The following is a 209,418-nucleotide window of genomic DNA, read 5'->3' as shown; positions in this document are numbered from 1 at the left end:
GCGGAGAAGACGGAAGGACTCGACAGCTGAGACAAAGGTGACTGGCCAAAATCGGAAGCCAGTCTGTTATGTTCACCCAGTTTGACATATTCGATAGGAGACATGCTCTTCCAGTACGCAGGATCTGTTCCAAAGGCCGGCTTCAAGTATACATGATAGGTGAATCCTTTGCTCACCGTTCGAAGTTCATGGATAGCTGACAAACTGATGACACCCTGTTTGAAAATAATTGAAAAGTCACAAGATGGAATTCTAAGCTTATAGCACGTCTGAATTAAAACATGCGCAAAAAAGAAGGTAGCAAGAACAAATAGAAAGAGATAAGTTTCAGTTTAAAAAGGACACAATAATAACGAAACAGATGGGTCTTCGTGCAAAACTAGAACATAAACAGTTTATTAACAGTTTTCTTAAAATGTATATAACGATGACAATTAATTCAGATTTAAACTGGAAGATGTTTGAATTTATGATACATGTCTGATAGAATGTCCTATATTGAATATATTCTCATCGATAGGGGTGAACATGTGACTTTTTATTACCTTAACAACTCGAGGGGAAATTCCGGCGTCTGTCAAATAGCGATGGTCAAGGGCTACAAGGGATACCAGATGACCACCAGCCGAGTGACCCATCAAGACGATAGAGTCTGGATCAAAGTGACCAGTTGACCGTCCATAGTCCACAAGCCATCTCAATGCAAGTGCTACACATTTTGCTTGACCCTGTGGGGTGGCAGCAAGACAGGGTATCTTGGACTCCGGGTGGAATGTCGTCTTCTGCTGAAAGTGGTAGATGAGATACTGCACAAACATGACAGCTGCTCCAGGGATACGAAGCCCCGAGATGGTGTTATTTGCTAAGTAGGAACCCAAGGAGTAAACATCCAACGTTAATACTGACGTGATGATTGTCATAAAAGCAGTGAGAGCAACTACAGATCTTGAAACGGTCCACTTGGTAACAGATTGATGTCGACTCGTGAGGTAAAGCTCTCGAGAGACTATGATCCCAAGTGTTAGCAACTGTGATAGGATGATGACTACTGCCGCTACAGATAGAGCCGGAAAATCTGAGTGATTTTGTAAAAAGCCCCGAATTGTGTACATAGGTGATGGGTATGACATCGAGAAGAGCAATACTTCCAGCAACAAACTCAATAATGAGGTAATAAAAAGGGTGAATACTAGGGAAAATAAAAACGAGCTGCCGATTTCCAGTAGATTGATCGGGAAAGGGGTCGGTACGAGTGGGTATGACAGAACAGCGCATGGAAACCCTCGACTCGCGAAGCTCTCCCCGACGTTGCTATTGATACGGTCACGCCCAACTAGGGCGGCCACACCCAAGTTGATGTCCCAGCGAGAGATGTAATGACGCCATATCTGCTTATCACCGCGTCTCCATCCACCGCCATGTGCGAAGACAACAAGAGGCAGTGGTCTTCCACCCTTCTTGGTAGATCTTTCATCTCTGACCCGCTTTCCAAGGTTTGCATCCTCTCCTCCTGTAGTAACTGATTTTGTGAGGGGAGTGGACGTCGATGATATCATCTCAGAGTCTGTTTCTCCGCAAGAAACGACTTGCGGCGTAGAGGCGTTTCCCAATCCTTCATGGTTCGTCTGCAGCTGTGGAGATTCATAAACTTCTTCTTTCCCATTTTTGAGATTTTTTGCAGAATGTGAAGCATTGGCGAAGTTATCTGCCGACGGCAAGAATAAATCGAGGCAGGTTTTGCTCGTAATGTGCCAACTTTGATGTTCTTTTCGACCTTCGTTGACAACGCCTTCTTCGAATGGTTGAGAATATTCGAAGTTTCTGATCACGGAATATCCCAAACGGTTTTCCATTTGTCACTCAAGACGTGGACGCTTCTGGTTTAGGCCATGCATTTATGCATCATCAGAGGTTCTTCCCCTTGTTAACTAAAAGTGTGGCTACAAAATGCATACAATCAACATGATATTTGTATATACCCACCCAGTGAATTGAGCAGGGGTCATGGGCCTTCAAACTACACGTGATAAGAGTGTTGATCACCTTGGTGCAAATATTTGGAGGCTAATTCAAGTTCAAGTGATTATCCATTCTCCTTGTATATTAAGAGCATATCGCTGTCACTAATCAGCTAGGATACAAGCAAACACGTAGACGAGGTGTGCACATCCCTTGATCCAGGGACCTATAAACTTAGATGCATAAACTATAACACGGTGAGTTAATAACAATACTATCCTGCCATCTATCGATCACAGAAACCAAAATATGTACCATGACGTATATCACGACTGATAAGGTGTCAAAGGAGTTCAACTGGTGTACGTTCCAGACAACCCTCTAATTTCAGTTTCTATAATGGTGAAAATAATCTATACCACGGCCTGCAGACGGTTCGTGTCATTCTTTGTGAACACCATGAGAAATACATGTAATAAAATGATTGTTATATCCGGATATATTACTATGCCGGTCTTGAACCGTATACTAGGCCTACATGGCATTGTGTGTTAAATGCAAACATAAATAACTCGTGATTTGGCAAACCTGGTCGGAAGCCTTGGATCCGGGCAAAGTTCATCTGATCAGGGCCCCGTTGCACAAAACTTGCCATTGATGGTAACTTTGCCATCAATCGTAATATACTACCATGGAAACCTTGATTTTGATTGGCTGTTGAGTCCTGTTACCATGGTAGTTGCCATTGATGGCAAAGTTACCGTCAGTGGTAGGTTTTGTGCAACGGGGCCCAGACCTTTTAGTTTATGATTTATTAGAGATTTATAATTTCATTATCTTGAGTATTCGTATTGGATTACTGAACATAACTATGATATCATTGCATGGACCAAATGATGATTTTCCTGGTTTCTATGAAAAATTGAAAAACTAATGTTATTGAGTTTGATGACCCCTATAGATAGGTACTATACAGTGCGTATAAAGAACAGTGTACCCAACTTTGGTAGTTTCTAATTAAAGAATTATAACCTATGTGACGTTAAATAACATTTCATTGTAAAGAAGAACTAATAACCTGTCTAATGATATCATTTTCATATTGTGCTGCCAAGGATGAATGAACAGCTGGTTTTTCAAAAAAAATTGTCAAAATCCTCTTGTACCAAGTTTGGGCTGAAGCAATGAATGTAGGTCAAAAGCCATCGTGTTTGTGTTATCTCATTCCAAAACAATTGCTCATTATTTTATTTACATTGAATATTAGGCAGTTGAAGAAAAATACTCAAGGAAATGCTTAATACAAGCATAATTTATGATATTCTCTTTGCTATATATGAATATGATGGTTACAATCTTGACTTCGTTCGCAATGAGCGATACAAAATGGATAGCGTTTATTTGAAATGTTATCTTTTTTTAATGAAAGTCTGCTGTCAATTTCTTTGATATTTATCATCATAATTCATGTGCTCTTTCTTGCATTTATAGGTTTAGTAACATTTGAGTTTTCATACGCTATTCGATATCATAAACACCTTATGCTGACATTGATGACAAGTGAGCATGCAGGGAGAACTGAGATATCATGAGACAAGAAGTTAGTAGGCTGTTTCAAATAATTAAAGGTTTTTATGTGGATTGAAACAAGGTTCTGTGAAAGCCTAGATACATTGCATCATTTTAAACAATAAAGCACTCAAGCACAAGGCAAAATTTAACTTTTAAAATTATTTAAAACCGAAGAAGCACATGTGGCCTGACCCACATTGGTTCCTTAAGCCCAAACTTGGAACAAGGCGACATTTTTTAAAGGCCCAGATGCTTATTCACCCCCTATTCACCCGTGGCAGAAATATTGTGAATGGGGTATCATTGGGCATAAAATAGGTAACTCTTCATCATGAAACCAATTTCAAAGTAATATTGGTTATGATTTCTCAATAGCTACCAAAGTCGGGTACACTTTCTTTTTATACGCAATGTAGAACTGAAGAACGATTTAAATTTACTAGATAGGCCTACCTGGCGTGAACTCAATCCTGGGACCCATTTCACAAAGCCTTTTTTCAATGACAAATGACAAAAATCAGTGACAAATCTGCTGATAACCAATCAGAAGCAAGGATTTTACTAGCCTATAACTAAAACTGTCATTTGTCACTGATGACAAGCTTTGTGAAATGGGGCCCTTGAGTTCGTAGAAAAGTAGTTACACGTGAAAACGACCCACATCTCTAAAACAGAGTATAGGCTGGATCATTTTTCCGGTCTCAGATCTTTTTTCTTTGATTACAAAAAGTGACCATCTGTATGGATATAGATCTAATCACTATATTATCACCTCAGAATCTGGAAGTATAACAATTTTTTGTTGAAAGATGTTGAATATATTAAAGTTATGAAAGATAAAAGAAATTGTATTGCATAATGTAGATGAAGAATACATCCAAGGTAAAGAGATCGGAGAGATAAGAAAAGAGGAATATTACTTTCTACTAACGAACAGTAATTTTTTTGATACATTTCTCATGGAGTTGAGAACAGCCACTATTTCATATTCGTAAAAAAAAAGAAAACGAGAAGAGTTTAGATGAAGCTGAAATACTTGAATTACAAAAGAATTTAATAGCGTTGGAAGAAGATACACCGACAATTGAAAAATACGAATTTAAAAAAAAACAATTAGAAAATATAATTCAAAGTGAAAATCTAAATTTTGTTAAGTTTTCAACAAAAAAAGAATTGCAATTCGGGAAAAAGACTTCGAAATGCTTTTTTACATTTAGAGAAACAAAAATCATTTAAAAAGACCCTTGTACTAACTATCAAAGGAAAAATTGCACGATTGACCTACAGAATTATATCTTGAGAGAGGTTGTATCTGTATTTCCAAAATGTATTCAACCAACTTTAGAAGCTGAAAACTTACTTTTCAAATATTGAGGGGGTGGGGGTGGTTAGTCGGGCAACATAAAGTTTTGAATTAAATTGAGAAGAGAGGGAAGGGATCTCACACTATCATGATGTAAAATTTTCTGTTTTCAATTTCGGCTTTATAGTCACCCAGGGGCGGCGATTTCTTTTCATGACCGGGGGGACGAAATGCTATAGGGAAAATCTGTATTCCGTTGGTATCACGGTGGTACCAACGGAATACAAATAGGCGAGGGAGCGTAGCGATCGAGCTAGAAGATTTGTGCAGTTTTATTAGTCTAAACGCTACACTATTAGGCCCTTTAGAGCTTAAAAGTGTGTTGCAGTCTTTAGTCAGTATTTGCTATACATTTTTTTTCAAATTTACAGGGGGGAACGATCCCCCTAAAAAGTGAGGGGGAGGGGGGGGGGGGGGGCCTGTCCCCGGGATCGCCGCCTCTGGAATACACTCACTTCCAGTAACTTCTGAACTCTGTAAATTTGTTTGCTTACTAGTTACTAGGATAGACAAAGCTATCACTTCTAAAATACAGCAGCCACCAAACAACCATGAACGGCAAACTCCCTGATTTTTGTTCTTCTTCTTTCTTTTATCTTAGAATATATGTAGCAATATCATTTCCCTCTCGCCTCTCGCCTCTTCTTTACTCCCTCTTCAAATCAATAATTTAAATAAAAGATAGACATGTACAATCATGAATATGCTCACCCTCCTCTCTCTATCAAATACCAAAATACATAAGTGAATCCGGGGGTAATATTTAATAATCCGATTGCAGGGACCCTCAGGGAGAACAGTATAAATACTGATGAGGCTACACTAGGTAAACAAATCATATTATTACCATTATTACTATCATTATCATTTATTACTATTATTATCATTTATTACTATTATTATCATCATCATCAATAGCATTATCTTCATCATAGTTATTATAATCATCATTATTCATATTATTATTACCCCCCCCCCATACATGAAGTAGTTGTCTAAGGGTAACAGGTATAATATTACGAGTTGTCAGTTTCAGTTAGAGTCGCTTTCTTCCTCCACCCCTGCTCTCTCTCTCTAGTCTGTCTGTCTGTATCTCTCTTCCTATTTGTATTCCCTCCCTCCCCTCTCTTCTCTCTCTCTTCCTCTCTCTCTCTCTCTCTCTCTCTCTCTCTCTCTCTTGTCTCTCTGTCTATATATCTCTCTCTCTCTATCTCTTCCTTCTCTCAACCCCTTTTTTCATCAATAACTCACACTTAATACAGATTCAGTTGCTTCATGTAATAAATAAAATCATTTTATTAATCATTGTAACATCAAATCATTCATACATATCAATATATTGCCACTCTTTTTGTGGATCCTATGAACTTCTTAGATAAATAATTTTCTACTCACAAAATAAAATCAAGGTTCTTATAGATCTTCATAAGTATCATGGTTTACATGTCATGTCCCAGAATATATCAACAGGGTTGTGAAATTACAATTGGCACAACAAAAATAAAAGTGCTACAAAATTGCTGTCAGCAGTAAATATAAAGAAAAAAGGTACAAAGAAATGGGAAAATAAAAGTGAAAACTGAAGACTTAGCAAACAAACCAACAAACACAGATATAAGATGGCTTTTATACATTTTGTGGAACAGTAATTTCTATCACAACTTCTATATGCTGCTGTGATATCACTGCACTAATCTGAGATTTAATAAAGATCTTTGATCCTAAAATGTCGATTAGAGGTAAAATATGCTAACTGAAACTTGAAATATATCATATCACTTGATAATTTGAGGAACAGAATGCATACTCTTTAAAGCAGAATAATGAAAATACCAGGCTATATAGCAAATATGCATTCAGCACTTAACAGGGAGGAGATAGAGAGAGAGAGAAAAGAAAAGACAAGGGGCAAATAGGCAAGAAATTCTAGCAACATATTTTCTTAGTATTCATAACAACACAAGTGCGAAATTAATCATTTCATTATGACACGTACAGTATAGGTTTTACAAAGTATTGATTATACATGAGAATGAGAAAGTAGGAACAGGATGTTCTTTGAAAAATGCTGTGTTGAAGAGAAGCTACTACAAGAAAGATATAGAGAGGGACAGAGAGAGGGGAAAGGGAGGAGAGAGGGGAAGAGAGAAGGAGAGAAAGAGAGTAAGATGATTGGAAGAATAGAAGAGAAAGAGAGGGAGGAGAGAGGGAGGTAGAGAGATAAAGATAGAAAGGGAAAGAGAAGAAGAAAAAAAGAGAGAGAGAAGGGGATTGATCTACGTATTCTAATACTCGACATCATTAATAATATAATAATAATAACGTTTTATTTACCCAGGGTAGCCACTTCAGTTGTGAAACTGCTCTCCCAGCAGGCCCTGCATAACATAACATGTTACTATTACCCTTCTCCAATCTAATATGCTGAGCGCCTAGCTAGAAGGCAGAAGGTCCCATTGTTATAAGTCTTTGGTATGACTCGGCCGGGGATTGAACCCACGACCTACCGTTCATGAGGCGGACGCTCTAACCATTGAGCCACCATGCCCGGTCATTCAAGCACATCAAATATGAATTGTATTTTGCAACGACAACCAAAAAAAATCTTAATCGACAATAGCTCATTATCAATAATCATTGTAGGCCTAAGTATGAGAATATATTATCAGTGATAAAGAAATTGATGAAAAAGCTCAAACCAAAAATCAATTTATTCATGCTCTCCTTGTCCTTTCTGCAAACTTTGGCACGTTCAATTTCCATGCTTATCTACTCTGAAATTCATTAAACTATTAAATTCATTTGTATAATCCCATAAAGATGCTACAAACATCAGAAATATTAGCAACCTAACAATTTGGATATAATAATTTTAGAAAAAATGACTTGGCTATATATAATATTGGTGTATATGGTAGTATAATACAATTGATCTGTATAATGTATGAATGACATTTAGGACATACTTGTTAAATTTGCTACTGCAAGCTTTCTAGTATTAAATATTTCCCAAGAGTATTCCACTTTGGTAAGAGTCCTATGAAAACTAACGGTTTCCTTCATGCCACGTAATTCAATTAAGACGTACACATAATATTATTCATGTATCAAACTAGTGAAAAAGAAAATGACTGTGATAATTTTTTGAAGCATAGGCTAAAGAGAACCAAGATCAAAACCATACCACATTAAAAAGAATAGTTTTTTAGTCTTATATGGCACTGTTCATTGGTTAGGTAATATATAATGCCAGAAATCTATTACACAATTCATTAAATGCTAATGATAAATTGAAAAATGCACTTTTAAGATAACTTGCAGAAATTTGTGACTGATGAAAGTATAAGAAATATTTCGCAAAAGCTAAGATTACACAATTACAATGAAAGCGCAAGTAACATATTGCTTTGGCATTTAAATGTACTATAAAATGAATTATTAACAGATTCATGAATATGATTATAACATATAATATAAATTAGTCCTTATAAATTCAATGCACAATATTTCTATTCTCATTAAAAAAGTCCTGATAATATTCAAACTAAAAGACTCATACATGTCACATCCTAAAGACTGCAAACAAATAAACATTCTTCAATACGATTTATATTCTGCATTATACATTGTGCATTATCCTGCATTATGCATTGTGACCTTTTGTACAAGGTTTCATGAATTAATGTATATTAAATGCGTACATTGTAAGAATAGAATGCACGAGTTGACACGTAAGCCATAATAAAAATGTACATACAATATGATTATATTTCAAGGTGATAATTCATTACCGGTACTCTCTTATATTTTATAAAAGCTTGATATCATCAACATTTTTGTTCAATACCATCCCACTCAAAATTCATTACATGGGAAAATCAGGAAAGAGGGACTCAATTAGATTGCCATTTATTTTGCCACTTATGTTTCTGATAGATGTTTGGGTTCATACGAGTACATCCAAGATGTGTATAGGTGATCTCAACATATAATTTCAACTTTGTGAGAAGAAAGACATGTAACATCATTTCTAATTATTAATATGTTTCCCATGTGTTTGCAAAATTATAAAAATATATACCCCATCTGTGTAAACATACAAAAAGGCTGAGTATACCGGTATATGCGCATCGATCTCTTTAATTAAATGTCCACAAAGGTGGTACCGACACACATGATACTATCAAGGTAATTGCATTTTTACATATTCCATGGGACCCTTGCCTATATATACACACACACGAAACCTTCCTGATCTACAAATACAGTAGTACTAGAAGTCATTATGGCGACCTTGTGTTATTATCTGTGGGAGAAAAATCCTTGAGTACTGCAGGGGTCGATGAGATCAAATGCTCAGAAACATATGGTTTTTTGGATTGTATACATGATGGACGGAAGCAAAATTATGGAGCTGACGTTCTTTTAACACTTATGTCAATTGTGGGACGTGGAGGTAGCATTGGAATCGTGTGGAATTCATTGATTTTGGGATTGGGCGCAAAATGAATGTTTATTTATAGAGAGACATCACTTCTCCCATTTTTGACAACTTGCTGAAAAGGATGGTGTGATAATAATGACACCTGTTGGTATGAGTTTCAAAGTGAAAGAATGGGATCGATTCATCGACCAGCTACCAGACATATCACTAAACATATCAGTTTAGCAAAGTTGGAAGCGAATGCATGATTTGGAAACAAGTCTTATCATTCTACAGGGAGTACCGGTACAGTGTAAGGTGGAGAAGAAAGATTCTGACAGAAGTTTTTGTTTCATGAATGTGAACAGTCTCATAAGCTTCAGTTTTGATCAGGTAAGATCTCTCTCTCTCTCTCTCTCTCTTTCTCTCTCTCTCTTTCTCTCTCTCTATCTCTCTCTCGAATCAATATCTTCCTTCATAGTTAGAATAATACTGTTGTCCAGCCTCATATGACATGTACCATATGAAGCTTTACAAATAACTTTTATATTTATAAAGTAGGTTTGCAGGTAACGTTTATATTTGTTGTTAAAACCAATGATAGGACAAGGATCCAATTCAAACTTATGATTTTGTTTCAGTACACCATTGGTTGACTTATACCACATGACCAATTCTCAGTCTCCAAGCATGACGCTTTAAAAAAAATTATATTTGTTCTTGAAACCAAGGACGTTAACGATTCTCATTAGTTACCTCAAACTTTGAACTGAAGAGTCAAAACATTTTTTTATCTTCTTACAGTTACAAAATGGCATCATCTATGTCTTCGGGTCTGACTTTCTACTGCAATAGATGTCCTTACACCTACACAAAGAGGTGGTACATAATCGGCCATTATAGAGTCTACCACCCGGAGTACAGACATGAAGCAGATCTCATATTCCCTGGCCTCTTCACAAAGGGTACACAGCCCAGTCCAGAACGCCACAGTACCGTTAGGGACGAGACTCAAGACCGGGCTCTGAAACGATCTCCTCGGGAGGGAAGGACCTCCAACGAAAACCCCTACGAGGGGAGGATGCTGCCAACCCCTGAATCGGTCAAGTGGTTACAAAATTTACTCGAGGAGGTGATGGAAAAAAGGAGGGGCCGATCCCAAACTGGTGGACTCTGGCGAGGTTTGTCCTCAGCATGTTTTTATTGTGGCCAGAAAGGACATTGGAAAGGAGAATGCCCAGAGAGGTCTGGAAGCGGAATTAGACCTTCCTAGCTGGCCAGGGGGAGGTCAGGGCTATACAGCCTCATGGTGTTGAATAGGAAAATCTTTGAGGTTTGGCACTTAGACAAATTGAGTTACAGTTAATTAAATTCACGTATCTGTAAACATTTTATTTGTTTTGATGTAAACATTTATTCATTTTTGCTAGCAATATTTTATATCTTGGATTTTGTTTGCATCATTTTGTTTGTTTTTTTGTTTGTTACTGCTTTGATGTTTTGATGTAAACTTTTATTCATTTGTATATATGTTTTTGGATGCTTTTTTTTATATGATTGTATTTTTGATGTAAACTTGCATTTTTAGTCTTTGAGCTTTTTGACAAGTCTTGAATAAAACCTCATTTGAACTTGAACTTGAGTACGATGTAAAGAAGAAGGGCGGATTGTTCACAGACTATGGTAACTTATTTCTGAAGTTAAAGCAGGAGTCTAGTGGGTGGCCTTTGGACTGTACAACTATTGACAATACAACCGTTGATTCTTCTAGGATCCAGAAAAAGTCATGTGAAATATCTAGTCTACTACGAAAATGAAGGCATTTGTTTAGATCATGATTCCATTAAAATCAATAAAGGTCTAAGAGCAGTGGCAAAGATTTGTCTGAATGCTTTCTAAGGAAAATTCGGTCAAAGAAGTAACCTACCAAAGGCAGAATATATCAAGGAACCACATGTCTTCTACGATAGGATGTGAGAAGGTCATCCCTTCGTCCATTTTCGACAATTTGATGTAAAGGATGGTGTGATAATAATCACACCAGTTCCATATTCCTCACGATGCATTTGAATTTTATATTGTTGTAAATTTTGTATTGGACGTGAAATAAACTCTTCAGCTCTAGTACCTGAATTTATGAATTTCCTGAATATATCACTTGACGAGGCTGTGAAAATTCCTTTGGTGAATGCTCACCGGCTCCCCACCTCCCTCAGCAATTATATATTTGGTTAACTGAACTTTAACTTTAACTTGATACAGATTCAATCATCTATGTAGATAACGGTAAGGGAGCTCTGATCAGTACAGGAATTTTCTTGGGGGAAATGACCGATGAATTAACTAACCATGGTAAAGACCGTTTCATTACTACTTGATCTATTGTATGCGTGGATGTGTGTGGTAATTTATCATTGATGATTGTCAGTTTTGTATGTAGTGTAAGTGTAATTTTTGAATATTTTCTTACTTTTCATTTATGTACACATTTTTATTATGATAATGTACTGAGGGAACTTATCAACCACAAGCTTCTACTTTTTTTTGGTTTCTTTTTTTTCCTTATCTATTATGTTACTGTACATGAATTGTATTTGTAATTGTATGATTTAATTTTTTTAATGATTTGGAAAAATAAAACAATGAAATGAATGAATTCCTAAATTCGTAAGTTGAGGTCCTAAACTCGTAAGTGGAGGTCCTAAACAATACAGTTTATGTCTGGTCTACTAAACACCAGTATGAAATCTTTGGAGCATGTTGGGCTTGAGGTATAAGTCTCAACTGTAGAAATGCAAGTGTAATCAACTATTCATCTCTACTAGACAGTGTATAAACTTATATTATATATTATATATTTTAAATTGAAGTCCCAGGCATGTGTGTGTGAGTGTATCTGGGAGGGTGTGTGCCTTTACGTGTCTGTGTGTGATAACGTATGTAGTCTTTTATTTTAAATCTGGGATTTACTTATAAGTGATGTAAGGCATTATGTGAAATGAAAAGTAACCTGTCCTTCGGCAGTAACTGTAGAAATGATATATAATATATTTATTTTAACCTATTCATTGAAATCATGGAAATAATAGTGATGATTATTTGTTGATTCAGATCTTGAAGTATAAAATTATGTAATTGGTTATTTGAATTTTATGATGTTTTAATTTACATTGCTTTTACTCTTGTGCTTCTACAGAGGCTGTTTTGTGTCTTCAATTAAAATCTAACCTTCCACCAACTCAAGTGTCTCAGAGTGAATGTTTTGGCATTTCTTTCATGTATATTAGATGAACCTTGTGTTACCTGCCTGATTTTCTTGACGTTTTCATTTGAAATGAATTGACGTTTATATTTGAAGTGAATTTTAATCTGAATCCAATGAACTGAATTTTAGTATTTCACTTTTTACTGTAACGCTACAATTTCTTCATTTACAAAAATATGACAAGATTACCTTGTTAACTCCTTGACTTAACCCTTTGCTTACGGGAACCTGGTGGTCCCCATGCTAAGCCTATGGGACCTGTACAATTCAGTAGTCAACGGGTTAAATACAATTCAAATTATTCATCGTTCATCCACATGTCTAAGATCAAATAAAACATGAAGAGAGGTATGTATTTGATGGAGATGGAGAGGGAGAGGGGTAATAATTCAATGAATGAAGAGTGGTATGTATTCGCTGAAGAAGGAGAGAGGTATATATTTGATGGAGAGTGAGAGGGGTAAAAATTTGATGATGTCCCACCATTGACATACACCTTAAAAAGAATTTCTGCTCCATAAATAACTTCCATTCATTTTGTACACGATCCCCCAAAAATGAATTCCCCAAGACTACTATGGTACTCCACGTCCCACCGTGGACATACGTGTTAAAAGAGCGTCATCTCCATAATTTCGCTTCCATTTCTTGTACACAATAAAATAAAAAAAATGTTTCTGAACATTTGTTTCATTGGCTCCTGAATTTTTTCCCCATAGACTTAACACGCAGTCGCCATAATGACTTCTAGTACTACTAAATACCCACTGTAAACGGTTCTGGGCCCGTTGCACAAAACTTACCATTGATGGTAACTTAGCCATCAATGTTAACTACCATGGAAACCTTGATTTTGATTGGCTGTTGAGCCCTGTTACCATGGTAGTTGCCATTGTTAACAAAGTTACCATCAATGGTAAGTATAATGCAACAGTCCCCTGGACAGCCCTATTTTTTTTTCTTTCATTCAGAATCTGCTGCTCCCTTCCTCATCGCTTTAGCAGACATGATGGAAAGAGGTCCCTGGCCAATTTAAGTACCTACTGTAAACTGTTTTACACAACCCCTGGAGATGTTTTTCTTTTCTTTTCGATATGTTGCTCCCTCCCTACCTCAATCATCGCTTGGCAGACAAGGACAGGGGTCCCTTGCCCAGGGCTGGAATGGGGGTCTTTGAGAGGAGTTTGTGGTCCCCCATCTTCAGTGCAGCTAGTTTCTGATTCCTGATCAAGGTTGTGTTGATCTTGCGTTGTGTGACCTCGCTCTTCAGTCCTCTGACCTCCTCCTCTGCTTGATTGCGTAGCTGTGAAAGCAAGAGGGAATATCATGAAATAGTTTTGTTAAAGGTATAGACCAGTTTTGGAAATGCCCCCCTCTCAAAAAATGAAATGGATCAGCTCTAATTATGACCAATCATGTGAGAGAATATGTTTTTACTTATACGTGATGATACAAATTTTGCTGGGAAACCGCCTACTAATTGATATATTTGTTAAATGTCATATCCGTCAGGCCTGGATAGATATATCGCGTAGTCCCATATACATCTCTCTGTGTACAGTGCTTGTAACTTTACCAAGACTGGGCCAAATTTCTCATCATTTTGATGATTCCAGAACCTCGCAGTACACACCAATACTTATATCTTAGATGATCAACCTTTTCTGATCGATTCCACAACATTTCTTTCACAATGCAATCGCATGACCCGAACTGGTCTATACCTTTATCTGAATTTCATTTACTTTGAATAATCCTCTACAATAATTATAAATTAACGAAAAATCTCCATATTCTCCCTAGTTCTTCCTAATACCAACAACAGCAGCAGCAGCAACAACCAGATGATGGGTACACTAACTTTGATTTCTGAGGTGAGTTTCATCCTAGATTTGTCCACCTTTCTCTTGATTTCCTCCAGCTCATGCTGCATCTTCAAGATGTTGATCTTGTGGTCATTCTGAAAGAAAAAACAACGATGAAGGGTACATAAGACACTTGATGATTAATTTCTTCAGGTTGGTGTAATGTCACTGCGATTGCCTAAACTACAAGTCCTGGCAACTAGGGGGTGCTTCACAAAGACCCTAAGTAGGACTTAACTCTAAGTTGGATTTTATTATTATGGAGAGCCATTTGTAGCCTTAAAATTAAATATTTCCAAAAGCAAAAATTGAAGTATTTTCGACTTTTCATAAATTCCACATCAAGAACATAAAATTTCTTTGATAATAGAAAATAAGAATGATTTTAATCAACATGTTATGCCTTTTGAAATAACTTTTAAGAAACATTTTCAATGGTGCTAATTAACGGCTTTCAGTAATAGTTAAGTCCAACTTAGAGATAGCTTCAACTGAGGATCTTTGTGAAACACCACCCAGGCAGCCATTCTGTTTGCCTGTACAGTGTACAGATTTCACCGGGCTTGGATCTCACTGACACCATCACTGTCACAGGTACTATATGGATGTGCCATAGGACTAATTTAAAATATAAGAATCTTGGTCTTCCACCTGAGCCAATCTTAGTATGAGAGAATTGATATGGATATAAAGATATGGCATAACTTTTTTAAAAACATGATGTTCAATCATTTCACAGGTTGATATATGAAGATTGAGATTTTTGGGGTGGCGACTCTGCCATGGAACTCCTTTCACATTACTCTTCTACAGGTGTAAGATCACAATATCAATAAATGTAGAGTAATTCACACTGCAGTACAGTAAGAGAGAATTATTCAAAATTATGTTACCCACACTATATCATGTACAAAACATCTATTTTATTACCAGACTAACGCCTTGTTTAGATATGACGCGACAAAACCACAGCAAGTTTTTATAATGAGGTAATGTCACACTTCTATATCTTATAACACAGCTCAATGACCACGCGAAAGTCCTTCATTGCATGCAGTTACTATTTATTTACACGTTTAAAAAAGTGCTGCAATTTTTTTTTGCGGCTGTTTATCGCATCATATCTGAACAAGCCTTAACCACTTGACTGCGGACCGTATGTTCTCTCTCTCGCATGCCTGTGCGTACCTTGTACATGTACGTGCTTAGGGCATTGCACTTTCAAGACCGTAGCACTGCATAATGCCTAGCCCTACTGTGTAATTACCACTGCAATGACGTTATACAGGTCTTGAACAGTAGCTGGCGCTCTTTCAAAAAAAATCTGGCCTTTTTGTGTACAGTTTTTGAACAGTACAAAAATGATGTAGCACGGAGGTATGAACATGTGTTAAGCCAATAGCAGTTAAATGGTTAAAAGGTTGATTCCCCTTGGCAAGATTTTGTGAGATCTTTCACACCTTTTTGGAGGGTGGGCCCTTGACGGAGGCACCTTTCTTCTTGCCGCCCTCTATGTGGCTGAGTAGTTTACGATGCATCTGGTCCAGCTGGTTCCTCACACGACTGACTTGCTCTTCCATTGGTGCCGTCTTCTTCTTCTCGTCATAGTAGCGCTTCTTCCAGTAATCGCGAGCTACAGGAACAGTCAAGAAAAAATAAAGTTACTGATTAATTAATTTAGAGGGATCATTTCATTATCCTAAATACGAGCTCTTTTTTCCCCTAACCAATGCTTTTCCTTCCACTTATTAAGATATATAAAATTAGTTGTATTTGCAAGGCATCTGTCCCAAGATGTGACTTTAATAATAGTCAAAATCTATTCATCTCATATAAGTTCTCTTTTGGAGTATTCATCTCTCCTATAGTCTCCTATAGTCTCCTACATGTCAGTACAATGACATTGAGAAAGTCTAGAAACGTGTTTGTTATTATGAAGGACCATTTAAAGCTACCGGTAATTGGAATCTGGTATCTACACCTAACAATATCTATCTCTCTTGCGACTTAGATTAATTTTTCTTTTTAGGGTTTAACAGGCTATTACTACCAAAACTTGGCACTTCAAACAGAAGCCTCAAAAGCTTCCCTGATGTAATGTCATTCCCCTGATCATTTACTATATACTCCTTGATACTAAAACCCACATACACACAAGAAAAAATGTATGAAAAGATATCTTGGACTGTAATCATGCAACATGTGAGGGCTCACATGCCTACGGGTAATAGTGTGTTGTGAGCCCTGGCCCACACGTTGATCCCTCCCTTTTCCTCTTGTATTGTTTATGTATTGTATGATCTGTCAAAATGTATTTGTATTGTGCTTTTATGATTGGCCTAATAAATAATAATAATAATAATAATCATTCAAAATGAAATTTTTCTTATACTCCAAAATAGTCAATGTGTTTTCATAAACAAGGCACATCAAAACCATGTAAATTAGGCTACATGGATATCTCGAACATGAAAATAGTTGTAATACTATCAACTGGCAATGGGTACACAAATAGCACAAAGGCCCAGAAAATTATTGTAAGTTCAGACATGCTCGAATGTACAAACATACATAATTGGCATGAAAGAGATAAATAGGATAAAAACAGCAACAACAAAATATTTAATATCAGAAAATTATCAGAGAAAAACACACATCAAAGTTGGTATCCTAATTATTAATTCAAAATTAAAACATCAATCAAATTTTCAGCTACAAGTAGATCTCAAGTAGATCTCAAGTGTATATTCTACAAAATCTACATTTAAAGCACTTTCAAACTTTACACATTCATGTACTTGCAACTAGCAATTATTAGTATTGCATAAATTTTATATATACCAGAACACGAGTATGAATATCAATGATTTGATGCACATTTTATAGTTTATTTCAATTATGGCTGTGTGTGATTTCCATACGTACATCCTGTTTCCAGTGTTTTAACATCAATGTTATTAATTTGAAGAAAAATATCTGAGATGCAGAACCTCATTTCATCATAGGCCTACTGTTTTCACACTTTCTATTAAAAATAAGAAATAATTGTACACCACTACCGGTATACATAACTACAGATATGTAAGCAATATGCTGTCCAAATAGCTACTCTCATTACTTTGCCTATATAGAAGCGATCTAGCATTAATAAAATTATTATTATCAATTAGCTTGATTAGATGGTGAAAGGCTGTAATGAAATAGTTGATGAGTAAATTGATGCCTGGGTTACGCTTTTCTCTTTGTTGGCTCCAAATTCGATATCACTAATTAATCTCAATCCAACCGAATTTATTCTTCCTAGCTGCCCCAAGGCTCATGAAATGTACACAGCATCACAAACAATCGATAAGCCATTGTTTATTCAGGTTGCCATTGACGATTAGGTTATGTCTATATTGATAATAGAGATGCCTATATGGAGTTTGCTCTCTTGTCTCTCTCTCTCTCTCTCTCTCTCTCTCTCTACAAACTTTGCTTAAGTAAGTGACATTTCCGTACATGACATAACCTAATGATGGCAGGCAGCAATGACGGAAGTCATTACTGGTATGTGATAAATCTGTTCTTTTAATCATAAATTAGGATCAATGCCTATATTGACAAAGGAGCAGGGGTGTTAAGTTTGCTCTCTTGGTTCTCCCCTCCCCCTCTCTCTCTCTCTCTCTCTCTCTCTTTGTCTGTCTCCATATACTTTGCTGAAGTGACATTTCTGTACAATGTTGTACATCGCAACTGGTATCTCATAAAAATCAGTTGTATAATCCAATATTGAATTAGGGTGAAAATAGTGTTAGTTTTAAAGGAGTCAAGATTATGGATGAATTTGTGTATGTTGGTCCAATCATATTCCGAGGGCAGAATTCTTTGCATGCAGTTTTATGCTTCATTACTCAAAGAATCTAATAAAGTAGCTTTTTAATGTTTATCACTACCAGATCATTTCAAGTATAGATAATACATGCAAGTATTTAGAATGGGTTGCAATACTACAATTACTAAAAACAAATATTAAAAAAAAGAAAAGTTCTCACAGCAAAGACATGAATCAGTTTACATACGGTAAGTAGTTACACATTTTATTACTGTTAATAGAAGAAGTGGTATTACACTGGATCAAATCCAAAGTAGAAGGAAAGAAAATCAAATCTACAGCTACTATGAGACTTAATGTGAGAGGATGCAAGCAAAAGGTGAAGTGCATGAGCAAAATAAAGCAATTTCATTTCAGAAGACTTACGACGAGTGGCTAGGTCTGGAGTTACACTATTGGACCTTGGTCTGGATTCATTCAGCGCTAAAGGATAAATAGGCAGGAAATAGAGTGAAGCAGGTGCAGGACATTTGAAATAATTCTATAACTTGTGTTTATTCATATTGTACTTCGAAAAGAAGAAAAAGAAAGCAAAAATGAACTCAATTGCAAAAGCTGAATGGAGAAAAAATGCAGTGAAAATGATTTATAATTGACATTATCTATCAATTATAAGAGAAGTAAAATGCAGCTCTTCCTTACAATTTTTTGACTTCTCAAACCAGAGTAAAAAATTTGTGTTTGCTGTAAGAAATATTAGGTAAAATGAGTAAAACAAAGGAAAAAACAAATCACGGTACAATGATAATTATGAAATATTTTGAAAATACCTAATTTATAAGCCAGCACAAATGGATTCAACCCCAAAAGTAAACACTTTATTATGGTCCTACGTGGATATGTATTTAATGTACTCGATAACTCGATACACTTTGTATTTGTGTCTACGTCACCAGGTGACACTAAAAAATGTTTTTTTACTTCAGCCAGAGAAAAACATGGCTAGAACAAATAAAATAGAGAGAAAGAGAGGAAGAGAGAGAAAGAGAAACATTGTCGTAATTCAAAGAGTATAATACCAGATGGGGTGCTCTCCCCTTACCTTCCCAATAAAATGAAAATCAATTGATTTCACTTTCAGTTTAAATACTCTCAATAGCATCTCGAGTGAGAAAAATCTACAAGATCTCACAATAACCCAATTGGGCTGCATTCACGAAAAAATGTTTGTCACAATACCAACAAGATATATCATTCATGTTCCATCCCTTTCACGCCAAAGAATCTCCTCTAAGTCGTTAAAGAGCCAAGCAATTTACAAGGGGTAACCTTGTCAAATCTCAAAGTGTTTGTGCAGTCCAATCAATGTGGTCTAGACAAAGGAAAACGGTAGGCCACAGAATCAATAGGAGAGACACCTAACAATCGTCCAGGAGGTGTTTGTTTGGTGTTGTACATGGAAGGGGAGGAGAGGGAGATGGATGCCACCAGATGGTGGTTGAAAGTTGTGGGATTTGATCGTGCTCAGAGCCTCTTGAAAGGTTTTCGTTCACAAGTAATGACTGAAACAGGGAAAAAATACACGGGGCTCAGGGCAAATTTGCCCCTGAAATGCCAAAAAGAGCCCCCGAAAGTCATAAAAGAGCCCCCCAAAATTTGCATAGAGTTCAATGCAAAACAAATTAAAGAGTGTTATTTTTATGCAAGCAAGCTTGAAAAGTACCCCCCCCAAAAAAAAAAAAAAAAAACAAAACAAAACAAAAACAAATAAATAAATAAAAAAATGTAAATATTGTTTTTCCTGGACTGAAAGTTAATTTGTGTTCAGCTGAACCCAGAATTTAATTACAGAATGAACAAAAATGCATGAATCCTCACTAAAAATTGCTAACACAACATGACAATTAACTCTTCACAAAGTCATCTTTTAGGACTTCAATACATGGATTGGATTGATTGTTGAACACCATAAAAAGAATTAATTTTATTGCTGTATTGAAGATTTACTGGGCTGCTTTAGACAGCGTTGCGCACCGGATATAAAGAGGAGAGAGAGAATAAAGTAGGAGTGAAAGCTTGAGAGACAGAAATAGTAGCAATTTTTTCCCACACTCTAGCGTATATGATATGCCTTTCAAAAGCAGGTGTCAATATCTTCATGATTGATAAAAAACATATCATATTTATATCCTTCCTGTCAAAGCAACTCATAATTCTTTTTGCTCAGCCCACAGGGAGGCAGGAAGCCATCCCAATGATACCGGTAGGTGCAATACTTTGCGGTTGAGCGCATACACCTCCATCGTGTCTGCACCAATGCCTGATCAATAACAGCGCACAAAGACAGCAAGAAAGCTGCCGATTAATCAATAATGCAATTGAAAGGCACTTCCATTCAAGTCCCCGCAATTGCAAGAAGAGTGTTTTTCCGATGTTACAAGAGTAGTTGGTGAGGATAACACGATAGAACCCTGGCAAAAGTGTCAATTTTCACAGGAATATTCCAAAGAAAGATCACATACACGTTTTTTGTCACAATTTACCCAAAGGAAGCATTTCTAACACTATCCCAAAGAATATACTTAAAATAGCATAGCTAGCATACATGTACGTACACGTGGCAAAGAATTAATTCACAATTTAGACTAAAAAGCAAATGGTTTCCGCAGTATCAAACTACAAATCAATTATTCGCAGGGTGATAATGAACGTTGCTTATAACAGTGCAAAACAACTTTTCAGGATTGAAAAAGCATCCATCTATTGGCAGCAGGTGTGGTTCTATCAGTGCATTCTAAAGAATTGTCAAGACTATTTCTTCCCTTTTTTTCTTCCAATTAAACAGCGTTGCAGAGTGGGAGGCCATTGGCCACAGTTCAAAGTCAATAGGTCTGTTTTCATCAGCTCGAGATTGCCAAATAGTGGGATATTTGGCAATCTTGAGCTGATGAGGACAGGCCTGATAAGAAAGATCTCTCTTTTTCTCTCAAGAAGAAAGTTATGAAGGACACAAGATAGAAAGGATGTACGTCTTGGGCAGGTGCTAAAATGGTTGCTAAGTAAAGTGCGAGGCAAACTTCAAAGGATACAAACATTCAATCAACTCTAAAGCTTTTTGTGTATTTTTCACTTGTTGATTTTCACAGAAAAGTCTTGCTTTGAAAGAATGGACAAATACGGTCTACTTGCACTTTTTTCAGTGAGCAATTTACAGATCACCATATAGTACACTTTTACAAAAGAATGTTCATTGTTAATTTTTTAAATAGTGAATATTTTTGCAAGTATAAATTAAACCAAATTCACAAAATTGCACAATAGAAAAGTACCTTGGATTTTCCATTAAAATGCGTCAAAGTGTAGTTTTAGACTTGCTGCACATAAGATAAAAACAATTACCATTGCACAATAAATAAACAAAACACACCTAATAATGTTTACTGAGCTAAGCAGGGCTTAAATACATGTTTATGACCACTTTTTTTACCCATCAAATTTTTAAATAATTGATCATGATTTAATGATGATTAAATACATAGTTACACATTAAATACAAACTGGCTTCTAGTTCTACTAATATGATAAATTTTGAACAACTTTACAAAGATATTGGTTATAAAATACTCACATCTATTTCTCCTTTCATGAGTCTTTGTCTGAAGATCCTTGGCCCTTTTGATCAAGTTTTCTCTCTCTTTCTCTTTCTTCACTCTCTCTTGCCTTGCTACTTGAAGTTGTTGTAAAAGATCTGCCACTATAATGTAAAACAGAGAAATTAAAGTTTAATATTATTAACCCTAGCAATAGAAAAGAACAAATTATTAAGCACTTATATACACATGTACATGTATATAATTGCAACAATGTTGGCTGCATGATTCACATTTTCAAGTTTAAAAGTGGCCTTTTTTCTCATCAACATACCTTGTGTATTTAAAAGTGACACCAAAAAAAGTAATAACAAAATAAACATGGCAATGGAATACAGGACAGACAGACAATGTATGATTTCAAATAAATGGTCATCCACATCATTTCTGATTGTATGACAGAAATAGCCATGCTAGAAACAACACTAGGAAAAAATAAGTTGATGAAATAGCCACTCTATAATATTCATGCACCTCACACAAACGCAAGATTATGAATCGTATTCATCCAAGCTCTAATAAAGCAAAACAAACACGAGATGGCAAGCATGCATAATAAGCTAGTCGATACTGAAATTAATTCTATACCCGACTCCTCAGTAGAGGGAACTGTCAAATTAAGAGGAGTAAAATTTAAAATAAATGATTAACGATCACTGGCAATATCGACATAATATATCAAATGTAACTAATTTTTTTCTAAGAATGTAGCAATTCAAAAATTTAATCATCATTTTCATTAGCTTTACAATACATCCAAGGTTTTCAATTAGTGCTGGAAAAAAATGGTGTCAGTAATTCCTGTATGAATTAACCACCATCTAAACATCTAAAGATAATAATCTGGATTTATATAGCGCTTAATACAAGATATCTCCCTTGGCGCTTTACAGATATTATTATCCTTGTAATCGGATTCATTCATGCACAATTCGCACCATCTCCACTCCCTGGGGAGTATACCTACCATATGGTCACCGTGAGGGCTATGGCAATTACCAATACAAAGGCTTTTGTCATCCTATCAGGGCCCCATTTCACAAAACTTGTCATCAGTGAAAAATACAGTTTTTGTTATAAGCTAGTAAAATCCTTGATTCTGAGTGTTTATCAGCAGATTTGACACTGATTTTTGTCATTTGTCATTGAAAAAAGGCTTTGTGAAACGGGTCCCAAGTCCACATTTCTCTCCTGGGTATGGAGTGGCAAATTTAGATTATTGCCTTGTCCAAGGACATTATTGTATCTGAAAGCTAGCAATGAAAGAGAGATTCAATTTACAAATACTCAAGATGAATGACATAACCATGTGTGCTCTAGCTTCTACTCTTTGTTTAGAGGCCTCTACAAGTAGATGCTTGGAATTACTTTTTTAAAGGAAACTAGAATATGAAATATAATATTTAATTAAGACCCAGTAAGGAGAGCTCTTCCTCGTTATGATAGCTCTTGCAGAGTACATATATGATATATGACATCAAAAATCTCTACAACAGAACAGGGACTTGTTTCACAAAGCCTTCTTTCAATGACAAATGACAGAAATTAGTGACAAATATGCTGATAACCAATCAGAAGCAAGGATTTCAGTAGCTTATAACAAAAACTGTCATTTGTCACTGATGACAAGTTTTGTGAAACACCCCCAGTACTATTTCAAACCCAAATTTAAATTGCTTTGAACTTACTCTCTGGGTCTGTTTCATAGATGTCTTCCTCGTCTGTTATGCTGCTGTTTCTTATCTTCCCAATCTAAAAGAATAAGAAGAGGAACATAGAAATAGACTTCATTTCATATGGACCTAGACAATTACATATGTATATACATGTACATGTATGCACCAATTATACCCCTTTCAGATTAAAACAACATTGTAAAGCCTCAAGTTTTAGAGCATGTACATGTATGCTCTTTCTGTAATGATAAAAATATCCTTTACCTTTATATTTTTGATGTGTAGTACCAAAAAGAATATTTGCATAAATGTAGGCCTACCAAGGCTTTTCCACAAAAGCAGTTACACAGTCAAGCATTTGGTACTTACTAATCAACTTGTAATGCCCTCAGTTCCAGGAAAAGTCAATCGACAATCTACACAACAGCAATTTATACAAATTTATGCCGCGTCCCCAAGGCCAATGCTATATGAACAGCTACATGTATAACATGAATGTGGCATAAAGAGCAACTTTGTAATTTGTATAGAGAGCAACTGGATATTAATATTGATTGTCCAGGTGTCAAAGTGTCAAATTTGTTCACATTTATTGCCATGGCAACTACAGATATGACTAGTTAATAAAAGATTTAAAAGCATGTATACCTTTGCTTTCCTGTGAACCTCTGGCGTGAGATGCACCCTTTTCAAACCATCCTGTACGGCTTGCTGTGATGCCATCTCCATCTCGGTATCCTCCCTAGATCTATTCCTCCTGCTCCCAGGATGTCGGGGGTGCCCCGCCGTTTCTCCGCCTCCATCCTGCCTCCATGTCGACTGGGGTTCATAGTCCTCCAACTCGTCTTCCGCTCGCCTCCTCATCTGCTCATCGTTTAGGAAGTGCCCTCGGCCGTCCGGGGCTTGGTTAGTTTCCATGGCAATAGTCGCATCATTGTACTCCTCCTCCCCCTCACTCAAGGGCATTGAACTATCGAAAGCCGCTGCTCGTTCCCTCTCAGCGATACCCCGCTGTCTCTCCGCCTCTTTCTCCTTCATTTCTTCTTTCATCTTTTCTTCCTCCTTTTTTCTCTCCTCCATCTCCCTCTGCCTTTGTTTCTTGACCTCCTCCTGTCTTTTCTGCTCCAACTTTCTATCATGTTCTCTTCTCTCTTCCTCTCTCTGCCTCTCTACTTCTCTCCTCTCTTCTTCTCTTTGTCTCTCTACTTCTATTCTCTCTTCCTCTTCCCTTCTCTCTTCTTCTCTTTGCTGGATCTCTGCTTGTCTTTGCCTCTCTTCTTCTTTCTCTTTTTCTTGATATCTATCTGATTCGTCCCAGCTTCTTTCAGTTTGTTGGAATTGTCTATTTTGTGTTTGATCAGGATGGAGTTGGTTGTAGTATGGATCATCAGTATCAGATTTTCTTCTGAAATGTCAAAGCAAAAATCAAAATGAAAAAAATTGAAATCATGCACCCTTACCCGAGGTATACAGGTTGCAAAATAGACACGTACATGAGTCCATGTGTATTGTGTGTCAATACCTCATGTTCATAAAGTGTTTGTGTATTTGCTGAGATACCTTACCACTCTGGCTAACACATCTACACCAACCATTTAACATTTGCAAGAAGCAAATGTCTTTTAAACAGTGTGGAAAAAAAAATCATTTAAAGGCCCACTGCACTACTTGTAGCTACTGGCGCCCTCTATATAACAAACAATGCCAAATCGGTGACCATTGGTCCCCCATGATCCTCTTTTTCTTATGTTAACTGAGAGCTGAGTTGATGAGATAACCACCTGTCCAGTGACATTGCAGGGCGATTTAATCCCTCCTGTAAACTATGGCAGATAAGCTTTAAAGGTTTTTTTTTTCCCTCTCTTTAAACCTAACATACTTTATAATTATGTACAATTGTGATGTAGTTATTGCTTCATTGATATAGGACTTTCTCAGGTAACCATATTGAAGGGGAAAATATAGCCAATATGATAGAGAAGGAGAAAAACAGTGAAATTTGGGCAATTATATTTTTTAAAGCAAAAACAAAAAGTAACATGATTAGTTCATTATTTTAAATGATACTAATAAAAATGTTGCTAATTCTACCTTTCATAGTCTGGATCATCATCATCATCCGGTGTGGGTTCTGCTATGCCGGAGTCCTCGTTTGTGCTGTTGGTGTAAGCATCAGGGCGACCCGACCCGAGGGGGTCACCCTTGTACCCCTGCTGCTGCTGCTGCTGCTGCACCATGGGACTCTGACCTGGGGGTGGGGGGTCAGAGGTTGGCGTATCAGGGGGCGTGGCACTCAGGGGTGCAGGGAACGACACACTGTTAGGATCGTTATGAGACAGTCTACGAGAGCCAGACTGGTGAATGTTGTTGCGGAGGTGGTGGTGGTGGTGGAGGTTGTTAGTGTGGTGGTGGTGGAGACCGGTGGTTGCGGGTGCGGTGTCTTGAGCGACATCCTTCCCGGCGGGGGATGCATTATTAGTGGTGCGCTTGTTAGTGGGGCTTGCAACATCTGCAACAACTTGGTTAGTATCATCGTCTGAATTAGACTGGGTGTCAGATGGATCTGCCGGGTTAGAGGAAACGGGGTGGGATTTCTTAGTGTTCTTGAGGGTTGAATGTTGTGGGCGAGACCCACTTTGGGACTTGACTACAAGCACATCATATGTGTGATGAGCAATAAGGGGTAAAGGCTGAACTGTTTTGAAAGAAGCTGAGTTGTTAGCGGATGTGTTAGGATTGTCCATGCGTCTAGAGTCATAGTTACTATCATGAGGAACAGCTACAGGATGATTTTGATTAGAACGTTGAGCTGAATCAGCAGAACTGTTAGTCAGGTTTGGATTGTGTGTGGGATAAGGTTGTGGAGGGGGGTAGGGGTGGTGGTTGGAAGACGGGGGTAACCTTTGACCTGGGATGGAAGTAGAATGCATTGTGGGAGAGTCCCCTGCCACCAATGGAGGGTGAGTGTTGTGTTGTGACGGTACAATCATACCTGAGTGATACATAAAATTGCAACAAAATCGAAACAATATATAAAGCAACTGCATGCACAAGAAATAAAGGAAAGAAAAGTGTAATGCATGCAAATATAGCTGAACAAACAAAACAAATAAAAATCCATGCAATGAGACACATACAGAATTTTATTTCTGTTTTCTTTAAAATACAGATCAAACATTCTTTTCAAGAATTTTTTTGGCACTGTTTATAATGAGAACCCCCCCCCCCCCCCAAAAAAAAAATAAAATAAATTAATTAATTAATTAATTAAAAAAAATAATAATAATAATAAATAAACAGTCTTTTATTGTTTATTTTTGCATTCCTCTTTTTGGCAAGTAACAAATAAGTTGATTTCCAAAGATTTTCCCCCATTCCCACAGAAAAAAGACAAATAAATAACATTAGACAAAACACATATGAACATGACCATGTGTATAGATGCAAATTCCCATGCATGTAAGCAAGAAAATAATGTGAAAGTAATGTGAAATAATGGCCAACCACGCATGCAAGTCTGACAAAATACATGTATGTGCGAGCATGCAAGAGGACAAATCAAACAAAATAGGCAAACATTTTGTCAAATGGTCATCATTGAAAAAGAATCTCATCAAAATCGTGAACAATTATTAATTGCAATTATAATTTATAGATCTGAAGAAATGTGGCCCCCTTTTCCTCTTTGCGAAGAGAGATACAGAGAATGTATTGTTTCTTGGGAGCCAGAGGGGTGCTAACTGTGTTAAATATTAAGAGTTACATAATATGCTTTTGGCTCTAAAGAGATGACATATATCACTTAAAATTAGTTGAAAGTGTAATTTATGCATGCTTTTATTAGGACCCACCACCAATGGTACAAGCATACATTGTCTGCTGAGGGCTGGAATGATGTTACCTCTTTATTAACAAAATGTATATGAATGCATTGGCTCTCAGCGGATAATGTGGTTGAATTCACAAAAGAGGTTTAAAATCAAACCATGTCCTAAATCATGGTTTAATCCTCCCCTTATGGAGGTTTTAACAATGGGCTAAAAATACACAATCAACTTTTGTGAATTCAACCTTTTGATGATCAAAATTCATATTAAATGAAAGGTATGCAATGCATATTAAAATTGCAAATGAGTGTAGATTGCATAGTGGATGAACAGGTGTATTAATTGTCTTTTGATGACTGCTGCTTCGTGAAAAGTGTCATGAATGGTTGTGATATGTAATTCTGATCCACCAGTCTGCTCAACTGCATGCTCATAAACAAATCCTTTATCAATCAAAATCTTTTACTTTTCTCCCCTTCAATTGATTATTAAAGGCAAGCCTAAATTCTGGTATATAACAATCCAATGCATCTTAGCTGTATTCAGAGTGCAGAGATATATACTGAATAGAAATACAGTACGTTAATATAAATTCCTTTTATAATAGTGAAAAAGTGTTTTGGATGCTTTCTCTCTCTAAAGCAGGGCTCCCACTTAGGCGAGTTGGAGCCTCTAGTTGTGATAACGTGTTGAACATGATAACGTGTTGAACATGATATTCAAAAACAGGCTGGTTATATACTGGGAATGAAACACCAACAAAGTTAATGCAGGGCTCCCACTTAGCCGAGTTGGAGCCTCTAGTTGTGGCGAGCTGGCGCGAGCTGATGGCTTTATCATTAAAACATAATGATATCAAGAAATATGTTTTAAAGATAAAATGGCTTGCCATAAGCTCGCGCCAGCTCGCCACAACTAGAGGCTCCAACTCGGCTAAGTGGGAGCCCTGCATTACTTTGTTGGTGTTTCATTCCCAGTATATAACCAGCCTGTTTTTGAATATCATGTTCAACACGTTGCATTGTAGTATTAAAGGTCATGGTGTACAGATATAGTAACATGATTACATGTACCTACTATCATGTACACACTGTTTACTTAAACAGATAACATTTTCAGAACTTAATATCTACTTGAACTTTATCTCTATGACATGAATCATCACATGAATCAAACCACTTCAAATATTGATGTATATGTGCTAGCACTCTTTTCAAACACTTTTGTGAATATAGGTCTTACCAGTATTAGGACCAAACCATACGTGTAATTTCCTCACTTTTCAACCACAAGATAAAGAGAGAAATAAGAAATATAGTACCCTATTTATTGTAATAGTACTTGATGACAGTTTGGAAATTTTGAAAGTTTTTTTTTTCCAAAAAAAACTTTGAAAGGTATTTTTGAAAGATATGCTAGTAAATGTGATGTACACATTGTCAGAGCAGTCAGAAGTTTAATACATTTCATTACAGAACATGAATTTTGTTTAAGGCTGTGGACAAGAGACACCTATAGCTGTTGGAAAACATTACAATTACCACAGCAGGTTCAATTAAAGGAGGGACTCTGAATTGATAATTTTTAATTTAATGCCTATCTTAAAACACCTAGCTCCTATTACTAATTAATCCTTAGCTTGTTTCCTTACCGATATAAATACCTGAAGTCTGCACTGTCCTATCTAGAGGTAACCTGCCTAGTCTATCTGCCTTTATACTGAATGGTATCTCAATCACCCTACCCTGTTGTCTTTGAGAAGTTCTTGTGGACTCCTGGCCCATCTTTCCTCCTATTCTCCTACCACTGTATGTCTTCCTCATGGCTTTAACCTGTCCTCCACCTAAATCCTTCTCTAACCCTGTCTCTATTTTCCTAACCCTATCCTTCCTGTCCCTAATCGGTGCTAAAGTCTCTTTCGCTTTCTTCTGTGCTAGCTCGGATATCTTTGATCGTTTGGCTTCCTTGGACCAGGCTGCTTGGGCCTGTCTGAGTCTCTTTGTTCTCTCTAGTCCAGCCTTACACTGAGGTGCCTTGGTACCAGCTGTTTTCTTGTTCCCTAATACTGGTCTTGCGAATTCACCCTTCTTGGCTAATCTAGAGGTGGCTTTGTCGCCTCGAGCTAACTTTTTCTCTTTCGACTTTGCCATCTTTGTCTTGTCTGCACTACTCTTGTCCTGTGACTTTTCCTGACTGGTTTCTAAAACTATCTTGCTTTCTTTACCTAAGCCTGCTTGGAAAGAGAATCATATATATTGACTCTGAACACTTACTCCCCTCCCCCACTTCCACTCATCATTAAAAGTTTGATAATAAATCTTTCAGCATGCATCCAATGAAAGAATATCTCTGTAGCCAATTGATCTATTCGTTGTATTAAATGTGTTTTGATTTTAATGAAAGTTAATTAAGACTGAGAGTCAGCAGCTAGCTGAAATTCCACCCAAATATTAACTATTGTACATAGCACTCTCCAAAACGTAAACTTTCCTTTCTATTGGTAATTGCAGACTTCAAGTAAGTGACCGTGGATTCATCAATCCATAAAGTCGTCAAGCATTGAACCAATCAATTTATCATCAATCAATCAATCAATCAATCAATCAACACATCAATCTATCCAACTCACCATCAGATGATGGCGCCATTCTATCGTGATTGGCAACCTGGGGGAAATGGGTAGGGATGCCGTTGATCGGCTGAGTTGCGTTAGGTCGGGGTGAGTAGCCCGGGAAGGATTGGTACATCGGGACACTCATGCTGTCCCTTGAAGCCTCCAGGACCACTATCTCTGGAGCCCATGCCTACAAAAGGAAAGCATGGAGGAAATTCTCAAAAATTGTTTCATTTTCATATCAATGAACCGAAAATTCAATTGTGAGTATGGAAAATGTTAAATCATAAAAGAACAAGTGTATAATATCCCTTTTATGCACACTTTTTGAAAATTTTGAAAAAGATTGGGAGATACATTACATGTAGGTCTCAATTATCAAAAGCTTCAGTACACCTGGCAAGAGAGTGGCAACTACAGAATAATGTCTTGCCAAAGGACACTGATGTTGTGATGCGGTTTGCCCCAGATGTAAATGTATTTGGCCGGGTGTGCCGAAATGACACTGCTTTAACATACTAGTATACAGTGTACAGTATGTGCATCATACTTCTTTACAAAAATGGATTAAAGGTATCAACAAATTTAAAGAGTTACTATCAATCCAAGTTTCAAAACTTCCAAAACTTTGCATTACCTTTTATAATAGTTATTATCCTAAATTGATTGTGATTGAGAATAGTCTGAAAATGATCTTATACATACACGTACATGTCCATGACTCTCTAATCACTAAATAAACTTTGATCAATGATATGCTCTTTTGTTACTGGCACACAAAATAAACAAGACCAAAGAGCAATTCTGCTGTAAATATGTCTTTGTTTGCATGGAGCCAGAAGGGCGTTAATTCTTAGTTAAAGAGAAGGTTGAGTTCTGGGAAGAGGTGAAAAATAATTTGTGAGCGTTATCATTCTTATTATGCAAGTGTGGAAGAACATCAGATAAGACATGTTCCCTGAAAAGCATAGCTCTTCAAATGCCTTCATATTCTAAATATGTCATGTAACATTGTAAAACTCGGGGGTCGGATTTTTACGCCACGTGTTTGTGTAGTCCCATATACATCTTTCTGTGTACAGTGTTTGTAACTTTACCAAGACTTGGCCAAATTTCTTATCATTTTGATGATTCCAGAACCTTGCAATACACACAAATTCTTATATGCTAGATGATCTACCTTTTCTGGTCGATTCCACACCATTTCTTTCACAATGCAATCGCATGACTAGAACTCAACTTCATCTTTAAACTACATGAGTCAATACCTTTCTGGCACTATAACAAACTTCATGTCTCTATAAACTTTGTGTACATATCTATTTGAACTTACTGTAGGAGGCAGAAATGCCTTGCATTTCAGTTCCAGCTCTTGCCTTGGTTTGATCTACACATGCAGAGTGAAAAAATCAAGAGGAGAAAATTGAACATTTAAAAGAAATGAATGACAGTGTCATTATATTTGTTGGGTATAGGTTGAACATAAATTATGCGATGAATAGCATGCCTGATTATCAAAGTAAAACACAATAACCAAAAACATAAAAATTGTGTGCTGTATATAGGACCAAGCGTGTTCCTCAAACCTACAAATGTATGAGAAAGGCTTCTATTTCTTCAGCACTAGCAAAGTTAGAAATCAATTCCAGATTTTACTCCATAAAGATTTAGGGACAAATTACGATAAAATGTCTTAATTTGTATTTTACTTACAGAAAGTAATTACTATTGATGCTGTGTCAGCTTATAAAGTTTATAAACATGCAGTTTTGGATCATTAAACGATTACACGATGAGTGGCAATGAACTACATGCCTGTACTTATTTCATATTTACGAGTGAGCTATATATAGTGAATGCATTTCATAACTATACAACATTTCCACTTTCAAGGACAATTTGTGTCTGCATTTGTTGTCATAGCAACACTAATGGCATAAATATAAAGAGTGAATACCTTATCGATAATGTGCAATATATTTATTGCATATCACGCTATTAGCATTTACCTGTCAGTGGTTCATATCTCCCAACCCTTGATCAACATTAGTTTTTTATTACTGTGACACTTTGTAATCGATGTGCATGCATGCACTGCGTACAGTGTATTCAATATTGCGAAGGACAGGAGTTACTGTATTAGTAGCTTAAATGTTATAAATTTTGTATGAATAGCCATATCAACTGATTATGGTTTAATTAAATAGAGTGCTCATGGTTTGCTTATCTAACCTGGCATGCATGGAAACCTATACTAGATAGCCTCTGATTATTTTTTTCAGCTTGTTGTAAAATCTAATTTATCTGTACATTTTTTGATGAAATTTTAATGGTTTCTTAAAAGTAGCCCATGCAGAAATGGAAAGGTTTTGCTTTGTTTAACCAGACCTGACTCTGTGATATTTTAAATCTTGAAACACAAAACAAAACACAATTTTCAAGTTAGGGGAAACTCATAATCTATTCTACATGTATATGCATCAACTGACCTGGAAATTTGCTAAGATTTTGCATAACATGAACCTTAAAATAAAATTCATATTCTGTACAATTACATGTGTACATGCATCTACATGATTTTGTGTCCCTCTTTATTTATAATTTGCTATTACTCGCTTCCTTCCATTTATTAAAAGAAGCTCATAAATGACTTTGGTGAATTTAACTTCAACATCAAATGGCGGTTTCACATACATGCACTGGAATTGCTTAGGAGACGTACTGTACTGTACCGCTCTCTATAAACTTAATCTATGTTCTATCAAAATTGTTTCTTGACTAATCAATGCTTTTCAGAGTAACCTGCCTAGTCTGAAGGTAACACCCAGAAAATGCCATTGAAAGACCAGTCCTAATTGAAAAGAAATTAATTATCGTTGTGGTTTGACATTGTTTAGCCTTCGATCGTAAAGATGCCCAGAGCTAGGAAATTACATTTACAACAAATCAATGAACATGGCCACATTGTGGTCTCTATTTAATGATTAGCTGTTCCAATAAAAATTAACATCATTGACCAGTTACACTAGTGCAGACTTGTACTGTACATGTACATCCACAGGGCTATAGGGCTGTGCTTAAAGGCCCACTGCACTACTTGTAGCTACTTGCGCCCTCTATATAACAAACAATGCCTATAATCGGTGACCATAGGTCCCCCATGATCCTCTTTTTCTTATGTTAACTGAGAGCTGAGTTGATGAGATAACCACCTGTCCAGTGACCTTGCAGGGCAGTCTTATCCCTCCTATAAACTACGGCAGATAAGCTTTAAGTATTTTCATCAATTTATTTACTTAATAATTGAATTAATTTCCAGACAAAGTAAAAAGAAAAAATAAACATCTAAGAAATAAAGAAAGTAAGAAATACCCCTGACTAGCACCCAAGGATAGCCAAAAGGATTAAGTTATAATTCTTGTTAATTGTTCAGGCTCTCATCATTAGTCAGTGGTTTACAAATATACTGTAACATGTACATAAATACAAAAATACAATCTCAATTTCCACTATATACTGAAGACTGACTTGAAGCAATAAGACAAGCAATTCACGGAGAGCATCTGTGCCTAACAGAAAAGAATGGCGAAATAGAGGGTGTGGTATCAAAGGAAAACAAAAGTAATTGTACGGTATACATGTACTAATTAGGTGCCATTTTGGAGCTCTTGATGATTAATTGTATGTAACACATCATTAACACTAAACTGTATCCCTTAGATCAGTATACAGACTTCACCTTAACCCCTTAGCAACCGACTGTTAGCACCAGTGTGTGAGTATAATAATAGCCCAGGAGTTACAACCAGTGGATTGTTCTTCCCTAAATGACTGGGTTCTTACAATAGAGACACAATAGGAAAGCAAACTTAGGCCACTAGAGCGCATCGGGCACTGAAGAGTTTCTTGTTTTCAAAAGAAGCCTTTCAAAGGCCACTTGCTGCTGATGCGCCCTTTCAGGGGGTAATTCTATGAATGGGCCCACACAGTGATATGTTGAAAGGCCGTTCTAAAGGAAGAAGAGCTTAAGTTATAAATGGAATAAGCGTGGCCATCTACAAGTATGTAAATAAGAGCTATTGGATAACTGGAGATGAAGAGTGACAGTGTACATGTGGATTTAAAAGCTGTTAAAAGCAGGTTCTCTTTTCAGAGTAAACATTGACTAACTTTTCAAAGTAAGCATGGAAAGAAAGAATTAAAAGTAAATATCTAGTGTATTCCAATCCACGTACATGCTACATGGATGAACTGTTGCTATGGGGTACTTAAAAAAAAAAAATTCAATATCTTAAATTTAAAAAAAACGTGTTCATTAAAATTATTTGTGATTAAGAGGAAAATTGTGTGAACCGGTATCTATCAATTATAGTTTGCAAACTTTGCACTAACATACATATTACAAGAAAAAAGTAAAGATTATATGTACATAAAAGCATAATTTCTATATCTTTAAATCTAAATAAATAATCTACAAAGCAACTCAGACAAGGAAAGTATCTTGCCAATAAACACATTTAGATGAACTGCAGTGTACATGTATGAACATTTATCAATTAATCAGCTGACTACTAAATTATATAACTCCCCTGAGATTAATATAGAAACCATATGGTTCCAAAAGGGCAAAGGGTTAATATATCAACAAGTCTTGTACATATGCACCAAAGTATATTTCAATTTTTAAAAAATCAAACATTTGCAAACACTTTAAAAGTACTCTGAATGATTGGAATATATTTTTAGCCAGGGAATGTTTAAAACTACTGTACCAACATTTACTAAATGAACTTCTTCATTGTTAAATCAACAGTAGGTCTACCACTGCATTTTACATCGAGATGAATTTCATATTTAACCAATTTACTGCTCCAATAGAACCATACAATATCTCCTCCCATGACAATCAACAAATATCAATCTTATCGATCTACAATGCACAGACAGCGCAGCCCACTCTAATTGAAGTTGGAAGCATGCACTGGCATCGATAGCCAAGCAAAACAATGTATAAGTCCTCCCGTATTTCTGAGGCAATTCCGATATTAAAATTCTTTGTGTTTGGTTACACGCCATTCACAGATCATGATTCTCTCGCAGTATACTCTGTAACTATGACAACAGTAAACAACGGCTAGTTCATATGGGGACTAATGCACTCACCCATGACAGTTAATTTCTGTATTTGGGGGCATTCTGTTGTGTAATGATGTACATTTGTAAATATGCATGCAATCCCGGTTTATCATACATGTATATCTTTAATAGCCAACAATTTCCTGGTGCATTAGATGCTGGAGTAGAATTTGGACTTTGTATTAAGATGTCCAGTGGGGAAAAATCGATAGAAAGATCGAGGCCTCATCATATGACTAGGACACTTGACTCAAGTGCACAGGGCTATTTTAAAGCAATTATTTGGAGTGGTTTAAATAATATGATTTGGCCAGAGGCAATATTTGTATTAACTTAAAGAAGATAATTAATATGAGTTTGGTGAGTAATCAGTGCTTGTACATGATGAACATTATGTTGTAGGCTTCAAATCAATTGACCTTAGATCTTGGTTGTAATTAGATACTGTAATATGATATGAAATATATTGCTGGCTAATGTTTAATCTTTTAAATCATGGATATAAATCTTATATCTACTTCAAAACTTCAATAAACAAAAAAGAATTCAATGGTTGAATCTACACTCAGAATAAGAAGAAGAAGGAGAAGGGGAAGGTGAAGGAGGAGAAAAAGGAGAAGGAGAAGAAGAAGAAGAAGAAGAAGAAGAAGAAGAAGAAGAAGAAGGAGAAGAAGGAGATGAAGGAGAAGAAGGAGAAGAAGGAGAAGAAGAAGGAGAAAAAGGAGAAGAAGAAGAAGAAGAAGAAGAAGGAGAAGGAGATGAAGGAGAAGAAGGAGAAGAAGAAGAAGAAGAAGAAGAAGAAGAAGAAGAAGAAGAAAAAGAAAAAGAAAAAGGAAAAATAGAGAAAAAGAAAAAGAGAAGAAGAAAAAGAGAAGAAGAAAAAGAGAAGAAGAAGAAGGAGCAGGAGAAGAAATAGAAGAAAAAGAAAGGAAAAAAAAAAACGCTGCTAAATATGCTTACATACTATACATGTATAAAGAGTTTGACACAAATATTTCTAAGCCCTGAGAAACAAACAATATTGTTCACCTCGAATTTCAATCAATTCAGTCGAACAAAGGATATGAAATACAGTACATGTACGTATGCCTGAGAAACCTTCACATTTGGTAATTAAAATTCTGTATGTTAGAAAAAGAAAATCCTCAGCAAAGGAAACTACCATATTTAATTCTACTAGCCAGGACATTTTCAAGTTTTACTAATTTCTCTGGATAGGCAAATAATACTGTTTCTGATTGAAATGGTCAAACTAATTGTGACAACGGAAACAAAAAATTAATAAATTAATAACATCAATACATGTACATATAATATGAAGATGATTGCACCAGTGGTGATACTGAATGGCTAAAATGTCAAGGATGATATATGATGAATAATTATAGCACAAGTTTTATTTGTAAATCGATCACTTAAAATGGCTACCATGCATTCAAAAGGTACTTCCTTCTCACCCCCCCCCCCAAAAAAAAAAAAAAAAAAAAAAAAAATCATAATAATAAATAATAAACTAGTGTTATAATAACAAAAATATTAAATACATGTAAATACATGTACATAAACAAATGAAATAAAAAATATGTAAATACATAAAAAGAAAAACAAATCCATTACTATCATCTATCCCCAATGCCTTTTCCCCATACTTACAGTATATGGTCTGCATTACATATTGCAATTATAAATGAAATAATAAGTGTCATTTTTTCTTTCTGAATATTACCAGTACATGTACATGTACATGAACTCCTCTTGATCCACTTGTGTTGGCATATATTGGTTGCAAATTCATAGAAATTTTGTCCAGATCTTAAAGCATTTTACAGATTGTATTTTGTACCGTATGAGAAAACCTATTCACATGGTTTAAAAAAAAAAAAATTTAGAATTCAGAGGCATACATTATGTCATTATTACAAATACAGAAAATTGTTTGAAAGAAACAATATAAATAATTGAAAAAGTGGGATGAAATTTATGTTATACCGGTACTTCAAATTAGATTAAATGTTAGGCAAATGACATACACCTGTACATGTACATGTACATTAATGCATATAATGAATATATGAATCTTTGAAACGGAACAAATTCTTACCTGTGTCATACATCTTCCCACACTGCGGAGGAATACATAGTTCTGAGGTAGACTATCTCCTAACTCATCCTCTATCAAAGTCCGTAAACCACATACTGTCAGGTCTGGCCACACCCTAAAAACAAAGTGTACAATGCATCAGACAACAACCTTTAAAAATGTACCATACCGAAATACAAATAAAAGGTACAAATTGACTATCCCTTTTTTCAAATTCTGAAATCAATGATTGTTTCTCTGTTTTACATAATTAAAACCCAATCTAGATTTTTCTTATTTATTTGAATCCTTTTTCTATAATTTGTGACATTTGTAAACACCTTTTTGGGTATTCAATACTTTTTATTAACTCTTTTTTTTCTTCATAGATCTTTAAGCTATAATTTACCTGGCAACACAGAAAAATAAATGTGCAGTTATTGCTTTTTTTAAAAAGCAAATATGTTTTGTTTGTGAAGCATCTACAATCTACATCTTTCATCTAAATGGGCAACAATTACATGTACTGTACATACATGCTGCAATAATCAGCATTGATTTGGTAGGAAATGTGAATAACATGTTGTAAACTATTCATTAGTTTTTCCCAGGAAATCATAGATATGATAGATGATCTAAATTATTTATTTAAACAAAATTGTCTCCCTTCAGACTTCAGAATGACAATATTTTTCTATGGTTTTCACTTTTCAGACCCTATACAATTTTTTTTCTATACCTGGTAAGCAAATATAGGGGGGAAAAAAATCAATTTGACATACAACTATTTCAAATCTTCTTACCTGACAAATCCAGCAGAGCTTGCTTCCCTAATGGATTCATTGTACGTACTGCTATACTTCTCGTTCCATACTTCTCTTGGTAATAGATACACATGAAGATCAACCAACTGTTCATGTCAGAGGACAGAGAAATAAAATAAAGCTTTAAAAATAGATGAAGTTGGGCTCTACAAACCAAACTAAAGAGTACCGGTACAGGCGTATACATTTCAAAACTAGTTTGCAGATGGTTAATCTAAAATTTGCTGGTATACTTCAAACTTAAACTACAGGTATATTATTACATGTCAACATTTTATTTGGACCTTGTTGTGTGTCTGGATGCTTTAATAACAAAAATTAAATGGTCGCCTTTGCCTTTGGATTAAACACAAACTTTGCATCAAATAGCTCCAAACATCATGAATAATCATCCTTTATAATTATTGTCCAACATGAGTCTTAGAAGAAAAAAAATTATCCAGAATTTGTTGTGAAAATTCATGAAATATTGCTTGTAAACTGCAACAAATTGCTGGTTTTGACCAACTGTCAAGATGCACAACCTGTCCAGACACACACATCTGGGTAAGATGAAGATCAACCAACTGTTGATATTCAGAGACAGATCATGAAGAAAAAGGTATTAAAGAGGAGAAGAAAGAAAAGTTTTATATTGGTAGAAACCAAATTTAAAATTATTGTATTTTCTTTTAAATCACAGAGTTTGTCGATGAGACAATCAATACATCTTGACTTTGATCAGTTTGACAAAGGAACCTCATAAAGTTATAACTATTAATTATCTCAGAGATGTTCATTGTTATTGGAAATTTGAAAGAGATTTCTTGAGGTATGGTGGTGTGACCAAAGTTTGCTTACTCAAGAAATTGGTGAAATTTCGAAAATCTGATATCACCAATGGAAAGAGGATCATAAAATTACCCAGAAACTAAATTGTGAAAATATTGACAAAAGATCTGCAAATTTTGCAGTTATTTGCGTCTGTTCCAAAAAATTATCAACTTACCAATAGGTCTGGAAATCTTCATTTTAATAGAGAGCAGAAATCCTCAAAATTGTAAGTAAAAAGTGGTACCAACTGATTGTATAATTTGTATGATATACTGCCTTGCAAATTATGATATTATCTTATTTTTGATGGATCACATTTTTTTATAAATCGTGCGTGAAGTAAGGTCTCATTGTTTTTATGACTTTTTTAGATGCAACGCGCACGCACGGTCGAACATCAAATTTTTTCTAGTTGAACCAATCTATAGACCCTAGTAAAAAAAACTTTGCCGTCCATTCGGTCATAATTGAACTAAATGAATTTGTGTAGAATATGAGAAATCATAGATTGGCACATTTTGTAATATGTTCTAAAATGTCCGTGAACTGTCTTTGGTCACCCCTTCGTAGGTCCAGATCTAGGCTCTAGAGAGATCTAGGCTCTAGAGAGGTCTAGATTCTAGATGTAAGATAACATTAGATTTATGATTTTAACTTGCTTAAGTTAGACCCGTTATAAAGGCGTTATATGGTCATTACCAAAAATAAAAAAGAAAGAAAGAGTTACAACTCAGATCTAGTCTACAGAAAAATTCAAAAGGCCGAACTGAACTGCTTTCCACAACTCAGACTCAGACTCAGACTCAGAGTCAGAGTCAAACTCAAACTTCAAAGGTAAACTGACTGAATAGGTTAAAGCAGGTCTACAAATCTTTCTTTTTGGACACGATATCATTAAAGTTGAAGGTCTAACTTTACAAATAGAAGTTTATACAATTACAACCCCTGTAGACTCTATATCATCACACGTGTTTTACGAGTAACTTGGGATGCGGGATGTGCATAGCCTCAGCGGAAAACATTCATTTCGACACTAACACAGACCCCAGAGCTTCGGGGAGGTTTTTAGTCGTTATCCGCTTCTCTGTAACGTTGGGTAAACAAAAAATCAAGAATTTGTTGTGAACTTACTTGTTCCGATGGCGGTCTTATCGGATAATCAGTTGTCATCTTACTTTAATTCCTCAAGTCACATTCCATTCACATTAAGCCATAGTATGTAGAGAAATCAATGCGAAAGTAAAGACCTATTTCACGAGAAACGTGGAAGATGAAGAATCACTCCCGAAAAAGAACCATACGATCCATCAATGACGAGCGTCCAGTTTCTATGGGCATTTGTCACGTGACTCAAATGATAATCTCATATATCGCTCAGCTAATGCATGACGACTGAGCTGACAGGTGGTTCGAATTATTTCTACGTTTGATTAGATTAGATTTGATTTAGTTTGATTTAATATTATTTACGTTGATTTGGCCCTGGTCATAAATGAAGGAAATTGCAAAGTTAAATACAATTCTGTGTTTAGAAGGAGCTTACCTTACTTGCAATAGAAGCAGAAAAATCAGACAAACCAATCAAAAAAGTTTGAGCAAATTCGGATAACTAATAAGAAAGTTATAAACTTTGTAAGACATAAAAGACTTTGAAAATTGGCAACTAAATCATGAGTCTTTGACGTCATTGCCTCGAATCCCTCGATCACTGTATCCTCTAATTCTTATCTTTATTTTAATAATATAAATTTCCCATTCTATCCCCCCCCCCCAAGAATGTTATTTCCTCACACGAGCATCCAAGTTATATAGATAGTAATATGTTTTCGTGTGGATGCACCAATTTTTTTGCAGCAATTTGATGTAATTTTTTTCAGTTAAATCCTGAAAATTTGAATTTTGATTAACTATTTATATAAAATCAGTGATTATGAATATTGAAATGGTATCGATTCTTCAAAGTTCTTAAAAGATTTTGTGAATGTCATGCACGCAAAATGATACAAACAATTTAACCTGGCAGTGGCGGATTCAGGGGGCACAGGGGGGCACGTGCCCCCCCCCCCCCCCGTAAAAAAAGGGAGAAAAGTAGAAAAAGGAGGGGGAAAGAAAGAAAACGGAAGAGAGAAAGAAGAAGAAAAAAGGAAGGAGAAAAAAAGGGGAGAGAAGAAAAAGGAGGAGGAAAGGAAGATAGAGGAAGAGAGAGGAGAGAAAAGGCGGAAAGGAAGAAAAGGGGGAAAGACGGAGGAGAGAAAAGGAGGGAAAGGAGAATAACGAGAAAGAAAATAAAAAAAAGAGGGATAATATTATAAGACGGTGTTTTTTTTGTTTTTTTTTTTTTTTTACCGGGAAAGAGGCGGGCTTCCCTCTTGCCAGGCCTGGAATATAGCCCCCACAGGCGCTGATCCAGAGAGGGGGCGAGCGGACCTTAATGCCCCCCCCCCCCGCCAAAAAGAAAAGAGAGAGAGAGAAGGAAAAGAAGGGAAAGAGGAGAGAAGGGGAAAGAAAGAAGAGAAAGAAGAAAAGGAAAGGGTGAAAAGAACGGGAGAACAGTTGCGATTTCTTTTTTCTTTTTTCTTTTCAATTTCATTTTATTGTTCATATTTCACATTTTACAATCTTCATTTACAACACATTGATACATTCAGGTTCATGTAATTTAGTGTAGACACAAAGGAAATGCATCAAATGAAGTTATATACTTGCCTTTGACTAGTTCACGACAAACCATTCACTTATAAAACATTTAAATTACTATACCACGTAATTGCTATAGGTGATTTGTATACGATACATACGGAGGACTCATATAGAATTATCAAGTCAAATTTAAAAAAATATATATACAAAAAATATAAAAGTATTTGCATATATAGCAAACATTGATGGAGCACATAGTCCAAATGCTTGAATGTTTTAAAACAACCTTGACCAGGATATACACATGTGTTTATTGAAAGTATCTGTATCTTTTCAGATCACGGAAATAAGGAGGTCATTGACCTCCTTATGGAGTAAGATATTTATAACTTTGGATATTCATTAGTTCATTTACCAGCTGCTGTTTTCACCTTGTACATACAACATGCAGATGGTTTTTAGTGGTGTATCGAACTCTATTTAATGTATTTATTTAATGAATTCCCTTTTGATACAATGGTTATTGTAGACTCGTTCAGTTTTATTGCATCAGTAGATCTGCATTTTGATTATATTAACGCTTTACTTGAAAACCTGTCTAAATAAGCGTAAATGATACTTAAAAACAATATCATACATATAACAGATGAGTTAACAGGGACATTGGTTTCAGATGATTATAGAAAGCATGTAAAATTATTTGTTGGAGAATGTAAATGTATTTAACACTGTAACACTCCATCCCATTACACAAAGCTTTCCTTCTTTCATATTTCTTCTACTTTTACCTATTAAGGCTGACCCCCCCCCCCCCCCGTCACTCCTCAACAACTGGACCCTTCATACGCCACCACTTTCACAAAATATGGATGCTTATATGGATATAAAAAGAAAGACTTGCTTGAATCAATAGTCTATTTAATTGGGTAATTACATCAGGGGGGGGGGGGTAGTGAGCACATTTTTTTTTTTTGATCCTCAAAAAAAATTCAATTTGCACCCCCCCCCCCCCCTTGAGCGCCAGGGGGGGGGGGGGGGGGCAACCCCCAAAAAGGTAGAAATCACCTGATTTTACATGATTTTTTTTCTCAAGGGGGGGGGGGGGGCGGCGGCCCCCCGGCCCCCCCCCCCTGGATCCGCCACTGGTTTGCGTACATGCATTGAAATGAATTCATGAAATTTAATGTGCACCAACTCCACTCCATTTTTTTGTTTGTTTGTAAAATTAATTTATTGATAAATATATGCTTTTGAACAAATCAAACAAACATACATAATCAATTGAAATAACATCGTATCATCTTGACATAGTTCAAATAAAACATGTTTCATTTTCTTGAATAACAGTGTTTTCAAAAATGCATAGCTTTTTTGTTTTACAGTACTTTTAATAATAATAATAATAATAATAATAATAATAATAATAATAATAATAATAATAATAATAATAATAATAATAATAATAATAATAGTGGCTACTTGTATAGCGCACAGGTCCACCTTTCGGTGCTCATGGCGCTCATGGTGCTCATTTTCGATCTTTAATCGGTCGAGGATTAGTATTTTGAAAATACAAGAATAGAGACTTCATGAAACATAATGTTACAGAAATTGGATGCTCAAACGATTAAAAAGGGAGGTCTGAATTGGAGACTAGCTTTAATTTGGGCGAGGTTTTTGGGAGTGTGTAAAAGTTTGGAGCTGAGGCCGAGGTAGTTTTGGAGACAGAGAGATTTTTGGGAGAACTTAGAGTTTGGAGCTGGGAGGATGTTGCTCGGGAGCATCATCAATTAGCCAAAGGGCAAGAACTAGTATAAATGTGAGTTAAGTGTAACTGTTATTAGGTTGTGGCAAGTAAATATATTGGATATCACCACCATGTTTCTTGTGAATAAACATCAGTTACTTAAAAATCATTGTTCGATAACTCCTTTCTCTCAGAGACTGTAATTGTATGTGTGTATGACTTGGCCCTGGCCTTGCGTGAGCATTAATTTAGGCTAGACTAAACATCTACCCCTGCAGTCTTTAAATTCCCCATTTTCTTATAAAAGAATTCCCAAAAGTTATTACACTGGTGTCAGAAGTGGGATTTGAAAGGTGGAATTTTAGAAGATTGTTAGGTCTAGTTAGGGAATAAGTCATATTTTGATATAGTAACTAGTATAAAGTTAAGATAGGTCAATGGCAGTAGCCTACGTTCATTGTCATTGGCATCGTACACCACTGCACTGCAAAAGCTCTGTGTGTATACGGGGAGCAACGCGTTGTAGTGGTGTGTGTGTGTGTGTGTAGTAATGTTTTAGGATCGGTGTTTCAGTGCATGTGCTGAGCAAAGGGAAAGTTGGTAGTCCCGCAGGCTAGATAAGCTAGTCTTGCTTTGCAGACCCGATAAGCTACTTTTGTTTGGGGAAGTTAAGATATAACTTAGTAGTAAATTTAGTCACTTTTGATGGGATTGTTTTATTTGCCATTTAACTAATTAAATAATTTTAATCCCCTTTAGGATTATATTCTTCTTCATTGGATTTTATTGTGGGAAAGTTTAAACTATACTGAACCTGACGTGAAATTTGTATAGGGATTTTAAATACAGTAGCCTTATAGTTTCCATTTATAAAACTTCTAAATAAAGCAAGAGTAGGCTCATGAAAGTAACAGGGGTTTAGGGTGATACACAGTTGTTGAAGTGACTATCGACTCTCAACCATGTATCGCTCACGGATCTCGTCACGTACGCGTACAAGAGGGAGGGGTCGCCTTTCGAGTCCTCTAGGAGTTGGCGCCCTCCTACAAGCGTTTGAGAAGTTTGCGGAAAGTGCCGTCAGTAACCAGGCTGAAATTATAGCGCACCTTGACAGATCTTCCACAGCACAGCAGGGTATTGAAAGGCGTCTGCAGGTGCTGGAAGCCAGAGTTGGAGACCAGAGCCCAGTGACATCACCAAGTGTTCAGAGAAAGCAAGTAGAGGCCTCAATGATGGCAGAGGGAAACGGCAACTAGTCGTGTTCGAGGAGCGGAACACGGCTAGAAATGGCAAGGCTCCTGTCATTACATCCCTGGGTGGAGAAGCAGAAGGACTCTTCCTCAGAGGGGTGATGGTTGGCAGGACACTTTTGAATCAGCATACCCAATCTTCACAAGAAGGTAATTGTGTAGGTAAATGTGAGCGAGTTGATGTTGTCATTGATGTTGAATCTCAAGAGGAAAATGTTGGAGAAGCAGGAGAAGTCACAGGCGAGTTCGCTCCGCGTTTAAGGTCGCTGCCTGAAAGAAGCAGCGTAGGATTGTCTGAGGGACAACCAGAAGAAAAGCGGGAGTTGTTACTGAGACGACAAGACCTGTTCTCCAAGGGATCCATGGACTTGGGACAGACAAGCATAGTCGCACACAAGATAGAGACGGGTGATGCTGAACCTAGTTTACCCCTAGCTAAGAGGGAGGAGGCTGTCAGAGCTTTTGATGAGATGAAGTCTCAAGGAGTGATAGAGCCAGCATCAGGAGAATGGGGTTCAATGATTGTACTCGTTAAGAAAGATGGCAGTATGCGTTTTTGCGTGGAATATCGATGTTTGAATCGGGTGACAAAGAAAGATTCTTACCCGCTTCCTCGTATTGACGACATCTTAGATGCATTGACGGGCTCCCAGTGGTTTTGCGCCCTTGACCTGTATTCCGGATATTGGCATCCTCGAAGGAAGAAAGGTGTATCACCTAAATTGATGTCAGACTTGTGAGACCCTTACTCTGTTCTAAAGAAGATAAACGATGTAGTCTACAGGATCCAGTTGACGAAAAGGAGTAAACCAAGAGTGGTTCACAGAGAACGTCTTTGCAAGTACAAGGGACAGAAGGAGCCCTGGCTCCATGTAAGTGATGATAATTGTTCTTTCATTACCGAAGCAACACAAATTAGTACTGAGGAGCATTCCAAGCTCAGCAAGAGACATCAAGTGTGACAACCTGATGATGCTCTGGATGAAGAACCCTCGAGAGAAAACAGTCACGAGCATCAGCATCGTCAAAGGAAGTCTCCCAATAGATATGGTTGGGATTAGCTGGTAACTTTGACAGCTGTGTATCACGGTTATCACATTGTCTATAATTGTAGTGGATTACATTTACACATAGTTATGGATTATTATTTTAAATCAAGGATATTGTTATGGTTAAGGACTTGGTTTTCATTAAATTTCTTGTTTGTTAGGTTTTAATGGTTATGCTTACGACTAGCTGGTTCTTTTCACATTAGCAGAGCTAGAGTGCTTGAAAGTCAGTACCTGTTTCCAGCAGGGATACAGCACAGTTCTGTGTGGGAAATTTTCAGTGAAGTTGCTGTGTAACTGCTTATAAAACAAATATGGCAGAATTTTTTTTTTTTTGTATACTGAGATTATAATAAGTTTTTATAATAATATTGCCACAACCTAGTTAGTTGCATTTTCTCTTATTACGGCTATTTATATGAAAGCCAATTTTCTGCATGTGTATACCTAATATACGCATATATGGTTGTACCACTCTGGTACACCTTTTTCTGCAAAAGATGTTATTTTGTTGCAGAAATATCTACTTGGAAGCCAGAATTGGATGGCAGATTTTCTCCATCACGTAGCTGAGGCCTGACGAGCAGATAGTGAGGTACCTTACCGAGGAAGCTTCAAGCCAGGACGCGAGATGCCAGTACCGCAAGACGCCGGGATGCCGTCCCAAAGTATCTTCACGCGTGTTGGATGAGCGAATCTGGTCTCCATGGCAACGCGTGTCGGATGAGCGTATCTGGTCTCTATGGCAACACGTGTCGGATGAGCAAATCTGGTCTCCATGGCAACACGTGTCGGATGAGCGTATCTGGTCTCCATGGCAACGCGGTTCTTGTTTATAATGGTGAACAATTTGATAATGCCATGCAATTTTATGCAGCCTTACGAAATCCATCAAACTTTGAAAACCTTTATAGTGAACACTTGCATGGACTATAGGTGGAATTTCATTTATTGCATTGATCAGAGGAACAAATAATTGGTGACAGGACTTCATTTAGCTGAAGCAACTTTGGAGATGCAAATGAACTTAACTTACTTAAGGAGTCAAACACTTATTCCATTGTGCTGCTGAACTTTACGAATGAACCAGTTGAATGTAGAACTGAGGGACCAACATTTTGGTGTTATTAGCATTGAACCTCGATATCGAACTTGTGAAGAGAAACACAAATATTGTTAAGTGTTCTTATACAGGAGGATTTGTAGAAATCACATTACTATGATGTATCAAAGAGAGTAGAAAGAATGAGAAAACTGAAGTGGCTTTCTCGCATTAGGTGTAATCACAGATGAGCGATTAACTCATCTGAACTCGAAATGTGGAATTGATTTGTGCCGTTCTGTAATAACAGATAATAACAAATGGACGCTTTGCCCTTTTTTTTTTTTTTCTTCTAATGACTTAAAGTCATTTTGAAATCTATGGACAATCATGCATGATCATGTTTTTACAAGATCAGGTTATTTTGTAAAAACAATTTTGTTTTGTATAAATTCTTCTATATTGGCAGTTGAAATGAGCGTTCCGCTTTGGCATATAAATTCAGAGTATTGTTATGTTTTTTTTCCAGGGTTGTACTTATGTGTTGTTGGCAACTCTAATTTTGCTAACCAAACCAGTTTAAAATGAATCGAGATATCCCGTTTGTTGTTACCAAAGAGGACGAATACCAAACTTGATGGTTATACCAGAATAACCTTTAACTTTTGCCATATTTAAAGGTGATATTGAAAAGGGAAAAAAAAAGTGTTTTTGTTTATATCCAGTTTTTTTTGTTCTATAGTGATTATTACTTAAGTGTGCAACAGGCTGAACATGTTGACCAGAGTCACCAGACTGATGTGGAACAACAATTATATTCATGTATGATGTATTTTGTTCTGGTATACTGAGGGTTGAAGTCCAGTTTATTGTATTGATATTTGAAATTTACGATCAATGATATCAGGTAAGATGCATATGCTGCATGCTTTGTCTCATTTTGCAAGTGCTTTTATGTATGCATTCGCCACAACCTAAGAATTGTTTTGTGAGGCTGAAACAAAGGTAATTTATGTATGTTTATAAATGACTGTGCCATGCTAATGTGCTACTTTAGAAATTATGATGATTTCTTTCAGGTTTTCCTATTCTGTGTTTTCCATGCTTCACATTTTTAATGCTTCACATTTTTAATGATGTTGTTATTTTTAGATTTAGTATTTTACATTTCTTGTTATCTTTATTGTTGTTTTACTGACAGGTTCCTGTTTTGAAGTTCCTAGTGTTGAACGAGACGTTCAAAGTTAAGGAGGGGGCAGTGTTACAGAAATTGGATGCTCAAACGATTAAAAAGGGAGGTCTGAATTGGAGACTAGCTTTAATTTGGGCGAGGTTTTTGGGAGTGTGTAAAAGTTTGGAGCTGAGGCCGAGGTAGTTTTGGAGACAGAGAGATTTTTGGGAGAACTTAGAGTTTGGAGCTGGGAGGATGTTGCTCGGGAGCATCATCAATTAGCCAAAGGGCAAGAACTAGTATAAATGTGAGTTAAGTGTAACTGTTATTAGGTTGTGGCAAGTAAATATATTGGATATCACCACCATGTTTCTTGTGAATAAACATCAGTTACTTAAAAATCATTGTTCGATAACTCCTTTCTCTCAGAGACTGTAATTGTATGTGTGTATGACTTGGCCCTGGCCTTGCGTGAGCATTAATTTAGGCTAGACTAAACATCTACCCCTGCAGTCTTTAAATTCCCCATTTTCTTATAAAAGAATTCCCAAAAGTTATTACAATAAGTTTGCGATTTTCTGCTTGCATAAAATGTTAAATAAACTGCATATTTTGCATATAATGATAATGAGCTCTCTTTTTATTTCTCTTTCTGCTCGCATTTCGATTGTGATGCTGCTCCCATTTTACTTTCATATTCTCATTTATATTCATACCTGAATTTATTCATGATGTGATTCAGAATTGTATTTAAAATTCTTGCTATGTATAAGTCATATACATTGTAACTGTCTTGTTGTCTTTTTCTTTCAGAGTCTTGACGCCCTTCTGGCTTTCAGCACACGACACCAAGTTGTTGTATTATGTTTTACATATTACTTGTTACACCAATGGCTGTATTTTATATGGACAATAAAATCTTGAATCTTGAATCTTGATTTTTGGAAAATCCTGGATCCGCCACTTGGTCAACCCCCCCTTCCTTGGCAAAAAGCTAGATCCGCCCCTTTGTTTGTGTTGAACGCCCAGGAAAAAAAGAAGGTCAACGGTTCAGGGTGGATTTAAAGCCCCTCTAAAATAAAGGGTTGGGAGCCCCCAAAATTCGATGGCAAAATTTCATTAAAACTTTTTAATAATAGTGAAAGAGGGTCATTATAAACACAAAATTTATGCAAGGATTTTCAAAACAAATGTGTTTGAAGTGGAATATTGCGAAAGAATGCAAAAGCAAGTACAACAGAAAACCAAAATTATGCATTCTTTTATCAATGTACGTCTCACATTATTTTGGGCGAAATTTGGGGCTCCCAACATTTTAGAGGGGCTTTAAATTCCATCAGGTTCATAGTTAACTTAATTGGAAGGGGCTTGATGTTAGGAATTTCTTGTCTTGATTTTGGAAACAATTAGGTGTGATCGAGTGGTACGTGGTTATATGGGGGGGGGGGGGGGGGGGGGCGGCTGGTGTTACCTGCCCTAAGTTCCGTCGAGGATGTCGAGGGTCTTTGAAGATCAAATTATTATGTAGTTATGATTAAGGTGTTAATTGGGCCACCTTTGTAAATTCAAATTAAATTTCTAAAAACCAATTGATCAGCTAATATAAGGAGATTTCTCTTTTTGTTTTCATGAATTTCTATTTGAACGTGTCCAGCATCCGCACTAAATTACGTCAAGAGATGGCGCTATACTAAAAAAGCTAAATCAATCACTTTGAGGTTTGGCTCAGCTGGCCTGATTTTCGTAAGTAGCTGTCGTCTTGTTTAGTTTATTTCATTATTTTGCCAATAAAACATGCGAACTACATTTTAATTGATAAGAGGGGAATTTAATTGATGAATTATGCTAATTTAACCCTGTTAAAACTATTAAAAGTAAAATTGTGAGTGGCAAAGTCAAACTGTTCCGGCGGATGGTACCCTTCTGCGGAGCTAGCCGCGCCGGCACCGGCCCGCTGGGACTTTGCAGAGTTGCGCGTTGAGTTGGCTGAACCTAACTAGGATCGGCGCGGATTAGCTTGGCTCAGACAAATTCATCATTACACCCGATTTTCGATCTTGAAATTCATTTTAAGATCGATATTATAGATTGATGAAATATCCCTGAATATATAGGGCAAAATACATTTGGCTTTAGACTTGAGAGCTAAGTAAGCAGTCTGTCTGTCGCTTGTCAAATGTCAGGCAGCGCAGTCTGCATCTGTGACTGTGTGCATGATGGTGATCATAAAATTAAGAAGATACAAAAGTGAGCACCTTTGCCTTGGCAGGCACCTTTATCATACATGATGCATGGTTGACATCAGGGTTTAGCTTCCAAGGAGCTTAGGAGCTGCGATTGGGATTAGGGTCTACAGCTTATACAGCAACAAGTAACAAGCAGTTTTTCCCAATCTTCCAATTTTTATAGGGTAGTGTCTGTTTCCTGTACCTTGAATGCGTTCCATTTGCCTCTGCCGATTTGGCAAACTTGTGCTTGTTTATTTTGTAACAAATAGGGTTTAATTGTTATGTTGACCAGACTATTCATTTCTTTTTAGCATGAGGAACTCCATCATTAGTGTGAGATCTGAGAGTCTACTCTAACTCTTGGTTGCTTAATGAGTGAGAATTGATTACCCTATGTTTATGCATTATCAAATGAATGAATTGCTCCTTAATTCAATGATTAATACTTATTAATAATAATAGCTCTCTGCATTTTCATTATTTGAATAGGCTGTTTCGGGTAAAGTAGTCTAACCAAAAGTGAGACTCTACAATTGAGTCACATCCAAATTTACAATTTCATCTTGAAATGTTTTTTTTTTTAATTCTAATTTTTTTAGAATTGTTAATTTGCCCTTTTCTCATTTTTTGTTTAATTAACACTAGATTGACAAGGTTTAATATCTTCTAATCTGGAAGAACTTTATTTCCTTGTAAACTGTTACTTTACCTTGATCATGTTCTAATACTGATTTTATGGAATCATTTTATTTCCAGGAAAATAAAGGTGTAGGCCTATAGTTATAAAGAACACAAGAAACCCAAGTACACAAACAAAAAAATATGACAAGTTTTGGATGGAAAAGAAAAGTTGGTGAGAAGGTGTCCAAAGAAGCCTCTTCAAACTTTGAAAGTAAGACCGGATTGTTGCAGGAAGATTCCTCAGGAGAAGATGGTCACCATGAAGACAATCTGTGGGATTCTTTCTCCAAGAAAAGGAAGGTTTTGCTTCTTGAGGATGCAGCCAGCAAGAGTCAACGCCTGAAAGCTGAAGGAGAGACACTGGCAGATGCTGGAAGGTATGAGATGATAGTGCTTATCTCCTTCACATCCATTGGTGTTCTTCTTTCCCAGGCAAATGTGTGCATGCACACTGAATGAGTGATTTTTTATATCTAGATACAGGCATACATCCATCCATCCATCCAAAATGAATTATGAACATGTTGATATACTAGCTGTTTTTGAGTAATTATCAATATCTTAGCATTTGTCACATGTTTACAGTGAAAGATGTACATGTATACAAATTACTCAAGGGATCTTTATATGCAGGTGGTCTTTACGGCCAGTTTCTTTTAGTTCATGATTCAATGAGAAACACTATTGAAGGGGAAAAAAAGAAAAAAAGTGGTCTTTAATAATCAGGTAGTCGCTAAAGAAAGTTTCACTGTACTATGCAATGATACTGCAAGAGCTTTGGTTGGTTACATTGTAACTGGTAAAGCGCTTCATAAGAAACAGTTAATATTTTCAAGTATCTGTCTTTGACTCATTTGTATTTTAGAAGCTAAATGTGTAATGGGTATCTTGGGATTGATTTTAGTTCATAGCATCCAAACATTAAATGTTTTATATCTTTTCTCCAGATTCTGGGAGGCTTTGAACAAGTGGAATGATGCTCTTCAATATACCCCTGCAAATGAACATCTACATGAAATGAAAGCACAAGTAAGGTGGCATCCATTTGAATAGTTTAGTTTAACATTATTCTATCAATGTCTCCTTGCCTAAACAGAGCCTGTAACATCTGTACACACAACTACCCTAACCTTACCCTAAGGCCTAATCCTGATTCTAAACCTTACCCTAAACCCTGACCATAACCTTTACTCTTACTCTAATACATTGTTTGTGAGACTTGTTGCATGTTGCAGTTTAATGTTGCAGTTTAATGGATTTTAGCTGAATCAATACACAAGCATTAAACAAAAATAATGAACATATTATTAGGCTAACAGATTGGTACCTCACCCATGTGTTGTACTAATTGGAGAAAAGGGAAAGCTGTCCACATATTTGTTTAATTGAGGGGAGGACCATGGCTCTGTCACACAGATTGACAACAAATAATCATTTTTTTATTTTTTGTTTATCCCCCTTGTGGGTTTTTCTAGGTTTTGATGGAGTTGCATGAGGTATTCCCTGCCGTTGAAGCAGCACAGCAAGCCACAGTGTTAGCTCCCCAGTGGTGGGTTGCGTACCAGACATTAGGACGTGCTCAAATTGGGCTTGGAGAAATCACCATGGTAACATATTTGTCTTTATTCTGGTATTAGGTAGGAGATTGCTGACAGTTTTAACTGTATTTGTACTCCTAAATCATGCTTCTGTAACTGAACATCTTACGTTACAACTTGTTGTTCACAATGTAAGTTTAGTCAAGAATGTACACATATTTAAAACAATTCAATGTGATTCCAATTCTGTACACAGAGATGGTCATGGTCATGAATTTGGCTGACCTGTGCTTTTATTAGACAGCAAGATTTGCATGAATGGCTTAACTTGTGCAAGTGATTGTGTGTAGATTTTCAAGTCTCTACATCTTACCTAGTTCATATGCCCTTAGACAATGCATTTCATCTACAGTTGTCTCTCTTGTCCCAGGTGTTAAATGGATGAAGTGCACTGTGCTCGTAAAGGCTGCCAGAGCTAAAGCCAGACTGATGATTTCCAGGGCATTTTGGAAGTGTGTAGGGATGTTATATGACACATTTATACTTACTGATTGTATTGGGAGCTCTGTGGCAAATCGGAAGTTGGTGAAGGCTCTTGACTCATAATTTTAAAAGGACCTATATTTGATCATTTGCTTGATACTTACATACCTAAACGAGATGTTTTACCCACCTTTGTCCCTCTCAAGTATCAAACCAAATGTATTTGAAGCCCCACTGTCCTACTTGTAGATACTTGCTCCCTCTATAGAGAAAACAATACCTAATCGGTGACCATTGGTCCCCATGATCCTCTTTTTCTTACGTTAATTGAGAGCTGAGTATATGAGATAGCCACCTGTCAGTAACCACCCTGGGTGGTCTAATCCCTCCTGGCCAAACAAGTGCGGTGGGGCTTTAATTGTCTACCTGTGCGATTTGTTTTTCTTCTGCAGGCTGTCAAATCTTTCAGCAGGGCTGTACACATGAACCCAGCTGAGCCTACTCTGTGGGAGGAGGATCTAAGCTGGGCCTACTCACTGCGAGACCAACTCGGGGCAAGGACCAAGACCAGGACCAGGAAACGAGAGGGCCAAAAGGAGACCCAAGTATCGGAACCGGTTGCGACAAGCGAGCCTGGCACCGGTCCTTCTCGGACTGGGAGCGCCTCAAGATCATCTGGAGATGGTGAGGATGGGCAGGAGTTAGGAAGTGCAGCCAGGAAGACCGAGGAAGCTGAAGACCACAGTATGGAAGAAGACACTAGGACGGTAACAACACCTGATGACCGAAGTAGTGGTGATGCATCGTTCTGTAGAGAGGGTTTCAGGTGAAGGAACTATGGGGTTGTCGGATGGAGAGCAGTGAACTGATGTCGAAGTACATTCTAGGTGTATGCATGCATGCATGCACCTGATTATCAAAGCAAGCAATTGTGGTACATGATCCTGTAGAGAGGGTGGCAGGTAACCCTGTAACCGATAATCGGATCAGGGGCAGACCGTCGGCGGATCAGGTGAAATCAAATAATAAATTCTGATAAATTCTGATTGCCGATCAATGAAAAAAATGATCGGAAAATAATCGGTAGAAAAAGAGAAGAAAATCTGCCCAGCATGGCTAGGATTATTTTGTCATTTGGAGTTGTTGTAGACCATGTTTGTCGATATTAAGTGTCTTTTCATACTCCTGAAATTAATAATATTAGTCTAAGAGAAGAGATAAAACATGCGAGCTGCCATTTTGGATTATAATGATCCGATCTTTGCCTGTTTTTTATTTATTTGAAAGCCCCAAACTCGAACAATTTCGGCATTTAAAAAAATAAAAATTCCTCTTATAATTTTTTCAATTTTTAACATTTAACGGCATAAAAATGGTTGTAAACATAAACCGATACTTTGTCAATACTGGTTTGTCAATACCGATCAAAGGTGCGAGGGTGACGATCCGATCTTCCGTTCCGATCAAAGCCCCAACACCCAAAATCTAACCAGGTCATCCTTGCATGCTTGTTTAAAGTCCACTCAATGGTTCTTGAGTTATCAGCGTACCGAAAAGTGGGACAGACGGACAGCCGGAACATATAATGCCTTCGGTAGATGAGGCATTAAAAAACTCTGTAGTGCTTCAGGGTGCATAAAAATGTTAATAAAATTGAACACTGTGAGATATATGTCTACTATTTTATAATCAATATGAGCATGCGTCGTAGTTATGTTAAAGTGCAATAGTGACTTCATCACTTATTGATAAAGAAGGATAAAATCATAGATTTTGTTCTTTTAATTGTGATTACAGATAATAACTCAAGTCATGTGAACAGTATACTCCCCAAGGAGTGGAGATGGTGCACACTTGGTTGCTCACTTGAAATTAAATTAACATAGATTATAATAAGATTGTTGAGCAGAGTGAATTTTTCAGATAATGTACTACATATGAAGTCTATGTAGAGCGTGAGTATTCTTTGCAAGTGTTTTATTGATTCCGTGTACATGTATTGTAGTCCTTATTGTGTTCTTGTTTGTTTTTAAAAATAACTAAGTGGGAGATGCTGATCTCTAAGATTACAAATCACTTGAATTTGAAATTACTTGCATGCTCTCAATACAAAATTTTACTAAGTTTTACTATGTTTTACTAACTGTTGAAATGATACTTTTCAAGTGTACCTGCACAGTCACATATTTGTGAAATTTGATCTTGATGTAGATTCTCTGTTGAAAAACTACAAATAAATTGCGTAACAAATATATGCAAATAAACTAAATGTACAGCTCTCTATATCTATAATTAACATTGCATTCAAATAAAACATTTTTTGTGGATACATGTATATCCAGGTCACTATAGTTTGTACATACACTGTATTATACTCTTCCTTTTTCTCGACTATATCACTTTTATTGTGACGATCAAAGTTGAAAATCATTATGTTTATTCAACTGAACAAAAAGAAAAAATATAGAATTTGTATGAGAATTTAACAAATGAGGTGGGGGGGGGGGGGGGGAAGAAAGAGAGGGAGAGGGAGAGAAGGAGAATGAGAGAGAGAGAGAGAGACAGTGAAAGAGAGGGAGAGAGAGAGAAAGAGATTGATTTGATAGATGTATGAAAGGGGAGGATGAAGAGAGCAAGGACATGGAGTAAAAAAAAAAAAGAGAGAGAGAAATAGAGAGAGAGAGAGAGAGAGAGAGAGAGAGAGCAGAAAGTGGTTGCTGAAAGAGGAGGGAGAGAGAGCTAGTGGAGATGAATAGATTATAACAAGTGAATGAGTGAGATTTAGAGAAGCGAAACAAGTAGAGTGATGAGAGAAAGGGATGCTGTAAGAGGAGAGAGAGAGAGAGATAGAGATAATTAGCTAGTGAAGAAGAATTGAGAGTAAGACATGAGATGAATAAGCGAGATTGAGGGATGTGAAAGAAGTACAAAGACCGACAAGAGGCTGATCCAATACGCTCACTATATTATCTACTGAGAGTGAAAGAGACTACGGTAATTAATAAAGGTCACCATTTAATCTCCTACTTGGTTACGAAAGTGCACGAAATTCGCGCAAGCTTCAAAATATTGTATGTAGCTGTATAGCTCTGTTGACGGATCAGAGCGTCGAGCAGGTCTAGCGCCATCTGCGATACCAATGCATGAGTTCGTCTGATCAAAGTCCGCGAGAGCTGAGCTGAGATGACGAGAAATGCCCTGAAACACCGGTCATTCCGGTCCCTGTGAATGAATTTTCTCAACAGAAATACTGAAAAATATGGAAGGTATATATGAGTGAATGATTAGTACGTGTATCTTGTGATTTAACGCAGTGAATGTAACGTTGAAATATCAGAAAACTTAACGTGTGCCCCACATGCTTATTTACGTGTGTGTCATGTTCAAATGGTTTCTTTCGTAGATCAATTGCTATGATGACAATTATAATGAGTCAGTTTCCGACGCCAGAAACATCATGAAAGTTTCTCATTATGTTTAAAAATTGATCTTTCAATTTCTATACAATATTGCCATTTATAAAATATGATGAGTTTATTGTTTATGAGCGAGTGTTGCTGTTTCAAGAAAAACAGATTCTACAAAAACAAATTGAATGGCTGTTAAAGCATTATTAACATGACTTAACTCGGTTTTTATTGATTCTTCTCCTTTGTCACACCATGATGTAGGAAAATGGTCCATTGGAGACAAATGCATGGCGCCATTTTCCGGTGATGGCTCCCTCTACAAAGCTGTCATCCGCAAGATAGAAGAAGATGGGGACGGACGCAAGATGGCAGAGGTCCATTACAAGGGCTTCTTGCCAGAGGATAATGAACTAGTCCCCCTTGAGGACCTTAAGGAGATGACACGATCAAGTAATGATCTTAAATTTTGTAAAAGTATAATTTACATCTATAAACACATATGCCAACATTCAAGCAAATCATTGTCTACCTTTGTTTATCTGTTTGGATAATATAATATACAAAAATGAAAGTAAATGTTTTACCTTGTAAGTTGTGATTTTTTTATAGGTGGAAGTTTTTTTCTCAAAAACAGTATAGGAAAAATAGAGAAATGAGAATATTATAGATCTTAATGTATTACACATTTAAATTCAGGCCTCATCACTTCAAATCAAAGACCCTGTGTTGATTAAAAAAAAAAACATACCCTAGATCTGAAGGATATAAATTTTGATACAATTTTCAATGGAAGGTGTTATTTATTTGGAAGCCATGAAGTCTGATTCTCACAATAAAAGAATATATGTAGACTAATAATGTGTATTCTCCTATCGTTGGTAATATTGCACTTTTTTTTTCTGCAGAGAACTCTTGTAAGAAGAGCAGTGCCCCAGATGTAGGCTTTGATAGTCCACTTTTAAATTACATCTCAGAAGAGGATAGAATTAGGTAAGAAGAATTCTTCCTTGTGCTTTGGTTTCGCTAGATCCTCTGGTCATACAAATGCTGTGGTTTGCTAGATGCAGAAGTTCTCTTTTACGCTATGTAAATGTAGGAAACATATGAGGGCATTTATTTCCTAGAATGATTGTGTTTGTTAGATGATGTCTGCAACCCACTGTATTTCTGTAAGCACCTTTTTATTTTTATTTTTATTTTTGAACTCTGCACCCTCAGTTGTGATGTTTGTTGACAGTTTGCGATGCCACCGAAATCTGGACGTATATACCAATTGGTCCTGTCCAGTATCACCTTAGATGTAGATGTAGTACCTATCTGTATACAAAGTTTATTTTTGAGTGGCAGTTGTTAGAGAGAGGGAGAGAAAGAGAGAGAGAGGTAGAGAGAGAGAGAAAGAGAGAGAGAAATAGGTAGAGAGATAGAGAGAGAGAGAGAGAGAGAGAGAGCTAGAAAGAGAGAGAGAGAGGAGAGAGAGAGAAAGTAAGAGAGAGAAAGAGATAAACAGAGAGAGAGAGAGAGACAGAGAAAGAAAGTAAGAGAGATGGAGAGAGAGAGAGAGAGAGAGAATGAGAAAGTAAGAGAAAGAGATAATCATATTTTAATTCATATTCTATTTCTATAAACTATCAAAGAGCTCAGTATGCAGACATGTATGATGACCCAAGACCAGTGAACAGACCAACCTCTACTCCACCTGACAAGAAGACTACTACACTCAAGGGGTCAAGGGTCGCTGCTGTCGTGAAGAAGCGTAAGGGGGTAGTTGCTTTCGGAGGTGATGCTAAGGCAGTCCCTAAAAGTGCAACAGTAGATAAACCAAGGTGAGATATTATTAAAATGAGTTTTTTTTCTGTCTAATTGTATGGTAAACAACTTATTTGATTTGAAATATCATGTCAAGATGTGTTGATTTGGAATCTGAAAATAATGGGGATTTATTATGGATGCACGACTTGAATGCTATTGTTTTAGATGAAAGGTACAACTTGCAAGGGCTTATTTTCTTATACATTTGATATACTTGATATATATATATTTTTATAGATATATATATATTTTTTTTTTAGTGAAGTATTAAAAATATTGTTTGATACTGAGTCTTTAAATGATCTCATAATAGATAATTTATTCTTCTCGTGGACAGGAAAATAAATCAACCAGTTGCAACATCCTCAAATGTTGACAGGACATCCAGAGATGATTGGGATATTGCTGATTTAGAAGAAGGTAACTCAGGAAACAGAGTGTTCCCCATCTCTGTTGGTCACCTACTTTTTTATTTCTCAGAAAAAAATACCAGCAACCAGAAAAAAATGTCTTCATAATATCATTATCTCAAGACTAAACTGCAATAATAGTGATGTATAGATTTATGTACAAACTAATCACAGAAGGGGGGAAAATGAAGCAGGGGGTGTTTCACAAAGACTAAGATTGACTTTAAGTTGGACTTAACTATGGCAGGCCGTTCATGCCACTGTTTGCTCTCACCCAATACTGACATTGGTCTCTCAAGGGACATACAAATCTACAGAATTTACTTTTTTTGATAGTTCATTATTGAAGGAAAAAATATATTATCTAAAGATCAAAATGGTGAGCGCAAACAGTGGCAGAACGGCCTGCAATAGTTTAGTCCAACTTAAAGTCAATCTCAGTCTTTTGAAAGACGCCCCAGGATGGTCACTGCGCTGGAATTGAGGTGGTGGGTAATTTTTACTTATTTAGAGACTACCTCAGACTGTACAGTTTGACGTCTGTTCTAAAAAAAAGGTATCATTTAAACTCCCTACGGTTTAAAATTAGGAAGTAGGCAACGTGGTCAAGTTTAAAAATTGTATGTCTTTTGTCAGATATACATGATTACATACACAATCCATGTATTGGTCGATATGATACTTTCTTTGATCCTAAAGTTAATTTATGTAAATATTCTATCTGTAGCACTTACAGGCAACGGATAGTGTACAAATTCACAAATTTAAAATGTTGACGATGATGACTGAAGTATTCTGGGCTGGGGTCTACAGAATGTGCATGTTATGCCAATATTGGAACATATTCAACACACATTTACACACATTTCAAATGAATATCCATGAACTTAGACTTCTTACAGTTTCAAGAAACTTGCCTCTGATCATTTTCAGGTTTCAGTGATAAGGATGTTGAGAAGCCACACTTTCCAGGGAAATCTGATATGAGTACCAAAGAACCTTTGACCCTCTCTAGTCCAGACAGAAGGCCATTGATACAGGTCAGTGAATCCAGATTACCGTATTAGCCGGCAATAAGGCCGCAGCGCCGCATACCCAACTTTGACATTTCAAAGAAAAAAATCAAGGGAAAAAAAAACGGACCAAAGAAAATAATCGTAATTTCCTTGTAGAACACTATTTTTGCTGCAAACTTATACCAAATTCATCAATATTCTGATAAATTTACAAGAAGTTTACCTAAAAAATGATCGTAATTTAGCAGATCTTCATTGATTTCTAAGCTAGTACTGTATCGCAGGCAGATTTGGTACCCTACTACAATGTGCGGTGTAGTACGGAATTGTGACCTCGACCTGCGCAATTGCGTTGCACGGCAGCTAGCTCCGTAAGTAACGGTCTGTCCCTTCTTTTACTTTTTGGCGATGCAATGGTACAGACTTAGATCTAGATCTACCTGCAGATTTTATTAGAAAAATAAGTTATGCAGTTTATTTTCGTCTTCATGTCAACAATGCAACAAAATATTGTCGGTAAGATGTGTGGAGTTATTCTAGAAATGTCCTGTACCATTGTATAGTCATTGTAGTCCCATATGTTGAAATGAAAGTGCTGTTTTGACCGCTGAATTTTGTTGTTGTTGCGCAAAGGCCGCACCCAGACTTTTTGATATTTTTTTTCTCCAAAAATAATGCGGCCTTAACGTTGTCAAATACGGTTACCCTAAGGCATTTAACTGAAATCACAAATGGAAAGCACTAATCACAGACATGGGCACATGGGCTACACAAACATTTGTCATCTGTATTTTGCCCTTGTGTTCACATTGTTTAAAAATTGAAAATAAATGAATTGAAATTGAATTGAAATTGAAAGAATGTGGTTCAAAAATATTCCTAGTCACATTGGAAATACAGCTACTGGGGACAATTTTGTTCCCCATAATGTTCCTAGTCTGATATATTCTTCTACAATCATCACTATTTATCTACCCTGGTTGTGCTGCCTAGTGTGAGATGGTTATCGTTTTAGCCCTTTCAATCACCGCATTTGTTACTGTTCCCCCCATTTTTTTTATGCGTCACCCTCCCCCCTTAAATAAATGTTTACACTTTAATCATTCTTATATTTTTCTGTGAATGTTCTTTTAGTTATTGATTATGTTTGAATAAATACATACCAGTAATTAAAAAAGAAAAAGTCAACCCTTTCAGTTCCCAGTCAGCTAAGCATATGCCCTATTTTCATTTATATTCCAAAGATATTATCATTATGGATTTGCCAAATGAATAAATGAATTAATTGATGAATGAATGGAAGAACAAATGAACAGACAAATAAACTTGATGCAGAAAGGAAGGAATGGCATAAGGAAAGAGGGGAACAAATTAATGAACAAACAAGGAGAAAAAGAAAGGGAAATTTCACAATTGATATCTCACTTTACCAAGACTCAAGCTTCTCTTTGTTTGATCAGGTGCCTGGAACAATCAACAGATACTTGAGAGACTACCAGAGAGAAGGGGTGCGGTTCCTCTACCGCCATTACAAGAACGATGGTGGAGCCATCCTGGGGGATGACATGGGTCTGGGTAAAACTGTCCAGGTAGGTAGGAGGACCCTTGAGGATTCAGCAGGAAGATTTCATTTCAATTCAATTCAATTTCGATTTTTTTTTTTTTTTTTTTTTTTAATAATAAAAAAAGATGTGACAAATTTCCCAAGACAAATATTGCAATATTTCGGCTAGAGTTCCATATGTACCCCCCGCTAAAATTGAAATAAAATATATAGATATAGATATTTCGTTTTCGTTTTTATTAAGCGGGGGGTACATATGGAACTCTTTCCCATGTTTCTACAGTAAAATGGAGAAAACAACTTTATAGTGGTATTTTTAATTTACCGCCATATTCTCAGTTTCAAACCCCACCATGATAGAGAACATTCCAGTGTCCGAAAACTCGTATTTATGACTATCAAGTTGATACAGTTAATTTGACATGTTTAATGTTTTGTACATTGTAGGTGATTGCATTTATTGCTGCCTTACTTGGCTTGACTGGAGGTAAAGAAGACTTGGAGAGAAGGTTACCAGAGTTTCTGCAAAAGGTAATTAAGCTTCTTTATGCATGTTTGGTATTGCAGATTGCTACAACTGTCTTTTGTTTAGTTGACTCTTCATGGTTTTAAACCTTCATCCTGGATAGGCTCATATTGCCCTTTAGTTGGCGATCCATGTACTACATATTCATGTAAGACGATCATGGAGGTTTAAACTACCGGTATTAGTTTTTAAGTGTAACAATTACCAAAATGTATTTTGCTCTTGATGTAAGGGATTCCATGTGGCTGTACTGTATTCAAAACATTAGCTTAAAATATTACTGCCATATTAAAAGAGATATTACAATTTAAATACAATATTGGTGAACAGCAAAACATCTTATAAGGCATGCATGGAACCTAAGTCCAACTTTAATTCCTTGCGAGCCCTGTACTCTTGGGTTTTATGTTATCCTTTGTTTTCTTCATACACCATAACAGTTTACCTATAGGGTACCGGGTAAAGTTCATTGAAATTGGTTTTATACATTCTACCTACATATATACATAAGTTATTTTTTAAGGTGATTTGTAGACTTTACAAAAGATAAACCTCCTTCATGAATTCTATCTTTACAAGGTATAGTTCTCATATTGGATATAAAGAAACAGAATAAATGTAAACTTTTTGCTGCAATGTTAAGGCTCGTTCCTATATATTATGACACTGGAAAACTGTCACAAAGAACAAAAACAATCCTGCGCGTATTCACTAAGCTCTAAGATACAGAAATGTGACGCTTTATATTACACTTTGCGTCTTAAAAACCTTCTTGGGTTTTTCCGTGTCATATCTGAAGGAAGTCTTATCTTTCCCTTTCCAGGAGTCTCCACAGAAATACAGCTCTAAAAAGCCAAAGACGTTTCTCATCATCTGCCCAAACTCTGTGCTCTATAACTGGCTGGATGAGTTTGAGACCTGGACACACTGCATTGTAGCGTAAGTATTCCAATGCTTGCAAACTCACTGACACCCACCCTCAAGGTAGTGTTTGGAAATGATCTTAGTTATAGTTTGATAGGGTTGATTAGTTGTCAGGATTTTCAAAATTTCTATTGCCTTTTTTAAAACAACTATTAAAGAACATGTTACTGAGACTGCAACCAAAATATCTAAAAATTAATCTTACACATATTACTGGACTTTAAGGTAGCCAGTAAAATTGCAGCCATTATAGGAAGCCGTAATGCCAGACCCAGATTTTGATTTTTTTTTTTTTTTTAACGAACTCTCACTCAGAACTTTATCAATCTTCTTCTTTTGGAATTCCAGCCACACACTTAGATTTTAAAAGCCATAGATTCAGGAATGAATAGAACTTTTTTTGTACGACTAAATGAACAATATTTGAAGGTTAGCTAGCTGAATCTGAGATGGGGTTTCCCATTCATCTTTCTAAACCTCTATGTTGAAAAGCTACGATGTATTTGCCTGTGTAGCGACCTGAGATTTCTCTGGCAACTATAACTCTGGGTGTTATTTCATCTATGTGGGTTTAGAGTTAGGGTTGAAATTGGGTTTGTGGTTAGGTTTAGGGGTAGGGTTTGGATTAGTTACATGCATGTTGTTCAGTCTAGGGTTGCGGTTTTAAATTTTGAGAGTTTAGGTAGGAAAGTACCCTGAGGCATTTTCGCAGGACCATGCTGGGTACCATCACCTCATGTAGAAGGCATGAACGGTATCTATTTCAAATCAATGTTTTTGTGTTTGTCCTTAGGAGATACCATGGAAAGGAAAGAGACGATACGCTGAGGAGGGCTATGAGAGGCAGACTGGATGCAGTGCTGACAACGTATGAAACATACAGACTATATCAGGTAAGACTATGAAGGCAAGGGGCATTATAAATATGTATTGGTGGAGCTACAGGTGTGGCATTTGCCCCCTCCCCATTGAATGGAGAAAAAAAAAAGGAAAGAGTCAATGAGAAAGATGGGGGGGGGGGCAGGGAGAAAACCCCCTCCTAAATCCTCCCCAATTAGGGCATGGCCTTGTTCATTCACATTTCATTTATATAGTAAGAACGGTGCCTCCCCTTCCCTTTGTGCTTATATCTTTTTTTCATAATACTTTGTATGATAACTTCAATTAATTTGATTATGCACAGGGAGTAGTTTTAAATGTAATATGACTATCATTTTGAGGAATGGATCTTTGTTTGGAACTCAAAATTTGTTTGGTGTAAACCACTCTCATTGGGATATACTATCCTAATGTTTTTGAAAACTCTGTGAATGTTAATTATATATTTATTTACATGTTAATGTCTAACATTTCTACTTTAACAGGACGACCTGCTCACAGTCTCGTGGGATGCTGTTTTCGTTGACGAAGTTCACAAAATCAAGGTATGGAATATGTGTATCTCTGATTGAGAGTGAAAGTGGGTTCATGAATTGGATATATCTTGCAGAGGAGAATTTTAAGATGGGCATTTATTTTTAGAAATTAAAAGTTTGGGAGGCGAAAAGCGAACTGAATCACTGTAACCCTCGGGTCTGATCAGGGTGTGCAGGTGAACCACTACACCGGGGTGTCCCCCTACTCTTATATGAACAGTGCAGTGGGTTCTAAAAATGCCGGGTGACTCTCCTTTACGCAGGGCCTCCATGTAACAGGGGAGGAGTACGTGGTTTGATTCAAACCCACGTTTTGGGGGTTTTAAAGGCAGACACTTTACCAACTAAGCCAACTCGCCTCCTAAGTCTAAGGGCCAGTGCCTCCTAGGCTCATCATTAATTATAGGCCTCTATCATCCACAAATATAGGAAAATTCAATCTAGACTATTTCATCCAGCTTGCTTAGCTAAGGTCTCATTCCTATGATACGATACAGTATTGTATCTTTTGTTTTGATGCAGGAGCCTAGCGCCCTCATCACCCAGGCGTTGAAGGACATGAATACAAACCGGAGGTATGGTCTTACAGGCACCGCTCTACAGAACAAAATGGGAGAGCTCTGGTGTGTATTGGACTGGTAAGCTAGGTCATCACCCACCTTGTATTTCTTGTGTAACTATTCTTGTTAAAGGCATCGTTTAACAATGTTAAATCTAAGATGCATGGCCCTACGTGTAATCAGTGTCTGTGATATGATGTTATATTGAAGCCCTAAAAATCTTCAAAATGATCAAGAAGTGGCTCAAAAAATTCAAATTTTTGAGTGACTGGTTTTACCATACTCGTTTTCCCCAATAGACTGTAGTGTTATGAAAACCGATCATAAATATCTTAATAATCAGACAGGCGGTCGGCTTGTAAAAGTCATGGGGTTCCTGACTGACCTAAAGGTTTATAATTATCATTAAAGTGTAGCAATAAAAGAAAAATATTATTGTTCCCAATTTGAAGAACACAGTGTGATCAATTCAGCTCTTATGATAAATCCTGTTCTTAGAGGGTTAAACTGCTTTGTTCTCTGTATTTCAGGGCTAATCCAGGCTGCTTGGGAGACTGGAGAGAATTCAAACAGGACTATGAGCAAGTCATCACCGCAGGACAAAAATATAATGCCAACAAGAGAGAATTGGCTAATGCTAGGCAAGGTATATTAAAAGCCAGGCTATCTTTGTAAAAACAGATTGAAGCGGTAAAAATTATCTAACAGATTTTACCATACCCACTTTATTCTTCCGTCGTCCTTCTCGATTTGGTAACACATTTTATTATTATGATGACTACCACTTCTACCACCACCACCATGATTCCTACTGCCACCACAGTACATTTACAGTTTGCTTTCACCACTCAACTATATATACTTGTCTTTTACTTTCTTTAAAAGTTAGAATGATGACAATTACAAGAATAATACAATGCAGTTATTAACTGAAATAAAAAATGATAATATGTTATAATTATGAGGCCTTTTTGCCTTTTACTGGCAGTCACATTTTTGAAATGTAATGTCAATTACATCTAATCTGTAGGAACTGAGGAACAGCAAGAATAAGATTACTGCCCAGTGAAGTACATATCTTGATTATTCTTTGGGCTGCAATTTAACAAAACATCACCCTTACCCTATCAAAGATAGAGGTTTAAACACATAACTGTTTTATTCCCAGTGGCCAAGAGGTTTGCATCGAAGAGATCACAGTGGATGATCAGAAGAACAAAATCTATCATTGCTCACCAGCTGCCGTCTAAAGGTAAGAGTGATCATGAGGGATGAGAATAAATGAATGATTGAGTGATGATGGGGATGGTGATGATGATGATGATGGTGGTGGTGATGATGATGATGATGGTGGTGGTGATAATGATGATGTTGATGATGATGATGGTGGTGGTGGTGGTGGTAATGATTATGATGATGATGATGATGATGGTGGTGGTGGTGGTGGTGGTGGTGGTGGTGGTGGTGGTGGTGGTGGTGGTGGTGATGATGATGATGATGATGATGATGATGATGATGATGATGATGGTGATGATGATGGTGATGGTGTTGATGATGATGGTGATGATGATGATGGTGATGATGATGATAATGATGGTGATGATGATGGTGATGACTATGGTGATGACTATGGTGATGCGGTGATGATGATGATGATGGTGCTGATGATGATAATGATGATGGTGATGATGATGATGATGATGGTGATGATGATGGTGATGACTATGGTGATAACTATGGTGATGCGGTGATAATGATGATGATGATGATGGTGATGATGATAATAATGATGATGATGATGATGATGATGATGATGATGATGACGATGGTGATGATGATGGTGATGATGATGGTGATTACTATGGTGATGACTATGGTGATGCGGTGATGATGATGATGATGATGGTGGTGGTGGTGTTGATGATGATGATGATGGTGGTGATGATGGTGATGATGGTGATGATGATGATGATGATGATGATGGTGATGATGATGGTGATGATGATGGTGATGACTATGGTGATGACTATGGTGATGCGGTGATGATGATGATGATGATGGTGATGATGATGGTGATGATGATGGTGAAGACTATGGTGATGATGATGATAGTGGTGATGATGGTGATGATGGTGGTGATGATGATGATGGTGCTGATGATGGTGATGATGATGGTGGTGGTGATGATGGTGGTGATGATGATGATGATGGTGGTGATGATGATGATAATGATGATGGTGATGATGATGATGATGATGATGGTGGTGATGATGATGATGATGATGATGATGACGACGATGGTGATGCAGTGATGATGATGAGGATGATGATGATGGTGGTGATGCTGATGATGGTGATGATGGTGATGATGATAATGGTGATGATGATGATGATGATAGTAATAATGATGATGATGATGAGGATGATAATTATAAGTTAACGACAAGGAGGATGATTATGGTGGTGGTAGTTTTGATAATGGAGGAAGATGATGATGATTTTATTGTTATGGTGATTTTGTTTACAAGAATGGTGATGATGAGGGTTGTGATGGTTCTACTGCTGTTGAAGGTGATGATGATGAGGAGGAGGAGGAGGAGAAGGATAAGGAGGAGGAGGAGGGAGAGGAAGAGGAAGGAGAAAAGGGTGAAACAATGGCGATTAAACCCTTGGTCACAATTGCCATTACGAAGTGCTACGAACGCTGTACAAACGATTTTCAGACAATGGAAATTCGGAAAGACAATGGAAAAACAGGAAGATTCAGACAATGGAAATTCGGAAAGACAATGGAAAAACATGAAGATTCGTACAAACGCACCTTTGAGACCGTAGCTTAAGATTCTGATGATAATGTTGATAAGGATGATGATGATGATTACAACCTTAATGACAATGATGAAGGTGATGATGATGAAAGTGAGTCTACCATCCCTTTTCCTGCAGGTTCATTACAGATACATTTGACCAGCTCTGTGAACTATCTCACCCCAAAACTATCACTCCAGCTAAAATATCACTTTTGATTTCTTCCTTTGACCAGATGAGAACGTAGTATTCTGTACACTGAGCTCATTTCAGCTAGACGTGTATAGAGCTCTCCTAGAATCCCAAGACATGAAGCTTGTCCTTGAAAAGAAGAACCCCTGTGATTGTGGAAGCGGTCGCAAGAGAGGGCACTGTTGCTACAAGGTAAGCAGAGCCATCTATACACAGAGTTTGGTCAACCTGGTTTGAGTTGGACAAGCACAAAACGAAAGAATATACGCCATATTGTGACCCAGTGAAACCAAGTTGGCCAAACTCTGTGTATAGATGGCTCTGAAGGTGAGTCCATCATATCATCACACAGCAGTAATCAGCATTGAAACAAATAGCCAGCAACACAGGAAACAAATAGAAAGCCTGAGTGAGCGTTCATGAGGTGATGTTATCAGTTTAAGCAAATAGTATCTGGGAAAGTGGGTGGAAGCTCAGATAACTGCTCATCTGAACCGTGAATGTGTGAGCATCACTGATGACAGTGAGGGATAGAGGGTACTCTAGCTGATCGGAGGTTCAGAACTTCTTAGTTCCTCACTTGCCTCCTAAGCTGAGCAGATTTTGGGAGATTCGCTTCCCAAGTTGTAGCACTAGTGTAGAGAGAAGAGTCTCAATTGGTGTATTCTTTAGTAAAATCTTCCTAATTATATTCAAATATGAATCTGGAGATAAGTGAATACAATTACTTACTATTTTTTTAATTTGTTGTATGTTCTCAGCTGCATGACTTATTTTGTTGCATATGAAGGTCAGGTTTTTCACCCCCATTTGTTTCAAAATGACACAATCTATGTCTATACGTACATGTACCGATATTAATCATTTGAAAGTGTTTCGGTGGGTATGTAGCTTTGACTCGATAAGAAGTGCTCATCAGATATTCTTTCTTTTTATCAATTGCAGGTTAACGAGCGCGGGGAGGGTATCAAATCATTGACCTTTGGCCTCATGAGTCTCTTGATCAAAGTATCCAATCACATCGCTCTTCTCATGCCTGATGTGTCCAAGTCCGAGAAGCAGAGGGAGAAGTCTCTGCGATACTGTCAGATAGCCTTTGCCAAGCAGCCTCAGTTCGTGGAGCTTAGCCGAGAGGCAAGGTTCGCCACGCTCTCGGATCCAATGTACTGTGGCAAAATGCAGGTGTGTTTTTAAAAACAATTATTTGTAATCCATGCTGCGTTCACTTTGAGTCTCGAGTTTGACAGACATGAGCGCTAAACAAGAACCCACTATTATTATTATTATTATCCAGTCAATCAATGAACCAAATTCATGTTGTGCAATTGAACTTGGGAAGATATCACTTTATTGAATAGGAAAAAAACAAAATTTATGATTGAGACGGAAAAAGAACATGAGAAAATGAATTGCAAATTTGTCGAGCAGCCTTGGTTTGAGGAGCTGAGCAGAGAGGCAAGATTTTTCACGCTCTCTAAACCCAACATAATGTGGGAAAAAGCAGGTGTGTGTTTATTTGTATACTTTGTAATCCAGTCAATCAATGAAGCAAATTGATGTTGTGCAATTTAACTTTGAAAGGTATTACAATACCTAATATCTCTTTAGAATTTACTGAATAGGAGAAAAATACATTGTATAATTCAAATCAGAAAAAGATGAGAAAACAAAATTTGAATTTGCCATTCATTTGATATTTTCCATGCTTTTGATATTTCCATGCTTTTTCCATTCTTTTTATCCCCCCATGAAAAGAATTTCAGAGTGAAGATATCATAACATACAGGGTTACAGGAAAAAGTTGACATCCACATTCTTGTTTGATTCAAAACTCCCTTGAAACTCCTTGTATTGACCCTTTGTGTACTAATTAATGCTGAAATTACAGTACACACATACAATTAGATACAGTACTGATACAGAACAGACACAAGATGACACCAATAAGAAGTATTCTTTTAATGAAGTTGAAATTGTCTCTATAAGGTTTAGTGTCCTTAAAATTCAGTTTTATATTTCATGTGCATATATTCTATATAAATCATATGATTCATTCAAATCTGCTACCGCTATCTTTTGGTTGCTTTCTTTTAGGTCCTGGAAAAACTACTGAAAGTTTTCAAGAGAGAAAATAGCAAGGTCTTGCTGTTTTCATGCTATACTCAAGTAAGTCTCTTTGTTTTTCTTGGTTTTGTTGGTTCTGTGAATGTATCACGATATTCTTGAGTAGTTTTATTCACGAGTAGGTAGAGTTTTGTTAAAGGTGAGAAATAATTTGTGAGCTTTGGAAGAAGTTTGGAAGAATACCACAAAAGAAATGTACCGTGAAAAGGGCTGTTTTTCAATATCTGAGGAGAAACATCTGAACAGTTTGGACCAAACTTTGACGCCAAATGTTTGTGTATAGTCCCACATACCTATATTTCTCTGTGCAGAACATGTGAGTCAATTTCTTCTTATTTTAATGTGATTTGATGAAAGTAATGAAATTTGTTCATAACAACAAATTATTTGATACAATACAATAAAGTCATTTCTATAGCGCTCTTACAAACTAATTGTTGTTTCACAGCGCTTTACATAAAAGTTATCAAAGAATCTATTGTTGATCATGGTCAAAGAGGAGATTTTTGAGACATTTTCAGAAGACATCCAGCGAAGGTGCTTTAATACTTGTCTCTTATTTATCAAGCTATTGGATATTTTGGAGATGTTCATGAAGACTACCTCCTACACGTACCGAAGATTGGACGGAAAGACTCCAGCTCACAACAGACAGAAGTTGGTCCATGAATTCAACAAGGATCCTGATATCTTCATCTTTCTCATCTCCACAAAGTAAGAAGTTAAAGCCCCACTGTACTATTTATAGCTACTTGCGCCCTCTACATAGCAAACAATGCCCAATCGGTGACCATTGGTCCCGCATGATCCTATTTTTCTTGTGTAAATTAAGAGTTGATTTGACGAGATAACCACCTGTCAGTGACAATGTAGGGAGGTCTAATCTCTCCTGGCCAAACTAGTGCAGTGGGGCTTTAACCCTTACTGTACTGGGCTATTTTGAGCATCTCGTGACTGGGGGGGGGGGGGGGCCTGGGAGGCCCCCCCCCCCCCTATGATCTCGGCCGTCAAAAGTCCAATGAACGCGAAAATTTGCATGTTTGTAGATATTTACGTAAGGAACAAGATTGTATAATTATTTTTTTCCTAATATGCAAAATTTTATCGTTATAGCCTAATTAATTATGCAAAATGCTAATTTTATGCATTTTACAGCGAATTCTTCACATTTGTCTGTAGACTTGTGAAGAATGTTGAAAATGTATTGAATAAATGTTTCCTTCATCTCAAATTCATGAGGTTACATTATTTTTATGATATTTGAAAATGCATAGGTTAATTTGCATGAATTATGAATACGCATTCATGAATATCAAATCTAGAAATATACAGGGAACTAGAATCATTACAAAAATTGTCAGACTCCACTTTTTGAATGTTAATTGAACCCATTATTCATATGAAACATATTTTCTAACACAAAATAGTTATTTTAATGTGATAAATAATGATAATTTATGCAAATTTGATGCAATTTTCAAATATTTATTTTCTTTTGTATTTTATTGTTTTTTATTTCTTATTATATCTATTGTTTTATTTCTAATGTATTCTTTTGTTCTGGAATACATCAAGTTACTTTGAGAAACATATAAAAGCAATTTGATATCAATTCATAGTATTCACATTTCTGCTTGTACATGAATATATGCAAGTATAGCATATTTTTGATGACATGCGCATACTAATTGTCATGTAACACCTTACAGGTATATCCGATTTCGACGGAAATGGTATCAAAATGTGCGTAAGACTTGAGGGAAAAAAGTCATGAAACAACAATTCAAAATTCCAAGCGGTTGCGGCGCGATCTCCAAAAATGTCGAGGGGGGGGGGGCCTCCCAGCCCCCCCCCCCCCCCAGTACAGTAAGGGTTAAAACATGTTGTATATGATTGTTAGTTTCTATGTCACCACCTATTTCATCATTGGGTTTAAAACTGAATTTAAATTTGTTCCAAACGTCTACTTTTCATGAACACTATATATTTTTTCAGGTACACAATATTACAGAGCTTCAGCCAAATTACTAATACAGTGGAAACTCATATAACGAGGTCCTTCGAAGCAAGGAAATTACCTAGTTATATCAAGAATCTTGTTATACCAGAATATACCAGTTATAACAAAGAATATAAAGAGCTGGGACCAGCAAAATCACCTTGTTATAACACAAACCGAGGTTCCACTATACATGTGATTTTTTAACATGCATTGCTCTCTTTCTGAATAAGTGCACATCATTATATTTGTGGGATTGTTTCCAGCATCATGTACACAGTTATTCAGGTTATATATGCCTGCATTAACTTCTTGTCGAAAAGTTGGCTTTTAAACTCTTGGGGTCCAAGACCCAATTGTGACTTGTTACTGTACTTAACAATACAACATATTTCTCTCTGCCAAGCAATACTCTGTTTTCATTAGGACGTTAGGATTTGGAAAGTCATTGTTAGATTCTATTGTTAAATAAACCACAAACCAATAGTCAAAGTTGATAAAGTATCTTATTATTCTTGGTTGCCTTAGGGCTGGAGGTATTGGTCTGAATCTGACGGGTGCCAATGTCGTCGTGATCTTTGACCCCAACTGGAATCCGACCTATGACCTCCAGGCACAGGACAGGGCATACCGCATAGGTCAGCATCGCGATGTCAGGGTGTACAGGTTCGTCTCTAGGGGATCGATTGAGGAGAATATGTACCTTAGACAAGTCTATAAACAGGTGAGAGTTTGTCTCAACACTAGGAAAGCCAATCTGTTCACCATCCAGGGAAGTGTTTCACAAAGACTAAGATCGACTTTAAGTTGGACTTAACTATAGCAGGCCGTTCAGGCCACTGTTTGCTCTCACCATTTACTGGCATTGGTCTCTCAAGGGATGTACAAATCATGGTCTCAAATCTACAGAATTTATATTTTTTGATAATTCATTATTGAAGGAAAAAATATTGTCTGAAGATCATAATGCTGAGAGCAGTCAGGGACATCTATGGCCTGCCATAGTTAAGTCCAACTTAAAGTTGATCTTAGCCTTTGTGAAACACTCCCCAGGTGTCAATCAAGATGTCTGTAGAATTCAGAAGGAATATATTTTTCAGATGAAAGGCCACAGACGTGAAGAGCAATGAGGATGAAATTACTATTTTGTGGTCGTACCTTGAAAAGAAAATTTTATTTTTTACTTTACTTCATTTATTTGTGTAACCATTATAAAACTTTCAACATCTTACTTCCTGAGCTCATTATTTGGATGCAAAACTGTACCAATAGTTTCTTTTTCAATAGCTTCTTTTTAGAAATAAACTAAATAGTAAATGGGATCTTTTGAAAGCTGTACTTCTGCTCATTTTCATATTTAAACAAAAATGAAATATACATATAATCTACAACTTTACAGTGTTTCCTAGTGTATTAAAATAGACATTTTTTCCATCTATTTAAAAACCAGCAAATAGCCAGTGTTGCCATGACAACAGAGAATGCCAAGCGATACTTCACAGCGGTAGCCGGGGACAAGGACCAGCAGGGGGAGATCTTTGGTCTCCAGAACCTCTTTGCTCTGAGAGTGGACGGGTCTTGTCTGACCAAAGATGTAATTCAGGTGAGCTTGAGAGTCTCTAAGCCCCTTTGTAAATAATGTACATAATTTTTTATGTCATACTTAGATTTAAGATCAACATAAGATCTTTGTGACCCCTCCCCCCCAGGAGTTAGAGAAATAAACATACAGGTACATCAATTGAAATACATAAATAAACAGGTTATATTGATACAGGTCAAATTTGAATTGAAAATCAGTCTGCAGCTGGCTAAAAATGTGTGGTCTCCGTATATGCATGTTTGTTGTTTGTCTATCTGTGCAGTCTATCCTGAATACAATTCCATTGCTCGTGGGGTCTAAGTAAAATTCATTTCCATTAATTCTTGTGCTGGGTCATCTACATGTAATAGCCTAAACAAACATTCACAAAATGGTTAAAACTTAAAGAAGGACTGCACTACTTATAGCTACGCTCTCTATATAGCAATCAATGCCTCAGTGGTACCCGTTGGTCCCCCATGATCCCCTTTTTCTTATGTTAATTGAGAGCTGATTTGATGAGATAACCCCCTGTATTAAAGTGACCATGCAAGGAGGTCTAATCCCTCCTGGCCAAACTAGTGCAGACAGGCTTTAAATAGCCTTGAAATGTATGCATGTTATGTAAAGTGACAATTTGCTTTGTGTCAAGTAATGTCTATTTCATTCATTGTTGCCATAGAGAGAAGAGAAGATTGAGCTGGGCATCTCCATGGCCAAGTACAAGCCACAGACATCGGTCGAGGAAGCACCAGAGGATTCATTAGATGAGGTCAGAACATTTATTACACTTGGACTCCAATCCATAGTATGGCCTAAAAAAAGAAAGATTATATTGCCCTTTAGGTACCAAAACATGGTTCAGTCAGTCTGAAGTTTAAAAAAACTTTTTTTTAAAAAGCCGACCGTAGATTTCAAGATTTTTGGGTCCGTCGCAAAGGGCAATACAACATTTTTTCTGTTAGGCCTTATGATGATAAGGATATCTTCTATGGCACCGGTATGCCCCATCTAGGTGCTCATGGCGCCTGCTCCAAAATATAATACATAATTATTTAAATTCTGTACATGCACTGCTTGTGGTTTGTACAGTTATAACAATATTAAATAGTTTAAGAAGTAGTTTGCAGTGTTTAGTCAATAGCCATTTGATTTTTACGTCAGAATGGCTAGTTTTTCAAATATAAGATGTGCCTTGTGAAGGATTCCATGGTACAAGCTGCTGAGATAAAGCATGAAAAGCCATTCCAAACATTTACGGGAGCCACTAGGAATAAATGCTCACCCCATGTATTATTACACATTCTACGCTCTGCAAGAAGAAATCTGTCTGCAGAGCGTAGGTTTTCTTTTGCTGGGACAAGACTATTTGACAAAAACATTTTGAATTGTTAATCTATTAAAATATTGCTTTATTGGCACTCTTCTTTTCCCCCAAGACTAAGAAGGCCATTCTTTATATCTATACAGTCAAACCTGCTTTAGTGACCACCTGTCTACAAAGACCACCTGTCTACAAAGGCCACATTTGTTGTTTCCCTTGAAAATGGTTTCTCATTGAATCATGTACTAAAGGAACCTGTCTACAAAGACCACCTGTCTACAAAGGCCACTTTTTGTGTTTCCCTTGGGTGGTCGCTATAGACAGGTTTGACTGTAGTTGCTTTGTATTGTTATCAAAAGATCATGATAGCATTTCATTTAGTCTCAATGACTTGACTAAAGAAATTTACAAAAATGCTTGTAGCACATTTATATCATAAATACTGCTTTGAAAGACTCTATCCGAATGAGAAAGGGATAGAAGGAGAGAGAGAGAGGGAGGCGGTGACAGAGACGGAGACGGTGACAGAGACGGAGACGGAGACAAAGTCAAAGGCAAAGACAGACAAAGACAGAGGGACAGAGACAGAAAAAAAGATAATTGAACATTCCTTGATCCATCTGTCCATCATTCAAACATTAAAGCCATGATTATCTCGCTCTCCCTGACTCCTGTAGCTTCTCCAAGAGGACGATGGTGGTGATGAGGAGTCCAGAGAAGCCGGAGAAGAAGACGACGAGGATGATGATATCCATGGAATGGATTCACAGTTACTAGAGGTCGAGGATGAGGACGAGGATGAGGATGAGGATGCTCGTAACCATAGTAACGATTCTGAGATGCAGGAGGAAGACGATAGGAGTTCTTCCAAGAAGACATCTCCTTGGAAGTCCAGAGTGAGGTCATCATTCACAACGCCTCGCAGAAAAGGTGAGGAGCTGCACATTCCATTCCCGCCAAAAATTGTATGATGTTTATAGTCTCAATGAATCTCATTGTTTTCAGTAGATGGATTACTAAATTCTCTCAGTCCGGTTCCCGCAGTCATTGGGTTAAAAATAGTAAAGCTTTTAGTATATTTTCCTCTGGGAGAATGGCGTGATTGAAATACCAATGATTGTATGACTTTACTCTCAATATGTCAGTCAATTGTTTAAAGATTACGTAAAGTTAGCTATCTTTGGCTTTGGGAAAGGGGGGGGGGGGCAGTTAGGGCTGGAGGGGGACATGGGTAAATTAGGAATTGAATTGCTTCTCCATCCATTCATATCTTTGCTTTCAACAATTTTTCGCCTTACATTGTACATGAAGGAAATACAACCTGCTTCTATGCTGAACTGTTTGCATTTTCTTCATTCCCTCTCTGTTATCCTTTTGAAAACGCATCGTTCAACAATCAAGATGATCATGATGATACTGATGATGATGATGTAGGAGATGGACGGAGGGGCCAACCAAGAAAACTGGCTCGTGGAAAGGCAATTCTTGGGAAGGATGGTCAACCTGTTCAGAAGGTCAAAGGTCAGACAAGAAGACGGTCACACAGCCCCCACAGTGACCACAGGAGATCAAGGACAAGTGCCAAGGATGATGATAATGATGATGATGATGATGGTGATGATTATCATGAGGATGAAGATGGAGACGAGACAAGAGGAGAGATGGAGAGAGCACAAAGAGGAAGGAAGGAGGATGGAGGGATGGTGAGAACACTGAGGATTAATCGAATGGACAGTGGCAACATCAAAACAGCAGAGGATGTGTTTAGTAAGTCTAAGATTCAGACTGGTTTTCGTTTTAGCTGTTCCAGAAAACTGGTCAGAAAAAGGTTATTGGGCTTGATCATATTATCAGAAGATTGCCTTCATGCTCTGACTTATACCTTTAATGTATGGTTTATACAGAACAAAGTGCAGTAATTTGTACACATTCTTACCAATGTTACATTTATCTCGATGGACTTTTCTGTATTGTACCAGTACTGATACGTCACATATTGTGTTTATCTCATCATGTGCATTATAGTTGGCATTCATATTCAAAAACTAAATTTATTTCGGACTATTCTGAAATAATAAATAATTTTCCTTCAAACATTATTACATGGTATACTCCAGATTTACTTACATGTACATGTAAATGTACTCTGCGATTGTTTAAACCACTGGTATATTTGTTGTGAAATATTGCAACTTCAACCCCATTTCAATGACAGGGCAAAACCATGGTTTTACTTAATTATACGATGATGTAAAATTTAATACGCTTCATATGTCTGTAACTCTGTATCTTAAAACACAGAGCTCATGGAATATGCACACAATGTTTGTAGCATGCAGTTGCCATTCATTTACACTTTTAAAAATACAGTGCCAGCTTTTTTGCCGCAGTTTACCACGTCATATCTAAACGAGCCTCTATCCTTCCTGGGGGGTGTTTCACAAAGACTAAGATCAACTTTAAGTTGAACTTAACTATGGCAGGCCGCTCATGCCACTGTTTGCTCTTACCATTTACTGGCATTGGTCTCTGTATAGGACGTATAAATCGTGGTCACAAATCTACAGAATTTACATTCTTTGATACTTTATTATTGAAGGAAAAAATATTATCTAAAGACCATAATTGAGAGACCAATAGGAAGATCAACCAGTGGCATGAGTGGCCTGTCATAGTTCAAGTCCAACTTAAAGTCGATCTTAGTCTTTGTGAAACACTCCCCTGTTGTTTCTTATGCAGAAAGGTGTGGTGTGGAGTATGTGCATTCAAATCAGAAGGTTGTCGGAGGGAGTCGTTTTGAGGACCATGTCAGCAAGGTGGCCCAGCAGGATGTCGAGATGGGCCAGTTCAGTCAGGAACCTGCCTACTGCCAAGTTCCCACACTAGACTTGGTAAATAAGTAGAGAAAAAAGAGATTGAAAGATCAGGCCTGATAATTAACTAATTTAAATCGGTTTGCCAATTTTTAATTTTTTTTCCAGATTAAAAAAAAATAAAAAAAATGATTAAAATTCCCAGATATTTTTTAAATTCTGATTTTACCTCTATTTTTTCCCCATTAAAAAAAAAAGTGCTCACTGTCACTCCTGTAGACACAAATTACTGCATTTTGGGGGGTAAAAAAAGCATGCAGCTACAATGTATTTTCTTTTATCTGTACACAAGACTTGGAATACATGACGCTGCCACTATATGGATGACAGAGAGAGACACCTGTTATAGTCTGTCTATGTCTTTCCATGCCCTCTCCTTGAATGCTATGAAAACTTGTATGCCAGACAGAGCTTCTTTTTCACTGCTGGCTGTCTGTGGAATTCTCTCTGTGACCTTGTTTGTAATATAAACCAAGAATTCTAGAAGGAAAGGCACAAAGAGATTTTTTTATAGTTCTAAAAGAAATGTCTCAGAGATTCACTATTTGTGCAAGCTAGGGGTTCCCCATAAGCCTTACATACATGAAACACAATTGTGCGCATTAAAGGGATCCGGTAACTTTGTCTCAGATTCTGAAACAAAATTCTGGATTTAGCTCATGATGCAATGATAATTATAAACCTTTAGGTCAGTCAGGAACCCCATGACTTTTACAAGCCGATCGCTTGTCTGATTATCAAGATATTTGTGATTGGAATTACAAATTTTGAAAACCGTTCGCCTGACGGTTTTCATAACACTACAGGCTATTGGGGAAAAAGAGTATGGTAAAACCGGTCACTCAAAGATTTTTACTTTTTTGAGGCACTTCTTGATCATTTGAAGCGCAATTTTTTTAGAGCTTCAATATTACACCATATCACAGACACTGATAACGCGTTGGGCCGTGTATCTCAGATTTAACATTGTTAAACGATCCCTTTAAGTTTGTTTAATGTGATTTTACCAATAAACATCATTTGGTATGACTTCTACTGCATACCTGCCTACTGATGTCGGAACAAATTCAAGAAGTCTTTTCAATAAATTCAAAAATTGTATTCAGGTTTCAAAAGAGGCCATTGTAATATTTGCACATAATAGTAGGCCATTAAAATTGTCTGAGGGTTTTTTTCTTCCCCCAAAATGTTACTTTGTGATTGTGTTGTGTTTATTTGAGACAACCTATGAAATAAACATCTCCTTTAATATGACATCCTAAACTTCACTTGATTTCTAGGAAACCGTTACAAGCCACCGAAAGCCGAATGCTGCTGGGAGGAGGATGCATGCTACTAGTCATCGCTTGGGAGATACAACTTTACTTGTTGGACAAACCCCTATCGGTGTTAGAAGGTGATTAAAGTCTTTGTTATATCATACACCGGATAATAATTTTGAATGTTTATCTCCAAATAATGAGTTGCCCTACATCTTATTATTGATCTGTACACACAATATTCATGTGCATGTAACACAACTGTTTCTAGAAAACATTTAAGTCCATCATGATTATGGTATAGCATTTCTTAATATAGGGTGCTCATTGGGAACATTTGATGCTCTTCTTTCCACAGATGACCCGCCCCCCCCCCCCCCCCCCAATTTTTTTAAAACATAGCATAATGATATATTTATCCTGACAGTCATTTAGTCTGATATCATTCTTACACTAATTAGAAATAGAAAGTTGAATAATGTCTTTATATCCTTACCTGTGTAATATAGTGAGGTACATGTTAATAGATAGAACAAGTGTCTTGTTTTACAGTATTACATTGTCTTTTTTTGTTGGTAATGCAAAGTAAGTACTTTTCATTTTGTCACAATTGAATATCAGGGATCAGTTCAAGGATATGGCGTCAGTACTAGCAGGCTTTAGCAGGCCCTCAGCTCTGGCAACTCACATCCAAGGGCTTTCAGATGAGGGCTGTCTCAAGCTTCTTCTATCATACAACAAATCCAAGTATGGCGTAGACTTCGATGAGTTCATTAAACTACCAACCCAACCCAGCAACAGTGCTAAGTCATCAGGAAACACTGGAACTGGAAAAGAAAGAGGAGAGAAGTCAAAACCAACGTTGGCTGAGACTAGGGGTCGAGGTCGAGGGAAAGGTAGAAGGGAGAGTAGAGCGAAGAGGCGAGGGGTAGCACCTATAGGTCGCAGGAAGGCTGCAGTTGGACTCGAGTTTGTAGGAACCTCGAGTGATGATAGTGCACACATTGATAGCGATGACATGGAAGGAACACTCCCATCTGTAAAAAGGAGTAATAGTAGAACAAAATCTGGAAGGTTGGAAAGAGAGATGGAGAAGGGAAGAAGGAAAAGAAGGAGTGGTGGTGGTATGGTCAGTCATGAAGTCTACCAGGAACTCTTCGATGATGACTCCTCGGATGAATGTGTCGCAGGTCATGAAGATGCTAAGATCTACAGGACGGATGCAGGGAACAGGCACAGTAGAGCCATTGCTTCTGAAAATTGCGGGAAAAAGAGCAAAGTGGTGAGATCGACAGATGAGCAAAATAAAGATGTATACGAGAGAGTGGAAATAACCCAGCAGGAAACCATGCAGGAAGGATCAAAGGATGATGCATTGTCAACCGCACGTCCAAAGACAGATGAAAGCATGTCTTTCTTGGATGATATATTCCTCTCGGATGCCCGGACACCCCGCAGAAGGCCACCTCCAAAGAAGCATGTTGCCAGGCGAGACAAATCCATCACCATGGCAACAAGCGAATCCGACTCCATATTTGTTGCGGAGAGCATAACAGAGGAAAGGTGTGATCCTAACTCGAGGGTATCTAAAGAGAAGGATAGGGTTTTTGAAGATAATGCAACTGTGGGATCAACCCTCTTCAACAGATCTAGAGTTCCTTTCGAAACAGACGTCATCATGGATACAGTAGTAGATAATGATGATGGGGATTTGTGGAAGCGTAATGAAACATTCTTGCCTCAGCAAACATATTTTGAAGAATCTGAAGAGAGCGAGGATAGTGAATCTCTGTTTGTGAGCAATCCTAAATTCAAGAGTGGGTCTGGAGCAATCACATGAGATTTTAATCTGTACAACTAAATTCATTTGAATGAAATAAGATCATGAATATTCATATTATGCAGGCCTGATAATTACCTGATTTAAATCAGTTTCCTGATTTTGGGGATTTTCCCCAATTTTTTTTCTTCTGTTTTTTAATTTTTTAAAAAATCTTCCTCGCGATTTACCCCTATTTCCCCTTATTTCCCTAATTTCCCCTTATTTTTCTCAATATTTCCCCAATTTCTTACTCAAAAGGGGGGAATTTTGTTTGACTAATTTTATCTCTCATCACATGAGTTTTAATCTGTACAATTCAAATCATTTGAATTTTAATAAGGATTATGAATATGCATGATATGCTAATTTTATCATGAGATTTTTTTAGCGTCAAGAACAAAGTGATAATCATGAGTTGCAGTACACTGTGGATGTCTGGACCCGGACTTCGCCGAGGTAGCTTAGCTTTGTGAAGTGGCAGTTAATGCTGCTGCTTTTATGACCGAGGAAGGCACCTGACCAATCTACCTACTTTTTTTCCTTATCTAGGACTTTCTAAAAAAGAAAATCACATTTCTAGAAAGTTCATTTTCTGCCCTTTCATATGACACCTCAATCAGGAAATGCATGGCTGATTGTCAACGAAAAAGGAGTTAAGTCTTTTGTCAACTCTGCTTGTTGCTACGGCAGGCAGCCAGTGAAAACGAGTTTGTTTAATCAAATGGAAATGCAAGCATTACTTTAAAGCAGAAAATGAACTTTCTAGATATGTGTTTCTCTCATTGAAATTCTCTCCAACTCTCTCCAAATTGTTTTTAATCACTCATGCGTGAAATATGCATATATCGTTCCTATTTTCACGAAGTGACGGTAGTGAGGAAAATCGCATTCAATTTGCGTGATGATTGTCCTCACTACCGTCACTTCCTGAAAATAGGGACGATATGAGTTGCATTAAATGAAAGAGGAGGATCTAAGCTCTACAAATACCTGTATGTGTCATTTATTAATTATAATTGTGATTAGGTTATGATAAAACATTGATAACTCTTGGTTTCGATTTTCTGGGAGGCACTGTATAAAACAAATGGCCATTTTTGTAATAGATTTATTTTTGTCATAGGGATTGTCTGGATTATTAGTCATAATCTTTCCAGGCATTTTGATCAAGATTTCACAAATCATACTATTTTTAGATGATAGTAATGGTATATGATTATAAACCTGTACAAAACAACTGAATCGTAACCTGTTTTTAATGAAATTGCCTTTAGACCATGATGAAAAAGTGTACAAGTTTTTGTATGTAAAGGAGTATATGTTGCATTTTATCGTGCCAGTTAATATACATTTTTGTTCAGTCGCTATCCAGCTTTGATAGCTTCTAAATAGCTGTCTTGCCTTCCCATTATACATTTATACCACATCTCTGAGTTCTACTAATTGCGTTGTCTTTGGTTTCTTCTGTAGGGTCCTGCACAATTTCATGTACATGTTGTCCCTGACTAAAGTAAACAGGTCTTTGGTCTTCTCATCGCTATGTGCATCAAAGTTGGAGGTAAATCCATCCTTAAAGGCATCGTTTAACAATGTTAAATCTGAGATGCATGGCCCTACGTGTTATCAGTGTCTGTGATATGGTGTAATATTGAAGCCGTAAACAAAATAGCACTTCAAAAAGATCATGAAGCACCTCAAAAAGTGAAAATCTTTGAGTGACTGGTTTTACCATACCGGTACTCATTAACCCCAATAGACTACGTGTTGCAAAAAACCGTTTGGAAAACAAAAAATAAAATTTTCATTTCCAATCATAAATATATTAATAATCAGACAGGCGATCGGCTTGTAAAAGTCATGGGATTCCTGATACCTAAAAGTTTATGATTATGATTGCAGCATGAGCTAAATCCAGAATTTTGTTTCAGTATCTGAGGCAATGTTACCGAGTCACTTTAATGTAGGATTTTGTCTTGAATATCATGTATGCAGGTAGGATTTCACATCAAGAAATTTAAAGATGATTTGCTCCAAATAAAGTATTCATTTAATGTGATATCATGCACATCTATTCAAATTTTTAATGGATTGTGTTATCGGTTTTTTTACATGCATTTTACAAGTGCAATCTGTCTTTGATGCCCAGAGTACACTGTACAAATATGAATGTTATATTTCTTGCCATATTTTTTGTATGAGAAAGAGGGAGTTGTAAGTTCTATGTATTCGAAACCAATATTAAATATAATTGTATTATACCACTTTTGAAATATACTCAAAATAAAACTGTCATTCTATGAAAAGTCATGAAAAGTCATGAAAAGGTGTATACTGTTTCATCTTTTTGTAGGATTTCCTCTGATAAACCTACAGTCTGGATAGTTCAGTGAAGAAGGATATGACATTTCTTAGCGGCAGTTTTTTTTTATAATCGAGCAACTATACCTAACATAAGAGTAAAATGAGACTCTAAGCTTTCTTTGATTCACATCTTCCCAAAAAATAGTATCCAAAGTTAAGTTCATTTTTTCAAGATTAATAATATTTTCTAATTACAATATATTTTAAGAATATCTGTTAACAGGCGAGAGACGGACAAAGATGAAGAGAGGAGAGAGAGAGAGAGAGAGAGAGAGAGGGGGGGGGGGGGCGAGAGAGAGCGAGAAATGGAAAGAAAAAAAATAGATATGTTACAAAGCTTTGAAAAGGGGAAAATTGGCAAAAGTTATTACAGAGGTTTTGGACAAAGGGGAAAAGGAAGGGACCACTGTTCGATTGGATCGTTATTCTAATCGCATAAAAGCCCAGTTTAGTAAAAACAAAAGTGATACAATTGCCATACATAACATCCGTTTGTTCTGCAGGAGTTCCGCCTGCACGCAGTCAAATGGGTTCATCGGGAAACGGGGATACTGCGGCTAGCATCGTTGATCTACTAGCTGTCGGTGGATATAGAAAGCCCCCAAACATGTTGATTTGTGATTAAAAGCAGGTATTAAAGAAACAGGCGAATTTGAAAATGTATCCCCTTTTCCATCTTAAATTCAAGCTCATTGTTTACTCCCTTAAGTTAAGTCTTAGATCTGCCCGAATTGGCAGTCGGGTGTCATAATTTTCACCCCTGTTTATAAACTCGTCCAACTACATGAACTTAAACGTAGGCCTACTAGAAAACAAAATACTTCTCAATTAAGTTCTCATTTAAACCAAATCATGCGGGGATAGGGCCCTAGAACACATAGCATCAGGTGAGATAAACCGTCTAATAAACAATTCAGAAATATCGATAAATTATCAATCAATGTATATCTGATCTAGACTGTAAAACGTAGTTCTTAATTGTATTTATTTTGAACTATATAATAAATAGGAAGATTGACTTTGCAGTATATTATGGGCTTTTATTTATAAAAGAAATGTGCGAGATGGACAGTATTAAATGGATTACAGTTTCATGAAGAATTGCTCATGTGTCTTCAGCGCTCACTTATCTATTACATGTATCATACAAATCTGTACCACTCCCCCCTCCCCCAACGAAATAGGTTAAGAGAGGAAGAAGAAAGAGAAGCTCTTTTTTAAAGGATGCACACAGGAAACCTTGGCCATATGTTTTAAGATCAAATTTTTCTTTCAAAAGTTAAAATGGAAAACCCCTTACCTAATGGTGACAATAACAGAAAGATATTCGATGTTACCACTCCCTCCTTTCCCCTAAAAAAATAGGTTAAGAGAGGAAGAAGAAAGAGCAGCTCTTTTTTAAAGGAAGCACACAGGAAACCTTGGCCATATGTTTTAAGATCAAATTTTTCTTTCAAAAGTTAAAATGGAAAACCCCTTACCTAATGGTGACAATAACAGGAAGATATTCGATGCTTTATAACACTATGTGTCCTGGTTGTATAGGTTTATTTCCTGAAATAGATCATGTAGTTCGTTATCATTCTTTTTATAACTCAACTGCGCTAAATTTACATGTTTGTTTAATGTAATAGTTCAACCCGATTAGTATCTTTATGCATTAAAAAAAAATTCTTTTCAATTACCGGAAGATATTCGATGTTTTATAGCACCACATGTCCTGGTTTTATCGGTTTAATGCCTGAATCAGATCATGTAGATTGTTATCACTCTTTTCACCACTGAACGTCGTGCCTTGCATGCTTGTTTAATTTTATTCAACTCGATTGATATCTACATGCATCTTTTTTCTTCTTCTTAATTTCTTTCAATTAAATTTTTATTAAAATCATGAGGGTTGAGTTTTGGTCAAGGTAACAAACAAAAACTGAGGGTACTTACTCTTTTTTTATTCTCAACATAGTATGAAACTCACAATGGCGAAGTTTTTGAACATCTATTTTCCAAGGTGGGGGGGGGGGGGGGGTGAGGGGCGGGAGGGGGCCGTGAAATGTACCAAGCAGCAAAATGCCGGTAAATGCAAGTTGTGGCGCCTACGCTGTAAGCGTGCCCGATCGCCCTGCTAGAGGGGTCTTTTTCAGTAATCTACAGCATAATGTTACCCCAAATGAGGACACTTACATCATCATTTTGCACAGCTTAATTTTATGTAGATGCTCATTTTAATAGGTGATGGAAAAGGCTAGTAAAATTGCATCAGGTTGACATTTCGAAAGTCTTTGTGATCGATCGTATATTTTGTTGTTTCAAACCTTTTACTAAACAAAAGTGTTGTATGTGATTATTAGCCGATTGGATATATCGATGTGAATGGGAGGCGCGGGTAGTACCTTCACCCCCAGCCTTTCAACTTCTTCTAAAGGCGAAACAAAGAAAGGCTAGGAATAAAGGGGGAGGATGGAAAAGAGAGTGACAAGGTGAATATAGGACCCTTCCCTCCGATCTGTTTAAATTGTTAATTCGCATTCAATTCCCCTGGTGTAAACCAAGTATACCCCCGCCCCCAAGGAAAAAGGCATCTAGCATAGAGTATTAAGAGAGAGAGAGAGAGAGAGAGAGAGAGAGAGAGAGAGAGAGAGAGAGAGAGAAAGAGAGAGAGAGAGAGAGAGAAAGAGAGAGAAAGAGAGAGAGAGAGAGAGATCACAGTCCTCCTCTTGGCTTTTTGCCAGTTTCCGAGTAACCTACCATAACTTTACATTTTGGCATTGTAGAAACCTCCAGAACAACCTAATGAAACTCCGTATACTAATTGCCAAGTTGCTCTCCGGGTTGAACAAAGTATTAACTAGATAAAGGCAGGGGCGTCGCCAAAGGGGGGGTGTGGGGGGGTGCGACACCCCCCACCTGTCAGGATTTTGTCGGTAAAATTGCGCTGCCGTCGGGAAAAAATAGAGGGAAAGGGAAAGAAAGGAAAAAAGAAAAGGAAAAGAAAAGAAAGAAAGGAAAAGAAAGGAAAGAAGGAAAAGAAAGGAAAGAAAAGAGAAGAAAGAGAGAGAGAAGAGGAAAAAAAGAAAAGGAAAAAAAAAAAGAAGAAAAAAGAGTAAAAGGGAAACAAAAGAAACGGATGAAAGAGAGGAGAGAGAGGGGAGGTAAGAGCCTGAGAGAAGAGGAGTGGGAGTAAAAGAGAAAAGGGGGTTGTTGGGTGGAGTCGTCTCGTCGAGGGAGCAAGAAAGACACGGTCAAATATGTTGCTGTGTCGGGTCAGCTGTGTCGGTGTTCTTGCTCGATCCTCGTGTACTAATATCAATGCAGAAGTTTGAAGTCGGTGAGATGTATATTGTCGGTCGGTCGGCTGACAAGTTTTTTCCCCTACGAACTGTGACTTTTTATCCGCTGTGACGACTTCGAGAGTGACTACAACTACAATACTTGTATTTTTTCTCAAAGTTTCACTTTCCTATAATATCAGCTAAAGAAATCAGAGGTTTAACATTTTCGGGGAAACTAAATTCAAACAAAGTTTAAAAGTCAACAACGGTACGACGAATCGTTTTCCTTTCTCTATATTGTGATGAAACGCCAAAGATTCCGCGCTTCGCGCGGAAGGGGAAGATTTAATTTAGACGAGTCGAGAACGGTACAACGAATCGTCTTCTTTCTCTAATAATTTAAGGAAACGTAAAAGCTTCCGCGCTTCGCGCGGGAGGGGAAAACTTCATGTATATGAGTGGAAACAGTACTATCGTCTTATTTCTCTAATAATTAAAGGAAACGTCAAAAATTCCGCGCTTCGCGCGGGTGGAGGAAACTGCATTCAGAGAAGGATAAAGAGTCGAGCCCGGTTCAACGAATCGTCTACTTTCTCTTATAATTTAATGAAACGCCAAAACTTCCGCGCTTCGCGCGGGAGGGGGAGAACTGAATTCGGATAAGGATTAAGAGTCGAAAACTGTACACCGAATCGTCTGCTTTTTTCTCATAATTTAATGAAACGTCAAAGTATTAAGAGTCGAGCGCGGTTCAACGAATTGTCTGCTTTCTCTAAAAATTTAATGAAAGGCCAAAACTTCCGCGCTTCGCGCGGGAGGGAGAACTGAATTCAGATAAGGATTAAGAGTCGAAAACAGTACACCGAATCGTCTGCTTTTTTCTCATAATTTAATGAAACGTCAAAGGATTAAGAGTCGACACGGTTCAACGAATCGTCTACTTTCTCTAATAATTTAATGAAACGCCAAAACTTCCGCACTTCGCGCGGGAGGGGGAGAACTGAATTCAGATAAGGATTAAGAGTCGAGAACAGTACACCGAATCGTCTGCTTTTCTCATAATTTAATGAAATGTCAAAGCTTTCGAGCTTCGCGCGGGAGGGGGGGGGGACTTCATTAAGACAAGGATTAACAGTCGAGAACGGTACAATAAATCGTCTTCCTTTCTCTATATTGTGTTGAAATGCCAAAACTTCCGCGCTTCGCGCGGGAGGCCTATCACCCACCCCCCTAATGAGCGCGTTTCGCGCGCTCTTTAAGTGATTCGCTTGCTCTCTTCCGCCCCTCCCTAAAATAAGATCCTAGCTCCGCGCCTGCATTAAAATATAGCTATGCTGACTAAGTTGACGAAATAATTCATGTATTTATGTCGTCGAGGAAAATAACCATTAATTTTGCGCATACGCAAGTACTATATATAGATAGTCCATAGGAAAAATAATTTAATTTTGTCGGTAATTGGTGGCTAGTTTTGTCGGTAATCGTTGGCCTCTACACCCCCCCCCCCACTGAAAAAGGTCTAGCGACGCCCCTGGATAAAGGGTGTGTGTGTGTGTGTGTGTGTGTGTGTGTGTTTAGAAATATAGCCCTAAGTTACTTGCAGCTCGGCGTCAATACAAATTGAATGTATGATATATATATATATATATATATATATATATATATATATATATATATATATATAGGCGTGAAAAAAAGGTCTAGAAACGTGAGACGTAGCTGCACTTTACAATTTTATTTTTATTATAATAATATTCATATAGTAGCTGCGCTATATATGAATTATTATTATTCTCTTCTGTCGATCTATAAGACATGATGACGACAAGCTACAAGCTACAATCTACAATCCATTTACTTTCCACCCCTACCCTTAATTATTCAATTCAATTTAATTCAAAGTTTATTCAACACTCTTCATAAAAACATTTAAAACGTACAATTACAGTATGGAATGATAAAGGAAGAAGGAAAAAAAAATTGATAAAGATTACAATGGCAATTTATGAGAGCATTTGGGATAGGCAGAAAGGAGGATTATGAAAGCCTATCCATAAAACACACAGATACAGGAAAAAAAAAAAAACAAAAGAACAGAAGGAAAGAAAAAACATACTATAAACATACTAATATGTACAATCAGAGTTTTTGAAAAAACATTAGAAATTTCGAAACCACATAAATTATATCCGGTAAACAATCAACACCATCATACAGGTTGGGACTGTACAGTTGTGTCGTATATAAAAGCTTCGCTTAGCACAAAACATTTCATTAATTTGATCGAATCAGTATTGATGCAGAGAGAGTTGGTTGCTTGTTGACTTTCGCTGATTGTCGAGGGGGCTTCAGACTTATCAATACTACACTCTAAAAAGGGTTCCAGAATTCTGCTCTCACAGTCAAGGTATATATTTGATTTTTCAGATATCGTATAGAGCTCCGACCTCTGTGAAAAATATAATACTAATTTATATAATTCTTGATGTTTTACTGTAGTTTTTCTTAATGCAAGCACACAATTACAAACAAGTATTACTATAGAGGTCACAAATAGTAAATTTTTTTTTTCTTCTTTTGTGTATAATCATGTTCATTTCGTACATTAGCCGTCGCAGGTACCGTAATATTTTATTTTCTTCTGCATGTATATGTAAACAAGTTATCTAGCCAATAAATCTTCTTTTTACTATTCACATTGCAAAATCTGTATCTTCGGTATAATGGCAATGTGAATATCTTTCATGACCGCTGCGCTGGCACGCGAAGAGCAAACAAACCAAACGTCGACTATCTTTTATGGTACATATTCTATGTATTATCAATTATGAAATTATTGAACTTGAACTTGAACATTATGTATTCACCATATATTCTCGTTTCATTTCAGGTTTCCGCGAAACAAGCAAATATGATGAAAGTATTTCTTCTCACGTTTGCATGCATGATGTGCACCATCTCCATGGCCTGGGGATGCGTGAGTGGTGCGGGCCCAGCATGGGAGTTAAGCCAGCCGGCTAGACCTGGACCAGGACATAGAAAAGGATCTGGATGGGGTGCAGCCAGGCCCGCAGCCAGGGTGGCAGCCAAGGTACATAGGCCAAGCCGCCCAAGGTAAGAACAATCATACTTATTTCTAGTAATAATTATGATAATATTTGAATGTACATAGAGCATTCAAACATAAAAAATGCAATGTACCGTGTTATTTCTTACAAGAAAAGCCATCGAATCTACATGATGATAAAAGCTTACCCCGATAGCATTAATATAATGAAAGAGATTATTCATTTTTGCCACATTGACTAATATTGTTAACTTATTAAGCATCATTATTATGGCACAAACTTGTAATATCTTATATTATATTCATTGTAAAAATTAAATGCCTGCCTGTAGACAAAGTTCCGCGACATGAATTCTTGATATGATTTGCGACACTTTCTATGATTACATATCATAAATGTAGATGATTATTGTTTGTTAAAGGTGCTATGTCCCATTTGCAGCCAACATCAAATTCTGTAGAGCTTTGCAGGAATTTTGAATATGTCACGTAGGCTATGTCCTATCTGTGAAATGTAAACGTTAGCAGTGTCCTATTATTCAAATTATGCAAGGAAACCCGTTTACTTTCTAGACTTCACTGTCAGACACTATTGAGTGAGTGACTGACTTCTTTTGTTGTTCTTTGGTAATAACATACATAAAATGAGCTGTAAAGGTACATGAGCATTTGTCTACATCAATAACCCTCTCCTTGTGATGGCCAAAATCAAACTGATTGAATCTTTACGCATCACAAAACATACGACCATTCGGTACTTACATAATTGCAATCACTTAAGTCGATTCGACAACTTGCTCGTTATTTTCCCACTAAAAGACATTTTCACGCCCTTTCGTTTTGAGAGAAGTTCTAAATTAGTAACATCTTTCAAATGCCGTTGGAATTTAACTTTTCATTTTTTTGGCCTGCAAGTGGGACCAGGCGCGGATCCAGGATTTCTTAGGGGAGGGGGCCCAACTTTTTTTTTTTTTTGCTCCCGAAAATTAGAAAATCGCGCCGGCCGAAAAGTCGCTCAGTGTGGGGGGGGGGGGGGTAGTGAGCACATTTTTCCTCAATTTTTTTTTTTTTTTTTTTTTTTTTTTTTTTTGCTCCCGAAAATTTGAAAAACGCGCCGGCCAAAAATTCGCTCAGTGGGGGGGGGGGGGGGGGGGGGGGGGGGGGGGGGGGGGGGGGGGGTAGTGAGCACATTTTTTTTTTTTGATCCTCAAAAAAATTTCAATTTGCACCCCCCCCTTGAGCGCCAGGGGGGGGGCCCAACCCCCCAAAAAAGGTAAAAATCCCGTGATTTTACATGATTTTTTTCTCAAGGGGGGGGGGCCCGGGCCCCCGGGCCCCCCCCCCTGGATCCGCCACTGAGTGGGACATAATGCGTAAAGTTGAAAATATTGTAAATGCACCACTCGACTGTAGCAACGGGGCACTATGAATAAGCTGAGGTCACACGAAAGTTATCATGGTTGATGTTTCCCTAGTGTAGTCTTCCCAATACTGTATTAAATGTCTTTCTTGTTTTTTTTTTTATGCCGTCTCATGTTTCAATATTAACTACTTTTGCTGAATCCGCCTTGTCGGTGGAAGGGAAAACCAAAACCTTACCCTATATGATCTTGCCGAGATTGTTTCTAATTACCCTGAATCACATGAAGATACATTCTTGTAAACATTATGGTTACCATATATAATGCCTCTAGTCTCGAATGAGATTCCCTAGGTCTTTCTTATACATCATGCATCAGACAGTAAGAGCTTTTAGCTGCAAAACATCGTTTATTAAAACTTAGTTACATTCTTCAATACTATGCAGTGAAAAATTATTATTATATTGGTACCGCTAGATTGTATTAAACGTGTGGATACAATTTCTTCCTTTACTCTCTTCCCATTTGAACTGTATAGCATACCTATCGAGGTTGCGAGATACTTCGCTGGACGGATTAGCAAGGAATCAGCTTTCGCAAGCATCGATCACGATGGTAATGGTCTGGTTTCCATACAAGAGTGGACTTTGATAGGCGGCGCCAGGACAGAATTTAATTACATGCTCGTTCGCCTTGACGCTAATGGTAAGACGTGATCATTGTGGTGGTGATGCTGGTGATGGTGATGATGATGATGAAGATGATGAGGATGGTGGTAATGATGACGGCGACGCCAAGGTGCAGATAATTCTTATATCGTTCCTATTGTTGATGATGAATGATTAAGATAAATTCAGTATACTAATGCCCATGATTCTGTTTAAATGGTTCTGTTAAAATCATTATTATTGTTGTTGTTCACGATGATGATGATGATGGTGTTATGATGATGATGATGATGCTGGTGATGATGATGATGATGGAGATGACGATGATATCAGGTGGTAGAGAAATTAATTATTTGTTGTGTAATTTAATAATCGATTTAACATGATGAGTGTAGGATTCGCTGAACATTTTTCAAAGTATCAAGAAGGTGTTAAAGAAATTTTAAGTGTAATGAATATTATAACAATTGTTATCACTATCGCATAATTTACGGAAGGATAGCCTAACTTTGTAATCATTGTCATGTTGCAATGGAAATGACATTCTAGCAAGTAACATCATTTTGAGATTGCAAAAAAAAATGTGCAATTTCCATAACTGACTGTCACTTCTTTCTCTTTTTGTTCAAATCATAAAGGCGATAATCTTATCTCTCTTCCTGAGCTACAACCGTTTAGTCTACCAATAACCAACAGACAGCGTGACTTTTGAGGCAGGTTGGTGTATAGGTCCATGATCAAACCAAGAATCAGCTTCTGATATTCGTTAGAATGCACGGCTGGTGAATCGCAAATGTGTTATGTAAACGTGTGTCAGATAACAGACAAAACTATATAAGGCAATGTATCGAACCACAAAATTAAAATTATTCACAGCTATTGATACAAATTGAACTGCATGACATAAAATACTTTTGAGTTGATAAATTTAGAAGACATCAAATGATTTTTTTGTCTTTACTTGATGTTAATTCAAAACCAATCAATCCGCCATGTTTGAAATGTGTTACCTGATTATCAGGTTTTTTTTAGAGATTGAGTTGCCTTTCCCACATTTTGTGATATCTCCCGCCTTCCGATATATAGATAATATTTGTGTTTGCCGTTACGATATTTTATGCTATGAGTGCCAATTTTGTAAATGCATCAACTTGCCAAGCTGAAATAGGGTTTTCATAAGACATTGTCTCTGTAATATTCCTATGTTTTTCATTTTTACCTTTGTAATTGAATTATTTTGAAATATTTTGTATATATTCAATGTTTGTACAAAGTAATAAACTGGAGAATCAAGTAATGATCCAATTTAAATCATCTTGTTACTGATTTTTTATTTAGTAGGCTCACTTATATAATAATTAGTTATTTTCTTAATAATATATACAGAGCTAAAATAACAAAGGCAAAGACAAGAGAAGCAAACCAATTGCTAAATATCTATAACAATACATATCGGAGAAAACTTACTCTTTTTTCCTAATGTCGAAGATAAAGTGGGTCCATACATCGAGGGGACATAGTTGTGTGAGTGGGTGTGTTTGTGTGTGTGTGTATGTGTGTGTGTGGATGCGTTCTCAATAGGTGGATGAACTGAGGAAAGGGACCATAAAGGGGGGGGGGATATAAGAGGGGTCACCTTCTTTTCTTTCACGTTGCCCTTTTCCCTCTGTCAACTCCCCCTCCCACTTTCCTCTCTCTCTCTCTCTCTCTCTCTCTCTCTCTCCTTTTTCTCTTTCTCTCTCCCTCTCTCTCTCTCTCTATTCCTCTCTCTCTCTCTCACTCACCCTCAGTATATTGTTTTTGGGGCCATAAGATGAGGACGTCTTTGTTTTAATGGTAATCAATTCGAGAAAAAACTATACATTTCACTAAAACAACGACGATGGTATGATTACGACGCCGATTATAACGTCAAGGATCTTGGTAATATCCTTTTTAATGGAATTCGTCTCTTATTATGGAATTGGTCCCCAAGTACAATTTTCCAAGCACGTAACGACGGATAATGCAAAAATAAACAATTTGCACTCTTCATTAAAAAAAGGGGGAAAATGCGCTGAATGGCACCTTTAATTTTACCACCGAAAGTTTGTACCTTGAAGTATTATTTCCTGTCTCCTGGTCCACGTCGATTTACAAACCCCTTTTATTTTCCCTTGATTTAATCAAAACCCACCTTATGTCAATCTAGCCGATACTGGATTTTTTTTTGTGGTTCAGAGAAGAGGATTAGCCCTCAGAGCACCCTATTTGATCGGGGAAATCTCCCGAAAACTCCCTGACTACATTCTAACCCCCCCCTGTTTGCTATTTCGCAGCTCATTGCTTGAAGAAAATGTATATTTATTCCAATGTTATTTTTCGTCCTGTGATACCTATTCGTCTTCTTTCGATTTCAGTTTAATTTCCATGCAGGCAATGACTTCATTTTGCCACCGAAAACGAAATACAGGCATAGCAGTTGTAACATTGTAGCTTAAGCATATAAGAAGAATCCACAGCAACACCAAAATACATGACGTATTAAACTTTCCTAAAATTGACATAAAGTGACATACAAAAAGTCAAAGTTGAATTATAATGCCTCGACTCTAAGGGGACGTTTAAGCCACAGAAACATATATCTTTTACCGTTTTATGATGTTTATGTGCCAGCTGCACATAAACATTGTGTGTGCTATGGGAATGTGATGGGGCGAGATGATAATAACATAGGAAATTCATAAAGCATATAGGGAGATAAGAGAGAGAGAGAGAGCGAGAGAGAGAGAGAGAGAGAGAGCCCTTATTACAAAATTGACCAGAGACGTCCCCCTTCGCTGCATTTTGGCGAATAAGATGACTCATCCAGCTCCGCTTTCTAGCTAAATGGGAGAGGAGCTCGCAAGATACGTGACAGCGTTGCAATTCTGTGTTTAATTTTATTGATAGCAACTTAACCAATTCATAACTTTCTTAATTTTCAATCAGAATTTGGTCAGACTTTAAGTTTCCTGTTCCTGTCCTTTTCTGCTTCTATTTAAACAAACTGAATATTAGGGTGAACTTCCCCTTCAAGAATCATATTGGAGATAGTTAATTGTGCACAAAAATCATCTGAATGTGGGGGGGGGGGGGGCAAAAGAGATTTGTATGTTGTAGCTATATACGACTTCACTAAACATGACGTCATTTTCGCGTTGCCTCGCATCACTTCTATACAAGCTCGAAGCCTCCATATTTTTTAGACCGATGAAGCGGACGGTGTTGCGTAACATTTCGTAACATTTGGATTGCCACAGGGGATCTGTGGTCTGATAAGGGCAGCTCTGGTAGAATCTTTCGAGACAGACGTATCTCCATCCAATCCCAATCCAATCCAAACTCTATCAGGTAACACCACGTATATCCGGGATACAATCATCCCGATCGTACAGGTTTGGACTATATACAGTCGTATATAATTATATATATATATATATATACAAAAAGCTGGCTTAGCACAAAACCTTTCATTAAGAAACGGTAGTTGATTGAATCCGTATTAATACAGAGAGAGCTGGTTGCTAATTGACTTTCGCTGATTGTCGAGGGGACTTCGGACTTATCAATACTACCCTCGAAAAAGTGTTCTAGAATTTTGCTCTCACAGTCAAGGTAAATGTATATATTTATTTTTTCAGATATCGTATAGAATCGAACTCTTTCAAAACATAATACTAATTTATATACTTCCTAATCTTTAACTGCAGTTTGTTTCTTAATATAAGCACACAATTACATTATAATGGTCATTTCAATACATTAATATCACTATAGAAGTCACGATCAGAAAACGACATTAAGCTTTTTTTCTCCTTTTCTCTGTGTTTTTGCAAGTGTATAATCATGTTCATTTCGTCCATTAGCCGCCACAGGCACCTAAGTATTGTTTATCTACTGTATGTATGTATGTAAACAAGTTATATAGCCAATAAAATCTTCTGTTAACTATATTCACACACTGCAACATCTGCATAAGGTGGCAATGTGAATATCTTTCATGACCGATTGCACGCGACGAGCAATTAACAAAACGACGTCGGTCGTCGGATGTGACAAGATCTGTCTTATATAGTCTTTAATGGTACCCTTAATAAATATTTGTACATGTATCAACAATTATTAATTTATTGAACTTGAACTTGAATGTGAACATTATGTCTTTACTATAATCATTTCAGGTTTCCGTGAAACAAGCATGATGAAAGTATTTCTTCTCACGTTTGCATGCATGATGTGCACCATCTCCATGGCATGGGGATGCGTGAGTGGTGCGGGCCCATCGTGGGAGATAAGCCAGCCGGGTAGGCCTAGACCAGGAGGTAGACCTGGACCCGGACGTAAACAAGGAAAGTCGGTAGTATCAGCTCTTGCCAGAATTGCCAGACCGGTTCTTGTCGGACCAGGCCTTGTCGGACCAGGAGGCCCAGAAGGCCCAGTTGTGAGTTTTCATTCGGCTTGCATCCTAGTGGAGGTACTGTGAGGATAAACAAGGGGTCCCATCAAATCCCGTGCGCGCACACACGCGCACACACATTTTTCTCGTTGCAAGATCCAAGATAGAGTTGGGTTATTTTTATTACCACAGATATTGTTAATCTCTTTCAGTCGATATTGATTTCGATGCCCTTTACCCTCCACTTGGCACATCTTGTGAATGGACTCCCCTCCCCCTGCTCCTCCTTTTAATTGTTACAGCTGCACTATTATTCTAGAGTAAGGATTTTGAGATGCATGCTACTTTCTTTTTTTAAAATTCATATCTTTTAAAACTATAATATGCCTCAGGTACGTTAAACCATGCAGAGCTCCATTAGAAATGTAAATCAGTAGTTTCTTCTACATTATTATTCTCACTTTACATTGTCAAATTACCAATACTTTCCTTTTCTCTCTCTCTCTCTCTCTCTCTCTTTCATTTCTCTCTTCCTAATCTCTTCTTTTTTTTCTAATCCTTTATCCCCTCTCCCTTGAATTCCTTTCTGTGTTCGCTCTCTGTCTCTCTCTTCCCTCCTCTCCTACCCCTCTCTCTTTCTCTCTATCTCTTTTTTTTCTCGCTGTCTCTCTCCTTTTTTGTCTTCTCTCTCACTCTCTCTCTCTCTCTCTATGTCCTCTTGTACCGGCCTACCTGTTCTACTTTTTTTCTCACCTCCTTCCTCTCCTCCATCTGCCCTTTCTGCCCTCCTCACAGGGACCAAGCCTGCCAAGGTAAGAACAATACCCATTTCTAGTAATAATTATGATAAAAATTGTGTACATAGAGGATTCAAACATAAAAAATGTGAAGTACTGTGTAATTTCAAACAAGAATAACCACCGAGTCTATCCATGTTGATAAAGGCTTTCCACAATAGCATTAATAAAATAAAAGATATCATTTATTTTCGCCACATTGGCCTATTTGAACTTATTAAGCATCATTAACATGTCACATACCTGTAAATTTTAATATTATATTCATTGTAAACAATTTAAATGCCTGCCTGTAGACAAAGTTCTGCGACATGGATTCTTTATACTATATTCGACACTTTCCATGATTATAAATGATACATGTAGTGATTATTGTTTGTAAACAAGCGTTAAGTTGGCATATTTTAAATGCACCACTCGACTATAACAATTGGCACTATGAAAGGGTGAGACCGACCTCTATCCTGCGCACGAAATACTATGACTTGTGTTTTTCTGGTCCTTGCTGGGCTGTCAGATATATAAAAAAGTGTAGACTTTCCCGATTCTTTATTGAAAGTCTTTATTGTTCTTTTTTGTTATATCGTCTCGTGTTTCTATATGTATTCCTCCTTTTACTGAATCCACCATGTACGTGGAACCCCCCCCCAAAAAAAAAAAAAAAAAAAAAAAACTTACCCTGTCATATGATCTTGTCAAGATTTTTTTTTATTTTTTTTTTTACTAATGACCTATTAAGATTAAGATAAATTCTTGTAAAAAGAAGTAACTATACAAAGTGTCTCTTGTCTCTGACGATTTCCTCGAAACTAAGGTCTTTCTGATAACTCATTCAGCATGCAGTTTGATGCTCTTTAGCTGCTAAACATCGTTCAAAACGTCCGTTCTTCAATATCAAGCAGGAAAAAGGTATACGATTATTACCACTACATTGTAGACATGTAGATACAGTTTCTTTCCTTTTCTTTTTTACCCATTTGAACTGTATAGAATACCTGTCGAGGTTGCGAAATACTTCGCTGGACTGGTCAGCAAGGAATCAGCTTTCGCAAGCATCGATCTCGATGGTAATGGTCTGGTTTGCATACAAGAGTGGACATTGGGAGGCGGCGCCGTGACAGAATTCAAGTACATGCTCATTCGCCTTGACGCTAATGGTAAGACGTGATCATGGTGGTTATAGTGTTGGTGATTTGTTTATGGAATGAATACTATACAAATTGTTATCCCCATCGCATCATTATTTTCTAATCATGGTCATGTTGCAATGGAAAAGTCATTCGAGAGAGCAACTTCTTTTTGAGAGAGTGGGTCTTCAAGACAAAAATTGTGCAATTTCTAAAGCTCACTGGCACTTCTTTCTCGTTTTGTTCAAATCACACAGGCGATAAACTTATATCTCTTGCTGAGCTACAACCGTTTAGTCTTCCTGGTCTACCGTCTGCACCAACGAAAAGAACCATTGTGAACATACCAGAGATCTTGCCTCGGGAGCCTCGCCTACACGACCCAAAAATCAACAGACACCGTGGCCATCGAGGCCGGTTCGAACCAAGAATCGAACCAAGAAAATAAGTTCTAGATTCCATGAACAACACCATCGGCATTATAATCATCGTGAAGGACTTCATGAGCGCCGTTGTTTCAAACTGGAACGCCACTAAAGTGTAAGAAATCGAAGAGGACAAACCCACACTTTCATGCAGATTGTTGTACAGAGACGTTTTCAACGTTTTTCAAATGCAGTACGTACACATTATACAAGCTGAACGTAGTCGATCAGAAGTATAATACCATCTTAATATATTCCTAACAGCGGGAGACTTTTGGACATATGTATTATTTGAATTAGTCCACGTTTGTAAGGATGTTACGGTTACACTCCAAATTGATATATTCTTTTTTTAACACGTATCTGATTGTAACGCTGGTTAGACGCAACTAGTGTACCTGCGGTTTCATCCCATGTATCTTGTAATTACTCTATGATATATCCTCAACCGTATCAGGACAATTACCCCCTGGGCAATCACCCCCAGAACCAACCCCGGAAAACTACCCCCAAGGACAATTAATCCCCAGAAAATTACCCCCCGGAGAATTACCCCCGAGGACCCCGGAAAATTATCCCCTGGAGACATCTACCCCCGAGGACAATTACCCCCCGAGGACAATTACCCACGAGGACAATTACCCCCGAGGACAACTACCTCCGAGGAAAACTACCCCCAGAGGACAATTACCCCCGAGGACAACTACCTCCGAGGACAATTACCCCCGAGGACAACTGCCCCCCGAGGACAACTGCCCCCGAGGACAATAACCTCCCGAGGACATCTAACCCCCGAGGACAATCCCCCTCCCGAGGACAACAACCCCTATTGACAATCACCCCCGATGAATTTGTAACACTGTGACGTATGCGAGCTTCTTTCCAAAATGCTATCTACAGAAAAATTCACTTACTTTTTATTTCTTAGTTATTAATGAAGTTCATTTCAGTCTTTTCAAATCATTCAGTTCGATGTTGGGGTGGAAGTTACCCTATTCCCCCGTAGTTTTTGCCACTGAGTAAAGGACAGAAATTACGTTTTCTCAGAAATTTAACAATATATTGCGCGCAGATGCGTATGCGTTACAGCCACTCTCACCATCAATGGCACAACAAAGAAATTAGAATGTAAGATTTCATTTATGCATCCTCTGGGGGGTAATTGTCCTGGGGGTAATGGTCCTCGGGGGTAATTGTCCACAGGGGGGAATTCTCCGGGGATCATTTTTCCTGGGGGGGGGGGGGGGGGGGGGGTTAATTGTCCTTGTGGGGTAGTTTTCAGGGGGTGATTGTCCAGGGGTTAATTGTCCTAGAACCGCCCCGTGTTGCATTTGTCCCCGGTATCCCTACCTTATCGTCGTTCAGTATGATAAAAATAACTTCCTATTTCCTTCAAGAGGAACCTCAAAAGATATGTGTACCTGATTATCTGTATTTTAGTGATTGAGCTGCCTTCCCCAACAGTAACACATTTTGTGATATCTCTTAAACCCTTCAGATAGAAAATATTTGTGTCTTTCGCCCTATTCTATCCTATGGGTGCCGAGTTTATAGATGCACCACATTGGTGAGCCTAAATAGGGGTTTCTGTATGATTTCTCTGTTTTCAAATTTCTATCTTTTATTTAATTATTTTGAATACTTTGTAAATATATTCAATGTTTGTACATAGTAATAAACTGGAGAATCAATTAATGATTATACTTAAATCATCTTGGTACTGATTCATTATTTAGTAGACTTATTTATGTATTATTCAGTTATTATCTTAATAATCTATCCAGAGCTAAAATAACAAATGCAAAGTCAAGACATGCAAACGAATAGCTAAATATCTATAACAATACATATCGGTGAAAACTCGCTCTTTTCTTCCAATGTCGTAGATAAATTGGGTCCGGACATCGAGGGGGCATTAATTGCTGGGTGGAGGTATGTGAGGGTTGTGTGTTGGGTCTGTGAGTGTGTACGAGTGTGTGCGTGTGTGTGCGTGAGTGCGCGTGTGTTCATAAATGTGTGTGTAGAGGTTATATTCTATAGGTGGATGAAATGTTGAAAAAGGCCACTGAGGAGGGGTCGCCCTCTCTGCTTTCACGTTGTCTTTTCTTCCTCTATCAACTCCCCCTTCCTCTCTCTCCCTCTCTCTCTCTCTCTCTCTCCCTCTATTTTATCTCTTTTTTTTTCTCTCATTAGCTCTCTCTCTCTCTCTCTTTTCTCTGTTTTCTCTCATTAGCTTTCTCTTTCTCTCTCTCTCCCTCTCTTTTCTTTTTTTTCTTCTCTCATTAGCTCTCTCTCTCTCCCTCTCTTTTCTCTTTTTTCTTCTCTCATTAGCTCTCTCTCTCTCTCTCTCTCTCTCTCTCTCTCTCTCTCAGTATATCGTCTTTGAAGGCATATGGCATATCCTCCTCCCTACAAGAAATTATGAATCATTTTACTTGGCCTACAACATCCAGGTTGGCAATTTCCAGGGAAATACCCGGAAATATTCATACACGTATCATTGAAATGGTATAATGTGTAATAGCAAACATAGCAATCTTACTTAATTTCATCAATTACACTTTAAACAAAAATCTTAGTTGTTATTTGTAATAACTTGTTCATGGGTTTCTTAGATTGCTTGTTTGGATATTCTATCCATATTTTAGACACAGATTCAAGTTATGTTGCACCACCTTCTCTTGTTGGTTATACGCTGGCAATCTCCTGGTAATACAAACACGTACATTAGTGAAAAACATATCATACAGAAAAAGTTGCCAATTGAGAATGGTCTGAATCAAAATACAATCAAATATACATTTTGGAAGGGTACAAATATGTGAATGGACAGGCCGCTTTTATAACGGCACCATTACAATTACAGTATGCTTCAGGAATATTTAAAAGCTGAACAAAAAAATCGAATTGCCCATCTTTGATGAAGATACACAGTATAAGGCATGGAGGGACCTCTATATAATTGGCAGATAAGAGGGATTCCATCATTTATGCATCGTTATGACCTATCTAAATAGTATTAAATTGCTTTTTACATTATTTGTTTGTGTTTGATAATAATTCTTGGTAAAAAAATTTCAAAGATCCAAAGGGTTTTAAAAATTTGTTTGGAGAATTTTCCAGTATTTCCCCTTTTTCTTCAAATTGTGCTATAATAGGTTGTATTTATCGCCCGGTATTTCCCGCCCTGGTATTTGCCAGCCAGCCCTGACAACGGCAGCAAAATACCTCCTTCAAACTTCAATAATAAATTTTGCTAAAATCTTTCAATTATAATTTGTCAAGCACTTACGGACAGATAATGCAAAAATAAACAATAAGCACTCTTCATTAAAAAAAGAGGAGCTGTATATAGCACCTTTAATTTTAATTACCACAAAAGTTTGTATACCTGGAAGTAATATTTCCTGTTTGCTGGTCCGCGTCAATTTACAAACCCCTTTTATTTTCCTTTGATTAGCCATGACGTCATATCTCAACCCTTGTCAATCTGGCTGATACGGGATTTTGTTTTGTTACAGCTCAGAGGAGAGGATAATCCCATAGAGCACCCTAATTTGATCGGGGATATCTCCTAAAAACTCCCTGACTGAATAATTGAAGTAGATCCCAATCCCCCTGCCCCCTGCCCCCTGTCCCCTGCCCCCAATGTGCTATTTAGTAGCTCGTTGCTTGAACAAACTGTATATTTATTCGAATGGTATTTTTGTTTTGTAATACCTAGGCCTATTCGTTTTCTTTCAATTCAAATTTGATTTCCAGGCAATGACTCCATTTCGCCTCTGAAAAATAAACATAGGCTTTAATAGAAGTGTTAACAAAAACATCGCTATTTTGCTCTTCTCCAGCGCAAAAAGAGACTGCATTGTGCTGGATAACAATTTTTTCCCCGAAAGTACAGAGAAAGTGCATATTATTTTGTTATATTTTACTTTTTGAGAGGTTACTCAAATGACTCCCGGGCATCCCAATGCTGGAAAGCAACGCACTTTTTAGAAAAGTTCACTTTTTCATCCGAAAATGTTTATCTGTTCTAAGCACTCAAGTCAGATTGAGCGGATGATACAACGTTTCCATATGTTCTGTCGATCTATGCGAATTGATGACGACAAACTCCAATCCACTTCCTTCCGCCCCACCCCCTCCCCTTAATTAATTCGAAACCAAGTCACATCACTAACATCCGGAAAAAATATCAACACCATACAAAAGCTTTGCTTAGTTGATTGAATCAGTATTTATACAGAAGTTTTTCATTGATTGTTTTGTTCAGTTTTTTCTTTTTTGTTGAAAATTGTTGGTTACAATGTTCTTTCACCCCCCCCCCCCCCAGCCCCAGCAACTGTACATCACATAGAAATCAAGTTCGGATTACGTAAGCTGTCATTTTCATGTACGCTCATTTTAATAGGTGATGAAAAAGGCTATTGTGATTGCATCAGGTTTAATCTTCGAAAGTTTTTTTGCGATCTTGTTTTTCGTTCTTCTTTACACTTTCCCTTTATACAAAGTGTTGTATTTAATAGGGCAATGTATAATGATATGTATGAGAGGCACCGATAACACACATACCCTAACCTTCCACCCTTATATATAGAAGAAAACAAAGAAAGAATTCAATTCAATTCAATTCAATTTCGGTTTATTAATATCAACATATAAAATATACAATGCAGTAGTCCAGGGACCAATAATGCAATGTTTACATAAAATGTGCATAAAAACAGGAATGATCATACAAAATAATGTACAATAAAAATGATAAAAGATAAAGTTATATAGTTATACAGTTATACCTAAAGTTATAAATAAATGATAATAGATGGATGAACAACCTATAACAGTTAAAGTATTAAACCAGTTATTGCAAGTAAAAATAATCTTTAAATAAACAAATTATTACAAAAAAACAAAAACAAATATATATATATATAGAGAGAGAGAGACAGACGAAATTTAAGAAGGGGGAGCAGGGAGGATATGGAAAGGAAAGTGAAAAGATGAAATAGGACCCTCTCCCAGATCGGTATAACTTGTTAATTAGCATTCCATTCTCCTTGTGTAGGACAAGTACGTACATATATTGTATTAAGCGCATTATAAATGTAATGTATTATTATTATTATTATTATCATTATATATGGCTTCACTTATAGCGTAGTGAGAGAGATGAGTTCCCCCAATCTCTATGAGAGGGAGCTATTTGGAACTCCATGATTTGACTTTTGATCACTTACGTGTCCGCGTGTCACAACTGTCTCTCTCAGTACGCCATGGACTCTAGATATGTGCCCCTGCCCCTTCAATGGCTGGTCCAGCCCTATGCCACTATACGGTGTTGTTCATGTGATAAGACAGAATATCCATTCAGGGTGTACAAGAAACATTAAAATAACCAATGAAAACAAATGCAAGTTTTAAAAGCCATCGATCCCCACATGTACTTACATTTTGACCCCCCCCCCCATATATGCGATTCCCAAGAATACCGAAATTATCCAGGACTGGAGGAATTCAACAAACGAAGAAGAAAAAGTTTTGTTTTTAATTTTCAATTCCACTTTTCCAAGTAGTACTAATTTAATCACAATTATAGATCTACCTCCAACAAACACTGAAATATCACCTTCTGAAAAATACCCCCCAAATCAGGACATTCAAGCCTATTTCGTCGACCCACAAAACACTTTTATTTTCCAGCTGCGTGACGGAATACCCCTGATTAGGGATGACATCACAATCCTCCTCCTGGCGTTTTGCCAGCTGTATTTCCGAGTAACCTCCCACTAACTCCATATTTGGGCAGAAACCTCCGGATCAACTTATTGAAACTCTCGAAACTAATTGTTCTAGCAGATTCTAATTGTAAAGTTGGTTTCCGGGGTCAAACAAAGTATAAACTAGATAACGGGTGTGTGTTAAAAAAAATGGGCCTAGGTTACTTCCAGCCAAGGTTCAATACAAATTGATGCATTATATTTTTAAGTTCTCAATATTTGCATATCCAGTTCGGTCTGCATGTATAGGATAGAACCATGGTAGCAGGTCCATGATAAACCCCGTAGCATTCCCTCCCTTTTTAGTAAGTATAATGTAGTAAGCTTACGGAAACAATGTTTGCATGGTAATATGGAATTTAGTTTGACTTGACGAAGATACAACATAACAGCAAACAAACATGAAGCTTAAAGATAAACTTGAGTTCTGGTAAAAAAAAGAAAATGAATTCTCACAGAATCTAACGAAACTTACACTGAATGTTCAAGATTACAAATAAATGTCATGTGCCAAACAATTTTGGAGGAAAATGTATACTGGCTGAGTAATGAGCATAGAAAGATAAGGAAATCAGGGTAGTACTAGCCCCGACACCATGTGTGTTGTCCCATATACATCTTTCTGTGTAAGTGATTGTTACTTTACCAAGACTCTGCCAAATTTATGATGATTTTGATGACTCCAGAACCTTGCATTACACACCATTACTTACATGCTATATGATCAACTTTTCTGATCCATTCCACACCTTTTCTTTTACAATGCAATCGCATTACCAGAACTCAAAACTGAAATTGAGTGATACACGCGTACTTTCTACTTAAATACATTAAATGTCGTGAAAGGGGAAGTCTACCCTGAAATTAAGTTGGTTTTGATAAAAGTAGAAAATGAGAGCAACAGCTAGTCAGTGGAATATTGAGCAAATTCAGATTGACATTTTAGAAAAGTTATACATTTTTGAAGTTGTGATCAATCAAACACAAATCGGCAACCCCGTGCCGCATCTTGCGAGGTTCCCTCCCTCTACTCTTTAGTTAAACAGAAAGAAGACTTATAATAAACAAATTTACCTCAAGAAAATGGTCAATCATACATGCTCCCTAAATGTTATTATTACAAATATGTTTCTAAATTCTATACAACCCCTGTATGGAATTTCGTCATCATAAAGAAAGAAGAAAATAAAGGTTTATGAAATGTTATGTACAGAGTAAATTGGAGAGGAGCTCGCAAGATACGTTACAGCGATGCAAATTGAGAGCAACTTCAACAATTCATAACTTTCTTATGTTTCAATCGGAATTTGCTCGATTAATTGCCCTGTTCCTCCTATATTTCTGCTTCTATAATCAAACCCACTTAATATAGTGGACTTCCAATGTAAGAATCATATTTGAGCTAGTTGTGCACTAACTTCATCTGAATCATAATCTGAATGTGAGGGGGAAAAGAGAGGGTGGTAGAGAGTGAAGTAGATATAACCATGGAGAAAGAGAGAAGGATCATATATAAGAAATTACTATTAATAGAGGCTTCTCTTTTGTCGATCTATGACGAAATGATGACGACAGCGCTTTCTATAAGTTTCAACCCACTTCACTTCCGCCCCGCCCCCTCCCCTTAATTTTCTTGACCCAAACACTAGAAAATTTGAAGCCAAGGTTACACGACGTATATCCGGGTAACAATCATCACGATCATACAGGTTGGGACTGGACAAAACAATCGAGTCGTATATATAACAGCTTGGCTTGGCACAAAACATTTCATTAAGAAACGGTAGTTGATCGAATCATACAGAGACAGCTATAGTTGCTTGTTGACTTTCGCTGATCGTCGAGGGGACTTCAGACTTAGCAGTACACTCTAAAAGGGTTCCAGAATTCGGCTCTCACAGTCAAGGTATTTTATTCGTCAGATATCGTATAGCTCTGAATGCTAATTATATAGAATTCCTGATGTTTTACTGTTGTTCTTTCTTAATATAAGCACACAATTACAAACTAACAATATGAGGGTCACTTCAATACAGTAAGTTTTACTATAGAGGTCACGATCTAGCAAATGACATTAACACAAATTCTTCTTTTTCTCTGTTTTTGTGCAAGTGTATAATCATGTTAATTTCGTTCATTAGCCGTCGCAGATACCTAAATATTGTTTATTTTCTGATTGAATGAAAACAAATTATATAGCCAATAAACTCTAATATTTACTAAATAAATTCACATTTGCAAAATTTGCATCTAAGGTATAATTTGTTGGTAATGTAAATACATTCCATGCCCGCTTACACGCGAAGAGCAAGTAACAAATCAACGTCTAATGTCTTGGCAAGATATTTTTTTGTCTTTTATGGTACCCTTTATTTTATGTATAATCAATTATGAAATAATTGAACTTGAACTTGAACTTGAACTTGAACTTGAACTTGAACGTGAACATAATTTATTCATCATATATACTCGTTTCATTTCAGGTTTCCGCAAAACAAACAAGTATGATGAAAGAATTTCTTCTCACGTTTGCATACATGATGTGCACCATCTCCATGGCCTGGGGATGCGTGAGTGGTGCGGGCCCATCGTGGGAGATAAGCCAGCCGGGTAGACCTGGACCGGCTGGTAGACCTGGACCTAGACCTAGACCTGGTGTTGTCGGGCCAGAAGAACCAGAACGCCCCGTGGTGAGTTTATATTCGGCTTGCATCCTAGTGGTGGTACTATGAGGATAAACAAGGGGTGCACCACCGTCAAAGCACACCGCCCATACACACACAAAAATCTTCTCCTTGTCAGGTCCAGCAAAGAAGAGTCACATGTGTGAAATGGAGTAATTTGATCAGTACATATAATTTTAGTGTTTTTTAACGCCCCTTTCTCCTCCACTCAGCACATCTTGTTTAGTTACTTACTCTGAAATCTGTCACTCGAAGGGCTTTTACCCCCGCCTCCTTTTAATTATTACAGCTGCATTATCATTATAGTGTAATGATTTGGAAAGCTATTAGATGCTTGCTGCTTGTTTTTTTATTCATATCTTTTATAACTATAATATGCCTCAGGTTCGTTAAAACTAAAGTTTCATTAGAAATGTTATTCAGTATTTTCGTTTACGTTATAATTCTCACTTGTATTGATCCAATAACCTTCTTTTTCTTTCTTTCTCCCTCTCCCCACCTCTCTCTCCCTCTCTCTCCTGCTCTCATTCTTCCTTTCTCTCCCTCTGTCCCTTTCTCTCTTTATCACACACACACGCACACACGCACACCCCTCCTTTTCTGTCCTCTTTTTTTCTCATCCTCTTCCTCCCCTCCAACTGCCCTTTCTGCTCGCCTCACAGAGACCAAGCCGCCCAAGGTAAGAACAATCATATTTACTTCTAGTATTAATTATGATAATATTTGAATGTGCATTCAAACATACAAAAAACAATGTACTGTGTAATTGCAAACAAGAGAAGCCATCGAGTTTACACGATAATAAAAGCTTACCCGGCCGATAGCATTAATAAAATAAAATATATTACTCATTTTCGCCACATTGACTTATTCTAATTTATAAACTATTATTATCATGTCACTAACTTGTAAATATTAATATTATATTCAATGTAAAATCCCTGCCAGTAGACAAAGTTCTGCGACACGAATTCTTTATATTATTTGAGACACTTTCTATGATCACAAGTTATACAGGTAGTGTTTATTGTGTGTTAACAAGCGTTACGTTTAACATATTGTAATTGTACCACTCGACCTTAACAACGGGGCACTATAAATTCCAAGGCCAAAGGAAATATCACTATTGATGTTTTCTTTGTGTAGTCTTCCAAATACTCTATTAAATGCCTTTCTTGTTTTGTCATGCCGTCTCATGTTTCAATATTAGCTACTTTTGCTGAATCCGCCGTGTCGGTGGAAGGAGAAACCCAAACCTTACACTGTATGATGTTGCCGAGATTGTTTGTAATTACCTTGAATCACATGCAGATACATTCTTGTAAACATTGTGGTTACTAAAGTCTCGAATGAGGTTCCCTTAGGTCTTTCTTATATATCAGGTTTCAGGCAGTTTGAGGCTTTTTACTGCAAAACATCGTTCAAAACTTAATTACATTCTTCAATACTATGCAGGGCAAAGGTATTATTGGATTTGTATCGCCAAATTGTATAAAACGTGTTGATACAATTTCTATCCCTTTACTCTCTTCCCATTTGAACTGTATAGTATACCTGTCGAGGTTGCGAGATACTTCGCTGGACTGGTCAGCAAGGAATCAGCTTTCGCAAGCATTGATCTTGATGGTAATGGTCTGGTTTGCATAGAAGAATGGAAATTGGGAGGCGGCGCCGTGACAGAATTCAATTACATGCTCATTCGCCTTGATGTTAATGGTAAGACGTGGTCATGATGATGATGATGATGATGAGGAGGAGAAGGATGGTGGTGATCGATGATCATGACGATGACCACAATGTGTAAATAATTATAATATCATTGATATTGTAGATTAAGAATGATTATGATGATATGATGACATTGCGGACGATGTTGTCGATGATGGTGAATGATAATGAACATGACAACATATAGATGCCCATGATTCTGTTTTAATGGTTATTGTTATTATCATTATTTGTTTTGTTGTTAATGATGATGATGATGATGGCGACAATGAGGACCATGATGTCGATGATTAGAATATAGTGATGATTTTTTTCTTCTCTTTACCTCTTCAGAGGGACTTTCTTATTCCATTTCAAAATACATATAGACTATTTACAAAACAAGTAAAATGAAACATATGAATTATATACAAGATCGACATAATTTCTTAAAATAATCATTATAACATTTCTAATACTTTCTTAACTTCTTCATTATCGAAGTATCATATATTTTGTGTGTATTTCAAATAAACTTTCAATGATGACATCAAATTATTTATTAAGCTCTTTCGATTGGTTGGTACTTCCCCAAAGTTCCACTTAACGTAATCACTGTATATGCCTAATACCAGTTGAGCATAATTTATCAAAAAATTAAATAAAGTAAATTTTCTGTTATTTATTTTATATCCAATCAATAACATTGTCATATCGATTTCTATTTCTATTTCAAAGATGAAATATATAATTCTTGAAATAATTTTTCCTAGAAAACTCTTAATTTCTTGCAAAGAAATATAAAATGCTCAATAGTTTCTTTTTCAGGACAAATTTCACATTCGTTCGACTGTACGATTTTCCACGTAAAGAGATTGTCTTTAGAGGGCAATATCTTATGAATTAATTTGAAATTATATTGTTTGATATTATTGTCTCTTATCTTATTAATTTTGAACTGAAATACATCTTTCCAAACAAATATTTCTGGTAGGCCTAAAATATTTTGCCAAAAATGGAAACCAATTTTCTCTTTTTTCTTTTCTAGCATTAAATTATGGTAATTTTTCGCTTTAGTACATTCAACGTTTATATTATCTAAAGTTGTCTCAATGTACATTGTTTTATTGAGAATTGAAACTTTGTTTAAACGTAATTTTTGTGACCAATATTTTGGGAATGTTTTTTTTTTAATTTTGACATTTTGAATAAAAAATATCGTGATGAAATGATAGGGATGATGATGCTGCTGATGATGATGATGAATAATGTGACGACGAGGACGATTATGTTGATGAAGATGAAGACAATATCAGTCTGGTGAAGAAATCGTTTAAATCTTTTTTTTTGTAATTTAATAGCTGACTTAACATGAAGAGTCTAGGATTTGCTGAAAATTATACAAAGCTTTAAAAATGTGTTACAATTTTTTTAATGTAATGAATACTATAAAAATGTTACCACCATCGCATCATTTATGGAAGGAAAGTCTATATATGTTTCTAATCATTGCCATTTTGCAATGGAAATGGCATTCGAGCGAACAACTTCATTTAGAGAGAGTCGGTCTTGAGGAAAAAAATTTGCAATTTCCATAACTGACTGTCACTTTTTTCTCTTTTCGTTCGAATCATACAGGCGATAAACTTATCTCTCTTGCTGAGCTACAACCTTTTAGTGTACCGACTGCACCAACGAAAAGAACCATTGAGAACTTGGACCTACCAGAGCGTTTGCCTCGCCTACCAGAGCCCTTGCCTCGCCTACCAGAGCCTTTGCCTCATCTACGGGAGAACTTGCCTCGCCCGCACGATCCAAGAAGACCGCGTGGCCCTCCAGGCCGCAGAATCGAACCAAGAAAATAAATTCCAGATTCCATGAACAACACCATCGGCATTATAATCACCATGAAGGACTTCATGAGCGCCTATGTTTTAAATTGTAAGAAATTGAAGAAGATAAGCCCAAACACGCAAATTGTACAAAGACGTTTCTAACTGACTGTTAAATGCAGTGCGAACACACATACGAGCAGAACGCGGTCAATCAAAAAGTATAACTCCCTCTTAATATTTATTTTAACGGCGGTAGACTTTTGAACTTATCATTCCATCTAAATTATTTGAATTATTCCGCTTTGTAAGAATGCTCAGGTTACGCTCCAAATTGAAAGATTTTTTTCAATGGTGATAAACATTACTGATTGTGATGCTGGTTAGTATACAGAGAATACACAGCAGTGAGGGCATTAGTAACAATTACCCACACAAGGTACCTTTGGAACAGTCTAACACGCCCGAGGCGATATAGGCGAGGGTGTTTGGATTGTTTTGAAGGTATCGAGTGTGGGTAATTTTACTAATGCCCGAACAACTGAAAATGATGTGTACTATTTGTTTTGTAAGATTAAGTTTAATTTGTTTTATAAAATGATGTTTTATAACATGATTTTACTAATGATCGGTCATTACCATTAGATAATGACCGGTCTTTATCCAAATTACGCGTTAGGCAAAATAAATGCCTGGTCACGTGTACACTTTTAACCAATCATTACATTAGGATCCATGTCATCATCTTATAAACTCAACTAATGTACCTGCAGTTTGGCCTATCCTATGTATTTCGTAATTATTAATTACCTACCAAAATGCACCAGAGCATAGACTTGGTATCGAACCTCTCTACTGCGAGACCACTGCTCGACCATTGAGCCTTTGATATTTGTCAGAACGCACGGCTGATGAATCGCACATAATATATGTAAACGTGTGTCAGAATAATAGTCAAAATTAAGGCAATGTATCGGACCTGAACATTTTTTTGAAGTATTCGCAGCTGTTGATACAAATTAGAACTGCATGGGAAAAACAATTTGAATTAGTAAATTTAGAAGAAAACAAATGATTTTCGTTTTCTTTACTTCATGTTATATCTTCAAAACCGATCAATCCGCCATGTTTTAAATGTGGAAAGAATACCTTATCGTTGTATAGTATTTCCTTCGAAAGGAAACTCAAAAGATATGTGTTGCCTGCTAATTATTAGTAGCTTTAGAGATCGAGTTGCCTTCCCCAACAGTAACACATTTTCACGATATCTCTAACCCTTTAGATAGATAATATTTGTGTCGTTCACGCCATTTTTATGCTATGAGTGCCTATTTTGTAAATGCATCAACTCGCCAAGCCTAAATAGGTTTTCACGATATATTGTCTCTGTATTATTTCTCTGTTTTTTCATTTTTATCTTAGTATTGAATTATTTTGAAATTATCTGTATATATTCCATGTTTGTACATAGTAATAAAACTGGAGAATCAAGTAATGATTAAATTAAAATCACCTTATTGATTATTTAGTAGACTTACTTATATATCAGTAAGTTATTATCTTAATAATCTATACAGAGCTAACATAAGAAATACAGAGGCAAGACAAGCAAACCAATAGCTAAATATTTATATCGGAGAAAAAAAAAACTCTTTTCTCCCAACGTCGTAGATAAAGTGGGTCCGGACATTGTTGTGTGGGAATGCGTGTGGGTTATGTGTTGGGTCTATGAGTGTGATTATGTGGGTGTGTGTGTGTGTGTGTGTGCGCGGGTCCGTGTGTGTGTGTAAGAGAGTGCGCGTATACCCTCATTGTATATTCCAGGGGCGGCGATTTCTTTTCATGACCGGGGGGGGGGGGGGACGAAATGCGAGGGACGAGGGAGCAGTGCCGTAATGAGCAAAACGTTGGGGGGGGGGGGGGAATCTGCATCACCATCACTCTTAGATGTTACGCAGACCCTGGCAACGTTTTTCAAAATGGGGAGGTGGGGCTAAAGTATTTGGTCAGCCTGCTTGACACCATCCACAGAGAGCTTGACAAGGGTGGTACTCTCGCTAACCTTTGCGTCGTGGATTTTTCTAAGGCTTTTGACCATGTCAACCACACCATTGTTATGAACAAGTTGATTGAGTTAGGTGTTGATCACTCTATCATCCCTACTATCTGCAGCTTCCTTTTCTAACAGAGCGCAGACTGTCCGCTACCATATGGGAATTTATCTCAAGAACAAGCCATCACTTGTGGGGTACCCCAAGGTACTCGCCTCGGACCAGTCCTGTTTCTGGTCCTTATCAACTATGCAGCTGTTGAAAGTGATAACCGATGGAAATATGGATGACTTGACAATCGTGGAGGTCTTGAAGAAATCGCATCAATCTGAGTTGCAGTCGCATCTAGACTCCTTGGCCCAATGGTGCAAAGACAACGACGTTGTCCCGAAACTGTCTCATCCCTTAAGCTCCTAGGGGTCTTCCTTTAGGATGATCTCAAATGGGATGGGCAGGTCAGCCGTTTGATCTCTAACGCTTCCAGAAGACTTTATCTCCTGACAAAGCTTCGGAGGAATGGTGTTACCACCAAGGATCTTGCTACTATCTACATGTTGTACATCAGGCCAGTGCTAGAATTTGCAGCACCTGTTTGGACATCAGGGATCACAAACAACCACTCTGTTAGCATCGAGCGAGTTCAGAGGAGAGCTCTTAGGATCATTACCTACCCTGACTCTAGAACCTATGATGAACTGCAATTTCATATTAGCGTCTCCTCTCTTAAAGAGAGACGCACATCCCTTTCTTTAAGATTTGCAAAATCACTCCTCCATTCTAAGGTTCATCGAAATCTCCTGCCTGAAAGCAGAGTCAATGACTGTAGCCGTACCCTGCGAAATGCACTTGATTTGTCCTTGCCTAAGATGAGAACTTCGAGGTACCGAAATTCTCCCATCCAATCTGAATAATAATAAATAGAGGCTTAAGTTATTATCAGTATGTTATATATCATGTATGTCAGCAACATAATCATGTGCAATATCAACTGTCATGATGATTGGCACAGCAGGTTCTCACATTCATTCGTATTTTGATATAGCATGTACTTTTATCCTTCCTCTCACTCTCTCTTCCCTTTGCTCTATTTGAACTTGTTACTTTTCAAATGTCCTTTTCTCTTCTTCAGTTCTCGTCTTTCCTCTCTATTTCTATTTCGCTCCCAAACCCTCTCTCTCATCTGTCTCTCTCTCTCTCTCTGCTCTGCTCTCGCTGCCTCTTTCTCTTTCTCCCGTCTTCTCTCCTTCCTCCTCTCTGTTTCTTTCTCTCACTTTCGGTCTCTCCCTCCTCCTCTCCACCTCTTCCTCTTCTGATGATGTTTCGCAGTACAACATTCTTTAATTATCTGCCATTGTTACTGTCACCATTAATAATATCTAAGGATTTCCAAAATTTTGTCATGTGCAATATGCTATACATGTACATTACTCATGTCACACTTTTAATTACCACACTGCCAATACTCCATTGTTAATACTTGTTAATATTTTTTAATATTTATTACACCATCTAAATGAAATTTGTATTGCACTTTATCGCAATTTTTCCTACGTTACAATTAATTGAATTCCCGTATCTGTACAAACTTTATTTTATTTGCTCTGATTTGAACATTTACACAATTTCGCTAGCAATATTTGATATCGTGTAATTTTTAATTTTTTTTTTATACCGCTTTGATGTTTTGATGTAAACATTTATTCAATTTTATATATATATATATATATATATTTTCTTCTCCCATTTGCTATGTTTTCTTTAAATATATAATTATATATATTTTAAATTGTTTTTTTTTTATATGATTGTATGTTTGATGTAAACTTGCATTTTTAGTCGTTGGACTTTTTGACAAGTTGTGAATAAAACCTTATTTGAATCTTGAATCTTGAATCAGGTAGAGCAAAGCGAGAGAAGCAAGTGGAGCGTAAATTGGCGTGGGGTCCAGTGGCAAAGCCCCGACGGGGGGGGGGGGGGGGGTCAAGGGTCGGAGCCCCATGAAACTCAGGGGTTTTAGGCATTGATTTAAGGTCCGATGAGCATCCATGGGGCGGTGCCCCCGGAATTTTAGGGGTTTTAGGCATTTAATTATAGTCAAATGAGCACATTTTGATACTTTATTTGTGACATGCACTGACATGCAGGTCACTAATTGGAGTGGGGTCCAGGGGGCGGAGCCCCCATAAGCCCAGGGGCTTTAGGCATTACATTACGATCAAATGAGCATCTAGGGACCGCCTTAGGCAAAACTAGCAATATACTTTTTTCACACTTCACTTTTCTCGGTATTTACTTGTACATTTTGAAGGATATTATGCGAGGGAGCGTAGCTACCGAGTGAAAAGATGTATTCTCAGTATATTGTCTTTAATTTAGGGGCATAAGGTGGTGGTTTTTTTGTTTTAATGGTAATCAATTCGAGAAATTAAACAAAAATCATTAAAACGACGATGATGATATGATTACGACGCCGATCATAACGTCAAGGACCTTGGTAATATCCCTTTTAATGGAATTTGTCTCTCCTAATGGAATCGTTCCCCAGGTACAATTTTTCCAAGCAATTAAGGACAGATAATGCAAAAATAAACAATTTATACTCTTCATTAAAAAAGGGAAAATATAGAAGCTGAAGTGCACCTTTAATTTTACCACCGAAGTTTGTACCTCGTAGTTATATTTCCTGTTTCCTGGTCCACGTCAATTAACTAACCCGTTTTTATTAGCCATGACATCAGAACTCAACCCTTGTCAATCTAGCTGATACAGGATTTTATTCGGTTGCAGTTCAGAGAAAGGATAAGCCCAAAGAGCACCCTATTTGATCGGGGAAAGTTCCCGAAAACTTCCTGACTGAATAATAGCAGATGCTACCCCCCCCCCCCTCAGCCCCCGTTTGCTATTTCGTAGCTCATTGCTTGAACAAAATGTTTATGTATTGCGAATATCTTTTTTTGTCCTGTGTTACCTATTCGTTTTATTTTTTTTATTTTTTTTATTTTTTAATTTTTTTTCGGGGGGGGGGGGGGGGGGAGATGAGGGGCTTTTTTTTTGGGGGGGGGGGTTAATGGGAGAGGGGGTTTTAGGTATTTTATGTTACATTGATTCCATTCTGTCATTATTTGTCATATTATTCGAAACGTATGAGCATTTTTTTGTATTGTCTATAAAAAGTCATTTTGTTTTCTATGAATTTGTTGAATAGAAGCTCAATAAATAATATTAAAAACAAAAAATCGTATATGTGTGTGTGTGTGTGTGTGGAGGCGTTCTCTTTAGGTGGATAAACTTCCCCCCTATTTCCCAATTCTATCTTTTCTTTCTCTCTATCTCTCTGTCCTCTCTCTCTCTCTCTCAGTATATTGTCTTTTATTTGGGGGCATAAGGTGGTGACTTTTTAGTTTTAATGGTAATCAATTCGAGAAATTAAACAAAAATCATAAAAACATCAATAATAGGGACTTTTAGATTTGCGTGGACTGATATATACGTGTGACGTCCATTCAAGGCAGTGCATTAAAAGGACGTCGATCGTAGCAATCCCCATTGTCTTCGTGCGAAACTAAAATTCCCTATTGATATGATTACGACGCCGATCATAACGTCAAGGACCTTGGTAATATCCCTTTTAATGGAATTTGTCTCTCCTTATGGAATTGTTCCCCAGGTACAATTTTTCCAAGCAATTAAGGACAGATAATGCAAAAATAAACAATTTACACTGTTCATTAAAAAAGGAAAAAATAGAAGCTGAAGTACACCTTTAATTTTACCACCGAAGTTTGTACCTCGTAGTAATATTTCCTGTTTCCTGGTCCACGTCAATTAACTAACCCGTTTTTATTAGCCATGACATCAGAACTCAACCCTTGTCAATCTAGCTGATACGGGATTTTATTCGGTTGCAGTTCAGAGAAAAGGATAAACCTAAAGAGCACCCTATTTGATTGGGGAAAGTTCCCGAAAACTTCCTGACTGAATAATAGCAGATGCTTCCCCCGCCGCCCCCTCAGCCACCGTTTGCTATTTCGTAGCTCATTGCTTGAAAAAAATATAAATTTATTCGAATATTTTTATTTGTACTGTCATACCTATTCGTTTTATTTGAATTTAAATTTAAGATATGACTCCATTTTGCCACCAAAAAAAAACAAATATAGGCTTATAGTAGTTTTGACCAAAGCCATTGTAGCCTTAGCCGAGAAAAAAGTCCACAGCAACACCAAAATTGTAAATTGCTAAAAATTGACATAAAGTGACGTATATAAAGTCGAAGTCGAATAACATGTCTCGATTCCAGGGGACGTTTAATTGAGCCATATTTTACCGTTTTATGATGTTTTTGTTACAGCTGCACATAAACATCATATGGGGATGCGATGGGGAGTGAGGCGGGAATAACAAGGGAAATACATAAAAGCATAGGGAGAGTAGGGGGAGAGAGAGAGAGAGAGAGAGAGAAGGAGAGTGGGGGAGAGAGAAGGAGAGAGAGAGAGAGATAGAGAGATAGAGAGAGAAAGAGAGAGAGAGAGAGAGAGAGAGAGAGAAAGAGAGAGGAGGGGGAGGGGGAGGGCAATACATAACACGACGAGAGGAGCTTATACTGATCGACAGAGTCCCCTCACTTCACTTTTGTGATCAATGTTGCCATGCCATATCTAGCTGAGGTCCTCACTCTTCCCCTTCCCCACTTGAAGCCCCTCTAAAGTGTTGAGAGCCCCAAATTCGCTAACAAAATTAATGGTAACAATTTCACTGGTGTATTATGATGTGAAAGAGGACACTTTAAACAAAATGAATGCGTTTAAAGACGGATACTGATGGAAAAATACAAAACTTGGGTTCTGTGTTATACGCAGTAAATCTGAGTTTTGTATTCTTTCATCAATGACATCCTCTTTCACTTCATTATAAACTTGAAGTGAATGTTTTTCATCAAATTTGTTGGGCTCCTAAAACTTTAGAGAGGCTTTTAAAAATTGTCTGACACCAAGGTCAAAACATTTCCGGGAAAAACCTTCCTTGGTGGTTGGTTTCGCTTTAATAGTCGACCGGTGGCTATATAATGCAGAAGCAGTTCGCTGTAAATCACAACTATATAGGCCTATACGTAAATGCAGGTCGCTTGTTAAATTATCTCTCACTGATTTTTCGAGGGGACTTCAATATACTTTAGGCTTGTCACACTATACTCTTGGGAAGGTCTCGAAAATTTGCTGGTTAGCCACAGCTACTAAAGTAAGTTCTTTTTCATACTCTATACAGGTTGTTGGCCTCCGTACGGTTCTAATCATATTATTTTACACATTAAGGATAATTAATGTTCTTATCCTGCGTGTGCAGTTCTCTTTTATGAAACACACAATGATGGTACATATTATACTAACCTAGCTTTAACTTCAGCTGCAACGATGGATATGAGGTCTACGGTATTTCGTTTTATTTTCAAGATGAGTTTTACAACGCTTCGTACCATATAGTTTTCACATTTTTTCTTCCATATTTCACGTTGACATAAATTATGCTAGACTTACAGTAATTAGGTAAAATTTGAATTAATAATTGGAAAGATAGATCTCCTGATACCATCACCAATAGTTTGCTTTATTATCAGGTTATGTTCACATATTAGTATTTCGTTTTATAATAATAATAAAATTTAATAATAATAATTGTACACGTATGTGTTGTTTTATGTGTGTAGCTAGGCCTACGAATACTCCGTTGATCGAGGGCTATTGATTGCATCATGGACCTGTAAAACAGCGATTTACAATCAATCGTTAACAAAGTATTGTATCTCCCATTTTGGTGCAGTAAATTGTATCTTAACATGCATTTATATATATGTATAGGCCTATATACACATATAGCCTACTCACTATTTTCTTCTTTATTTCAGATTTCCAATTAAGATATCGAGCCGTCAACGATGTTGAAAGTTCTTCTTCTCACGTCTGTGTACATGGTGTGCACCATCTCCATGGCCTGGGGATGCGTGTCTGGAGCGGGTCCATCGTGGGAGATAAGCCAGGGAGGACGAGGCAGTGGGAGAGGCAGGCCGGGTGTCATCGGCCCCGAGGTGAGTTGTTAGTCTCGACAGCTTGTTGTTGTTGTTGTTTTTATTTCCGAAATCAGATACAAAATATTATACATAGTAAAATATACAAAAATGAAATATTGATACATGTTCATAGACAAAAATCGGTGGAAAGCCCAATTCAGCAATGTTTATAGAACATTACTGTTCTTACTTGTGGTCCTTTCACTGCAATATTAACATATAAGCGACATAACGCAGAATAGAAACATAACATAAATAAAAGTTTTTAAAAATACCAGCACCAGGGAGAGAGTTGGGGAACGTCTCTGTTTTTTATATATTTTTTTTATTATTAAATACTTTTTTTTAAAAACATCGATTGGCCGATTTTCATTCAATTTTGAAAGGTTTGAAAAAAATCTTGATATTAATGTTTTGTTGGTGTAGTTTTTTTTTTGGTCGTTAATTATTTTAATGCGTTTTTTGTCCCACTTTATCATTGTAACAAAAACATTACTAAACTTTCAAATGTGTTGTTTTTAAGATAATACATTTATGACACCTTTTTAGGGTAAAACGCCATTTCGCTACGTTGATTAAAAAATGGTAATTCAGTTCGTGTGCAGTAATAATATACCTAGAACTCATTGAAGAACAAAAAAGATTGTTCGATTTTTCATCAATGTGTTAAACTAATTATTTTTCTTTCCTCTTTCCTCTCTCCCTCTCTCTCTCTCTCTCTCTCTCTCTCTCTCTCTCTATATATATATATATATATATATATATATCTCTCTCTACATAATATCTATCTATCTCCCTTTATCTACCTATCTTTCATCTTTAACTTACTTCTCTCTCCCTTGCCTCACCTCCCTTTCTTTTTTCGTACTCTCTCTCCCCCTCTCTCTCTCTGTATATCTGTATTTGTCTCTCTCTGTCTCTCCCTGTCTCTCTTTCTCTCTCTCTCTTTCTCTCTCTCTCTCCCTCTTTCTTTCTATCCGTTTCATTTTGATCTTTTGGCCTTCATCTCATCGTACAGAGACCAAGGTAAGCGCAATACTGTATTTTCACTGTATAATAATATTCCCCAAATCTCAGACAAACAAGCAAGCAAGTAAAGGCATGCCAGATCATACCATACAAGATTTAAAAAGGGGGAAGGGGGAGGGAGAAAGCAAAATTGAAAATAATTGGCCATTAACTGTTTGGTAGCATGGTTTTCTGTCACCATTATCGGCTGGCACAAATTTACGTACTGAATGTGCACAGTCAGGAAGACCTCCCGGAGTCTCCCATTTGAGGAAAACGCGAAAGCCTAAAGGTGGCGCTATATCACAAATGAAATTACAAACAGTGCACATCGCCTAGAGGAATTGTATTTTCGCTTATCCAGTCCGCCGGACTGAAAAGTTTAACTCGATTTCTTTCCTTGCCGTATTTTCCTTTAAAAAAAATTGGATAACTTTATTTTACGTCCACCTTACATCCACACTTCACCATACCAGATTATTTATCATTGTCTGTCCTTGGCGTAATGGTGGTTGGAAACCGCATAGTTGTTACTAGAAGAAAAGCAAAATCAGTTGATATAATGTTTAAGTCTGCGGCCTATAGGCCTAAATGAGTATTTCATGCTGTCTCTTTACAATTGTGTTGATATATGAGGCAGGTAAAACCAAAGGCCCGTATTCTACTAAAAACTAATCTCGACCATTGGTTAAGGCTTTCCTTTAAATTCGAGTGAACAAAGGAAGTCGGTCTAATGTCTAAGTTTTAAACGTTGAACATAAACTTAGACCCAGGTTGTGTTAAATGCAAAAGTAAAATATGGAGTCCGTTAACAACTTAAAGTTCACAACTTTGCAATTTGTGTTTGTATTAAGCAGGATAATAGACCATTTTCGTAATGTAATCAAATTAAATGTACAAATCTTTAAGTGCCTCGTTACAAATAATTTACGAATAATTGTATTTCATTAGTCAGAATGCGCATTGATTACATTACATGTTGGTAGGTAGGACAAGCCATAATATTTGTCCTACCTTGCACCAATTAATGTATGCAATTCGAATTCTGAAATACAATTATAAATAACAGGTGAAAGAAATAATTTGTAACATGGCACTCAATACAAGTTTATGCATTAAATTTGATTACATTACAAATATGGGCTATCGGAGATGATAAAAACATCACGATTAAAGTGCGGGTTCATAGAAAATCACAAATATGGCAAATAGCATATTACTAGAAACTGGTAAGCTAACAGATGGCCATCATGCAAGTTTTAGGTCAACTACATATCAGTGATTTATAAAAATACAAATAAAACAACCTCCGTAGCATCTGGGATATGCGAGAGATTCGCCGGGAAAATAACGATGTTTTAATGCCGTCACAATATCCCGGCCCCCCCACTCAGGTTTCAAAATGACCGCATGCGTGTTGCCAAAATGTCCTTTTCGTAACAAAAGAAAAAGGTCGAGCCGTATTGACTTTACACACCGGACTTTTGCTGAAAAGGGGGGGATGCTGAAAAAGGCTCGTATACAAAAGAAAAAGGTCGAGCCGTATTGACTTTACACACCGGACTTTTGCTGAAAAGGGGGGGTCGGTTGGAACACGCATATGCGTACCCTAAATAACACTGAGTGGGGGGGCCGGGCACAATATGAACCAACCCCGCCCAAGCAGACGACATCCCATTGAGAATGAACACAATTGCAGTGCTTTTATTTCTCAAATTATAATGAGTTTAGTGTATATAAATGTGATGGAATTTTATACCATTCAAAAAGGGATATGACCCCAATTCTGATAACTAAATTCTTTTGTTTGTAAATACACAGGATAGGGGTTAATGAACAATCAAAGAAACCACACTTTCAAATTAAAAAACCTCCGGAATGATAGCATGGACGTCGTTTGTTCCCTCTTGAAACGCCGAACATGCCGCGGTGTATGCAGCTGAAAATACAATGGCGTCTTATTTTGTTTACAAGCGACGGATTCCTTTTTTTTTTTTATTTAAACCTTGCATTTTTCATCAAAATAATACCATGCATCGGGTTTAGAGTGAGGCAATAGATTAAAAATTTCGCCTGAGCTCATTGAAGTAAGAGAAATTTAACTGAAGAAAAGATGACAAAACGGGCACTGAAATTGTGTGAGATGTCATGGGACATCGTCTGCTTGTGCACATCATGTTCAACATGTGACGTCATATCTTAGCAGCGACGGGGGAGCTTTGCAGGTGCTATGTCGGGGCTGTATCTAAGTGTTTTGTAATTGTTAATAATCATTACTTCTAATGTTTCCAAGCATTGTCTTTTGATAACCTTGGCCAATCAAAGTGTCACCTTTGCAATAATGACATTAAAGTTAGTATTTTAAATCAATGAACCTTCTCTTTAAGCCAATAGACTGCTACCTAACATTATGTTCACGACACTCTCCTTACGTTTCATTTGCTGTCTGTATAGAGTCCCTATCGACATTTTGAGGTACTTCGCTGGAAATATAACCAAGGAATTAGCATTTGCAAGCATTGATCTTGACGGTAACGGTCTTGTGACGCTGGACGAGTGGGTTGCGGCAGACGGAGCCTTGACAGAATTAAATAATCTGCTTATTCGCCTCGACACAGACGGTAAGACGTGATGACGATGATGATGATAGTGGTGGTGGTGATGTGGATGACGATGATGATGGTGGTGGTGGTGGTGATGTGGATGATGATGGTGGTGGTGGTGGTGGTGATGTGGATTATGATGATGGTGGGGTGGTGGTGGTGATGTGGATGATGATGATGGTGGTGGTGGTGGTGGTGGTGGTGGTGGTGATGTGGATTGTGATGATGATGGTGGTGGTGGTGGTGATGTGGATGGCGATGATGATGGCGGTGGTGGTGGTGATGTGGATTATGATGGTGGTGTGGTGGTGGTGGTGGTGGTGGTGGTGTGGAAGATGATTATGAAGATGATGCTGCTGGTGATGTAAATGATAATGGTAGTAACAATTAAAATGGTGATGAACTGATGATGTTGATTACAACAAAAAAAGATGACTGTGATGATGCCTTGATCAAGATGGTTGTGGTGGTGGTGATGATGATGATAATAATGATAATATTGCCAAGTATAGGGATCGAGGCATTTTCCGAGATTTAAGGTTGACCAATTCTTTCTTCTAACCAAAATACACATTTGCATGGTATAGACTCTGTATAAATTATGTATTAAATAGAATTTAGAGTTGCGGAGGAAGAATGGTAAGATGTAGTACAAAGACGATTATTAGGCTAATTATAAATAGGGAAGTTACGAGTCCAGTCTTACACTCTACTACTTATTTTCTCTCTCGCTTTATTTTCTCATCTCTCTCCTTCTCTCTCTCTCCCTCTCCACCTCTATCTCTCTCTCCGTCTTCCCATATCATGTATAATATAATATGAATATATATATCATTTTTTCTTTCTCTCCACCCCCTCCTCTCTCTCTCTATATATTTTTTTATCTTCCACTCTGATCCGTAACATTTTGTATTATGATTCATTTTTTGTGTGTCTCAGTTTAGTGTATGTTTTTCTTTTCTTTCTGTGCATTAAGTCAATAGTTTAATTCTGTGAAACCCACACGCCACATTGCCTAGCTATTAAGTAGGTTCACCTTTCATTTACGTATTCAATTTAACTTTTTTTCAGAAATATTCTTTTATGTCTCTAATTGCTGTGATTCGGGATAATTCATTTCCATAATAAATAGAAACAATATAATGTTTGCAAAATATATTATGCTTTCTGAATGTTGCATGGAAATAAGGAAATAAGGAGCATAGCACCAGGCAGGCTAATTACTTATCAGTCCCAGGTAGAGAAGAAGAGATCGAGGAGGGTAGAGCCGGGGGACTTATGGGCATGTCAGGTCCGTCTGCGTGGCGGTTGATGATAGCGATCTTTACATTTTGCATATATACATGTACTTTTATACATTTATAATGGTGATTAAGATTTTCTAATTAACTACAACAATATACTAAATACGAGTTTACAAGCCGTTTCCACCATATCCATGCTGCCATATTGATATGGACATTTTGAGTGAGCAGTTGTTGTTGTTGACGTTGTTATTGTTGTTGTTGCTATTGGCTGCTTTGGTTCAGAATCTATATGTAGGTAAAACCAGTTAAGTCGATCGAGTCATTTATATATTCCCTATAATTATATTACAAATTCGCCTATATATTGAGCAAGCAGACTCAACATTTAATAGTCAGGGGCGACAATAAGCAATTTTTGTAAAGCTTTTGATCCATTGTTATTTATTTTGATTATCTTTCAATCCTACAGGTGACAACCGCATCTCTCTGGACGAACTCCAGCCCTTCAACCTACCAAGCAGATCGGATAGCGAGGCCGTGCCTCGTCTGCTCGCCTTCCAAGGCGTTCCTGATGAAGAAGCGACTCTCGGAGCCACGACACCACCATCTCGACGACGACGACGGATTAATCGGAGGCGGAAGGGACGACGTGGTCGATTGGGAGCAAGAGCAACACCATAAATTCCATCGACCAACGTAAACGACATCGGCTTGTGTAGGATTACAGGGGCACTGATGAAAATGGAGGGTCACTGGTTTTTAAGAAGGGAAATTAGAGAGGTTCGAGGGGTGAATTTTTTTTCTTCATATTATGGTAGATTAACACTTTTAACATGCTCCATTATCCTGGACTCAACATTTTTGAGGAGGCGAGATGGCTCATCGGTAAAGTAGTGGTCTCGAGACCGGAATTCGGGTGCCGGGTTCGAAACCAAGTCGATGCGCTAATTCCCTTTGGTAAGGCGTTAATCCACATTACCGAGTCGCTGTCGGTCCCCTGGTTAACTACTTTTTTTAAAAGCATACACATGTTTTCTTAGCAATCAGGTACAACAAACAAAAAGTAACCACCCTAAGTAAACCAAACCAATTCACCCCTCAGTGTTGAATCAATCACATTTACCGTGTTAACCTACCATTTTAATGTTTTCGTTGCTCGGGTCTTTTAAATGTTGATTTAAATAGTTTTTGGAGTGTAAAAGCGGCTGATATATTTTACGCAGAAGATTCCTCCCAAAGTTGCCGAGAAATGCACGAGGAAAATTAAACCGTAAAAATGCGAGCGTGTCTAAGTTTGTACACTCTGCGTTTAATACTACATCATCAATTTTATATGATGAATCTTTAGGCTAGATTTGATCGTATCTACATGACTGATTTATAAATCTGAGTGTGCATGAACATTATGTTTCGGATCATGCATTTATAGATACTTCCATCTGTCAAATACTCTCTTTTTTCAATTATACATAAACCTGTAAAAAGGATAAACATTACATAAATATCAACCGTACTGTGATATTATTCACTCGCCTTGATAGACATTGAGACTTATTTCATTGCATCTCGAAATCTATATAGCCTATCTTTTGTTTCTGGATCCGATATAACCGTACTTAATTCGCTCTGCGCCATGTTGATGAGACCTTCTTTGTAATCCAAATTTTAGAAAAGGAAGACAAAATCCACCTGCATTGTATATAATTTATGTACATAATTTATTCGCCACATTAGTATTAAGTGTTTTCTCTTTATTCCTTGATTGAATATGGGGGGGGGGGGATCAATCACGAAGACCTGAATTTGAAGAACAAAAATCAACCTAAGGCACTGTCGATTCCTTTCCCCATTCACCTATCAAAGTAATTTCTTTAGGATGCGCAATAAGGGCCTGATATCCCCCCCTGAGTTGATTTCTCGAAAGTCTTCGTGATCGACTCATAAAGTAAGTGTTTATCACGGCCATTACGTTTTAGTGAAATTGAGTTGAGAATAAAATAAGAGGATCTATTTATTTTAGTCAAACTTTGCCAAGATAAAGTGTTAAAAGTGATTTGGATACAACCAATTTCTTCTGGATATGATTAATGTGATTTATACATTTTTCTTCATGATCTTTTCCCATTAAATTCAATGGTATTTTTCAAAAATATGATACCGATATCAGCATCTCCACAAATTTTCTGATCAATTTATATATTTTGTTATATTCAGACCAGTGACCATCAATATCGTCGTCCAATTATGTGAAATTCAACGGTGCAAATGATATGCCTTATGGTTCTGATATTATTAGGGGGTGTTTCACAAAGATCCTAAGTAGAACTTAACTCTAAGTTGGACTTAAAAATTATGGACAGCCATTGGAGTCTTTAAATGAAATATATTCAAAAGCAGAAATTCAAGTATTTTAGACTTTTTATTAATTCCACATCCAGAACATGAAATCTCCTTGATGATAGAAAATATGAATGATTTCAATAAACAATGAATGCCTTGCAAAATAACTTTTACAAAATATTTTCAAAGATGCTAATGGCTTTCCATATTTTTTAAGTCCAACTTAGAGATAAGTTGAACTTAGGATCTTTGTGAAACACCCCCCAGAACTCGATAGCAACTGCTTTCGAAAAACAACCGAAGGCAATTCCAATATCCTTATGCGTCACATATTGAAATATGCGAACATGATAATGAACTGTGACGTAATCAAACATTATTCCTATGGGACATACAATAGGGCAATGAAATTTCCCGTGAGTTTATTTTTAGAAAACAGTTGCGACAGTGTTCCGGTATCACAGCTAGAGAAAGGAAAGACATAATGCAAAGGTCTTGAACACTGGACACCACGACAAGTTAAAGAATAATATGTTTTGATTGCTTTTTTAATGTTATGTTTATCCATTTTCACTTTTGTTCATGGCAAACTAATAAATATCAATACAATGATAAATTGTTAATGGTATTGTTTCCATAGAGAAGAATTTACGAGATATTGTGAAGTTGGTGCTGAAAAGGGTGAGGACTAATTGTGAAGACGGTAGAAGTGGTTGTTATTAATGGCTATAAGGATGGAGGTGGTGTTGCTGATAGAGACAAAAACAGAAATATCGGTGGCAGTATCGATGATGGTGATGTTGATGGTGATGTTGATGTTGGTGGTGGTAATATGTAGAAGTGATAATTGTGATGATTGATGATGAGGAGGAGGAGAAGGCGGAGGAGGAGGAGGAGGAGGAGGAGGAGGATGGTGAAGCTGGTGGTAGTGGTGATGAAAGTGATGGCGAATATCATAGATATGTTCCGTGTAACGATACTGATGATGCCAATATAAATTCTTAAAGACATGATTTGGAAGGAAGTTCACATTGGACTAGATAACTGAAAATAGGCAAATAATTAAATCTATCTATCTATCTTAGTATCTTCTCCCGGTTCGGAGGTTGATTGCAACATCTCTCCATTTCACTCTATCTTCTGCCATTCTGGTACACTCTTGCAATTTTAGTCCACTCCAGTTCTTGACATTCGTTTCCCAGTTGATTCTGGGTCTCCCTCTAGGTCTACTTCCTTCCACTTTTCCTTCCAATACATCCCTTGAGAGGCTTTGGTGCTTAATTGTTTTATTAATCAAATAAATAGGGAGAAAAGGAAGCTTCCAAGTATTGAAGAAAAAGGAGAAAAGTTGATTAAAAGTGAGCAATAATAAAGAAAGATTGCTACTGAGCGCAATACATTGACACAACACTATAACAATTGAAACATTCGAAAGTATCACAGATCAGCATGAAATGAAAACATACAATGGATGGGGAGTGGAGGGGTCAGCCGGGTTCGCAATCGTGTGGATTTGGCCGCTTCTCTGCCGCTAAAGACAGCCCTCTTCTCTTCTCTTCTCTTCTCTTCTTTCTGTTTGTCTGTTTTGTTTGTTTGTTGTTTGTCGGGAGAAGGGGGAGGGGGAGGGGGAGGGGGAGGGGAAGGCTTTGATCTATAATGTTCATTCAATATAATTAAGGATGAGGGATGAACAATTTCTTCAATTCAATTCAATTCATTTCAATTCAATAATGGTTTATCATGTAATTTCAAAATACATGCATCATAATTGTCATTTTACATGAAAAGCAGCAGAAGCTGGATTATTCATGTTTACATGTTGACATAATAAAGTGACAGATACAAATGAATAGGGACTTTTAGAATTATCGAACGACAACGTGGATTGCTACGATCGACGTACTTGTAATGCACTGCCTTGAATGGACGTCACACGTATCAGTCCACGCAAATCTAAAAGTCCCTATTGGCAATTGTGCGCAACGAAGGACTTTTCCTTATTCACTAAGCTCTGTGTTTAACAATAAGAAATAGAAATGTACAGTGTATTACATTTTATGTCATTAAAAACGCCCTCTTACCCCTTCCACATATCTGAAGGACCATTTACTGTGCATTATAATGTTTGAACAAAGTTACTTTTTTAGTACATTTGTATTTCAGTGTTATAGCTATCGTTAGGCCTATAGCTTTTTCCTCATGAAGTAAATCATACATGTTAAAACCGCTGTGTATCCCTCTTGTTCTATTCTTGTACTCGTGGCCTTAGTGTTGTATCCCGTATAATATGTTATTTCATCACATATTTGAAGCATGAAATATGGTAAAAGTGTTTATGAAAATAAGAGTGATAACGAAAACATATCATTTTAAATTGTTGTTGTTTGATGTATAAAGTTTAATTGCTGAATCTAATTGATACACATGTATCAACGGTCAGATAGTATTTATCATTATAAGTGGAAACCTAAGCGTTTTAATTGGCACAAAATCATCAATCTCAAAATGATAAAATATGACAATTGTAAAGTTGCACGCAAAACCTATTTTGCAATTCAAAATTATTGATCGATTTGATTGAATCTTAGCCGAAGGATAAGTTACGATGTAAATTGACTAAGAAAGGCGAAGAACAAGAAGAAAGAAGTGTTGAATCCAATGTAGGTTTCATGACTTTCTTTCTGTCTTGAAAATGCACTGCATTTTGTTATCTACTTAAAACTGAAATGCAGTTTTAGAGAAACGGCTGAAAAATATAGTTTTATAGGCTAGACAAAACGCTACACAGTTTTCTATAAACATGTATTTTTACATTTCTGTCACAGAAAATAGTGTTGTTTGATTAAATGTCCATGTGTATCGAGGTTCTGTAATAAAACGTGCAATATTTTTCTAGATCCAAGAGTATATTTACCATATTATAACGCTTGCAAACACTTTCGAAAAATACGATATAAGGCAACTTCAAAAGCCTTGCGCTTCATCACCTATTGCAGTTTGCGATCATTAAAACGACGTATTACGTAAAACGAACACGATTTCTATGACATCTAGAGAATAGGGTAGATCAGGGGTTCTCAAGCTTTCTCCTTGGCGGTCCACATGTGATTCCCATGAAAGTAAAAGGTCCGAAACTACGGGCAAATTTACTTTACTTAATCAAGTATTTCCATAATATAACTTTGAAATATCATATATTACGTGTCTTCACGCGTTCCTTAATTTCAAGAGTTAAGACATTCAAAAGTGGGAAGTTCAGTGTGAAAATGGCACTGTTTTTATCCTGCAATAACCCGTAAACATTGGCACAAATGGAGTAATTGTGGGGGGGGGGGGGGGGTGTTGCCTCTTGAAATATTGGCTGTGGAATGACGAAAAAATCTTAAGCTTGGCTTATTGAAATATTATCAGTATATAAATAAAACAAATAGTGGATTTGATTTGATTTGATTTGATTTGATTTATTGGTTTCTGCGTCTCTTTTTCATCTCTTTCATGAACATAATATGGTTTGATACAATATTTCAAGTGTATATAATTTTATACAGATAATAAACGAAATTAAACAAATATATTGAATGCATAATTAACATACATTAGATGCAGGAGCTAGGGCTACATAAAGAAGCAAAGTAGCTTGACATGCCTGCAGTCCTCAACTTAGATAAAACAATACAAATAAAAAGAGTGACTTGCAGAGAAGGAAAGGGGAGAGAAGGAGCTTTGGTAATAATACAATAAATCTCATGCATCTGCTGATTGAATGCAGGTTCATTCATGAATGGATAAACGATGCTAGGTCATGGACGATTACACATCATTGTTGACTATATAGTCAATGTACACACGAACATGAATACAGTAGAATTACACACGACAGGACAATAACAGTGATGCGATGACGTCACAGACTCATGAGTGAGTTGCCAGTTTGTCTTGCGATTTTCATGTCATTAAAAATTCATAACTTTCTTATTAGTTATCCGATTTTGCTCTAACTTCTTTTGATTGGTTTGTCTTATTTTCTGCTTCTATTGAAAGCAATTCATTTTTGGAGTAGACTTGGCTTTTAACTGAGCCAGGATGTCGACATGGTACACCACCCCTGAATGGCAGTGTAAAGTGAATAGCCTACCTAGGTCTAATATGAAGGGAAAATACCGAAATCTCATTGTTTTTCAATACAAGATGATGTTTGCTGTTTGGAGTTGTTATCTTTACACTCCTAACGCATTTATGATAGAGCAGCTGCATTTTAAAGGAACTCGACCCGAAATGGTACAAGAATGAAGTTTGGTAATGGCATGCAAAAATAGTTTCACAGCCTGAACATGTATCTAATGCTATAACGCTTTTCTTTTATATTAGCCAGGGCCCTGTCTTATAAAGAGTTTATATTAATCGCAACTTATTTTCAATTGCTATCAATCGCAACTATGTACATAAGGTTCAGGAGACTGAAAACTTGCTATTGATTGGAGGACTTGCGATTGATTTGGATCAAACGCAACTCTTTATAAGAAGGAGCGCAGGAATGTTATATTGTCACCTGGATGATAGGCGTTTCACCTCTCTCTCTCATTATACAGTGCGTCCCAGAAAAAAAGGAAACAGAGAATTATCGATGTTTTATCATATATTAATCACAATTATAATAACTATTTGTAAAGCTTAGATCCTCCCCTTTCATTTGACGCAACTCATACGATGCATATTTCATGCATGGGTGATTAAACACAATTTCAAGAAAGGAAACAAAAAAGTCATTTTGTGGGCGGTATCTGAATTTCAAGGAGAAAATCACATTTCTAGTTCATTTCTAAGCACTACTTTAAACAACAGAACTTTGTTATTCCTGGCTCATTTTTCCTGATTGAGGTTTCATATGAAAGGGCAGAAATGTGATTTTCTCCTTGAAATTCAGATATCGCCCGCCTAATGACCTTTTGGTTTGCTCTCTTCAAATTGTTTTTAATCACTCATGAATGAAAATGGCATAACGATGCAATCGTGTATTGATCGGTTTGCAGTTATCCAGACAAGCAAGCGCCTCGCCGATCACTAACAATGGCGGTATGATATCACAATACCACCATACCAAGCAGAAAACCTCAACTGAATTATAGGTTCGCTATTCCCTTATCACAAGGCAATGGATGCAAAGGGACCGTGCCCCGGTAAAACAGACATTCCTTTACTTGATTTTTCTTTGTACAGTTGACACCCAGTGTGACATTAGTAAAAACAAACTGTCTAGAAGTTTTGTTTGGATTAGATAAATCTTTTAGTTATGATGAATAGAAAATATGAAGAGAGGAACAACTTTATATCAAACGTTAAACTTTACTATACACACACAAGCATGGAATCAGAATTTTGCCGCCATGTAGTTGAGAACTAATTTATTCGGTGTGCAATCATTTTATGGAACATCTACTATGATAATCTTCTACATGGGAAATCCCAAGGAGCCCCCCTTCTTGGTTGTTGTTAGACGTACATCGATCCCCTTACCCGATATTGAGGCTGGGACCTCCCCCACACCTACCCACACCGAGCACACGCACACACGCACACACGCACATAATTTCACACCCAAAGGATGACTACCTGCAGCTCTGTAAAGGCCAGGACAGAGATCATGAACATAATTACTTAAATGTGTTATTATTATTAACTTAGCATACCAGTAAAGTATTCCAATGGATACCAGTACAATTTAATGCTCATGTCCTCAACAAGTACGATCAGGGTCCTGTCTTATAAAGATTTTATATTAATCGCAACTAATTTGCAATTGCTATCAATCGCAACTATGTACATGATCGATATTCAGGAGACTGAAAACTTGCTATTGATTGGAGGACTTGCGATTGATTTGGATCAAACGCAACTCTTTGTAAGAAGGGGCGCAGGAATATTACATTGTCACCTGGATGATAGACTATTCACCTCTCTTTCTCATTATACAGTGCGTCCTAGAAAAAAGGAAACAGAGAATTATCGATGTTTTATCATATATTAATCACAATTATAATAACTATTTGTAAAGCTTAGATCCTCCCCTTTCATTTGACGCAACTCATATGATGTATATTTCATGCATGGGTGATTAAAAACAATTTGAAGAAAGGAAACAAAAAAGTCATTTTGTGGGCGGTATCTGAATTTCAAGGAGACAATCACATTTCTAGTTCATTTCTAAGCAGTACTTTAAACAAACAGAACTTTGTTATTCCTGGCTCATTTTTCCTGATTGAGGTTTCATATGAAAGGGCAGAAATGTGATTTTCTCCTTGAAATTCAGATATCGCCCGCCTAATGACCTTTTGGTTTGCTCTCTTCAAATTGTTTTTAATCACTCATGCGTGAAATATGCATCATAATTATGAGTTGCATCATATGAAAGAGAAGGATCTAAGCTTTACAAATGTGTGTCACTTATTAATTATAATTGTGATTAAGTTATGATAAAACATCGAAAATTCCCGGTTTTGTTTTTTCTGGAACGCACTGTACGGTAACTCCAAAAGAAAGAAAGAGACGGAGGAAGAGACAGACAGAGAAAGAGAATGAGAGACAGAGAAAGAGAGAAACAGGGAAAGAGATAGAGAGAGAGAGAGAGAGAGAGAGAGAATGGTGTATAAAAAGTAGAAAGGATATATCGGTACAAAGGTTACATTGAGCTCTTTATGAAATCGCAAAGTTATAGAAATGAAGTGTATTTAAAATCAATCAGCCATCCCCAATAATCGGCACTATGAACATGACTGACAAAGGAAGCGGACAAAATATACAGTTCCTCAGGTAGACAAAGGAACATACCTTCACTGCTATTATGTAAAAATGTGTAGAACAGGTGTCACATGCATATTCACCTTTTTACATAATAGAAGTGAAGGGATGTTCCTTTGTCTACCTGAGGAACTGTATATTTTGTCCGCTTTCTTTGTCAGTCATATTCATAGTGCGGGTCAACAAGCACTTTTCGTGTATGCAATGCATGAACATTGTGTATCTCTTTCAAACCATGCACTTCTAACACAGTTTCAATGAGGTGCACTCTTCAGTCAGTTTATCTCGTTTTGATTAAACGTTTGCACTTGTACGCAGAGCAACAACAACATATAGTTGGTGATAATAGTCGAATTTGGCCGATTGCCATATAATGCTGAATTAAAAAAAAATCAACAGTTCGCATTCCTCAATGCCCGACACAAAAATTTACTAAAACGGATTAGTTTAAAGGGAAAATCAACCCTGATATTAAGTTGGTTGCAATAAAAGCAGAAAAATAAGAGAAACAAATTAATGGAAGGTTGATCAATATCCGATTAAAAAGTTTACATTTTTGAAGCTGTCATCAGTGAAACACTAATTGACAACACCCGATATTGAGGCTGGGACCTCCCCCACACCTACCCACACCGAGCGCACGCATACGCACACATAATTTCAGACCCAAAAGATGACTACCTGCAGCTCTGTAAAGGTCCGAACACAGATCATGAACATACTGTAATTACTTAAATGTGTTATTATCATTAACTTAGTACCCCATTAAAGTATTCCTATGGATACCAGTACAATGTAATGCGCATGTCCTCAACAAGTACCATCAGGGCCCCGTCTTATAAAGAGTTGATATTAATCGCCACTTACTTGCGATTGATATCAATTGCAACTATGTACATAAGAGATAGGAGACTGCAAACTTGCGATTGATCGGGGGACTGGCGATTGATTTGGATCAATCGCAACTCTTTATAAGACGGGACCCAGATCGCAGTCCACATTATTCACATTCTTTGGTTACTATCAATAGACCATAGATGAATGTTTTACCTTTTCCATTTATTCTCAAATCCATGGATATTCATTTGAATATGTAATGACTGAAAGGTTAGAACCTTCTACCCGTATTCTACTAAAAAATTAAACCCGGCACTGGGTTTTAGATTTTGTTCAAAATCTGGTTTAACTACGGAAGTGAGTATGAGGTCTACATTTTCCTTTTGTTAAACGTGATCTTAATTCCAGAATCGGTTGTACTGATTGGAATAATGACCGAATATTTTAGAGCGCCGTTCTAGAATTATACAAGTATGAAATTGTTTAAAGGAGACAAAAGTACCTGTTTATATTCTTGGATCGTACATAATATTTCGATAACCTGTACCTAACAATAGATCTTTAATGAAGATTGAATCTGCAGATTATCGACATCACAGGTTGATGTATTTTTTTAATTTCAGCTGTGGCTTTGATGTTGGAAATTACTTCATGAGCATCCTTTTAGAAAACGATTGGCCTGGAAAGCGGAAATAACTTTGTACAAGAAAGTCATCGGCTTTACCGCGTCATGGTGTGGAAATATGACCTTGATTGAGGAATTTTGTAATGATTAAAGTAGCCTGTTCTGGTGTCCTTTTGTCCATGTAGCACATGACTGATTTACAAAGAGAAACATACTCACTGTTCTACCCCAAACGTACAGTGAGGTGTGTATCATCAAAACTATGATCCATTTCACTTCGCGCGGTACACCTCTTCATACCTCAGCTGCTCTCGTCACCCTCTGATTAGTGGTGTTATCCCACAAGGAGGAAGTACATTGTTTCTAATTTGATACATGGCATAATCGACTTTCTTTTCAATAATCTCTCACAATATTTGGGTACTGGAATCAGATCACAGGCCTTTCAAAGCTGCTCCGTCATACCAGGATATATAGCAATGGATATTACCACAAGTACAGGCGCAATCTTTGTTGCTTTGTGTACATAGTAGCGATTTGATAATATTAAATATTGGACTTCATTATTCACTCTCTGTGTTTCTGTGATATTGACAATGTCTGGGGATTCAATACTTGGATGGTTAAGGATGTTCCTGTCACTTACTCTGACATGGATTTTTGCGCCTATCTCAGGTTTGTATTAAACTTACTGGATGTTTTTACTATTCAATTCCAAAAGAATGGAATGGCCAATGGAATTCAAAAGTATCAACACTTGTTTATTGTTTACCACCAGTCATTTTTTGTTGTGAACAGTATGCTATCACTATTAACCCTATTTTAACTGGGCTATTTCAGACCTTTTTTTTTTTCCTGGAGGGGGAAAGGGGGGGGGGGAGTCAATTTGACCCCCCTAAGATCTCGGCCGTTTCACAGCCGATCGCCGCGAAAATTTGCATGCATGTCAAGTGAAGTGTGTAGAATACCATGGTAATTTCAATTTTTTGAAAAAATCACTCATTTGCCTATGTGTGGTAATTCATGCAAATAAGGTCATAAAATACACATTTTTACCCATGAATCATATATTAATCATATTTAAGCATTTGTTTCCACTACATATATTTGTTAGACCATTTGGAATAATAATACAACACAAACAAATTGAAAGAGCCAGGTTATTCCTGATGTTATCTCTTGTTTTGATAATTTCTTATGTATTTCATTGTTTTGATAATTTCTTATGTATTTCATTGTTTTTTAAGTTATGTATTTTATTGTTTATGTTGTTTTATTTCATTTCTAACTACAATTCAACTATTTTGACCCCATATGTTTTGTACACAAATCACAACAATTAGCAATTTTCGGGCTGACATGCAAAGACAAAAGGTCACGTAACTTTGTAACTATACGTCTGATTTTCGAAAAAAATTGTTTTAAAAAGATGCGTAACACTCGAAAGAAAAAAGTCATGAAAGGAAAACTTAGTCTGCCGCGGTTTCGGAGTAGTCGCGAAATTACAACGGGGGGGGGGGGGGGGGGGGGGGGAGGGGGGGGGGGTCAAATTGATCCCCCCATAACATAGGGTTAAAGATTCATTAAAATGAACTTACATTCACAATTATAAATCGACAACATAGAACCATATACATATTATATTCACTTGAAACAGTGGGTATAATAATGATGTGGTCCTATGTACACAACCAGGATAGCCATATCAGTATTAATACAGCCCTTCCCGTGTGTACCGTAATTATTAATACCCCGGCATTGCCCGGTTGGCCCCGGTACCCATTTAATACACCTGAGGGCATGGAGAGGGACCTATTGTATGAGAGTCAAGAGCATTCACCTCAGTGCTCCCACTCTATTAAGCGCTCCTACTGTCTACTGTATGATGGGCAAATAAGTATTTATTCTAAAAAAAAAAAAAAAGTAATTTACTTGGAATAATAAACGGATCAGAGGGGATGTTTGGATGCGATATGAGCATTGATCTGAATCTAACAAAATGCAATGGGGGGGGGGGGGAGGGGGAGGTGGGACGAAGTAATGGAGAAAATACGTTAAACAGGACAGGCAGTCAATAACCAACATGATTGATGAAAGAACTGCTCCTGCCGTAGATAAGACGCCCCTAAGAAATTTGTAGGAGGGGAAGGGAATAGTTGCGTACCACTTAAAATCAAATTAATTAAAGGGGCTATAAAACGAAGTTAAAAGGGATTAATGTCAGATCCTCCTTTTACTTCCGTATTCCTCTTTTTCTTTAAAAAAAATCTTTCAGATGTTTCCCTTCATTTTCGTTGTTCCTATTTTTTTGTATGGGCAATTCAAAAACGGTGATGGGGTGGGGGAGTGTGTGTGTGGGGGGGGGGGGTAGAGCCCCACTGCAGTGTTAATAATCGCGTGTTGCTTCATTGTCTCTTATTGTTATCTTACAGTTGAGTGTCAGGAGTGTTCTACATCAGGGTCGAATGTGTTTGGTGGCTATCAGTATCTCTTCTACCATGGTACTAATGGTGTCTACAGGACATTCTCTGAAACACGTGCATTTTGTCAAAGCTTCGGGGGTGACATGCCAATCATCACATCAGATGAACAAAATGTACGTACGCACTTTTATCGTCTATTACATTAGATAGTTACCAGAATTTTCATGGAGCAAAACGTATTAATGTTTTTCAAATGAAACATTTGTTAACCGTTGCATATTTATTTTTATGACGTATCGTGAGTTTCGGCGCCTTTTTGTGTTTTCATAACAAATAGGGCAGTGAAATATTGTCAAGACTGATAGCAAAAATCGCACTCTAGTTGGCAGGTGTACTATGAAGTTAAACATTTTCCCCTCCCCCGAAATGAGACACTTGGCATTGCGCCACGTTGATATCAATCTCCAAAGTATTTCTCTTTTCTTCATAATATAAATAGGATTTCATTGCCATGAGATTAACGAGTGGCAGTGGTTACTATTACATCGGCTTAGAAGACATGGATGAGGATGATGAATACAAATGGATTGATGGAATGGACCCTGGGTATGTATCAACTATCATCTTGATAAAATGTCACTCATTTTTTCCAATCATTTTCCTATAACGAATATTCATTATGTCAGTGGTAATAACGGCATGCGAGCGCGGAAAGGGGGCACTAGCCATTTGAAGGGGAGGGTCAAGGGCGGCAATTTGCACCCCTGACGAATTTCAACCAAGAAAAAGTTATAATGACCGACTGTGCAATTTTGTGTGAAACCCGACAATTTTTGTGTGATTAGTTGGTTGGTTTTACCCGCCTGGTAGGAAAGCATGTGTATGTTTATAAGTTAGTAACCAGAGGACCGACGGCCTTAAGTCCTCTCCGAGGAACTTGGTTATGAGGGTTAATGGCTTATAAAATTGCAGTAGCTCATTGACTTGCCACTTGGTTTCGAACCCGGATCTCCTGGTTGCGTCTTATTTTTTCGTACCATATATAGCGAGCCCAGATTGAGCTCGCGAAGGATATCAGCGCATGCTTACATGGAATCCGGTAGGGTTGTTAATATGGTGATAGTAATTATACAAATCAACCTTTCTTCAACTAATCGTTAGCTCAATCGATAATGACAGCGTAAACAAGTAGAAGTTTGGAGTTGATTTGAGGGCTCGATTCTCAGTATTTATTCAGTTTTTTTGCTGTGATAAATAGTGAGGCGAAGCAATATTATTGTCCAATTGTTTGTCACCTCTTTGCAAGCTTTCGTAGCTTGAATGAAAATGAGTTCATGGAATCTGGGCTCGCTGTGGTACGAAAAAATAAGACGCCTCCCAGTTATGAGACTACTGCTCTACCCCTGAGTCATCTCACCTAAATTCATTATTCAAATCGTTTTGAACTAAAATCTAATTTGAGTGTCATAATACCACATTAATCATTGAATTATTGCTAATAATATCTCACATTTTGATCAAATTTTCATATTCCAGGTTGTTCCGGGTCATGCAAAATCCGCAACGTTTTCCTAATAAATCGAACTATGTCACACGTGTCACAAGTTCAAACGGCTAAGGTTTTCTTCACGAACCGAATCTGTTATATCCTAAAATCGACCATTCAAATTTACGCTACAAAAAGCGTGTTTTCTGAATTATAATTTTTTGCTCGCAGTTATTATGATAATGCCATAGCATGCAATAATTGTTATATTACTCATGCAATAATTATTATATTACTCATCTAGACTCAAGTTTGGTCAAGGAATGAATGAAGAACTCCTAGCTTCATGCAAAATCTACCATTTCAATGTATTTATAACATCAGTCATAGGCACTTCATACTGATTTACCAATAGATTCAATGTCCTTTTTTTCTCCAAAGACAACCGAGTCATAATGTAGTGGGCCTTTGTCTCATATATTTATTTAGTATTTCCGTGGAGTACATGATTTTTTTTATTGTTAATTCTATTTGATATATATATATAAATTACTCATTTTCAAGGTATACCAACTGGGACGCTCCTCTATATACCAACCCGGACCAACCACCACCTTACTGTGCTGTGATGAGGTCTCGGTTGAGCCTCACTGACCCAATACATGGACGATGGAATCGACGAGCATGCACATCAGAAAGACGACACATCTGCCAAATACCTATCGGTAGGTATTTCAAGTCATTTTTCGTTCTCACTTTGTTTAGTCCAGTTCTGAAGGAACGTGTAAGATAACTTTCCTTTACTTGACTTAAGTCGTCCACACCATCACTGGGATGTATGATGGCTTCTGTTTCACAACGGCTTGCCACACCTTCCTATCTTGTGTTAGCCTAGTGGCTTTAGTCAGGGAGTCAAGTTGTCCGTTGTTGCAGTCCGCCTTGATGCAGTCTTTCCATCTCTTAGCTGGTCTTCCTCTTGGGCGCTTGCCATGTACATTTCCGTTGAGAAGGATGTGGGGGTATCTTTTTGGATTCATTCTATTGAATAAATAACATTGTATACATATTCTAGATCGATATTGGCAGACTGTTCTTGATACAAAATGTTTACAATCGAATTTCGTTTACTATTTTGTGCCCAGTTTTTATCTACGGCGTGTACAGTGATATCAAAACATGTATACCAGAGAGCCGTATTGATACTAGATAACGATCAAACATATTTTCCTTTTGCTCTAGATGGGCTGTCATGTCTGTTACCATGCAAAATTAATTATAAATGATAAGAGCCGAACGAAGAATCAAACGTTTACTTTGATTATTATGTAAACTTTACTTAATTTACCAAGATTAAAGGGGCAATAATTCACTTACCCTCTTCTAGGTGATGTCGCCACATATTTATTGAAGTGACTGTTGATTGCTGAACAATAATGAGCAATGTCAAGTAAAAAAATTCCGCGATATCATTTCGATGATGTTCTTTAAGTCTAAAAGTTTTTGGTCCATATATTACTCCAATAGTAATTTTAAAGAGTGGTCTTGCTGCAATTATTTAATTCATCATGTTCATGCAAACCGAAGATTTATCATGCTCTCTGGAGGGGAAGGAGGAGGTATCCCAATCATTTTCATTCGTCAATTATAATGTTCTCGTTTGTATGATTATTCGATTAGTTATTCGATGCAATTTATAAGTATATATTTCAAATAATTTTGTTTAAATGATGACATATATTTGAAAAGATATGAATTCCAGCAAAACATAATTATGGTTAGCTGGATAATTTCCAGACGTATTATAAAAAAAATTCCAGGTAGAATATAATTAAAGAGTGTTCGATGTATATTGAAGAGATCGTCTATGTCTATAACGATGTCCGAGACGATATCTAAAAAGTTTGTATGAATATGAATGAATTTGATAACGACAGCACTCTAATATAGTCTTACCGGATCTGTCTATACATTACTGAGATCAGAGAGCGTGCTATCTCACTCAGTATTGTGGAAATTTACGGCCAATCCCGCAGAATATTGTGCCATTTTTTTTTGCGGATTTCGACAATATTTCGAGAAAATTTCACAAGAAATGTCACAAAAATTGACATAAAATGTCACCAAAAGTAAAAGATTATTCTCTCACACAGTGTTAGCTGGAATCACAGCACAAAGAAGAATCATCCTCAATATGTAATATCATACAGTCTTCCTGTTTGAAATACGTGTTACCTTCATGTATTAAAGGCAGTCCAACCTTAATAACAAACTATAATAGAATAGAAGAAAGCTCAAAAAGGAAGCAGAAAAGATAAAAACAACAGTTATTTATCTTTTTGTACACGACAAACGATAGAGTTGTCCGTGTCTACGTCACAATCCAAGAACCAAATCGCCAGTTTGAGATTCGCACTTATTAAGAGACCTTGCTTTTCAAACATTCATAATTCTCTTATTATTGGTCAGATTAAATTTAAAATGTCATCATCAGGTGGGCTGTATAACGTACAGACCACCTTATAATTTCGTTCGAATTGCCTTTATTATTTATTTTTCTTACATCTAACCACTTTTTTGTAAGCACGATTACTTGAAAATGGCTCAATCAAAAACCTTCAAATTTAGCACACACATGTATAGGCATATGTACAAAGTACAATATGGTTTTCAACATTGACCTTTACTGATGACGTCATCTAGGCGCCATTTTGTAAAATTTTACGAAAATCAACTCATGTTATATATTCATAACCAAAAGCTATTCCTCATTCATATTTATCATGATCAAGGTCAATATCCGTCCGGTCAATTTCAGGTCAAAGAACGCGCGCGCAAAATATTAAAATGCTCAAAATCGTCTCAAAATCATTTTGCATACGTTTTAGGCCATTCTAAGCATTTTATAAAAAATCGCGCACACGCGCATACGCGCGTAAAACTTTTACACAACATAGAATCGCCATTTTTTTTCTTTCATAATTTTCCACATATTTTTACAAACAAATTAATACCATGTTTGTCTCTTTATGACTATTAATAACGGAATAATCGACCGTTTAACATAAATTCCAGTGCGCGCGAGCTCTTGTAATACATAGCATATATGGGCAAAAACATGCCTATACAAAATCTATTGTAGCTCTTTAGGATGCAAGGTGACCCCAATTTTTTTTTCATATTTTAATAGAGTATGATTCAGAGATATGATTTCATGTCTCATTTGACCCTCAATTAAGTCATGGCGTCATAATAAAGGCCTCCGAACTCAAAATTTCAATTTGCAAATTATGACGTCAGCATATTATTGGAAAATTAATTGTATCTTTGTAAAAATTGCTATATTTTTTTCAAAATGTTCTAGCTGAGACAATTCTTTACATATCTAGTTGCCACGATTTTTCATTTTGACAAAGGCATCATGGCGTATTTTTGCGATTAAAGGAGGCATGTCAATTTTTCACATTTAGCGTGTATTCTCTATGGGACATAACTTTTTCTCAAAACTTGATTCTACATTCCCGTCTTTCGCGAGCAATATCTACGTCGTTTTAGCTTCATTTACGCTGAACTTCAAGTATGTTGTAGCTGAGACAAAAAGCTATCTCAAATGTACCCTTCATTTTGTCTCAATTTTTTGTTGGATCAGCCCACCTTTACTTGTTCCAAACAAGTATTACAAATCTAGTTTTGTTTATCTTTTTGTGTGTTGGATAATTGCCCTTTAATGATCTCTACTGTGCATGAATAGAATGGCAAGTGCTGTAAAATGCTTGCATCGTTATACTTGTAAACAGGTAATATATACTCTTTGACATTTTGTATTTGATAGCCCATCCAATATTTCAGTTTGTAGTAGTTTAGTAGCTGTCTTCCATTCTCAGGTTTGTTTTATGTCATATAAACAGACGATGACCGTAGATGGCAAGAGCTCGGTGAATCTCAGTATCTCATCAAGTTCACACCTCGTGCAACGCCAAGTGCTGCCAGGGAGATATGTCAAAGTTATGGCGGTGATTTGGCTATGATCAAGACAGCCGAAGTCAACGTAAGTTTAGTGAAACATTTGTATACAGTATTCACTCGGTCAAGATGATTAAGATAATTAAGGAAATTAAAATATACGCTACAGGGCAAACTACATGTACCTAGAATATTATGTACACCCACGTTGGAGAGACCACACCCTAGTCACCGCAAATAACGCCGACCCAGATTTCACTGACCATGGTCTCGGGAAATCACGTCTGTTGTCTCGTTCAAGTGGTTCGCGGGGGAAGGGGGGGGGGGGGGGGGGTTGATAGGCATGGGGACTTGTCTGTGGACTTGATTGGTTTCAATGACATTTGAAATGTGTTTTTATTCCCAAATTGGCTATGGTATATCGAATAATCATGATCAACGCAATGCTTTACTGAATTACACGGCAGAAACGAATGAAAGTAAACATATTGCTATGCAATGAAATCAAATCTAGACGAAACAAAACAAAAACGGTCATACTATCTTTGAACGGCTGCACACCCCCTATTAAAAGTTGTAAATAGAAAATTCGTATTCCCAACAAAAAACATTTATTTTGTTCAGAATCAATCTGTATATATTAGAAGTAATTACATATTTTACACATTTTTTTCTTCCAGTGAACGATTATTTCATTCACGATTTCTTGCCGGCCTCATGTAAAACTCTTGTATCAAACGGATTTTATTGCATTTCTTATCATTTTATCAAAATTAGCTTGCTATTTCGGTTTGATTGTCTATTAATTAGAATGAAAGACGAAAGAATAAAATAAATATTCAAATAAATTCAAACGTTATGTCGCAATATGCAAAATATGAAAAATTTACAACATATATTAAAAGACAAAGTGCCGTTCACATGCACAGTTTATACATCAAAAGAGAGAGAGAGAGAGAGAGAGAGAGAGAGAGAGAGAGAGGGACCCCCTTAAAACACAGGAAACAATCTTAGCTAACACAAGGTTTTTCATTCTGACTTAATTCGTGAATAAATCATACATTAATTATGATTGTTTTCTTCTCTATTTTGCTAACAGACATTCCTCAAAGCGCTTCTACCTACATTAGATCCTACATGTAGTGATGAATATTTTTGTTTCTTTTTCGGGCTTTGGAGGAGTGGCAGCGGAACTTTCTACTGGCTGGATGATACTCCACTCCAGTATGTTCTTCATATGTTTTAATGTGAATAAATATGGTTAAATTCATTTTTAATTTAATGATGTATATCCGAACCTCCTGATTATTCTCAATATTACACGAAAAATGAAATAATAATTGTATTAATATTAATAACGACGATGATGATGATAATAATGATAAGAATAATGAAGATAATGATGATAATAATAATAACAAGACTACCACTACTACTACTACTACTATTACTAATTACAATAGTATATACATTATTATTAATAATAATCATAATAATTATGATCATGATCATAATATGTACTTAATTTATAAACCGTTTTTCCTCCTAGGTATAATGATTGGTATACAGCCACGGAACCCAATATTGCTAACTCCTGGGGTTGTCTTGGTGTGCGTGATGGCGCGTCATGGTATGACCAGGCTTCACATACATCTCGACCGTACATTTGTGAGCGTACACCAGGTATGAATTCTGATGATCCAACGTGAATTGTGTTCTGGTGACAGTTGCTCCGGGCTATATTTTAACAACCGATTTGTCTTTGGATCATGTTGGTAAGGATTAAGGTCGTGGTAGGCCTAACGATAAAGTGCTGAAGCTTGGACTTCGTTTAGGGTAAGAAATCGATTGCAGAGCAATTGTCGCTGGAGCATGTTTCGTAAAGGCTGAATTTTAAATTGCTTTTCAGATATTTCGGATATTGCGCCACTTTCTAAATGAAATCCGTTATTATTATTGAACAAAAACATGCATTTTCCATTTTTCGAACACCATCATGGGATGTCTGGCTGATTGGCTATTTTCTCTTTCTACAAAAGATACCACTGCAATTGTTTGTTTCAGGAAAAAAATGAAAATCTTGTTTTTAAATCTTGCGCATTTTTACACCGACGAAATAGTTTCATCCTCAGATAGTGGATGAATAATTTTCTTGAAGAAATGACAACAAATGGAACATTAACCAAAGTTTATCATATCGACTGCTAGGCCAAAAAGGGCTCCCTAGAATCAGAAGAATGCCTAAATTGGGCAGAGAAAATCCGACGCAATTTCGTTAATATCACACTCTTACTAATCACAATAATTTCTTCACTAGAACTTATGCTTTATTACAGTATCTGATAAAAGTAGTGAAGCATCATTTGGAGGTCTAGATTATTTCACCTCTCCTTCATGGCTAGCTCGGTCTTTCTCAGATGCACGGACCTACTGTCAGTATCATGGAGCTGATTTAGCACTCATCAAATCACACGATATCAATGTATGTTCAATTATATGTACTCGTTTTCATCCGGCTATCTGAAATGTTGTACCATTAAACATATATTATTTTTTTGGTTGTTTTATTAGTATTTTCTATCACAGCTTGGAGGTTAACATGGCTATTGAGCTATGCAAATATTGGAAAGAATATTTCATGAAGTAATATCACGATTGAATGACGTATGTGACTTGATAGACAAACCGGTTCTTCGTGAATGCGGGATGAAATCGGAAGCAAATGCCAATTCCCAAAAGGATGATTTGTAGTTGATAGCAGAGGTAATATAACAGTCATGTAAACACTGTGATTTCCAATCCTTTTAAAACTGATCATTAAACATGAAAAACGAATGAAGTTAATGAGGTGACATTTTTTCCCTTCCCAACAGACTTTTCTCCATGTCAGGAATTCTGAAGAATATTCGGGATCAAATGACCAGATACTTTTTGGTTTGACTGACCAAGCTGATGAAGGCACATTTATATGGATCGACGGAACACCTTTACAGTAGGTTTAATAAATATGGAATGCCAACCTGCAGCCTTTTCACACACAGCTAAAAATCTAAAAACATGATTAGTTTAAAGGGCTTTAAACTAATCAGCTGTACATTCGACATCATTCACACACAGAAATTTCGGTGCGATCGTTAATCGTTTCGTGATTAACTACTGCTCTTAAAATGCGCAGTAGTGCCATTGCGCATTGAAGGTCATGTCATATCAAACAAAGCGCATGCTCCATCTAGTTTAAACACGTTTAAACATGAATAACCGTTCACACACAAAATGTCAAGCTCTCTAGATACGAACTTCGTATCTGCAGCCTGCTTTTAGGGGCGTATGAATCGCGACTTCGTATCTATCCGAACATCGTATAAACGATGTTCACACAGGGAAAATTTTCTTTAAACATGTTTAAAACTGTTGAGTTAAACACGTTTAAACTAATCATCTCTAGATATGATGAATTTTAGCTGTGTGTGAAAAGTTAGTCGTTTCTACTTTGAAATGACTGCTAAGCTCAAAAGTACTTATATTACTCCTTTAATAATTATATAATCTGTAAAATGTTCGTCTCATTATATATACATGTAGGTTGAGATAAGTGACCCCCCCCAAAAAAAAAAGTAAGAATAACGAAAATTTTACGGAAATTTTTCATTGTAACTAGAATATTAATTCATGAAATCTATTTTTCTAAAACTTTCTTAATCTCACTTTAATCGCTATCTTATGTTTTGATAATGACATTTTTGTAGTTAGTACTAAAAACCCCAAAACTACTGTTGAGAGATTAAATATTTAAAAGCCAAAAAATAAGACAATTCACTTATATGACATGGGTTATTACACTTCACTTGTCAGAACTAAGATTGCATATCTGCCAATATAATGCCAAAAAACTAAACCCACAAAACTAAGAACAAAGCAAATAGAAACACGCACCCCTAAAACCATTCTTATGTTTAACCGTCTGTTTACTCATTAATTTCTCCTTTATGCAATACACACAGGTATTCTTCATGGGGGTCTGGTCAACCAAACGACGGGGAAAATCAAGATTGTGCCTTTCTACAACCTTCTGATTCAAACATGGGATGGGGTGATGATTCATGCAATAACAAACTATCCTTCATATGTGAACGCTATCAGGGTAAGTCACATGCCAATGATGCATGATCGTTTCCGTTTCTACAACGAAAAATGGTTTGCTTTGTTTGTTCAATTCGGTAAAAGTAAAACACGATTTCAACCCCCCCCCCCCCTCCTTGTGCATTTTTTTGTTTGTTTACCCTTGTGGCGAGTCAGCGAGCGGCGGGGCGCCATCCCGATCTGCGTTCCCGAACAATCAGAACAATCGTGGAGGGGGGGGGGGGGAGGGCATAATGCATCCCCGGCCTTATTAGGGTTAATCCACTGTTGTCGACTTGGAGCAAACACAACTCCACCCCCCCCCTCTTGTGCATTTTTTTGTTTGTTAACCCTTGTGGATAAGTCATCAGAGTATGATTCTACCTAGTGACTAGGGGTTTGCATCATCGCAAAGGTCGCAAAGATCTCGATGAAAATTACACTGTAAAAGCGAATCTAAGAGAGATTTTTTTCAAAGTTTCAACCCCTCGAAAGTGCTTGTATCGATTTTATTCATGTAAATTTACGTGATCATGACAAAATACACTTGTGCGAAGATGCAAAGCGAGTTGGAATTTATTAAGTTATTTTCCACATTTCACAACCTTTCAAAAATCGTATGCATCATATTATCCTACATGCTACAAGGAGAGGGTTAAGAATCCCTGCTACATCACTAACGTTCGACCGACGTGTAGTAAGTGGGTACTTAGTAGAAATTATTCATGGAATGTACTGCGCGCTGAGAACTACGGTTAAAAGCAGGATTAATGACACCTACATTATTTGGAAGTAGCGAAATGTTCATAATAATGGGATATTCATCGCATTCATAGCAATGTAAATGTCAGGTGTTTTATTAGTATGAACATGATGAATACAAATTATACAATAACACGTAATGGTTTGAAGTAATTATCTCGTCTTTTTGTCTCAAAACAAAATGAATACCTAATAATGGCAATCATCTTTTTATAATCAATATGTAGATGTTCCTGAAAATGAGTGGAGTCGGCTTGATGGAGCCCTGTACTATATCTCTCAATCCTCGATGACGTCATACTCATTTGCTAGAAAGTACTGCCAGGATCAAGGAGGTGATCTTGCCCAGCCTAAAACAGAAGAAATTAATGTAAGGACGCATCGTGATATTAACAAGTTTCATTCCAAGTATGGAACGTGTAAATAAAACGTGATACAAATTGTAACGGGCTTTTAATAATTTATCAAGTGTGCAAAAAATAGAAAATAGAAACAATAACATTAATGTAAGGGAAATAGAGATTATGTTAGGTTATGTGAAAACAATTGGAAAAAGGTTATAGAGCAGCACTATATTGTTGTGATGAGCACATTATAAGGAATCAAAATTATATCTTATTTCAACTAGTTCAAGTTTCAATGATGTTATGTACCATAGACACATTGATAAAATTATCCCACTATCATTATCATGGCACATTAGAAATAATCATTGGTGATTTTTCTCTTTCTGATATATTCTCTCAATGCATTCACCAGATGCATCTCATGACGCTGGCTGGAGATAACTCGTATTGGTTTGGACTCGATGATATCAATCAAGAGGGCACGTTTCAATGGATTGATGGCACTCAACTCGACAATAATGAGTATGTGTTAAACTGTATTATTCATACACACACAGCAATATCTCACATACTCTACTCTTGTCAAACTGCGATCATAATGTTGCAGACACAAGTATAAGCTGGTATGTAATTTTAAGAACATGATTATCTGAGATGATATTCATGATTTTTAGGATGGGTTTTCCAATTGATTGATAGCACCCCCCCCCCGAAAAATAATGAATTTGTCTAATACTTTCCACGTTTTTTGTATGCATACGTCAGGGAGCCTAACATTCAAGCCATGATCATGATTTGCAAGAAAGGCATACTTATTTATATTTACATTATAATTAATATTCATTTTAACTGAAGCTCGAATCAAAACGCTCACATAGCCCTTTCAACTTTTCATGGTTATGCCCATTAAAGTAAATATATCTTTTATTGATAATGTGTTAATACGTTGCTGTTCGGAACATAATTTACCTTTCCAGATTTCCTGCTTGGTCGAATGGTAATGCAACCCTTTTTGAGAATGGAAGATGTGTTTATCAGCAGGTTGATAATGCATGGAGAAAACTACGATGTACATCGTACCTCAGGTTCGCATGTGAAAAACCTCCGAGTGAGTATTCGCGTTATATTTCTATTATATAGGGTACCCTTTATGGTAGCCCATGCTCAAATGATGCCCGTCCACCTTTAATTCAAAATGCCACAAACGAAACAATTATCCAATTGATGACATTCTAATATTTTGAAACCACTGTTTTAGAGCCATAGTTGTACCGTTATTTTAAGGTAAAATAGGAACATAGTTCATCATATGAGATATGAAATCTGCGTATTAAACATTCCTACTCATTTAGGGTTTATCTACAGTTGATAACTCGAGAGGAACTTGACTTCATTAAGTATCTATATCATTTAGATTGTGTTTCCATAGATTTTGATACCATTCATTTTTAGGAGTGGAAGTATCTTTGTTAATAAAATATATATATATGAAAAAATTGATTTGCATGGAACAGCAAGAACAATATAATAAATGAAATGTAAGGTTGAAGTGTGAGATAAGTCATTGCCTTGTCAACGTTATGTGTATCCCCCCTTACTTCTCCTCTAATGAAGATGCTGGGCGGACACCAATTACTTGAAAAAATAATTATTTCCCATAGGTCCGCGACAGATCCTTCCTGTGCGTCTAATGGCAGCTACTCCATCTCCCTACGGAGGAGGTCTGGTGAATGCGTCATTTATCTGTCTACTCGGCTCAGAGAATGAAGAGATTCTCACATTGTCCACCAGAAGACTCGTCCGTCTGACCGAGGCTATAAATTCCGATAGTTACACAGCACCAGGAGACAGCAATGGTGCATCATCTGTAGTGTTAAGGCAGACTCTTCCAACTACTATGGACGGCTTGGGATTTTACGAATGTTCTGCGGTGACAGCCAGTAGAATGACATCTGCTCCTCTTGGCATTCTTCCTTCTACCCGTACGTATATATGATTTCACATTGGCCTATGTTTTTACGATTATATACAACAACAACAATTCAACTAAGTGTAAATATTTGTTCTGAATACTTTGAAATGTGAACACTCCTAAAAATACCATCAATGTTAATACTTTTGAAATAATATTACCTACTTTTACTTCTTAAGAACCTTTAGTGAATGCAAATGTAAACATGACAGAGGATTAAATGAATAAGAGGGAGAGAAAAAGAAAGAATATGAAAGGAGCAATGACGAAATATTAAAGAATCAGAAAAAATAAGATTCAAATGTGAGATTGAATTATCGATTTTTCCTTTCTTATCTGTTTTTTCTTCATTTCGTAGGCCAATGGCAACCCAGTGATGGTCGATTTACAAAGACAGTACACGTTGGAGATGATATCACACTCAGTGTGATGAGCACGACAGGGATGGTAGGTGAAGACGGGATCAGATGGCGGAAAATCACTGATGTAGACTGGGCTAATTCACTTATCGGAATGAGTTCTGGTAGTCTAACACACACAATCCAATCTGCATCTGTCTCAGACGCCGGTGTGTATGTGACTTACGAGGATGGAACGTTGGAACAACATCAATTCAGCTTCATAAGACTCATCGTAAAGGGTTCGATTCCTCCTACCTTACACGTCGAAAATATATCATTACATATTGTTCGCAAGGATGTTAAATACAGGAACAATTCTCCTTTCTGCTCTGTAACTATTATTCAAATGTAATATAACAAATCATCCCCGGAAAACTACCCCCAAGGACAATAACCCCCCCCCCGAAAATAATTACCCCATGAAAATGATTCCCCAAGGACAATTACCCACCCTTGAAAATTACCCCTAGGACAATTACCCCTCGGATAATTACCACCTTGGACAATAACCTCCCTGGACGACCAAGGTCAACCACCCCCGAGGACAACCCCCCCCCAACCCGGCAGATCACCCCCTGTTCATTAAAGGGGACTTCCACCCTGATAATAAGTTCGTTTTTATTTTTTTTTCGGGGGGAGGGGGTAGTTGTCCTCGAGGGGGGGGGGCGGAGGTTGATTGTCTATTAAAAGGAGCAATATTCAGTTGGTTGTCCTCGGGGGAGGGTGTAATTGTCCATGGGGTTAATTTCAAGGGGTTATTGTTAGTGGGGGGGGGGGGGGGTAATTGTCCTCGAAGGAGGTAATATTTCGAGGGTTATTGGGGAAACATCATACTCATTTTAAAACTTTCTGACCTATTATTTCATTAGCATTTAAAAGAGTCACTTGATTTATTTTTTCTTTACTTTAAAAATATGTTTGATTTTCATACTTTTTTTTCTTTTTCTAGGCTACCCCCTTCAAAATACCTCCCATGGTACCTCCGTGGTATATATATATATATCCACTATTGTTCATGTTTCATTTCATTAACAGAGTGCCCTTATGGAAGATGGAATCCACCATTATGCGATCGTTTATGTGATAGTTGTTATAATGGAGGTGTATGCCACGAACTCTCAGGAACATGCATCTGTCCTCCTGGCCATGCTGGAAAGAACTGCCTCCAAGGTAAAATCGAGAAATCTCTGAAGAAAATATTAAAACCCCTTTATTTGTCTTTATCTAATACATTCTTTTCCTTTGGTTGAATCTTTACAATTAGATACTACTATGTTTTATAATTTTTTTTGTATGAATAATAATAACAACAACAATAACCATTACAAAAGGAAAGAAGAAGAAAAGAAGAGGGAGAAGAAAAGGAAAGAGGAAGAAGAAGAACAGGAAAAGAGGAAGAAGGAGACTTATGCTGATAATGATGGCGATGATAATAAAAATAGTGATAAGTAATGTAATATAACGATCATCATGAACATTATAAAAATAATAATAATCACAATATATTCTAATACAAGTAAAGATAATGAAACAATGGTTATTTTATTACTTACATAAAGGTCGTGGGAAGATTATCTGTTTTTCACGTCTTTTGTTTCCATAAGTAACTATTAGTTTAGTTCAATGCTTATTTGCCAATGATTATAATGACTGACAACAGATTTGTTTTCCAAATCAAAATAAGAAAAAATAACAATATTGTCGCTTGTGGCTTGGGAGAGTTTTGATTGACTGGAATAGGTTTGCATATTACGTGCTCTTTTCATCTCATTTTTCAAAACATTTCCTATTAATAGATTTTGTTTATATAATTGAATTCGATGTATATTAGTAATAAAATTGTTGAAACATTTCCGTTTATTGTCGACCGACAGGTTTTTAGAAGTCAACACTTATGGGAAGAAAAACATTGATAAATCGGAGAAAGGACCCTTTAAGAACTTGTGATTCATATCTAAATTGAACACTCTGATTAATATATATGTTCCATGCAGCGTGCGGGATGCATAAGTTTGGCTGGGACTGTGAGTTTGAATGTGGACCCGGTCAGCCTCTGGACAAGTGTGCTGGAAGTCAGATCTGTCTACCTGATCCTTATGGATGCACCTGTTTAGCTGGATATACAGGAATATACTGCAATGAAAGTAAGTGCTAAAAGGACTTCTATAAATGAATGAAATTTGGAGGAAACCAGAAACCTTTAAACAACAATGGTTTTGACATTGTGTTTTATACAATTTGCACGGTTAAAAACTAAATCCTTTTACAGGATTTGTCTAAAATGGATTACACTTTGGAGATAATTATGGTGGTACCTTAACATGTGTATACACGAATAGCGGGTTTATATATATATATATATATATATATATATATATGCATGGAAATTATCAGGATTTTAGAATGGGCACCTGTGTATTACGTGAACAAAAATATGCTTAGGTCACACGCGAATTAAATGTTCGGGGGAGCAAATTCATTAAACACTATGTCAAGTCATGAATCTCGTAATATCTCGTCTTTCTCATCCTACAGCATGTGCAGACGGTATGTTTGGAGCTGATTGTCTTCAAGAATGTAATTGTACTGATGGAGCAGATTGTGATGACGTCACTGGACAATGTACAATAGATTGCTCGCAAGGATGGTCTGGCTCAGCATGTCAAGGTACAATCATTTAATGTAATTTAAAATGACATACGAATATATTTTTGAATAATTTAATCTGTCACTAAATTAAAATAGAATTTAATAACATAACTAATAAATAGCAATATAATTATGAAATAATTATATTATCTTGGTTATTTAGGGACATATCAAATTATTCAAAAATATATTTATATGGACACTTGGCATTACGTACTTAGTCGGAGGATTAAACCGTGGACTAAAGTTAGTCCGCTTTCGATAATAACGCCCTAAGCCCATATATGCCCCATGTATTGAACAATAATCACATACTGATACACGCACGCACGCACCCCCTGGAGCGCAGGCACACACACAGCTTTCCATATGTGAATCATAAATATTTAGGTGTGGTGTAAGCAAACTACTGGGACTGGTATGTTTGCATGCCATTATAATCAAATATGATCATATGCTGGTATCTAATTCATTCATTTATCTATCAACTCAGTTGCTACCTTGATATTTCTAATCTAGTACCTGATATATTTATTATTTAGCTACTAACTATGATGCTACCGTCGTATTTTTAACTTCTGTCATTTCAATTCAATAAGCCATTTCGTAAATACTATCTGCGCATGGGCAGATAAAGGTCATTTGTGATAAAATTGTAAAACCCACCGAGATGAATACGTGTTCATGTTATGTAATCACTAGGGACTTTTAGATTTGCGTGAACTGATACGTGTGACGTCCATTCAAGGCAGTGCATTAAAAGGACGTCGATCGTAGCAATCCACGTTATATTTGTGCAAATCTAAAAGTCCCTATTATTCATGTGTGCACCTACGGTACATTCTATGCAACAAGAGGGCAAACAAAAGCTTTTCATGAAGCACATACATGACTTTGGCATTGATTATTCTAAAATACACAAAGTGGGACTTCTCCATGAGTAGAAGATCTGTAGATATTTGGGGTCATTATTTTGACCCATGTGCTAACTACGAAATGGTCTGTTTATTTCAATTCAATAATGGTTTATTATTCAATTTCAAAATACATGCATTGGAAATGTCATTTTGCATGAAAAGCAGCAGAAGCTGGATTATTCATGTTTACACGTTGACATGATTAGGTGATATATACATAATTAAATCAATCTCATTTTTGAATATTGACACGTTAAAAAGATTGTTAAAAATACATTTAAAATTACATTACACGTTAAGAATGTCAAAAGAAAGTCTTATACTCTCGTTTGGAAATGAATAAATTGCATTTTAAGATTGGAGACGACAGAGGAGTAGACCAGTACTGTGTTTGTAATTTAACTTTCTTTTTACTACAATCCTAGTTCCAACACCATTCTCTTCAACTACTTTCTCTTCTCCACCAGAATCAGATTCGACTGGAGGTACTTCGTCAAGTTTCATAGCAACTGTCGTAGGAAGCGCTGTTGGTGCTATTGTTGTGATTGTTATCGTTATAATTCTCATCATCTTCCTTTACAAGCGAAGAAGGTTAGAGAGATACCTTGTACTTAATTCGTCCCTCACAGCAGTCCATTCTCATCGTACTTCTCCACGCATATGGCTAATACTGTATGGGCATGACAATGCAAGCTGAAATATGATTTATAAATTTATTTGAATACTTTCTTCATTTTTAAAATTTGCTATTCAATGTAAATATTCTAAAGCATAACGCTTTCTAAATGCAATGGAAACCAGTTTAAAGCCCCACTGTACTACTTGTAGCTACTTGCTCCCTATATATAGAAACAACGCCTAATTGGTGACCATTGGTCACTTATCATCCACTTTTTCTTAAGTTAATTGAGAGCTGAGTTGATGAGATAGCCACATGTCAGTGACCACCCTGGATGGACTAATCCCTCCTAGCCAAACTAGTCCAGACGGCCTCTAAAAGACTTATTATATTACTTACATATATTTTAAAAGTACCATATCAATTCCCACATGCCAATTGTCATGTTTACGTGTTAATATATACCAATTTATTTGGACCCAACGTAGACAGTCTGAAGCATAACGCTTTTTAAATGTTATGGCAACCCACTCGTAAGACTTATTATGTTAATGACACGCATTTCCAAGGTACCATACCATGAGAATTGCCATTGCGTACGGGTAGTGAAAATGTAATACAAATATATACAAGTATATGAATATTGTTTATTTTTTCTTCATTACGTTTTTTAATATACACAAGACTATATCATTGTTATAACTTCCGGAGCCTATGACCTACAAGCATTAATTTCTCTTAAGGCTCCATCATATTTCTTCCTTTATACAACTAAGTATTATGTATTATTCTTTTTGTTAGTATAAACGCATCGTAAAATGAGTACAAAATGTAACATGCTAAATGTAATGATGTACTATACAACATGTGAAATATGAAAATAAACTGAAACTGAAACTGAAACTGAATTCCCACATGCCGTGTTGACATATTTCTATATATCTGTTATTTGGACTTTATTATTTGTAAAACTATGTATTTCTTCAATGCAATTTATCTTTGCTTTCATATTATTAACTTTCAGCGATGAATCAGCCACTACTAAGTCTAAAGGGAAGGACTCCGATTCGTCTCCGCAGTATGAGAACCCTGTATTTGATCAGTCAAAGACAGACGTCCATACCTACCAAGACATTAATACTGCTGATCAGAGCTACGAGGATCTTACCGACCCTCATACCTACCAAGATCTTAAGAAGCCTGATCAGGAGGCTAACTACGAAGAATTAAATGACGCCAGGAACAGAGATTATGTCAACGTGCCAGGCATTTAAACTATCAATATATCAGTAGAGGTGTCGTGGTCGAGTGGATACGTCGCCGGACTGTCGATCATAAAGTCCGCGCTTCGAGTCCCGCCGCGGCATTAATGTCCTTTGGCAAGACATTGATCTACATTTGCCACACTTCACCCAGGTGAAGTTAATGGGGACCTGATAAGAATTTTACCTTGAAACGCAGAGCGCGTAACAGCTGCTCTGCTTAAAGCCAGGGTAATTATGCTGCATTATTGTAGAGCGCATAGAGACTTCTGATAAAGTAAGCGTTAGGCGCTCTATAAAGCAAATATAATTATTATTATTATATATATATCTTAATGTGCTGATTAAGGATTGAATACATGAGTAAGGGAAAGATCCAGCAATTTTATCACAATGAATTTGAGTTACCAAGAAGGAAAAAAAAAAAGATTTATAATTTTGAGAGATGAAATAAGTTGTCTTGATTAATTACGTATATATGTCCATGTACGAATCATTCTGTGAAGAAGAAACCATGCTTTCAAACTTATCGTGAAATATAACATTTTATCTTAATAACTGAAAGAAAAACTATGCTGATGGACTTGAGCATTTTCTCTGATGTATCCAATTAGAAAAACCGTGACGATAAGTTGTCCTAAATTATCATGGTTTCCTTTTCTGCGTCCTGTGCTTCTGTTATTCTCAACTCTTTTTTTAATTTGGTTTTAATTTATTTTCTTCTGCAAAGTACAAAGTTTCTCGATAAGAATAATAATATAAAGTACAATAAGTATATTTCTGACGATGAATCATAAATTAGCGAATATATATAACAATTGTTATTTAAATAAACGAAATGACAAACTGTCACAAAAAAATTAATACTAAATTTCCTCAAACAAAAGAAACTATTTGCGGAAGAAGGACTGTCATTGTAAGCAGATTGCTTGATAATACAGCAGCCCCAGACAAAACTCATGAAATAGATTACTAGTAACACATTTATTCAGCTGGACGGATAGGTAATTGAAATACATATTTAATGGTGGTGATATTGACAATCAGGCGCGTACGCAGGATTTTTTTCAAGGGGGGGGGGGGGGGGGGGTTAACATTTATAAATCGGGTCGAAAATTTCGCAACGACTCAGTCAGCCGCTGAATAAGCGTAAGGGGGGGGGGGGGGGTAAGAGGACACTTTTTTTTTTGTTCGTCCCAAAAAATCGCAACGACTCAGCCGACCGCTGAATAAGCGGGGGAGGGGGGGGGGGGGGGGGGGGGGGGGGGGGGGGGGGGGGGGGGGTAAGAGGACACTTTTTTTTTTGGTCTCGAAATTGGAAAATTTGACTTTTCGCTCCACTGGGGGGGGGGGGGTAAGGTCACCTTTTTAGGTCAGCCATGGGAATAATTTTTTTTTTTTTTTCAATAATTAATAACAAAATTTTAAAAAATTCAAAGGCGAGGGGGGGGGGGTTTAGGGGGGTGATGGGGGGGGGGGGGGGTTTACGCATAAAAAATACCAAAGGGGGGGGGGGGGTTAACCCCCCAAACACCCCCCCCCCTGTGTACGCGCCTGTTGACAATGCAGATGAGGATGATGATGAAGATGATGATAAAGATGATGATGATGACGATGATGATAATGATACGAATGAAAGAAGAGATGACATTAAAGTAAAGACTGAAAAGTTGACACAGAAATTTACCTTGAATGTTCTGATAATAACATCGTTTTAACTTTGGCCTTAAGTGAGTAGGGGGCAACATGATTTTAATAGATTCTGGGAGAGTGTTCCATAGGTCTGGACCATGGTGTCTAATAGATCTATGGGCAATAAGTAATTTCGGGTGGACTAGATGAAAATCTGAGGAATAACTGGTATGATAGGATTGAATGGCTTTATTATAGTGTAACAGTTTTGAAATGAAAGAGGGAGCATAATATTTGAATACTTAAACATGATCTGTAAACTTTGTAGCAAATTTTATGTCGAATACTGTTAGGGTTTTCAGTTTGTAAAATATTGGACTTGTGTGAGATAAATATGGTGAACCAGTACATATACGAAGGGCTTTCTTTTGCTATAAATAAATAGAGTTCATTTTGGTTTTGGTGCTGGTGGCCCATACTACATTACAATATGTTATATACGAAAATATCAATGAATTATAAAGCTTAACAAGCGTATAAAATTGAACTAATTTCTTTATTTATATAATAAACCAAAAATCCTAGAAATAGAAGTAGTTATAATTATGACGCATATGTTCATTCCAATTTCAATGTTCATCGATGATGACACCCCAAAATGTTGTTGTTCTCTTTCTTTCGAGAGGGACATTATCTATAATTATGTTGTAAAGAAAGTCGATGACATGAGAATTTGCGTGCTTGAAATACATGAAATTTGTTTTATCTATATTGAGGAATAACTTATTGCATTGAAACCATAGGGATAATTTTAGTAACTCATTATTAAATGTATTTACTAAAGTGTTTAAATTATGATGTGAACAGCAGCTGTTCGTGTCATCAGCAAATATCACAAATGATAATAAAGGTGTTGTATAATAGAAAGAGCAAAGAGCCTAATATTGACTTTTGTGGTACTCCAATCAAATCATTTATAATCTCCCAGGTAGATTTAATATTTGATTTTACCAACCATTCTTCCATTGCTAGGTCACTTTTTAACGATTCAATATTTTGGGGTGTTTCTTTTCTGTTCATGTTTGATTTAGCTGACGTTTTCATCGTAATTTCATTATCACATATTAAACAAATTGGCAAATGATTAGATACATCATAATGTATTAATCCACTGGTAATGTCTTTATCAAAGATATTAGAAAAAATATTGTCTATAAGGGTTGAAGATTGGCCGTCAATTCCGGTTGGTTTATTCATATGTGGATAACAGCTATTAGAATAAGAAATATGAAGAAGTGTGTCCTGGTACCTATTATGAGATAAAAGGTCAATGTTTAAGTCTGCCATTAAATATACGTGTTTACCTTCTCCTGTAAGAGTATGAAAGCATTTATCTAGATCTTTACAAAATAAATTTGTGTGACTATGAGGGGGCTAAAGATTAATCCGACGATTATATTGTTTGTTTTGGATTAATGATTTCTCGAAAATAACGATTCAATTTGTTTTAACAATATTTCTTTTCGGATTTTAAATTGTAAATGTTCATTGACATAAAATGTGACACCCCTCCTTTTATTGTTTTTTTTTATCGGGATCTAGTCTGAATAATGTGTAATCTTGCAAGTTAAATAAATTAGGCGAAGTGTTACGAAGCCAAGTTTCAGTGACACCAATAATAGAAAAGGGAAAATTATTTAGAGTATGCAGCAATGTTTTCAGAGAATCAAATTTTTTGCTTAAACTTCTAGCATTTACGTGAAGTAAACTAAATTCATGTCGGAGGATACCTTTTTTGTATTGAAAATGGATAACAGGTCTAAATCATTATCCATGAATATTGATTATTATTCACAAGTAATTTTGTATTAAAGGTACAATAACTGGTTTGCATATAAAGTTTCTGTTTTGTACTAGTATGGTGGTGGTAGTGATTAAGAGATAAACAGAGAATGAAATGAAGAGATATTGATAAGTTAACATGAAATGCATATCATATAAAATAAATTAAAAAAAAAAATCTTAAAGCGTTTACTTTGCAAACGAGTGTTATTTTTAACTGTTCTGTATAAACGGTATAAACGATGTAAATATGTCCATGTTTATGCAGGGCCCCATGGAAGACCACTACTTATTGGTGAAAGGGCTACCCTGTCAAAAGATTATAAATCAAAAATAAAAAAGAAATAAAACAGAACTCCTTCCCGGGGCCCGTGCGATGAGGCACTACATCAACCTGTCGTCAATAAAGGGACCACAGCACCTGGAATCCAGTTTGCATTAATAACCTTCTGCCACGTTGGGCAAGCCCCTGGCTTGATATCAAGGATAAGCTTAATTTTTTCCTTTTTGAAATACCATGATTTGCACATGTCTGACAAAATAATGTGGGTAAAAATAGTTGTAGACTTTAGGTCACATCACTACATGAAAGTCAGTGTATCGGATTATATAATCTTCTGCGCGCCCATGCCTTGATTTATAATGCATGGCCGTACAGAGGATTTTTTATGTTGGGGACCGGGGTAAAATGCAATGAATTATTGATAATTTATTGCTTTTTTTGTTTGTGTTTTTTGTGTGGGAACTGCCCCCTACCTTAGCCCCCGCTGCGTACAGTCATGGTTTAGTGGCAAAGCAAGTGCCTCTTAACTGTGAGGCTCCATGATCAAAACCATGTCGATGTGCCATATAAGTGCCATTTTGTGGGGCATTAATCCTCATTACTGTCATTTATGACTTAAGGGCGTAGGTCCCTTAGTTGATAAGCATAGTAGCATACACATGCTTTAGCAATCACGCAAAACAAACACTGGCAAATTATTATTCAATAACATTTGAGAATGTTTACTATTATCTAAATCTATTAGGAATAAATCATTGTCAAAATAATTCCATAAATTGGGGTAAAAAAAAATATTCCAACTATACGAGCGACAGTGTATGTACATTCATATATATTTTCTTTCATTGAAGCTTGTTTCCTACTGTCATTTCTTGAATAATGTGAATGATGTATAAGAAAACATGAATCTTACATCATGGAGCAACAAAGAATAATTTTAATTTCGAAAATTGTATTATTTTCTATTTGTTGAGGTATCTGATTAAAACGATTTTAGAAAATAATATACGATATGTCTTGAATGATTCAATGCAGGCGCATTATGAAGCACAAATTATTGAGTCATGTTGATACATGTGTGCCAAAAAGTACGAAGGCATATTCAACCATGTTAATCGTGTTTTGAGTAGGCCCTGAGTAGGTTGCCACTCCGTCTAATTGCAAGACGGGGACAATTTTGAACAGGCTCAAAGTTCAAGAGCACCCTTCCCGTCCATGCCAGTCCGAGCCCGTCCATGAAGTTCTTAAACAGATCATAAGCAGTTGTTACTGTACGTTCACTCCGTTCGCACACAGTTTGAGCCTGTTTGGCAACATTTTACAGAACGTAGTGAGAACTAGTTTGGTGTGATAGGGGCTTCACTTGAATTTCTTGATCTGCACAGCTTAAATCGATGAAATTGAACGGGAATGAGGAATAACGAGAACGCGCTGGGGTTGTATAACCCTTGAGCAAGGACGCGATTGCACACTCTCTAGGAGCGCGTTCGAACGTACTAAGAACGAAATGAGGACGAGTTGAACTGTCTCTGAACGGGTGGTTGGGTTACAAACTAGTTAGAATAGGATTGGACGTATTGGGAACTAGGAAGAACCAGTTAATAACGGGTTTAAACTGACTATGGACTGGCTTGGACTACCTGTAAATGGCAAATTTACCCGATATGAACTTGATATGAACGGACTGTTGACTGGGTAGATCTATAGGCCTACAGACGAGATGGACGTATTGAGGACTGAACAATATGAGCAAACTAGGATCGTATTATAAACATTATTTACACATGCTACCCAGACCGCAACCCGTTTCATGATTTTCTAGGACGGTTCCAGAACGTAGAGAGAACTAGTTTGGTGTGATAAGGGCTTTACCGGCACGAGAGCTGCAGTACTGGTCCTGGTCCTGGACTAATTACCCTTTCCTTGCCCGGCTCCTTAACATCCAAACCTCCCAGGTATGCAAGATATTTCCATTGATATTAACATTCAACAGGCAATCAAAAGCATGCAATAACAAAACAAAAAAACACTATTGACTCTGTGTCATAAATGCAAATTTAATTATGCAGTAAGGCATAATACGCTTGACTACCTCTAAGTCTAACTGACCTTTGAGTAGTACATTTCCTGCCAGTTCTTAAACAAAAGAATTCCTTTCTCGCCTGAAAAAAAATCCTTTCATGACAATATCCCCCCCCCTTCCAAGGGAACACGATTATATCACAAAGTCAAGAATTTGTTTTGTAATATATTATTTCTTTTCTCTCGTTTGTTTGTTTTACATATACAATGTTATACAACGAAGAATCACTAGACATGTTGTGGCAGCGGTCTTATCTATCACCTGACAATTACTGTTAAACTATTCATAGTACAACAAGCATAAAACTCCTATGTTATCATTGTGTAATTATTCTCATTAAAGAGGAATATGAACAGTATTAAATTAACTTGAAACCTTTACGTTATACATAATTTTAGTAATTTGCAAACTTTTGGAACAGCTTGATACAACATAAATTACAAATTTGTAATTGGATTTGTCTTTTTCTGTTTAACGCAACTTCGAGCAACATTTCTATCAGCATTCTTGTATTTTTAACAATCAATATTCATATTTCCGTTTTCCTTTTCATTATTAGCACTCAAAAACTCAAATGACTCGATATGTTAATCAACAACTAGCAAGTGTCTCAAAAATTAGTAAGACAATATTGATATAGGCCTACATTTTTAAACCACTACAATTTTCTACCTTAAGAAGTCCTACATTAAATACACATACTCTAATTCTTAACTAAGCCCTAACCGCGAACACGAGTCGGTGGACAGGGTTCCTGAAAGGAAAGAGAAAATCAGTAGTATTTGCAATAAAAACATACCGTAGTCATAACAAATTTAATGATGTGTACAGTGTAATAACTTCTTGGTTGTTAGATACTTTGCTCCTGTCAATAGTACTATATCTTAACACAAGTAATAATGTGGGAATGTGGACTACTTTATGTTTGATGTAGATCAAGGACTTGTCCGATTATGCAAATTAGTTCGCTACGCATGTTACACATGGTTTCGCGGATGAATTATTGTGTAATACGCCCCCACGTTAATGTCTTAACATACATGTTAGTATTGAATCACATTTTATCACGTTCAATGGCGGAGAGGACGTTTTTGCTGTGCCTATATTACAGAGACACGCGGTTACCTTTTAGTGAAGGTTTTGGTATAACTGATTGGGAGTATTTTCGAGTAACTTATGCTTAACGATATAGATATTTGGTTTAATCCTGTATCAAAATGAGTGATAATGCATAGTTTGAGGTGGATATAGATGTTTGTTTGAAGTCATTTTGATGATAAGAATGTCTGTTTATGATGTTGAACAGAAGTTTTGGTTAGGGCATTAATTTGGTTATATTACTCTCTTTATAAATAAAATGTCAGAGACATTTGTGCTAAAATTGTTTATGCAACATTTTCTTTTGGCATATATTGGAAAAGATATTTTGAGAGATTGCAAAGATAATTTAAAGATTAATTATCCCAGGCATTTTGTATTTCGCACACGCGTGTAGTAAAAATGTATCTTGACGTTGAGGGCAGCGCAAGATGTAAATAAGCTAGAAAGATGGCAGCGCCCATAGTTGATTCCTAAAAGTGAGTTGAAGATAGTGTTATACACCTTAGGTGTACGATATGAAGAATATTATTGATATTTTTCCGTGATGTTTATGTCTAGCTATTGACCATTAGCTATAGCTGATATGGGAATTTACATTAGTGTGATTTAGACAGCACACACTTGTAACTATTATTGTTGTTGCATTATTTTAGGGGCAAGATCAGAGGACTTGCATGTTGCAGTTTGTACTGCTGTCTGAGCTGAGCTGATTGATGGTAGCTTCTTGGTGTTTCCCTTTTATTCATACACTCCTCGACCTCCTCAATTTCTACCTCTCCTTCTCCAACGTCTACTTCACAAGCACCGACATCACAACAACCAGAAGCCATCTCTAATTCCGCCAAACTTGGAGAACCAACCTCCGTAACCGGAAACTCAACTTCCGAAACCGGAACCTCAACATCGGAACCTCTTGCTGTGCTTTCAACACGACAAGGCACCCATTCCAATTCAGGATCTTTGTGCTCACGTGCCCCCTTCACATCATTACCAACAATGACGTCACACAGATAGTTTGGCAAACACAATGCATACATTTCTCCAGTGAAATAGGGAATATCAATTATTACTTTCGCCCTGGGAAAATGCCTTAGAGTACCATCGATTAGTCTAACCAACCGGACTACTCCCGTGAACTGATCGTCCATATCATCAGACTCGTTCTCACCATACGTGCACTACTACCGGAGTATCTCAATACCGGATACAGCGCAATTCATGAGCCTCTTTCTCGCGTTCATGGGCCTCATAACAACGAGCCGACACGAAATTATTGAAATCACTTCCAGTGAGCCCGATCTCCCTACCTAGAGAAGAAAATTATCTGATTTGCTCAATAGTAGCCATCATACTAATCAACCAGTTACACAATAGAATAGGCAGTAATTATGTTAACTACACTGTCGCCGTTGTAATTTTTTTTTTACCCCAATTTATGTAATTATTTTCAGAATGATTTATTTCTAATAGCAGGCATGAAGCCACCGGGGGGAGGGGGGGGGGGGGAGGGACACGTGCCCCCCAAACATTTCCAAGATCGGTTGAACTTTTTTAGACCCCTCCCCAGGACGTCGATTGATTACATGTATGTGCCCCCCCCCCCCCCCCCAACTTTAAACTCTGGCTACGTGCCTGCCTAATAGATCTAGATAATAGTACAAATAATTCCCACAAATAAAAAAATTTAAAAAAATGCAATAAATTATCAATAATTCATTGAACCCCCCCCCCCCCCCGTCCCCAACAGAAAAAATATTCTGTGTGCCCATGCCTTGAGCTATAATGCATGGCCGTACACGGGATTTTTTAATGTTGGGGACCGGGGTAAAATGCAATGAATTATTGATAATTTATTGCATTTTCTTTGTTTTTATTTTATTGTGGGAACTGCCCCCTATCCTAGCCCCCGTTGCGTACAATCATAGCTCAGTGGCAAAACAATGGCCTCGTAACTGTGAGGCCCCAGGATCAAAACCGTGTCGATGTGCTATTAGTGCCCTTTGTGGGGCATTAATCCTCATTCCTGTCATTTATGACTTAAGGGCGTAGGTCCTCTAGTTGATAAGAATATTAGCATACACATGCTTTAGCAGTCACGCAAAACAAACACTGGCAAATTATTATTCAATTAAATCTGAGAATGTATACTATTATCTAGATCTATTAGGAATAAATCATTGTCAAAATAATTCCATAAATTGGGGTAAAAAAAAAATACAGCTGTATAGAGGTATAATGAAGTTTTAGTCTTCAGCCTTCAAATCGTGGCGTTCAAAATCAACAGAAAATCAACAATTTACTAGTACATAACTTTAGTATAGGGTAGCTTCCATCTGGTGAATCCCTCACAGCATGGACCTAATACAAAGTCACAGCTAGCTCCGGGTCGCTTGACCAGTCTCTAGACTTGGTAAACAGCGCCGTCGACTTGGCAGCTCAGCATTATGTCTCGCTCGCTGACTCCCCGCTCATTGACCACGGATAGCGTGCAGCTGCCAGGCAGGAGGCAGGCCGAGCTCCTTATATTGACCAGCGTCCAATACTTTAACCGAAAACATGGCAGCTTAGGCTCGCATCTAACCTCGACGTGGATATCTCTTAGAAAAAAAAAACGTTTCTGCTGCCTTACTAAATAAAATCTAGCTCGTGCGTATAACATCTGCACCCTAGCACTAACTTGAAGGGTTCTGCCGATTCTTCCTAAGCAATTACCTTTACCCTTTCCTTGCCCGGGTCCTTAACATCCAAACCTCGCAGGTATCCAAGATATTTCCATTTATATTTACATGATACATCCAATAAGAAATCATGAAGCATGCAATAACAAAAAACAACATTGACTCCTTTTATGACAAATATCAAAACCGAAAGCACTCACCTTTTTAAAATGTCTCTGAAATCCATATCGCAGTGTTATCATGGACCGCTTAGGCCTAGGCCTACTTAGACCGAATTTTCCGTCTCTTTCGTTCGATAGCCTCTTATTGGGGTAGGGTCGGCTCTCTCTTTAGAGACGGAAACCGTCTATACACATTCCCTTGATAACGCCACGGCCATTTCAGGTCGTAGCGTTTTGCCCCCAAAATCCCCCAAAATGTCATTTTACCTCGTGCATATCCACATGTAAATTAGGCCTAGGCTATAATAAATCAGTTCCACTTACCAACTTGACTGAAATAATCAGTTTAATAGTCCCTTTTTAGGAAATTATGGGTCAAAATCGAAATCCATTTTGAAAATCTTTTTCAACATGGATTTCGATTTTGACCCATAATTTCCTAAAAAGGGACTATTAAACTGATTATTTCAGTCAAGTTGGTAAGTGGAACTGATTTATTATAGCCTAGGCCTAATTTACAATATAAAATGCACGAGGTAAAATGACATTTTGGGGGATTTTGGGGGCAAAACGCTACGACCTGAAATGGCCGTGGCGTTATCAAGGGAATGTGTATAGACGGTTTCCGTCTCTAAAGAGAGAGCCGGCCGACCCTACCCCAATAAGAGGCTAACGAACGAAAGAGACGGAAAATTCGGTCTAAGGCCTACTGTACAATTTATCATTCGATCTAGGTCTACGAACCTCCGCATAAAATGATCGAAGAAAGTTACTCAGTTCAGTTTCTGAAATTGTAAATCCTTTGTGTTCTCTGTAAGCTTTTAGCACATTTTCAGCTACATCGACGGTTTCTCAGTAAAACGGGTATCTTTTTAATCAATTATTTTTTCCAATTCGTCCTCACCAAGCGAAGCGAATCGGCTCGTTGAAGCTGCCATTTTGAGGAAAATAAATTTGTTGCAATTTCATTATTTCGCGCTGCCATGCAATGCAATGCGCATAATGTGTGCGAAGCGGCCGTGGTGTACGTGTGTAGTGCACTGAACTTGTAGCGTGAGCTTGAGGCAGGCGCGGATCCAGGATTTCTTAGGGGGGGGGGGCCCACTTTTTTTTTGTGGTCTCCAAAAAAAAATCGCAACGACTCAGCTAGCCGCTAAATAATGGTAGTAATAGATGTTGACCACACTGGGGAGGCATATTCAAATAACTGTCTAATGTACTTACAATAAATAGCTACCAAATCCTCTAGTGGAGCTTTGTGTTTTTTAAGAACACAAAGGATATAAACACGTCGCCTTCAGATGGATAATATTTGTTTTGTTTACGCCACTCTATGCTATTGGTGCCGATTTTGTAATTGCATTAACTTGCCAAGCCTAAATAGGGTTATTAAAATACATCGTCTCTGTATTATTCCTATGTTTTTCATTCTTATCTTTATATTTAATTATTTTGAAATATTTTGTATAATATTCAATGTTTGTACATGGTAAAAAAAATTGAGAATCAAGTAATGATTACATTTAAATCATCTTGTTACTGATTTATTATTTAGTAGACTTACTCATATATTAGTTAGTTGTTATCTTAAAAATCTATATAGATCTAAAATAAGAAATGCAAAGACAAGACGAGCAAACCAATAGCTAAATATTTATAACAATATGGTACATATCAACAATATCGGAGAAACTCTTTTTTTTTCCTAACGTCGAAGACAAAGTTGGTCCGGACATCGAGGAGGCATAGCTGTGTGGGGGTGTGTGTGGGTTGTGTGTTGGATCTGTAGGTGGGTGTGTGTGTGTGTAAGTGCGCGTTTGTGTGTGTGTGGAGGCGTTAATTCTCTATATTATGTGGATGAAATGTGTATAGACCACTGAGGGGGGGGGGGGGGTGTAGGAGGAGTCGTCTTCTTTTCTTTCACGTTGCCTTCTCTCAACTCTGTCAACTCCCCTTTCCTCTCCCTCTCTCTCTTTCTGTCAATCTCTCCCACTCTCTCTATTTCTCCCTCTCATTTCTCTCTTTTCTCCTCTCATTAGCTCTCTCTCTCTCTCTATTTCTCCCTCTCATTTCTCTCTTTTCTCCTCTCATTAGCTCTCTCTCTCTCTCTATTTCTCCCTCTCATTTCTCTCTTTCCCCCTCTCATTAGCACTCTCTCTCTCTCTCTCCCACTCTCTCTATTTCTCCCTCTCATTTCTCTCTTTCCCCCTCTCATTAGCTCTCTCTCTCTCTCTCTCTCCCGCTCTCTCTATTTCTCCCTCTCATTTCCCTCTTTTCCTCTCTCATTAGCTCTCTCTCTCCCACTCCCACTCTCTCTCTATTTCTCCCTCTCATTTCTCTCTTTCCCCCTCTCATTAGCTCTCTCTCTCTCTCCCACTCTCTCTATTTCTCCCTCTCATTTCTCTCTTTCCTCTCTCATTAGCTCTCTCTCTCTCTCTCTCTCTTTCTCTTGTTTGTTTGTTTGTTTGTTTGTTTTGTTTTATTTCCACTTTTTCATATCTATACAAAGAAACATACAAATAAATATGATGAATAACATGTAAGTTTGACAAAATTTGTTTCTAGTTAAAATAAAAGTTTCATATAAAGGAAAAAGCAGGAGACCACATGCCGTAAGCGTAAATGCTTGAACATGACCGTGGCCTCTGCCGAGTTAACAAAATAAAAGAACAACCCATGCAACTGCATTGTATTCAATGTTAAATAAGATATAATTGAAGTGATTAAAAGTGAGCATGGCTGAATTAATTTTGAGCGAAAATAACAAAACAAATTTAGTGAAATATTTCGTGTTGAGAAGTGCATTTGTTCAAGGTGCAAAAATTTAGCTTGGTGGAATAAAAAGAGACTAATACCGTGATATTAATTGTGTGTTGGTTTCAGTAACGGGTGATAATATTAAATGTATGCAGGGTCCATTTCTGTTGACAAAGACAGAACAATTCAAGACATAACAAATTAGATAATTTTTAAATTTCTATGTAAGATCTAGTAAACTATACTGAGTTAACAAATATGCTTTCAAATAAGCTTTAAAAGAATACAGGGAGGTCCTAGTTTTAATATGGTTTGGTAAGTTATTCCAAATATCTGGTCCATGGTGTCTAATTGATCGTAGGGCTAAACTAAGTTTGGGATTATTAAGATGGTAATCATGAGCATGTCGAGTTAAATATGAGTGTACGTTTACATTTAATAAATAAATGTTTAAAAGTTTTCTCTTTCTCTCTCACACGCTCTCTCTCTCTCTCTCTTTCTCTCGCTCTCTCTCTCTCTCTCTCTCTCTCGCTCACTCTCAGTTTATTGTCTTTAGGAGCATACGATGGGCCTTTAAAAAAAAAAATCGAGATTTTTTTTTTTTTTTTTAAACGACGAAGAAGATGACTACGACGCCGATTACAACATCAAGGACCTCGGTAATATCTTATGCAATGGAATGAGTCTCTGATTATGGAATTGTTCCTCAAGTACAATTTTCCAAGCACACAATGCAAAAATAATCAATTTGCACTCTTCATTAAAAAAAAGGAAAAAAGGAAGCTGAATAGCACATTTGATTTTACCACCGAAATTGTTACCTTACAGTAATATTTCCTGTTTCCTGGTCCACGTGGATTTACAAACCCCTTCTATTTTCCCTTGATAAGCCATGCCATTAAAAATCAACCCTTGTCAATCTAGCTGATACGGGATTTTGTTTTGTTGCAGTTCAGAGAAAAGGATAAGCCCTCAGAGCACCCTATTTGATCGGGAAAATCTCCCCAAATCTTCCCCAAAACGCCCCTTGACACCGCCGGGGCTTTACCCCTGGACCCACGCAAATTTACGCTCCACTTTACCTTGCTTTGCTCTACCTGATCGTAAATACTTTAGCACCCCCCCCCCCCCCCCACTTTTAAAAAATGTTCCCAGGGCCTAGGTAACATTTAAGAGTGGTGGTGATGCGGATCTTTTTTCTGCCCCCCCCCCCTCATTACGCCACTGCTCCCTCGTCCATCGCATTTCGCCCCCCCCCCCCGGTCATGAAAAGAAATCGCTGCCCCTGCTCGCCGCCGTTGTAATGTTGCCTTGCGTACACAAAATAAGAGATCTGCGCGATGATTTGGATTGTTGCATATGACGATTTTATTCGTGGTGCGTGTTGTAGCTTTCCGTACATTGAATAATACCAAGATACTCTTCTTGCCACTAGATGGCAGCATGACAGTATGGATACTACACTATTGATTTAAGGACCTGCGATTGATTTTGATCAAACGCAACTCTGTATAAGAAATGGTGCAGGATCATAATGTCACCTCGACAATACACAATTCACCTTTCTCATTATACAGTAACTCCGAAAGAAAGAGGGGGAGGGAGAGACAGGCAGAGAGAACGACAAAGAGAAAGATAGAAAGAATGACAGAGAAAGAGAGAGAGAGAGAGAGTGAGAGAGAGAGAGGGGAGGAGAGAGAAATAGAGATACACAGAGAGAAAGAGAGAAACAGGGAGAGAGAGAGTGGTGTATAAGAATTAAAAAGGATATATCGGTACAAAGGTTACATTGAGCTCTGTATGATCGCAAAGTCATAGAAATGAAGTCTATTTAAAATCAATTAGCCATCCCCAATATTCGGGTCAACAAGCACTTTTCGTGTATGCAATGCATGAACATTGTGTATCTCTTTCAAACCATGGTCTTCTAACACAGTTTCAATGAGGTGCACTCTTCAGTCAGTCTATCTCGTTTTTGATTAAACGTTTGCACTTGTACATAGAGCAACAACAAAATATAGTTGGTGATAATAGTCGAATTTGGCCGATTGCCATATAATGCTGAATTCAAAAATTCAACAGTTCGCATTTCCTCAATGCCCGACACTAACTAAAACGGATAAGTTTAAAGGGAAAATCAACCCTGATATTAAGTTGGTTGCAATCAAAGCAGAAAAATAAGAGAAACAAATTAATGGAAGGTTGATCAATATCCGATTAGAAAGTTTACTTTTTGAAGCTGTCATCAGTTAAAGGTACTATGTCCCTTTTGCAGCCAACCTCAAATGCTGTAGAACTTTGCAGGAATTATGAATATGTCATGTATGTCCTATCTGTGAAATTTAAACGTTAGCAGTTTCCTCATATTCAAATTATGCAAGGAAACCCGTTTACTTGCTAGACTTCACTGTCAGACACTATTGAGTGACTGACTGGCTTTTTTTCTTCTTTGGTAATAACTACATGAAAAGAGTTGTAAAGGGTACATGAGCATTTGTCTACATCAATAACCCACTTCTTGTGATGGCCAAGATTAAACTGATTGAATCTTTGCGCAGCATAAAATGTATGACCATTCGGTACAATTGTCTGAAAATCAAGACTATTACTTTTGGGCTCTATAGCCCTAAAGTCGATTTGACAACTAATAGTCGTTATTTTCCCACTTGAAGACATTTTCAAGCCCCACCTTTTTTTAGGGAAGTTCTAAATAAGTATTATCTTTCAAATGCAGTTGGAATTTAACTTTTTCATTTTTTGGGCCTGCAAATGGGACATAGTACCTTTAAACACTAATTGACAACACAGTGCGATCTCCTCTCCAATTTGCTCTGTATAGAAAATGTCATAAACTTTCATTTTTTTTAAGTTATTGATGGTGGAATAGATTTGCTTCATACAGGACTTGTATAAAATCATATTTGCATTAATTATATTAAGGATTAATGTATGATTAAAAACGTCCAGAGTGTATAGGAAAGATAGAGTAATCCTATGGCCTTGTATTCTTTTCAAAATAACTTTCATTTTCAAAAGAGTATCATGGGCCTTCATCCCCTGACAATTTAAATATACGATCAGTCCCTGTTATAAAGTACACCGATGAGTTTTATTTAACAGGGGCTTTCCCTGCGAAACCCAGTACGATGCAATTGTGTATTGGTCAGTTTGCGGTTATCCAGACAAGCAAGCGCCTCGCCGATCACTAACAATGGAGGTATGATAACACAATACCACCATACCAAGCAGAAACCTTCAACTGACAAAGGATGCAAAGAGACCGTGCCCCGGTGAAAAAAGGACATTCCTTTTGCTTGAATTATCTTTGTACAGTTAACACCCTCAGTGATATTAGTAAAAACTTATTTTTGGATAGGATGAATCTCCCTGTTATGATGAATAGAAAACATAAAGAAAGGAACAACTTTATATCAAACGTTGACCATTAGTATACCTACAAGACACAAGCGTGGAATCAGAATTTTGTCGCCATTCAGTTGGGAACTGTTTATTCATGGTGCAATCACTTTATGGAGCATCTACTATGGTAATCTTCTACATGGGAAATACCAAGGAGCCCCCTTCCTGGTTGTTGTTAGACGTGCATCGATCCCCTTACCCGATATTGAGGTTGGGACCTCCCCACACCTACCCACACCGAGCGAACGCACACGCACCCATAATTTCACACCCAACAGGCGACTACAGCTCTGTAAAGGATAGAGATCATGAACATAATTCTTTAATTATTATTAATTTAGCCCTCCAGTACAATTTATTGCGCATATCCTCAACAAATACTACTAGGGCCCCGTCTTATGAAGAGTTGATATTAATCGCAACTTATACACCCCCCCCCCCCCCCCCCCCCCCCCTGCGTACGCGCCTGACTATGTACATAAGAGAAAGGAGACTGCAAACTTGCGATTGATCGGGGGACTGGCGATTGATTTGGATCAATCGCAACTCTTTATAAGACGGGACCCAGATCGCAGTCCACATTATTCACATTCTTTGGTTACTATCAATAGACCATAGATTAATATTTTACCTTTTCCATTTATTCTCAAATCCATGGATATTCATTTGAATATGTAATGACTGAAAGGTTAGAACCTTCTACCAATATTCTACTGAAAATTAAACCCGGCACTGGGTTTTAGATTTTGTTCAAAATCTGGTTTAACTAAGGAAGTGAGTATGAGGTCTATATTTTCCTTTTGTTAAACGTGATCTTAGACACAGGGTCGGTTGAACTGATTAAAATGAGGACCGAAAATTTAAGAGCGCTGTTCTAGAATTATACAAATATGAAATCGTTTAAAGATACTATGTCCCTTTTGCAGCCAACATCAAATTCTGTAGAACTTTGCGAGAATTATTATGAATATGTCATGTATGCCCTATCTGTGTAATTTAAACATTAGCAGTGTCCTAGTATTCAAATTATGCAAGGAAACCCTTTTACCTTCTAGACTTCACTGTCAGACACTATTGAGTGACTGACTGACTTTTTATTTGGTAATAACACACATCAAATGAGCTGTTATAGGTACAAGTACATTATAATTTGTCAGCATCAATAACCCACTACCTGTAATGGCCAAAATTATGGCTAAAATTAAACTGATTAAATTTGTGTGCAGCATAAAACGGACGACCATTCGGTAAAAGGGTCTGAAAATCAGACATTGCAATAACTTAATTCGATTCGACAACTAATGGTCGTTATCTTCCCCCTGAAATATATTTTCAAGCCCTTTCGTTTTGATGGAAGTTTTAAATTAGTATTGTCTTTCAAACACCGTTGGAATTTTACCTTTTCATTTTTTTGGGCCTGCAAATGGAACATAGTACCTTTGATGGAGGCAAAAGTTCTGTCGTGTGAATATTCTTGGATCGTACAGAATCATTTCAATAGATTGTTATTTATAATAACTTTGATGAAGATTGAATTTGCAGATTAATTTCATTTCATAGACATGGATACAACCAAAGTATCAATTATCGATATCACAGGTTGATGTATTTGTTATTTCAGCTGTGGCCCTTTTAGAAAACGATTAGCCTGGAAAGCGGAAATAACCTTGTACAAAAAAGTCATACTCGGCTTTTCCACGTCATGGCGTGGACATTTTGTGATGATCAAAATAGCCTGTTCTGGTGTCCTTTTGTCCATGTAGAACATGACTGATTCACAAAGTACATTCTACCACAAACGTATCATCAAAACTCTGATCTATTTCACTTCGCGCGGTACACTTCATCATACCTCAGCTGCTCTCGCTACCCTCTGATTAGCGGTGTTATCCCACAAGGAGGAAGTACATTGCCTATAATTTGATACATGGCATAATCGACTTTCTTTTCAATAATCTCTCACAATATTTGGGTACTGGAATCAGATCACAGGCCATTCCAAGCTGCTCCGTCATACCAGGATATATAGCAATGGATATTACTAAAAGTACAAGCACAATCTTTTTTGATATGTGTACATAGAAGGGAATTGATAATATTAAATATTGGACTTCACTATTCACTCTCTGTGTTTCTGTGATATTGACAATGTCTGGGGATTCAATACTTGGATGGTTAAGGATGTTCCTGTCACTTACTCTGATATGGATTCTTGCGTCTATTACAGGTTTGTATTAAACTTACTGGATGTTTTTACTATTCAATTCCAAAAGAATGGAATGGCCTATGGAATTCAAAAGTATCAACACTTGTTTATTGTTTACCACCAGTCATTTTTTTTGTTGTGAACAGTATGCTATCACTATTAACCCTATTTTAACTGGGCTATTTCAGACCGGGTTTTCACTGGAGGGGAGGGGGGGGGGGTCAATTTGACCCCCTAAGATCTCGGCCGTTTCACAGCCGATCGCCGCGTGCATGCATGTCAAGTGAAGTGTATAGAATACCATGGTAATTTCAATTTTTTGAAAAATTCACCCATTTGCCTATGTATGGTAATGTATACAAATAAGGTCATAAAATTCACATTTTTACCCATAAATCATATATTATTCATATTTAAGCATGTGTTTCCACTATATATATTTGTTAGACCATTTGGAATAATAATACAACACAAACAAATTGGAAGAGCCATGTTATTCCTTATGTTATCTCTTGTTTTGATAATTTCCTATGTATTTCATTGTTTTTTAAGTTTTATTTCATTTCTAACTACAATTCAACTATTTTGACCCCATATGTTTTGTACACAAATTGTACACAAAGGTCACGTAACTTTGTAACTATACGTCTGATTTTCGAAATTTTTTTTAAAAAAAAGATGCGTAACACTCGAAAGAAAAAAGTCATGAAAGGAAAACTTAATCTGCCGCGGTTTCGGAGTAGTCGCGAAATTACAACAGGGGGTGGGGGGGGGGGGGTCAAATTGATCCCCCCAGTTAACATAGGGTTAAAGATTCATTAAAATGAACTTACATTCACAATTATAAAACGACAACATAGAACCATATACATATGATATTCACCTGAAACAGTGGGTATAAGCAACTCCATGGTATAAGTACACATCCAGGATAGCCATATCAGTATTAATACAGCCCTTCCCGTGTGTACCGTAATTATATATACCCCGGCATTGCCCGGTTGGCCCCGGTACCCATTTAATACACCTGAGGGCATGGAGAGGGGCATATTGTACGAGAGTCAAGAGCATTCACCTCAGTGCTCCCACTCTATTATGTGCTCCCACTGTATGATGGGTAAATAAGTATTTATTCTAAACAAAACAAAAAAGTAATTTTATTTGAAATAATAAATGGATCAGATGGGTTTAGTTGCTTGGATGCAATATGAGCATTGATCTTAATCTAGGAAAGCGCACGTGTGGAGGGGTTGGGAGGTGGGACGAAGCACTGGAGAAAATTCGTTAAACAGGACAGACAGTCAATTGCCAACATGATTGAGGAAAGAACTAGAACGATAAGACGTCCCTGGGAAATGTGTAGGAGGGGAAGGGAATAGTTGCCTACCACTTAAAATCAAATTAATTAAAGGGGCTATAAAACGAAGGTGAAAGGGATTAATGTCAGATCCTCCTTTTACTTCCGTATTCCTCTTTTTCTTTTAAAAAAAATTCTTTCAAATGTTTCCCTCCATTTTTTTTATGGGCAGTTCGAAAACGGTGATGGGGTGGGGGAGTGGGGGGGGGGGGGGTAGAGCCCCACTGCAGTGTGAATAATCACTTGTTGCTTTATTGTCTCTTATTGTTATCTTACAGTTGAATGTCGGGAGTGTTCTACATCGGGGTCGAATGTGTATGGTGGCTATCAGTATGTCTTTTACCATGATGTCCACAAGACATTCTCCGACACACGTGCACTTTGTCAGAGCTTAGGAGGTGACATGCCAATCATTACATCAGCTGGTCAAAATGTACGTACGCACTTTTATCGTCTATAACATTAGATATTTATCAGAATTTTCATGAAGCCAACCGTATTAACGTTTTTCAAATTAAACATTTGTTAACCGTTGCCTACTTATTCTTATGAATTATCATGATTTTCTGGCGCCTTCTTTGTGTTTTCAGAACGAATAGGGCGGTGGAATGTTGTCAAGACTGATAGTAAAAATCGTATTCTAATTGGCAGATGTTCTATGAAGTTAAACTCATCAAGAATTATGTTATTGACCGGTATAGGCATTAATCCAACCACCAAACAGGTACACCATGTATAATTCTCAGATAAAAACAAACAAAAACTTCGATTTCCCACCAGTGAAATTAAAAACATAAACCTTTGTCTTTATACGTTGACGTGTTTGGAAAATGTGACATCTAAAACTCCGATTGAAAATTTTAAGAATACTGGTTGAACATTCCCATTGTAACCACTACTGCAATGAGCCGAAAGTTCGAGGGGGCTGAGCCCCGCCCCCCTCCCCCCTTCCACTCCGGGAACGGAGGGACCGCATTCATGTTTCCCAAGTCTCCGGAAAAGGGGTACTTTTCACGCATCAAAGTCCGGCTCGTAATACTCACAACTTAGGGGAGGGGGGGGGGGGGGTGTGCTTTCAAAGGGAGGGAACATGCATACGCTTACTAAACTGGTGGAGGGCTGAGCCTTGAACGCAATTGCATGCGACTAAGATATTAATCCTTTGAATCGGGGGGGGGGGGGGGGCGTGTTTACTTTGCCCCTCCCCCGAAATTAGACAATGTTGCAATGCGCCACGTTGATATCAATCTCCAATGTATTTCTCTTTTCTTCATAATATGAATAGGCTTTCATTGCCACGATATTACCGGCGAGGAATGGTAACTATTACATCGGCTTAGAAGACATGGATGAGGATGGTGAATACAAATGGATTGATGGAATGGACCCTGTGTATGTATCAACTATTATCTTGATAAAATGCCACTCATTTTTTTCCAAATCATTTTCCTATAACGAATATAATATGTCAGTGATAATAACGATAAGCACGCGAGCGCGGAAGGGGGGCATTGGCCGTTTGAAGGGAGGGTCAAGGGCGGCAATTTGCACCCCTGACAAATGTCAACCAAGAAAAGTTAATTAATGACCGACTGTGCAATTATTTTTTGTGTGAAACCCGAACACTTTTGTTTGATAGGTTGGTTGGTTTTACCTGACTGCTAGGAAAGCATGTGTATGTTTTAGAGTCGGCAGGCAACTAGAGGACCGACGGCCGTAAGTCCTCTCCGAGGGACTTGGTTATGAAGGTTAATGGCTTATCAAATTGCAGTAGCGCATTGACTTGTCACTTGGTTTCGAACCCGGATCTCCCGGTTACGAGACCACTGCTCTACTCCTGTGTCTAAAATCTAATTTAAGAGTCATAATATCACATTTTGAGCAAATCTTCATATTCCAGGTTGTTCTGAGTCATGCCAAATCTTCAATGTTTTCCTAATAAATCGAACTATGTCACGTGAAACAGGTTCAAACGGCTAAAGTTTTCTTCACGAATCTTTTATATCCCAAAATCGACCATTCAAATTGATGCTACTAAAAGCATGTTTTCTGAATGAAAATGTTTTGGTCGCAGCTATTTATGCCATAGTATGCAATTCTAATACTTGCTCTAGACTCAAGTTTTGTCAATAAATGAATGAAAAACTCATAGCTACATTCAAAATATACCAATTCAATGTATTTATAAAATCAGTCATAGACACTCCATTTTGATTTACCAGAAGATTTAAAGTTCTTCTTTTTTCTCCAAAGACACTCGAGTCATGATGTAGTGGGCCTTTATTTCAAATATATATCTTTTTGTATTTCCGTGGAATTTATGATTATTTTTTGTTTGTTTAATTCTATTTGATATATATAAATTACTCACTTTAAAGGTATGCCAACTGGGATCCTAATTTATACAACAGAGACAAACCTTACTGTGCTGTAATGAGGTCTTCTGGAAGTAGCTCGATGAATGGACTATGGAACCGAATAACATGCACATCAAATAGACAACATATCTGCCAAATACCTATCGGTAGGTGTTTCAAGTCAGTTTGCGTTCTCAAAATGTTTAGTCTAGTTCTGAAGGAGCGTGTAAAATAACATGATTAATAATAACAATAATAAAAGGCATTTATATAGCGAAGTCTATCTGGAAAATTCTGTTCCGAGGCGCACAAGAAAAATAGAAAGAATGAGAGAGTTTGGATGAGTGTCATAGTACAGGTATTGTTACAAAAGATAAGATTTCAGCATGGGTTTGAAGGTCTGTAAGGAAGTTATGATTCTCAAATTAAATGGTAAATTATTCCGAAGAGAAGGTACATAATGATACAAATTGTTTACGACCGAATTTCGTTTACCCTTTTTTGGCCCAGTTTTTTTTATCTACGGTGTTTGAATTTAATTCATAATCATTAAGTGATATCAAAACAGTTATACCAGAGAGGCGTTTTGATATCAAATAACGATCAAACGCATTTTCCTTTTTAATAAACTATTTCGAGAGGATCTTCCAGCTCTAGATGAGCTGTCATTTCCGTAACCATACAACTTTAATTATAAATGATAAGAGCCGAACGAAGAATCAAATCGTTTACCTTAATCATTATGTACAATTTACATAATTTACCAAGCTTATAGTCGTAACAAATTTACTGAAGTGAATGTTGATTTCTGAACAATAATGGGTAATGTCAAGTAAAAACATTCCGCGATATCATTTCTTTTTCAATTCAATTCAAGTTAGGTTTTATTCAAGACTTGTCAAAAAGTCCAAAGACTTAAAATGCAAATTAACATCAAACACACAATTATATAAAAAAGCATTCAAAAACATTCATACATATATATATATATATATATATATATATATATATATATATATATAAAGAAAAGCATAGCAAATAGGAAAACAATATATCAAATAATATATCGAAAAAAACAAAACAAAAAAAGATTCAACAAAAATGATGTTCTTGAAGGCTAGAATTTGTTGGTCCATATGTTATTCCAATAATTCATCATGTTCATGCTATACGAACATTTATCATGCTCTCTGGAGGGGAAGGAGGAGGTATCCCAAAATTCCCAATCATTTTCATTCGTCAATTATAATGTTCTTGTTTGTATGATTATTCGATTAGTTATTCGATGCAATTTACAAATATATATTTCATATCATTTTGTTTAAAATGGTGACATATATTTGAAAAGATATGAATTCCAGCAAAACATAATTATGGTTTGCTGGATGATTTCCAGACGTATGACAACACAATTCCATGTAGAATATAATTAAAGAGTGGTCGATGTATATTGAGGAGATCGTCTATGTCTACAACGATGTCCGAGACGATCTCTAAAAAGTTTGTATGAATATGACTGAATTTGATAAAGACAACACTCTAATATAGTCTTACCGGATTTGTATATACATTCCTGAGATCATGAAAGAGAGTGCGTGCTATCTCAGCTTATTGTGGTGGAATTTTACGGCCATTTCCGCAAAATATTGTACCACTTGTTCGTGGATTTCGACAATATTTCGAGAAAAATTCACAAAAAGTAAAATATCATTCTCTCACACAATGTTAGCTGGAATCACAGCACAAAGAAATGTGTAATATCATACAGTCTACCTGTTAGAAATACGTGTTGCCTTGAAGTCCTTGATGTATTAAAGGCAGTCCAACCTTCATATCAAACTACTATAGACTAGAAGAAAGCTCGAAAAGCAGAGTAGCAGACTGGTAAAAGTTGGAAAAACATCGGACAAAAATTTGAGAAAATTATGAATTTTTCAAAGGTGGAATGAAATACTTTAGGTATGGCCTCTTCAAATTGGATGAATCGGTAATGTTTCTGTGAAGTAGAGGCGGAAAACCTTACATTTGTTCCAACACACAACATGACTTAAATGTTCAGTAGTACCCCAAAGGAAGGAAGCAGAAACCATTCAAACAAAATGTATTGATCTTTTTTGTACATGACAAACGATAGAGTTGTCCGTGTCTACGTCACAATCCAAGGGCTAAATTGCCCGTTTGAGATTCGCACTTATTTAGAGATCTCACTTTTCAAACATTCATAATTCTCTTATTATTGGTCAGATTAATTTCAAACTGTCACCATTTCGTTTATCTTTTTGTGTGTGCTTTCGTACAAATGAACTTATTACACGGGTTGGATAATTGCCTTTTAATGATCTGTACTGTGCATTAATAGAATGCCGAGTGCTGTAAAATGCTTGCATCGTTATACTTGTAAACGGGTAATATATACTCTTTGACACTTTGTATTTGTTTAGCCCATCCAATATTTCAGTTTGTAATAGTTCAGTAGCTGTCTTCCATTTTCAATATAGCGTAATGTTTATTTAATGTTATATAAATTACAGACGATGACCGTAGATGGCAAGAGTTCGGTGAATCTCAGTATCTCATCAAGTTCACACCTCAAGCAACGCCAAGTGCTGCCAGGGAAACATGTCAAAGTTATGGCGGTGATTTGGCTATCATCAAGACAGCCGAAGTCAACGTAAGTTTAGTGACACATTTTATACAGTATTCACACAGTCAAGATGATTAAGATAATTAAGAAAACTAAAATATACGCTACAGGGCAAACTATACATGTACACCTGTACATAGAACTTTAATCTGTACGCCCCCGATGGAGAGACCCCACTCTAGTCACCGCAAATAACGCCGAACCAGATTCCACTGACCATAGTCTCAGGAAATTACGTCTGTTGTCTCTTTCAAGTGGTTCGCGGGGGAAGGGGGGGGGGGTTGATAGTGGACTTGATTGGTTGCAATGACATTTGAAGTGATTTGTTTTATTCGTAAATTGGCTATTGTGTATCAAATAATCATGATTAACGCAATGCTTTACTAAATTACGCGGCAGAAACGAATGAAAGTAAATATATTGCTATGCAATTAAATCAAAACTAGAAGAAACAAAACAAAAACGGTCATACTATCTTTGAACGGCTGTACACCCCTTAAAAGTTTTAAATAGAAAATTAGTATTCCCAACAAAATATGTATATTTTGCTCAGAATTTATCTGTATATATTAGAGGTAATTTCATATTTTACATATTTGTTTCCAGTGAAAGATTATTTCATCAATAATTTCTTGCGAGCCTCTTGTAAAGCTCTTGTATGAAACGGATTTCGCTGAATTTAAAATTAGCTTGCTATTTAGGTTTGATCGTCTATTAATTAGAATGAAAGACGAAATAATAACATAAATATTCAATTAAATTCAAACATTATGTCGCAATATCCAAGATACGACAAATTTAAAATATATATTAAAAGACAAAGTGCCATTCACATAAAAGAGAGAGAAGCGAAAGAGAAGGAATAATCTCAGCTAACGCAAGGTTTTTCATTCTGACTAAATTTGTGAATAAATTATACATTTATTATGATTGTTTTCTTCTCCATTTTGCTAACAGACATTCCTCAAAGCGCTTCTACCTACGTTAGATTCTACATGTAGTGATGAATATTTTTGTTTCTTGTTCGGGCTTCGGAGAAGTGGCAGGGGAACTTTCTACTGGCTGGATGATACTGCAATCCAGTATGTTCTTCATGTGTTTGTTCTGTCAAGATCAGTCAAGAGAAGAAAAAAAATACATGTTGATGAACGCCTATGCCTTTCTATATTTAATCTGTAGTTACAATTTTCCGCGAAATATATATTTTTGAAATGTATCCAATGTTCTTTAAAATATTATACACTTTATCAGCATACTTTGAAATATCTATGTTTCAGATGAATATCAAGAAGACGGAATATAAAAAGCTCGGCTCAGCGTTACAAGATAATGACGTTACGACCAGATTTCTGCTCTATAATGTGGCATAATACATACTTCCAGTATTTCTGTAGCATATCGAGGGGGAGGGGGGGGGGGGGGGAATGAGGTTAATGTGAATACAGATTTAAATTCGAGTTCAGTTTAATGATGTATATCCGAACCTCCATGATTATTATCAATATTACACGAACAATTATGATGATGAAGATAATGATAATGATAATGATAATGAAGAAGATGATGATAATAATACTAATAACAATACTATTACTATTACTCCTACTACTGCTACTACTACTACATGTACTACTAATTATAATGATATATAATCATTATTATTGTTAATAATCATAATAATTATGACAATGGTCACAATATGAACTTGATTTATGAACCGTTTTTCCTCCTAGGTATAATGATTGGTATAGAGCCACGGAACCCAGTAATGCTAACTCCTGGGGTTGTCTTGGTGTACGTAATGGCGCTTCATGGTATGACGTGGGTACTTCATCTCTACCGTACATTTGTGAGCGTACACCAGGTTCGAAATCTGATGATCCAACGTGAATTGTGTTCTGGCGACAGTAGCTCCGGGATTTATATCAAACGCATTGTCTTTAGATCATGTTGGTAGGGGTTAAGGTCGGGGTTAGCCTAAGGATAAATGGCTGAAGTTTGGACTTCGTTTAGGTTAAGAAATCGATTGCAAAGCAATCGTCGCTGGAGCATGTTTCTATTCGTACAAGCTGAATTTAAAATGATTTTCAGATATTTCGGATATTGCGCCACTTCCTAAATGAAATCCGTTATTGTTATTTAAACAAAACATGCATTCTCCATTTTCAAACACCACCATGGGATGTCTGGCTTATTTAGAACTTGGCAATTTTCTCCTACTACACAAGATACCACTGCAATTGTTTATTTCAGGAACAAAAAATGATTTTTTTTTTTTTTTTTTTTTTTTTTTTTTTCAAATCTTGCGCATTCTTACACCAGGGAGAATCTTACACCGACGAAATAGTTTCTTCTTCAGACTGTGGATGAATAATTTTTTTTAAAGAAATGACAACAAATGCAATCGCCCTCTGTTTTCATACATATTTGGAACATTAAACAAAGTTAATCATCGACTGTTAGGCCCGCAAAGGGCTCCGTAGAATCTGAGGAATGCCTAAATTGGGCAGAGAAAAGCCGACGCAATTTAGTTAATATCACACTCTTACTCATCACATTAAACTCTCTACTAGAAATTATGCTTTATTACAGTATCTGATAAAAATAGTGAAGCATCATTTGGAGGTCTAGATTATTTCAACTCTCCGTCATGGCTAGCTCGGTCTTTCTCAGATGCACGGACCTACTGTCAGTATCATGGAGCTGATTTAGCACTCATCAAATCACACGATATCAATGTATGTTCAATTATATGTACCCCTTTTCATTCAGCTTTCTGAAATGTTGTATCATTAAACATATATTATATTTTTGGTTGTTTTATTAGTAGTTTCTATCACAGCTTGGAGGTTTACATGGCTATTGAGCTATACAAATATTGGAAAGAATATTTCATGAAGTAATATCACGATTGAATGACGTATGTGACTTAATAGACAAACCGGTTCTTCGTGAATGCGGGATGAAATCGGAAGCAAATGCCAATTCCAAAAAGGATGATTTGTAGTTGATAGCATAGGTAATATAACAGTCATGTAAACACTGTGATTTCCAATTCTTTTAAAACTGATTATTAAACATGAAAAACGAATGAAGTTAATGAGGTGACATTTTTCCCCTTCCCAACAGAATTTTCTCCATGTCAGGATTTCTGAAGAATATTCGGGATCAGATGACCAGATATTTTTTGGTTTGACTGACCAAGCTAATGAAGGCACATTTATATGGATCGATGGAACACCTTTACAGTAGGTTTAATAAATATGGAATGCCAACCTGCAGCCTTTTCACACACAGCTAAAAATATATAAACAGGATTAGTTTAAAGGGCTTTAAACTAATCAGCTGTACATACGACATCATTCACACACAGAAATGTCGGTGCGATCGTTAATCGTTTCGTGTTTAACTACTGCTCTTAAAATGCGCAGTAGTGCCATTGCGCATTGAAGGTCATGTCATATCAAACAAAGCGCATGCTCCATCTTGTTTAAACACGTTTAAACATGAATAATAGTTCACACACAAAATGTCAAGCTCTCTAGATACGAACTTCGTATCTGCAGCCTGCATTTAGGGGCGTATGAATCGCGACTTCGTATCTATCCGAACATCGTATAAACGATGTTCACACAGGGAAAATTTTCTTTAAACATGTTTAAAACTGTTGAGTTAAACACGTTTAAACTAATCATCTCTAGATACGATGAATTTTAGCTGTATGTGAAAAGTTAGTCGTTTCTACTTTGAAATGACTGCTAAGCTCAAAAGTACTTATATTACTCCTTTAATAATTATATAATCTGTAAAATGTTCGTCTCATTATATATACATGTAGGTCGAGATAAGTGACCCCCCAAAAAAAAATATTAAAAAAATAAATAAAAATAGTAAGAATAACGAAAATTTCATGGAAATTTTTCATTGTAACTAGATAATTATTAATTCATGAAATCTGTTTTTCTAAAACTTTCTTAATCTCACTTTAATCGCTATCTTATGTTTCGATAATGACATTTTTGTAGTTAGTACTAAAAACCCCATGCATTTTGCCTTTCGTAATGCAATGGAGGGTGCATACTTTTTTAATGATTTTCATCGTTTGTACATGTCCAAGTGTATATTATTTTGTATTTTTAATCCGCATCAAAAGTAAAATTTTCTTACTAGCAATCCGAATATAGGTATAACAGCAGTGCATACATTGCTTTTCGAATACATTAATTTCATGATTTTTTTTCTCGAGTAAGATTGAAAAGAATTGTGGGGGAACTTGCTTTTTGATTGAGGAAGTATATTAGTATAGATGTTTCGGCTCAAAACTACTGTTGAGAGATTAAATATTTAAAAGCCTAGAATATGACAATGCACTTATATGACATGGGTTATTACACTTCACTTGTCAGAACTAAGATTGCATATCTGCAAATAAAATGCAAAAAACTAAACCAAAAAACTAAAAACAAAGCAAATAGAAACACGCACCCCTAAAACCATTCTTACGTTTAACCGTCTGTTTGCTCATTAATTTCTCCTTTATGCAATACACACAGGTATTCTTCATGGGGGTCTGGTCAACCAAACGACGGGGAAAATCAAGATTGTGCCTTTCTACAACCTTATGATTCAAACATGGGATGGGGTGATGATTCATGCAATAACAAACTACCCTTCATATGTGAACGCTATCAGGGTAAGTCACATGTCAATGATGCATGATCGTTTCCGTTTCTACAACGAAAAATGGTTTGCTTTGTTTGTTCAATTCGGTAAAAGTGAAACACGATTTCAATCCCCCCCCCCCTCCTTGTGCATTTTTTGTTTGTTTACCCTTGTGGCGAGTCAGCGAGCGGCGGGGCGCCATCCCGATCTGCGTTCCCGAACAATCAGAACAATCGTGGAGGGGGGGGGGGGGCATAATGCACCCCGGTCTTATTAGGGTTAATCCACTGTTGTCGACTTGGAGCAAACACAACTCCAACCCCCCCCCCCCCTTGTGCATTTTTTGTTTTTGTTTACCCTTGTGGATAAGTCATCAGAGTATGATTCTATCCAGTGACTAGGGGTTTGCATCATCGCAAAGGTCGCAAAGATCTCGATGAAAATTACACTGTAAAAGCGAATCTAAGAGAGATTTTTTTCAAAGTTTCAACCCCTCGAAAGTGCTTGTGTCGATTTCATTCATGTAAATTTACGTGATCATGACAAAATACACTTGTGCGAGGATGCAAAGCGAGTTAGAATTTATTAAGTTATTTTCCACATTTCACAACCTTTCACAAATCGTATGCATCATATTATCCTACATGCTACAAGGAGAGGGTTAAAGATAAACTCCAGTACTGGTAAAAAAAAAAAAAAATTCTCACAGAATCAAACGAAACTTACACTGAATGTTCAAGATTACAAATAAATGACATGTGCCAAACAATTTTGGAAGAAAATGTGTACTGGCTGAGTAATGAGCATAGAAAGACAAGGAAATCAAGGTAGTACTAGCCCCGACACCATGTGTGTTGTCCCATATATAGCTTTCTATGTGAGTGCTTGTTACTTTACCAAGACTCGGTCAAATTTATTATGATTTTGATGACTCCAGAACCTTGCAGTGCACACCAATACTTACATGCTACATGATCAACTGTTTCTGATCCTTTCCACACCTTTTCTTTCACAATGCAATCGCATTACCAGTACTAAAGTTTATCTTTAAGAATCCCTGCTACATCACTAACGTTCGACCGACGTGTAGTAAGTGGGTACTTAGTATAAATTATTCATGGAATGTACTGCGCGCTGAGAACTACGGTTAAAGCAGGATTAATGACACCTACATTATTTGGAAGTAGCGAAATGTTCATAATAATGGGATATTCATCGCATTCATAGCAATGTAAATGTCAGGTGTTTTATTAGTATGAACATGATGAATACAAACTATATAATAACACGTAATGGTTTTAAGTAATTATCTCGTCTTTTTGTCTCAAAACACGATGAACACCTAATAATGGCAATCATCTTTTTATAATCAATATGTAGATGTTCCTGAAAATGAGTGGAGTCGCCTTGATGGAACCCTGTACTATATCTCTCAATCCTCGATGACGTCATACTCATTTGCTAGAAAGTACTGCCAGGATCAAGGAGGTGATCTTGCCCAGCCTAAAACAGAAGAAATAAATGTAAGGACGCATGGTGATATAACACATGTTTAATTCCAAGTATGGAACGTGTAAATAAAACGTGATACAATTTGTTACGGGCTTTTAATAATTTATCAATAGTGTGTGCAAAAAATAGAAAATAGAAACAATAACATTAATGTAAGGGAAATAGAGATTATGTTAGGTTATGTGAAAACAATTGGGAAAAGGTTATAGAGCAGCACTATATTGTTGTGATGAGCACATTATAAGGAAACAAAATTATTTCATTATTTCTTATTTCAACTAGTTCAAGTTTCAATGATGTCATATACTATATAGACATCGATAAAGTTATCCCACTACCATGATAATGGCACATTAGAAGTAATCATCGGTGATTTTTCTCTTTCTAATATATTCTCTCAATGTATTCACCAGATGCATCTCATGAAGATGGCTGGAGACAACTCTTATTGGTTTGGACTCGATGATATCAATCAAGAGGGCACGTTTAAATGGATTGATGGCACCCAACTCGACAGTAATGAGTATGTGTTAAACTGTATTATTCATACACACACAGCAATATCTCACATACTCTACTCTTGTCAAACTGCGATCATAATGTTGCAGACACAAGTATAAGCTGGTATGTAATTTTAAGAACATGATTATCTGAGATACAAGTTGATATTCATGATTTTTAGGATGGGTTTTCCAATTGATTGATAGCACCCCCCCCCCCCCGAAAAATAATGAATTTGTCTAATACTTTCCACGTTTTTTTTAATGCATACGTCAGGGAGCCTAAAATGCAAGCCCTGGCCATGATTTGCAAGAAAGACATACTTATTTATGTTTACATTTTAAATAATATACCTTTTAACTGAAGCTCGAATCAAAACGCTCACATAACCCTTTCAACCTTTCATGATTATGCCCTTTAAAGTAAATATATCTTTTATTTATACTGTGTTTACGTTGCTGTTCCGAACGTAATCTACCTTTCCAGATTTCCTGCTTGGTCGAATGGTGATGCATCCCTATTTGAGAATGGGAGATGTGTTCATCAGGAGGTTAATTTTGGATGGAGAAAACTACGATGTACATCGTACCTCAAGTTCGCATGTGAAAAACCTCCGAGTGAGTATTTGCTTTATATATCTATTATCTATATTTAGGGGTACCCTTTATGATATAGTCCATGCTCAAATGATGTCCGTTCCACCTTACTACATTAAATTCAAAATGCCACAAAGGAAACAAGATTCCAATTGATGACATTCTAATATTTTGAAGCCACTGTTTTAGAGCCATAGTTGGTTTCCATGTTAAACAGAATATCACCCATCGTAATCCATGCTTTTACCGTTGTTTCAAGATAATACAGGGAAATATGAAATCTGCCTATTAAACATTCCTAATTATTTATTCATCTACAGTTGATAACTCGAGAGAAACTTTACTTCATTTAGTATCATATATCATTTAGATTGTGTTTCCCATAGATTTTTATTCCATTCATTTTTAGGAGTGGAAGTATCTTTGTTAACAAATATATGTATGCAAAAATTGATTTGCATGGAACAGCAAGAACAACATAATATACGAAATGTAAGGTTGAAGTTTGAGCTAAGTGATTGCCTTGTCAACGTTATGTGTATTCCCCCTTACTTCTCCTTTAATGAAGATGCTAGGCGGACACCAATTACTTGAAAAAATAATTATTTCCCATAGGTCCGCGACAGATCCTTCCTGTACGTCTGATGGCAGCTACTCCATCCCCCTACGGAGGAGGTCTGCTGAATGCTTCATTTGTCTGTCTACTCGGCTCAGAGAATGAAGAGATTCTCACATTGTCCACCAGAAGACTTGTCCGTCTGACCGAGGCTATAGATTCCGATAGTTACACAGCTCCAGGAAACAGTGATACTGTATCATCTTTAGCGTTAAGGCAGACTCTAGCTACTATGGATGGCTTGGGATTTTTCGAATGTTCTGCGGTGACAGCCAGTAGAATGACATCTGCTCCTCTTGGCATTCTTCCTTCTACCCGTACGTATATATGATTACATTGGCCTATGTTTTATGAGTATATACAACACAAATTCAACTTATTGTAAATATTTTTTAAATAGGAAATGTTCTGAATAAGTTGAAATTCGAACACTCCTAAAAATACCATCAATGTTAATAATCTTGAAATAATATTACCTACTTTTACTTCTTAAGAACCTTTAGTCAATGCAAATGTAAACATGACGGAGGATTAATGGAATAAGAGGGAGAGAAAAAGAAAGAATATGAAAGGAGTAATGACGAAATATTAATGAATCAGAAAAAATAAGATTCAAATGCGAGATTGAATTGTCGATTTTTCCTTTCTTATCTGTTTTTTCTTCATTTCGTAGGCCAATGGCAACCCAGTGATGGTCGGTTTACAAAGACAGTACACGTTGGAGATGATATCACACTCAGTGTGATGAGCACGACAGAGATGGTTGGTGAAGCCGGGATCAGATGGCGGAAAATCACTGATGCAGACTGGGCTAATTCACTTATCGGAATGAGTTCTGGTAGTCTATCACACACAATCCAATCTGCATCTGTCTCAGACGCCGGTGTGTATGTGACTTACGAGGATGGAACGTTGGAACAACATCAATTCAGCTTCATAAGACTCATCGTAAAGGGTTCGATTTCTTCTATTTTACACGTCGATAATATATCATTACATAATGTTCGCAAGGGTGTTAACTTACAGGAACAATTCTCCCTTCAGCTCTGTAACTATTAATCGAATGTAATATAACAAATCAAGAAAAACCGACCAAAACCGACCAGATATATTTTGGTTGATGAGACAGTAAATAATATAATGTAAAATTTTAATTTCCGTAATCGAATGACAGTTTCTGCAGTATTAAGCCTAATCGAGGATTTACAAGACTTTACATGTAACAGCTTCATGTCCTAATCGTGTGGTTCTAACTGTTTACAATGAACTAATAATTAAAAGTATCAGGACGATTACCCCCTGGACAATCATCCCCGGAAAATTACCCCAAGGACAATAACCCCCCCCCCCCGAAAATGATTACCCTATGACAATTACCCATCCCTGAAAATTACCCCCTTGGACAATCACACCCTAGGACAATTACCCCCTGAAATTTACCCCCTTGGACAATAATCATCCAGGACAACCAAGGACAACCACTTCCGAGGACAATTCCCCCAGAAAATTACCCCCTGTTCATTGAAGAGGAAGTCCACCCTGATAATATATATATATATTTTTATTTATTTATTTTTTATTTTTTTTAATTTTTTTTTTTTTTGGGGGGGGGGGCACTTGTCCTAGAAGGGGGGGGTGTTGATTCTTCAAAGGGGCAATATTCAGATGGTTATTGTCTTCGGGGGAGGGTATTGTCCAAGGAGGTAATTTTTCAAGGACGGTTATTGTCCTGGGGGGGGGGGGGGTAATTGTCCTCGAGGGGTGGTTTTCCTTGGGGGGGGGGGGGGGGGGGTTATTGACCAAGGGGTAATTGTCCTAGAAACATAAATTGACTTGTTCATGTTTCATTGCATTAACAGAGTGCCCCTACGGAAGATGGAATCCGCCGTTATGCGATCGTTTGTGTGATAGTTGTTATAATGGAGGTGTATGCCACGAACTCTCAGGAACATGTATCTGTCCTCCTTGCCATGCTGGAAAGAACTGCCTCCAAGGTAAAATCGAGAAATCCCTAAAGAAAATACTAAGATATAAACCCTTTTTTCTTTAACTTATACATTCTTTGCCTTTAAGATGAATCTTTACGATTAGATACTTATCGTTTTATGATTAATAATAACAACAACGATAACAATTAAAAAGGGAATAAGAAGAAAAGAAGAAGAAAAGGTAAAGAGGAAGAAGAAGGCTTATGATGATGATGATAACAATAAAAATAATAATTAATAATTATTTTGAAAAAACAAAATTCATAAAAATTAAAATCATAACATAACATACAGTTGATTTCGATGTTTATCAGTAATAAGTCTACACTTACATGAAGAAAAACATTGATAATTCGGAGAAAGGACCCTTTTAGAACTTGTGATTTATACCTAAATTAAACACTCTGAATTATATATATGTTCCATGCAGCGTGTGGGATGCATAAGTTTGGCTGGGACTGTGAGTTTGATTGTGGATCCGGTCAGCCTCTGGACAAGTGTGCTGGAAGTCAGATCTGTCTACCTGATCCTTATGGATGCACCTGTTTAGCTGGATATACAGGAATCTACTGCAATGAAAGTAAGTGCTAAAACGGTTTCTATAAATGATTGAAATTTGGAAGAAAACAGAAACTGATAAGCAACAATGGTTATGACGTTGTGTTTTAAACAATTTGCACAGTTCAATACTAAATCCTTTCACAGGATTTGTCTAAAATGGATTACACTTTGGAGATAATCATGGTCGTTCCTCAACATGTGTATTACTTGAACAGAAAGTATGCTTAGGTCACACGCGAATGAAAAATGTTCTTGGGAGCAAATTCATTAAAACAATATGTCAACAGATTCACGAATCTCGTAATATTTCGTCCTATAGCATGTGCAAATGGTATGTTTGGAGCTGATTGTCTTCAAGAATGTCACTGCACTGATGGAGCAGATTGTGATGACGTCACTGGACAATGTACTGGAGATTGCTCGCAAGGATGGTCTGGCTCAGCATGTCAAGGTACAATCATTTAATTTAATTAAAAATGACATATGAACGTTCATAAGAATGCTGATTATTATTTCCTTGGTAAAAGAAACACCCGAGATAAGTCCAAAACTTTTATGTTGAGTATTTCTACCAACGTAATACCTTTTAGTTTTTGTTTAAAAAGCCAATTTTTGTAAAATATTCCTATGCCACAATTTCATTCCATCTCTAGAAAACAAAATGGTCTTTGTATTTTCTTTACCATTTTCTAAACGGTAATCTGACTAACAATTTACGGAATAAAAATGCAAGTTGCCTTCATTCTGTTTTTGTTTTTAACGTAATGACAAAGTAAATGTCTTGAGTAGAAATAATAAATAAGTATACATATTAAAGGAATGTCCTTATCTTAACTATACTGCCAGTGACTTGTGTTTTTTCAATCATAATTTTTGTTTTAATTAAAAAAATGTATATTTTCTCATTTTAGTTCCTTTTGTTTGCCCGAACGGATACTTCGGGTCCAACTGTACACAGATATGCAATTGCATGAATGGCACTGCATGCCGTAAAGATTCTGGATACTGTGACGAGGTTGAAGGGCGATGCGACTTGGGATATGTTTCTGACTCTGTCGAGTTTCCAGCCAACTGTATGACATGTAAGACTATTCTTAGTGATATTTCAAACTGAAATACAACAAAGTTTACAAACAAATGCTCGCATGAAAGTCCCTACCATTTTAACGATATATCAATTTAGCAAACCCATTTCCATGTATATTTTCTGACGATTATTGAAATACATCGATATTACACCATTAACATCCCCAGACCCAGTTGTTTATGTACATGTATTCATTCCCTCTTGTTGTGGTACATGCAAAAATATTCAATACAATTTATTAATTACAATTGGGTCAAATTCACAAGAGCTTGAAATATCTGATCCCCACTCAATTTATGTTGCTTGTGCTTCCAACTCCTGATTTTACTATGTCCATCTTTTTTTATATTTATCATATGCGTTCATACTCCATTTTATGTATCTGTTTTTATATATTGAGTGAATAAATGAATTGAATTGAGATAACCAACAGCTCTTAATACCCGTTGGTAAACTTGTTTACTAATAAGATTAGCTATTTGAAACACCTGTAAAATGCTTTGTAAAAGTATACTTGAACATTTGTATCGGTTTATTCTCATTAAATCACATTTTACACAAATGTTATGCGATATCCTTTTATTCATTTCAATTTAAATTCTAGTTTTATGAATGATAGAATGTACTTTATTTATCATGTTTAGTTTCAGGATGTTTCAGCTCTTGTTCCAAGACATGTCATTGCTCTGGTGGTGCTGAGGATTGTAACTTTCTGACTGGTGATTGTTTGTCATCCACCTGTCATCCAAGATGGATGGGGGATCAATGCCAAACAGGTAGCTAGGATTGACAGAAATACCTTTCTCCTGTCAAGTGTCTGATATATATTAGGGAAATTCAACATAATTAAATTATTCCATAGTACATAGTTTTATTAATATAAAAAACACATTCATTAATAATTATGAGCTGCTTATATAAGTCAAGCAGTGAGCACAGAAGAATATATATTTTGATTGGACGTTAAATGGAGAGAAGAGTCACTACCTTTGCACATTAAGAACACACTGCACTATTCGTATAAGAGTAGGGGGAACCCCGCTGTAGTGGTCTACCTGCACACCCCAGTATAGTACGACAATACTCTGTAAAGAGGTATGTACTCGAGTGGAAGAAGAAGAACGCAGTTCAGTCCTCATGATTATGTAACACATTTCCTTTCATCATCACCTATCAATTGTACTAATTCATGGCAAAGACATGCTAGACAAATTGAAAGAAGTTTATGAATGTTCGCTATACAGTGGAGTCTGGATATTGCCCTTAAGTTCATATATTTGAAAGTTTTTAAAATTGTGTCATACGCTTGCACTATTTCTCTCTTCCTCTCCGTCTGTCTGTTGAACTGTTCTACTAGTTTCATTATGCTGTTGTCTTCTTTCAACAAATTTAGATCGTTTTGAGACGAGCTTGGAAAAGACCAATCCAGGAGTTGCGATCTTCTCCTGTTCCTTTACAGCGTCATCAGGGCAACATCTTCCCTCTGATTATGTGAAGGCAGCTGTAGGAAGGCCTTTTATGGAAACATGGATAACTCGTAATAGCTCTGATACATCAGGACCAACCCTCAATATTTCATTCATCCACGAGTATACGGGGCCAGAAGAACCAATTTACTGCTTCATCGGGGTAACTGAGAATACTTCAGAGTTTGCTTTCGTAAGGCTACCTCCAAGATATTACTTTGGTAAGCAGTCCCCACTGCAGTCTTTTGCGAGAGTTTCAATGTTGTACTCTACATGTTTTAAGATTATCTATGCATTCTAAAAAAAACGATTCCATGTATTAAACACACAAAAAGCTTTCCAAGCATAATAGTTATACTTCCTGATCAGCTTTGTATTTTATTTTAATTTCAGTTTTGGATCTTGATGTACTTCAAGATTTATCCAGAAATGTAGACGGGTTTTGAGCCGGGTCATTTTCCAAAATGCACGTGTGGCCATTAGTTTTTCAAATATTTCATACATTAATTTCAAAAGATCATGTCCCATATTTATATCATGTAATACATTGCAGGTAGTATAGTAAAATACTAGTTATACGCTTTCTTAGTATATATAATTAATGGTTTTGTTACCTGCTTATTATTTTCTCTTATTTTCTGGGCGGACGGGGAAGGAAGGAACCACTGAATTACCATAAATTCGTCCTATACTTTTACCCACTTTTTCTGTGTTTATTTTGTTTACATTTTGTAGTTTTACCAAGTTATAATGGTGGACCAGAAGTACTTGAATTTGGATACTACCATGCACTCATCGGTTGGAGACAATGGGACCCTCGCTCCGATACCGGGGAAGGACCTATTGTTGGATACAAGATCTACGTGCGATCAGGTAGCAATGTCGTACTGGCTAAAGAAGTACAGCCTCCAAGCATGGTGAACAATACGGACCGTTCCGTATCGAAGAGGTCTGCTGAGAGTGCCGCTGAGATGGTCATGTATAACGTCAGTGGACTTGAAGCAGGATCAACATACTCTGTTCAGATTGCAGCGATACGAGATGGTATCAACGGTGAAGGAGAACAAGGACCAGCAATGACATTTACAACTGAAAATGGTAGGTTCTATATTTCATTTCCCCCTGACTTATGAGCCATTTTCAATCATCTTTTTACTCTCTCCCTTCAGGGTGGTATTCTCGAAAGCGGACTAACTTTGATCCATGGTTTAATCCTCCGACTAAGTAAGGAATGCCAAGTGTCCATATGAATATATTTTTGAATAATTTAATCTGTCATTAAATTAAAATTGAATGTAATAACATTATTAATAAACAATATAATTATGAAATAATTATGTTATGGTAATTTAGGAACATACCAAATTATTCAAAATCATATCCATATGGACACTTGACATTCCATACTTAGTCGGAGGATTAAACCATGGACTAAAGTTAATCCGCTTTCGATAATAACACCCTAAGCCCATATATTTCCCATTTATTGAACAATAATCACATACTGATACACGCACGCACCCTCTGGAGCGCAGGCACTCACACAGCTTTCCATATGTGAATCATAAATGTTCAGCTGTGGTGTTAACAAACTACTGGGACCGGCCTGTTTTTATTCCATTAGTCATTACAATCAAATATGATCATATGCTAGTATCTAATTCATTCATCATTTATCTATCAACTCTGTTGCTACCATGATATTTCTAATCTAGTATCTGATATATTTATTATTTAGCTACCAACTATGATGCTACCTTCGTATTTTTAACATTTTTGAAACAATTTTTTTACATTTCAATTCAATAAGCCATTTCGTAAATACTATCTGCGCATGGGCAGATAAAGGTCATTTGTGATAACATTGTAAAACCCACCGAGATGAATACGTGTTCATGTTATGTAATCAATAGGGACTTTTAGATTTGCGTGAACTGATACGTGTGACGTCCATTCAAGGCAGTGCATTAAAAGGACGTCGATCGTAGCAATCCACGTTATATTTGTGCAAATCTAAAAGTCCCTATTATTCATGTGTGCACCTATGGTACATTATATGATACAAGAGGGCAAACAAAAGCTTTTTATGCAGCACATACATGACTTTGGCATTGATTATTCTAAAATACACAAAGTGGGACTTCTCCATGAGTAGAAGATCTGCAGATATTTGGGGTCATTATTTTGACCCATGTGCTAACTACGAAATAGTCTATTTATTTCAATTCAATAATGGTTTATTATGCAATTTCAAAATACATGCATTGGAATTGTCATTTTGCATGAAAAGCAGCAGAAGCTGGATTATTCATGTTTACACGTTGACATGATTAGGTGATAAATACATAATTAAATCAATCTCATTTTTTGAATATTGACACGCTAAAAAGATTGTTAAAAATACGTTTAAAATTACATTACACGTTAAGAATGTCAAAAGAAAGTCTTATACTCTCGTTTGGAAATGAATAAATTGCATTTTAAGATTGGAGACGACAGAGGAGTAGACCAGTACTGTGTTTGTAATTTAACTTTCTTTTTACTACAATCCTAGTTCCAACACCATTCCCTTCAACTACTTTCTCTTCTCCACCAGAATCAGATTCGTCAAGTTCCATAGCAACTGTTGTAGGAAGCGCTGTTGGTGCTATTGTTGTGATTGTTATCGTTATAATTCTCATCATCTTCTTTTACAAGCGAAGAAGGTTAGAGAGATACCTTGTACTTAATTCGTCCCTCACAGCAGTCCATTCTCATCGTACTTCTCCACGCATATGGCTAATACTGTATGGGCATGACAATGCAAGCTGAAATATGATTTATAAATTTATTTGAATACTTTCTTCATTTTTAAAATTTGCTATTCAATGTAAATATTCTAAAGCATAACGCTTTCTAAATGCAATGGAAACCAGTTTAAAGCCCCACTGTACTACTTGTAGCTACTTGCTCCCTATATATAGAAACAATGCCTAATTGGTGACCATTGGTCACCCATCATCCTCTTTTTTTAAAGTTAATTGAGAGCTGAGTTGGTGAGATAGCCACATGTCAGTGACCACCCTGGATGGACTAATCCCTCCTAGCCAAATTAGTCCAGACGGCCTTTAAAAGACTTATTATATTACTTACATGTATTTTAAAAGTACCATACCAATTCCCACATGCCAATTGTCATGTTTACATGTTAATATATACCAATTTATTGGGACCCAATGTAGATAGTCTAAAGCATAACGCTTTTTAAATGTTATGGCAACCCACTTGTAAGACTTATTATGTTAATGACACGCATTTCCAAGGTACCATACCATGAGAATTGCCATCGCGTACGGGTAGTGAAAATGTAATACAAATATTGCTAAGTATATGAATATTGTTATTTTTTCTTCATTACGGTTTTTAATAAACACAAGACTATATCATTGTTATAACTTCCGGAGCCTATGACCTACAAGCATTAATTTCTCTTAAGGCTCCATCATATTTCTTCCTTTATACAACTTAGTCTTATGTATTATTCTCTTTGTTAGTATAAACGCATCCTAAAATGAGTACAAAATATAACATGCCAAATGTAATGATGTATTATACAACATGTGAAATATGAAAATGAACTGAAACTGAAACTGAAACTGAATTCCCACATGCCGTGTTGACATATTTCTATATATCTGTTATTTGGACTTTATCATTTGTAAAACTATGTATTTCTTCAATGCAATTTATCTTTGCTTTCATATTATTAACTTTCAGCGATGAATCAGCCACTACTAAGTCTAAAGGGAAGGAGTCCGATTCGTCTCCGCAGTATGAGAACCCTGTATTTGATCAGTCAAAGACAGACGTCCATACCTACCAAGACATTAATACTGCTGATCAGAGCTACGAGGATCTTACCGACCCTCATACCTACCAAGATCTTAAGAAGCCTGATCAGGAAGCTAACTACGAAGAATTAAATGACGCCAGGAACAGAGATTATGTCAACGTGCCAGGCATTTAAACTATCAATATATCAGTAGAGGTGTCGTGGTTGAGTGGATACGTCGCCGGACTGTCGATCATAAGGTCCGTGTTTCAATTCCCGCCGCGGCACTAATGTCCTTTGGCAAGACATTGATGTACATTTGCCACACTTCACCCAGGTGAAGTAAATGGGGACCTGATAAGAATTTTTCTTTGAAACGCAGAGCGTGTATCAGCTATTCTGCTTATAGCCAGCGTAATTATGCTGCATTTTTGTAGAGCGCATAGAGACTTCTGATAAAGTAAGCGTTAGGCCCTATATAAAGCAAATATAATAATTATTATTATATATATATATATATATATATCTTAATGTGCTGATTAAGGATTGAATACATGAGAAAGAGAAAGATCCGGCAATCTTATCGAAATAAATTGGAGTTACCAAGAAGGAATTTTTTTTTAAATAATTTTGAGAGATAAAATATGTTGTCTTGATTAATTACGTATATATGTCCATGTACAAATCATTCTGTGAAGAAGAAACCATGCTTTCAAACTTATCGTGAAATATAACATTTTATCTTAATAACTGAAAGAAAAACTATGCTGATGGACTTGAGCATTTTCTCTGATGTATCCAATTAGAAAACAATGACGATAAGTTGTCATAAATTACCATGGCTTCCTTTTCTGCGTCCTGTGCTCCTGTTATTCTCAAATCTTTTTTAATTTGGGTTTAATTCATTTTCTTCTGCAAAGTACAAAGTTTCTCGATAAGAATAATAATATAAAGTACAAGAAGTATATTTCTGACAATGAATCATAAATTAGCGAATATATATAACAATTGTTATTTAAATAAACGAAATGACAAACTGTCACTAAAAAAAATAATACTAAGTTTCCTCAAACAATAGAAATTATTTGCAGAAGAAGGACTGTCATTTTAAGCAGATTGCTTCATAATACAGCAGCCCCAGACAAAACTCATGAAATAGATTACTAGTAACACATTTATTCAGCAGAACGGATAGGTAATTGAAATACGTATTTAATGGTGGTGATATTGACAATGCAGATGAGGATGAGGATGAAGATGACGATAAAGATGAAGATGACGATAAAGATGATGATGATGATGATGATGATGATAACGATGATGATAATGATTCGAATGAAAGAAGAGATGACATTATGATAAAGACTGAAGAGTTGACACAGAAATTTTACCTTGAATGTTCTCATAATAACATCGTTTTAACTTTGGCCTTAAGTGAGTAGGGTGCAACATGATGTAATAGATTCTGGGAGAGAGTTCCATAGGTCTGGACCATGGTGTCTAATAGATCTATAGGCAATAAGTAATTTCGGGTGGACTAGATGAAAATCTGAGGAATAACTGATAGGATAGGAGTGAATGGCTTTATTTATAGCGTAACAGTTTTGAAATGAAAGAGGGAGCATATTATTTGAATAATTAAACATGATCTGTAAACTTTGTAGCAAATTTATGTCGAATACTGTTAGGGTTTTCAGTTTGTAAAATATTGGGCTTTTGTGAGATAAATATGGTGAACAAGTACATATACGAAGGGCTTTCTTTTGCTATAAATAAATAGAGTTGATTTTGGTTTTGGTGCTGGTGGCCCATACTACATTACAATATGTCATATACGAAAATATTAATGAATTATAAAGCATAACAAGCGTATAAAATGGGACTAATTTCTTTGTTTTATATGATAAACCCAGAATCCTAGAAATAGAAGTAGTTATAATTATGACGCATATGTTGATTCCAATTTCAATGTTCATCGATGATGACACCCAAAAATGTTGTTGTTCTCTTTCTTCGAGAGGGACATTATCTATAATTATGTTGTAAGGAAAGTCGATGACATGAGAAATACATGAAATTTGTTTTATCTATATTGAGGAATAACTTATTGCATTGAAACCATAGGGATAATTTTAGTAACTCATTATTTAATGTATTTACTAAAGTGTTTAAATTATAATGTGAACAGCAGCTGTTCGTGTCATCAGCAAATATCACAAATGATAATAAAGGTGTTGTATAATAGAAAGAGCAAAGAGCCTAATATTGACTTTTGTGGTACTCCACATTTGGTAGGCAGAACATTTGAAAAACATCATTATACACTACATATTGTTTTCTGTTCGATAAATAGCGCTCAAACCACGACAGTGCAATTCCACGAATTCCACAACAGTAATGCTTTTCAGTAAAATGTAGTGGTCAAGCGTATCAAAGTTGTTTGATAAGTCCCTAATATTCCTATTAAATGTTGGCCATTGACTATAGCATTCGTTATTTTATCATATAGTTGTACTAAAGCTTGGTAGGTTGAATGTCCTTATCTGAAAACATATTGATTTAAATTTAGAAAATTATCTAAAAATGTATTAAGCCTATTGTAAATAATCTTTTCTAGGAATTTGGATAGGCTGGGAAAATAGAAATAGGCCTGTAAGTACTTATTTCGTGAGGATTGAATTAAAAATTGGATTTACCTTAGCAATTTTCAAGGACTCGGGGCATTTCCCGGTATTAATCGATATATTACAAATGTGAGTTGAAGGAAAAGCGATAAAGTGCATGATGTATTTAAGAAAGAAAGCACTAATTCTATCGTGACCCTGTGATTACCATAATTTTAGATTTTTTGGTTATATCGGTTATTTCATTTTTATTTGTTTTTGTTATGAATAGTAGAGTACGTTAGATAAGCCTTAGCCTATACAGTTTATTCCTCGTGTGTATCGATTGTAGAATTGCTTTTGTTATCCATGGTAATTTACAACTCTTCATTTTCTTGGTCGCTGACGCTATTAGAGGAAATTTTTGTCATAATATATCTGTTAGTTAGTATTAATATTTTCGTCTGCATTTGATTCATTAAACACGGCCTACCATTCTTCTATTGCTAGGTCACTTTTTAATGATTCAATATTTTGGGTGTGTTTCTCTTCTGTTCATGTTTGATTTAGCTGACTTTTTCATCGTAATTTCATTATTACATATTAAACAAATTGGCAAATGATTAGATATATCAGAATCTATTAATCCACTGGTAATGTCTTTATCAAAGATATTAGAAAAAAATATTGTCTATAAGAGTTGAAGATTGGCCGTCAATTCTGGTTGGTTTATTCCAGTGGCGTAATGAGCAAAAACGTTTGGGGGGCTGACAAAAAGAATCCGCAGCACCCCACTCTAACATGCAGGCCCCGCTGAACGTTTCGCAAAGGGGGGTTTAGGAGCAAAGCCCCGGCGGGGGGTCAAGAGGCGGAGCCCCCGAAGCTCAAGGGGTATGGGCATCAGTGAGGGATCTAGGAATTTCTTACGGGGGGGGGGGGAACAAAATGGCATGGGGTTAAATATATGTAAAATGACGAAGCGATAGAACGAGGCTTTAGCGGCGAGGGAGCGGAGTGACCAAGCGGGGGTGGGTCTGGGAGGGTTTTTTGGCCCCCTCCCAGAGTAAGAAGCATTTGCAATTTTAGAACCAAATTAGACGCATTTTCAGGCAGTTCCTGGCGTAATATGACATAAAATTGCTTTGTCCTACCCCTTCCAAGAGTAGGGTTTTCTTGCAATTTGACAACCACATTTGGCGCATTAATGTCCATCGACACTTCCTGGAGAGAAAAAACGAGGCCTTCTGATTGGTTAGAAGTTAGAGAAAAGTGATCTGTCACGTCTTGAGACGTTGTATATGCTTTGATGCCGCACAATGCACAAAGACGATGGTCCGGTACTTCATCAGTAGTACTTGCAAAAATTTTCTCGAGTGTATAAATGGTGTCGTTATCAGGGGCGTCGCTAGATCTTTGTCAGTGGGGTAGTAGGGAGGGTGTAGAGGCCACCGATTACCGACAAAACGAGCAACCAATTACTGACAAATATATTAATGCCAATGTCCAAATGTCTACAAATTTAACCCTATAACCCCGGGGCCAGGAACTAAGTTATTTTCAGTCTCCCCCTCCCGCGCGGACACTTTGACACTTCATTAAATTATTGGAGAAAGAAGACGATCCGTTGTACCGTTCTCGACTCTTAATTCTTGTTTGGATCCAGTATCCCCCCCCCCCCCCTCCCGCGCGAAGCGCAGCAGTTTTGACGTTTCAATAAATTATTACCCTTAATCCTTGTCTGAATTTATTTTCGCCCATCTCGCGCGAAGCGCGGAAGCTTTGACGTTTCAATAAATTATTACTCTTAATCCTTGTCTGAATTCATTTTCACCCATCCCGCGCGAAGCACGGAAGCTTTCACATTTCATTAAATTATTAAAGTAGACGATTCGTTGTATCGTGTTCTTGTCTGAATTCAGTTCCCCCCTCCCGCGCGAAGCTCGGAAGCTTTGACGTTTCATTAAACTACTCTTAATCCTTGTCTGAATTCATTTTAGCCCATCCCGCGCGAAGCGCGTAAGCTTTCACGTCTCATTAAATTATCAGAGAAAGATTCCTTGTATCGTGTACTTGTCTGAATTCAGTCGCCCCCCCCCCCCCCCTCTCGGGCAAAGCGTACGTGGAAGTATTGACACTTCATTAAATTTTTAAAGAAGGAAGACGATTCGTTTAATTAATTAATTAATTAATTATTATCTATTTTTATCCATTTTTTATTTTTTATTTTTTTATCCATTTTTAGCTGGCGACCGCCAGCTAGCTGTACCGTTCACTACTCTTAATCTTTTCTGAATTCAATTTCCCTACTGGGCCCCTTAATGGTACATGTGCAGTGTTGCACGATGTAAGTATGGAACGCCCGGCAGTGTTTGTCACAGTTGCTTCTGGAAAGGATTTTAGACTAGTGTAACTGTTAGTGACCACGGCCCCTTAGTGACTATACAAAAACATATGCTCTTCCTGGCCATTTGGGAATGTGTCAGTTTGCAACAGGAATGGAGAAACGCGCATTTTGTTGAAAATCATGTAATATCACAAACTTTTATACATCACTTGTATATGGGATTGAAAATAATTCATGGTTCAATTTTATTTGGGGGGGGGGGCTGGCGCCCCCAAAGCCCCCCACCAGTACGCCAGTGGTTTATTCATATGTGGATAACAGCTATTAGAATAAGAAATATGAAGAAGTGTGTCCTGGTACCTACTATGAGATAAAAGGTCAATGTGTAAGTCTGCCATTAAATATACGTGTTTACTTTCTCCTGTAAGAGTATGAAGGCATTTATCCAAATCTCTACAAAATAAATTTGTATGACTATGAGGGGGGCTAAAGATTAATCCGACGATTATATTTTTTTGTTTGGGATTAATGATTTCTAAGAAATAATGATTCACTTTGTTTTAACGATATTTCTTTTCGGATTTTAAATTGTAAATGTTCATTGACATAAAATGTGACACCCCCTCCTCTTGTTTTTTATCGGGATCTAGTCTGAATAATGTGTAATCTTGCAAGTTAAATAAATTAGGCGAAGTTTTATGAAGCCAAGTTTAAGTGACACCAATAATAGAAAAGAGAAAATTATTTAGAGTATGCAGCAATGTTTTCAGAGAATCAAATTTTTTGCTTAAACTTCTAGCATTTACGTGAAGTAAACTAAATTCATGTCGGAGGATACCTTGTTTGTATTGAAAATGGATAACAGGTCTAAATCATTATCCATGAATATTGATTATAATTAACAAGTAATTTTGTATTAAAGGTACAATAACTGGTTTGCATATAAAGTTTCTGTTTTGTACTAGTATGGTGGTGGTAGTGATTAAGAGATAAACAGAGGATGAAATGAAGAGATATTGATAAGTTAACATGAAATGCATATCATATAAAATAAATTAAAAAAAAGATCTTAAAGCGTTTACTTTGCAAACGAGTGTTATTTTTAACTGTTCTGTATAAACGGTATAAACGATGTAAATATGTCCATGTTTATGCAGGGCCCCATGGAAGACCACTACTTATTGGTGAAAGGGCTACCCTGTCAAAAGATTATAAATAAAAAATAAAAAATAAATAAAACAGAACTCCTTCCCGGGGCCCGTGCGATGAGGCACTCCATCAACCTGTCGTCAATGAAGGGACCACAGCACCTGGAATCCAGTTTGCATTAATAACCTTCTGCCACGTTGGGCAAGCCCCTGGCTTGATATCGAGGATCAGCTTAATTTTTTCCTTTTTGAAATACCATGATTTGCACATGTCTGACAAAATAATGTGGGTAAAAATAGTTGTAGACTTTAGGTCACATCACTACATGAAAGTCAGTGTATCAGATTATATAATCTTCTGCGCGCCCATGCTTTGATTTATAATGCATGGCCGTACAGAGGATTTTTTTATGTTGGGGACCGGGGTAAAATGCAATGAATTATTGATAATTTATTGCTTTTTTGTTTTTGTTTTTGTGTGGGAACTGCCCCTACCCTAGCCCCCGCTGCGAACAGTCATGGATTAGCGGCAAAGCAATGGCCTCTTAACTGTGAGGCTCCATGATCAAAACCATGTCGATGTGCCATATAAGTGCCATTTTGGGGGGCATTAATCCTCATTACTGTCATTTATAACTTAAGGGCGTAGGTCCCTTAGTTGATAAGCATAGTAGCATACACATGCTTTAGCAATCACGCAAAACAAACACTGGCAAATGAATATTCAATAACATTTGAGAATGTTTACTATCATCTAGATCTATTAGGAATGAATCATTGTCAAAATAATTCCATAAATTGGGGTAAAAAAATAAATATTCCAACTATATGAGCGACAGTGTATGTACATTCATATGTATTTTCTTTCATTGAAGTTTGTTTCCTACTGTCATTTCTTGAATAATGTGAATGATGTATAAGAAAACATGAATCTTACATCATGGAGCAACAAAGAATAATTTTAATTTCGAAAATTGTATTATTTTCTATTTGTTGAGGTATCTGATTAAAACGATTTTAGAAAATAATATACGATATGTCTTGAATGATTCAATGCAAGCGCATTATGAAGCACAACTTATTGAATCATGTTGATACATGTGTGCCAAAAAGTACGAAGGCATATTCAACCATGTTAATCGTGTTTTGAGTAGGTTGCCACTCCGTCTAATTGCAAGACGGGGACAATTTTGAATAGGCTCAAAGTTCAAGAGCACCCTTCCCGTCCATGCCAGTCCGAGCCCGTCCATGAAGTTCTGAAACAGATCATAAGCAGTTGTTACTGTACGTTCACTCCGTTCGCACACAGTTTGAGCCCGTTTGGCAACATTTTACGTAACGCAGTGAGAACTAGTTTGGTGTGATGGGGGCTTCACTTGAATTTCTTGATCTGCACAGCTTAAATCGATGAAATTGAACAGGAATGAGGAATGACAAGAACGCGCTGGGGTTGTATAATCTTTAACATCCAAACCTCCCAGGTATGCAAGATATTTCCATTGATATTTACATTCAACAGGCAATCAAAAGCATGCAATAACAAAACAAAAAACACTATCGACTCTGTGTCATAAATGCAAATTTAATTATGCAGTAATGCATAATACGCTTGACTACCTCTACCTCTAACTGAACTTTGAGTAGTACATTTCCTGCCAGTTCTTAAACAAAAGAATTCCTTTCTCGCCTGGAAAAAAAAATCCTTGACAATACCCCCCACCTTAACAGGAACACGATTATATCACAAAGTCAAGATTTTTTTTTTTTTTTGTAATATATTATTTCTTTTCTCTCCTTTGTTTGTTTTACATATACAATGTTATACAACGAAGAATCACAAGACATGTTGTGACAGCGGTCTTATCTATCACCTGACAATTACTGTTATACTATTCATAGTACAACAAGCATGAAACTCCTATTTTATCATTGTGTAATTATTCTCATGAATAAGGTATATGAACAGCAATAAATTAACTTGAAACCTTTACGTTATACATAATTTTAGCACTTTACAAACTTTTGGAACAGCTTGATACAACATAAATGACAAATTTGTAATTGGATTTGTCTTTTTCTGTTTAACGCAACTTCGAGCAACATTTCTATCAACATTCTTGTATTTTTAACAATTAACATTCATATTTCCGTTTTCCTTTTCATTATCAGCACTTGAAAACTCAAATGACTCGATATGTTAATCAACAGCTAGCATGTGTCTCAAAAATGAGTAAGACAATATTGATATAGGCCTACATTTTTAAACCAATACAATTTTCTACCTTAAGAAGTCCTAGTTACATTAAATACACATACTATAATTCTTAACTAAGCCCTTACCGCGAACACGAGTCGGTGGACAGGGTTCCTGAAAGGAAAGAGAAAATCAGTAGTATTTGCAATAAAAACATACCGTAGTCATAACAAATTTAATGATGTGTACAGTGTAATAACTTCTTGGTTGTTAGAAATTTTGCTCCTGTCAATAGTTCTATATCTTAACACAAGTAATAATGTGGGAATGTGGACTACTTTATGTTTTATGTAGATCACAGACTTGTCCGATTATGCAAATTAGTTCGCTACGCATGTTACACCTGGTTTCGCGGATGAATTATTGATAGTGTAATACGCCCCCCACGTTAATGTCTTAACATACATGTTAGTATTGAATCACATTTTATCACGTTCAAGGGCGGAGAGGACGTTTTTGCTGTGCCTGTATTACAGAGACACGCGGTTACCTTTAAGTGAAGGTTTTGGTTCAACTGTTTGGGAGTATTTTCGAATAAGTTATGCTTATAGATATAGATATTTGGTTTAATCCTGTATCAAAATGAGTGATAATGCATAGTTTGAGGTGGATATAGATGTTTGTTTGAAGTCATTTTGATGATAAGAATGTCTGTTTATGATGTTCAACAGAAGTTTTGGTTAGGGCATTAATTTGGTTATATTACGCTGTTTATAGATAAAATGTCAGAGACATTTGTGCTAAAATTGTTTATGCAACATTTTCTTTTGACATAAATTGGAAAAGATATTTTGAGAGATTGCAAAGATAATTTAAAGATTAATTATCCCATTTTGTATTTCGCACACGCGTGAAGTTAAAATGTATCTTGACGTTGAGGGCAGCGCAAGATGTAAATAAGCTAGAAAGATGGCGACGCCCATAGTTGATTCCTAGAAGTGAGTTGAAAATAGGGTTATACACCTTAGGTGTACGATATGAAGAATAGTGTTGATATTTTCCCGTAATGTTTATGTCTAGCTATTTACCAATAGCTGTAGATGGTATGGGAATTTACATTAGTGTGATATAGAGAGCACATACTTGTAACTGTTATTGTTGTTACATTATTTTAGGGGCAAGATCAGATAGGACTTGCATGTTGCAGTTTGTGTTGCCGTCCGATCGAGCTGAGCTGATATGGTAGCTTATTGGTGTCTCAGACTTTGTGTAACTTTACTCAGTCTAATATTGCAGTGTGTTTAACAGTTTACATATACTGACGTTATGGGACAATTTGGTGGATTGTTCCAGCGTATTATACTTACCGATTAATGCATATATTTCTTGTTTGTCTGATACAAGTATGATGCTCTGATTGCTAAATTTTTTATATTACTGTTTGTTGAGATTCTTACAGCTGATTTGATGTTAAGATTTAAAAATGTCATTCAAGTAAATGACTATAATAGTTTATTTTAGTGATTAAACAAAAGAATCAAGATGAAACATATTTGTTTTGGAGATCAAGTTGTAATTACTGTATATGATATTTAATCAGGATAACAATATCTCTGTTGAGTAATCGCTTTGTTTTATTTTCAGTAAGATAATCAAAGAAGATGACAATTGTAATTGTTTGAATTGCTATGTTTTCTTTTATTATTCTGACAATTGCAGGGTTTTTTCGTTTCTGCGTGCTCGAACACCGAGAATCAACGGTGAATGAATAAATCCCTTCTTGAATAGGATAAAAACAAACATCCATCGAAACATCATAAATTACAGCAATATGCTCATGAGGTCAGCAGCCTTATTTTCTGATCCTTTCACATACAAAAGACGGAACCTATGCCGGGATCGAATACAGTTATCTTGTTAAGGCGATCCGACTTTCTCCCAATCACAATCGGATGCGCATAGGGAGAGTCTGACTGCTAAATCACTCCTAGCTTCAACATCGACTCAACCTCTCTCTCAATCTCACTCTCTACAGCTTGAGGTATACGGAGGAGAACGAACAGGTTCGTCACTAGTCAAATGAATCTAGCATTCAGCCACGGAAGTTTTCTCAGGAAAATCCGTTAAAACATCTTTATATTTACACACAATTTCCTGACCTTACCCTGGGATTCCTTACCCAATTTATCATCAACCTGAACATGACTTACAAACTCCTTTTGTACAGAATATGGCATGTCAGGGAGACCTCTGAAACACTCCTCGACCTTCTCAATTTCTACCTCTCCTTCTCCCACTTCTACCTCACAAGCACCAACGTCACAACAACTAGAAGCCATCTCTTCCTCCAAACTTGGAGAATCAACCTCCGAAACCGGAACCTAGACTTTCGAAACCGGAACCTAAACTTCCATAACCTGAACCTCGTGACGTCCGAAACCGGAACCTCAACATAGGAACCTCTTGCTGCGCTGTCAACACGACATGGCACCCATTCCAAGTCAGGATCTTTGGGCTCACGTGCCCCTTTCACATCATTACCAATAATGACGTCACACAGACAGTTGGTCTACATAATTAGGTGCATCAATTTCTCCAGTGAAATAGGGAATATCAACTATTACGTTCGCCCTGGGAAAATGCCTTAGAGTACCATCCAGGGGCGGATCATCGGGGGGGGGGGGGGTGTTTCGGCGGTTTAACCCCCCCCCCCCCTTGGGCGGCCAAGTGAAGAAGAAAAAAAGTAAAACAGTAAAACGACAAATCCTGGATCCGCCACTGGGTCACAACCCCCCCCCCCCCCCCCTTGGCAAAAAGCTAGATCCGCCCCTATGCGCTGCCATCGATTAGTCTAACTAACTGGACTACTCCCGTGAACTGATCGTCTTTCAACAGACTCGTTCTCACCACACTTGTACTACTACCAGAGTCTCTCAATACGGACACAGGCGTATTCAGAGGTAACAATCTACCCGAAACAACTGGCAAATCATTCAATGTCGCTCCAACCTCACCATATGCCATACCAAGTGATACCACGTCCAAATCATTCTCTGACTTAATCAATTCACCAACCAGAGCACAATTTACCCGCAGAATTCTCGACATGCCCGAGAGACTTTGACTGACCATTGGGGTTCTCATTGTCTGAACGTAAAGTTCCTATCAACCCTGAATAGTCTACCCCCATTTGATGGCAAACTCGACACATCACGCTTCAAATTCTCAGATGGAATATATTAAGGGTCCTCCACACTTATGGCCTGAGCAGAATGAGCTATGGGCATCATCGGACAATTCCGCTTCAAATGATTGGGACTTCCACACGTGTAACAGCCACGCTTTATTCCTGTACCATTACCAGTACCATATCTCACTGAACTAGCAGACTGGGTTTTCTTGTCTGTTTTGTGTGACAGAGACTATGGATGATGTCTTTGGTTTTGTTTCTGGTTTTGACTTGGATGGAATCTATCGTTTCTAGGATTACTCGTGAAAGTGTGCAATCCATGTGCAAACACGTACACTTCAGCCCTTCCAATCATTTCATTCAACTGCCCATAATTCCTCTCTCTCGATAATACGACTACCTCTCTGGGAAACAATTTACAAATTTTCACTCGCATAAATAAATTAACCAAAGACTCGCTATTTTCTTTTATATTCGACATTTCCAGCCACTTGTCGAAATACCCCTTCATCCTCACAGCGAACTGTTTGGGGCGTTTGTCCCTACTCGGCTTAGCCGACCTTTAAAACATTTTCTTATACCCCTCCTTAGTCAAATGGAAATATTCCATTATCTCTCGATTTACCTTTCCATAATTAGTGCGATCAACACTCTCCTATCGACAACATCAAGTGATTTCCCAGTCAAATTGGCAATCAAATGCAAACACTTCAAATGATCAGGAACACGTTGACTCGCCATTAATTCAAATGTTGTGATGTACGAATCAAAATAATCAGTGTTCATCTCATCAAATTTGCAAACCTTCAACCGTAGACCACCAAACTCAAGAGGGCGCTCTTCTGTTTTCGTTTGCTCTGCCTTGACTTGAGCTAAGCGCAATTCATGAGCCTCTTTCTCGCGTTCATGGGCCTCATTACAACGAGCCGACACGAAATTATTGAACTCACTTCCAGTGAGCCCGATCTCCCTACCTAGAGAAGAAAATTCTCTGATTTGCTCAATAGTAGCCATCATACTAATCAACCAGTTACACAATAGAATAGGCAGTAATTATATTAACTACACTGTCGCCGTTGTAATTTTTTGTTTACGCCAATTTATGGAATTATTTTCAGAACGATTTATTTCTAATAGCAGGCATGAAGACACCGGGGGTGGGGGGGGGGGGGAGGGACACGTGCCCCCCAAAAAAATTCCAAGATCGGTTGAACTTTTTTAGACCCCTCCCCAGGACGTCGATCGATTACATGTATGTGCCCCCCCCCCCCCCTAACTTTAAACTCTGGCTACGTGTCTGCCTAATAGATCTAGATAATAGTACAAATAATTCCCACAAATAAAATAAAAATAAAAAATGCATTAAATTATCAATAATTCATTGATTCCCCCCCCCCCCCCGTCCCCAACAGAAAAAAATCTTCTGTGTGCCCATGCCTTGAGCTATAATGCATGGCCATACAGAGGATTTTTTTTTATGTTGGGGACCGGGGTAAAATGCAATGAATTATTGATAATTTATTGCATTTTCTTTGTTTTTATTTTATTATGGGAACTGCCCCCTATCCTAGCCCCCGTTGCGTACAATCATAGCTCAGTGGCAAAGCAATGGCCTCGTAACTGTGAGGCCCCAGGATCAAAACCGTGTCGATGTGCTATATTAGTGCCCTTTTGTGGGGCATTAATCCTCATTCCTGTCATTTATGACTTAAGGGCGTATAGGTCCTCTAGTTGATAATCATATTAGCATACACATGCTTTAGCAGTCACGCAAAACAAACACTGGCAAATTATTATTCTATTAAATCTGAGAATGTATACTATTATCTAGATCTATTAGGAATAAATCATTGTCAAAATAATTTCATAAATTGGGGTAAAAGAAAAATACAGCTGTATAGAGGTATAATGAAGTTTTAGTCTTCAGCCTTCAAATCGTGGCGTTCAAAATCAACAGAAAATCAAAAATTTACTAGTACATAACTTTAGTATAGGGTAGCTTCCATCTGGTGAGTCCCTCACAGCATGGACCTAATACAAAGTCACAGCTAGCACCGGGTCGCTTGACCAGTCTCTAGACTTGGTAAACAGCGCCGTCGACTTGGCAGCTCAGCATTATGTCTCGCTCGCTGACTCCCCGCTCATTGACCACGGATAGCGTGCAGCTGCCAGGCAGGAGGCAGGCCGAGCTCCTTATATTGACCAGCGTCCAATAACATGGCAGCTTATATAGGCTCGCATCTCACCTCGATGTGGATATCTCTCAGGAAAAAAATGTTTCTGCTGCCTTACTAAATAAAATCTAGCTCGTG

At 36.9% G+C, this 209,418-nt stretch overlaps 12 protein-coding genes and 1 long non-coding RNA gene across 14 annotated transcripts; 12 read left to right on the top strand and 1 right to left on the bottom strand.

Moving 5' to 3' along the window:
* Positions 1-10,923: 10,923 nt before the first annotated feature.
* LOC100893276 (spermatogenesis-associated protein 1) lies at positions 10,924-40,227 on the bottom strand. 2 transcript variants are annotated; one of them, XM_030996003.1, is made up of 13 exons: positions 40,013-40,227; positions 38,048-38,154; positions 37,266-37,380; positions 31,362-31,415; positions 30,044-30,218; positions 25,679-25,835; positions 24,236-24,992; positions 23,600-23,663; positions 21,890-22,015; positions 18,688-18,744; positions 15,908-16,080; positions 14,444-14,542; positions 10,924-13,885 (listed from the first exon to the last, which is right to left on the bottom strand). In XM_030996003.1, the coding sequence occupies exons 1-13, from the start codon at positions 40,049-40,051 to the stop codon at positions 13,700-13,702; spliced, it is 2,109 nt and encodes a 702-aa protein (XP_030851863.1). In that variant the 5' UTR covers positions 40,052-40,227; the 3' UTR covers positions 10,924-13,699. The 2 variants fall into 2 exon arrangements, with proteins under 2 accessions (XP_030851863.1, XP_030851864.1); XM_030996004.1 differs by lacking the exon at positions 18,688-18,744.
* Positions 40,228-49,462: 9,235 nt separating this feature from the next.
* Positions 49,463-55,061, top strand: LOC100889497 (tetratricopeptide repeat protein 33). The gene is made up of 5 exons (XM_003728819.3): positions 49,463-49,523; positions 50,765-51,066; positions 51,637-51,718; positions 52,165-52,296; positions 53,163-55,061. The coding sequence occupies exons 2-5, from the start codon at positions 50,831-50,833 to the stop codon at positions 53,538-53,540; spliced, it is 828 nt and encodes a 275-aa protein (XP_003728867.1). The 5' UTR covers positions 49,463-49,523; positions 50,765-50,830; the 3' UTR covers positions 53,541-55,061.
* Positions 55,062-55,837: 776 nt separating this feature from the next.
* Positions 55,838-59,406, top strand: LOC115928803. Its single transcript, XM_030996723.1, has 6 exons — positions 55,838-55,976; positions 56,382-56,570; positions 57,026-57,110; positions 57,755-57,943; positions 58,267-58,349; positions 59,273-59,406. The coding sequence occupies exons 1-6, from the start codon at positions 55,970-55,972 to the stop codon at positions 59,404-59,406; spliced, it is 687 nt and encodes a 228-aa protein (XP_030852583.1). The 5' UTR covers positions 55,838-55,969.
* Positions 59,407-60,823: 1,417 nt separating this feature from the next.
* Positions 60,824-80,345, top strand: LOC115928802 (DNA excision repair protein ERCC-6-like 2). Its single transcript, XM_030996722.1, has 20 exons — positions 60,824-60,944; positions 61,367-61,450; positions 62,269-62,384; positions 63,163-63,262; positions 63,734-63,793; positions 64,307-64,422; positions 64,875-64,990; positions 65,513-65,596; positions 67,388-67,536; positions 68,290-68,526; positions 69,439-69,510; positions 70,037-70,182; positions 71,996-72,191; positions 72,918-73,070; positions 73,732-73,821; positions 75,051-75,303; positions 75,685-76,140; positions 77,113-77,264; positions 78,527-78,642; positions 79,127-80,345. The coding sequence occupies exons 1-20, from the start codon at positions 60,921-60,923 to the stop codon at positions 80,343-80,345; spliced, it is 3,939 nt and encodes a 1,312-aa protein (XP_030852582.1). The 5' UTR covers positions 60,824-60,920.
* A 7,868-nt stretch (positions 80,346-88,213) lies between these two features.
* Positions 88,214-92,364, top strand: LOC753317. The gene is made up of 4 exons (XM_030996295.1): positions 88,214-88,364; positions 88,848-89,071; positions 90,924-91,090; positions 91,692-92,364. The coding sequence occupies exons 2-4, from the start codon at positions 88,869-88,871 to the stop codon at positions 91,763-91,765; spliced, it is 444 nt and encodes a 147-aa protein (XP_030852155.1). The 5' UTR covers positions 88,214-88,364; positions 88,848-88,868; the 3' UTR covers positions 91,766-92,364.
* Positions 92,365-94,534: 2,170 nt separating this feature from the next.
* LOC586728 lies at positions 94,535-98,304 on the top strand. Its single transcript, XM_795314.5, has 6 exons — positions 94,535-94,689; positions 95,256-95,515; positions 96,266-96,282; positions 97,258-97,424; positions 97,652-97,843; positions 97,894-98,304. Exons 2-5 carry the CDS (start codon positions 95,273-95,275, stop codon positions 97,840-97,842), a joined length of 618 nt encoding a protein of 205 aa, XP_800407.2. The 5' UTR covers positions 94,535-94,689; positions 95,256-95,272; the 3' UTR covers position 97,843; positions 97,894-98,304.
* A 7,034-nt stretch (positions 98,305-105,338) lies between these two features.
* On the top strand, positions 105,339-111,314 carry LOC105437977. The gene is made up of 5 exons (XM_011665221.2): positions 105,339-105,502; positions 106,080-106,286; positions 106,943-106,959; positions 107,830-107,996; positions 109,626-111,314. Exons 2-5 carry the CDS (start codon positions 106,101-106,103, stop codon positions 109,850-109,852), a joined length of 597 nt encoding a protein of 198 aa, XP_011663523.2. The 5' UTR covers positions 105,339-105,502; positions 106,080-106,100; the 3' UTR covers positions 109,853-111,314.
* A 5,634-nt stretch (positions 111,315-116,948) lies between these two features.
* Positions 116,949-124,891, top strand: LOC115928654. The gene is made up of 5 exons (XM_030996294.1): positions 116,949-117,108; positions 117,773-117,952; positions 118,953-118,960; positions 121,397-121,563; positions 123,262-124,891. The coding sequence occupies exons 2-5, from the start codon at positions 117,803-117,805 to the stop codon at positions 123,471-123,473; spliced, it is 537 nt and encodes a 178-aa protein (XP_030852154.1). The 5' UTR covers positions 116,949-117,108; positions 117,773-117,802; the 3' UTR covers positions 123,474-124,891.
* Positions 124,892-142,834: 17,943 nt separating this feature from the next.
* On the top strand, positions 142,835-155,341 carry LOC115928887. Its single transcript, XM_030996941.1, has 14 exons — positions 142,835-142,941; positions 143,595-143,740; positions 144,132-144,250; positions 145,260-145,399; positions 146,367-146,509; positions 146,899-147,008; positions 147,464-147,594; positions 148,148-148,468; positions 148,817-149,098; positions 149,895-150,029; positions 150,854-151,003; positions 151,395-151,526; positions 152,893-153,016; positions 154,069-155,341. The coding sequence occupies exons 4-14, from the start codon at positions 145,339-145,341 to the stop codon at positions 154,316-154,318; spliced, it is 1,839 nt and encodes a 612-aa protein (XP_030852801.1). The 5' UTR covers positions 142,835-142,941; positions 143,595-143,740; positions 144,132-144,250; positions 145,260-145,338; the 3' UTR covers positions 154,319-155,341.
* A 16,655-nt stretch (positions 155,342-171,996) lies between these two features.
* Positions 171,997-175,736, top strand: LOC115928801 (CD209 antigen-like). Its single transcript, XM_030996718.1, has 4 exons — positions 171,997-172,490; positions 174,105-174,259; positions 175,112-175,218; positions 175,727-175,736. Exons 1-4 carry the CDS (start codon positions 172,412-172,414, stop codon positions 175,734-175,736), a joined length of 351 nt encoding a protein of 116 aa, XP_030852578.1. The 5' UTR covers positions 171,997-172,411.
* Positions 175,737-176,216: 480 nt separating this feature from the next.
* Positions 176,217-180,212, top strand: LOC115928466. The gene is made up of 3 exons (XM_030995677.1): positions 176,217-176,350; positions 178,715-178,854; positions 179,785-180,212. Exons 1-3 carry the CDS (start codon positions 176,260-176,262, stop codon positions 180,004-180,006), a joined length of 453 nt encoding a protein of 150 aa, XP_030851537.1. The 5' UTR covers positions 176,217-176,259; the 3' UTR covers positions 180,007-180,212.
* A 1,751-nt stretch (positions 180,213-181,963) lies between these two features.
* LOC105446055 lies at positions 181,964-192,949 on the top strand. The gene is made up of 13 exons (XM_030996717.1): positions 181,964-182,075; positions 183,381-183,520; positions 184,870-185,012; positions 185,415-185,524; positions 185,989-186,119; positions 186,714-187,031; positions 187,388-187,669; positions 188,574-188,708; positions 189,133-189,282; positions 190,175-190,345; positions 190,995-191,126; positions 191,744-192,037; positions 192,552-192,949. Exons 2-13 carry the CDS (start codon positions 183,460-183,462, stop codon positions 192,947-192,949), a joined length of 2,325 nt encoding a protein of 774 aa, XP_030852577.1. The 5' UTR covers positions 181,964-182,075; positions 183,381-183,459.
* A 1,483-nt stretch (positions 192,950-194,432) lies between these two features.
* On the top strand, positions 194,433-195,663 carry LOC115928853. The gene is made up of 2 exons (XR_004066252.1): positions 194,433-194,521; positions 195,573-195,663. It is a non-coding gene; the product is annotated as an uncharacterized LOC115928853 (long non-coding RNA).
* Positions 195,664-209,418: the final 13,755 nt, after the last annotated feature.

Source organism: Strongylocentrotus purpuratus, unplaced genomic scaffold (genome assembly GCF_000002235.5).
Source record: "Strongylocentrotus purpuratus isolate Spur 01 unplaced genomic scaffold, Spur_5.0 spur5_scaffold_3, whole genome shotgun sequence".
NCBI lineage: Eukaryota > Metazoa > Echinodermata > Echinoidea > Camarodonta > Strongylocentrotidae > Strongylocentrotus > Strongylocentrotus purpuratus.
The sequence above is the reverse complement of the archived record's forward strand: the minus strand, read 5'-3'. Positions and strand labels throughout refer to the sequence as shown.

Excerpts from the sequence above, each read along its gene's own strand:
- LOC100893276 (XM_030996003.1), bottom strand. The coding sequence starts at position 40,051 with ATGACAACTGATTATCCGATAAGACCGCCATCGGAACAA. Across the intron at positions 37,381-38,047 it reads AGCTCTGCTGGATTTGTCAG|GGTGTGGCCAGACCTGACAG; the intron begins GTAAGAAGATTT and ends CTTTGTTTTTAG. Across the intron at positions 23,664-24,235 it reads AGGTTCACAGGAAAGCAAAG|ATTGGGAAGATAAGAAACAG; the intron begins GTATACATGCTT and ends TTATTCTTTTAG.
- LOC100889497 (XM_003728819.3), top strand. The coding sequence starts at position 50,831 with ATGACAAGTTTTGGATGGAAAAGAAAAGTTGGTGAGAAGGTGTCCAAA. Across the intron at positions 51,067-51,636 it reads ACACTGGCAGATGCTGGAAG|ATTCTGGGAGGCTTTGAACA; the intron begins GTATGAGATGAT and ends TCTTTTCTCCAG. Across the intron at positions 52,297-53,162 it reads GGCTTGGAGAAATCACCATG|GCTGTCAAATCTTTCAGCAG; the intron begins GTAACATATTTG and ends TTTCTTCTGCAG.
- LOC115928803 (XM_030996723.1), top strand. Across the intron at positions 57,111-57,754 it reads TCAGAAGAGGATAGAATTAG|AGCTCAGTATGCAGACATGT; the intron begins GTAAGAAGAATT and ends AAACTATCAAAG. Across the intron at positions 58,350-59,272 it reads TATTGCTGATTTAGAAGAAG|GTTTCAGTGATAAGGATGTT; the intron begins GTAACTCAGGAA and ends GATCATTTTCAG.
- LOC115928802 (XM_030996722.1), top strand. The coding sequence starts at position 60,921 with ATGGGTCTGGGTAAAACTGTCCAG. Across the intron at positions 62,385-63,162 it reads TGGACACACTGCATTGTAGC|GAGATACCATGGAAAGGAAA; the intron begins GTAAGTATTCCA and ends GTTTGTCCTTAG. Across the intron at positions 78,643-79,126 it reads ACCCCTATCGGTGTTAGAAG|GGATCAGTTCAAGGATATGG; the intron begins GTGATTAAAGTC and ends ATTGAATATCAG.
- LOC753317 (XM_030996295.1), top strand. The coding sequence starts at position 88,869 with ATGATGAAAGTATTTCTTCTCACGTTTGCATGCATGATGTGCACCATC. Across the intron at positions 89,072-90,923 it reads CATAGGCCAAGCCGCCCAAG|CATACCTATCGAGGTTGCGA; the intron begins GTAAGAACAATC and ends TGAACTGTATAG. Across the intron at positions 91,091-91,691 it reads CGTTCGCCTTGACGCTAATG|GCGATAATCTTATCTCTCTT; the intron begins GTAAGACGTGAT and ends CAAATCATAAAG.
- LOC586728 (XM_795314.5), top strand. The coding sequence starts at position 95,273 with ATGATGAAAGTATTTCTTCTCACGTTTGCATGCATGATGTGCACCATC. Across the intron at positions 97,425-97,651 it reads CATTCGCCTTGACGCTAATG|GCGATAAACTTATATCTCTT; the intron begins GTAAGACGTGAT and ends CAAATCACACAG.
- LOC105437977 (XM_011665221.2), top strand. The coding sequence starts at position 106,101 with ATGATGAAAGAATTTCTTCTCACGTTTGCATACATGATGTGCACCATC. Across the intron at positions 107,997-109,625 it reads CATTCGCCTTGATGTTAATG|GCGATAAACTTATCTCTCTT; the intron begins GTAAGACGTGGT and ends CGAATCATACAG.
- LOC115928654 (XM_030996294.1), top strand. The coding sequence starts at position 117,803 with ATGTTGAAAGTTCTTCTTCTCACGTCTGTGTACATGGTGTGCACCATC. Across the intron at positions 121,564-123,261 it reads TATTCGCCTCGACACAGACG|GTGACAACCGCATCTCTCTG; the intron begins GTAAGACGTGAT and ends TCAATCCTACAG.
- LOC115928887 (XM_030996941.1), top strand. The coding sequence starts at position 145,339 with ATGGGATGGGGTGATGATTCATGCAATAACAAACTATCCTTCATATGT. Across the intron at positions 147,009-147,463 it reads ACTCAACTCGACAATAATGA|ATTTCCTGCTTGGTCGAATG; the intron begins GTATGTGTTAAA and ends TTACCTTTCCAG. Across the intron at positions 148,469-148,816 it reads TGGCATTCTTCCTTCTACCC|GCCAATGGCAACCCAGTGAT; the intron begins GTACGTATATAT and ends TTCATTTCGTAG.
- LOC115928801 (XM_030996718.1), top strand. The coding sequence starts at position 172,412 with ATGTCTGGGGATTCAATACTTGGATGGTTAAGGATGTTCCTGTCACTT. Across the intron at positions 172,491-174,104 it reads GATTCTTGCGTCTATTACAG|TTGAATGTCGGGAGTGTTCT; the intron begins GTTTGTATTAAA and ends GTTATCTTACAG. Across the intron at positions 174,260-175,111 it reads TTACATCAGCTGGTCAAAAT|GCTTTCATTGCCACGATATT; the intron begins GTACGTACGCAC and ends TAATATGAATAG.
- LOC115928466 (XM_030995677.1), top strand. The coding sequence starts at position 176,260 with ATGAGGTCTTCTGGAAGTAGCTCGATGAATGGACTATGGAACCGAATA. Across the intron at positions 176,351-178,714 it reads TATCTGCCAAATACCTATCG|ACGATGACCGTAGATGGCAA; the intron begins GTAGGTGTTTCA and ends TATAAATTACAG. Across the intron at positions 178,855-179,784 it reads TCAAGACAGCCGAAGTCAAC|ACATTCCTCAAAGCGCTTCT; the intron begins GTAAGTTTAGTG and ends TTTTGCTAACAG.
- LOC105446055 (XM_030996717.1), top strand. The coding sequence starts at position 183,460 with ATGGGATGGGGTGATGATTCATGCAATAACAAACTACCCTTCATATGT. Across the intron at positions 185,525-185,988 it reads ACCCAACTCGACAGTAATGA|ATTTCCTGCTTGGTCGAATG; the intron begins GTATGTGTTAAA and ends CTACCTTTCCAG. Across the intron at positions 192,038-192,551 it reads ACCTCCAAGATATTACTTTG|TTTTACCAAGTTATAATGGT; the intron begins GTAAGCAGTCCC and ends TACATTTTGTAG.